General features: G+C 41.8%; 2 protein-coding genes and 2 long non-coding RNA genes across 6 annotated transcripts; 3 read left to right on the top strand and 1 right to left on the bottom strand.

Annotated features, from left to right (window-relative positions):
- The first annotated feature begins 116,042 nt into the window (after nucleotides 1-116,042).
- LOC126109767 (protein CREG1) lies at nucleotides 116,043-165,769 on the top strand. 3 transcript variants are annotated; one of them, XM_049914822.1, is made up of 6 exons: nucleotides 116,043-116,183; nucleotides 134,368-134,593; nucleotides 149,499-149,653; nucleotides 150,792-150,911; nucleotides 160,034-160,112; nucleotides 165,180-165,769. In XM_049914822.1, exons 2-6 carry the CDS (start codon nucleotides 134,371-134,373, stop codon nucleotides 165,311-165,313), a joined length of 711 nt encoding a protein of 236 aa, XP_049770779.1. In that variant the 5' UTR covers nucleotides 116,043-116,183; nucleotides 134,368-134,370; the 3' UTR covers nucleotides 165,314-165,769. The 3 variants fall into 3 exon arrangements, with proteins under 3 accessions (XP_049770779.1, XP_049770778.1, XP_049770780.1); XM_049914821.1 differs by lacking the exon at nucleotides 116,043-116,183 and adding an exon at nucleotides 120,427-120,580; XM_049914823.1 differs by lacking the exon at nucleotides 116,043-116,183 and adding an exon at nucleotides 121,576-121,595.
- A 15,791-nt stretch (nucleotides 165,770-181,560) lies between these two features.
- LOC126109766 (NEDD8-activating enzyme E1 catalytic subunit) lies at nucleotides 181,561-199,106 on the bottom strand. Its single transcript, XM_049914820.1, has 5 exons — nucleotides 198,249-199,106; nucleotides 197,292-197,435; nucleotides 187,750-187,971; nucleotides 185,294-185,494; nucleotides 181,561-182,530 (listed from the first exon to the last, which is right to left on the bottom strand). The coding sequence occupies exons 1-5, from the start codon at nucleotides 198,933-198,935 to the stop codon at nucleotides 182,444-182,446; spliced, it is 1,341 nt and encodes a 446-aa protein (XP_049770777.1). The 5' UTR covers nucleotides 198,936-199,106; the 3' UTR covers nucleotides 181,561-182,443.
- Nucleotides 199,107-199,280: 174 nt separating this feature from the next.
- On the top strand, nucleotides 199,281-245,746 carry LOC126109768 (uncharacterized). Its single transcript, XR_007523724.1, has 4 exons — nucleotides 199,281-199,588; nucleotides 240,917-241,085; nucleotides 241,190-241,442; nucleotides 245,669-245,746. It is a non-coding gene; the product is annotated as an uncharacterized LOC126109768 (long non-coding RNA).
- A 26,960-nt stretch (nucleotides 245,747-272,706) lies between these two features.
- LOC126109769 (uncharacterized) lies at nucleotides 272,707-273,457 on the top strand. Its single transcript, XR_007523725.1, has 3 exons — nucleotides 272,707-272,839; nucleotides 272,935-273,080; nucleotides 273,247-273,457. It is a non-coding gene; the product is annotated as an uncharacterized LOC126109769 (long non-coding RNA).
- The last annotated feature ends 14,901 nt before the right edge of the window (nucleotides 273,458-288,358 follow it).

Genomic DNA, 288,358 nt, shown 5'->3' with positions numbered 1-288,358 from the left:
GCGATTATATATTCATTTTCTTAATAAAAACATCTTATTGGGTCTTCTGGATTTCGTAAAACTGATTTTTTAAGATTCTCAAAAAATATTTGAAAGGTACTGTTTTCCTCTACATATTCTGAAAGTTAAAACTTGTGATGAATGTGAAGTGACCATCAAAAGTAGTTTTAGGTTTAAGCTGGTACTGTAAAACAATTTCAAACCTTAATTTATTTTGAAGGTTAGGCCTGCTTCTCGTCAGATTACGCACACAGTGTTGAATTAAAAAGTACAAGTTTCAAATCTCTAAAAATATTAGTACAGCTGAATACCAGAGATAAGCCTACAATCAGTTGTTTATTAAATCTTGTTGCTTATTTAAATGAGTCATACCAGTCCAGTTCATCGTGTTTTTATCCAAGCAGTTCATAACACATCTCCATTTCCGCCTAGGATAAGGTATATGTTCACCCTGGAGCAGTTTGAGGGTTCAAGGTTGCCTTTAGTTCTGTCCAGCTTACAGAAAGAGTGTCTGCATGACTAAGGAAATTGAAAGATGTGGGTGCCTACACTATGCTTGACTGTGCTCTTTTGGAATACTGCTGTGCATTGTGAGATCCTTACCAGATAGAATTGAGAGTACATTGAGAAAGCTCAAAGATCGGCAGCATGTTTTGTATTATCAAGAAATAGGAGAGTGTCACAATCATGATACAGTATTTGGGGTGGACATAATTAAAACAAAGGTGTTTGTTGTGACGGCATTTTATTACGAAATCTCGATCACCTTCTCTCTCCTCTGAATGCAGACCTGCATAGGAAGAAATGACTATAATAACAATAATAATAATAATAATAATAATAATATTATGAGAGAAAAAGAACTTGCACAGAAAGATATATAGGTGCTTGGTTCTTCCGTGCACTGTTAGAGATGGAATAACAGAGAATTATTGTGAAGGTGGTTCGATGAACCCTCTTTCATATAGTGTTCATTAAAAAATGACAATCATTCCACTTGGGACCTGTGGAATGGTACATTAGCTTATTTGTTTTAGTTGTAAATATTTGTCATGGGTCATTCCATGTTAAAGAGACTTTGTGACAGAAAAATTAAAATGACAATATTTCAAATATAATCTTCAAAATGCCAAGTTAAAAGTACATTTGTTCATTGCAAAGTAATTATGACTATGAAAAAATTAAATTTCTACCTTCACTAAGTGTTTAAAGTGCACTACTCTATGGCGCCACAGAGAGGTATGTTTTATGCTACTTCCAGATGAGTATTAGTTGTGTTACCTATGGCTGATTGTTCTATTGTTGCAAAGAATATTGAAGTCAACATTGTTATAGCTCATAATAATTTGTTTTGTTGAGCTAAGCTAATTGCATTTCTTTATTTTGTTAGTTTTATAATATATGTGCAGCTTGTAACACCCGTAACAAAAAAGATACAAAAGTTTAATTTGTAATCTAGTAAATTTGTTCTGTACAATACCTTTCTGTAAAAGTGAGGTTATGCACATGTTTTACAATATCATACCATTACATGGCATTTTGAAATCTTATTTAACACTCTTAGAGCTGTTACGGGTGTTACTAATTTTTGTTTCGGGTGTCACTTAACACATGTGTAACACCCGTAACTTGAATTGGAAGGTTTAATGCCACCTTCATCTTTAGTAGGCCTAGGCCCTACATTTAAATTATAACCAAAGGGTATTATTAAGAATGAAAAAAGTTTTTTAACTATGTTTATTACATATGAAAACAGTTTTAAGCATGAAAACAAAAATTTTTATTCCTCTGCATACTCTTGTTTAACCACTACACCTACATTATAAAAGTTAATTGGGGCATTAACCTGACTCAACTGACATTCTCCTAAAAAGTTAATTAAGCCCAAAATTCTTTAGATCACATATAGTTTGTTTTCCATTCCAACTTTTCCAAGAACAACAATATTGCTAACCTCAGTTTTAAATTTTCTATAGGCCCAGTAAACTGCTTATTGAGGCAAATTCAAAAGAGCCTACAATTTCATAAGCATACTTGAGTCTTTGAGCAAAGCTGTTCCGTCTATTCCAAGCAATCACAAGGAATTATTGAACGAATTAAGTTGTAATTCACAAAACAAAGACTGTGTTTTTGGGTCATGCCAGGAATGTCAAATTAAATTGAGCAAATTTATCCCAGAAGGCTTTGACTTAACTAAAAAGATTGTCTGGCAGCAGTGCGAAAATTATGCGAAACATCGTCCTTGTCTTAGTGAACATTCAGGGAGCTGTGATGATGCCTTAGCATCACTGGTTGACAAATTTCTTCTGTTTAAAAAACATTGCTACATTAAGATAAAGCAGAGTGATTTCTTCCAAGGAAAGAAAAACAGCCTTGATGTCGAAGAATGTGCTCTTCAAATGGACTTTGCAGAGAATTATGCTCTAATTACACAAGATGAGGTACAGAGTGCACACTGGGCGCATTCACAAATAACTATTTGCACTTTCTGCATTTGGTTTGCAAACCAGGAAGTCAGGTCCTATGCAGTCATCAGTAACGACCTTTCACACACATAATATTTTGTGTGGACTTTTCTTAAAACTGTTATAACGGAGATTAAAAAAGCGTTTCCTAAAGTTAAGAGTTTTTACATTTTCTGTCAACTGTGCTGGGCAGTTCAAAAATACTTTGTCCAATCTGTTATTTTGAGAGAGACTTTGGATTGACAGTTGAGTGGATTTTTTTTGCCAGTTCACATGGTAAAGGAGCCATGGATGGCATTGGAGGTGCACTGAAGAGGAGCGTGTGGACAGCTGTTAGATCTAGAAAAGTTATTATTAACAATGCAATTGACTTTTATGACTACACTCTGACGAGCTTTTCTAAAATTAAGGTACTATGGGTTGATAAGATAACAGTGGAGCATAACATTCCTATTTTGGATGAAAGGTGGAAAAATTTTCAAGCAATTCCTCAAATCCAGGGCTGCCATCACTTTCGGCCTTATAACACAACTGATTTGCTGGTTCCAAAAACAGCAGTCATTAATGACAAGGGTGTAAGTATTTATTACTGAGGAGGCCAAAGTTAAAACATTACATGCAAAAGAGGCATAAACTTCTATGAAATGTGCAGTTCTGATGATTCTGATCAGGAGACTGTTTCACTATCTGAATCACAAGACAATATTGGAAGTGCTTGTGAGTTAAGCCTAACTAATAAAATTGAAAAGTTTGATTTAAAATTTGGGTTATTTGTCTTGGTTGACATTCCAAGTGACAAAAAGAAGCCAACCCTATCCAAAACTCAATACCATTACTTGGGAATCTGCCAGAGTGAGGTTGTTGAAGAGGAGGATGTGAAAATAATGTTTCTGAAGTCAGCAGGAAAAAGTAAAACACTTTTTAAACTAGATGAAACTGATGTTTGTTTTGTGAAATTCAGTCAAGTACTATCTAAGATAACATCAGAAATCAAACAACAAGGTAACCGTTTGTACTAAGAGTTCAATTTTGAGTTGGATGTTGCTGAAAAAGATTATTAAATGAAGTTTTTAAACCAATCAATAATAAGAAAACATTTTTGTCATAAATTTATTAGGCCTACAAAATGAGGTAAATGTTAAGTAAGTTACGATATCTTGGCCTAGCTGTAGTATAAAATGGTAACAAAATTTTGTGTGTAATAAATACCTTTATCCTTCAGATATGTTTTCTTAAGTACATACTTTTATTCCAAATAAACTACAATACTTCTTTTCCTTTTATGCAATTGTAAGAGGTAAATTTATTCCTTCAAGAATCAAATCTGATGCATCTATGTAACACCCGTAACATTTAATGTAACACCCGTAACAGCAAAAAAATATATATATATATACTGAGTTATGATGTCCAAAAAAATAAACATTTATATTTCAAAATTTGAGGCAATACCTCTTAACAGTTGTTTTACAAGAATAAATGCTTCATCAAGTTTGCAGAAATTAGAGAATTCTCTAACTAATAAAAGAATGTATTGTCGTTCTTCTTACATGTTCCACATCCTGGAGGACAACCTCATTACGGATCAATTGGAATCAAAGTAAATCTAATTTAATCTAATCTGCCAGGTGCTTAGGTGCAGAGTTGCCGTGTAGATGGTTCTTGTGGATGTAAGAAGCTAACTGTGATTTATTACTTTTTTTTTTTTTTTTTTTTTTTTTTTTTTTTTTTGCAACTATGGAACTTAACCACCAGTGCCCATCATATTAACTAAGAAAATATCCTTTGGCATCATCAAAAGACATTGGATTACTGTCAACAGCTGTCACTTCAGTTTTGCTTTCATTAGTCCAAATACACTTCTGTTGCTATTTTGTCTGCTTAGTGGAATAAAGATGTGAAGTTTGTGTGTACCTACAATTGTTTAACATTTCTCAAATATCTAAGAGTTTTTCTTCTTTATTTTCATGATTGCATAGTGGAGTACGTGAAATTGACCCCTTCAACATTATCATGGTGCAAACATGCAAAGCTGTTCAGGTGTCATTATTTGATCAGCGTATGGATGTTACTGTCTTCCTTGGGCAGCTAGTTGCTTGATTGTACCACCAATACCATCACTGGCACTAGTTCCTTTACCATGAGAAGTAGCTGAAAAATAGTCTTCAACAAGGAAGTTTTAATGATAGGACAGGTTGAAGTACTGTTTTTATACTGAGGTGCCAGTTCATGAGAGAACTAATATTTTTTACTTGGTTTTCTATCAAACAACCAGGACTGGATCAGATGCACAGTAACAGTGTCATATGTGAGGCATTCTGATATAATGAAAAAGACGTGAATGTCAAGTTTGTCGCCATCCTTGTAATGAGCTACAAAAGGGTAAATTGTTGCTTCAATGGTAACGTTGTACTCCATTCAGTACAATAAAGGTGTAATTTTCAGCAAAATCACCAGAAATTCACCTTGTTTAAACTCATTTTTATTTTTTCAGTCTATTTGTTGACTGGCCACAAGAGTCATGTAAATGAATTAAATTTGTCAAAAAATATTCAAGAAAGCCATCAGAGGAGTCTGTGATGGTGTCTACAGATTTTGCTTGTGAATATAATGGACACTGGTGGTTAGCTTCTGCAGTAGGAAAAAATTAGGTAAAGGATTAAACCATTTTCATGACACAGTAATTATTTGGGTAAGATTATGTAATTCTAGTACAAATTATAATAAGATATTTAGTCGCTTCTCTTGGAGTCTACCTACATACGTTTCTGTAGCTACAAGAGCAAGCTGAAAGTTTCCCAGGTGGACATTGCCGCCCCCCACCCCTGCCTTTTTTTTATTGCTCTTCAACTAAAATATGTATTTGGGTATTCATTATGATACTATGTACAGCTTCAGATAACTGAAAATGCTCATCATTTGTGAGTATTTCTTTATGCTACATATTTGTATAACAATTCTCAGAGCATTTCTTACATCCACATGGACCATCTTATTCCCTAGTCATGCAGACATTCTTTCCATAAGCAGCAGGGATCTAAAGACAATCGTGAATCCTCAATCTGCTACAGGGTGAACACGTACATTACCCATGCAGAAATCATGATGTGCAACAAACTGATTGGCCAGAAGCGTGATCAACTGGACTGATATGGTTCATCTAACCAAGTAACAGGAAATAATAACTAACTTATTTCCATGTCATTACGAAATGTCGTATTCGTGATGTATGGAACAAGGATTTGTGTATGTAGGCCTACCTCTGGTATTCTCAATTGTATCTTTTTTATATTTTTTTTATTTTTGGAGATCTGCAACTTGTACTTCTTAATTCAGCCCTGATTAGACCTAAAAACAAAGATGATGTGACTTACCAAATGAAAGTGCTGGCAGGTCGACAGACACACAAACGAACACAAACATACACACAAAATTCAAGCTTTCGCAACAAACTGTTGCCTCATCAGGAAAGAGGGAAGGAGAGGGAAAGACGAAAGGATGTGGGTTTTAAGGGAGAGGGTAAGGAGTCATTCCAGTCCCGGGAGCGGAAAGACTTACCTTAGGGGGAAAAAAGGACGGGTATACACTCGCACACACACACACATATCCATCCACACATATACAGACACAAGCAGACATATTTAAAGACAAAGAGTTTGAGCAGAGATGTCAGTCGAGGCAGAAGTGCAGAGGCAAAGATGTTGATGAATGACAGGTGAGATATGAGTGGCGGAAATTTGAAATTAGCGGAGATTGAGGCCTGGTGGATAACGGGAAGAGAGGATATATTGAAGAGCAAGTTCCCATCTCCGGAGTTCGGATAGGTTGGTGTTAGTAGGAAGTATCCAGATAACCCGGACGGTGTAACACTGCGCCAAGATGTGCTGGTCGTGCACCAAGGCATGTTTAGCCACAGGGTGATCCTCATTACCAACAAACACTGTCTGCCTGTGTCCATTCATGCGAATGGACAGTTTGTTGCTGGTCATTCCCACATAGAATGCATCACAGTGTAGGCAGGTCAGTTGGTAGATCACGTGGGTGCTTTCACATGTGGCTCTGCCTTTGATTGTGTACACCTTCCGGGTTACAGGACTGGAGTAGGTGGTGGTGGGAGGGTGCATGGGACAGGTTTTACACCGGGGGCGGTTGCAAGGGTAGGAGCCAGAGGGTAGGGAAGGTGGTTTGGGGATTTCATAGGGATGAACTAAGAGGTTACGAAGGTTAGGTGGACGGCGGAAAGACACTCTTGGTGGAGTGGGGAGGATTTCATGAAGGATGGATCTCATTTCAGGGCAGGATTTGAGGAAGTCGTATCCCTGCTGGAGAGCCACATTGAGAATCTGATCCAGTCCCGGAAAGTATCCTGTCACAAGTGGGGCACTTTTGTGGTTCTTCTGTGAGAGGTTCTGGGTTTGAGAGGATGAGGAAGTGGCTCTGGTTATTTGCTTCTGTACCAGGTCGGGAGGGTAGTTGCGGGATGCAAAAGCTGTTGTCAGGTTGTTGGTGTAATGCTTCAGGGATTCCGGACTAGAGCAGATTCGTTTGCCACGAAGACCTAGGCTGTAGGGAAGGGACCGTTTGATGTGGAATGGGTGGCAGCTGTCGTAATGGAGGTACTGTTGCTTGTTGGTGGGTTTGATGTGGACGGACGTGTGAAGCTGGCCATTGGACAGGTGGAGGTCAACATCAAGGAAAGTGGCATGGGATTTGGAGTAGGACCAGGTGAATCTGATGGAACCAAAGGAGTTGAGGTTGGAGAGGAAATTCTGGAGTTCTTCTTCACTGTGAGTCCAGATCATGAAGATGTCATCAATAAATCTGTACCAAACTTTGGGTTGGCAGGCCTGGGTAACCAAGAAGGCTTCCTCTAAGCGACCCATGAATAGGTTGGCGTACGAGGGGGCCATCCTGGTACCCATGGCTGTTCCCTTTAATTGTTGGTATGTCTGGTTTTCAAAAGTGAGAAGTTGTGGGTCAGGATGAAGCTGGCTAAGGTAATGAGGAAAGATGTTTTAGGTAGGGTGGCAGGTGATCAGCGTGAAAGGAAGTGCTCCATCGCAGCGAGGCCCTGGACGTGTGGGATATTTGTGTATAAGGAAGTGGCATCAATGGTTACAAGGATGGTTTCTGGGGGTAACGGATTGGGTAAGGATTCCAGGCGTTCAAGAAAGTGGTTGGTGTCTTTGATGAAGGATGGGAGACTGTATGTAATGGGTTGAAGGTGTTGATCTACGTAGGCAGAGATACGTTCTGTGGGGGCTTGGTAACCAGCTACAATGGGGCGGCCGGGATGATTGGGTTTGTGAATTTTAGGAAGAAGGTAGAAGGTAGGGGTGCGGGGTGTCGGTGGGGTCAGGAGGTTGATGGAGTCAGGTGAAAGGTTTTGTAGGGGGCCTAAGGTTCTGAGGATTCCTTGAAGCTCTGCCTGGACATCAGGAATGGGATTACCTTGGCAAACTTTGTATGTGGTGTTGTCTGAAAGCTGACGCAGTCCCTCAGCCACATACTCCCGACGATCAAGTACCACGGTCGTGGAACCCTTGTCCGCCGGAAGAATGACGATGGACCGGTCAGCCTTCAGATCACGGATAGCCTGGGCTTCAGCAGTGGTGATGTTGGGTTGGGAGTAGGATCAAGGTTTTTTAAGAAGGATTGAGAGGCAAGGCTGGAAGTCAGAAATTCCTGGAAGGTTTGGAGAGGGTGATTTTGAGGAAGAGGAGGTGGGTCCCACTGTGACGGAGGACGGAACTGTTCCAGGCAGGGTTCAATTTGGATAGTGTCTTGGGGAGTTGGATCATTAGGGGTAGGATTAGGATCATTTTTCTTTGTGGCAAAGTGATACTTCCAGCAGAGAGTACGACTGTAGGACAGTAAATCTTTGACGAGGGCTGTTTGGTTGAATCTGGGAGTGGGGCTGAAGGTGAGGCCTTTGGATAGGACAGAGGTTTCGGATTGGATTTCAGCTCCCGGGACTGGAATGACTCCTTACCCTCTCCCTTAAAACCCACATCCTTTCGTCTTTCCCTCTCCTTCCCTCTTTCCTGATGAGGCAACAGTTTGTTGCGAAAGCTTGAATTTTGTGTGTATGTTCGTGTTCGTTTGTGTGTCTGTCGACCTGCCAGCACTTTCATTTGGTAAGTCACATCATCTTTGTTTTTAGGTATATTTTTCCTTCGTGGTATATATATGTTCACATTTAGCTAGACAATAATATGTAGCCGATGAGAAGTAGGCATAATATTCAAAATAAATTAATTTTTGAAGTTGTTTTACAGCACCAGCACCAGCTTAAACATAAAATTACTTTTGATACTAATCCGATGCTCATCCCAAGTGTAAACTTTCAGGCTATGAAGAGGAAAACAGTATCTTTCAAATTTTTGAGAATTTTAAAAATACAGTTTTTCAAAATTTCAATAATTGTTTTTCATTAAAAATGAATGTACAATGTTGTCTAATTTTTTATATCGTGAAAGCCCTTTAAAAATGTTTTTAAAGGAACTCAATTTCATTGTTGTAATGTGGGGGAGGGCAATGACATGGCTACAACTGTATAGGCTTTGCAGTGCAGTGGGTTGATTGCTGAAAGCTGCTGTGTGTCAGACCTGAGATGAGTATATGTGGGGATCTTGCCAAGGGACGCTCTTAATTGTAGGTCTTCCTGTATCAAGAAATAGAGGGTGACCACTCGTGATATTGTGTTGTTTATCTATTATATTTGTCATCGCTAATCAGCTGGGTTTCTTGCTCCTGAGATGTGATTAGTAATCATACTGTGTTGGATTGTTTCTCTTTTTGTAGGCAGATTTTTTCATAGTATAGTAAGAGTATGGGACGGTAAGAGAGGGGGGGGCGTGGCAAGTGATGTCGCCATTGGCGAAGGTGTTCTGATGTGGTTTTTTAGTTTGTATAAACAGAAAAAACAGGTATTGGTTGGATTAATTGAGGAATGTATTAGAAGAGGTCTATGATTGTGTCGGATTTGTTATTACGTAGTAGGTATTTAGAGACTGGAGGTGGGGGGGTGGGTTGAAAGTATCAAATGGGGGCTTGCACAAATACAGTGGAGAAGGATTTAAGGGGCAGTTAAATCTGTGACAGGGAGGGGAAGATGCACTCTACCACCTTGCAGTCTCATCTAGATGAGAGATACTTTTCTTTCCATAGTTTGTTGAAGGCTATTGGGAAGATTCATATGCGAAATGTAAGTTAAATTTGTGGGTGATGACAGTTTTTATTTTTTTGAGGGGAGGGGGGTGTTTCATATATATTTCTGTAGAACATACAAAGGTTGGGTTGGGATTATATTAGATTATTTTGTTTGTCTGGATTGTGTTTCCGTTATTTGTTTTGAAGGTATGAAAGATTTAATTCTTGACATTTGTACTTTTGTTTTAGTATTGTGTTGGATCGTATTGCTGGGTGGGTTGTAGTTTATGGAGGGTATGGTTTGGAAAAAAATGAGTGGCATTAATGGCTTTCGTTTTTTTATTGTGAGGATTGTTTTGTGTTTGTTCTTTTTGTCAGTTTGTCAGCTGACTTTGGTCGGTTTGTAATTTTTTAGGTTTCCTTTTTTATTGTAATAAGTATGGTTTGTGCGCGTGCACTTGTTTCAAATTTGATGTTAATGTGGTTTTTGTGTATCCTTAGATTGTGTTACTAGTTGAAGTTAATAATGATGGAGTATGATCAGGTGGTACCATGCAGTTTGATATAGTTGTTTTGGCCGGCTAGGTTTTCGATAATAGCAGTGTAAGTTAGTTTTGTTTCTTGGCATCATGGACTTTAGTTTGAGCTATGTAGGTTAAATGAAATTTCTGTTTCTGACTTCTTGCAGACTTGTGTGTTTATATCACAGGGTTCACTTGTTCTGCTTATGTTTATTAAGAACTGTGGATTTTGCTTGCTAGGGTTTTGCTTTGGTTTCTCTGTAGTGTTAGGAATGTAGGATATTTTGTTTAGCCCCAACACAAAAACCCTGTGCAAATAATTGTGGGCAGCCGCAGCTGAAGTTAACCATGCTTGACAAAGAAATAACTTCCAGCTGTATATTAACCTTTATTTACCAGAACATGACTGGTTTTGTGACAGTCACATCCTCAGATACAGATATGCCACAAAACATTAATCCCTGTATGATGAGGCAATTATAGGGATGCTGTCCGCTGCTACCTGATATTGTATTAACATTTATTTTGGTTGAATTGGATTCATAATCCTGTGCTTAATGTGAGTAACAGAATTTGATTTAGATAATATGGAATCCCCCGCCCCTCCTTCCCATCGTATGGAAGTAATGAAACTTCCTGGCAGATTAAAACTGTGCGCCCGACCGAGACTCGAACTCCTCCAGACTGTGGCTAAGCCATGTCTCCGCAGTATCCTTTCTTTCAGGAGTGCTAGTTCTGCATGGTTCGCAGGAGAGCTTCTGTAAAGTTTGGAAGGTAGGAGACGAGGTACTGGCAGAAGTAAAGCTGTGAGTACCGGGCGTGAGTCATGCTTTGGTAGCTCAGATGGTAGAGCACTTGCCCGCGAAAGGCAAAGGTTCCGAGTTCGAGTCTCGGTCGGGCACACAGTTTTAATCTGCCAGGAAGTTTCATATCAGCGCACACTCTGCTGCAGAGTGAAAATCTCATTCTGTATGGAAGTAATGTTTTAGTGACATGTGCACATGAGAGGATGTGATTTGGCATCATAAAACCAGTTGTTCTTGTGAATAAAAGCTCTACAAAGCTGGAAGTGATTTACTTGTCAAATAATTTGTGCTCTTGTCCTGTTAGTTTCATGTTTCTTTTTGTATCACTATATTTTGAATAATTTTTTCTTCTTCATGCAGGGTGTATACGACCCGGGAGATCCGGGAAAAACCCGGGAAATTTTTCATCCAGGAAAAACCCGGGAAATTTTTCATCCAGGAAAAACCCGGGAATTTTTTAGAATTCCGGGAATTTTTCGTTGTTTTAGTTTTCAGTTAAATTTTTGTAATTTTGACTGGTAAGAACCGATACTCTTATCACAGGATATTACTGTATCCTGCTGTTGCAGAATAATACTGCGGCATTAAAACATGAACGAGAGAGAGAGAGAGAGAGAGAGAGAGAGAGAGAGAGAGAGAGAGAGAGAATAAATAAATAAAACTTAAATTGCAAAGGAAATGCGCCATATAAAATAACACAGTGAACGTACAAGCGTCTGCCAACATCAAAATGTGTCGAAGGCCTTAGGAAGTATATGCAATGCTTAATAACAATGAATTGCCTCCGATGAGCGTGACGTCACAACTGTTTACATTAGATTCATTTAAGCAGTTATGAGCGAACTCATGCACACGTGCAGTTGATTCGCATATGAGTAATACCTACTCCTGCTTCTGGCTACAGAAAGGTGGCTGATGGCTGTGTAAGCAACAGTAACGGCAACCACCCACATGGGGTCCCCCCAGGGGGTTCACAACTCTTTTGTGGACACGTGCTTAGCGAGCACGGGACCCCGAGCTAATGTAGCCCTCCTTCCTTTCCGGGCTGCATACCTTCCCTTTCCTCATCCTTCCCCCTCCCCCATCTTCGCCCCCCCGCCTCACCTCTGGCTCTTTCCTTCCCTTTCTCCCCCTCTGGGAGTATGGTTTGTGCCTACGTCCGGAGACGGACGCTCTAAACTGTTACAAATTCCTTGCTTTCTATACTTGCACGTCTTCGTCCTTCCTCTGTCCTTCTCCTTTCCTTCCCGCTTCTCTCTGCACTTTTCTCCGCTGCGGCGTTTGAGACCCCTCTTCTTTCCTTTCCCTTTCTCTTTTTTCCTCCCTGTGCGTGTCTGAAGGCCGACCCATACACTTCCATGCGTAGCTGGTGCCGGGGTAACGCGTAATTCCCCGCCCCGGGTAGACAGGTAGGACACGTACGTACCCCCTGGTAACGGCCAGGCCCAGGGAGGGGTGATTACCCGAGCTGATACCTTCCGAAAGTGCCGATTGGTCCCTCCGTCCGTTTGTCGGGAGGTGTGACCTGAGGTGTGAACAATCACCTAAGGCGGGAGTGCCCTCAGAGAGGGCCCCCACAAGGGAGGAGCGCGCCATCGGAGACGCCGGTAATCATGGGGGATTCTTCCGCAATGGTTTCCTCACCTTCCACTATGTCTGCTCACAAGCGTAAGTATACTGAGTCTCAGCCACAGACGGTTCTTCCATCGTTGCCACAGTTCCTTGTTTCCCCCAGGGGGTCCACAACTCTTTTGTGGATACGTGCGTAGCGAGCACGGGACCCCGAGCTAATGTGGCCTTCCTTCCTTTCCGGGCTGCATACCTTCCCTTTCCGCATCCTTCCCCATCCCTATCTTCGCCCCTCCTCCCCTCACCTCTGGCTCTTTCCTTCCCTATCTCCCCATCTGGGAGTATGGTTTGTGCCTACGTCCGGACACGGACGCTCGTAAATGTACTGCATTCTTCGCCTTCCTTGCTTTTATGTCTTCTTCCTTCCTTTGTCCTTCTCTTTTCCTTACCTCTTCTCTTTCCCTTTTCTCCGCTGCGGCGTTTGAGACCTCTCTTCTTTCCTTTCCCTTTCTCTTTCCTCCTCCCTGTGCGTGTCTGAAGGCCGACCCACGCCTTTTGTGCGTAGCCGGTGACGGGGTAACGCGTAATTCCCCGCCCCGGGTAGACAGGTAGGACACGTACGTACCCCCCTGGTAACGGCCAGGCCCAGGGAGGGGTGATTATCCGAGCTGATACCTTCCGAAAGTGCCAATTGGTCCCTCCGTCCGGTTGTCGGGAGGTGTGACCTGAGGTGTGAACAATCACCTATGGCGGGAGTGCCCTCAGAGAGGGCCCCCACAAGGGAGGAGCGCGCCATCGGAGACGCCGGTAATCATGGGGGATTCTTCCGCAATGGTTTCCTCACCTTCCACTATGTCTGCTCACAAACGTAAGTATACTGAGTCTCAGCCACAGACGATTCTTCCATAGTTGCCACAGTTCCTTGTTGTTTCTCGGTCTGATAAAGGTAATGACTTCTCCACGGTCAACCCTTTCATTATTCAGAAAGGTGTCGACGCAATTGCAGGTCCTGTAAAGTCTTGTTCCAGATTACGGAATGGCACCCTGTTGTTAGAAACACACAGTGCCCTCCAGGCACAAAAATTGCTGCGTACTTCTCTGCTCCACACCTTCCCTGTCCGGGTGGAACCGCACCGTACCTTAAATTCCTCGTGTGGAGTCGTTTATACACGCTCCCTCGATGGATTGTCTGATGAAGAAATTCAGCACTACCTGTCTGACCAGGGCGTAACGGCTGTTCATAGAGTTATGAAAAGGGTTGACACGAATATCATTCCAACCCGCACTGTCTTCTTGACATTTGACAAAACTTCAACTCCCATCGAAAATCAAAGCAGGCTGTGAGATAATTTCCGTTCGCCCTTATGTCCCCAACCCTACGCGTTGCTATCGGTGTCAGCGGTTCAATCACACCAGCCAGTCCTGTTCCAATCCGGCCAAATGTGTTACGTGTGGCAAGGATGCCCATGAGGGTGCTTGTCCACCTTCATCCCCTCGCTGCATCAACTGTATGGGTGACCACGCTGCTTCCTCTCGAGATTGCCCCGTTTTTAAGGACGAAAAGCTCATCCAAGAAATAAGAGTGAAGGAAAAGGTGTCGACCTTTGCTGCTCGAAAATTATTCACCAGTCGCCAGCCCACCGTGCCTCAGACAGGAAAATACAGCACTGTCCTTGCTTCTCCTCGGCCAACAAAGGAGGCGGCCACGCAGACTTGCGACCTCACCTTTAGTACCACGGTCGTCCGATCGCCCAGCGCCGAGATCGCCCGTTCAACCTCACCACTTTCGCCTGCCCACTCTATGGTTCACCCTTCGTCGGGTTCTGCTAAATCTCGAGCCCAAAAGTCAGACGCCAAGCCTTCCAAAAAAGAGGATACTCGTGAAGAGTTTTTACGTACCGCAACTTCCCCACCATCGGTTCCTCCTTCATCTAAACATCATACTTCTAAGAAGGCTACAAAGAAACCCAGTTCCTCTCCTTCTCCGCCAAGGCGTGTCCCATCTACAGCACCACCTGGCGGAAATCGCCCTTGGCCGTCTTCTGTGTCGCCGAGGCGCACTGCTGGTGGCCGGTCAATGGGCCGATCGCTGGTGGCAGGAGCTGCTCCTGACCAACCTATGGATCAGGATCTTCTGCCTTCGGCTGAATGCCATTCCATGCTGTCGGTCACTAGCTCCAAGCAATCTTTGAGTTGACAGCAACTTTGGTCACATTCCTCCATTTTCTGTTCACCCCATGTCCATTATCCACTGGAATATCCGCGGCATGGGAGCCAATAGGGATGAATTGTCGATCCTCTTACGATCCTACTCGCCGGTCATCTTCTGTCTTCAGGAAACAAAGCTGCGTCCCCATGACCGCTTTGTTCTCCCTTATTTTCAGTCCGTCCGATATGATCTCCCCTCTGTTGAAGGCACTCCAGCCCATGGAGGACTCATGATTCTTCTCCATGATACTCTCCATTATCACCCAATCCCCTTAAACACTTCCTTCCAAGCTGTCACCGTCCGTCTTTCCCTTTCCGGATACACGTTCCTCTTTGTACTGTATACATTCCATCGTCCACACCAATGGCACGAGCTGATCTCCTTCATCTTCTTGGTCAGCTTCCACCCCCCCCCCCTATTTGCTGGTTGGGGACTCCAATGCCCACCACCCGCTTTGGGGATCTCCACATCCTTGTCCACGTGGCTCACTATTGCTAGATGTCTTCCACCAAGCGGATCTAGTTTGCCTCAACACTGGGGTCCCTACATTTTTGTCTGCCTCCACGACAAATTTATCTCATTTGGACCTTGCGGTCGGTACTGTTCCGCTGGCTCGGCGCTTCGAATGGTTCGCCCTTGATGATACACACTCGAGTGACCACTTTCCATGTGTCCTTAGACTGCAGCCTCAACTGCCATATATGCGTCCGAGACGCTGGAAGTTTGCCCAGGCCGACTGGACACTTTTTTCGTCTCTAGCGACATTCGATGACCGTCGCTTTCCCAGCGTTGACGATGAGGTCACACACGTTACCGACGTTATTCTTACAGCTGCGGAACGTTCAATACCACGCACCTCCGAATTGCCCCGGCGCTCCCCAGTTCCTTGGTGGAACGAGGCATGCCGTGACGCAATACGCGAGCGGCGACGTGCTCTCCGCGTTTTCCGCCACCATCCTACTTTGGCCAACTGTATCCGCTATAAGCAGTTTCGAGCGCGATGCCGTCGTGTCATCCGCGATAGCAAGAAGGCAAGCTGGAAATTTTTTATTAGCTCATTTAACACCTTCACTCCCTCCTCGGAAGTTTGGAGTTGGCTTCGACGGTTCTCAGGCGCACCTAGTTTCTCCCCGGTCTCAGGGCTCACTGTCGCGCATGATACATTAGTGGACCCCGTCGCAATTTCTAACTCATTGGGTCAGCACTTTGCTGAGATTTTGAGCTCTTCAAATTACCCGCCAGCGTTTCTCCCGAAGAAAGATGCAGCGGAAGTGCGACCTCTTGCTTTCTCCTCTCACAATCGCGAAAGCTACAATACTGTTTTCTCCATGCGGGAACTCCAACATGCACTCTCTTCTTCTCGCTTCTCCGCCCCAGGACCGGATGGTATCCACGTCCAAATGTTGCTGCATTTATCAACCCATAGTCTGCGTTACCTCCTTCGCCTTTATAATCGAATTTGGACCGCCAGTACTTTTCGCAGACAATTTAGGAAGCTATCGTCGTTCCTGTTCCGAAACCTGGAAAGGACAAACATCTCCCCTCCAGCTATCGCCCCATTTCTCTTACGAGTAGTGTCTGTAAGGTTTTGGAGCGTATGGTGAATTACCGTTTAGCTTGGTGGCTGGAATCCCGCAGACTTTTAACACCTGCCCAATGCGGATTCCGAAAGCATCGTTCTGCAGTTGACCATCTTGTTGCTCTCTCCACTTATATCATGAATAATTTTCTCCTGAAACGCCAAACAGTAGCAATATTTTTTGATCTGGAGAGAGCATACGATACCTGTTGGAGGACAGGTATCCTCCGCACACTGTTCTCTTGGGGCTTTCGAGGTCGGCTGCCCCTTTTTCTTCGCGAATTTATGGCAGAGTGCACATTTAGGGTGGGGGTGAACACTGCTCTCTCCCGTACTTTCTCCCAAGAAAACGGGGTACCCCAGGGCTCCGTGCTGAGTGTTGTACTGTTTGCCATTGCCATCAATCCCATTATGGATTGTCTCCTTCCTGATGTCTCGGGCTCCCTCTTTGTGGACGATTTTGCGATCTACTACAGCTCCCAACGGACCAGCCTTCTAGAACGACGTCTTCAAGGCTCTCTCGATCGCCTCCACTCTTGGAGCATCGAAACCGGCTTCCGTTTTTCTCCCAGTAAGACAGTTTGTGTTAATTTTTGGCGACGTAAGGAGTTTCTTCCGCCCTCCTTACATCTAGGTCCTGTCAACCTTCCGTTTTCAAACGTCGCTAAATTGTTGGGTCTTATGTTTGACAGAAAACTGTGCTGGTCCTCCCACGTTTCCTATCTTTCGGCTCGCTGTCTGCGATCCCTCAACACCCTCCGTGTCCTGAATGGTACCTCCTGGGGAGCGGACCGAGTGGTCCTCCTCCGCCTCTATCGCACATTAGTGCGCTCGAAATTGGACTATGGAAGCATTGTCTACTCCTCTGCTCGGCCGTCTATTCTTCGGCGTCTCGACTCTATCGACCACCGTGGATTACGTTTAGTGTCTGGAGCTTTTTACACCAGCCCTGTGGAAAGCCTTTATGCTGAGACTGCTGAACCTTCGCTGTCCAATCGGCGAGCAGTCCTTCTGAGCCGTTATGCCAGCCATCTGTCTTCCATGCCTGCTAATCCAGCCCATGACCTTTTTTTCGACGCCTCCTTTGATGTAGGGTATGCAGGCCTCCCCTCCTCCCTACTACCACCGGGAGTCCGCTTCCATCAACTGCTCCATTCTCTTTCCTTCCGCTTTCCTAAAACCTTCTGGACAACTTCGGGTACAGCACCGCCTTGGCTCCGGCCCCGGATCTGCCTGCTCCGTGACCTTTGTCGATTTCCCAAGGATGGTACCCCTTCACTTGTTTATCGTCGGGCATTTGCTGCTCTATGTGCACAAATGACGGAAGCCACATTTATTTACACCGATGGCTCGAAAGCATCGTTAGGTGTAGGGAGTGCCTATGTTGTTGGCGACACCCCAAATCACTTTCGGCTTCCCGACCAGTGTTCGGTGTATACTGCGGAGCTTTACGCTGTTCTCCAGGCTGTCCACTACATCCGCCGCCATCAGCGGATACAGTACATTATCTGCTCTGATTCTCTCAGCTCTCTCCTCAGTCTCCAAGCTCTTTACCCTGTGCACCCTCTGGTCCACCGGATTCAGGACTGTCTGCGCTTGCTCCACCTGGGGGGCGTCTCGGTGGCGTTCCTCTGGCTCCCGGGACACGTTGGTATCTGCGGAAATGAGGCAGTCGATATTGCAGCCAAGGCTGCAGTCTCTCTTCTTCGGCCAGCTATTCCATCGATTCCCGTCGCCGATCTACGGAACGTTTTATGTCGACGTGTTGTTCATTTATGGCACGCGCACTGGTCGACACTTCCCCAAAATAAATTGCGGGATGTGAAAACTCTTCCTTGTGCTTGGACCTCTTCCTCCCGAACGCGTTGTCGGGAGGAGGTAATTTTAACTAGACTCCGGATAGGGCACTGTCTTTTTAGCCATCGACATCTTTTAAGCGGCGATCCTCCCCCACTCTGCCCCCACTACTCTCAGTTGTGGACGGTAAGACACCTTTTAATTGAGTGCCCCTATTTTACTCCGTTACGCGCCCGTCTACAGCTGTCGCCTGATATATCGTCAATTTTAGCAGATGACACGTGATCGGCCGATCGCGTTCTAGAGTTCATTCGTGCCAGTGAAATGACGTCAGTCATTTGAAGTTCTTTTTGCGACAACCAACCCCCTTCTGTAGTGAATTTTTAAGCCTTCCTTCTGCTTTTATTTTCACCAATTTTATGACTTTCGTTCCCATTGCTGCTGTTTTCCGTTTTCGGTTTTTTACTGCTTCCTAAGTCACAGACCGGGCGCTAATGACCATAGCAGTTTTGCGCCCCTAAAAAAAAAACCGGAGTATCTAAACCGGGTGGCAGTTTCAGGGGGAGGGGACAAATTTTTATTCTTGAGGAAGAAAACCTTGTTTCACAAAGCACCTAGCATCCAGCGCATGTCAGTCTATCGATTATTCATACGATTTTGAAATGCACCGCTGCTGGCTTTTGGACATTTTTTTAACACATTCTAAGTTGATTTCTGAAAGAATTATAAGTTGACTTTTGAATGCGTGCATAGTGTACGTGATGTCTCTGCCAGGGGAATCCTCGTCAGTCTCGTTGATGAGAAATTGGAGCGTACGAGTGAAATGTGAAACTATTTCCAAACATAAAGCTTTTTGATTGTAGTAGGCCAAATAGGTATTTCATATTGGTACTTTGTGAATTATATTGTCGTACTTTAAAAATGATCATTATTGCCGAAACAGTCTCGCTTATTTTGCGTGTGTCACAATTGCTGCAATATTAGGTCTATTTTGTTTTTTTCCAACACACAGTGACAAAACAGACGTAATCAGATCGAGAAACCACACCAGTCTTGGGTATTATATGTATTAACAAGCTTTTTCAGTATTAGACGACGACATTTTGATTTTTCATTTAGCAAATTGTTTGACGAACTTTGATGAGGTAAAAGTTCTTTCGCAGAAAGGAAAGTTCACCATGTAAAGCTGCAGCAAGATTAGAGATAAAAATTTCTAGGACCTAAGGACTGAAGAAATGTGTTCTGTCTTGCCTGTCTCTTGTCTTTACTGGTTTTAGGTATCCTACATTTAATTTTGTCACACAGAAGAGCAAGTTATTAGCTAATAGACGATAAAAAGGCCAGATTTTCTGTTCTTGTTCTCCCGGTTACAAATAATCCCATCCAGTATTAATTGTGTTTATTTTTATTGTTTAGAGGGACAAGATGTCAAACCGGCCGACTGGGGGCAGGAGAGGCACTACAGGACATTTTAATTTCCATTGTCCTGAAATAGTTTGATGGCATGCGTTGCAAAATATACACGCTTGCGTTCCACAGAGTGCAATACAGTGATGTGCGGTATAAGAATATTGTTTGAAGAGGTGTGGCACTACACTTCGGCTCACTAAAGACCAAATAACATGCCTCACATTTCCTCGAAGATAGGTTTTATGTATCAACTCTTCAGAAAGACGTGCGCAGAGCAGTCTGTTATAGTGGGGTGGGGGTGGGGGGTAGTCTCCACGTGACCTCTGTTTACATTCAGTGATTTTTGTGTTTCCTCTTCGTTTACTGCTCTCGCGTCAAATGAAGACAAGACAGATTTCTGTGGCTGGGAGCTATCAAGTGAATTAAAATACATTCACATAATTAAGGAAGGCTTAAATATGTTACTAGTTTCAGATTTTATTTTATTTCCACCTTTCTGACAGTCAAGCATCAGTCGCCTTGCAGAACAATAAAGTTATTTTTGTCAGTTTGCTAAAGAAATTTGGCCTTTATTAAGATTTCCTCTGAGGCAGTAAATTTATTTGAAACGAAGTGTTTAATTCCACACTATTGGCTAGTTTTAACTGTTCGCTGCATTTCAAGTGCACATTTTCTTCTTCTAGCACATATGACATTATGCCATAATAAAGAACCAAACATGAGATAATACAGTACTGGTACTCCAAGAAAATTTACGTCCCGAAAACCATACCGAAAAGCTTAATATCAGGTCGAGGCCTAAGTCGTTGGGAATCTGGATATACGAATGTGCGCTTTAAAGCAAACTATGCATTTTAATATGGTTCGCGAAATTCCGACGCTCTTGGAGTATCCTCTGATGTCTTGTTTTTTTATGACATAATGTAAGATCTTTTAATGTTTTACATGTACGAGCATACTGGCTTCCTACATTACCGTAGCTGCCCAAGCGCGGTGACGCCTCTTACCTGCACTCTCTGGCAACTGCTGAAATGAATCTATTTCTAACAGGTCGCGGAAAAAGATTGCGAATTGTGGTTCGAAAAGCGTTATTTTCAAAGTAGATTTTCTTTTACACAAGGTGAACTATGTGCGCGAATGTACGATGAATTTCTTAAATCAAGGAGCGTTTGCTCTCATTTAAAAATCAACTCCTTGATGACGAGCCATGTAGAAGATTTTTGAGCCCGGAAGATCAGAGATTTATGTTGGAATTAAAAAATTTGGTTGGTGTATTTGTATGATGTATCTTAAAGTGTAACATGTTCTAAACAGATCAACATTATATGTGGAAGCTTAGCTTCTCTTGTAGCTTATTAATCTTAGAGACAAATATTATATGCGAAAGCTTTTCTTGTAGCAACACTATGTATAGTAACTTAAACCATTAACTTTTCCTGTTGGTGGAATTCGAATTCATACTTCCATAACACAAAAATTTGCAGCGTACATGTTGCTGCTTATGAAAGATCTTTCCAAAATGTGTTTTTTTCCCCCCTTAGTTTCATTTTCTAAAGTGCCGAGAAATTCTACGCTGCTGTATAAAACCATATCTTTTTAAAGGATTGATAAGTTTTACAGTAACGATGGAAATTATACTGTCACTTAACATGGAAAAAGTGTATTTTCACCCAGGAGAAAATGTATTTTTAACCGGGAGATCCGGGAATTTTTTTTTTCTTGCCCATGTATAAACTATGTCATGGAACCATTCTTCTTCTGGTCCGCTATTGTTAAAAAGAGTAAGAACGCTGCGCTCAGTCACATGTTGTTGTTGTTGTTGTTGTTGTTGTTGTTGTCGTCTTCAGTCCAGAGACTGGTTTGATGCAGCTCTCCATGCTACTCTATCCTGTGCAAGCTTCTTCATCTCCCAGTGCCTACTGCAACCTACATCTTTCTGAATCTGCACTGTGTTCATCTCTTGGTCTCCCTCTACGATTTTTACCCTCCACTCTGCCCTCCAGTACTAAACTGGTGATCCCTTGATGATGCCTCTGAACATGTCCTACCAACCAATCACTTCTTCTAGTCAAGGTGCGCCACAAATTTCTCTTCTCCCCAATTCTATTTAATACCTCTTCATTAGTTGCATGATCTACCCATCTAATCTTCAGCATTCTTCTGTAGCACCGCATTTCAAAAGCTTCTATTCTCTTCTTGTCTAAACTATTTGTTGTCCATGTTTCACTTCCATACATGGCTACACTCCATACAAATACTTTCAGAAACAACTTCCTGACACTTAAATCTATACTTGATGTTCACAAATTTCCCTTCTTCAGAATCGCTTTCCTTGCCATTGCCAGTCTACATTTTATATTCTCTTTAATTTGACCATCATTAGTTATTTTGCCCCCGAAATAGCAAAACTCATTTACTACTTTAAGTGTCTCATATCTTCCTCCTGACAGGACTCTTACACCTGCTGCCTTAACTACCCTTATTCAGCAACTTCCTCCTTCCTTCCTACTCCTTGGGGATTTTAATGCTCATCATCCCTTGTTAGGCTTTGCATTTCTATCCAGTCAGGGTCTTCTCATAGACGAGGTTCTTGCAGACCACAGCTTGTGCATTCTTAATGATGGCTCCCCTACCCATTTCAGTGCCGGTCATGGTACCTTTTCTGCCATTGAGCTTTCTCTTTCTTCTCCCTACCTCCTCCCTTCATTATACTGGTCGCCACACGACGACCTTTGCGATAGTGATCACTTCCCGTTGATTCTCTCGCTCCCTTCCCTCTCCCCGATGGACAGGTTACCTTGTTAGTCTTTCCAATGCGCCAATTGATCTCTATATACTGCCCAAGTCGTTTCTTCTTCCTCTTTGTCGGGTTGTATTGAAGACGTCCTACATGACGTGTCAGATGAGATTGTTCGAGCTGCTAGCCTTGCTATCCCACGCTCATCTGGATCATTCCGCTGCTGGCAAGTCTGGTGGTGGAGTACTACCACTGCCATTGCCATCCGTGATTGCTTTCGAGCTTTGCAACACCTTAAGAAGCACCCATCTGCTGCCAATCTTATTACCTTTAAATGCCATCACACCATAGCCCACTACTTAATCAGACGGAGCAAACGGTGTGTTGGAAATGCTTTGTTTCTTCCCTCGGTTCTACTGGCCCTATGTCACGGGTTTGGGCTACACTACGTTCTCTCCAAGGTTGCCATCGGCAGTCTACCCTCCCGGGCCTTGCCCTCTCCAATGGCCTTTGCACAGACCCATTGATTCTTGGGGAACATCTTGCAATCCATTTTGCAACAGCATCAGCATTAACCTCCTATCCGGCTGCTTTCCTTCACCAGAAACAACGGGTCGAGGCTTCTGTCTTATGTTTTACCCCTTGTCAGTCAGAATCTAACGATGAACCTTTTACTGAATGGGAACCTCTTTCCACACTTTCTTCTTCCCATGATATGGCCCCTGGCCCAGACTCCATTCATAACCAATTGCTTCAACATCTCAGTGCTCTACAATGACATCTTCTCCAGGTGTTATAAAATCACTCAGCTATCTTCACTTACTGTTATTTGTATTTTGCCTATGCTGAGCCTTTTATACTGAGATGTTTCCCACGCCACCTTGTGTTGTTTTTTTATATGTATGAGTGCTGGTCCATGTGTGTGTTCTGTTGTAGTAAGTACATACACCTTTAGTGGGTTGCAGGGCGATGGGTGAAACTGCTTTCACACCACGCTTCTGTTATTATGGCGATCTGCTGCAGATACTGTATTGATTCTGAAAGTGTTAATCAGCGTTGTGGAGAAATATTCATTGGGGCTCTGTTGCATAGCAATCAGATTTGCCTTCTGTTTTTTAAAACATTGGTGGCAAAAAATAATAATTATCCGTGAAATCACTTCTTGACCGAAGTAATCATCAAATTATTTACTTAGAACTGAATACTCTCGTTGGAATTGTTCTCAAGCTGAAATTCATTAATAGATCACACTTGAATATAAGTAGTCTGTGGAAGTAACACATACCTTTTTGAAATGAAGGAAGGTTTATTGACCGTTGTGTCAATGAAATTCTTCTTGCACATGGAATAGCGATTCTCTATCATATATACAGATGTATATAAAAATTTCCTTCAGAATCTCGCAATGGCTTTGATTTGTACTACACAATAAAGAACAGACTCCTCTCTCAGAATATCTCTCGTACTGTCACGTTAATGCATAGCAATTTTATTACATGATACATAACATTTTTTTTTTTCTATTAGTCCAGTTACCCTCAATTGTAAATTGAATTTAAGTTATACATTTGGGTGCTTATACGTAATGTGGTACAATATTGTGCTAACAAGTCTGTGTTGCTTGATAATTATTGAAATGCAGCTTATTTGCATAGCTCATTTAACTTGCAGTAGTTAGTTTGTCGAGGACAGCATGAGATGTGATCAGTATATTTTTTCATAATCACTTAAAGCTTCTGTCACATGCCTTGGGACGTCTCAAATTTGTAATCTAGCCATTCGGGCAAGCCGCACAAATGGAAACCTTAGGGTAGATCCTCGTACTTCTCATTTGCAAAACAAAAATTTCATTTAATAACAATCAATAAAAAAAATTATAGAATAAGTTCCTTTTTAATGAATTTAAACACTTTTCACACAAGAAACACAACACTGTTAATCTCCTGTGTCTTGGGGTGAACCGTTAACACATTGAGTTATGTCCATCTAAGATTCCCTTTTATTTGTAGTCTCTGGGTAGTTGATTTGAATTCTATTCCCATTTCGCTATATCCTCATGGATATTATTTTTTCTGGCATGTGGTTTATATGAAAATAAGTCAGTATAAGTTCGTGAAAAAGGTGTTTGATCGATGCTGAGCTGAAATAGAATCTAATCTAAAATCCTTTCTCATTCTCTGTCCTGAATTCGAAATATTCAGAAATTGTAAGATGTTCTTAATTCTTATCAGAAACCATAGGATGCACTACACAATAATCCAACTGGTGATGCCGTCTCAACTTACGTTCATCATCTTTCAGATGTACCTTAACACGTCTCGATGTGCTTGTAACTGCTCAGCATTCGCCTTGTTGGTAACTTCGCGAGTAACAATTGATATGACAAAATTTACATACAGAGGTATGTTACAACACTGATACAGTTACAAAGCAAGTGTCCATAACAAAAGGTTGAAATAAAGCATAAGCAGGTGTAGTAGCTGAGAATGGGTCACCCCTTCCCAACAGTATGACTTCAGCTCAGTAAGTTAAAAAGAATACAAACATACACTACTGACATTTTCAAACTTGACATAAGCAAAAAAATAAATAATTCTTGCCATAGACCAGATTCATTTCAATCATTAACCCATGGTCATTATGGATTGTAAGAACTGATTGAAGTTATTATTATTAATTAATCTAAAAATTAAATCAGTCATACTGTAGCTAAATTATCTGCATTCGGGAAAGGAAACTCTCTTCTACATTTAAAAACAAAAACATAATGTCTACATACATCTTGAACATGATGCCTGAAAAGAAAAACTTACTACTAAACTGCAAAAAGAAAGAAAATATTCTTAATATGATTCATAGTTTCAGTGTAAAACTATCTAATCAATATTGAGATGAATCGTATCTTCAGTCTTCAGAATCTTCAGTCCGTGTGAAATTCTTTCATTAAATGATGAGGATATATTCCTTTCACCTTATCTTTCTTCACATTCTTGAAAACATAAGTCCCTGGATGAGGTATTTTTGTAATCACAAATGGTCCTTGATACAATAATTGCACTTTTTGTTCCTCCTCTGTACTTCCGCTAATATTTGGGAAGTAGCAATATGCTTGCATCTCTTGAGCACATTTTAATACTCCAAAATGTCCCCAAGTGATGCACGTGCGCAAAATTAAGTCATCCTCATTCTTCTCGGGAATAAACACTCTCCAATTATCTGAATCAATGTGCCCTCTGAAAAATAAGACGACATCCTCAACTTTGTACAGTCGCTTCAGATCTTCATTTCCAGGTTTTCCAACGTGGACACCAATTATAAAATCACTCGGCTATCTTCACTTACTGTTGTTTGTATTTTGCCTATATTGGGCCTTTTATACTGAGATGTTTCCCACACCACCTTGTGTCGTGGCTTTATATGTATGAGTGATTGTCTGTGTGTGTTCTGTTGTAGTGAATACATACACCGTTGGTGGGACACAGGACGATGGGTGAAACTGCTTTCTCACTATAGGCTTCTGTTGTTACGGCGATCTGCTCCAGCTGCTGCAGATACTGTATTGAAGTTGAAAGTGTTAATCAAAGTTGTGGAGAAATATTCGTTGGGGCTCTGTTGCATAGCAATCAGATTTGCCTTCAGTTCTTAGAAACATTGGTGCCAAAAATAAAGATCCGTAAAATCACCTCTTTTCCGAAGAAAGCATAAAATTATTGAATCAGAATCGAACGTTTCCGTTGGAGTTGGTCTTGAACTGGTATTTATTAATAGATCACACTTGGGTATATGTCATTTGTGGAAATAACATGTACCTTTTTGAAGTGAAGCAAGTTTTATTGACCTTGGTGTGAGTGAAATTCTTCTCGCACATGAATTACCGATTCTCTATCGTATATACAGCTGTATATAAAAATTTCCTTCAAAATCTCACAATGGCTTCGATTTATTCTACACAATAAAGAACAGACTCCTCTCTCGTGAAATTAAATCTTAACAAGAACAAAAGCGTACTATCTAAGAATAATTATCTAAACACATTGCTCTCTCTCTCTCTCTCTCTCTCTCTCTCTCTCTCTCTCTCTCTGGTACTGTCACATTAATGCATAGCAATCTTATTACGTGATACATCATGGTGTTTAACTGTATTTGGCTCCAGGGTGACTTCACTTCTCAGTGGAGGGATAGTATCATGGTTCCTGTCCTTCAGCCTGGTAAGAAGCTCCTGTTTGTTGAAAGCTATCGGCCAATTAGTCTGATAAATGTTGTTTGCAAGTTACTTGAATGGATGATAGCCCGTCGGCTCAGTTGTGTCCTCGAATCTCAGGATCCATTGTCTCCTTACCAGTGTGGCTTCTGAGAGGGACGGTCTCCAATCGATATTTACTTTGCTTGGAATCTGCAGTTCAGCAGGCTTTTTCCTAGCGCCGCCATTTGGTTGCAATATTTTTTGCCCTTTGCAAGTCCTATGACACGGCTTGGTGCCATCATATCTTACTTACACTTCATGAGTGGGATCTTTGGGGCCCACTCCCAATTTTATCTGACAGTTCCTGTTCCATTCGTCGTTCAGGGTTCTGTATTGAGTGTACTTCTTTACCTCATTGCTATAGATGGACTTGTGGCCTCTGTTGGTCCTTTGGTCACCCCTGCTCTGTAAGTGGGTGATTTCTGCATTTGAATTAGTTCCTCTTTGATGGCCTCTGCAGAGCGGCAGCTCTAGGGTGCTATACACAGATTTCAAGTCTCTCCTTTAAAATTGCGGGTGGTCCACTTCTGTCACCGTACTACGGTCCACCCTGATCCGGAGCTCTACCTCGATGCACGATGATTACCTGTGGTCCCACAGTTTCGTTTCCTGGGTCTACTTTTCGACAAGAAGCTTACTTGGCTGCTTCATATCCGACTTCTGAAGATACAATGTTTCCGTAAACTCAATGCCCTTCGCTTCCTTGCCCACACCTCTTGGGGTGCGGATTGTTCCATTCTTCTCTGCCTTTATCGGCCTTTAGTGCTGTCTCACTTGGACTATGGTTGTCAAGTTTATGGTTCGGCTGCTCCTTCCACACTGCGCCTTCAGGATACAGTCCACCATTGTAGTATCAGTTTGGACACCGGTGCCTTCCCTACTAGCCCTGTTGATAGTCTCCTGGTTGAAGTTGGGATCCACCGCCCCCCCCCCCCCTCCCCCACACTCTTTCTGTTCGGCGATCCCTGCTTCTGGTTTCTTATGCAATCGCTGTCCACTCCTCTCCCACTCATCCTTCCCAGCCACACGACATTGCCCACCTGATTCCCGCTCTCGGGCAGGTTTACTGGTTGGGCTCCGCCTTGCGTCTCTTCGCCATGATTTTCAGCTTCCTTGTTTGTCCTGTCTCCCACGTTCCCTCCCCAACACCCCCCTTGGTTAGTTCCTCGGCCCCGGATTCGGATGGATTTCTGCCAAGGTCCAAAAGATTCCGTTCCCCCGATGGCGTTCCGTTGCTTTTTCCGCCGAATTTTATGGGAGTTTTGGGATGCTGCTGATTGTGTGGGATATGCCTTCACATCCTCTTTTGTCATGGAAGTTCATCCCCTGCCAACTGCATGTGGGGTGTTTACGGAATTGATGGCAATTTCCCAGGCCTTTACCTTTATTAAACAGTCCCAACTCAACCGTGATTTGTTATGTACGGACTCAATGAGGGGCCTTTAGGCTATTGACCGGTGTTTTTCCTGCCATCCCTTGGTCTCGGCCCTCCATGACCGTCTCACTGATCTTCACCATGCAGCTTATTCCGTTGATTTGCTTTGGGTCCCTGGCCATGTGGTCCCAAGTAATGAACTTGGTGATCATTCGGCTGGGGGAGCAGTCACTTACCTTCCCCCCTCCCCCCTTTCTCTGTTGCCCCTCTTACAGTGGATTTACGGCTTCATATCAAATCCCACTTTGCACAATCACGGGCCAACTCTTGGGAGGCTACCTCCCTATCTAGTAAACTTCATGCGCTTGGTGACACCTGTCCCATGGCAGCTTCCTTCCGCTTCTCCTGAAAGGACTCGACCACCCTGCGTCGTCTCTGCATCGGCCATACTAGGCTGACCCATTGTTTTCTTTTGCGTAATGAGACACCCCCACTTTGTGGTTGTGGAACCTTCCAGTCAGTAGCCCACATTTTGGTGGAATGCCCCCCTCTTTTGGCTCTGCACACTAAGTACAGACTCCCCCGCACTTTACGTTTAATGTTGGCAGACGATTCCCGGATGGTTGAACTGGCTCTCAGTTTCCTCTGTGAAAGTGGTTTTTATTTTCAGTTCTAAAGTTTTTAATCTCCCTTTGGAGTAGGGGCAGGGTGGTGAGGGTTGGTGTATCTCCCACTGTAAGCTGTGTTTGGAGATTCCTGACTCCCCTCCCTGGCCAAGATCCTCTTTTCTCTCCCTTTTACTCTGTTTTTATCGCTTTTTAGATTTGGTTAGTTTCTTTTTACAATACGCACTTTCACATTGTAGGGGTTGAACGCTTTTGAATAGCATGTGGTCTTGCCTGTTCTGCATCAGATATTTCCTGCCTCTATCATAGCCTTGGGGTTGCCCACTTGCTTACTTCCCCCTTTTGTTTTCACCATTGACAACAACTACACTTTTACATTTTTTAGCCTTTAACCTTTCATCATTATGACTCTTCTGAGATGTAAATCCATCCGAATGGACCATCTTTGAAACTGCTTCATTTACTGCATTTTTATATTTTCTCATTTCATCAATTAAATTCATTATCTTTTCTGTTGCCCAAGGATTTCTACTAGCCTCTGTCTTTTTACCGACTTGGTCCTGTGCTGCCTTCACTATTTCATCTTTCAAAGCTACCCATCCTTCCTCTATTTCTTCCCCCCCCCCCCCCCCCCTCCATTCTTGTCAATTGTCAATTGTTCCCTAATGCTCTCCCTGAAGCTCTCTACAACCTCTGGTTCTGTCAGTTTATCCAGGTCCCATCTCTTTAAATTCTCACCATTTTGCAGTTTCTTCAGTTTTAATCTAAAGTTCATAACCAATAGATTGTGGTCAGAGTTCACATCTGCCCCTGGAAATATCTTACTATTTAAAACCTGGTTCCTAAATCTCTGTCTTAACCATTATCTAATCTATCTGATACCTTTCAGTATCTCCAGACCTCTTCCATGTATACATCCTTCTTTCATAATTCACATACATTTTATAATGTCCTTCTCTTCTTTCTTTAGTTCAGCACCCCATTTGGTCACATCTTTTGATAAGTTTGCTAGTTCCACATTTTCATACCTGGCTTGCTTCCAATTTTGCCACCTCTTTGTCCTGTGAGATGAGAAAATAAGTTCTCCTTTAGACTACATTTCCTACCGACACTTCTGATGCTTACACTGGAATTTTCATTCACTTCTGTAGTCAGTCTTATTAGCTGGTCCTCTTGAGTAGGATTACCCTTATTGATGAATATTCGTGGATACTTCTTTTTTTACGAATGAGTCTTTTAACTTGAAATAAATCTTAATTTATCTTATAGGACCACTCATAATATGTTGTCTGAAAATTGCCCCATAGCATATTATAGCTCACCAGTTTTGTTTTGTTTCCTTCTCTGCCACACAGCCTGGAAATTTTTTCTTACTTGAATAGCATTTGATGTACCCACATAGATGTTTAGGGAATTTAGATATTGTTGATGCACTGGTACAATGGAAAATTAAAGTTGATGAAACAAAAGGTTTACGTCTAATTTTCTAGGAAAATTTTTAATCCTCTGCCTTTGTAAACATAATAGGGAACACAGCTTGATTCAAAATACACACTTTGTTTACTCAAAAGTAGCCAGACACCCTAGGTAATATGGAATCGTCCACTAGACGTCATGTGAGGTGGACCCATATGTATAAAAGAAGGTGGGCAGTATTGGTTGTCTGTAGAGAAGCAGTAACAGCTAAAATGGGTTGGTCAGCAGAGCCCAGTGACTTTGAATGTGGACTAATCACTGGATGTCATCTGAGGAACAACTCCACCAGTGACATTTCAACCCTTCTAAAGCTGCCCAAAATTGAGTGTTAGTGATGTGATGGTGAAGTGGAAATGCGAAGGAAAAACCATATGTAAACAAAGACCAGGCAGACGTCATGTACTGATGGAAAGGGACCATTGAGCATTGTGTAGGGTGATTGTAAAGAATCACATGAAATTGGTGTAAGGAATTGCTTGTGCATTCCAAAGAGGTAATAGCAGTCCAGTTAGCACACTGACTGTGCGTAGGGAGTTAAAAAGAAGGGTATACAGTGGTCGAGCAGCATCTCATAAGCCAAACATTTCTGTGCTCAGTGCTATGCTAAGAGAGAAAGAGCGATGGCACTAGACAGTGGATGACTGGAAACAAATGATTTGGAGTGGTAAATCACCTATACGCTGTGGCACTCTGATGGGTTTAGCAAAAGCTGGGAGAACATTACCTGCCATTGTGTGTAGTGCTAACAGTTAGGTACAGAGGATGTTGTGTTACGGTGTGGCAGTTTTCTTCATGGTTAGTGTGGTCCCTTTATTGTGCTTAAGAAAATGCTGAATACGGAAGGTTATGAGCACATTTTTGTACTGCATACCATAAAGGAACAGTTTTGAAGAGGTTATTTTGATAGCATGATAGTGCACCCTGTTATATAGCAGCATCTGTGAGGGGATGGTTTGTGGACAATAACATTCCTGAAGTGGACTGGCCTGCTCAGAGTACCACCCTGAACCACATTGAATACCTTTGGATGAGTTAGAATGTCAACTTTGCTCCAGACAACAGTATCCAACATCAATACTGTCTGTGCTTTGGCTGTGATTCCTTCACACACACACACACACACACACACACACACACACACACACACACACACACACACACACATCATTGGGCGTGTGTTAAGCAGAGTTCAAGCTGTCATAAAAACAAAGAGTGGACACTCTCCATATTAATGTCTGCTACATGCCTATTGTCTTTTGATCAGGTAGTGCATAACCCCATGAGAAAGATTGCTCTAACAGAATATAAAAGTTACTTGACAAATACAGATTCTTGTGGGAAGACGAGGCTGTCTCTTAAGTACCCCAAATTTACATGTTTGGATTCTTAAATTTCTCCATTCTGAAAATACTGTCCAGGCGTATTCAGTATCCCCAAAAAATGATTTCACAACTCATTAGTTTGTGGAAGTTCACTAGTTCCTTCATACTTAAATCATCTTTAGCTGGAATTGTGCATCCTGTAAACATAGCTGTACTGTGGTGTTCCGTTAATTGTATGTGTTGGGTATTCCAATTACTTTGTGATCTGTATGTAGTCCCATTTTCTATTTCTTGTATTTAATTGTTTCAGAAACTTTTTTTAGAGCCTGTGGACTTCTATGAGGAGTACTGAAATGTATTTAGTGAATCTTGTCGAAATTCAGTGATCTTATTTTCCATGAGTCATCTGATGATCTTTTCGAATATTTCATTAGCTACCTTTTCAGTAAGGGGACTGGTACTATTATTTTTATTATTCCTGTATTTGCATCATCTGCAAAGTGGACAAAATGTGCTTCTTTTGAAACTGCAAGTGGAAGATCTATGTATATCTGAAAGAAAGAGCTGAAAATCAAACTTCGCAATACACCATGTCTAATTGCTTCAAATTCTGAGTAACCACTTACGTGATTGGGATGGGACTGATACATTGGTTTCTGTCGTTCAGACAAGATAGAAATAAAGAACCTGCTGTGTCCACAGTTCTACAATATTTTAACTTTTGCACTAGGATAACACATTTCATACAATAAAAGCCTTAGCAAAATGCATATTTTCCTCACAAATGTTAAAAGATTGTAATAATTGTGTGTAATTGTTGTTTACAGGGCTGAGCTTGAGAAGCAAGGAATTAAGCCAGATACGTGATGAAACATCAGATGTAATCTTGTAAACTTCATCCATCATATATCATCTGTGAATTTTCATAACTCTGTTTCTCGAAAATGTAAAATCTGCTGTATTGGCTAATTTGACTCACAAATAAACTGTTTTTATTACTATTTACTTAATTGTATTTCTTATATTCATTGTTTCCAAAAGTGTTACCACCTTTAATTTCTTATTAAGGTAATTTATTCTGAATGATTTGCTGAAGTTGTATATGACAGCTGTTGTACATTGCGCAGTTGTTGTTAGTTTATAATTTTTCTCATCGTCAGGACTAAGGAACTGGTAAATGAGCTTATTAATTCTCCCATTGCAATTGTTTGTGCAAATGCAGAATGATTGTTGTTAAATGCAGAATGCCTAATGCCTCCGTGGTCTAATTACTATGAACATTTTGTTACAGATCTATTGTGCACTCTCTCTTTATTTCATATATTTATTTGGCTAACACAATCTAAAGATTTCAGTGGTTTGTGTTTCATTTTACAAATATATGGCCAATTTCCTTTCCTACCTGCCCACAGAGTGTGTGTTCCAGCTCTAATGACAGTCTTGGATGAGATGTTGTAAAATTATTTTAGTTGTATGTCATCCCTACCCCTCACACCTGCTTCAAGTACATAGGGCTTTCTAAATTTAATGAATTGTGTATACAGGATGTCCCACATAAAAGCTCTACGCCATCATGCCCAAGATTCAGTCAACAATGAACTAACTAAGAAAAGATAGATAATAGTAATATTTAAAAATATGTAATTACCTCTTTATAAGAGAGGTTGGAAATTTTTGCTATTGGCTCCCATACCACTTAACAAGCAATTCGCCTATAAATGATCAACTGGTATACGAGGCATGCTGGTTTTATGTGGGACCCCCTGTATATATTGCATAGCCATTGATTGGCAGCAGCACTGCTAGTGAAAATGTGTTGAGATTCTTAAATGATCATATAGTGGCTATTAGAAGTTAGTGTTGCTTGAGACAAGCATTTTAAATTAAAGGGTTCACCCAAAAACAAAATTGTTTTTGACTGGAGCTAAATATAATAAGCAAAAATTTATTAAAATAGTATTGTCACATAGAAGAAGGTGTAATTAGATGAATGACAAACACTTACTTCACATAACGAAGGTTTATTCAGTTGGCATCGGCTAAGATTGATCTGCTGTCTTGTGGCGCGGGTATCATCAAATATCCACCGCTTTTCTTGACAACAGTACACCACATGTCCCCGTCGTCTGTAGTGGAAACATACTGGTTAGTTATCCTGCGTCCTCCAGACGTCAGTCTTCCTTGGTGCCCAAACAGGTTCCTCATGTGGCATTGTAGGAACGTAACTCCGCCTGTGTCTCGACTTTTTCACCGTTTTAAAGGAAATGAAGGATGAGAGATTGGGTTCAATGTGTGTTCCACTTCCTCCCTTATGACCTCTTGAAGCATCTCGGTTTTTTGCTCACTGTGCAATCTCAGTGCCTTTTGAACTTCCTCTCCCACTATCTGACGAACACTTGTGAAATCAGTTGCTTCCTACATCACAGACATCGATACGACATTTGGAAGCAGTTCAAACTTCTTACATGTAATTCTTTTTTTGATCCATTGTCTCAATATACTGGCACCATTTTATGAAGTCATCTGCTGTCAAAACCTCCTTCAGGATTAGGGCTTGATACATGTGCTCAGCAACGTCCTTCATGAGATGTGCAACCTTATCTTCCTCCTTCATTCTAGGATCCACTATTTTAAACAGCTCCAAGACGTCTTGACTGTAGGCTGCTGTAGTTTCTCCTGGACGCTGTGCCCTGCACTTTAATTTATCTTCGTCCTTGCAGATCTGTCGTTGTTGCCGAAATACTTGCGCAGTTCCGCCTGGAATACTTCCATGCTTGTGAACATCTTCTTGTTGTTCTCATACCATTGTTTGGAAGCGCCCTCCAAGTAGAAAAATATGTTGCCCAAACACATGATGTCATCCCATACCTTCAGCCACTTGTTTGGGTCTTGGCCATCATCACCAGAGAACTGGGAGGATTTTTCATGTCGTGGCACACAGTTGCTGTCATTGTAACATCCTCTCCTTCTTCTGTCTCCATTAGATAGTGATCTGTTGAATATGGCTCTAACTCGGGTTTCTCGCCACGGGGGGGGGTAATCTGTCGTGGCATGATGGGAGCCACTGAGTTGTTGATAATGTGCCCAATTACAAGTTCCAATACCCAGCGTCTCCACCAGAGTAATGTCATGTAGAAGAAGGTGTAATTAGATGATTAACGAACACTAACTTCACTTAACAAAGGGTTATTCATCACTTGCACATACAAGAGCGTGGAACGAACTGCCTCCGGCCAGAACACATACAGTATATATACAGCTACAGAACATTCCAGTACAATGATTATTGACATTTGTGGATACTTCTAGAATGTACTTGAACCGAATACGGAAATTAAAATTGTACAGTCCAGGTGAGTTTTGAACTCATGACCCTCCATGCAACAGTTTAGTATCATAACACTACATCATGGTGCTACCCAGCTTCTTCTGTGACAGTATCACATTTTTGTTTTAGTTGTTTTAATGATGGTAAAATATTTTCTCAGTTTTCTAAATTGAATACAAACGATAGTACTTTGAAATAGGATTAAGTTTCTATTTAATTCCATTACACAAATAGCTGACATACTTTAGTATACTTCTGTTAATACTAATACAGCTTACTTGCTTATGTAATATACTGCAGTGGCCCGGTGTAATGTTACGCTCTCTCTATACAGCTCAAGTGTTTTCGTGGACTTACTTGTTGAAGAATGCTGGTTCTGTTTTCTTGCAGCGCCGATGTCTTCTGCTAGCACCAGACACTTCTCTGAATATTTCACTGCTAGGAAGGGGAAATATTCTCTCTCTCTCTCTCTCTCTCTCTCTCTCTCTCTCTCTCTCTTCTTATTTAAAAAATACACTACTCTTGGAATATCATTCAATGCACCAGAACATATTTATTTCCACTTTGTACAAAGAAACAACTAAACTTTATGACGTAAGCCCATGCATTACCAGGCACCCAGAATCAGTTTAATTACACATTTTTGAACACAATTACTACATAAGCTTTTATCGTGGCTGACTATCCACGTCCAGTCCACGTACTCTCAACAGCAGTTCAACGTCTAATAAACAGTCACTATTTGTTTTTGAACAATACAAAGCTACATTACTCTTTGCAGCCAGCCACAGAGCTTCCGGGCCGTATTTAATTATTCTTGGCAGGTCACGCTGAACACTTGCCAGCGCCGATAAATTATCCCCCTTCCAGTTTCGCCTGCACAAACAATAAATGGGTGCAGTATCCCATGCTCATCCTTACGCCCTGCTTTAAAATAATGCGTGTTCGAAACGGCTGGAACACAAGTGTCCCCAGACTTTCGTAAAATTATGGGGGCACTACAATACCTGCTGATCTGAATTGTTCTATCTCATACTGTAGCTGTGCTTTGGAAAAATCCAGGATAGAATGTAACAATGTTATGAGAAGGAAAGTTGCTGCTCGCCATATAGCGGAGATGCTGAGTTGCAGATAGGCGCAACAAAAAGACTCTCATTTAAAGCTTTCGGCCATTGGCCATCATCAACAATACACACACACATGTGTGCCCCTCCCCCCCCCCCTACACACACACACACACACACACACACACACACACACACACACACACACACACACACACTCTCTCTCTCTCTCTCTCTCTCTCTCTCTCTCTCTCTCTCTCTAATGCAACTCACGCACATGACAGTAGTCTCAGGCAACTGAAACTGTGTGTGTCTTTTTGTTGTGCTTATCTGCAACTCTGCATCTTTGCTATATGGCGAGTAGAAACTTCCCTTCTCATAATATTGTTGCTGTGTTTTATGATTCAAATGCCTTTGTAGACCCTGAAAGAGTATAAAACAAAACTAAGTTGTGCTTCATTTTTTTTGCAAGTGCCACAACTATATTCATAAACTGAGATATATGAAATAAGAGAAGGCTGGATATTTCATGGATGAGTCTAATAACAGTTGCTTCACCTTGTTTCTGCTCTAAATAATCTCAGAAGATTGCTGTCCTGAATTTCACAGTTCATATAAATTAGGTTCTAGTCACTATTGTGAACATTATTCCTACCAATACATGGTATTTATAGTATACTTTTGTGTCACATTCTCAGGGTGTGTGCAGTAAACCTGTTTGCAAATAGTGGATTCTCTCTTAACTTATACTTGATGATTTTTCCAAAGTATTTAAACTGTAACACTTATTTTTTGATTGTTTTGAAGACGACATATACTTAGGGTTTTGATGTGTGCAATCTTAGCTTTCTCAAAGAACACTTCTAATATTATTTTTAAGGAAATTGTTTGGAAAAAGTTGATCTGAACATGAACCTCTTTCTTGCCATGAGTTAAGTCTTATGCAAACCCTAGGCACTTAGTTCATATTGAGAGTTTTCCTCCAATTTTGATATAAGGTGGGTTTTCTTTCTGCTAACTCCTTGTGATTTAGTTGTGGGCTACCTTGAAAAGCAGCAGGGATAATCCATTACTTTGTGTACGACCAGTTCTTGCATATATTTCATCTGTGGTTGTTTATATGTACTGTATTTAAAGTAACAGTACAGTGACATCAGCAAAACAAAGGAGATTTAGATATACAGACATGTCAAATATTACAATTTGTCCATAATTATTCTGATCTCTAAGCTATAATTAGTCTTATAGAAGCCCCTGCCCAAATTAGAGTTTGCTGTTTGATTTATTTAAGTAGGTTGAAAACACAAGGTTTTCATTGCATATTTTGTGAACCAGTATTGTTTCATAAATAACGCCTGTCTTGATGTTCACACTGCGACATCCCTGTTGAGTGTAAAGGAATTGAATAGCATTCAAATTAACTCTCACACTTTTAAGTCTGTTTCAAGCATAGGTGAACAAATGTAAAGTTACATTATCAGTGATTGATTATTTTCAAATGTAGACCGGACTATACGAAAGAATTCCCATGCCTCATATAATCACAAAAGTCTATTTGTCATGTATTCTGCAATAGTTGTTCACAGGATATTATTAGTATAAACAGTGAAAAGTGTCACTGAAGTAAGACTTCAATAAAAATGTTTATAACCCCTACAAATGATGAAAACAGTGTAATGCTGAGTTAGTATTTATCACATTCATGATAGAGTATAACCTAGCAGTAGAATGTTCTCATAATGCAGGTCCTCTCCCTCGTAAAATGTTTCCACATTCAGCAATAGCAAACAAATACAGCTGTGCCAGAACAAAACTGTTGCACTACTGCAATATTTAGTTGTCATCATAAAGTTACATGTACGGGTAGAAGTGAAATTGCAAGTGTTCTCAGAAGAAGCCTATTTTTTCAGTGATTTTTGTTGGCTATTCATGGTAGTACCGATACAAAAGAAAGAGAACTCTGCCCAATTGTCTTATTTCAATGCAGAAATTAGGAAAAATAAGCATAGTGGTATCATCTGTAAGAGTGTCTACAGTGAACACAGAAGAAAATATTTTTAATTTAAGGGCATAATTAAGAGGGAACAAAATTCCGGGAAGAACTGCATCCCCTTGTCCTGTGGCAATGCTTCCACAATCGTTGGCCATATCAAAGGAGTTATATCTTTTATTGAGAGGGAGGAGCAGTTTTACGCATTCAGGGCTATTACCTGACATTTGGGAGCATGAAAGGGAGTGATTTATGTCAAAAACTTTCATACTGAAAAATTTATAATTGTCGTATGTTACTACCTTCAAAAAGTCCTCCCCCGGTAGCTGAGTGGTCAGCGTGACAGACTGTCAATCCTAAGGGCCCGGGTTCGATTCACGGCTGGGTTGGAGATTTTCTCCGCACAGGGACTGGGTAGTCCTAATCATCATCATTGAATCCCCATCGACGCGCAGGTCATCGAAGTGGCGTCAAATCGAAAGACCTGCACCAGGCGAACGGTCTACCCGACGGGAGGCCCTAGCCACACGTCATTTCATTTCACCTACAAAAAAAGTTCTGAAAGGTCGGCAGCTTTTAAATTATGTCAATTATTGTATAACAATTTGACTCTAAGATCTTGAAATAAAGATCGCCCACTTTTGTATTCGGCTCTTGAGCTGATGATGCTGGGACCTGGGAGCAGAAGCTTGTGATCGGCTCATAGCACATTGGCTGCAGAGACAAGTCCCACCTCCATCTCCCAGAGTAGCCAGCGTATAGATTGTGTCGCAGAAGTAACACAGAAGTTGATGGTGAGTTGCTAGAAGGACCAGGTATAGCCTCGTCGCTTGTTTCTGTAAATAATGCAACAACGCACACAAATCAATATTATATGAGGGTGAGTCAAATGAAAACCTTAAATTTGTATTGTTGTTGTTGTTGTTGTTGTTGTTGTTGTTGTTGTTGTCTTCAGTCCAGAGACTGGTTTGATGCAGTTCTCCACGCTACTCTATCCTGTGCAAGCTTCTTCATCTCCCAGTACCTACTGCAACCTACATCCTTCTGAATCTGTTTAGTGTATTCATCTCATGGTCTCCCTCTACGATTTTTACCCTCCACGCTGCCCTCCAATACTAAATTGGTGATCCCTCGATGTCTCAGAACATCTCCTACCAACCAATCCCTTCTTCTAGTCAAGTTGTGCCACAAGCTCCTCTTCTCCCCAATTCTATTCAATACCTCCTCATTAGTTACGTGATCTACCCATCTAATCTTCAGTGTTCTTCTGTAGCACCACATTTCGAAAGCTTCTATTCTCTTCTTGTCTAAGCTATTTATCATCCACGTTTCACTTCCATACATGGCTACACTCCATACAAATACTTTCAGAAACGAATCGAAATTTCGCGCCGTTATCCTATAAGTTGGTAAGCGTGCTACAAACAGCGTGCAGAATGGCCTGTAGTTGGCAGCATAGAACAGATGCACACATACCGTCGCAGTATCAGTACAAAGGTGGCCGCCCCATTTGCAACTTGCAACAGGGAAGAACAGCATTCTGTTATTCGGTTTTTGCGTAGTGAAGGTGTGAAACCTATTGAAATTCATCGACAAATGGAGGTTCAGTACGGTGATGCATGTTTGTCACAGCAGCAAGTCTACGAATGGAGTAGAAAGTTCGCAAATGGTGTGACTTCAGTGGAAAATGCTCTTCGTCCAGGTCAGACACAACGAGTTGTGACTCCTCGGAACATTGCAGCAGTTGAAGCCATAGTGAAGGAAAACCACCGAGTGACACTGAATGACATTGCAGCAAGTTTACATATTAGTCATGGGTAGTCATGGGTCAGCACACCACACCGTGCATGATGTGCTCCAGTTTCACAAAGTGTCTGCAAGATGGGTGCCACAGCAGCTGCCTCCTGAAATGAAAGAATGACATGTTGATGCTTGTGAAGAACTTCTTCGGTGCTTTGAACGAGAAGGTGATGGCTTCATTGCAAGAATAGTTACTGGGGACGAAACCTGGGTTAATTTTCACCACCCAAAAACGAAGAGAGTAAGCAAGGAATGCACCATTCCTTACCACCAAAATCAAAGAAGTTTTGAACAAAACCATCAGCAGGGAAGGTGATGCTGACTCTCTTTTGGGGCGAAAAAGGCATCATTTTGGAGCATTACACGCCTAGAGGGACCACTGTCACCAGTGCATCATACACAGATCTCCTAAAAAATCATCTGCGGCCTGCAATCAAATCAAAGTGACGTGGATTGCTGTCAGCAGGTGTCCTTTCGCAACACGACAATACAAGGCCCCACACTGCCCATACAACAGTTGCAACAATCACAGACCTGCATTTTGAGTGTCTTCCTCATCCACCATACTCACCAGACCTTGCCCCAAGTGATTTCCATATGTTTGGATCACTCAAAGATGCAATAGAAGGAAAGAAATTCCATTCTGATGAAGAGGTACGCCATGCGGTGCATGAGTGGTGTGCCGACTGCCAAAAGAATTTTTTTCTAATGGAATTTATGCACTTTGTAAGCATTGGAGGACTTGTATTGAGCGTGGGGGAGATTATGTTGAAACGTGATACAGCTTTGTACCACTTCTGCACAATAAATAATATTTAAAAAAATATTTTAGGTTTTCATGTGACTCACCCTTGTATATTCAGAATTGTTTCTTATTGTCACTGTGCACAATATTGTAACATAGCTGAGGTTATCAACGAGTGTAAACATTCTGCAGCGGCATGAAGTGAGAACCTATACAAAAATATTCAGTGAAACCAGTGAGAATGAAAAAAATGGTCAGTTCCAAAGAACAATGGTGTTTTTTTTCCCAAGATCCTGTCACCCAACTCAATTTACTTTTTTGAATAGTCTGCTTCCAGCTTTTGTTTGCGTAAATCATTTTCCCCAGGAGCAACCAGTTATTCATCAGCTTCACAGAAAATTGAATGATCTTTTCATGGATTTAGTGGTGTGATTCATAAAACAATGCACTTCATGTTTCTGGCTGTTCACTATCCTGCTTAAAAATGGACAAAACGAAAAAATGAAAAGGGCAACCAAGAATTTGTTATTGGAGCCAAACTCGAACATACCAAAGGAAGTATGTGTCGAAGATCATTTCAGATCAAAGTTTTATATGAATGTCAGAGAACAGTACATAAATAGCTGCAAATATGGAAAAGAAAAACATTCTCATTGATGATGAAGTGCGGTGATGCGCTCAGCTGGCGGGTACGTACTGATCACGGAAACCTAAAATACGAGGAATGTCACTTCCTTAGCTCCAATGACATATTTGACCGGATTTATGAGGATTCCATAGTCATAAAATCTTTGGAAAACTGTGCATATATGTCTTCCATGCTGTTCTGCGGATGATGATGCCACCAATATGTCATCAATGTATCCGAAGCAGAAGTCCAATCCACGCAAAACACTGATAAAATGCTGAAAGGTCTGTGCTGCATTTCGGAGGCCATATGACATGTATGGGAATTTAAACAGACCAAAGGGCATATTGCAGTTTAATATCCTCTGTTGCCACTGGTATTTGATTTGTAGGCCTTTACTAGGTCTAAAGTTGAGAAAATGCACCCCGCCAACAGGCAAGGAAATCTCCGATGTGGCACACAGGGTAATGGTCGGCAATTGCACGGGCATTAAGTCCTCTATAGTCACCACATTGGAAACCAGCCATCTGGTTTCTTAAGTACCAGGTGCAGAGCGCACGTCTCATTGCTTTCTGATGGTTGCGCCATGCCTGCTTGGATCATTGCATTGAACTCTGCTCTTGCGATACGCAGTGTGTTGGGCGCCAGCTGTCTGGATTGCAAGAAAACCGGAGGACCGGCTGTGGTCATGATGTGATGTACTGTTGAGTAGTAGGGTGATGACGGCACTCCGGTGAGTCACATGACTGACGGGAACTCGTTTAGCACTGTCGCAGCTAAGAAGTGTACCGACAACTCACTGCACTGTGTAGGCTGGCATGCCAACTTTAACTACGTAACTCTGTCCAAAATGGTAGTGTTCCGTACATCCAGTATGAGGTCATAATAGGACAGGAAATTCAGCCCGATTATAGCGGGGGTCACGTATGCAACTATAAATCGTCACTTGAATGACCCCGCAACCCAATGTTCAAATTTGAAGTCGCAAGTCCATATGTACGTATGACTGAACCACTTGCAACTGCTAAGTCATAATCTGCACACGGTCGCTGTTGCCACAGCAGGTGCTTAGGAAATACACATATGTCTGAGCCGTTATCCACTAAAAATTGCAACTTAGTTGTCATGCTGTTACCACTAACATCGCAGTGGTTGCCCGGGCTGCTGCTGTTGGCAGACTTGGCCGCAGGGTCGGGGGCGCTGCTGTTCGCGTTTTCTGCCCAGGAACACGGCGGCCTGCATCTGTGTACTCTGTCACCGAAACAACTGTGGTAAAAGCAATCGTTCCAATTCAGTGAGGAGCGTGCGCTGTAGCATCCGCGTGATGGCGTGTGGTCTCGCCATTTTTATATGCCGAGAGCTGCAACCTGCTGCGTCAACTCGTCAAGGTGCGAAGTGACGTCATCCAGCCTATCTTTGGCGGGTCTTGTAGTGAAAACCTGTGGAGCCACGGCCTCGGTTACTGTGTCCACAGTCTCTGCCAGCTTGCTCAAGTTCTCCTCTTACGTCACTGTGAGCAGGGTGCGATGCATTTCCGGCTAGCACAACATTCATATGGATCGTAGTAGATGGTCCAGACATCCGGTCCAGCCAAGGTGCGGAGATGTCGCAGAAATATCATTGGTGGAGTGGCTGTCCAGTAGTGCCACCATATATGTATATATTTTGTGGTGTCTTGCATTATCCTGTCAGTGACAAAATGGCTTTCGATCTGTGTGAACCAAAGTGACGGACCCTCTGTCCAGAGGGCTGGTGCTTTGAAAGCTGTGCAGTTCAGTTGACCTGCTGGGGCTGTCACGGGGGGTGTGGGCAGGTAGCAGGACTCGTCGACCTTGGGGCCGCAGACAGGTAGCGGGACAGCCCCGCCCGAGGTGCAGATAGAACTGCTGTTCACTTTGGGCAGGGAGGCTGGACATGCGCTTTCCTGGCGGCGTGCCTGTGCCCGCTCTCGTTGTTCAGCTGTAGGCGGCCCACTTTCTTCCAGCCGTGTTCAGAGCTACTTCTCATGTCGCTGTTGTAGTGTAGCTGCCTCTTCCACATGTTTGCACTGCTGATCACACAGTAGGTGCTGCTGTTATTGTGGAACTTGTTCTTGGTGGCGTAATTGTTGGTGCAAGTGTTCCAACTCTTCTTGCTGCTGTCCTAACCGTTGTTGTAACTGCTCCATGATACTTTCATCGGGGTCACCACTTTGTAGGTGTTTACCAACTGTACACTTCACTTTCGAGTACTGATACTTCTTTTCTTGATTGTCTAAAATACAAACTGAACGACAACAGCATGAACACGGTTACTAGATGTTGCACACTTTCGACAACCGCACACATTCCAATGCTCGTGCTGCGGTAGGTAGAGGCCGACGCCACTGGAGAGTGCAGTCTGGGTTGCTACATAACTCCTGTAGTTTCTGATTCATCCCTTGAACTGTACAAACATTCAAATAATGCTTGAAAGCTTATACCGTTACATCCTCTCAAAGACATTATAGACTAGTTTTGATTGATTCTGCATATTCTGTTATATTCCTGTTTTCTTGAAAGTATAGACTCCTCTTTAACAACTGTCTTGTTGTAATTGAGCTTTTCTTTTTGCTTTCTTCATATGTGAAATACCGTTTGCTGTTTGTACAAGTGCAATTGCCTCTTTCATCTATGTTTGTAGCATTATTTTCTACATTGTTGAACTGCCACTGAAAACATTACTTCCTTGTTGACTGTTCAGAAAATGTTTCCAGTGCCTGGGCAAGTTTTGACAAGATATGTAGTAAGAAATTCAGTCTACAGTTTTAAGACAGTTAAAAGAGCATTTTATCAGCCATTACTGCTAAAATTGTGTCCATTTTCCTTTATAGTGTAACTGCTGCTTATTTAAGTTTCTCACGCCAGAGATACTTTCGTATATAAAAGACATATATTTTCATCAACATTGATTCTCATAATCTGCTTGGAAGTTCTACTTTTGAAATAGTATGTTTATGATGTATGAAGTTTGCTGGAATAAATCTCATTCATTTGTTTTTGACCGTAATATTAGGTGCAGTGTTTGCTGCATTTGTTAGGAAGCAAACATTTAATTTGAAGGTCACTGATTTCAGTACACATATAATAATTAATGTGATAGTTATTATCTGAAACCTCCATGCTGTTCATGACAAATGAGAAGATTTTACGCTTTTGTCAGTAATGTATTAGATATTTTACTATGTGTATTTTAAACTATTGTATCTTGGAGATCATACATTTATAACTAAGTGCCATGCATATGATGTCTAACAGATATAGAAGTACAGTTAAATGATTGATTCTCACATTAATTGCTGAAAAATGTGTAATAAAGTGTTAAATGCTGTTCTCAATTTTACGTGTGTTATTATATTGTTGTGGAGTACCACTATTATGTTCATTTCTTGTTCTATGAATGCAATGTAATATGGCAAATTTGATAAGTGTATATAATTTTGGCGAAATTGATACAAGTTGTATAGATTTAGGGTTTCCCAGACTAATAAGTTTTTTTTTTTTCTACAAACTTCATAACAACTAAATTAATTTCATTGATATGAAAAGTATGTACTCGATCTAGGTGAGTTTAGTGCAGCACAGCAACCTGAAATGTTATCAGTAAAGTACAGCCAGAAATTCGGAACTCCAGTGCAAAGAATATGTTGTGACAATGAATTTATGACAGGTCACTAGTACTGAGATTTTCCTATCATCATCATTCATGTTGGCTATGTAGGCTAACTTAGCTTGCCTACAAGCCACACTCGAACTATCATTGTCACTTGTGTTATGTTAATTATACGTAATTATGTATTTTAACAAGCAAAAGTTGTATGATGAAAGGTTTTATGAATTTCTTCCACATATGCTGGCAGATTTGCTAGCTTTTTCACTAGCAACAAATTAGTCTGGTTGCAACATGAATGGTTGCAACATGATGACTAGATTCATGTTTAATCATTATGGATACAGCATGGTGCCACAGACTTAAACTATGTAGCAGTAACAGGTCTGTAGTTACCATGGGGTAGTACAAAATGTACAGTCACTGCATTTGCATTTTACTGCCATGGTGACAGTTCGACAGGCAGCTGTAGGATGAGAGTTTCTGTGCCTTACCCCCCCCCCCCCCCCCCCCCTCCAGGATCAAGATCCATTGTTACATGCAACGTTGATTCTGAATTTTGAAGAGACTTGTTCAGTTTTGAAGGAAAACTGCCTTCTTAATGTCATTTGGAGTGAAAACTTGCCTCATAATTGCAGCAAGCGTGTCAATGTGTTCAAAGCATATTTCATCAGCTTCAGTATCATCCATACAAACTTCATGTTGCACAACAATTGAATCCTAGTGGATGTGTCCTGTGCCTACAAATTTGTGAACAGCAGCTGGCTGAAGTCAGTGATGATGCAAATTTCATTCAAAAATCTTTGGATGTCTGATGAAGTTCGTTTTCGCTTAAATGATTATGAGAAAAGGCCGAATTTCAATTGCAGCATTCAGACAAACCCTGCCAGCTTCACTGGTGTATATTACACTGTGTGCTGCATCTCGTCGTGGGGCGATAAAGCATTATCTTTCTGAGGGAGAACGAGATGCTGTAGGTATGTCTGAATGTTATGTCAACACATTGGAGATATTTCTGGATCCAAAAGTCCATACATTTCCAGATTTTGACATCATTAAAACATTTGTTTGGCAACTTTCACCCCTCACTAACATCTCTTTCAGTCTGTGACTCATTTTTGTAGAGGAATGTCATGTATCAGACTACACAGGAAACTCTCGCTCAGCTCAAGGTGCAGACTGAAGAGGAAATCGCCAGCATCGCACGTGACACAATTTATTGTGCTCTACGCAAGCAGACAGCAAAATTTATTGTATCCTTGAGCAATTTTGTTTTATGGTCATTAAGCTGTGGTCCAAGGCAGATTTCTGTAACTAATGTTTGTCTCCTAACATTGGGACCAAGTGAGGTGATGCAGTGGTTAGCACACAGGACTCGCATTCGGGAGGACGACGGTTCAATCCCACATCCGGCCATCCTGATTTAGGTTTTCCGTGATTTCCCTAAATCACTCCAGGCAAATGCCGGGATGGTTCCTTTGAAGGGCATGGCCGACCTTGCTGTTTGGTCTCTTCCCCAAAACAAAACACACACACACACACACACACACACACACACACACACACGCGCAAAATATTCATTCACGCACCTCATGCACACATGACAGAAGAGCAGGAGAGGGGAAAGACAGGTGGATGCATTGGCAATGGGCGGCACACAATGAGTGGGGAGGATGTGATAGGAGAGAGAGGGTGGAAACTATTTGATGGAGGGTGAGGGGACAGTTGGTTACCATAAGTCGAGGTCAGGATATTGTCAGGAGCAGAGAATATGTTGCAAGGATATTTCCCATCTGCACAGTTCAGAAAAGCTAATGGTGGAGGGGAGGATCCAGATGCCCCAGGTTGTGAAGCAGCCATTGAGAGCAACCATAGTGTGTTCAGCTGGTTGTTGTGCCACAGGGTGGTCTACTTTTTCTCTCGGTGGTGGCCTTTCATCTTCATGGGCACCTGGTTGGTAGTCAGAAGATATATGCCATGGCTGCTTTCACAGGTGGCGTATCCTCTAATATTGTGGGATAAGCCTGTGACAGGACTGGAATGGAAAGTACTGGATGGATGGATTGACCAGAACATGCATCTGGACCTTCCACAGGGATATGATCCCTTTGGCAAGGGTTTGCGGTTGGGAGTGGCATAGGGATGAACTAGGATGTTGTGGAGGTTGAGTGTGTGACGGAACACAACTTTATGGAGGAGTGGGAAGGATCTTTGGTAGGATATCCCTCATTTAAGGGCACAGTGTTATGGAATCAAAGCCCTGACAAAGGATGTGGTTCAAGTTGTTCCAGACTAGGGTGGTATTGGATGAATGGGACACCCATTCATAGATTGTTCTTGAGAGTGGTGGTGGTGGGGGGGGGGGGGGGACTGGGGTTGTGGAGGTAAATGGCACAGGAGATATGTTTACAGGCTAGGTCTGTGGGATAGTGCCTGTCTGTAAGGTCTTGGGAGACCTTCAGCATTTGCAGGTACTTTTGGTGGTGGTTGATAGCAGTTTCAAACTTAAAGCACCTCAGCATGTCTAACAGTCCAGCTTATTGAGCTTTATTATGTTTTAAACTTCTGTCCAAATCTTTAGTTACCCATTAACTGCCCTGCTGAGGTCTAACAGACCCTGAAGAAAGCATTGCATATAATTACATTTAAAGGTCACATATCATGACATTTTTTGTTTTTAATTTTGACCCCGGTAGTGGGAAGTGTGTACCTCTTCATCCCCTGCTGGTTCTTATCTCTTTCATCCCCTACTGCTTTTTATCTCAAGATTTTTTTTTTTCAGTTTGGAAATATTCTTTATAGAAGTTACCATTGGTTTTCTATCTTTTGCATAAACTGTCAGAAGTAAATAAATGTTGTACAGCAACACAGTTGCTGAAAATGATGTAATGAGACACATACAGATACTGAAATTGGGAAGATTCTATCTCATACACACTTCTGCGACTCAGAAGATGAAACTGATGGTGATTCAAATTATTATGCCCCATGTGACCCTCAGCCTGAGTCTAATACATCTTCTGATGGGCTATCTGGAAACTATGAAGGTGAAAATTCAGATCTAACAAACTTTTACTTTGAAAAAACTCCTGACTGGAAATGATACAAAATAAGTAAATCATTTATCTTAACTCAGGCTAAAACTTTTATTGCTCAACTTCTGGGACTGAAAAATATTGGTAGGAACCTTGATGCTGGAAACATCTTGAAAGCCTGCTATTTGTTTATGGCAAAGAAAATGTCAATGAACCACACGCATCTTAAACATAAGTGTCACATACGTCTGACCTAATGGCTTTTCTTTGACTGTTTTAAGGACATGTGCTCATCTTTTATTTACCAATGCAAGACTGTTTTTACTAAATATGATGTGCTTTCATGATTATCTACTGATCTGTTACAAGATGATGAGTTTACATCCGGCATTTCGTGGGGAGCCAATATTTTTCTTAATTTATAGCCAACTTTGAGCTTGACAATATGGTAGGTGTCCTTCAATATATGTTACGGACATACTTGAAAGTGATGTAAAAGGCCATAACCTGGGTTGTACTTAAATAAACAATAAAACAGTCAATCGGCAGTGTGCTCATTTTAAAAAATACTGTATGACTGTTGCTCAGCAACATCAAAAACTGTTTACTGTCTATTAAAATTGAAACAACATGAAGGCGGCATGCAATAAACATTTAATTGGGATGAAGTAGTCAACATGCTCAGCATTGCAATTATTAGCATAGCAGTACAGCTGCACAGAACAGTTAGGAGTAATACTATTTACGTTCTTTGTATAAGGAAAGATTACATAGCAGGTTTCTCATTCAGAAATTGCATTTGAATGTTCATTGTTTGTGAAATCATCATGTCGGACTCTGAGAAAGGAAGAAAAAGTTCTGCCAGTGTGTGTTTAAATTCAAAAGGGCCAAGATCATAGTCTGTTCGAACTGTAATGTACCTTTCCGCAATGTTGTTGCTTGTTTTTTGTGAATATGTGTATTAATGACCTTGTAGACTGAGCTCAAACATAATGAGGTATCTTGAATAGAATGACCTCCTCAATGCCAACCAGCAAAGATTTCAGAAATGTCAGTCATCTGAAACCCAGTTTGCACTTTTTTCACACAACATAGTGAAAGCTTTGGATCAAGGCAGTCATGTAGATGCAGTATTTCATGATTTCCAAAAAGTATTTGACTCAGTACCACACTTACACTTTGTGTCAAAAGTACAGTCTTATGAGGTGTCAGATGAAATAAGTGACTAGATTGAGGACATTTTGGTAGGGAGGATGCAGCATGTTATTTTTGATGGAGAGTCATCGTCAGACGTAGAAGTAACTTCAGACGTGCCCCAGGGAAGTGTGATGGGACCCTTGCTGCTCATGTCACATAATAATGACTTAATGACCTTGCAGACAATGTTAATAGTAACATCAGGCTTTCTGCAGACGATGCAGTTATCGATAATGAAGTACTATCTGTAAGGAGCTGCACAAATATTCAGTAAGATGCTGATAAGATTTCAACATGCTGCAGAGATTGGTAGCTTGCTCTTAATGTTCAGAAATGTAAAATTTTACACTTCACAAAACGAAAAAAAAAGTTTTATCCTTTGACTACAATATCAATGAGTCACTGTTGGAACTGGCCAACTCATACAAACACCTGGGAGTAAAACTTTGTAGGGATACGAAATGACATGATCATATAGGTTCAGTCATGTGTAAAGCAGGTGGTAGACTTTGGTTTATTGGTAGAATACCAGACAAGTGCAATCAGTCTACAAAGAAGACTGCTTACAAACATTCGTGTGACCAGTTCTAGAATATTGCTCAAGTGTGTAGGACCCATACCAGATAGGACTGACGGGGATATTGAATGTATACAGAGAAGGGCAGCACGAATGGTCACAGGTTTCTTTAATCTGTGGGAGTGTGTCACAGAGATACTGAATGAATAAACTAGAAGACTCTTGACGACAGACACAAACTATCTTGAGAACGGCTATGAAATGAGTCTGCGGTAATCAATCCATGCAACAGGTAACTCGTGCAAATACTCTGAGAAGTGGTGGCAGCACTGAGAGCAGGCTGAGGGGTGTGGCAGGAAGGGAAGCAGCAGTGGGAATGGGGGAGTAGGGAAGTGGTGCATGTACTCATCTGCACCCAGCCAACAACGATGCACAACGTCTCAGTAAACGAACCATTTCATCTACTGAGACAGGACGTATGTTCTTGCAGTTTTTAAATTTCCCTGACAAATTTGAAATTCCCTAATTTCCAGAACTCTTGGCTAACCTGAACATAGTATAAATCTTACATCCTAAGTGTTATTTCCGTTGTGTAGGTTGTCTGCTGTGCATGTAGTGTTATCCTGAAATCAATACTGTTGTTGTTGTTGTTGTTGTTGTTGTTGCAGTCTTCAGTCCCGAGACTGGTTTGATGCAGCTCTCCATGCTACTCTATCCTGTGTAAGCTTCTTCATCTCCCAGTACCTACTGCAACCTACATCCTTCTGAATCTGCTTAGTGTATTCATCTCTTGGTCTCCCTCTACGATTTTTACCCTCCACACTGCCCTCCAATACTAAATTGGTGATCCCTTGATGCCTCAGAATATGTCCTACCAACCGATCCCTTCTTCTGGTCAAGTTGTGCCACAAACTTCTCTTCTCCCCAATCCTATTCAATACTTCCTCAATAGTTATGTGATCTACCCATCTAATCTTCAGCATTCTTCTGTAGCACCACATTTCGAAAGCTTCTATTCTCTTCTTGTCCAAACTATTTATCGTCCATGTTTCACTTCCATACATGGCTACACTCCATACAAATACTTTCAGAAATGACTTCCTGACGCTTAAATCTATACTCGATGTTAACAAATTTCTCTTCTTCAGAAACGCTTTCCTTGCCATTGCCAGTCTACATTTTATATCCTCTCTACTTCGACCATCATCAGTTATTTTGCTCCCCAAATAGCAAAACTCCTTTACTACTTTAAGTGTCTCATTTCCTAATCTAATTCCCTCAGCATCACCCGACTTAATTCGACTACATTCCATTATCCTCGTTTTGCTTTTGTTGATGTTCATCTTGTATCCTCCTTTCAAGACACTGTCCATTCAATTCATCTGCTCTTCCAAGTCCTTTGCTGTCTCTGACAGAATTACAATGTCATCGGCGAACCTCAAAGTTTTTATTTCTTCTCCGTGGATTTTAATACCTACTCCGAATTTTTCTTCTGTTTCCTTTACTGCTTGCTCAATATACAGGTTGAATAACATCGGGGAGAGGCTACAACCCTGTCTCACTCCCTTCCCAACCACTGCTTCCCTTTCATGTCCCTCGACTCTTATAACTGCCATCTGGTTTCTGTACAAGTTGTAAATAGCCTTTCGCTCCCTGTATTTTACCCCTGCCACCTTTAGAATTTGAAAGAGAGTAAGTATTCCAGTCAACATTGTCAAAAGCTTTCTCTAAGTCTACAAATGCTAGAAAACGTAGGTTTGCCTTTCCTTAATCTTTCTTCTAAGGTAAGTCGTAAGGTCATTATTGCCTCACGTGTTCCAGTGTTTCTACGGAATCCAAACTGATCTTCCCCGAGGTCGGCTTCACCTAGTTTTTCCATTCAAGGGGGGGAAATCGTATTAGGAGGTTCAGAAAATCCAATTTTTGTTATTGCGTAAATCGTCTTATCCAAGAATACGCTGTCAAAATTTCAAAGCGATATTCGCATTTGTTTAAATTTTATGAGCATGGAGCCGAGTGCACATTGGTTACAGGCTCGTGCACAGATAGAGATCCGACTCTGAAACATCAGAAAACATTATATTAAATTAGATTTACTTTCATTCCAATTGATATGTAGTGAGGAGGTCCTCCAGGATGTAGAACATGTCAGAAAAACAATAATACTTGACAAATATTTACAACTGAATCAAATAAGCTAACGTACCTTCCAAAGGTCCCAAGTGGAATGATCGTCATTTTTTTTCATGAGCACTATATGAAAGAATCATTTTACAAACACTAATGCACTGAATTTAAAATAAAAAAAGATTTTTTTTATTTATGGGGTAATAAACATGTAATAAAACTACTACAATACTTATTTACAATGAAGACATTACTACACACACACACACACACTTTTACAATGAACACTCTTCTGCACTGAAATGGTGCAAAAGTTATAATGTTAAATCAGTTGGTTCTATTGAGAAATTCATCAATGGAGTAGAAGGTGTTGGCTACCAATAAATCCTTTAGGCTTCTCTTAAAGAAAACTAAACAGCTTGGTGGAAAAGGCAAACTCACAGAGACATTAGTGAAAAATCTCACCACTTACTATGGACTGGCGATTCGAAGACATATAGATAGTGTGCAAGACATGAAAAAAACAATATTATGGCGACATACTATCGTTTGATTTCCACAGATGAAAATCCTCGACACGAGTATTGCCCAGATGGAAAAGACAGCTGGTGCGAGTGGCAGAAACGAAGAGTCCTTGGAATGGAACATGAACCGCACACTACTCCGTTGCACCCCAACGTACAGAAGGAAATTCTTCCAGTATATGAAGATTTATCGAGGGATGAATTACTGGAGAGATGTTTAGGAGGCCACACACAAAATGAGAATGAAAGTTTTAATTCCACTATTTGGCGATTAGCTCCTACACACTTGCACTCCGGACTAAAAGTTGTTGAATTGGCATTGTATTTAGCAGCGGGCTTATTCAATGAAGGAAATTCATCCCTTCTGATTGTCATGAACGAAGCAGGAATTGCAGTACGCGAAGCTTCAATTACGCCGATCAAATGGATAACCAGCTCATGAGCCGGCAGAATCGACGTACATAGTTCACTGGAATCGAAGGAATGTCGGAAGGCTCGGAAAGCACTGTTGGAAGCGCAAAATGAAGCCTATGGAAGAAGAAGGATTACTATTTCGTGCTGGAATTGCAGATTAATCGGTAAGCATTTTACGTTATTGTTAACTTTCTTGAATTTCTAGTCTGAGAATTTATTTTTCAAATGCGATTATCTCGAAATGACTTTTTTCACATTTGCGTGCAGTCGAAAAGTATAGAACCGATCATTATGAAAATTGATAGTATGATTCTTTATAAAATTAAGAATTATATGAACTAACTTGTGAGATGATATCATGATTTTAAGAGTATTTTTCTTTGCATAATTAGAGTAAAAAATCGTGAAAATCGAAGTAAATTGTTCCAACGCCTGCAAATTTTGTAATTTTTATTATTTTCACCTGCATAGGTTCAAATTCTTAGAAAATAAGTTAAAAAATGTCAAATCAAAACCTTTTTGATTTCTGACGAAAATCGGAATGGCTACACAGCACACAATAGAAGAACTATACGCACAACCTTCAGTGGACATTACAGCGTAACTTCTTTATTTTTGGCTGAAATTATTCAAAAAAATTCACAGAAACTGTTCGAAATGTGAATGAAATTATGTCAAAATTTGATTAAATTCTAATTAATTCTTCGTACTCAAAAATAATCAGTGTCAGACAGCCTGGTAATGTGGTCCCCCACCCCCCACCATTACACTGCTAAAATGGTGCATGGTCCCAGCTGCAGGACGCCCATCCAACGGCTACCAAGGGAAACAAAAATTTGATTTTAAATATTTCATATAATTACTGACCGAATTTAAAAACTTAAAAATGCTTTGCTCACGGCGCGCAAATTACCCAGACTACATTCATCCAGTAATTGAGAATGAAAGCGCTTAGTGACTGTACACATAATATCAAACTTTTATAAATTTTTTCTCGCTAACACCCCCGCCCCTCCCCCCTACACACACTATATAATAGTTTAATGAATGAAAAAAAGTTTATCACTTACTACGTTTTTACTGTTATGCAGTAAAATTTCAGCATTGGGAAAGGCGTTTCAGTTTATTACATCTTTGCTACTAGCTCTATTCGTAACATATTTTGGTGACGATATCAACAATAACCAGTGTGTGTACCTGCTAAATTATATCAGTCTATGTCACGAACTTGAGGGGATATTACGTCTTAAATGTGTGAGAAACTATTTTCCTTAAAACGGGGCACGAATAACTCAGAATATACTCATCCATTGTTTGAAAATGAGAGCGCTTAGCGTCTCCCAACAAACTTTAAGAATCGGTTTGAAGCGTTACTAATGAAATCCGTACATATCACAAAATGGATGTACGTAAGAGTATGTATGTATATACGTACGTATGTACGATGCACATCTGCCTCTAGGCCACTGGATCTATTTCAACCGAACTTAGTACACATATCCCTTAGTGAAACTTCCCGACAGATTACAACTGTGAGCCGGACCGAGACTCGAACTCTGGACCTTTGCCTTTCGCGGGTAAGTGCTCCTTTCTTTCAGGAGTGCTGGATCTGCAAGGCTCGCAAGTTTGGAAGGTAGGAGACGAGGTATTGGCAGAAGTAAAGCTGTGAGGACGCGGCGTGAGCCGTGCTTGGGTAGCTCAGATGGTAGAGCACTTGCCCGTGAAAGGCTAAGGTCCCAAGTTCGAGTCTCAGTCCGGCACCCAGTTTTAATCTGCCAGGAAGTTTCATATCAGCGCACACTCCGCTGCAGGGTGAAACTCTCATTCTGGAAATATCCCTTAGTGTCAGGCAGGTCTCGCTGTGGGGGTAAGAACCACTTACACATCATAGTTCAGGAGATATGGCGCCATAAACGACGAGATTCGTGAAAAGATGTCGCATCATTCATGACGTTTAAATTTATTACTTGTATGCGGCTAACTCGATTCACAATACATTTCGCTGACAGTATCCTCATATGCGGCTAAATCCACCTACAAAAGAGTATCATGTGCCTCTCACAGTTCAGGGGATGTGACTTAATAAACACTAAGATGCGCGAAAAACTGCTGCATCATGTATGAGATTTAAATTTATTACTTCTGTATCCGCATATGGCGCTGAATGTACCTGCAGAAATACACTACTGGCCATTAAAATTGCTACACCACGAAGATGACGTGCTACAGACGCGAAATTTAACCGACAGGAAGAAGATGCTGTGATATGCAAATGATTAGGTTTTCAGAGCATTCACACAAGGCTGGCGCCGGTGGCGACACCTACAACGTGCTGACATGAGGAAAGTTTCCAACCGATTTTTCATACACAAACAGCAGTTGACCGGGGTTTCCTGGTGAAACGTTGGTGTGACGTGTCGTGTAAGGAGGAGAAATGCGTACCGTTACGTTTCCGGCTTTGATAGAGGTCGAATTGCAGCCTATCGCGATTGCGGTTTATCGTATCGCGACATTGCTGCTAGCGTTGGTCGAGATCCAATGACTGTTAACAGAATATGGAATCGGTAGGTTCAGGAGGGTAATACGGAACGCCGTGCTGGATCCCAACGGCCTCGTATCACTAGCAGTCGAGATGACAGGCATCTTATCCGCATGGTTGTAACTGATCGTGCAGCCATGTCTCGATCCCTGAGTCAACAGATGGGGACGTTTGCAAGACAAGAACCATCTGCACGAACAGTTCGACGACGTTTGCAGCAACATGGACTATCAGCTCGGAGAACACGGCTGCGGTTACCCTCAACGCTGCATCACAGACAGGAGCACCTGAGATGGTGTACTCAACGACGAACCTGGGTGCACGAATGGCAAAACGTCATTTTGTCGCATGAATCCAGGTTCTGTTTACAGCATCATGATGGTCGCATCTGTGTTTGGCGACATCGCGGTGAACGCACATTGGAAGTGTGTATTCGTCATCGCCATACTGGCGTGTCACCCGGCGTGATGGTATGGGGTGCCATTGGTTACACGTCTCGGTCACCTCTTGTTGGCATTGACGGCACTTTGAACAGTGGACGTTACATTTCAGATGTGTTACGACCCGTGGCTCTACCCTCCATTCGATCCCTGCGAAACCCTACATTACAGCAGGATAATGCACGACCGCATGTTGCAGGTCCTGCACAGGCCTTTCTGGATACATAAAATGTTCGACTGCTGCCCCGGCCAGTACATTCTCCAGATCTCACCAATTGAAATCGTCTGGTCAATGGTGGCCGAGCAACTGGGTCGTCACAGTACGCCAGTCACTACTCTTGATGAACTGTGGTATCGTGTTCGAAGCTGCATGGGCAGCTGTACCTGTACACGCCATCCGAATTCTGTTTGATTCAAGGCTGTTACTATGGACAGAGGTTGTTGTTCTGGGTACTGATTTCTCAGGAGCTATGCACCCAAATTGTGTGAAAATGTAATCAAATGTCAGTTCTAGTATAATATGTTTGTCCAATGAATACCTGTTTATCATCTGCAATTCTTATTGGTGTAGCAATTTTAATGGCCAGTAGTGTACATCACATAGTTCAAGAGATATATTATAAACTGAGATGAGTGAAAAAATCCCGCAAAATGCCTGAAACTTTAAATTTTTATTCTGGACTATTAAGACATTCCTACAGTCGAGTCAAGTTAAGGAAATCGCTGACACACGCTCAATATTCACGCAAGCTAAGTTGACACTCGGGGCAGTGGTTGATGAGACGGATTGTAAATGGGAAATGCCTTTACGGTCGCTCCCATCAGCCACCGCACCAAGTGTCAACTTTGCGCGTATAGTATGACAAAGTGGCGGATATAGAAAAACCTCAAAGAGGGGCCGCTAAAGATTTCTTAAGCTATCTTTACTTTTACCGTAATAATATGCCAGACAGAAACGTATAAAATACGGTGACGCGGACGCGCCTGATACATAGGAAAGTACAACTACTCAATAACTCGATTAGGCCGAATCGACTGGCGAAAGAAACAAACGAATAGCGTGCGGGCCTTCGACCATAGATACTAGTAGACTGGCCTTGCTGTGCAGAAGCTATAGGGCTGGTGTGGCTCCAACATAAACCACGTGACTGTTGGCAAAACGTGGCGGGATTTCAAATCAGCGGTCTGCCACCCTATGTTTGTATCGTATTTTACCCACATTTCTCAATTGACTGCCAAACGCTTCCAATCAAAACTACTTTTTTATTTGTGAAAAATTATGCCAGAACTACATTTGACCTGGATTTGTTCAAAGTACCATTTATAAAATCTAACAAATACATCGAACGCCACTCTGGTGGGCAGCGGGACGAAATTACTATAAACGTCGTTATAATTCTTTTAAACAGTAAGAGTGGGCTCGTGTCAAAACTTTAAACATTGTATTCGCCACGTTTCGAGCTCTAGTCACTGATAAAAGAAATTGGCTATGGGAATTATGTCAACTATAGGTGTCAAAATTGTTTACTTTAGGAGCAGGTCCATTTTAGAGTATCAATTTTAGGTGCACTTCAAAGGTTCAGTTCCCACTATTTTTACAAAAGTTTAAACTATCAGTTTTAAAAAAATGTTATTTTAGATGAAAGATGAGACTGCAGTTTCAGAAAATAATTTTGGAGCCTAGGTTTAAAAATGACAGACACTGTAAATACAAATTATAGATATACACTGTAAATAATAACTAAGCTATAAAAACACTTCTCCGCGAAGTGCTTCAAGCAAAGGCGCGTATGTGCAGATGGCTTAAAGTTTTTCCGTTTCAGGGCCTGTATCCAAAGCTGCCTTTGGTTTTCATCCTTAGTGAACCTACGAGTAGGAACGAGAAACGATTATACTTACTTCTGTAACCGAATTATCACAGATACTTTCCAAAATGTAATATGAGTCTGACTTTACAGGCATCACTTTCAACACTTTAATTTACGTGATATTCTATTTCAAGTGTAAAAAACATATAAAAGTCACTTCAGCAGATTTCAATAAACGCATCTGCACTATCATAGAAACACTTACACGTGAAATGTAATGCCATTTCCCCGACAAAACGCTGAGTACAGCCATAAGCGCAACACGAAACAACCATGTTTTGCCAACATTCACGTGACTTCAGCCCAGAGATGTTGGAGCCACGAAAATGACGTCAGAGCCAGTCTATTATATTTATGGTCGAAGGTGCGGGCTGACTTGCGGGGGCGGTGCGGGTGGCCCTGCAAGGGGTACGACAGCTTTCAGCCTCAAAGCGCAAACTTCTGTAGGTGAAAACAATAGCCGTCTACAGAGCTATGAAAAGACGTTGTCATAGAGACGTTTACAAGTCGCGGTAAAAACGCCCGAAGCAGTTGCGCCCAGAATTCAGAAAAGTGTCCAGCGCGTACTTGTACATTTGCACGTTGTGCTCGATTCTTTGTACGACGTTTTCACGAATATGTGGAAGTGAAATTTTTTTCGATGTTACGCCACAAACCCAGTTCATTTCGTGTTTTTGTTTCTAATACAAAATAGGCAAAATGAATACCCGAGCAATGCCGGGTTTGTCAGCTAGCGCTACTTAAGAAAAGATCCCACTTACAAATCTTAGAGAAAAAAATTAACGAAGATATGGAATTCAAGTCAGAGGTCGCGACGAGACCTACCGCAGATGCATGACCTGGGGACTTCGCGGTCTTGAGTTCAATGTTATGTTTCAGTTTCATGGTATGTACTATAGGACAGGTAATCATATTTTTTGTTACGTATCAGTCCCCATCGTAAAAACGGTCATTCAGTTACTCATGGCAACATCGACTGTATGTAAATGCTTAAAGATCTACGGATAAATAAATAACAACAATAACACAGGTCTGCAAAAAATATTTTTTGAAAGTTGTTTGAAATTTGATAACTGACTTTTATGTACTTTTCAGCGCTGATTTCAAAAATGCAATCCATTTTTCTATCACGTCAGGTTTTCTCACAAAAAAGGGAGTATTTTGAGGTATAATAACAAAATTTAAGCAATTTATCACAATTTTTCCAACGTTATAAAATTTTATTTTATTTATAAATCATGTTCTAAACTACATTTACAGTACACTTCCATTTATCTGTAAGCTCATAAGTCCTTATGCTAACGCTTTCGCTTTCAGTCGAAGCTTCTTTTATTGCTTTTCCGGCTGTGGACTCGTTGAGGATCATCTCTTTTTACCACCCAGCAGTAGTCCGCTATCATGTTGACGCTCCATCTTCCTTGATATTGTCTTTCCATTTCTTTGATGTCTTGGTGGAATCTTTCGCCCTGCTCTTCACTTACATCACCAATTTTTGCAGGGAAGTAGTCGAGATGTGAGTGGAGAAAACGAACTTTACTACTCATGTTACAGCCCAACTTTTTAAAGTTGTCGAGCATGTCTGCAACGATTGTCTTGTAGTTTGGATCTCTTTTCTTTCCTAGAAAACCGATAACAACTAATTTAAAAGATGTCCATGCTGCTTTTTCTTTTGTTTCCATTTTGTCCACAAAGTTGGGATCTGTCATTAGTTTTCTAATGTCTGGTCCGCCAAAGATTCCTTCCTTTAGCTAAGCCTCAGATAAAGCTTGAAACTGTCCACAAAGATATCTAAAACACTCCCCATCTTTTGGCAATGCCTTAACAATTCGTTTCATCAGCCCCAACTGATTGTGAAGTGGTAAAATAGTACCTTTCTGGGATCCACAAGGCTTTTCCTCTCAACATTTTTAACCCCTACCTGTAAGGTTTTTCTCAAGGGCCAAGCTTTTTTGCTGTAGTGTTGCTTTCTGTCTCTACTGTCCCACTCACACAGAAAGCAAGGGAACTTTGTATAGCCACTTTGTTGACCAAGCAGCATTGAAATCACTTTTAAATCACCACATAGTGCCCATTTGTGGTCTGACTAGCAGAGTCTGCTTAAAACCAGTTCAAGGTTTCCTTAACACTCTTTTAAGTGAACCGAGTGTCCAACTGGTATAGAAGCATACTTACTGTCATTGTGTAGGGGTACTGCTTTAAGGCTTCTTTTTGAAGAACCAATAAAAAGTCTCCACTCATCAGGAGCATATTCTATTTTGAAACGTGCCATAAGTCCATGGACATCACTGCAAAACACCAGGTCACCTTCTTGAGAGAAGAAAGATACAAACTCCTTGTCCCTCGTTCGATACCAAGAAAGGATTTGCAATGTGTAAACTTTCAGATGTCAGACCTCTCCCTAGTCCTGAATCGGTAGAAGTCGGTAAACGTCGGGAGGCTTCGGTAGGCACGCAGTTTCGTCTGCTGCCAACATTACGTAGCTGACTGTGTTGTACAAGGTAGCCATTGTCGTCTGCTTCGGTATTGTTTTGCGCTGTACGGTTCTGCGTGTTTTTATTGTGCAGTTGTGCTAAACATTATCAAAATGAGTCGCCAACAACCCCTACCAGTAGGCCTACGGTTAGAAGGAAACCAGTATTACGTAGCGATGCTCGCAAAATTATCGGATGAATGGTTTGTGAGCGCATAGTAGACATATATATATATATATATATATATATATATATATATATATATATATATACTCCTGGAAATGGAAAAAAGAACACATTGACACCGGTGTGTCAGACCCACCATACTTGCTCCGGACACTGCGAGAGGGCTGTACAAGCAATGATCACACGCACGGCACAGCGGACACACCAGGAACCGCGGTGTTGGCCGTCGAATGGCGCTAGCTGCGCAGCATTTGTGCACCGCCGCCGTCAGTGTCAGCCAGTTTGCCGTGGCATACGGAGCTCCATCGCAGTCTTTAACACTGGTAGCATGCCGCGACAGCGTGGACGTGTACCGTATGTGCAGTTGACGGACTTTGAGCGAGGGCGTATAGTGGGCATGCGGGAGGCCGGGTGGACGTACCGCCGAATTGCTCAACACGTGGGGCGTGAGGTCTCCACAGTACATCGATGTTGTCGCCAGTGGTCGGCGGAAGGTGCACGTGCCCGTCGACCTGGGACCGGACCGCAGCGACGCACGGATGCACGCCAAGACCGTAGGATCCTACGCAGTGCCGTAGGGGACCGCACCGCCACTTCCCAGCAAATTAGGGACACTGTTGCTCCTGGGGTATCGGCGAGGACCATTCGCAACAGTCTCCATGAAGCTGGGCTACGGTCCCGCACACCGTTAGGCCGTCTTCCGCTCACGCCCCAACATCGTGCAGCCCGCCTCCAGTGGTGTCGCGACAGGCGTGAATGGAGGGACGAATGGAGACGTGTCGTCTTCAGCGATGAGAGTCGCTTCTGCCTTGGTGCCAATGATGGTCGTATGCGTGTTTGGCGCCGTGCAGGTGAGCGCCACAATCAGGACTGCATACGACCGAGGCACACAGGGCCAACACCCGGCATCATGGTGTGGGGAGCGATCTCCTACACTGGCCGTACACCACTGGTCATCGTCGAGGGGACACTGAATAGTGCACGGTACATCCAAACCGTCATCGAACCCATCGTTCTACCATTCCTAGACCGGCAAGGGAACTTGCTGTTCCAACAGGACAATGCACGTCCGCATGTATCCCGTGCCACCCAACGTGCTCTAGAAGGTGTAAGTCAACTACCCTGGCCAGCAAGATCTCCGGATCCGTCCCCCATTGAGTATGTTTGGGACTGGATGAAGCGGCGTCTCACGCGGTCTGCACGTCCAGCACGAACGCTGGTCCAACTGAGGCGCCAGGTGGAAATGGCATGGCAAGCCGTTCCACAGGACTACATCCAGCATCTCTACGATCGTCTCCATGGGAGAATAGCAGCCTGCATTGCTGCGAAAGGTGGATATACACTGTACTAGTGCCGACATTGTGCATGCTCTGTTGCCTGTGTCTACGTGCCTGTGGTTCTGGCAGTGTGATCATGTAATGTATCTGACCCCAGGAATGTATCAATAAAGTTTCCCCTTCCTGGGACAATGAATTCACGGTGTTCTTATTTCAATTTCCAGGAGTGTATATATATATATATATATATATATATATATATATTAATGTACATGATGATTTCAGTTTCGTTTACGAACAACATTTAAAGCGCGTTTTACTTCCAAGCCTTTCGTCTGCTTTCGTGTAAGCATGACGCGCAATTTGTAGTGCCAGTAGTGCAACTGGTAGGCGTGCCTTGTCTCCCCCTCCCCCCCCCCCCCCCATTGGCTCCGCTCACCTCGCCAGCCAATGCTTGCTTCCTCCTCTCCCCGCACTCCCCCCACAACTCTGCCGTCTTACAGTTAACACACTGTACCCGGAGCCAACATTTGTTTATCTTTCGATCTAGATCCTAAAACCTCTGCCGATTCTTTTGAAAGGCTTAGGTCTGTAACTATATCGTTCAGTTCTGATTGTGAGAATGGTTGTTCCAGGATAGTAGCAATCTCTGTCATCTTCACTATCACCTAGCTGAGCCAATGGCTCGTGATCATCTACATCATCCAAAGAATCTGGAGGAGAAGATATTGGTACTTCAGGTCCCTGAGGAACAGGCCGAATGACTGATTGAATGTTAGGGTAAGAAATATCCTTTTTGTTTTTCAAATTGAAACATCATTCTTTGCAAGAATAAAAATAGCAGTCATCACTATGATTTTTGGGCTCCCTCCAAACGATTGGAATTCCAAAACGTAAGGACTGCTTTTTACGTTGAAACCATTGCCTCAGTTCTTCAACACACACTGAACAAACTTTGTGTAGGGCCCAAGGCTTACCTTGATCGCCTAACGTTATACCAAAATAGGCGAAATATGCTTTTTCAACAAAATCGGAAATGTTTCTTTGTTGCTTTTTAACGGTATAGTTACCACATATGTAGCAGAAGCAATCTGGCGAGTTTGTACATCCTCTGGTAGCTGTTGTCCATTGTCCATAAAACAACTTCACATCACAAGAAAACAGTCACTACTTTAAAGCACCAGTAAAAACAACACCTGAAAAGCACAGAGTGAAGAGGTACTGTGAACTGAGGGACAACAGCAGAAGCTGACTGCTTGGTGATGGCGGGGGAAGGGGCAGCGCGACGGACAGGCACTGACCTGAAAATACTGCTGGTTTCTCATAATTACTCTTTATTTTACGTATATCTAGGTAGTGAAGGGAGACGAAAATTTAATAGTCATGGGTGACTGGAATTCGAGAGTAGGAAAAGGGAGAGAAGGAAACATAGTAGGTGAATATGGATTGGGGGAAAGAAATCAAAGAGGAAGCCGTCTGGTAGAATTTTGCACAGAGCAAAACTTAATCATAGCTAACACTTGGTTCAAGAATCATAAAAGAAGGTTGTATACAAGGTAGAATCCTGGAGATACTAGAAGGTATCAGATAGATTATATAATGGTAAGACAGAGATTTAGGAACCAGATTTTAAATTGTAAGACATTTCCAGGGGAAGATGTGGACTCTGACCACAATCTATTGGTTATGAATTGTAGATTAAAACTGAAGAAATTGCAAAAATGTGGGAATTTAAGGAAATGGAACCTGGATAAACTTACTAAACCAGAGGTTGTACAGAGTTTCAGGGAGAGGATAAGGGAACAATTGACAGGAATGGGGGAATGAAATACAGTAGAACAAGAATGAGTAGCTCTGAGGGATGAAGTACTGAAGGCAGCAGAGGATCAAGTAGGTAAAAAGACGAGGGCTAATATAAATCCTTGGGTAACAGAAGAGATATTGAATTTAACTGATGAAAGGAGAAAATATAAAAAAAGCAGTAAATGAAGCAGGCAAAAAGGAATACAAACGTCTCAAAAATGAGATCGACAGGAAGTGCAAAATAGCTAAGTAGGGATGGCTAGAGGACAAATGTAAGGATGTAGAGACTCTTCTCACGAGGAGTAAGATACACTCCTGGAAATTGAAATAAGAACACCGTGAATTCATTGTCCCAGGAAGGGGAAACTTTATTGACACATTCCTGGGGTCAGATACATCACATGATCACACTGACAGAACCACAGGCACATAGACACAGGCAACAGAGCATGCACAATGTCAGCACTAGTACAGTGTATATCCACCTTTCGCAGCAATGCCGGCTGCTATTCTCCCATGGAGACGATCGTAGAGATGCTGGATGTAGTCCTGTGGAACGGCTTGCCATGCCATTTCCACCTGACGCCTCAGTTGGACCAGCGTTCGTGCTGGACGTGCACACCGCGTGAGACGACGCTTCATCCAGTCCCAAACATGCTCAATGGGGGACAGATCCGGAGATCTTACTCGCCAGGGTAGTTGACTTACACCTTCTAGAGCACGTTAGGTGGCACGGGATACATGCGGACGTGCATTGTCCTGTTGGAACAGCAAGTTCCCTTGCCGGTCTAGGAATGGTAGAACGATGGGTTCGATGACGGTTTGGATGTACCGTGCACTATTCAGTGTCCCCTCGACGATCACCAGTGGTGTACGGCCAGTGTAGGAGATCGCTCCCCACACCATGATGCCGGGTGTTGGCCCTGTGTGCCTCGGTCGTATGCAGTCCTGATTGTGGCGCTCACCTGCACGGCGCCAAACACGCATACGACCATCACTGGCACCAAGGCAGAAGCGACTCTCATCGCTGAAGACGACACGTCTCCATTCGTCCCTCCATTCACGCCTGTCGCGACACCACTGGAGGCGGGCTGCACGATGTTGGGGCGTGAGCGGAAGACGGCCTAACGGTGTGCGGGACCGTAGCCCAGCTTCATGGAGACGGTTGCGAATGGTCCTCGCCGATACCCCAGGAGCAACAGTGTCCCTAATTTGCTGGGAAGTGGCGGTGCGGTCCCCTACGGCACTGCGTAGGATCCTACGGTCTTGGCGTGCATCCGTGCGTCGCTGCGGTCCGGTCCCAGGTCGACGGGCACGTGCACCTTCCGCCGACCACTGGCGACAACATCGATGTACTGTGGAGACCTCACGCCCCACGTGTTGAGCAATTCGGCCGTACGTCCACCCGGCCTCCCGCATGCCCACTATACGCCCTCGCTCAAAGTCCGTCAACTGCACATACGGTTCACGTCCACGCTGTCGCGGTATGCTACCAGTGTTAAAGACTGCGATGGAGCTCCGTATGCCACGGCAAACTGGCTGACACTGACGGCGGCGGTGCACAAATGCTGCGCAGCTAGCGCCATTCGACGGCCAACACCGCGGTTCCTGGTGTGTCCGCTGTGCCGTGCGTGTGATCATTGCTTGTACAGCCCTCTCGCAGTGTCCGGAGCAAGTATGGTGGGTCTGACACACCGGTGTCAATGTGTTCTTTTTTCCATTTCCAGGAGTGTAGATACTGCCTGCAGGAAAATTAAAGAGACCTTTGGAGAAAAGAGAGCCACTTGTATTAATATCAAGAGCTCAGATGGAGACCCAGTTCTAAGCAAAGAAGGGTAAGCAGAAAGGTGGAAGGAGTATATAGAGGGTCTGTACAAGGGCGATGTACTTGAGGAAAATATTATGGAAATGGAAGAGAATGTAGATGAAGGTGAAATGGGAGATACGATACTGCGTGAAGAGCTTGACAGAGCACTGAAAGACCCGAGTCGAAACAAGGCCCGGGGAGTAGACAACATTCCATTAGAACTACTGACGGCCTTGGGGGAGCCAGTCCCGACAAAACTCTACCATCTGGTGAGCAAGATGTATGAGACAGGCGAAAATCCCTCAGACTTCAAGAAGAATATAATAATTCCAATCCCAAAGAAAGCAGGTGTTGACAGACGTGAAAATTACCGAACAATCTAGCTTAATAAGCCACAGCTGCAAAATACTAATGCGAATTCTTTACAGACGAATGGAAAAACTAGTAGAAGCCGACCTCGGGGAAGATTGATTTGGATTCCGTAGAAACACTGGAACACGTGAGGCAATACTGACCTTACGACTTATCTTAGAAGAAAGATTAAGGAAAGGCAAACCTACGTTTCTAGCATTTGTAGACTTAGAGAAAGCTTTTGACAATGTTGACTGGAATACTCTCTTTCAAATTCTAAAGGTGGCAGGGGTAAAATACAGGGAGCGAAAGGCTATTTACAATTTGTACAGAAACCAGATGGCAGTTATAAGAGTAGAGGGACATGAAAGGGAAGGAGTGGTTGGGAAGGGAGTAAGACAGGGTTGTAGCCTCTCCCCGATGTTATTCAATCTGTATATTGAGCAAGCAGTAAAGGAAACAAAAGAAAAATTTGGAGTAGGTATTAAAATCCACGGAGAAGAAATAAAAACTTTGAGGTTCGCCGATGACATTGTAATTCTGTCAGAGACAGCAAAGTACTTGGAAGAGCGGTTGAATGGAATGGACAGTGTCTTGAAAGGAGGATATAAGATGAACATCAACGAAAGCAAATCGAGGATAATGGAATGTAGTCGAATTAAGTCGGGTGATGCTGAGGGAATTAGATTAGGAAATGAGACACTTAAAGTAGTAAAGGAGTTTTGCTATTTGGGGAGCAAAATAACTGATGATGGTCGAAGTAGAGAGGATATAAAATGTAGACTGGCAATGTCAAGAAAAGCGTTTCTGAAGAAGAAAAATTTGTTTACATCGAGTATAGATTTAAGTGTCAGGAAGTCGCTTCTGAAAGTATTTGTATGGAGTGTAGCCATGTATGGAAGTGGAACATGGACGATAAATAGTTTGGACAAGAAGAGAATAGCTTTCGAAATGTGGTGCTACAGAAGAATGCTGAAGATTAGATGGGTAGATCACATAACTATTGAGGAGGTATTGAATAGAATTGGGGAGAAGAGAAGTTTGTGGCACAACTTGACAAGGAGGAGGATCCGGTTGGTAGGACATGTTCTGAGGCATCAAGGGATCACAAATTTAGAATTGGAGGGCAGTGTGGAGGGTAAAAATCGTAGTGGGAGACCAAGAGATGAAAACACTAAGCAGATTCAGAAGGACGTAGGTTGCAGTAAGTACTGGAAGATGAAGAAGCTTGCACAGGATAGAGTAGCATGGAGAGCTGCATCAAACCAGTCTCGGGACTGAAGACCACAATAACAGCAGTATAAAAACTGCTAAATAACAGTTTATGGAGATCCTAAAAACCACTAGAGTGCTGAAATATCTAAAAAAGCTAAAACTAGACAAGAAGTTTGTGAAATAACTATACGTGATGGAATTTTTTCACTATTTTTCCCGCAATCAGCGTTGAAAACACTATAAAAATCACTTATTAAATTTGAAACAACTTTTATGTCGCAGACCTCTGTAATAAATTGGTCGGTTCAAAAATGTTTGACGATGCGTAGCTACAGACCAAAAATAGGAGAAAATCAAAAAATAAGTGCATTATTGACCTGTGTGCACAATTCGAGTCCGCGCCATAGATTTTTCGTGAGAACGAAGGGATAAATACATAAGAATTGTTTTGTGTTACTATGCAATTTAATTATCGATCTATTTAATACTGTGATTAAACAGACTAGAAAATGGTTAAAGAATAGATAAATCACAGGTTCATCGCATGTGGCGAGGGTCTGCGGTCTCACGAAGTCGAGCAATCGTATCAGTGGATCGGCATATGTAGTCGTCGACAGTGATGTCAGCATGATCAGCAGTGGCATCTTTCATAAGATAGACAACCGCCCGAAGCAACTCACAGGCGTACATGGCATGAATGACCTTCGATGGGTTCTATATAACACTGTGCGGTCATTCGGTAATATGCACGACGGGCCAGCTACGTAATTGCTTTGCGTCGTTTTCTATTTCTTGTCGACGGTGCCTTAACGTATGCCGCTCGCTCTGCACTGGACTTTTTAGGCGTTTTGGATTTCTTTTGACGCAAGCTTTCTTCTGACTTCTTCCATAATTACGAACATATTCACGAGTCAAATGAGACGACACCGTTTATTATTTTGTAATTTTGTTTAATATCGATTTTCACGTCTATTCCGGCGAATATTTTTATAGTTCATTTTGGGTCATATAATCCATTCATCATAAGAATAAACCTGATGTGAACAAACACAAACGCGATGATTGGTCAGAAGCCATAGCACACGTACCCTGGTGTTGTTACGCTCTTGGAAGTAGGTCCTACTTGCGTATTAGATATTTTATGACTAAGTTACGTTAAATGACACTTTAAGATATTCAAATGTATTAACAGTCATCAAAGTTTTTCTTAGTCACGCTTTAGCTACGTAGTTTTTATTTCACAAATCGTGTACAGGCACAGCCTCTGCACTGTTGTGTTGTTATTGTCGCGCTGTTAATACGCATTACGAAAATGGCTGAGGCCATAGTGAAACAAGCGCGTGGAACACCGTTAAAAAGTGCCGAGAAATAGTCTGTTCTTAATGTTTCTCATAAATTTACGGAGATAATTGGCGTCGAAGTTTTCCCAGCATTGTATAAAATGCAGTTAATGAGCAACCAACTTTCTCTTCCGAATGCGAAAATATTTTGTTGAGCCCAACCTACATAGGTAGGAATGATCATCAAAATAAAATAAGAGAAATCAGAGCTCGAACAGAAAGGTTTAGGTGTTCGTTTTTCCCGCGCGCTGTTCGGGAGTGGAATGGTAGAGAGATAGTATGATTGTGGTTCGATGAATCCTCTGCCAAGCACTTAAATGTGAATTGCAGAGTAGTCACGTAGATGTAGTGCAGTCGGTAGCATAACGGCATGTGAAACTAATACGGTTATTTCTGCGTTGGTTCATATCTCCCGAGTATCATTTTTTTCTCGTTCAATTTGAAATACCTACATCTCGTAATTATAAAACTCATCGTCATTTTTTATTAATAATGCACGTATTCTTGTTTCTAATTACATATCGGACGCGAAATTCCTGTTTCCATTTCAAATACAAGTTCTTAGTTATCGATGTTTTATGAACTACTGTTCATAAAAGTTGTGTAAATTAAGAAAACATAACGCTTTAAATTTTTAAGGCAATAATGAACAACCAAACCCGCTTTATTTGGACTATTTCCATCGTTTTATACCACAGAGGTAGATAAGTACCGTAGAAACATGAAAAAAAAAATCATTTTCACAGCATCGAGCATATCATACAAATGCTGCACTTTACATTTGCATTACAACATGAACCCAACAGAACTGATGTGGAGCCGAATTGCGCGATTTGGTCCGGGAAGTAACAAGACTATTAAGCGCCAGGCGTACTGGAATTAATCCACGCAGCTTTTTCGCACGTCACTGTCGAAAGCTGGAGGGATATAGAATGGCTCGTCATAAAAGAAGAAGAAAAAATACTGCGTCTGATTGGCTTCGTGGATACTGTTGTTGATAGGCTCGTTACCAACGTAGCAGGTGACACTTCCAAAACTGAAATGCATTTCTCGGATTCGGATAAGGAAGGAGCTAAGAGATTACCAGACGACTGACTGTAATACCTTCAGTGGCTTCAATATTTAACTATACGGTGAAATCCTTCAATACTCTCTTACGTTCCACACTCCTTATGCAGAAAAAATTATCCTGTACTTAAGTCAGTAATTTTCATCATTCTAGTTTTTAAATACGAGGTACATTCGAGTTCTAAGGCCTCCGATTTTTTTTCTCCGGCCTGGAAAGAGATAGAAACATGCGCATTGTTTTAAAATGAGGCCGCGTTCATTGTCAATACGTCCCAGAGATGGCAGCACCATATGGCAGATGGAATTTTACCGCCAGCGGCGAGAATGAGAACTGTTTTAAATACTTAAAATGGCGACGTTTTCCTTACTTGAACAGCGTGCAATCATTCGTTTTCTGAATTTGTGTGGTGTGAAACCAATTGAAATTCATCGACAGTTGAAGGAGACATGTGGTGATGGAGTTATGGATGTGTCGAAGGTGCGTTCATGGGTGTGACAGTTTAATGAAGGCAGAACATCGTGTGACAACAAACCGAAACAACCTCGGGCTCACCTAAGCCGGTCTGACAACACGATCGAGAAAGTGGAGAGAATTGTTTTGGGAGATCGCCGAGTGACTGTTGAACAGATCGCCTCCAGAGTTGGCATTTCTGTGGGTTCTGTGCACACAATCCTGCATGACGACCTGAAAATGCGAAAAGTGTCATCCAGGTGGGTGCCACGAATGCTGACGGACGACCACACGGCTGCCCGTGTGGCATGTTGCCAAGCAATGTTGACACGCAACGACAGCATGAACGGGACTTTCTTTTCGTCGGTTGTGACAATGGATGAGACATGGATGCCATTTTTCAATCCAGAAACAAAACGCCAGTCAGCTCAATGGAAGCACACAGATTCACCGCCACCAAAAAAATTTCGGGTAACCGCCAGTGCTGAAAAAATTATGGTGTCCATGTTCTGGGACAGCGAGGGCGTAATCCTTACCCATTGCGTTCCAAAGGGCACTACTGTAACAGGTGCATCCTACGAAAATGTTTTGAAGAACAAATTCCTTCCTGCACTGCAACAAAAACGTCCGGAAAGGGCTGCGCGTGTGCTGTTTCACCGAGACAACGCACCCGCACATCGAGCTAACGTTACGCAACCGTTTCTTCGTGATTCCTCATGCTCCCCACTCACCTGACCTGACTCCTAGCGACTTTTGGCTTTTTCCAACAATGAAAGACACTCTCCGTGGCCGCACATTCACCAGCCGTGCTGCTATTGCCTCAGCGATTTTCCAGTGGTCAAAACAGACTCCTAAAGAAGCCTTCGCCGCTGCCATGGAATCATGGCGTCAGCGTTGTGAAAAATGTGTACGTCTGCAGGGCGATTACGTCGAGAAGTAACGCCAGTTTCATCGATTTCGGGTGAGTGGTTAATTAGAAAAAAAATCGGAGGCCTTAGAACTTGAATGCACCTCGTACAATAGTACGTTAGCTAAAAACGACAACCTGTTGCGGTTTTCGTCTAGTCGTCTAAGGAGCGTATTGTGGGAGATTTGCAGTGTGTTATTTCATTCTCCTTAAAATTAAATGACATTGGAAGCTGTATTGCTCCTCTGCTCGTCTGTTTGTACGTGTGAACTGCAGCTGGCCACGTCACTGCAGGCTAACTGTACCAGCTGAAAGGCCATTGCTGTCCAAGTTAAATGCGCCGGTAAAGCTGTTGTCCCGTATTATCGCCAAGTCTATGTGCCCGTAACTCAGGGCACAAAACGTACCCTTATTATCGTACTTGACTGTACTCGAGACAGGTTGGCTGCACTCCCACGTGAAACGTAAATCCAGTGAGGTGAAAGAATACATAGTGCAAGGTTTACATCAGGTTTATTCTTATGATGAGCGGATTATAGTGTTCCGCTAGTTCATTACAACGGCCCAGCATCAATATCCTAGCTAAACGCTTTTTCTCTCTCTCTGCCAGTTTATGACTCTACACAAAGCTAATTCGTAACAGTCGCGTGCATACGCCTACACTAGTACGGTGACGTCACAGTCAAAACAGAACTGCGCGCCAAACATGTAAAGGCATGATGTATGCGTTGTGGGATCGATCATTGTTTACGCATCATTAGTCTCGTAGTTATTACCGATTGAAGTCTGAGGACGTTTCGTCACATAAGACAGTTAGAGCGACGAGCGAATAGATGGTGTTACGTCAGTCACCCCTGGCAGGGAACATTCCAACAGGCTGCTGTGATGCACATACAAGGAAACTACTGAATTCACGGAAAAGTTTGAGCAAGTTTGCTGTTATTCCCCTCTGCAGTTATCGCATCGGCTGTGCGGAAAAATTTCCGGGTCAGCGGTGTTGTGACCTCAGGGAGACAGGTTACGCTATCTGGTTGGCCTCGTACCAGACGCTGCAGCGGCAGCTGCAGTTAGCGGCTTCTCTGAGCTCCCAGCAATATGACCGGCCGCAGGGATAGAATTTCCGAGCCACATTTTCGTACCTGAGGCATGACTTCTTAAGTATGCAGTCGTTTTCTTCCAGAAGTAAACTGTACATATGTGCTGCAGTGCATGCAAGTACACCAACGTGACTAAAGTCACGGAATAGCCTTATGCAGATGGCGGTGGTATCGCTTACACACGGTGTAAAAGGGCAGTTCATTGACGGAGCTGTCATTTGAAAAGTGATTCATGTGAAAAAGTGTAGTCGTGATTGCCGGCCGGGGTGGCCGAGCGGTTCTAGGCGCTACAGTCTAGAATCGCGCTACCGCTACGGTCGCAGGTTCGAATCCTGCCTCGGGCATGGATGTGTGTGATGTTCTTAGGTTAGTTCTGTTTAAGTAGTTCTAGGGAACTGATGACCTCAGAAGTTTAGTGCTCAGAGCCATTTGAACTATTTGTAGTCGTGATTACGGCCGCACTACGTGAATTAACAGACGTTGTACGCGGAATGGTAGCAGGAGCTTGACGCATGGGACATTTCATTTCGGAAATCGTTGGGAATACAATATTCGGCGATCCACGGTGTCTAAAGTGTATCGAGAATACCGCATTTCAGGCTTTCCTTCTCACAGTTGCCGACTGCATTCAGTTAACGACCGAGAGCAGTGGCGTTTGCGTAGAGTTATCAGTGCTAACAGACAAGCAACACGGCAGAAATCAACTGGGACGTACGACGAACGTATCCAGTGTGACAGTTCAGGGGCACTACGCAAAAGTTTGAGCAAGTTTGCTGTTATTTCCCTCTGCAGTAGCCGGTCGGGGTGGCCGAGCGGCTCTAGGTGCTACAGTCTGGAACCGCGCGACCGCTACGGTCGCAGGTTCGAATCCTGCCCCGGGCATGGATGTTTGTGATGTCCTTAGGTTAGTTAGGTTTAAGTAGTTCTAAGTTCTAGGGGACTGATGACCTCAGAAGTCAAGTCCCATAGCGCTCAGAGCCATTTGAACCATTTTGAACCCCCTTGAGTTATCTCATTGGCGGCGAAATTTGGTGTTAACGGGCTATGGCTGCAGACGACCGACGCGAGTGCCTTAGCTACCGATATAGCTGCAGCGCGTCTCCAGGGCTCGTGACCAAATCGGTTGGACTCTTAGACGACTGGAAAACCGTGGTCTGCTCAGAAGAGTCCCGATTTCTGTTGGTAAGAGACAATGGTACGATTCGAGTGTGGCGTAGGCGCCATGAAGCAATGGACCCAAGTTGTCAACAAGGCGCCGTGCTAGCTGGTGGTGGCTCCATAGTGTTGTGGGCTGTGTTTATGTGGATGTTTGGCCACTTAGACTAGGGTGGAGGCATAGATGTCAGTTCCTGAACAACGGTGGATTTTTTACGGATGACAATGCGCAATGTCGACGGGCCACGATTGGTTTGAAGAACATTCTGGGCAGTTCGAGAGAATGGTTTGGCCATCCAGATGTAAGTAGGCTGTTTAGGTTTTTATGTTGGTAACGCCACGTAGCGCTCTGTATGAAAATCACTGACTGTGCTGTGTGCAGACTGTGGCTGGTTGGACTCATTGTTGGAATATTCGCTCGTGTAGTGTTGGGCAGTCGGATGTGAAAAGCACGTAGCGTTGGGCAGTTCGAGGTGAGCCGCCAGCAGTGGAGGATGTGGAGAGAGAGATGCCAGAGTTTTGAGAGGTGGACGATCTGGACGTGTGTCCGCAAGACTCTTCAATGGTGATGGTGCACCCGCACAGTCGCAACAGATGGATGATGGCCATCTCTACAAGTACTAAGTGGGTCTGCACCTTTGATGGCCCACCAATACCATAATCTCTACTAGGTCTACAGTGGGTCTGCACCTGTGGTCGCCCACTAATACCATTATCTCTACAAGAAATACTGTGGGTCTGCTCTGTGATGACCTACTTACCAATATTCTTCCAAACTTCGACATTCTGCTGTGGGTTTCCTCCGTTGTGGCCCATTACCTGTCTGCATGTCAAGAGTTAGTACTGTCTTTCCGTTGGAAGGACAACACTACTTCTTCAAGACTGCACGGAAATCCACTACTTCTGTGTGCATTTCCTTTTACGGATCAGACTTTGTGCAATCTAATTACTACTGTGATGAATGATCAGGACTGTCTTTATGGACAGTGGACAATTTTTGCTTTTGACCAACAGTGTATCAATAAGTGTGTGCATTTGATATATTCATTAGCGTTAACATAAAAAAATTAAGCAAATCTGTCTTGGCCACTGCCCAAAACAGTTTGTAAATTTTTTTGTGGGGAGCATGGGGGCTATGTAAGTAGGCTGTTTAGGTTTTATGTTGGTAACGCCACATAGTGCTCTGTATGAAAATAACTGACTGTGCTGTGTGCAGTCTGTAGCTGGTTGGACTCATTGTTGGAATATTCACTCATGTAGTGTTGGGCAGTTGGATGTGAACAGCATGTAGCGTGGGCAGTTGGAGGTGAGCCGCCAGCAGCAGTGGATGTGGAGAGAGAGATGCCAGATTTTTAAGAGGTTACCATAAGCAGACGACGTGGACGTGTGTCCGCCAGGAAAAGGAAATTTGTAAAAATGGTTGTCGTTAATTGATAGATATATATGATGACTTCTGAACATTATTAAGGTAAATACACTGTTCTCTATCAAAATCTTTAATTTGCTAACTATGCCTATCAGTAGTTAGAATCCTTTATTTAGCTGGCAGTAGTGGCGTTCGCTGTGTTGCAGTAGTTCGAGTAACGAAGATTTTTGTGAGGTAAGTGATTCTTGAAAGGTATAGGTTATTGTTAGTCAGGGCCATTCTTCTGTAGGGATTATTGAAAGTCAAATTGCGTTGCGCTAAAAAATATTGTGCGTCAGTTTAGTGACGATCAGAATAAGTAAAGAGAAAACTGTTTAAAACTGTCTGAGTACGTTGAGTTTTACTCAGCTGTTTCTGCATCAAATAACGTAGAAGTTTATCAGCACAGTCATTCATAATTTTTCTATGGGGATGTTTCACAGATCACCCAACTAGTATCCCATCGAACATTTATGAGACATAATCGAGAGGTCAGTTGGTGCATAAAATTCTGCACTGGAAACAATTTCACAATTATGGAACAGGTCCATCGATTTGCTGCCCTTCACCATGCAAAAGGAGCTCTGACACGATATTAGGAGGTATCCCATGACCTTTCTCACTTCAGCTATGTGCACAGGTTTACATGTACGGTATATCAATAATGTACGAGGGTGATTTGATAACCCTGGTAAAACAGCAAGAAAAAATGTTTGTTTCGTAAACAACTCGTATTACTTTTAGAAATAGTGTCTGCTGCAGTCACCGCAGACGCCTACTGCAGCGGCAACACCGCAGACGGAGAAGCGATGCGGGTTGCCGACTCCGCCGCGAAGTCTGGGCGACGCAAGAGTATTTACAATAGAGATGGGCAAAACTGTTCTTTTCAGAGATCGGATCAGAACTGTTCACTCCCTGAAATGAATTAGCTCTTTGTCATGACTCACCACTCATGTACAATAGAAAATAAATGGAAGGCACATTGCCCTTTAAACTTGGTTTATTCCAGTACTATACCTGTATTTTGATCTTATTTGATCCTATTTTGAACTAACACAGATAATGAGTAAGAATTTTGTATTGTTTATTGAAATTTCCACGATATGACAAAGTTTTTGATTATTGATTTATTTTGCACTATCGTGGTTTTTTGGGTGATCGGAAAATGTTGTAACTTGAGATTTACATTAACAATATATTTGGCTATAATGTATTAAAATTTCATTAACCTCATACAAATACATCGCAAGCCATATATTTTTAAAGTGAACATTTCCTTTCGAAGACGCCTAAAATCGCAAAATCCGTACCAGAATAAGGAAAAAAAAAATATAAATTTGACTGTAAAACGAAAGTGCTGCATATAGCCTTACGCAGAATAAAACAAGGAAAATATTGGTGTATCACATTTTGCGATACGTTTATTGGTTCGCTCGTAATTAAAGCGTAAATTCGAGTGTCCATAATAAAAATCCTATAGTAAGAGGAGTCATCAGGAACCTAATCTAATCAGTTTAAACAAATAAAAATAAAATAAAAACAATTGATGTATACATAGCATAATAATGTAATATACATAGCGGTATTACTACAAAGAACAATATCCAGTGGGGAAGAACTCCGATGCAGAGGCGCTGAGTCGAGCAGGTCGAGCCGCGAGCTGTATTACTGCGTGAGCTGAGACCGCAGAGACCAGAGTGACACCTGAGTCGCTTTGCTCGACGCTCTGGCTAGAGTCGAGACGGTGGGGTGAGCGTCGAGCGGGCGAGTTCCGAGGGTGGGGGGGAGCGGTGAACTCACCCGCTCTGAGACAAATCGTCCGTTCCCTTGCGAGCAGGTTTTTGCAAGTAGTTCCTATGTTATCCGCTAGGTGGCTCTCTGTCCTGTTGCTCGCATCAACTGCCCAGAGGGCAGGACGTGCGACTGAAACGATCGCCGACAGAGTGCGATGCGAAGTTAAGCTGCGCCAGACACTGCACAGTGCACACCGCAGACGATGCACAGAGACAGCACGGCATATGTGAAACACAAAATTCAATGGGGCACTGCACAATGCAGGCAGCCAAGGTAGAAGCAGGGCAGAGGCCGGCGCTGGCTGTGTTGTGTGGCGTGCGCTGTGCTCTGACCAGCAGAGGCGCTGCTGATATGCTCCGTCTCTCTCTCTCTCTTTCTCTCTCTCTCTCTCTCTCTCTCTCTCTCTCTCTCTCTCTCTCTCTCTCTCTCTGCCGTGGGAAATGTTTGGAGCTACCGTTCTTTTTTCCTGAATCACTGATTGTTCACTCCTTTGAAAGATTGAACTCTATGAATTAGTTCAAGAGCGGATCCCCCATCTCTAATTTACAAGCAATTACCACAGTTGACAACAAACATGCAGGTGCTGGCAATGTCCATCAGAGGGCATCAAGCAGCAGCAGAGTAAGAGAGCGCGACGATCGATGAACTATTTCCTGGCGATCACGTGTGTGCAAGTAGTCCCGAAAATATCCTTCCGCATGGAGCTAGATATGCTGGCGCCCGGCCGTTCAGCAGACAGTTCTCATCTCGCTGAGTGCGGAGAAGAGCAGCCATCCTCTCTTCCGCAATGTCCGCGGCTGGTAGTCTCGCAGTCGCATTCTCGCTTCCCGAGCACGGGATCCCGGGTTCGATTCCCGATTCACCTGCCTCGAGATGGCTGTGTGTTTGTGTTGTTTTCATCATCGTTCATGAAAGTGGCGAGATTTGACTGAGCAAAGGTTGGGAATTTCTACGGGCGCTGATAACCGCGCAGTTAAGCGCCCCACAAACCAAACATCATCATCGTCATCTCTTCCGGAACGATTGGGATACGTCGCTTTCGTCGGGTTACGGCATCTACCAGCTGCTAACAGCCGACTTCGACGTAAAACAGTTATACGGGCATAGAGTCGAAGGGAACTCTGTGAGAATTTGTTGTTGTTTGCTTGATCTGGAGAAGGGATTTTTTATTGTTTTGTTGGTTTTGAAAAGTCTGTTATTGTTGGTGGTTTGTTGTAGTTTCCTTAATAAATAAGTTGGCAAAACGAGTTGGTTCTTGCCCTGTAGATTTAGTAGTCTCCTTTGAAGGATATATATTTGGTCCAGCAGTCATCCCGCTTTATCATCCCGACGGAAGAATAGGTATTGTCAAACTCTACAAAATACTTCCTCGTCTGATGAAAATTTCTTCTCAGCAAGCCAAAGTTTCACGTTAGGGAACAGTAAGAAGTCATTTGGAACTAAGTATGGCAAATATGGTGAATGAAGAGCCATTTCAAAGCCCAGTTCATGCACTTTTGCCATTGTTTTCGCTGATGTGTGGCATGATCCATTATCCTGGTGAAAGACACTTTTTGAGTGCGAACCTTGGTCTTTTTTCAGCCAATGCAAGTTTCAAACGGTTCAACAATGAAGCATAATAGCATTCAGTTATGATTTTGCCGTTTTCAAGTAATCTATGAGGACTCTTCCTTGCAAATCCCAAAAAAAACAGCAGTTACCATCACCTTACCAGCTGGCAAAATGGTCTTTGTCTTCTTTGGTGCACTTTCACCAGCCTTGTCCATCGTTTTGACTGTAGTTTTTACTCTGGTGTGTAATAGAGGATCCAAGATTCACGAACAGTCACAAATGCAGGAATTCTTGCGATTTCAATTAAATGTCGTCAGAAATTGTGTTGAAATGTTGTACCAGATGGAATTTTGGTTCACTGTTTGCAATTGCGGCACCCACCTCTCACCCAGAGTTCCTTCATAAACACTTCTCCGTGCAGAATATTATTCTGTCCTCCGTTGATATTCCTACAGTCTCAGCAATTTCACGGTTTTTATTCGATTGTCTTGCATTACCATATCACCTTTGGGGTGACCTCGACTGGGCCAGAGCGCGCTTCGTCTTCGGTGCTTGTCCAATTACGTTCCAGTTCATTAATCTGAAAGAAAATGGTCTTCAAAGATGGACCAGAGTCCGCGTAAATTTCAGCCAACTCTGTTTTAATTTGTGCGGCTGTCCAACGCTTCAAATTAAAATCCATCGCAGTCGCCACACTGACCAATTCAGATGGCTGCCAACAGTGAATTGTACGGTGTACATTATTGAAATTCTGTACATGAACCTTGGAATAATCGAGCTTACCAATCACGAAGGCTCAACAGAAATGTTTCATTCTTTCATGGGAATTTACTAGACTTATCAAACCACTCTTGTAACTGAGCCGTGCTGGCCCCGGTTTATGCGTTGGTTTAAACTTTGACTGTTACTCTGCGTTTGGTTTCCTGCAGTTATTGTGGTTATGCCATAGTTCTTCCTCTTTCTACGTGTGGTAGCAGCGGTGTGTATCTATATTCCTTCGACCATAGATACTAGTAGACTGGCGTTGCTGTGCAGAAGCTATAGGGCTGGTTGGTAAAACGTGGCGGGATTTCAAATGAGCGGTCTGCCATCCTGTGTTTGTATCGTATTTTACCCACATTTCTCAATTGACTGCCAAACGCTTCCAACAAAAATTACTTTTTTATTTGCGAAAAATTATGTCAGAATTACATTTGACCTGGATTTGTTCACAGTACCATTTATAAAATCTAAAAAATATATCGAACGCCCCTCTGGTGGGCAGCGGGACTAAATTACTATAAACTATCAGTTAAAGTAAAATGTCGTTACAATTCTTTTAAACAGTAAGAGTGGGCTCATGTCAAAACTTTAAATATTGGATTCGCCGCGTTTTAAGCTCTAGTCACTTATAAAAGAAAATGGGATATGGGAATTATGTCAACTATAGGTCCCAAAATTGTCGACTTTAGGAGCAGGTCCATTTTAGAGTATCAATTTTAGGTGCACTTCAAAGGTTCAGTTCCTACTATTTTTACAAAAGTTTAAACTATCAGTTTAAAAAAAATATTTTAGATGAAAGGTGAGACTCTGAAGTTTCAGCAAATAATTTTGGAACCCACATTTATTTAATAGTATTAGAAGGTAGAAAAAAAATGCTCTTAATGTGTCGACTATAGGTGCTCTTACCTTATTATAATCTCACTTGTATATACAAAAAGGCGCGTATGTGCAGATGGCTTAAAAGTTTTCCGTTTCAGGGCCTGTATCCAAAGCTGTCTTCGGTTTTCATCCTTAGGGAACCTATGAGTAGGAACGAGAAACACTTATACTTACTTCTGTAGCCGAATTATCACAGATACTTTCCAAAATGTAACAGGAGTCTGACTTTACAGGCATCACTTTCTACACTTTAATTTACGTGATACTCTATTTCAAGTGTAAAAAACATATAAAAGTCACTTCAGCAGATTTCAATAAACGCATCTGCATTATCATAGAAACACACGTGAAATGTAATGCCATTTCCCCCGACAAAACGCCGAGTACAGCCATAAGCGCAACACGAACAACCATGTTTTGCCAACATGCACGTGACTTTAGCCCAGAGATGTTGGAGCCACGAAAATGACGTCAGGGCCAGTCTATTATATTTATGGTCGAAGCTATATTCACACTTTGTACTATCTTTGGTCGGGTGCTGATAGTTTCCGGCTAGCCGGTGTGCAGCAGTTGGTGAGTTGGTGTGGATCAGCCAGGAAATCTCCGCTCAGAGCAGTGGGCCGGGCCCACTGGCGGTCTCTACGCAGTGTCGGAGTGTGTGGGAGCTGTTCTGATTGCTACGAGGTTCGTGGCTCACCGACCCAGGACACCAAAGTTGAGTGGTGATTTAATTACCAAAGCCAGTCCGTTCACATTGTGCCGTTGGTTTTCATGGTTGGCTGTTGGGGGTATTCCCGTGAGCAACAGCGAGTGTTCGAGTTGACGAAAGTTTGTCCACCATCCGGTGGAGTTTAACTGTATTTTGGTTATTTGAAGTCCAAGTCCACCAGCGGAATTTTCTGCCTTACGACCGTTAGCGTTCCGGTTACCTGTCCTGGCCGCTGACGTAAAATTCAGGCAGTGTCCTTTCCTCGCCGTGTTGTCGCTGTCCAATACGTGTGTGTAGTTTTGACAGCTTATGCATACTTGGTTGTGGGCGGCTATGCCTTTTGGCTTTGAAGTTCCTCGAACCTCGCGGCCACTCCGCGCAGCTGGTGATTCCGTAACCAAGGGAACCGACGTGTTCGGCGTTCCATAAATCTCGGTGATGTGTTGGCAGAAGAGCCAACACCGTATAGCTAGAGGAGGCCGAAATGCACGCGTTTTTAAGCTCACGCAGACTGGCGTGAGGTCTGGGAACAGTTAAAGGAGTTGAGTCTAATAAATAAAGTACGAACCTCTTGGAATACTTAACTTTAATCCATAATTGGAGAACATCGGTCTTGATGATACATAAGTGCAATCTCAATATAAACTGGTAATGGCGCCTTGCTAGGTCGTAGCAAATGACGTAGCTGAAGGCTATGCTAACTATCGTCTCGGCAAATGAGAGCGTAATTTGTCAGTGAACCATCGCTAGCAAAGTCGGCTGTACAACTGGGGAGAGTGCTAGGAAGTGTCTCTAGACCTGCCGTGTGGCGGCGCTCGGTCTGCAATCACTGACAGTGGCGACACGCGGGTCCGACGTATACTAACGGACCGCGGCCGATTTAAAGACTACCACCTAGCAAGTGTGGTGTCTGGCGGTGACACCACACTCGGTATCTAATTTTTATACCGCACAGAGAGAAAGTGGAAGAAAGTCATCCGCTAAATTAACAACGCGGACGAAAGTGTGTGTTTAGTGATCGTCACAGACGGTCATTCGAGAGGATTGCGTCGAAAAGTAAGAGGACGAGAGCTGCAATAGTCACTACAGAACTGAATGTGGCTCTCGCAAACCCTGTCAGCACCAAAACGACATGAAGGGAGCTCCAGAAGCTGGGAACTGCACGGCGAGTTGAGATTCCAAAGCCACGCATCCGTGATGCAAATGCCCGTAACAGGAAAACGTGGTGGTGAACCCATAAAACCCGGACTGTGGAGCAATGGAAGAATCTCATTTTGGATTTTTTTACGCTGTTTTTTTACACTCCAGAGTGAAACACGGGGTAGGATGGGGGTGTCGGTGATAATTTTGACAATCATATCATTGTATTCCATGGATCACATCGTTACGCTGCAAAGTCGCATGACTGCCAACGATTATGGCACCATTTTGGGCGACTGGGTCCGTTGTGTTGCAGTGCCTGTATTGTTAAGAAGACCGATGCAGTGTTCCTTCGTATATGCATGTGCTGCTGGAATGACGACGTATGAAAGTCTGGGTCTGTCCGTGATTCGTGCACGGGAAGCCGACGCGGCTACGGCGACCGTCCGCATAAAGTGGGATATCCGGGTTTGAGCCCCGATACAGCACAAATTTTCACTGTCGGCATTCCCTTACACAGCTGATGGTTGTTCATATATGTTTCTTGTGTATATAATATATTTTGATACTGAAATCCGTGGCGTTCCCTAACCAGACATTCGCAATTATCTCGCAAGCAACACTTCTCCAGACTCTTGTATGCTGTATCGTTGCTGTTCCTGTGTGGTACAGTTTCACGAGAGTCAGTTTTTGCCATAATTGTGATACACCCTGTATACAAATTTTTCAGCTCTCAGATAGGAACACCAAACAACCGCTTGTGTTTTGGACCCGGCCGGGAATCGAACCAGGGGTTTCGAAGCGTTGAAGTCACTCTTCAAACTCGGACATTAACTCCCACTCTGAACGATAATGCTGGCTTTATTTCGCTGTAACTCAAAATGTTACCAATGAATTCTAATCACTACTCCCACATCACCAACACGAATGAATTACACTACTGGCTATTAAAATTGCTACACCACGAAGATGACGTGCTACAGACGCGAAATTTAACCGACAGGAAGAACATTATGTGATATGCAAATGATTAGCTTTTCAGAACATTCACACAAGGTTGGCGCCGGTGGCGACACCTACAAAGTACTGACATGAGGAAAGTTTCCAACCGACCTCTCATACACAAACAGCAGTTGACCGGCGTTGCCTGGTGAAACGTTGTTGTGATGCCTCGTGTAAGGAGGAGAAAAGCGTACCAACACGTTTCCGACTTTGATAAAGGTCGGATTGTAGCCTATCGTGATTGCGGTTTATCGTATCGCGACATTGCTGCTCGCGTTGCTCGAGATCCAATGACTGTTAACAGAATATGGAATCGGGGGGGGAGGGGGGGTTCAGGAGGGTAATACGGAACGCCGTGCTGGATCCCAAAGGCCTAGTATCACTAGCTCTCGGGATGACAGGCATCTTATCCGCATGGCTGTAACGGATCGTGTAGCCACGTTCGATCCCTGAGTCAACAGATGGGGACGTTTGCAAGACAACAACCAACTGCACGAACAGTTCGACGACGTTTGCAGCAGCAGGGACTATCAGCTCGGAGACCGTGACTGCGGTTACCCTTGACGCTGCATCACAGACAGGAGCGCCTCCGATGGTGTACTTAACGACGAACCTGGGTGCACGAAAGGCAAAACATCATTTCTTCGGATAAATCCAGGTTCTGTTTACAGCATCATGATGGTCGCATCCGTGTTTGGCGACATCGCGGTCAACGCACATTGGAAGCGTGTATTCGACATCGCCATACTGGCGTAGCACCCGGCGTGATGGTATGGGGTGCCATTGGTTACACGTCTCAGTCACCTCTTGTTCGCATTGACGGCACTTTGAACAGTGGACGTTACATTTCAGATGTGTTACGACCCGTGGCTCTACCCTTCATTCGATCCGTGCGAAACCCTACATTTCAGCAGGATAATGCACGACCGCATGTTGCAGGTCCTGTACGGGCCTTTCTGGATACAGAAAATGTTCGACTGTTGCCCTGGCCAGCACATTCTCCAGATCTCTCACCAATTGAAATCGTCTGGTCAATGGTGGCCGAGCAACTGGCTAGTCACAATACGCCAGTCACTACTCTTGATGAACTGTGGTATCGTGTTGAAGCTGCATGGGCAGCTGTACCTGTACACGCCATCCAAGCTCTGTTTGACTCAATGCCCAGGCATATCAAGGCCGTTATTACGGCCAGAGGTGGTTGTAATCACATGTCAGTTCCAGTATAATATATTTGTCCAATGAATACCCGTTTGTCATCTGCGTTTCTTCTTGGTGTAACGGCCAGTAGTGTAGTTGACAACGAACGACAAATTCAACACATAACCTCCAATCTTGATTTGTATGTAAATTTTGGCCCTGAACTTCCGGTATTCCCCTATCGAACGACAACGAACGACTTTGGATGCCCAATAAATATGACGCTACGACATTATTTTTTAAGAAATTCTAGGTAACTGTGAATGCCGACCATGAGAAATTAATCAACTTTGTTAGTAGGTGGAAGGTTGAATGTTTATGAAGCACTGCGGTGGCGTGGTGAAAACTAAAACGTTCCTAAAAAGGCAATTTTGCACTTTCAACAAAAAACATACGTATATGAAGATGGTACTCTTCTCGAAAGAACAGATACCATTGATGACCGTGCAGCTTCTGTAGAATAAGTGATAATTAATTGAAACTCTCAGCTGCCGACAGGTGTTGTTGACATACCTCGATGGGGACAGCTGAAAATGTGTGCCATGGCTACCCGGCCATTGACCTTCGTCCATGCGAATGAGCACAGCTCCCCAAACTCTTACGGTGATCGTCACCTTAGTGGGAGCGAGTAATGAGTGAATGGGCAAAGTATCTATTAGGAACATTACGTATGTAGATTGTGGACAGTTAGGAATGTGGGTCTCACTGGAAGCGTGCAAAGGATAAGTCCCTGCAGTCGCGCTATTCATCTGTATCCTCGGTGGCTCACATGTAAAACGAACTTGAAACCAACGGCAACACGCCATCACGTCGGCGATCCTGAATGTGCTTCTTCCCGCGTCCTTTGAACCGCCGGTGGCGGTAGGCACAATATCGCCCTCTTTTTGTCACGTCGCGCGATTCTCTGTTGATTTTAGTTATGTTCAGTTACAGATACCTTCTACAGGAATCCCCACTACCCGTGAGATAGATCGATACTTGCGGCGTCATCATGGCAGGAATGTTGTCGAACTTAAGTACCGAACACGAAACTGGCGACAGATTTGGCGAGCTGTCCATACACCTCTCCTCACCACAGCAGCGCGATCGTCATGGTATACACCAATCAACCGCAGGACAGTCAACCGCCAACGATTGTACGACATTCGGATGGTAGATTCCCCGCTCTGCCTTATACGTGGCATGCAGGACACCGACGAACATTCTCTGCAGTCCGGTGAGGCAAAGGATGTTTGGCGGCTGACGCAACGCATCATGGCCCTCCTCAGACGTACCGACGAATCAACGATCACGACGGACGCTTTATTTTTCCCTGACGCTGTATTTTTCCCCTCACAAAAAACATCGGCAATCCGATGGATTGAAGGACACGCATCGCACTACGTGCTGTCGCGGACCTTGATATCGGGCATAGACTATTGGCATTATCTACTAGAACAACACGAAATCATCCGACGCACTTTGCGAACTTTCTGGACGGCATGTTTCATAACCCCTCCGAAGCGGTGGGGAGTCCCAGGTTTACGTTGTTTCGAGGGATAGGATATTACTACCAGTGAAGTGACGAGGATGTCACTTCGGCCCTATATTTCTTTCCTTTCTTTTTCATATATGATTTTTCTTTTGCGACATTAAAATTCAATGAATAAATAAAATAATATTGTTAATAATAATAAAAAAATTACATACATGTACAATGTTTCCTTCCCGCTGCCTCTCTCTTATCCTGTCAGGGGAAGGGGACACCATGGCCAGGCCTCCAAGAACAACCCCTGCCCAATCTGCCCCCTGACCTACTACACCTTTTTTTCTAAAAAATAAAAAAAGAAGTTGGATAGAGGAAAACAAACAAAAAATAAAAAAGGAAAAAAAATAAATAAAGAAAAAAGATGGATAGTGTCAGAGGGTTAGCTGCCCTATAATAAAAAAAAAACTGAGTTAATCGATCAACAACGAAGTTAAACGGATGTCTTACGACGTCCGCCCCGAGCAGATGCAACGAACAAAAGCGAACAAACTGAGATTGAAAAAAAAAGGATGGATAGAGCGTCTGCCGTGTAAGCAGGAGATCCCGGGTTCGAGTCCCGGTTAGGGCACACATTTTCAGCTTTCCCATCGAGGTATGTCAACAACACCTGTCGGCAACCGAGGGTTTCAATTAATTATCATTTAAAAAACTTACAGTCGTTAACATAGCAATAAAAAATGGTAAAAAATATGATATACGCTAAATTTAATTTTTTCATGCTAAATCACGTGCAAACGTGTTAAATTTAGCCATAAAAAGGCTAATTCGGCAGCACTGTTTACTTTAGCGAGAATGATTCACTCAGTGAGGCAGGCAGTCTTGTTACTGTCGAGGAGTAGTGCCGTAGGATTCCGATGTTTCTCTAAGGCGTCAGACTGTACTGCCAACCGCGCCGAGCTAAAGATACGGGAAAATTTCTGTTGTGTGTCGAACTACCGCGTCTGCTGTTTTAACGAGTGCCGAATTGTCGCGGGCTTACTATGCATACTGTTGAGTAGCGACCCTGCAGTTCACGACTGCTAAGCGCCCCGTGCTACCTTAAACTGGCTCTTCATGGAGTATTTACAGGTGGTACACAGACTTGCATTCACCCTCGCATTGCCTAGCAGTGCCTGCTGCTCGCTGCGAGTTCCCGCAAATAGCAGGCGTCAGCCACGGTGCCCATTGTTTTTTCCTTCCCACGTGCCGGTCGTTGGCTGCTGGGTCTGCTCTTACGTAAGTCTTGTCCCCGCGCGAATCTAGAAACCTTGACCGCCGTAGCTGAGTACAACCACCTGAGGGTTTTGTTTCTGGCACCGCAGTATGGATTTCGCCATTTACTGGAACGCCCTGCGGTGACGATTATTATATGTCTCATCGATTAAGAGACCCGCTTCGAGAAGAAGACGTCCAAGGAGTGGAAAAAGTTTTTTTTTTTTTCTAGAATAAGATTTTCACTCTTCAGCCGGCCGCGGTGGTCTAGCGGTTCTGGCGCTGCAGTCCAGAACCGCGGGATTGCTACGGTCGCAGGTTCGAATCCTGCCTCGGGCATGGGTGTGTGTGATGTCCTTAGGCTAGTTAGGTTTAAGTAGTTCTAAGTTCTAGGGGACTTATGACCTAAGATGTTGAGTCCCATAGTGCTCAGAGCCATTTGAACCATTCACTCTTCAGCGGAGTGTGCGCTGATATGAAACTAACTGGCAAATTAAAACTGTGTGTCCGACCGAGAGTCGAACCCGGGACCTTTGCCTTTCGCGGGCAAGTGCTCTACCATCTGAGCAACCGAAGCACGACTCACGCCCAGTACTCACAGCTTTACTTCTGCCAGTACCTCGTCTCCTACCATCCAAACTTTACAGAAGCTCTCCTGCGAACCTTGCAGAACTAGCACTGCTGAAAGAAAGGATATTGCGGAGACATGGCTTAGCCACAGCCTGGGGGATGTTTCCAGAATGAGATTTTCACTCTGCAGCGGAGTGTGCGCTGATATGAAACTTCCTGGCAGATTAAAACTGTGTGCCCGACCGAGAATCGAACTCGGGACCTTTGCCTTTCGCGGGCAAGTGCTCTACCGTCTGAGCTACCGAAGCACGACTCACGCCCGGCACTCACAGCTTTACTTCTGCCAGTACCTCGTCTCCTACCATCCAAACTTTACAGAAGCTCTCCTGCGAACCTTGCAGAACTAGCACTGCTGAAAGAAAGGATATTGCGGAGACATGGCTTAGCCACAGCCTGGGGGATGTTTCCAGAATGAGATTTTCACTCTGCAGCGGAGTGTGCGCTGATATGAAACTTCCTGGCAGATTAAAACTGTGTGCCCGACCGAGAATCGAACTCGGGACCTTTGCCTTTCGCGGGCAAGTGCTCTACCGTCTGAGCTACCGAAGCACGACTCACGCCCGGCACTCACAGCTTTACTTCTGCCAGTACCTCGTCTCCTACCTTCCAAACTTTACAGAAGCTCTCCTGCGAACCTTGCAGAACTAGCACTCCTGAAAGAAAGGACATTGCGGAGACATGGCATAGCCACAGCCTGGGGGATGTTTCCAGAATGAGATTTTCACTCTGCAGCGGAGTGTGCGCTGATATGAAACTTCCTGGCAGATTAAAACTGTGTGCCCGACCGAGAATCGAACTCGGGACCTTTGCCTTTCGCGGGCAAGTGCTCTACCGTCTGAGCTACCGAAGCACGACTCACGCCCGGTACTCACAGCTTTACTTCTGCCAGTACCTCGTCTCCTACCTTCCAAACTTTACAGAAGCTCTCCTGCGAACCTTGCAGAACTAGCACTCCTGAAAGAAAGTAAAGAAGTGTAGCTGTGAGTACCGGGCGTGAGTCGTGCTTCGGTAGCTCAGATGGTAGAGCACTTGCCCGCGAAAGGCAAAGGTCCCGAGTTCGAGTCTCGGTCGGGCACACAGTTTTTATCTGCCAGGAAGTTTTACTCCCGCTAATGATTAGTGCATTCGGAATCCTCCGAGTTGGATAACGTACGCGATATTTGTTAACTGCAGCCGTAGAATTACCATCACATTTTCCATAAATAAACACCATATCGGCGTATTCCTCTGTAGTAAAGGCATCCCTATTTCATACATAAACTACAAACAGTTACTATGTGGTTTCACTTAAATACACTGTTGTCATTATGATCTTTCACGGAGCAGTGATGATTAGGTCCCATACTCCGAGGAGCGTAATGGACGATGCTGGAGACCCGCACCGTCGACTAGGGAAGGTTCTAGCGGAGATGGTGTGCCAGTGCCTTGAAGACGACACAACAACAACCAGTCATCTCGAGGCAGGGAAAATCCCTGACCCCGCCGGTAATCGAACCAGGGAACCCGTGCGCGGGCAGCGAGAACGCTACCGCAAGACCACGAGGTGCGGACCACGAAACAGTACAGAAAACTTTCTGGTTTCAAGGTCAGGAAACGAGTGAACCAACTCACTAACAGTTCCCAGCAATGACATAAACGTTTCTTCATTCTTAATGGAAAGTAAATAAATTTACTTGTATAATAATCTTTGCTTCCTTGGATGTTATGGAAAACTACTGGAGATACACGGACATGTTTTATTAGATTCACCAGACCAATAACAACAAAATAAATGGAAATCGTGCTTTACTTTAACCTCGTAACTTCATAACTAAATATTTGCTGACCTATGTTTATATGGACTTTTTCTTTAGTTTTACTTGTAGAATAACATATTAAAACATTAGCATATCTTCGTGATTCACCCTGTATACGGATAAAATCGAGACACGGGTTCGCTTATTTTGACTCCTCTTCCAGTGACCGAAGTTTCCGGGAAATTGGATTGTAGCGCTTGGCGTGTTGGGTTGGGTTGAGTAATTTGGGGGAGGAGACCAAACAGCAAGGTCATCGGTCTCGGGAAGGAAATCGGCCGTGCCCTTTCAAAGAACCATCCCGGTATTTGCTTGGAGCGATTTAGGGAAATCACGGAAAAACCTAAATCAGGATGGCCGGAGGCGGGATTGAACCGTCGTCCTCACGAGTGCGAGCCCAGTGTGCTAACCACTGCGCCACCTTGCTCGGTTCTTGGCGTGTTCTCCTCGTGAATGTAGAGCACTAATACGTTATATACGGGACATGGACTGTTAACCGCCGAATGAATACACAAAGCATAGCGATTTACAACACAGCATAGCATCTCAGGCAGTGACGAATAAAATGCCGCAGCATCTCTATGTATATTCTATACCTTTGGTTGAAACTATTACTTCGCTGCGTACTTGGCGGCTGGTGAACAAAAGAGAATCCGCATCGAATACAATCGAGGAACACTGGGAATGTTCCCATGCAAATAAAAGACGAACGCGATGCATAGCGTACGAGCTGTATTACATAGCATCTGTTCTGCAAAAACTGTCTCAGCAGTAGCTTTATTGATTCCTTAGTTGTATAATATAAAAATGACAGTTTAACCGCAGCGCGGGATTAGCCGAGCGGTCTTAGGCGCTGCAGTCATGGACTGTGCGGCTGGTCCCGGCGGAGGTTCGAATCCTCCCTCGGGCATGGGTGTCTGTGTTTGCGACTGATGACCTTAGCAGTTAAGTCCCATAAGATTTCACACACATTTGAACATTTGACAGTTTAACCCTTCGGTGAGCGTGCTTGCGGCAGATAGCCGCAAGATTTAGTTTTCTGTTTGTGTCACAGATAGCGTTACAATTACGTCCACGTCCAGATACGGATCTGTTGTTCTCAACGGATGTCACCACTTGCCACATTTGCGCTATTCATGCTTTCAGCAGTTTGGTCGCTATTGTTGTTTGAAACGTGAGTGCTGCGTTTGCGGTGTGTTTGCCACTACGCGCCTTGTGATGTAAGTATTTTCTATACTTGTATTTTTCTTTCGCCTCAAGGCGATCTTTCTTTTATATTAGTATATAATGAATATGCGAATCGAATCAAAGTTCCCATATGCAATTTTCATTACTTTTTACAGTCTTGGATATTGATTTGCTATAATATATTACTTTTACAAAAACATGTGTTTCATTAGATCTCATAAAAGCGTGGAAATGGAGAAAAAGAAGGCATTTGCCAGGCACCGTCTACTTGTACGTCCTGAAGACTACGAGAAAGTACTGTGAGAATTGTCAGATTCACGTGAATCTGAGTCGGAAGAGGACATTCTTCAAGAAGAAAACCACAGCAGTGACCCCGAACAATCAACAGAGATGACCACCTGGTTGAAGAGTGGAGACAACAGAGGATTTCCGATTTTACGTAGGAAAAGACGAAACTATTTGGAGAAATGAACCGCTTCCTTCTTCTTCTAAAACCAAGGCCAAGAACATCCAAAACTTTTTGCCAGATCCAATAGCAAGTGCTGAAATTATGGAAAAAGAAATTAATGCATTTTACCTATCTATTATTGATGAATGATTATTTTTCCTTAGGTTAAAAATGTAAAACTAATTGCAGTGCAAACACCGCAACGCGCCTACTCATGGAAGATTGAAAGGCGCGCCCACCGAAGGGTTAAACAAATAAACGAAATGCAAGTTTTTTAAAAGCCGTCATCATCGCCTTTGACGATCACAATTTTTATTTCTAAAATCCACTAATGCTGTTTCGACCTTTAGCCATTTTGAAATGGAACACAAAGAAAATTTCGTGCTTCAGCACACGTCAAAATTTTAAAAACGAAAGGAAGATTGAAAATGGCAAAAGGTCGAAGTACTAGAGGACTTTATGGGTAATTAATTTCAACAATCATCTACATCTACATCTACATGGATACTCTGCAAATCACATTTAAGTGCGTGGCAGAGGGTTCATCGAACCACCTTCGCAATTCTCTATTATTCCAGTCTCGTATAGAGCGCCGGAAGAATGAACACCTATATCTTTCCGTACGAGCTCTGATTTCCCTTATTTTATCTTTGTGATCGTTCCTCCCTATGTAAGTCGGTGTCAACAAAATATTTTTGCATTCGGAGAAGATTCCGTCGCAACGAAAAACGCCTTTCTTTTAATGATGTCCATCCCAGATCCTGTATTATTTCTTTGACACTCTCTCCCATATTTCGCGATAATACAAAACGTGCTGCCTTTCTTTAAAGTTTTTCGATGCACTCAGTCAGTCCTATCTGGTAAGGATCCCACACCGCGCAACAGTATTCTAAAAGAGGACGGACAAAAAAAAAATGGCTCTGAGCACTATGGGACTTAACTTCTAAGGTCATCAGTCCCCTAGAACTTAGAACTACTTAAACCTAACTAACCTAAGGACATCACACACATCCATGCCCGAGGCAGGATTCGAACCTGCGACCGTAGCAGTCGCGCGGTTCCTGACTGCGCGCCTAGAACCGCTAGACCACCGCGGCCGGCCGACGGACAAGTGTAGTGTAGGCCGTCTCCTTAGTAGGTCTGTTACATTTTCTAAGTGTCGTCCCAATGAAACGCAGTCTTTGGTTAGCCTTCCCTTCCAATTTAAATTGTTCGTAATTGTAATTCCTAGGTATTTAGTTGAATTTACGGCTTTTAGATTAGACTGATTTATCGTGTAGCCGAAGTTTAACGCGTTCTTTTTAGCATTCACGTGGATGACCTCACACTTTTCGTTATTGAAGGTCAACTGCCACTTTTCGCACCATTTCGATATTTCTTCCAAATCGTATTGCAGTTTGTTTTGATGTTGTGATGGCTTTATTAGCCGATAAACGACAAAGGCGAAGATGTGTTTTAAAAAGTTTTACATGACTGTGAACTCCATAAAAAATAAATCTGGATTGGAAGCATTTACAGTCGAAAACTAAACGTTTCCTGTAAGTCAGTACATGTGACTTGCCTGGTCCTGATTCAGCTGCGGCTTTTCCCTCCACTTCACAGTCGCATCACCAACAATCGGCTTCGACAGCCTTAGATGGGTTGAAATATTCCTGATGCTCTGTTTCTCAGGTGACACCCGCCGACTAGTCCACTACCGGAGTCACTGACTACTCCTGGCCGAACCATCCCGCCATTACTGTTTCTTTACACACTACGAGGTGCATTCAAGTTCTAAGGCCTCCGATTTTTTTTTCTCCGGACTGGAAAGAGATAGAAACATGCGCATTGTTTTAAAATGAGGCCGCATTCATTGTCAATACGTCCCAGCGATGGCAGCACCGTACGGCAGATGGAATTTTACCGCCAGCGGCGAGAATGAGAACTGTTTTAAATACTTAAAATTGCGACGTTTTCCTTACTTGAACAGCGTGCAATCATTCGTTTTCTGAATTTGCGTGGTGTGAAACCAATTGAAATTCATCGACAGTTGAAGGAGACATGTGGTGATGGAGTTATGGATGTGTCGAAAGTGCGTTCGTGGGTGCGACAGTTTAATGAAGGCAGAACATCGTGTGACAACAAACTGAAACAACCTCGGGCTTACACAAGCCGGTCTGACGACATGATCGAGAAAGTGGAGAGAATTGTTTTGGGGGATCGCCGAATGACTGTTGAACAGATCGCCTCCAGAGTTGGCATTTCTGTGGGTTCTGTGCACACAGTCCTACATGACGACCTGAAAATGCGAAAAGTGTCATCCAGGTGGGTGCCACGAATGCTGACAGACGACCACACGGCTGCCCGTGTGGCATGTTGCCGAGCAATGTTGACGCACAACGACAGCATGAATGGGACTTTTCGTCGGTTGTGACAATGGATGAGACGTGGATGCCATTTTTCAATCCAGAAACAAAGCGCCAGTCAGCTCAATGGAAGCACACAGATTCACCGCCACCAAAAAAATTTCGGGTAACCGCCAGTGCTGAAAAAATGATGGTGTCCATGTTCTACGACAGCGAGGGCGTAATCCTTACCCATTGCGTTCCAAAGGGCACTACGGTAACAGGTGCATCCTACGAAAATGTTTTGAAGAACAAATTCCTTTCTGCACTGCAACAAAAACGTCCGGGAAGGGCTGCACGTGTGCTGTTTCACCAAGACAACGCACCCGCACATCGAGCTAAGGTTACGTAACAGTTTGTTCGTGATAACAACTTTGAAGTGATTCCTCATGCTCCCTACTCACCTGACCTGGCTCCTAGTGACTTTTGGTTTTTTCCAACAATGAAAGACACTCTCCGTGGCCGCACATTCACCAGCCGTGGTGCTACTGCCTCAGCGATTTTCCAGTGGTCAAAACAGACTCCTAAAGAAGCCTTCGCCGCTGCCATGGAATCATGGCGTCAGCGTTGTGAAAAATGTGTACGTCTGCAGGGTGATTACATCGAGAAGTAACGCCAGTTTCATCGAATTCGGGTGAGTAGTTAATTAGAAAAAAAATCGGAGACCTTATAACTTGAATGCACCTCGTACAAAATACTCTCTGTCCCGTTTATTACTAGTGGGTCTGCGTCTCGTGGCATCTAGCGGTCAATTCCGCTCAGAGAGCGGTGTCGGGTAGTTTTGATCAGATTGTCTACTTCTCAAATTTTCGGACGTGCAATTTGCAATGACGTGCTTCTCTGAACTGAAATTTCGTGGCAGTTTTGCTAAAGCGAGGTACTAAGCACTGATGTGAAGAAATTATTACGAGGGTAATCCCAAAAGTAAGGGCTCCTATTTTTATAAGTACACAACTGGCCATTAAAATTGCTACAACACGAAGATAACGTGCTACAGTCGCGAAATTTAACCGACAGGAAGAAGATGCTGTGATATGCCAATAATTAGCTTTTCAGAGCATTCACACAAGATGGCGCCGGTGGCGACACCTACGACGTGCTGACATGAGGAAAGTTTCCAACCGATTTCTCACACACAAACAGCGGTTGACCGGTGTTGCCTGGTGAAACGTTTTTGTGATGCCTCGTGTAAGGAGGAGAAAAGCGTACCATCACGTTTCCGACTTTGATAAAGGTCGGATTGTAACCTATCGCGATTGCGGTTTATCATATCGCGACATAGCTGCTCGCGTTGGTCGAGATCCAATGACTTTTAGCAGAATATGGAATCGGTGGATTCAGGAAGGTAATACGGAACGCTGTGCTGGATCTCAACGGCCTCGTATCACTAGCAGTCGAGATGACAGGCATCTTATCCGCATGGTTGTAATGGATCGTGCAGCCATGTCTCGGTCCCTGAGTCTACAGATGGGGACGTTTACAAGACAACAACCAACTGCACGAACAGTTCGACGACGTTTGCAGCAGCACGGACTATCAGCTCGGAGACCATGTCTGCGGTTACCCTTAACGCTGCATCAGAGACAGGAGCGCATGCGATGGTGTACTCGACGACGAATCTGGGTGCACGAATGGCAAAACGTCATTTTTTCGGATGTATCTAGGTTCTGTTTACAGCATCATGATGGTCGCATCCGAGTTTGGCGACATCACGGTGAATGCACATTGGAAGCGTGTATTCGTCATCGCCATACTGGCGTATTACCGGGCGTGATGGTATGGGGTGTCATTGGCTACACTTCTCGGTCACCTCTTGTTCGCATTGACGGCACTGTGAACAGTGGACGTTACGTTTCAGATGTGTTACGATCCGTGGCTCTATCCTTAATTTGATCCCTGCGAAATCCTACTTTTCAGCAGGATAATGCACAACTGCATGTTGCAGGTCCTGTACGGGCCTTTCTGGATACAGAAAATGTTCGACTGCTGCGCTGGCCAGCACATTCTCCAGATCTCTCACCAAGTGAAAACGTCTGGTCAATGGTGGCCGAGCAACTGGCTCATCACAATACGCCAGTCACTACACTTGATGAACTGTGGTATCGTGTTGAAGCTGCATGGGCAGCTGTACCTGTACACGCCATCCAAGCTCTGTTTGACTCAATGCCCAGACGTTCCAAGGCCGTTATTACGGCCAGAGATGGTTGTTCTGGGTACTGATTTCTCAGGATCTATGCACCCAAATTGCGTGAAAATGTAATCACATGTCAGTTCTAGTATAATATATTTGTCCAATGAATACCTGTTTATCATCTGCATTTCTTCATGGTGTAGCAATTTTAATGGCCAGTAGTGGTCCAAATGGCTCTGAGCACTATGGGACTCAACTGCTGTGGTCATAAGTCCCCTAGAACTTAGAACTACTTAAACCTACCTAACCTAAGGACAGCACACAACACCCAGCCATCACGAGGCAGAGAAAATCCCTGACCCCGCCGGGAATCGAACCCGGGAACCCGGGCGTGGGAAGCGAGAACGCTACCGCACGACCATGAGATGCGGGCGATGGCCAGTAGTGTACATAGACCTGTTTATTTCTACAATGGTTTACATCAGTTTACAGATTGAACATTTAGCTACTTTTCAACATAATCACCATTTCTGTTGATGCGTTTTTGTAGACGCTGAGGCAGTTTTTGTATGCCCATGTCATACCAGCTCGCCGCCATGCTGTTCAGAAAGTAATGAACCTCTTCTTTCACCTCGTCGTCGGAGCTGAATCGCTTTCCGGCCAAATGTTCATTTAACCTAGGGAACAGACTGGGCGCCAAGTCAGGACTACAGGGTGGGTGGGTGATTATGTTCCACTGAAACTGTTGCAGGAGATCAACGGTTTGCCGAGCGATGTGTGGGCGAGCGCTATCATGGAGAATGTGTATGGTATGCCCTTGCTCAACATTCCTCTTCTCCGGTTCTGAATTGTCCGTTTGAGTTTTTTCACAATCTCACAGTACCTGTCAGCGTTAATTGTGGTCCCTGTGGGCATAAAGTCGACCAACAGTACCCCTTTCCGATCCGAAAAGACGGTTGTCATGACTTTACCGGCAGACTGTGTTTGTTTGAATTTCCGCGGCTTTGGCGAAGAAGGATGCCGCCACTGGCGTGATTGTTGCTTGGTCTCAGGTGTAAAGTGGTATGCCCAGGTTTCGTCACCCGTGACAATTGAGTCCAGAAAATTGTCCTGTTCCACTGCAAGACGGTGAAGAAAAGCGCGGGAAGCATCAGCTCATTGCCGCATGTGGTCCTCAGTCAGCATGCGTGGCACCCATCTTGCGCACACCTTCCGGTAGTTCAATGTTTCCGTTACAATTCTGTGAGCGGTGCTTCGGGAAACCTCAGGAACCGACGTGCAGAGGTCATCCAGGGTGATCCGCCAATCTTCATGCGTGCTTTGCTCAACCTTCAACACTGTATCCTCAGAAACTGATGGCCTCCCGCCCCTTTGTTCGTAGTGAATTTCGGTCAGACCAGCTGCAAAGTCTCTACACCACTTACGAACATTTTTGACATCCATGCACGACTCGCCATACACTTCCGTCAATTGGCGATGGATTTCAATCGGCGCAGTGTCCTTTGCGTTCAAAAACTGAATAACTGCCCAAAATTCGTACTTGGCGGTAACATCCAACGGAAACTTCGTTCTCAACGGCTTCCAAGCCAAGACTGAGCGCCTCAGTGTGGCGTGCGGATGTTTACACACAGCGCGTGAAGCACTCTTCATAACAGTGTGACCAACTGCCACACAAACAGACTTCTGTACTTACAAGGGAACCTCCCCATCGCACTCCCCTCAGATTTAGTTATAAGTTGGCACAGTGGATATCCCTTGAAAAACTGAACACAGATCAATCGAGAAAACAGGAAGAAGTTGTGTGGAACTATGAAAAAAATAAGCAAAATATACAAACTGAGTAGTGCATGTGCAAGATAGGCAACATCTAGGACTTTCTGAGCTCCGGAGTGCTGTGGTCCCGTGGTTAGCGTGAACAGCTACGGAACGGGAAATCCTTGGTTCAAGTCTTCCCTCGAGTGAAAGTTTACTTTTTTTTATTTTCGCAAAGTTATGATCTGTCCGTTCGTTCATTGACGTCTCTGTTCACTGTAATAAGTTTAGTGTCTGTGTTTTGCGACCGCACCGCAAAACCGTGCGATTAGTAGACGAAAGGACGTGCCTCTCCAATGGGAACCGAAAACATTTGATTGCAAGGTCATAGGTCAACCGATTCCTCCACAGGTAAACACGTCTGATATATTCTATACGACACTGGTGACGGCATGTGCGTCACATGACAGGAATATGTTGTCGACCCACCTAACTTGTACACTTGGCGAATGGGTAAAAAGATTTTTCTATCTTGCCTGATTTAGGTTTTCTTGTGGATGTGATAAATACTCCCAAAAAGCGATGAAAACATGTTTGTCAGATAATAATAGTCTGAAAATAAAAAAATTAAGATCTTCACTCGAGGGAGGACTTGTTCCAAGGACCTCTCACTTCGCAGTTGCTCACGCTAACCTCGGGACCACGGCGCTCCTCAGCTTGTATTACCCGTGTTGTTGGCTATTTTGCCATGGACTACTCAGTTTGTATATTTTGCTTTTTTTTCATAGTTCTACACAACTTCTTCCTATTTTCTCGATTGATCCGTGTACTGTTTTTCAAAGCCTATCCACTGTGCCGACTTATAACTAAATCTGAGGGGGGTGCGATGGGGAGTTTCCCTTGTTAGAAAAAAATAGGAGACTTTACTTTTGGGATTACCCTCGTGTTATTATTATTACGAGGGTAAGTGAGTTATTATCCGTAATTTAGTTATACTTTTGTTTCTTTTTTTTAGTACTGTCGTTTTACGTTCATGACGCATGCTTTGTTTATTTATTGTTATATCTTGGCAATTTTCAAGCTGTTAGGTTAGTTTCGCTATCGTTGCCGAGCTGTTAATCATGGCCGCTCTGCTGTCTATTTGCACCAAAGAAGAGCAACGTTCAGTGATCAGTTTTTTGTGATCGGAAGGCGTATCAGGAGACGAAATTCATCGAAGACTTTCTGTACAGTACGGGAACAGTGTTTTGCCACAGCGGAGTGCCTACAAATGGATTGAAAAATTCCGAAATGGTTGCACAAGTGTTGCGCACGACTAACGAGCCGGACGATCGTTTACCGCCACAAATGAAGAAACCATTGAGCGTTCACATGAAATGGTTCTCTTACACGGACGATTAACTATTGACGAAGTGGCACATCGTCTGCAAATTAGTCACGGTTCTGCCTACGAAATGATCCACAATAGACTTGGGTTTCATAAAGTTTGTGCAAGATGGGTCCCAAAACAACTCACACAGTTGCATAAACAAACGCGCTTGGACATCTGCAAAAAAACATTTGGATCGCTATGGCAACGAAGGGGACAACTTCTTAGACAGGATCGTTACTGGTGACGAAACACGGATCCATCATTACGAACCGGAGAGTAAACGGCAGAGTATGGAATGGAAACATCCTAATTCGCCGTATAAGAAAAAGTTCAAGACCAACCCGTCTGCAGGAAAACTGATGCTTACGGTTTTTTGGGACGCACGGGGTCCAGTACTGGAACATTATGGGGAAAGGGGCACGTTACAGTGAGATGCTTACTGCCAGGCTAAAGCCTGCAATTCGAAGCAAACGTCGAGGATTGCTGTCAAAAGGTGTTGTGTTGTTGCACGACAATGCCCGTCCGCATACTGCTGCCCACACTGCTGAAACGCTCCAGAAACTCGAATTTGAAGTTCTGGATCACCCTCCATATAGTACCAATCTTGCCCCTTCTATCACTTGTTTGGTCCACTCAAACAGGGTTTAAGGTGCCGTCAATTTGGCTCGGACGAAGCAGTAAAAGAAGCGGTGCATTGTTGGCTCGCTGCTCAACTGAGAATCTTCTTTCATGAGGACATCAGGAAGCTTGCGCAACGACGGACCAAGTGCGTTGAAACGCAAGGAGACTATGTCGAAAAATGATGTTCTTGTAAATTTTATAACTACTTTGCGGATAACAATTGACTTACTCTCGTAAATTAAGATATTTTACGTTCTTAATTTTTGTTGTTACTAAACACTTAGTAATCAGTGGTACGTTAATAGTGATGGTGACGGCAAGCTATGTTTGGCGTGGATTGTGGAAGGGGGAGAGAGATAATAACGAACCTTGACAACTACTATCGGACAAAAATGTAGAGTAAATGGTGTAGTATCCGTGCATAAAATTTCTCAATTCCATTTAGTACAGCAAAACGTAAAAAGCGCACAAAATGCACTTTCCTGTACGTGTACGCCACAATTTTCGAAACGTTCTAGGCGAAAAATGTGGTAACTTGAAATGTAACTGCCACACCTGATCAGTATTGAGATACACAATACTCTGAATTATTGTAGCATCCGATGCATGCATATTTTTCTAGTTATAGGTCGTCTTTTATGGATTTTGGGAATGTCGCATAGTTTCGAGTAGGTAGTGGACAATTTTGGTTGCTAATTAGATTCTTTAGTTCCATATTGTAGTAAGATTTCGGAATTGGCTAAGTTAATGTCAAATAATGCGTTAGCATGGGGTACTTCACTGTTCTCGTAATAGAAAATAACGCATTTTACCAAAAAATGTGTCTTTTGTAAAAACTAAAATGGATTATGAATTAGCTACAAGCTAAACTTCCACATTTATGTGGACCAGTGTTGAAACCTGACGTGAGTTTAAGTTACGACATTTCAAAAATCTAAACCAATGTAAAATTTTAAGCAGCGTCACCGAATTTTTGTAAAAGAAAACACAAGTTTGCAAGGAAAAATGAAGTATGAAGTGTTGTAAAAATTAATAAACAATGTTGAATTATTGTAATGAGGAATAATTAACTGTAAAGGAATAAACAACAATGTCATTTTCAAGTTGACTGATATACCTCTATAAAATAGTGTGAATTCAATTGGGGCTATGTGGTTCTTTTTGTTACTTAGCCAGTTTATAGATTATATAATGGTAAGACAGAGATTTAGGAACCAGGTTTTAAATTGTAAGACATTTCCAGGGGCAGGTGTGGACTCTGACCACAATCTATTGGTTATGACCTGTAGATTAAAACTGAAGAAACTGCAAAAAGGTGGGAATTTAAGGAGATGGGACCTGGATGAACTGAAAGAGCCAGAGGTTGTACAGAGTAATGGGAGAGCATAAGGGAACAATTGACAGGAATGGGGGAAAGAAATACAGTAGAAGAAGAATGGGTAGCTTTGAGGTATGAAGTAGTGAAGGCAGCAGAGGATCGAGTAGGTAAAAAGACAAGGGCTAGTAGAAATCATTGGGTAACAGAAGAAATATTGAATTTAATTGATGAAAGGAGAAAATATAAAAATGCAGCGAATGAAGCAGGCGAAAAGGAATACAAACGTCTCAAAAATGAGATCGACAGGAAGTGCAAAATGGCTAAGCAGGGATGGCTGGAGGACAAATGTAAGGATGTAGAGGCTTATCTCACGAGGGGTAAGATAGATACTGCCTACAGGAAAATTAAAGAGACCTTTGGAGATAAGAGAACCACATGTATGAACATCAAGAGCTCAGATGGAAACCCAGTTCTAAGCAAAGAAGGGAAAGCAGAAAGGTGGAAGGAGTATATAGAGGGACTATACAAGGGCGATGTACTTGAGGACAATATTATGGAAATGGATGTAGATGAAGATGAAATGGGAGATACGATACTGCGTGAAGAGTTTGACAGAGCACTGAAAGACCTGACGAATTCTTTACAGACGAATGGAAAAACTAGTAGAAGCCGACCTCGGGGAAGATCAGTTTGGATTCCGTAGAAGTACTGGAACACGTGAGGCAATACTGACCTTACGACTTATCTTAGAAGAAAGATTAAGGAAAGGCAAACCTACGTTTCTAGCATTTGTAGACTTAGAGAAAGCTTTTGACAATGTTGACTGGAATACTCTCTTTCAAATTCTAAAGGTGGCAGGTGTAAAATACAGGGAGCGAAAGGCTATTTACAATTTGTACAGAAACCAGATGGCAGTTATAAGAGTCGAGGGACATGAAAGGGAAGCAGTGGTTGGGATGGGAGTAAGACAGGGTTGTAGCCTCTCCCCGATGATATTCAATCTGTATATTGAGCAAGCAGTAAAGGAAACAAAAGAAAAATTTGGAGTAGGTATTAAAATCCATGGAGAAGAAATAAAAACTTTGAGGTTCGCCGATGACATTGTAATTCTGTCAGAGACAGCAAAGGACTTGGAAGAGCAGTTGAACGGAATGGATGGTGTCTTGAAGGGAGGATATAAGATGAACATCAACAAAAGCAAAACGAGGATAATGGAATGTAGTCGAATTAAGTCGGGTGATGCTGAGGGAATTAGATTAGGAAATGAGACACTTAAAGTAGTAAAGGAGTTTTGCTATTTGGGGAGCAAAATAACTGATGATGGTCAAAGTAGAGAGGATATAAAATGTAGACTGGCAATGGCAAGGAAAGCGTTTCTGAAGAAGAGAAATTTGTTAACATCGAGTATAGATTTAAGTGTCAGGAAGTCATTTCTGAAAGTATTTGTATGGAGTGTAGCCATGTATGGAAGTGAAACATGGACGGTAAATAGTTTGGACAAGAAGAGAATAGAAGCTTTCGAAATGTGGTGGTACAGAAGAATGCTGAAGATTAGATGGGTAGATCACATAACTAATGAGGAAGTATTGAATAGGATTGGGGAGAAGAGAAGTTTGTGGCACAACTTGACCAGAAGAAGGGATCGGTTGGTAGGACATGTTCTGAGGCATCAAGGGATCACCAATTTAGTATTGGAGGGCAGCGTGGAGGGTAAAAATCGTAGGGGGAGACCAAGAGATGAATACACTAAGCAGATTCAGAAGGATGTAGGTTGCAGTAGGTACTGGGAGATGAAGAAGCTTGCACAGGATAGAGTAGCATGGAGAGCTGCATCAAACCAGTCTCAGGACTGAAGACCACAACAACAACAGGCAGGAAATAAGGAGATAAGTGTTTAATGTCCTGTCGACAATGAAGTCGTTAGAGACGGAGCACAAGCTCGGTTTTGGGAAGGATGGGTCAGTAAATCGGCCGTGTCCTTTGAAAGGATCCATCACGGCATTTTCCTGAAGCGATTTAGGGAAATCACGGAAAACTTAAATCTAGATGGCCGGACGCGGCTTTGAACCGTCGTCCTCCCGAATACGAATCCAGTGTGCTAACAACTGCCCCACCTTACTCGATGTTTTACTCAGGATTGCAATAGTAAAGATTGACTGTATATATTCTCCTGGCGAATACACAGAAAAAAATATTTGCGAAAGACCCAAGACCAATGTCATCTCGCCACCAAAGCTAAGTATGTAAGTTTCATATGCACATCAAAAAAAGTTTTGCATCACCTCGGTTCCGAGAGTTCCGGAACCTGCACAGAAAACTGGAATACAGATCAACATAAACGTCCTTTCCGCCCTGTTCATTGCTCATGAAAACCACACATTGCGTGTTGTACCACCATACAGCGAGACCTTCAGAGGTGGTGGTCCAGATTGCTGTCCGCACCAGTGCCTCTAATACCGAGTAGCACGTCCTCTTCCACTGATGCATGCCTGTATTCGTCTTGGCATTCTAACTCCTGGAAACGGAAAAAAGAACACATTGACACCGGTGTGTCAGACCCACCATACTTGCTCCGGACACTGCGAGAGGGCTGTACAAGCAATGATCACACGCACGGCACAGCGGACACACCAGGAACCGCGGTGTTGGCCGTCGAATGGCGCTAGCTGCGCAGCATTTGTGCACTGCCGCCGTCAGTGTCAGCCAGTTTGCCGTGGCATTCGGAGCTCCATCGCAGTCTTTAACACTGGTAGCATGCCGCGACAGCGTGGACGTGAACCGTATGTGCCGTTGACGGACTTTGAGCGAGGGCGTATAGTGGGCATGCGGGAGGCCGGGTGGACGTACCGCCGAATTGCTCAACACGTGGGGCGTGAGGTCTCCACAGTACATCGATGTTGTCGCCAGTGGTCGGCGGAAGGTGCACGTGCCCGTCGACCTGGGACCGGACCGCAGCGACGCACGGATGCACGCCAAGACCGTAGGATCCTACGCAGTGCCGTAGGGAACCGCACCGCCACTTCCCAGCAAATTAGGGACACTGTTGCTCCTGGGGTATCGGCGAGGACCATTCGCAACCGTCTCCATGAAGCTGGGCTACGGTCCCGCACACCGTTAGGCCGTCTTCCGCTCACGCCCCAACATCGTGCAGCCCGCCTCCAGTGGTGTCGCGACAGGCGTGAATGGAGGGACGAATGGAGACGTGTCGTCTTCAGCGATGAGAGTCGCTTCTGCCTTGGTGCCAATGATGGTCGTATGCGTGTTTGGTGCCGTGCAGGTGAGCGCCACAATCAGGACTGCATACGACCGAGGCACGCAGGGCCAACACCCGGCATCATGGTGTGGGGAGCGATCTCCTACACTGGCCGTACACCACTGGTGATCGTCGAGGGGACACTGAATAGTGCACAGTACATCCAAACCGTCATCGAACCCATCGTTCTACCATTCGTAGACCGGCAAGGGAACTTGCTGTTCCAACAGGACAATGCACGTCCGCATGTATCCCGTGCCACCCAACGTGCTCTAGAAGGTGTAAGTCAACTACCCTGGCCAGCAAGATCTCCGGATCTGTCCCCCATTGAGCATGTTTGGGACTGGATGAAGCGTCGTCTCACGCGGTCTGCACGTCCAGCACGAACGCTGGTCCAACTGAGGCGCCAGGTGGAAATGGCATGGCAAGCCGTTCCACAGCACTACATCCAGCATCTCTACGATCGTCTCCATGGGAGAATAGCAGCCTGCATTGCTGCGAAAGGTGGATATACACTGTACTAGTGCCGACATTGTGCATGCTCTGTTGCCTGTGTCTATGTGCCTGTGGTTCTGTCAGTGTGATCATGTGATGTATCTGACCCCAGGAATGTGTCAATAAAGTTTCCCCTTCCTGGGACAATGAATTCACGGTGTTCTTATTTGAATTTCCAGGAGTGTATCTACAAGTTCATCAAGTCACTGTTGATCCAGATTGTTCCACTCCTCATCGGCGTTTCGGCGCAGATCCCTCAAGTTGGTGGGCCACGTCATCCACAAACAGCCCTTTTCAATCTATCCCATGCGTGTTCGATAGGATTCACGTCTGGAGAACATGGCCACTCTAGTCGAGCGATGTCGCCATCCTGAAGGAAGTCATTCCAAAGATATGCACAACATGGGCGCGAATTGTCGCCAATGAAGACGAATGCCTCGCCAATATGCTGCCGATACGTTTGGCATTCACGTATCGTACAACCGTTAGGCGCATTCCATGACCACCAGCGGCGTAAGTCGGCCCCACATAATGCCACTCCAAAATAGCAGTGAACCCCCACCTTGCTGCACTCGCTGGACAGTGTCTAAGGCGTTCAGCCTGACCGGGTTGCCTCCAAACCTGTCTCTGGCGATTGTCTGGTTGAAGACACATATAACATTCATCGGTGAAGAAAACGTGACGCCAAACCTCAGCGGTCCATTTGGTATGCTGTTGGGCCCATCTGTACCAAGCTGGATGGTGTCATGGTTGCAAAGATGGACCTCGCCATGGACGTCGGGAGTGAAGTTGCGCATCATGAGGCCTATTGCGCACAGTTTGAGCCGTAACACGATGTCCTGTGGCTGCAAGAAAAGCATTGTTCAACATGGTGGCGTTACTGTCAGGGTTCCTCCGAGCCATAATCCGTAGATAGCGGTCATCCACTGCAGTAGCCCTTGGGCGGCTTGAGCGAGGCATGTCGTCGACAGTTCCTGTCTCTCTGTACCTCCTCCATGTCCGAACAACATGGCTTTGGTTCACTCTGAGACGCGTGGACACTTCCCTTGTTGAGAGGTATTGCCCGTCTAGGCGTGGCTGAACTACAGACAACATGAGCCGTGTACCTCCTTCCTGGTGGAATAACTGGAACTGATCGGCTGTCTGACTCCATCTAATAGGCGCTGCTCATGCATGGTTGTTTACATCTTTGGATGAGTTTAGTGACATCTGTGAACAGTCAAAGATACTGTGTCTGTGATACAATATCCACAGTCAATGTCTATCTTCAAGAGTTCTGGGAAACAGTGTGATGCGAAACTTTTTTTTATGTGTGTACTTAAGATTTGCTGCCCTCAACATAGAGATGTGGTGTTAAACATCTAATATTTGTATCATTATATTCGCTCGATTGCCCCCCCCCCCCTGAATAATTTACGAAAATTTATTCATTTTGAGTTAGAGGGGATGGACAAAAATTTGAAAATGCCAGAAACACAACACATTACCACTCCTAATACGGTGTAGGAAGCCCGTTGGCATTCGAACAACTTCCAGTCGTCTCGGAATAGATAAATAAATGTCCTGTATGGTTTTTAAGAAATCTTACACGGTTGTTTGTGCAAAACAGTGGCAAGCTCAGGTAACTATGATGGAGATGATTAACGATATCGCACCCTTGACCAAAGTAGACCACAAAGGCTTAATAGTATTGAGATCTGGTGAATGTGGTAGCCAGGGGAAAAGCGACTGTTCATGGTCGTGCTCACAAAACCAGTTCTGGACGATGCGAGCTGTGTAAACAGATGCTCTGTCGTCTGGGAGCACAGCTTCACCATTGGGGATGGACCTTATCAGCCAAAATGGTCACGTTAGTCTTGGCAATAAATACGACCTTGCAAAGTAACGAAGGCGTCCGTGAAATATCATGATGTAGCTGCGCAATTGATCACTGAACCCTCGCCGTGTTTCATTCTTAGGATGTAAACTCGTCCGCACATTGGAAACAGTGTGATACAAGATTCATCCTACCGTATGACTTTCTTCCACTGCACCATAGTCCAGTCTTTATGTCTTCAGCATCAGGTTTTCCTCTTTTGGGCATTTTTATCACTGACATGTAGCTCTGAAATTCAAGATCGACCTGCAGTTCCCAGCGTATGGAGCTCCCATAGTTTGTTTTTGGTGCTGATAGGGTTCGCGAGTGCGACATTCAGTTCTGCAGTGACTATTGCAGCTGTCTTCGTCTTATTTCTCGTCACAGTCCTCTTCAGTGGCCGTCTGTCACCATCATTCAACACAAACTTTCTCCCGCGTTATGACTTCGCGGATGATCCCCGTTTTCAAGAAGGGACGACGAACAGATGTGCAGAATTATAGACCTATATCTCTAACGTCGATCAGTTGTAGAATTTTGGAACACGTATTATGTTCGAGTATAATGACTTTTCTGGAGACCAGAAATCTATTCTGTAGGAATCAGCATGGGTTTCGAAAAAGGCGATATGTGAAACCCAGATCGCGCTATTCGTCCACGAGACTCAGAGGGCCACAGACACGGGTTCCTAGGTAGATGCCGTGTTTCTTGACTTCCGCAAGGCGTTCGATACAGTTCCCCACACTCGCTTAATGAACAAAGTAGGAGCATATGGACTATCAGACCAATTGTGTGATTGGATTGTAGAGTTCCTAGATAACAGAACGCAGCATGTCATTCTCAATGGAGAGAAGTCTTCCGAAGTAAGAGTGATTTCAGGTGTGCCGCAGGGGAGTGTCTTAGGACCGTTGCTATTCACAATATACATAAATGACCTTGTGAATAACATCGGAAGTTCACTGAGGCTTTTTGCGGATGATGCTGTAGTTTATCGAGAGGTTGTAACAATGGAAAATTGTACTGAAATGCAGGAGGATCTGCAACGAATTGACGCATGGTGCAGGGAATGGCAATTCAATCTCAATGTAGACAAGTGTAATGTGTTGCGAATACATAGAAAGAAAGATTCCTTATCATTTAGCTACATTGTAGCAGGTCAGCAACTGGAAGCAGTTACTTCCATAAGTTATCTGGGCATTAGGAGTGATTTAAAATGGAATGATCATATAAAGTTGATCGTCGGTAAAGCAGATGCCAGACTGACATTCATTGGAAGAATCCTAAGGAAATGCAATCCGAAAACAAAGAAAGTAGGTTACAGTACACTTGTTCGCCCACTGATTGAATATTGCTCACCTGTGTGGGATCCGTACCAGATAGGGTTGATAGAAGAGATAGAGAAGATCAAACGGAGAGCAGCGCGCTTCGTTACAGGATCATTTAGTAATCGCGAAAGCGTTACGGAGATGATAGATAAACTCCAGTGGAAGACTCTGCAGGAGAGACGCTCAGTAGCTCGGTACGGGCTTTTGTTGAAGTTTCGAGAACATACCTTCACCGAGGGACCAAGCAGTATATTGCTCCCTCCTACGTATATCTCGCGAAGAGACCATGAGGATAAAATCAGAGAGATTAGAGCCCACTCAGAGGCATACCGACAATATTTCTTTCCATGAACAATAGGAGACTGGAATAGAAAGGAGAACCGATAGAAGTACTCAAAGTACCCTCCGTCATGCACCGTCAGGTGGCTTGCGGAGTATGTATGTAGATGTAAATGTAGATGATATTTTTGCACATTCCCTGTATGCGGTAAAAATATGCGATCGATGCCTCTTGAATCACCAATCACTGCGGCTGCCTTGATTATGGAACGATCTACCATACGAGCACCAACCAGTCGCCCATGTTCGAATTCATTAAGCTCCGATGTAACGCACTCACAACACTCAGAACACTGACCACCACTTTCCGCCCCCGGTAGCTGAGTGGTGAAGGCACGGTAGCTCAGCGTGTTCTGTCAGTGAGCTGGTTGGCTTCTGTAATAAAAAACTGAGTGGAAGGATCAACAAACGAAATTTAACGAATGTCATGTGACGTCCGCAACGACCAAACACAATGATCAACAACGAACAAAATGAAGAAAAAGCGCGATAGAATGTCAGTCCTAAGGGCCCGGGTTCGATTCCCGGCTGGGTCGGAATTTTCTCCGCTCAGTGACTGAGTGTTGTGCTGTCCTAATCATCATCATTTCATCTCCATCGACGCGCAAGTCGCCGAAGTGGCGTGAAATTGAAGACTTGCATCCGGCGAACGGTCTACCCGACGGGAGGCCCTAGTCACGCGACATTTACATTTTACCACGACTGACACGTGCAAAATATTAAGGACATTGCACAGGTGCCGTTCGTGGTGAAATAAAACAGCAACCTGCATGCTTTGCTAGTAGAATCATTTATATTCAAACATGCATTTCTCGCAGTGCTTTCATATTTTTTCCCGATGTATCCATTTTGATGGGATAGCGATGTTAAAACCGACTTGAAGCTTTCTGCTCTGCATATAGAATATGTGGACATGTTGTAACATAATGTGATTGCCTTATCATTTTAAATCCTTCACTAATCGAGCAGTCGCTCGGCAGTTAGCAAATAATGTTGCGAGAATGTAAAAGGTGAATGTCCTGTGACGTAACGTGTTTATTGTCGAAGCGCCGTGAGAGATGCAGTGAGTTACTGACTTAAAAACCCGCGGCGCGAAAAACGTACAGAAGAAGAACACTTTTATACATCCTTTTGATGTACGAGATATTCTCGATGAACAGTTACTCAGTTACTCATTTTTCTCTTGTCTCTTGTAACTTGTGTCGGACGCGCATGTCTTGCCGCCTTGTTATTATTGTTAAAAATAATATTATTTTAGTGTAAAGTAAAAGTGCAATACTAAAAGTGCAATACTGCATAGCAGTAGATTTATTGTGCGACGTGTATGTGAAAACGTCAAAGAAATTATTTTCATTACGAGAAGAGAAGTGCCAGTCAAAACTGCATCCATGTTAAATCCTTCATTGCAGTGCAAGTTCATCTATTAATTGCCATAAATTCAGAGTTAAATGGAACTGGTGTATGGACTATTTATTTAGTATAGAATCTATGTCTCACTCCTTCATGAAGTTATTTAATTTTATTTATGTTTCAGCCAAATAAAGAGTTCACAGTCACGAATTCTTTCGTCGAAATCGGATGGAAGTTGCATGCGGTGAAATATTTTCTCCACGCCTTATTCTACTGGTAAATGCATGATAAACTACGGTCCCTTAGGAAATTCATGTTGAGCTATCCAAAAATAATTATATTTTGAATAGGCATTTACTCTCCTCTGCAATGCAACTTCCGACTGATCAGACGATCCAACAAGAAACAGCCGCACACGGTCGGCGTTCGCAAATATATTTCCACCGCTGATTATAGCTGTATGTTGCAGCACAAAAGTAAACATATTGTTATAATTAGCGACTACGAACTGGGACATTTATAACTGTATGTTTATGTATACACATTACGTAAACATATCGTTGTAATGTCCTGTTGAGGAATCGTCGTATCGGCAGTCATTGAGCTATTTTTGTGCTCGTACAAGCTGCAAGTCAAGGATCACGCAAGACAACAATGGCAGGAAATGTGGAACGTTTCTCAACAGACAAAAGGCGGTTATTACGCAGTGCTACAACCTCGGATTCCTTCACAGCCGTGGTTCATGAGGACACATCTGGACCGATCCACGATTTCTACCATCACAAGACTCCGCTTCAACCATGCCTCTTTCCCACAACATCTACATCGGATCAACGTTTACAGTTCACCAGCATGTGAGTGTGACCCTGAGTCGGAAGCTGATGTCAACCACATCTTATTTATGTGCCCCAAATTTGACCGTGAACGGTTGGTCTTTCTGAAGACATTGCTGAGTATGGGCTACCATCTTCCTCAATCAGCTTCTTCTCTTTTGTGTACTAAAAACGTTCGTCTATATAAAGTGATAGTTAACTTCATCAAGAGTACTGGTTACAATCTGTAGGTTTTAATGGTGTACGTAAATTATAAATATGTCTTGCTGATGAAGATATTTCAGAACTGGTGTGAATTGTAAGCCAAGACACTTTTAATTATTTTCCAATTCAATTCAATTCAATTTTTAAAACATTGTGTACAAAACTGTAACAGTTAAGCTTTCTATTCTTGTAAATATACATTCCTGTATTTGTTTATTCAATTATGTGTACATTGTCACTATGTGTTGCTATGGCTAAATTGAGTACACTCTCAAAGGCCAGATAAACAAAAAAAAGCTGCAATATCGTCAACAATACTGCTACACTGATACCACCGCTATGCAGTTACGACGAAAATGAAGAACTGTGGGAGGTTGCAGCACGCGTAGCAGGAACGCTATTAGGCAAGGCAAGTGAATCAGTTACTCACTAACGGCTAATGGGATGCATAGCTATTATAGTCTATCAGACACAAGCTGAAGACACAGTGGCGCCAACATCCTCAAACTTCGACGCTCACAACACTAAAACCACGTTTTTTCATACGGGTTCCGTCTCGGACTGTGATCAGTTTTATTTGTTTATATCCCACAAATCCAATACTGTGAGGCATTCGCATGGATGTAGGACGTGTCAAAATTATTACAAATAATACAAAAGGAATACATAAAAGTACCTCTTGCAAGAGGATATCTGGTATAAGACTAAATATACATTAATAGGTATAGAAAAAATAACATTAAAATTATGGTAGATCTTAATAGCTAAATGAAAGACACAGTAATGTTAACAGTGATTGTGAGTATAGTAATGCACAATAGCATTAAAATTATCAATTACAGTTAACTCTACTGTAATATTCTTCTACCGAATAGAAGGAATTATCTAATAAATACTGTTTGAGCTGTTGAAATTTGGGAAGCTTGTGGATAAGTAATTTCAGTGATGGTGGGAGAGCATTGAACACCTTGCAGCTCATGTAATGGACTCCTTTTTGTACAATAGTAAGGTTTTTTGATTCATAATGGAGGTCCATCTTCCTCCTGGTATTGTGGGTATGGTATGAATCATTGGTTTTGTACGATTGTCCATTTTTACCAATGAAACGTAACAGGGAGTAGATATATTGGCATGCAGTTGTCAGTATCCCTAATTTTCTGAAAAGATTCCTACAAGATAGTTGCAGCCAGTTTACCAGACCGTACAACGTGTTAAGCGTTGTCGGTGTTTTTATTTATATATCTTGCATACCGAGTGTCCAGGTTATCTTGACCGCACCAAACAACCATTCTTCTACAGCAAAACAAAAAAAAAAGTACTCTGAGATGACAAAAGTCATGAGACAGCCGTATGCACATATGAGACGGCGTTAGTATCGCGTACACAAAATATAAAAGGACAAAGCGTTGGCGAAGTTGAAATTTGTTCTCAGACGATTCGTGTGAAAAGACTTCCGACGTGATTATGGCCACACTACGGGAATTAAAAGATTTTGAGCCCTGATTGGTGATTGGAGCTGACGCTTGGGACATTCCATTTCGGAGATCGTAAGGGAATTCAATATTCTGCGATCCACGGTGCCAAAAGTGTGCCGAAAATACCAACTTTCAGGCAGTCCTTCTCACCGGGGACAACGATCCCTTCACTGATGACAGCAATATTACAGTCACCGAGAAAACAAGAGAACTCCTCATAGAGAAAGCAAATGAAACTCTCGAAGAAGTTACGATTGGTCAACAAGCAACAAAGTGACATTGAACATTAAGAAAAGTAATGCCATGAATTTCAGTTTGAAGAGGGAAAATTACAACGTTAAATTAAATATAAATGGCACCTCTATAGACTATCACAAATGCAAAATTTCTAGGAATGAATGTTGATTCTCAGTTGAAGTGGTGTGAACACACAAAGGTTTCTGCAAACAGAATGTCATCAGCATGTTAAGCCCTTAGAATCCTATCATCACATGCAGTGTCTTTTAGTTACATACTATTCATATGCACACTCAGTTCTTAGCTATGGCGTTCTGTTCTGGGGAACAAATGCACAAAATATGAACACAATTTTCAAACTTCAGAAAAGAGCCATAAGAATAACAACCAAAAATACTAACCGAGCTCATTGTAAAGGTCTGTTTAAAACACTGGGGATTTTAACTGCACCATGTGAACACATTTACCAGTCAGTTGTACACATCAAAAATGACATTGGTAATTCTTGCACAAATAGCTCTATCCATGACCATGGAACAAGAGCTAGACTCAACTTACGTTTGCCAAGAGCAAATAAACATAAAATTCAGAACAGAATTTTCTACCAAGGAATAGAGCTATGCAATAAATTACCAAAAGAGATTAAAGAAATTGCAAAAATACACTTCAATATATTTTATACATTGAAGGATTACTTAGATAAAAGAGAGTAGAGGTATGTTAAAAAAAGTTATACAAATAAATAATATTTATGATTATAAAGCATCCCACGTTCCACATAGCACCTTCACACTATGTATTTTTCCTTCTTTATTCCTTTTCTACAAATACTTACCCCCAAGCTATGCATAGCACAACATTAACACCTCTTGCTCTTGTCGGAGCTCAACATCTCACTCATTATAGAGGGATGGTGACTCAGTTTTTCAGGATAGCAAATAGGAAGTTGTGGTACAGAAAATGGCCCAGAGATCACCAGTGTGTGTGTGTGTGTGTGTGTGTGTGTGTGTGTGTGTGTGTGTAGTGAGTGAAGTCTCACGAAACAATATGTGTATAGTGTCTGCAGTGACTGATAGTGAGATATGAGTGAACATTGTGGCATTACATTATTTAATAGGTTATTTGTAAAAAAAAAAGTATTGTATACCAGGAGTAAATCTAATGATTGTCTCTAACTAGAAGTCTGTAAATGTATGTGTATAGGAATTAGCTTATTTTAAATTGGTCTAAACTTGTAAATACTTTGACACGTCCTATATCCTTGTAAAAATAGATCTACGGATGAATAAAGCTACTACTACTGCTGCTACTACTACTACCAATGATCGAGAGCAGCGGCGTTTGCATAGAGTTGTCAGCGCTAACAGACAAGCAACACTGCATGAAATAACCGCCGAAAAATGTGGGACGTACGACGAATGTATCCTTTAGGACAATGCTGCGGAATTTGTTGATAATGGGCTATGGCAACAGACGACCGACGCGAATGCCTTTGCTATCTGCACGGCAAAGCCTGCAGCGTCTCTCTTGGGCTCGCAAACATATCGGTTGGACCCTAGACGACTGAAAAATCGTGGTTGGTCAGATGAGTCTCGATTTCAGTTGGTAAGAGATGGTAGAGATCGAGTGTGGTCCAGAACTCACGAAGTCACGGACCCAAGTTGTCAACAAAGGACTGTTCAAGCTGGTTGTGATTTCATTATGATGTGGGCTGCGTTTATATGGAATGGACTGAGTCCTCTGATCCGACTGAACCGATCATTTACTAGAGACCATTTGCAAGCCATTCATGAACTTCATGGAAAAAAAAAAAGATGTCATGTCACTTGGGCACAATTGTTCGCAATTGATTTGAAGGACATTTTGGACGAATAGTTTGGCCATCCAGATCGCCCGACACGAATCCCGTCGAACGTTTATGGTACATAACTGAGAGGACAGTTCCTGCACAAAATCCTACATTGGCAACACTTTCGCAATTATGGACAGCTACAGAGATAGCATGGCTCAATATTTCTGCGGGGGACTTCCAACGACTCATTGACACCATGCCATGTCGAATTGCTATGCCGGACAAAAGGAAGTCAGACACGATATTAGGCCGTATCTCATGACTTTTGTCACCTCAGTGTATCAGTGAAATGACCCACCAGAGTAGCTGAGAGTGCTAACGAGCTGCTTCCTGGATTCGGGTAGGTGCACCGGCCCCGTATCGAATCCGCCTGGCCGAATTACGACGAGGGCCAGTATGCCGGCAAGCCTGGATGTGGTTTTTAGGCGGTTTTCCACATCCCGATAGGTGAATACTGGTCTGGTCCCCACGTTCCGCCTCAGTTACACAGCTCGCAGACATCTGAAGACATTCGCACTCTTCCATGGCTTCCACTTGATGCAGACACTTAGGGTACACTACTTCCGTCCCGGGGGGTACGGGGTGGCGACAGGAAAGGCATCCGTCCAACCCTTACATTAACATGCCACATCCGATTAACCATGGCCAACCCTGCATAACCGTGGAACAGGGCTCAAGATAGAGAGAGAGTATCAGTGAAATGTTGTTAAGCTACCATGGGGAATTAACCAATATTACTGCCTTTGTTGTAACTTTGTTAGTTTCGACGATATGAACAGCAATATTTTTTTTATTTCTTTATCCACTTCCTCTTCACAAGAACTCTTCAATAACACATCATAGTGTGATTTTGTTGTGGTCTTCAGTCCGAAGACTGGTGCGATGCAGCTCTCCACGATGCTCCATCCTGTGCAAGTGTCTCATCTACATACGTCTAAATGCTGACAACCAACGTGAAGTGCATGGCAGAGGGTATGTCTTAGTGTACTAATTGTTATGGTTTTTCCCCGTTCCATTCACGTTTCGAACGCTGGAACAATGGTTGTTTAAATATCCCCGTGCTTGCTGTAAGGAATCTGATCTTGTCGTCAGAGGGAACTATACGTAGGGGGTTGCAGAATATTCCTAAAATCATCATTTACAGCCCATTTTTTGAAACTTTGTAAGTAAACTTTCTTGGTATAGCTTATATCTATCTTCACGAACCTGACAGTTCGTATTCTTCAGCATCTCTGTAACACTCTCGCATGGAGCAAACAAATATGTGTCCTTTCGTGTTGCCCTTCTCTGTATACCTTCAATATCTCCTGTCTGGTACAGGTCCAACACACTTCAGCAATATTCTACAATATGAGTGATTTGTACGCAATCTCCTTTGTAGACTGATAGCACTTCCCCAGTATTCTACCAGTAAACCGAAGCTTACCACGTGCTTTATCCACGACTGCCGCTATGTGATCATTCCATTTCATATCTCTTCAAAAATGGTTCAAATGGCTCTAAGCACTATAGGATTTAACATATGAGGTCATCAGTCCCCTGGACTTAGAACTGCTTAAACCTAACTAACCTAAGGACATCACACACATCCATGCCTGAGGCAGGATTCGAACCTGCGACCGTAGCAGCAGCGCGGTGCCGAACCGAAGCATCTAGAACCGCTCGGCCACTGCGGCCGGCTATTTCATATCTCTACAGTGATACACCCAGATATTTATATGAGTTGGCCGATTCCAACAGTGACACACTGATATTGTAGGCATAAGGTATTACGTTTTTTTCTTTTTCAACTGAATGCGGTTTACTCAGTGAATAGCGTGGCATTTTTCTTGTATGTCCATTTGTTTACTTTCAACTCCAGCAAGTGGACGATCTACGTTCCCCCGGGTATCTCTACTGTGTGCTGTTACAGGAGAGTCGAAGTCAGTTTTGTGTTTCCTTTTCAGTAATGTTATATTTACACGAATGCCTCCCTGTGATAAGCTTCTGAGCAGATCTTGAGAAGAATAAGTGGATTACTGAATTAGAAATGTTGGGTGCTATTTAAAAAATTCGTAACGCTGTTCGAATGCGTTGCCGCGCGTATTTAGCCGAGCGGTTTAAGGCGCTGCAGTCATGGTGGACTGTGCAGCTGGTCCCGGCGGAGGTTCGAGTCCTCCCTCGGGCAGGGCGTGTGTGTTTGTCCCTAGGATAATTTAGATTAAGAAGTGTGTAAGCTTAGGGACTGATGACCTTAGCAGTTAAGTCCAATAAAATTTCACACACATCTGAACATTTTCTTCGAATGCGTTGTTTGGTGGAGACGCCAGGTAGATTATTCTCTCGACGTACGATGATGTCAAACAGAGAAACTGGGATACACTACCTCTGCACAAGGTGTTCCCAAGCCCCATACGCGAGAATTTTTTATTATTTAAATTTTAGGAAGAGACCGCCTTTTTGTTAGTTGCCTTTCAGCTGATATGGCAACAATCGACCGTTTCATGCCAGAATTGTGCGAATCGTGGACAGCAAAGTCGACCGCCCGCCAAACCACGCCCTGCCACCATCTGACTTGTGAAACTGCTCACGTCTCTTTTTTCCGTTCCGAATCGCCGCCTAGAGCTGACGCTAAGGCTTAGATCAGAGGCAGTCAAAAAAACGTTTTTGCTAAAGAGCCAATAAAGTTATTTACAGTTTCCAGTGTCATCTGTGCTGTACGTTGTGTTGTAGTACAACAGTCTTAATATAATGTCATATTCCTTGCTTCAAACAAATGTTACATTTGAAAACAGCCGTCTCTGTAATGCGCATTTACGAATCCATGTTACTTCCGTGTCAAAATAAACCATACCAACTGGAGTTGTAAAACTACTATAGGCTATCGTATACTACCACAAGTAAGACTTGACAAGGGTAGTTTTCCTAGTAACGATGGCCAAATATGGTCATACCTAAGTTACCTGTACGTTAGGTGTGTTGCATACCGATCGTCGGTTACCTCATAGCGATCGCTTTCTTACATATGTGATCAATGTCTCACTAGATTCCCCTAAAAGCTGGAAGCAATGAACCATATAGAAACTGAGTGAGGATGGACAGGTAAAGTACGGAACATTTTTGTTCTACATAGTTAGCCTTTTGTTTTATTCCAAAATTGTTAATTTGTGACGTAAAATAGACGGATGTTGTAGTAAAAACAAAGAAAACTAGACATATTTATCATACAGCGCTAGGTAACGCAATTTACAAAAAAAGGTAAAATAAAAAAAAAACGAAAACAAAAATTATCAAACATCGCTTCAGTACTTCGATTCTGTTATTCAAATACAACGTCGCTGATAACCGCGCAGTTGAGCGCCCCACAAACCAAACATCATCAAAAACAACGTTCGCATTTGTCAGTAATAACAGGAAACTCTTGTCTTATCATCACGACGAACGTTCTACTGAATACGAAGTAACAACAGTAGTCATATATATTTTTATGTTTGTGCATGAAAACCAAAAGTAATTGCTTTGATCACAGAAATGCGCAGAAATTACATCAACTAATTTTTATTATTTATAAAATGCAGTGTATGTTCTGTAAGGATATAATATACACAATCGATTAACACTGAATGATATGCTGTTCCAATTATGTGCGGAAGAAACAGCCAAAAGAAAGAAAAAAGGTCGTCCGTCGTCTGCTCCCATTTTCTCTCTTACATAATCATTCATGTTTATTTCCCTCTACCGGTAATATTGCCATTTATTAAGCCATTTATGTAGTGTACCAAAACTACCGAATTGTAGTTTCGGTAGAGCGCAACCGCTGATCCGTACTGACATCTGTGAGTTGTCAGTTACGGGAGACAATCAGTGAAACATTTCCTCTCTCAAGTTCGTTAACTGCGCATTAGCTGCACTACTTACCCCTCTGCCCGTGAGGTAAGCGACCAGCTTTACTTAGCTCACGGCCAAGTTCACCAACGTCAGTTAAAATTAAGTACATCTTAAAATATTACTGTCTCTCTCAGTATTTTTGTTTCTTACTGAGCAAAAAACTACACTCGTATGAAGTTCTTACCGTTAACTGTCATTTTTGGATTCGGCTGTTAGTTGCTAAAAGCATACCATTATAAAATGTAATGTAGATTCTCAGAGCAGACGATACTTGATTTCGCCCGTGTGCGACGACCACTGGCGTAGTATATTTACCTTTGCATTTTCCTTCTCCTTCGTAATGGGTCTGCGGATACTGGAGCTACACTCTTGTCCCCCTGAAAATCCTCAGTATGCAATTCTCCCTCCCCCCCCCCCCCCCCTCCCAATCCGATAGATCCCCTCTCCTAAATCAACCAAGCAATGAGCAAACAAACCTATGTGGTTTCCTTTTTCTGAATCTGAGTACAGTATTTTAATTACAAGACCACACCACTTCCCAATCCTGATTACACATCCAGGTGAGTGTATACTGCCCAAAGTGGTGTTTTGGTAACTTCTCCCATAATCCCATTTTCCTCACAGGTTTAAAAATCCATATCATGTCACGCCATAACAACAATCCACGGCATGCATGTAGATTCCTTAGCCTGTAAGCTGTGTAAAAACGTATTTGTCATAAACATGATTATCAAAATAGTGCTTATCGTTCATTATTCACATCAAATTTGAACTATGTGGTACAAGTATGGAGTGCAACAATTCTGACCGACACCACAGAAAAAGGTATGACTATTTTTGGTGCTAAACCTAGAGAATCATGTGAAACTTTTTTCCAAAGTTAGATGTACTTGTATTAAAAGTAACACCATGTATATGGTGCCTGTTCTTTTGTATATGAGCAAAAGAACAGACACCACATATATAATTATGTTCAGGATGACCAATTGATCACTTCAGTTCGGATGCACACCATGCTGAAGTCTTACAGGAATCTGAAAATTCCATGAGTAATGAAGATAATGGGCACGAGGCACTACATCAGTAGTGTGTGGATAAGTTGAGAATTTGGGTCTGATGGGAGGCGTGCTAGGGTAGTCCGTTCAGTTGCAATGACGACTGTGTCCGGATGGCGCTGGCGCAGTGGCCAGCGCATTTGCCTGGTAAGCAGGAGACATGGGTTCTAATCCCAGACCAGCACTAATACTCAGCTCCCCCCATTGATTTACATCAGTGCCTACTGGCAGCTAATGCCATTAATTCCTTGGTGTCTTACAAGTATTGCTTGTGTAAGCAATAAATTCAAACTTAAAGCGTGTCCAACAACAGCCTACTACGAGACAAAAATTTAGATGCCATTTATATAGCTTTATATGAAAAAAAATGCACTTCATACTGGGCATTGAGCACTTACAGTGGAATAAGTTTGAACATTAAATATACAATTAAGAATGATTTTGACAGTGAAGTTTTTACAATTTAATTCCATACCTTTTAGAAATATCCTCAAGTATTAATGTCAATCATGTATATTTCGAATACTTTAGCTATCTTGTAAAATGGGTGTTTGAGTAATGAATCATACACTTCAACTTCGAAAATACTATAGGGCAATGTCTGAGCACGTACTGTAAGTTTACTAAAAAGTTTTAAGCATGTTGTTTTGTGTGAGTTTGCAGCCTTTCTGAGTCTGTGTCTTAGTGTATCAAGTGTGGGTCTGAAGTCTTTTTAAGTCTGTGTCTGCAGTTAACGATCTGCCTAACCATGTGTCTGTACCTCTGGTACTGTGAAGGTGTATCATCTCTTTGATGATGGATTCATGTTTGTCATTTTTAACATAGAGCAACACTGTGTATATGCATAGATTAACAATAGTTTATATCTGGAGCTTGATAAAAATGGGATGGAAGTGTTCCTTAGTTGTAACTTTGCTTATTATTCTGATTACTTTTTTGAATTTTTATAATTTCACTGACACTGCTGGAGTGCCCCCATAGCAGTATGCCATAGGATATGTGCAATTGAAATAGGCCAAAATATGCAGCCTCCAGATACTCACCAGTGATTACGTCCATCAGTTTCCACATGAGATAGCCTACTCTTGTTATTCTCTTGCAGACATGGCTTATATGTTCCTCCCACTTTATTTTCGAGTCACTGTGAAAGCATAACAGCTTTATTGATTTACTTTCCCCAGCTGTAGCCAGATCCAGAATTAGTTATTGTGTTTTATCGGGATTGTATATGAGTTCACTGGGGAAAAAAAAAACTAATTCATTGCTGGTTCTAATTTTTCCTGTGTTGCCACATGGAGTTCTGTCATGCCATGGTGCATGCAGAGCAGTGTTGTGTCATCTGCGTAACACACCATGGAATCTACTCCTACATGGTTAGGCAGATCGTTAACTGCAGTGATGAACAGAAAGGGACCTAGAACAGAGTGCTGTGCACTCCTGTCCAAACTTGTTTCAAAGAAGATCACCTGTTCTTCACTAATACAAACTGCTTTCTGTTGCTTAGATATGACTAGATTACATCTAAAGATGGGTTGTGTATGCCGTAATATGCCAGTTTTGTAATTAGGGTGCTAAACGGTATACAGTTTAAAGCTTTGCTGAGTTCACGAAATACAACTGATACTAGATCCTTATGTTCAAATGCAGTTAACACCTGGCCAACACCTACAGTGATGGCAGTAGTGGTACTTTTGCCTGTTGGAATCCAGACGGTCTGTTCCAAAATAGCTATTTAGCTGGTTGAACATCAGATTCTCAGAAACTTTAGAGAAAATTGAGCCAATAGAAATTAGTGGGTAGCTTTGGGGCAGATGCTTATCTCCCTTTTTAAAGATTGGTATGACTTCAGCAATTTTGAGCGCATCATGGACAACTGCAGGTTCTAAACACACACTGAAGATGATAGAAAGAGGTGGAAAGTTTGGAGAACCAATAATAGTCCATACTTCTGGAGTTTGAGAATCCTGACAAGCTTTTATAATATCCTTGGTGCTGACTGCATTCCAGTGGAAGGTGGCTCAGCACCAAAAAGATCTAAAGCATAAGTGCCATTTTGTTTAATTTTGTCTTTCAGCTTGCTCACAGAAGTTATAAAGTACCATAATCATTTACTTCCTCGTGGTCCAGTGCTGCATCTTGTGTGTGGTTTTGGGACTTTTCTTCTCTGATTATATCCCAAGCTGCTTTACATTTGTTGGGAGCACATTAATGTAATGTTCACATGCTAGTTTTTTGCCTGGGGTCATTTTGTCTTTGTAGTTCTCTTTACATTGTAAATAAGCTCTATATGAGATGTCATCCAGATCAGACTCTTGTTTACAAGAATTTTTATGTGTTCTGTACAGTCTCAGCATATCTTTCCTAATATGAGCCAGCTCATCTGTATACTATTTGAGCTGCTGCTTTTTCTGTTTATACTTACGTCTAATTTTAATTAATGACGAACGAGAGTACCATATTTGAGTGAGTGTTCTCAATAAAATAATCAAACACTGTTTCCCCAGCGACCTTACCAGGTTGTGTGTTGTGTAGAAAGTCCTAGCTAACATCAGCTTTCTGGCCTCTTATCCATGTAGCATTAGGCTTGATTCTGGCTGATGCGTCTGACCACAGATAAAAGCAGAATGTTAAAATTTAGGGCTCGTGGTCGGCTAGTGCATCACTAACAAGTCTGACATCACACATATCTCTAGTAAAATTAACTATGCTACTGTCCAAGCAGGCATAAATCCATGTGGGAGCTTTGAAAGGGCTCATTAACCGATCGAGAATTTTGCTGTCTCATATAACCTTGGGATCCAGACTCACGGTTTACATTTGTTCCTGTCGAGTCACTCTGGTGCAGACCATTTGTCTCAAGGTAACTCAGCAGTTTCTTAATTGTATGATTTCTAAGTAATGTCGGTATATACAATGTGGTAGTGTATATATTGAATCTTGATTGATTCACCCTTCCTATCAAGTTATGAAGCAGCTTCTAAACCTACAGAACATAAACCTTACTCAAATAAATAATGTAGCTTAAGGAACAGAAAAAAAAGTCTTTCGTCAATGAAGAATAAGACACAAATGTTATAACAAAAGGAAACCTGGTGCAGTGGAAATACTTATGACAACCACCAATGGCGTTCTTCAAGCACTCGTGTAGGCATTACAGTTTCTAATTCAGATCGAGCGCGCAAAAATACAGTGGCAATGGCTGCCAAGGCTAGCCTCCTGAATCAGCTGTTGAGTTTTTTTTATTTGCGCCCAGAATGCTGAGATCCCCCACTACTGACGCACTTGGCTAGTGCGCGTCTTTGTTCGAGCTGTTTACGCAGTGTGATAGCATTCCTAGCGCGAGTTTCGGAGAGGAAAGTTGACGGTACTGGAACAGCTCAGTAGAAAGTGAGTACATTTCCTCAGGGTCAACGATTGTTGCATAGTTCAAGCAGTGAAATGAAACCCTGATTTGTTGACAAAACCGCGCAAGTGGACATAGCCGATGTCTAACGAATATGTGACTATACATAAATTACAGATTTTCGCATTCGTCGTCTTTTAAAAAAATTCCATGTATTTGAATCGAGTACCGAGAGAACTAAGAAATCTGTCAGTTCAGTATTACCTTTACGCAAAAAGTTAACAGAATGATGATCTTGCTGAAATATTTATATTTACGTTTACTTGTGGATAAGGCTCACATGGCATATCATGACAGGCTTTAGAAATGATTTAACAGATAGGCTTTTGAAAAGTTTTGATTATGATATAATGTTATCGCGCTTCTGAATGCAATTTGGCCGATATTTTTCCCTTCGTTGTATCGCCACTATTGCATCTCATCACGAATATCGAAAACTACCATTCTTTTTAAGTAGCCCACGAACTTAAGAATCAGTATAGGTATAACAGTTAAACATTTGGTAAGGGCTACTCTCGGACTGATTCCATTCACAGAAAGTAGTTTCATCTCACGTCTTTACTTGAAATCGTTAATCGTTCTTTAATACTTTTGAACTGAGGTAAGCCAGTTAGCATGTGTGCAGGCTCCATCTGGTTGCAGTATGTAGCCTCATTAATTTCATCTCCCAATTACACTAAGCTAGTATCCCAAGCTATGTTTTATAGTCCTGTAAATAATCTGTTCTGCATCTTATCCTCAGTTCCTTAGCTTGACATGGGAATTGGGATCTACTGCTGCATTTTCCAGAAATCAAGTTTATACAGCCATATTACCTTATAACTGTAAATTGGTGCACCTCCAGAAATCTGCAGTAGAATTCCATCAGCGACTTGCCAATTGTGTCATCCAAGGCCACTGCATTTTTCTGTTCTGTTCGTACTGACATTGTTATCTAACAGTGGCATGATTATTGGTGCAGAAGCTTTAAACTAGATGGGAAGTTCTTGCAGCATCTGAGTGAGTAGAATGTTCAGTCAGCACCAGTGACATACTGAGATCTGTCTATTTTAAATCCTTAATGTCATATGGGATATCAATTTGGAGAAAACTAATTTAGGGAAAAGGAATATTTAGGGCTGCAAAAGTTAGTTGTCAGGTGATTAAATGGTGCTAATTCACACATATTATGCAAGTCTGTACTTATCAACAGAAAAACGCAAAAAAATAGTTAAATATGTATTTTGAAAAAAGTAAGTTTAACAGGCTCCACTGATTCTATCAGTCCCATCTTCAAATTTCAGTTTCCCTCTTCTTGGTTTCATGCCAGGTATTTGTATTCGTTATTATTGTTATTAATTATTTTACTCTAAATTTACCAATATTGTATGAGATTAATTCTTCTATGAGGTGTAGGCCTATACTTACCTCTTGAAGAATACCACAGTTGTCTATAAATCGGGTTCCTTGAGCAAATTCTACTCCACTTCAGTAGTGAAGCTAGCATTCTCATCTTGCCTGCTTATTCCTCAGTTTGAACCATCAACTCATTCTCTGTGATTAAAACTTTCATATCATATACCGAGCGAGGTGGCGCAGTGGTTAGCACACTGGACTCGCATTCGGGAGGACGATGGTTCAATCCCGTCTCCGGCCATCCTGATTTTGGTTTTCCGTGATTTCCCTAAATCACTTCAGGCAAATGTCGGGATGGTTCCTTTGAAAGGGCACGGCCGATTTCCTTCCCCATCCTTCCCTCACCCGAGCTTGCGTTCCGTCTCTAATGACCTCGTTGTCGACGGGACGTTAAACACTCATCTCCTCCTCCTCCTCAAAACTTTCATACGGCAGAGCTAGCGAGTGACTGAGACAGTAAAACACTTTAGAACTTTTTTTCGAAGCTTGTATTAGTTTTTCTGTCAAAAAATGTCTGTACTGTTACAGAGTGTGTATGTGATACTTCCCACTTCTTTAATTTCCTTGTGGATGAGTTCACAACTTTGGTAAACGTTTTGATGGTCAAAACCATTTATCACGTTGAGCTGATTAAAATTTTTATAATGGGGGTTTCCTTTTATTTCAGTATTCACTTACAGACTAATAGCTTATTTCAGCATTTTATCACTTTGCGCTGTTTAATATTTTTGGAATAAAGGGTCCCTTTTATTTCAACATGCACTTGTGGACTGATAACTTGTTTCAGGCATGTGATCGTTACCAAATGCTTCAAAGATCAGAGCTTTGTCTACACTTCACAGCCATGAGACCAACTTAGGTATAAACAAAACTGTGTATCACATACATTGCATCACTCAAAATAAGTTAAACCAACAACATAAAGATTCTGAGTGCATACTGTACTAATGATGTAGAAATTAACTAATACATTCCACATAAAATACAGTATTTGGACAAAGACTCTCCACGCTAGAAGCTGTAATGAACATAGATTAAATCAGCACAAGTCCACATTTCATTCCTATGTGACTTATTTATTATCAAGAGGGATATATATTTGTTAATTGCTTCACCATTAACACTGTGTACTTGTAATTGTTCATGTGTTATCTCAACTTACATAGAGAATGGTGCAAAGCATGTGTTAGAGAGTTTGTTTACACAACCGTGCTGTTGCAGTGGCTGTGAAATTAAAAGGAAGCTTTGAGCTTGATGCACTTGTTAATTGTCACATGCCATAATCAGCTGATAGTACACAGTTGAATGAAGAAATAAAGAAACATCGATTTTCAAATACTTTAAAGGATCTTAGGTAAGAAAATGATTTAAACATAAAGCATTTTGCACTTCAAGGAATTATGATGTGGTACTTGAAGATTTTGTTGGTTTCATTTACATATCTTATGGCCTTTGTTTGGTACCAGTGTTAGTATTTTGCTTTTATGAATTCTCTATGAATACTGTTTTTGCAAGTCACTCCTAATTTTGTGCTAGTCAAGTTTTAATGTTTGCTGCCTTATGTATTAGCTTTTTGTGGGACATTGCAGAGAAGAATTGGTTTTTAAATATGCAATCTATACAGCATGATATTCACAAGGTATAGTTAGTCCATTTCCGTGAAGTATCAGGGTAGTAATTCAAAAGTTCGATCTCGGATATCTAAGAAAATATTTTTTTTACATTCTAGAATTTTAACTCCCCCAACCCCTGAAGCTTATATTTCACATACAAAAATAATAGCTTCTGAAAAAAAAACTTGTTTGGGTTTATACCTGTGTCAGTGGAAGGCACAAAATGAAGAGCTGAGGTTATTGTCCCGTTTCTGCTTTGAGATAATCTTCATCTCTTTGTGCCTGCCACGCCTGACATCATTCTGTTTTGCATATGTCAACCATTTTCTTGCACTACATATTCACCCCTTTTCTGCTGCTCTGTCCAGAGCTAGGTTAGCCATTGGTGGCTAGCAGGTGGTCAATTACCTGGTTGCTCCCGTCTTCTGGTATGGGTGTTTGGTAGACTTGTTTCTCTACCCGTTCTCTCTATGTCTTCATTTTGATTCTTATCTCTATACATAAGTTTTAACACCAGCTATTTGATATTAGTTTGATAACACCAGTCAATAGCACTCATGAGAACAGAGAACAGAGAAATGATTTTTCCTGAATCCGTGCTATTAGTCAGTAAATTGTTTTCTTTGAGATAATTCAGTATCTTTGAACACATAATGTTTCAGTACTCTACTGCAAATCTGCATCAGTGATATGGATCTGTAGTTCAGTGTTTCCTTTCTTGGGTATTGGTGTGACTTTGCAACTTTCTAGTCTTCAGGTACAGATCTTTCGATGAGCGAGCAGTTGTACATCGTTGTTAGATATGGAGCTATTGTATCAGCGTAATCTGAAAGGGACCTGACTGGTATGCAATCTGTACCAGAAGCCTTGCCTTTATTAAGTGATTCAGACTGCTTCATTGCACCAAGGGTATTTGCGTCTAAGATGCTCATGTTGGCAGCTGTTCTAGATTTGAATTCTGGAATATTTAATTTGTCTTCTTTGGTGAACGAGTTTCGGAAAACCGTACTTAGTAACTCTGCTTTAGTGGCATGTCATAATTACTGTTATCATGCGGAAAAGGTATTGATTGCATCTTGCCACTGGTGTGCTTTACATATGACCAGAATCTCTTTGGGTTTTCTGCCAACTTTTGAGATAGAGGTTCGTTTTGGAAACTATTAAAAGCATCACGCATTGAAGTTCCTGCTAAACTTAGAGTTTCTGTAAAATTTTGCCTGTCTTGTGGATTTTGTGTTCCTTTAAATTTGGCATTCTTTTTTCATTGCTTGTGCAAGTGTGTACTGAAACACTTAGTGTACCAGGAAAATCAGTACCTTTGCTTATTTATTTATGTGGTGTATATATCTCTCAGTTGCTATTGGTACAATTTCTTTGCATTCATACCACATCTGGTCTACGCTTACATAGTCAGATCGGAAAGAGTGGAGACATCTCTTAGATAGGCATCTAGCGAATTTTTATCTGTTTTTTTTATTTATTTATTTTTATATATATATTTTAGATGGATGTACTTTGTATTTATTTTTGGTGGGTTTGGATATTACGGTATTCAGTCTTGCTACAGCTGCCTTGTAGTCACTAATCCCTGCATCCGTCATATCCTTTCTATTTGTTTAGGACTACTTGTTGCTACTAGGTCAAGTATGTTTTTGCAATCATTTGCACTTTGAGCAAGCTTCTGAACTAACTGTTCAAAGTAATTTTCTGTGAAAGCATTCAGTACAATATTGGCTGGCATTTTATGCCTACTTCCAGATTTAGATTTTGAATAAAAATTGTCAGCAATGGCAGCCGAAGACTTCTGGCATAAGAAGTCACCTCTTATTCAGCCAGCAGCCTTGTCAAAGAGTATGGAGGAATCAACAGAAGTTAAACACACTCTCTTACCTTTGGGGTAGGAAACTGTCCCTAAAGGCAAGAGAATCAGCAATGATCAATGGCATGAGGATGAAGAAGGCAATTAAGACCACTGCATTAAAGGCACATAATGTTCATCCACAGGACATGTAGTTTTTAATTGAAAAAAGTCATGATGGTCTCTCCATTGGCAAAAAGTTCCAGATCAGGAGGGGACTGACAAGGCAGAGGTGACCATGAGAGAAAGATTGAGTAGCCAACAAAATGATAACATTCTATGAGTTGCAGCTTGGAATGCCAGAAGTTTGAACGTGGTATGGAAGGTAGAAAATCTGAAAAAGGAAATGCAAAGGCTCAATCTAGATTTAGTGGGGGGCAATGAGGTGTGCAGGGTAATATGAACAGTGGCAGGAATGATGTTAATGGGAGTAGGATTCGTTATGAATAGGAAGATAGGGCAGAAAGTGTGTTACTGTGAACAGTTCAGTGATACTTGTTCTCATCAAGAGTCGATGGCAAACCAGCACCACCTATAGCTCACATATACATGCCGACATTGCAAACAGAAGATGAAGATATAGAGAATATAGCGAGATATGAGGATATTGAACAGGTAATTCAATATGTAAATAGAGATGAAAATCTAATAGTCATGGGAGACTGGAATGCATTTGTAGGGGAAGGAGTAGAAGAAAGGTTTACTGGAGGATATGATCTTGCTACCAGGAATGAGAGACGAGAAAGATTGAGTTCTGCAATAAATTTCAACGAGTAATACCAAATACTTTGTTCAAGAATCACAAAAGAAGGAGGTATATTTGGTAAAGGTCAGGAGATAAGGGAGGATTTAAGTTAGATTACATCACGGTCAGGAAGAGATTCCAAAATCAGATATTGGATTATAAGGCATACCCAGGAGCAGATATAGACTTGGATCACAATTTAGTCATAAAGAAGAGTAGGATGAAGTTTCAGAGATTAGTCAGGATGAATCAGTGTGCAAAGAAGTTGGATATGTAAGTACTAAGGAATGAAGAAGTACGCTTTAAGTTCTCTGAGGCTATAGATACTTTGATAAGGAATACCTCTGTAGACAGATCAGTTAAAGAGGAATGAGCATCTCTAGAAAGGGCAGTCACAGATATTGGGAAGAAAATTGTTGGAACAAAGAAGGTAACGGTGGAGAAACCATGGGGAACGAAAGTACTTCAGTTGATCGTTGAAGGAAGTAAGTACAATATGTAGGGCTGAAATAAATAGAATGTGCAGGGAAGCTAAGCTGAAATGGCAGCATGAAAAAGTGAGGAAATAGAAAACAAAATGATTGTTGGAAAGATTGACCCAGCATGTAGGAAACTCAAAACAACCTTCTCTGAAACTAAAAGGAAAGGTAGGAACATAAAGAGTGCAATGGGAATACCACTATTAAGTGCAGAGGAGCAAGCGGATAGGTGGAAAGAATACACTGAAGGCCTCTGTGAGGGGGAGGACTCATCTGATGACATGAAAGGAGAAGAAACAGGAGTCGATTTAGAAGAGAGATGGGATACAGAATTATAATCAGAGTTTAAAAGAACTCTGGGAGACTTAAAATCAAACAAGGCAGAAGGGATAGATAACATTCCATTAGAATTTCTAAAAATATTTGGAGACGTAGCAACAAAAAGATTATTCACATTGGTGTGTAGGATGTAAGGGAGTCTGGCAATATAGCAACTGACTTTGTGAAAAACATCATCCACACGCTTCACAAGATTGCAGGAGCTGACAAATGCAATAAGAATCGCACTATCAGATTAACAGCTCATTCATTCAAGTTGCTGACAAGAATAATTTGCAGAAGAATGGAAAAGAGAAATGAGGATATGTTAGATGGTGATCAGTTCGGCTTAAGGAAAGTTGAAAGAACCAGAGAGGCAATTCTGACGTTGTGGTTCATAATGGAAGTAAGATTAAAGAAAAATAGAGGTGTATTCACATGACTTGTTGACCTGGAAAAAGTGTTTGAGAATGTCAAGTGCAGCAAGATGTTAGAAATTCTGAGGAAAAAAGAGGTAAACTGTAGGGAAAGACTGTTGATATACAATATGTACCAAGAACCAAGAGGGAATAATAAAAGTGAAAATTAAGTATGAAGTGCTTGAATTAAAAAGAGTGTAAGACATGGATGTAGTCTTTTGCACCTACTGTGCTGTCTATATATACATTGAAGAGGCAATACTGGAAATAAAATGTAGATTCAAGAGCAGAATTAAAATTCAAGGTGAAAGGATATAAATGATAAGATTTGTTGATGACATTGATATCATCAGCAAAAGTGAAGAAGAATTAACTGATTTGCTGAATGGAATGAACAGTCTGATGAGTACAAAGTATGAATTGAGAGTAAATCGAAGAAAGATGAAAGTAATGAGAATTAGCAGAAATGAGAACAGTGAGAAACCAAACATCATTATTGTTGATCACGAAGTAGACTAGTCAAATAAGCCATGATGGACGGAGCAAGGAGGACATAAAAAAGGCAGACTAGCACTGGCATTCCTGTCTGAGAGAAGTACTAGTATTAAATGTAGGCCTTAATTTGAGCAAGAAATTTCTGAGAATGTACATTTGGAGCACAGCGTTGTGAGGTGGTGAAACATGGACTGTGGGAAAAATGGAACACAAGATACTCGAAGTATTTGAGATGTGGTGCTACAGAAGAATGTTGAAAATTAGGTGCATTAATAAGTTAAGAAATGAAGAGGTCCTGTGCAGAATCAGTGAGGAAAGGAATATATGGAAAACACTTGACAAGCAGAAGGAACAGGATGGTAGGATGTCTGTTAAGCCACCAGGGAATAACTTCCATGGTGCTAGAGCAAGCTGTAGAGGGTAAAACCTGCAGAGGAAGACAGAGATTGGAATGCATCCAGAAAATAATGGAGGACGTAGGTTGCAAGTGCTATTCTGAAATGAAGAGACTGGCACAGGAGAGGTATTCGTGGCGGGCCGCATCAGTTCCGTCAGAGGACCGATGATTCAAAAAATCCTCTGTTAGTCTTATATGGTACGGGTACAACACACTTGAGCAGTATTCTAGAACCGGTCACACAAATGATTTGTAAGCAAGCTCCTTTGTAGACTGACTGCACTTCCCCCATGTTCCACTAAGAAACCGAAGTGTACCAACTGCTTTACCCATTACTAAGCCTATGTGAAGCAGTGAAGCTCACACAATACTAGGTACCGAAATCTGGTTAAAATCTAAAATTGATAGCAGTGAGATTTCTGGGGAAAATTTCTGTGCATATGAAAAGGATAGGCAAATGGAGAATGATGGTGGAGTATTTTATGCAGCAGACAAGACACTCAAATCTACCTAGATAGAAATGGAAGCTGCATGTGAGATTGTTTGGGCAAGATTCAGTATCAGGAATGGGCATAAAATGATGATTGGATCCTCCTGTCAACCACCAGACTCGTCTCCTAATGTAACCAAAAACTTTAGATAAAATCTCAGTTTGATTGTACGTAAGTTCCCCAGTCAGAATGTAATCATCGGTGGAAACTTTAATCATCCAACAAGCAATTGGGAAAATTACAGTTTTTTTACTGGTGGGTGAATAAGACAGCCTCTGAAACATTACTAAATGCCTTCTTTGAAAACCACCTCAGACAGTTTGGAACCCCACTCACGATGGAAATATATTGGATCTAATTGCAACAAATAGACCTGATACCCCTGAAGAAGTCCGTATCAAAACTGGTACCAGTGATCATGACACAGTCATGGCAACAATGATTACCAAAGTATAAAGGACAACTAAAACAAGCAGAAAGATGTATGTATTCTGTAAACCAGATAAAAAATCAGTAATGTCATATGTGATGAGGAATTTGAAACTTTCAGCACAGTATAGAAGTCTGTAGAGGAAGTTTAAAAAAAACAGTAATTGACCATGCACTGGATAATATGTACCCAGTAGAGCAGTTCATAGTGGGAGGGAACATGTATGGTAAACAGTAACAGTGAAGAAACTTCTACAAAAACAGAGACTTCTGCATCATAGGTGTAAAACAAAGCATGGGGCTATAAATAAAGAGATGTTGAATGAAATGCATTTAACTGTCAAGAAAGCAATGCATAATGCCTTCAACTACTACCGTAGCAGAATATTATTAAATGATACTTCAAAAAACCCAAAGAAACTCCGGCTTTCTCTATAGCTTACCTCCATTTTCCTCAGAATTTCTAACACCTTGCACCATTTGACACTGTCAAACACTTTTTCCAGGTCGACAAGTCATGTGAATGTGTCTCGATTTTTCTTTAGTCTTGCTTCAATTATGAACCGCAATGTCACAATTACCTACCTGGTGCCTTTACATTTCCTAAATCCAAACTGATTGTCATCTAACACATCCTCAGTTCTGTTTTCCATTCTTGTGCATAGCATAGCATATCTGTCAGGAACTTGGATGGATGAGCTGTTAAGCTGACGGTGCTATAACTCTTGCATTTGTGAGCTCTTCCAATCTTGTGAATTTTGTGGATGATGTTTTTCCGAAAGTCAGGTGGCATATTGCCAGACTCTTTTACATGTTACACACCCTGAATAGCATTTTTGTTTCCACTTTTCCCAATGTTTTTAGAAATTTGGTGGAGTGTTATCTATCCCTTTTATCTTATTTGATCTTAAGTCTTCCAAAGCTCTTTTAAATTCTGATTCTAATGGTGGATCCCCTCTCTCTTATAAATTGATTCCTGTTTCTTCTTCTTTCACATCATCAGACAAGTCATCCCCCTCACAGAGGCTAACTATCTGCTACCTCCTCTGCATTTCACAGTGGAATTCCCGTTGCACTTTAGATGTTACCATCCACGCTTTTAATGTCACTGAAGGTTGTTTTGACTTTCCTATATGCTGAGTCAGTCCTTTCAACAACAATTTCTTTTTCGATTTCTTCACGTCTTTGCCTTAGCTTACCTGCACTTCTTTTATATTTCATTCCTCAGCAGCATGTATTTCTGTATTCCTGAATTTCCATGAACATTTTTGTTCTTTCTTCTTTCATCGATTGACTGAAGTGTTTCTTCTGTTACCAGTGGTTTCTTTACAGTTACATTTTTTGTATTCATGTTTTTTGCCAATTTCTGTGATTACCCATTTTAAAGATGTCCATTTCTCTTCAACTAAACTGCCCACTGAGATATTCCTTATTACAGTACGTATAGCCATAGAGAACTTAAAATGTATCTCTTCATTCCTTAGTACTTATTTGTATAGTGATTCTCCCTGAATAGTTTCTTAAATTTCAGCCTGCTCTTCATCAGTATTAAATTGTGATCTAACTCTATATCTCCTCCTGGGTAAGCCTTACAATCCAATATCTGATTTTGGAATCCTTGCCTGACTATGATGTAATCTGAAATCTTCCCGTATCTCCGGCCTTTTCCAAGTATAACTCCTCCTGTTGTGATTGTTGAACAAATTATTCGCTATTAATTGTTGGAACTTACTACAGAACTCAATTAGACTAGTCTTTCTCCTCTCTCATTTCTAGTATCAAGCTCATATTCTCCTGTAACCCTTTCTTTTATTCCGTCCCCTACACCCCATTCCAGTCACCATGACTATTAGATTTTCATCTCACATTATGTAATGAGGTACCCATTCAGTATCTTCACATACTGTCGCTGTCTCTTCATCTTCGGTTTGCAAAGTCAGCATGTATACCCAAACTATCGTTGTCGGTTTGCTGTAAATTCTGATGAGGACAACCCTATCACTGAAATCTTCACAGTAACACACTCTGTGTTCTACCTTCCTATTCAGAACAAACCTTTCTCCTGTTACACCATTTTCTGCTGCTGTTGATATTACTCTGTAATCATCTCTTCTTTCCATTTCACTTCACTGACCCCACTGTATTTAGATTAGCCTTTGCATTTTCCTCTTCAGATTTTTAAGCTTCCCTACCACATTCAAACTCTTGACATTCCTTGACCCAACGTTTGTTATTCAGTCTTCTTCCCATGGTCACCTCCCCTTTGGCAATCCCCTCTTCGAGATCAGATTTGGGGGCTATTGCGGAATCTTTTGCAATGGAGTGAGCATCATGACACTTTTCCAATTACAGGCCAGGTGTCCTGTGGATACACATTATGTGTCTTTAATGCAGTGGTCTTCATTGATTTCTGCATGCTCATGCCATTGACCATTGCTGATTCTTTTGTCTGTAGGGGCAGTGTCCCAACCCAAGGGCAAGAGAGTGCTTTGAATCTCTGTCCGCTCCTCCATCCTTTTTGACAAGGCTGTTGGCAGAATATGGATGACCTTATGCTGGCAGTCTTTGGCCACCAATGCTGATCATTTTTCAAAATTTAAGTGGCGGCAGCTTTGAACCCGGGACTGAAGACGTTTTGATTACTGATCAAAGATGTTACCCCTAGACTACAGGTGCATATAATTAATTGTTAATATTATGAGGAGAACAAAAGAAGAAGAAAAATTTGTGGTAGGAGTGGGAATTGACCCAGAGACAGCAAATTGCCAGTCAGTGCACATGATCATTCTAAACTTGCACTATATGTGACATACACTTTAAAAGAAAAGTAGTGACTTGGTGGTGTGGGAAACAAAGCACTCATAGGTGCCAGAATGGATGACATCACATCAGAGCTTTCACAATAAAAAACAGACAGCAGCATCCCTTGTATGAGTTGATAGTGGTGCGGTTGACCAGCATTTCAGCTGTCGACACTGGTTTTTAGTTACTGCAGCGAGAGCTCAACAAAACGTGGTCTTCGTCTGTTTTATTTGCATACTAGCAAGCATTCAAAGAGAATGGCATAATTTTAGTGTGATTTCTGGCTCACATCAAAAGAGAGGTGGCACAAGTTTAGTGCAATGTTTACAGTGTGTTGTAGCATATTAGCTCATGATAACAGGCTGCCACTATGTAAGCTGATGAGAGGTCAATAATGTCACTCCAGTGATCTTTCTCCTTTCAAACCCTCCCTCTAGATGTTGCTTTAGATGAATTATTTGTGCTATACAGTTTCTTTGTAGCCAAGTAAATAATAAGCTACTAATAGCAGCTAAACAACAGCCGTGTAGTAAAATTGAGGAGCCAGCTCATTTCTGTCCAGAATAGCAGATTCTTACTAATTTATTTGATTAAATTTAGATGGCATTAGTATGAACAGCATTAAGCAGCGTAGTGATAGCTTATTGTTAATACAGTAGACATATGAAGTTTTTATGGTGTCTTTGCGATATTGTAATGTCCACCTTGATTCGTTAGATGCCCCTGAAGGTTTCCATTCTGATGGGATCTGTGAAACAGCAATGAATGAATGAGTGAACAAATGAGCAAACAAAAGGGGAGAGGAAGCGGAACCTTCTTACAGTGTGTTGCTGCAGATAGCAATGAAGTGTACTAACGTAGCTGTCTGCATAGAAAAGCAGTTGTTGCTATCCAGCATTGCTCACAGTGTCAAGGAGATGCAGAAGGTGGATCAAGTATAAATGTGATTTTATTTAAAAAATATTTAGTGAAAAGTAAAAGGCAAATATAATTTATTTTTCTGGTATTTTACTCCTTTAGAAATATGTTTTTCATAACAAGAAGGAAGGTTCTTTATCTCAACATCATAGAATGGAGATGGTTGTGTCAGGAGCCAATTGCACATGAATCCCTCCATGCCCTATTCATCTTCAAATTGTTGGCGTCCCAGAGATTCTTTAAGTGGCCAAAAGAAACAAAAATTGCGGGGTGATAGGACTGGGCTGCAGGAAGGATGATCGAGTTGAGTCCAGTGCATTTCCTGTACTTTGGAGAGCGTTAGAGCTGCAGTATGGAGCTTGGCATTGTCATGGAGGATTATGGCCTCTCAGTTGGTCGGTTTTGCCTTTTGTGGTGAAATACAGCGCTAACCAGGTTCGACAGCATCGATTGTGCATAGCTCGTGCAAAAAATCAATGAGCAAAATGCCTCGCTGGAGTAAGAAAATGGTTATCAGTTGACAGCCAAGTCAGTTTTCACTGCGGCTATCTCCCCTTTCCTCTTTCACTTCATACTGGCTTGTTTTGACTTGGGAGTGAAGTGGTGGTCCAACATTCATCCCAGATGATGGCCCAACTCAAAAATGCATCACCTTCCTTCGTTAACCTTGCTGTAAGCCTCTGACAGACCTCCAGATGTCTCAATTTCTGATCTCTGATCATAATGCAAGGGACACATTTGGCACAAATTTTACAGGACTTTGTCATTTGTGATCATCACTTGATAGCTCCCTTTACTTTTTCTGACCTGTTCTGCAGTTGCGGACACACTCGCCCATGGACCTTCTTCAGATACGTCTTGAACCGTGTAAACATGTCCATCCATTATACTGGTCTGAGGATGGTGATGGTGTTCCTGATTTTCTACTCATTTCATTCTTCATTGAATTCTTTATGGCTGGAAAACACATGAACCCTTGACAGTGCTTTGTCTCTGAACTGTGCAGTCGATCTCTGAAAGATTTCCATTGCCTGAACACCTTCACGAGCAAGAAATTTCATAATTATGCATTGCGCAGTGAAGGGGTGCATCATGAGCTCTATTGATGAACAGGTTGGACGTGTGGAGGGGCTAGCTCTCCCCACTCCTAATGCACCCCTTCAAAGCATACCAGAAACGTGGGCCCAGTCCTATCAACTGTAGACACCGAGAAAGAAAATACTTATTTATATTTAAGATACTCTCATACATTTCATTACCTGCTGATGGTTAGTGGAGTGGCATGCATAGAACAGTTCAAAGTTTGTCTGCCTTTTGAGATGATGCACACTGTACTCTCCATTGTAGTATAAGTATCTGAATTTTTAGCTAAGATATCTGTGCCTCGTTTCATAAGACGGTTGCTTTTCCAGACAATGGCAGCCCACACGGCATGCTGCCTGCTGATGGCCACCCTGGTGGCGGTGGCTTCTGCTGACAAGTACTACGGCTACCCCGGCAAGCCGTGGGACGGGCACGCGTACGCTGCGGAGAAGTACCAGCAGTATGCTACACTCTACCAGCAGCAGGTGATGGGCACTGGCCCGCCACCTCACACGGAGGTGGTGCGCATGGCGCGCTACATCGTCCACAATGTAGGTATGTCTGATTTCTACTATCTGCTGATTCCAGTCCATTCCCATTTGTACAGGGCACATTGCTATATGAAGATTCAAACTTTAATAGGGCCAATTGCTTACACACATAAAAAAAAGTGTTGCATCACCTCAGTTACCAGGACTGCTGAAGATAGACGTTGACAGTGGATATTTTATCACAGACACAGTACCTTTGACTGTTAAGAGATTTCACTAAGCCTGTCCAAAGATGTAAACAACCATTAATGACCAGCACCTGTTAGACGGAGGGGGTCCGACAGCCAATCAGTTCCAGTCATTCCACCAGGAAGGAGGTACACGGCTCTTGTTGTCTGTAGATCAACCGTGCCTAGATGGTCAATACCGCGATTCGATTGTGTCCGCATTGTTACTTTGTGCCAGGAAGGACTCTCAGCAAGAGAAGTATCCAGGCATCTCAGAGTGAACCAAAGAGATGTTGTGCGGACATGGAGGAGAGACAGAGAGACAGGAACTATTGATGACATGCCTCGCTCATGATGCCCAAGGGCTACTACTGCACTGGATGACCTCTACCTTTGGATTATTGTATTATGACTCAAACTGTGTGCAATAGGCTGCATGATGCGCAACTTCAATCCCGACGTCCTTGGTGTGGTCCATCTTTGCAACCACGACACCATGCAGCGCGGTACAGGTGGGCCCAACAACATACCGAATGGACTGCTCAGGATTGGCGTCACGTTCTCTTCACGAATGAGTGTTGCATATGCTTTCAACCAGACAATTGTTGGAGATGTGTGGAGGCAACCCAGTTGTCCAGTGAGTACAGCAAGGTGGAGGTTCCCGGCTGTTTTGGGGTGGCATTATGTGGGGCCGACGTATGCCGCTGGTGGTCATGGAAAGGGCCATAATGGCTGTACGGTACATGAATGCCATCCTCCGACCAATAGTGCAACCATATTGGCGAGGCATTAGTCTTCATGGACGACACTTCGTGCCCCTATCTTGCACATCTTGTGAATTACTCCCTTCAGGATAACGACATTGTTTGACTAGAGTGGCCAGCATGTTCTCCAGACATGAACCCTATCGAACATGCCTGGGATAGATCGAAAAGCACTGTTTATGGACGATGTGGCCCACCAACCACTCTGAGGGATCTACGCTGAATCGCCATTGAGGAGTGGGACGATCTGGACCAACAGTGCCTCGATGAGCTTGTGAATAGTATGCCACAACGGATACAGGCATGCATCAATGCAAGAGGACGTGCTACTGTATATTAGAGGTATCGGTGTGTACAGCAATCTGGACCACCACCTCTGAAGGTCTCGCTGTATGATGGTACAACATGCAATGTGTGGTTTTCATGACCAGTGAAAAAGGGCTGAAATGATGTTTATGTTTATCTTTATTCCATTTTCTGTACAGATTCCAGAACTCCCGGAATCGAGGTGATGCAAAACTTGTTTTGATGTGTGTATTTTTAAATGATACAGAATAAAACATGTTTCAATGTTTCATTGCCCTTCAGAGTAGTCACCAGCTTTGGGTATAACACATCTGAAGCAAAGCATATAACAATCTGAAGCAAATGCCACAAAGTGCTTTCTTCCTTAATAGTATCAGGTCAGTCAACAAGGGCTTTAGTTTTGGGGGCGTGGTAGATGCAGCACTTCCGAGCCGCATCAGTGGAACAAATTGGCCACATTGTGTGTCGTATGTGCACAAGCATTGCCCTGCAAAATTATGGGTGGGTTCTGCAGAAAATGTCACCACTGTTTTCTCAAAGCTGGTCAGGGATTGTGTTCCAAATGTGAAATGTGTGTTAAGAGTCCTTTGGCATGGGGTACGTGCGTGCTCAAATCTGAGGTTTTAACTGGCTGCCACCCCGGTTACTTATAACGCCCAGAGTAATTTTAGATTTAGTACAGTAGAGGAGAGATTGCACTCCAGCTTCTGTTTTTAATACACTTTTTTTCCAACATTTTAAATGAGCACCGTGAGTATGTAGCTATATTCACGGCCGGCTCTAAACTGGGGGACTCGGTTGGTTGCTCTGTTGTTTTCCCGGATCATGTCATCAAGATTCGGTTGCCTCCGGTATTCACTATATTCGTTGCTGAACTATCTGCAATCTTGAAGGCGCTGGAGCAGATGAGATGTGCCATGTCTGCTAGATTCTTCTGTTGTTCTGACTCCCTGAGTGCGCTTCAACCTCTGCACTGCTTCTATCCAGCTGCTAAAGTAGTCCAGGATATTCAGGACACACTCCTCTGACTACAAAGGCTGGGGAAGGAGGAGCTATTTTGCTGGGTGCCAGGGCATTGTGGGTATTGCAGGCTACAAAAGAGCAGATATAGCATCAAAGAAAGTGTATTGTGTTCCTCAGTTGCTTCAGTGTGCTGTCCTCCTGCATGCTATCATCTCACTGTTGAGGCGCAGAGTCCTACATCAGTGGGAAGATGGCTGGCTGGAAGTGACAGACAACAAGCTCCATCCAATGAAGCCCATGATGCGGGCATGATGTACCTCCCAGCCACGAAGATGGGTCGAGGTGTACCTTACTCGTCTTCACATACGCCACAGCCCCATGACGCATGGCTTCTTGCTCCAGTGAGAGGACCTTCCAATGTGTGGTGCTTATGGTGTACAAATCACTGTGTGGCACATTTACTAGACTGTGTTTTATTTTCTGACCAGCAGGCAGCGACAGATTTGCCGACAGATGTGCCCCCTATTTTTAGTAACATTCAAACGAATATGATGAGAAGTTTCAAGGTTTTGTGATCTGTCCAACTTGTTTCCAAAAATTTTAGGGAGGAAGTTTTTAATGTGTTAATAGTGTGACCGGCTAACACATGTTTGTAAGTGATCAGTCAGTCACATTTCTGTATGCCTTTCTTTTAGCTCCTCTATCTTTCTATCTTTTTACTTTTGTTTTAATCCCACGTATAGCACCTTTCACCCTTTCTTCCTTGTCTTAAGACATGTGTGATAGAGTGATTGCGCAGGTCCAAGCGAGTGATGTGAGAGTGCTTTAGTGTTATTTTATAGGTTTTTCTCCTCACTGTGTGATAACCATTCCTGTAAAAAAAAAAAAAAAAAAAAAAAAAAAATGCTCAAATGTGTGTGAAGCCTTATGGGACTGAACTGCTAAGGTTATCAGTCCCTAAGCTTACGCACTACTTAACCTAAATTATCCTAAGGACAAACACACACACACCCACGCCCGAGGGAGGACTCAAACCTCCGCCGGGACCAGCCGCACAGTCCATGACTGCAGCGCCTTAGACCGCTCAGCTTATCCCGCATGGCTAACCATTTTTGTACTTTTACCCACTATTGTTTCTTTAATGTGTGTAAGGGTGCTGATAACCTTGCTGTTGAGCGCCTGTAAGCTCAAAAAAATAAAAATAAAAACTCCCATAGTATTAGTATCAGTAATTTGTTTCCCCAAGAATCATTTTACAATGACACAGGATCTGTCAGCTTAAGAGACGGAAAATGTGAGTCATATATACTGTAGTGGGTTGGTTTTTCTACATATTTGAAGTCTTATCAGCTTATCAGCTTCAAACAAGTTTTTTACTTATTCCTGACTAATGACAGTTTTGTGTGAATCTGATCTTTCCCTCTTGCTGGAGGGCTGGGAAACCATTGTTCTGTTGTGTTCTCAGTTACTTTTGTTTTACGGACATTAAACTGTGGTCCAAGACATATTTCAGTGCCTAACATTTAATATCTTAATCTACGTCTACATCTATACTCTGCTTAAGAGTATGCACTGTTGAGGTGCATGGCAGAGAGTACATCCCATTGTATCAGTTATTAGCATTTATTTCTGTTCCAGTCATGTATGAAGTGCGGGAAGAATGATAGTTTGACTGCCTCTGTGCATTCAGTAATTTATTCTAACCTTATCCTCATGGACCCTATGAGAGCGATACATAGGGGTTTGCGTAGTATCCATAGAGTAATCACTTAAAACCGGTTTTTGAAACTCTGTTAATAGACTTTCTCAGGATAGTTTACATTTGTCTTCAAGAGTCTGCCAGTTCAGTTTCTTCAGTATCTCTATGACTCTCTCCCATGGATTAAACAAACCTGTGATCATTCACGCTGCCCTTCTTTGTATACATTCTATATTCCCTGTTAGTCCTATATGGTACATGCCCCACACGCTTGAGCAATATTCTAGAACTGGTTGCTTGAGTGATTTGTAAGCAGTTGTAGACTCATTGCACTTCCCCATTTTTCTACCAATTAACCAAAGCCTATTACCTGCTTTGCCCATGATAGAACCTATGTGATCATTCCACTTCATATCCCTACAAAATGTTACACCCAGGTATCTGTATGAGTTGTCAATTCCAGCAGTGACTCATTGATATTGTAGTCGTAGGATACAATGTTTTCATTTTGTGAAGTGCAAAATTTTACATTTCTGAACATTTATAGCAAGTTGCCAGTCTCTGCACCATGTTGAAATCTTATCAAGATCTGACAGAATATTTATGCAGCTTCTCTCTGATAATAATTCATTATACACTCCTGGAAATTGAAATAAGAACACCGTGAATTCATTGTCCCAGGAAGGGGAAACTTTATTGACACATTCCTGCGGTCAGATACATCACATGATCACACTGACAGAACCACAGGCACATAGACACAGGCAACAGAGCATGCACAATGTCGGCACTAGTACAGTGTATATCCACCTTTCGCAGCAATGCAGGCTGCTATTCTCCCATGGAGACAATCGTAGAGATGCTGGATGCAGTCCTGTGGAATGGCTTGCCATGCCATTTCCACCTGGCACCTCAGTTGGACCAGCGTTCGTGCTGGACGTGCAGACCGCGTGAGACGACGCTTCATCCAGTCCCAAACATGCTCAATGGGGGACAGATCCTGAGATCTTGCTGGCCAGGGTAGTTGACTTACACCTTCTAGAGCACGTTGGGTGGCACGGGATAAATGCGGACGTGCATTGTCCTGTTGGAACAGCAAGTTCCCTTGCCGGTCTAGGAATGGTAGAACGATGGGTTCGATGACGGTTTGGATGTACCGTGCACTATTCAGTGTCCCCTCGACGATCACCAGTGGTGTACGGCCAGTGTAGATCGCTCCCCACACCATGATGCCGGGTGTTGGCCCTGTGTGCCTCGGTCGTATGCAGTCCTGATTGTGGCGCTCACCTGCACGGCGCCAAACACGCATACGACCATCATTGGCACCAAGGCAGAAGCGACTCTCATCGCTGAAGACGACACGTCTCCATTCGTCCCTCCATTCACGCCTGTCGCGACACCACTGGAGGCGGGCTGCACGATGTTGGGGCGTGAGCGGAAGACGGCCTAACGGTGTGCGGGACCGTAGCCCAGCTTCATGGAGATGGTTGCGAATGGTCCTCGCCGATACCCCAGGAGCAACAGTGTCCCTAATTTGCTGGGAAGTGGCGGTGCGGTCCCCTACGGCACTGCGTAGGATCCTACGGTCTTGGCGTGCATCCGTGCATCGCTGCGGTCCGGTCCCAGGTCGACGGGCACGTGCACCTTCCGCCGACCACTGGCGACAACATCGATGTACTGTGGAGACCTCACGCCCCACGTGTTGAGCAATTCGGCGGTACGTCCACCCGGCCTCCCGCATGCCCACTATACGCCCTCGCTCAAAGTCCGTCAGCTGCACATACGGTTCACGTCCACGCTGTCGCGGCATGCTACCAGTGTTAAAGACTGCGATGGAGCTCCGTATGCCACGGCAAACTGGCTGACACTGACGGCGGCGGTGTACAAATGCTGCGCAGTAGCGCCATTCGACGGCCAACACCGCGGTTCCTGGTGTGTCCGCTGTGCCGTGCGTGTGATCACTGCTTGTACAGCCCTCTCGCAGTGTCCGGAGCAAGTATGGTGGGTCTGACACATCGGTGTCAATGTGTTCTTTTTTCCATTTCCAGGAGTGTAGATATCTGCACCATCTGCAAAAAGCCTGATTTTATTATTAACATTGTTTTCAAAGTCATTAATATACAACATGAACAGCAATTGTTCCAACACACTTCCCTGGGCCATACCTGAAGTTACTTCTATCTTATCCTGACTTATGATGACTCTCCATCCAAGATAACATGCTGTGTCCTACCTAAAAAAAAGTCCTCAATCCAGTCACAGATTTCACTTGATACCCCATATGATTGTACTTTTGACAATAAGCATAGGTGCAGTACTGAGTCAAATGCTTTTCAGAAATCAAGATATGCTCCACCCTCCCAGTTGCCATGATCCAAAGCTTTCAGTATGTCTTGTCAGAAAAGTGCAATTTGAGTTTCACATGATCGATGTTTTCGAAATCCATGGTGGCTGGCACTGAGGATGTCATTCTGATCAAGAAACATCATTTTGTTTGATCTCAAAATATCTTCTAAGGTTCTACAACAATTCTATGTCAAGGATATTGGATGGCAGTTTTGTGGATCACTTCTATTGCCCTTCTTGTAGATAGATGTGATCTGTGCCTTTTTCCAAAACTGGGCTCAGCTTTTTGTTTGAGAAATCTGTGATAGATTATAGTTAGAAGAGGGGCTAACTCAGCTGCGAATTCAGTATAGAATCTGACAGGAATTCCATTAGATCCTGGGGCTTTGTTCAGTTGTAACAGTTTCAGCTGTTTCTCAACATCACTGACATTCATACTTATTTCATTCATCTTTTCAGTGGTACGAGGCTTACATTGGGGCAAATTTCCTGTGTTTTCATTTGCAAAGGAACATTGAAAATGAAATTAAGCATTTTTAGCTTTTGCTTTGGTACTCTCAATTTCAGTTCCTATCTCATTCGGTAGGGGCTGGACACTAACTTTGGTGCCGCTAACAGGCTTTTCATACGACCAGAATTTCTTTGGGTTCTGCAAAAGATCACTTCACAGTATTCAGCTGCAGCTTTCTGTACCTAGTATTATGTGAGCTTCACTGCTTTTTGTGAGTGCTTTAAACTCTGGCACTTATTTGTGAATGTTTTGGCAGTTTACCATTTGGATTTTAACACTCTTATCTGCGGGAGTCATTTATTTCGATCTTACACTAATACTTCAAGGTTTCCTACAGCTATCATTATCTGGATTGCACAGAGAGTTGCCTAAGCTAAATAAATAAATTAAAAAAAAAAACATGTGTTCACTGCACACATCTGAGTAACAGCCTGTGATGTGTAGTCCAGTGGACACATCATCGGAGGCTAAAGGACTAAGATAGCAATTCTGAATCGAAACAAGTTCAGCACACTGAAATGTTTGTACATATTAGTGCACAGGTTGGGTTCGGCTGTGTCAGCTCAGAATCACGCCAGTATGTCTTTTAGAGCATGTAGTGAGGAGGAGTTGATGCTGTTTACTTTATTTAGCATTAAGGCCGACAAATTGCGAGGATGTGTGTAAACTGTTTGGCTCACTGAGCTTGTTTAAGTTTTAAATTGCTATCTGAGTCTTCCTAGACCATGATGATGTCTCCAGCATCAGCATACAAAAAGTTAGGCACAGAAATGAGCTGCGCCACAGCCTAATATTCATACAGCAAAATTCACCAAGAACTGTAATAGTGGCTGTGAAAGCTTGCATTGTATGATCGAACTGAACTTTCTTCGTTTGGTTATGACGGCAAAGCTGCTCCCCAACCAGGTGTTTCGTATTTGAAAGACTCGTGGAGGTCAGGAACAAGTCAGCAAGATGCCAACTGCGACATAGCACTCCTTTTTTAACTACAGGTATGCCCACACATACTGCAAGCAGGACCTGGTGTCCACCTCTCGGTCACGTGGAGTGAAATGGTGGTAGTATGTTGGTCACGGCAAGAAGCCTGAGGACCTGACCTGTGCGACAACAGCGCTTGGCTAGTGGCGTCTGATATGTGATAAAACTCTGTTGGATGCAGCTGACTCTGACTCGGCTTCAGAAGCTGTCACAACTTCACTGCTTGTCTCCTGTATCGACTTGCAGAGTGTGAGATAGTACTGTGGCAATACAAGTGATTCCATACTCCGGACATCAGCATACGAGCAGCCGTTGATGAATGAGCAATAGCTGCCGAGCAGATGAGTAGGAGGATGTTCCAGTTGCCAAATGGCTGAAGTGAATGATCCCTATGATGGACCCCTGGGCCACACGACTCTGTCCAGTGCTGGATACCCCCAGTGGTTGGATGGGCACATATAAATAATGTCTCGTGGCCACTTGTTTTACTGCAGCTGGTGGTGGCATTATGAAGTGAGGTTGACACACTGCTGACTTGGTGCCCTGCGTCTTAAGAGTGCTGCGAGGCTGTTGTATTTGTCAACCGTAATATTATTGCTCCTGGACATGAGGGCACTTCAGTCAGATCATGTGTTTACCTATGTGCTTAAAGCTGATACGAATGTGCTCTGCTATTTTAACAACCAGACAACTTGCTCATGAAGGTGTTAGGAGTTCCATAGTGTATACGGTAGCTGAGAAACTTGATGGAGTTTTTGTTTACTGTAATGTCGTGAAGTGTTTCCTATAATGGCTGTGGAAGACCAAGTCCAATGTCATCGTAGTTTGGTAGTAAAATGGATAACAGTTCATGCTTCAGTGTTGTTGTCATCTGTGAGGGAACTGCAGCAATAAACACTGAAAGTATGTCATAGTTCTATGCTGCAACAATAAAGGTTCATGAATTTGCACGTGTGTTTGATAAGGAACATGGTTAACTAGTATTTTGAAGAAAAATGGCCAGTCTTAGCTTGGGAAATCTGTCTCCTGTATGCAAGGCTGTGAGTCTGCCATGAAATTTCAAGATAAGCCAATGCTAGTTCTGTTACCTCCTCACAGACTCGAAGGTGTCAGTGTCCTCTGGAGATAAAAGGAAATAGTACACAGTCTCGCAAAAAGTCAATAAGTTAGGACAGCTCCTGATGATCTACAGCTACCAGAGGTAGTGAGCATGAGGAAGTGATGTAGAGATTGCAGCACATGAAAGTGAGAGATAAGATCTAATATCACATGGTCTCTGCAAAGTGCTGGTATGTATCCATCCTTGCTTAGAAAAAATTACTAGCTCTTAATTTATGAATAATTAAATTTTTTGATGCAGCAGTACTATTTCTTCTCTTTTTGTATAGATCCCATTCCATTTACTCAAAAAATGGAACTCTATATCTGTTCCATCTCGAATCTAGGGACACACATATCATAACAAACTGAAGGCATTGCTTTGTTGCTGTAGCTATCTGTCTGTCTCGTGCTGTCCACAGCATTTGGTTGTAATTTTTGCAGTTCATTCAGTTGAATGCATTGAACTATTAGACATGCAAATTACATGAAATTTCCAATAACTCCCCCACCCCACCCCTCCCCTTTTAAAATTCTTATTTTGGCAAGTGCATGTATAGTTCATCTCCCATACTGAGTGATTTATGTGCATGTTTCCTTGGCAGAGCCTTGGGCATTATTATGTGGTGTTAACTTAAATGCAGTCAGTTGATGGAACAATCTAAGATAATGCACTCTGTGCCAAGTTAACGTCTTCCTAATGAACAGCTTTGTTTCTGTGCCAAAGCCATAAAATGAAATCTTGCACCTGAAAATAACCTTACATTTTGTTTAGCAGCCAAGTTAATTAAAGCTGTGAGCTTTGTGTGTTTCTAGCACAATGACTCCAAAAATTGCTGCCAACCAGATTCTTGGGCAATTGTATGACAGTATTGGCAAGTGCTCTCTCTCTCTCTCTCTCAAGAGAATTTATTAACAGATTGTGAAACATTAAAGCAATGCAGGTTATACATTTTCATTTTGTGTAGAGGATTTCCACATCATATAATTTTTTTAACAGAGCTCTTGTATTTCTGTGGCTATTTATGTTTTACGTCCCTGGTTTCTCACATTCAGTCACTCACAGAATATAAAGTTTAAGATAGGCCAGGCATGCCAAGTGTAATGTAATTTAATGAACTGGCCTCTGTCTATTATGACCATTATCCAGTAGCTGGAAGGTCTTGTGGAGAAGTTTTATTAAGTAGTTTATCTATAGATCTATCATGTTGATTTGAAAAGGACACAATTAGCATACATTAATATTGTCTTATTCAAACACACACACACACACACACACACACACACACACACACACACACCACCTTATTTGGCAGGTTTAAGCACCTTGAAGATTTGACGATACTTCCATCATAATTTCTTGAAATTTAATGCAAAACTCATTAGGAACTCACTGTTATTATCTCAGCAACTGTACACGATTCTTTTTGCATAAAACCAGAATTAATTGTGTAACCTTTGTACACATTGTTATAGTTATTTACCTGCCTCAGCCAGATATTTGGCCATTTTTTCATTGAGTGTTGGTTATATGTAATTGTCTTTTAAAAAACGAAATCACATAAGTTGTTATTAAAAGTGAAAAATATGAGAGTAGGGTATTCATTTCACGAAAGTGAGCAGTGAATACAGTATGTGGTGTCCTCCCCATCATTTTGTAGGAAGCTCTGCAGAGGCTCATGCATTTTAGCCCTCTCCTCACAATATGTATATTCACTAATGAAGTTCTTCAGAAACTATCCTTCACAATCTTGAGCTACAACACTATAAAGCAAAAAAAAAAAACCTTTATTACTCATTACCAAATCTAGAGTGGCTCAGAAAGAGGTTCAATATGCAGCTTCAAAAATATTTGATCATTTGCCCATTAATCAAAATGTCTGACAATTTTTAAATTTGGCCTAAAATAATATCTTCAGGACAACTCCTTCTATTCCATAGATGAATTTTTAGTTAAAAATTGCTATTATATGTAGCTAAAAAAAAAAAATTATCTCCAGTTACATGGCTAGTGTTGAAGACTAATAGTGTCATTGTCATTTTTGTTTCCCCCTTAATCTGCACCAGTCTGGGTTGGAACATTGATGGTTCCTATGCATCATTCTTCATCTTTAATTTTTTTTGCCACAGCCCAGAATTCTTCTTAAACTGATCTTCATAGAGTCAGTCCATATTGATCTAGATCTCCCTCTTGTCCTCATAGTTGGCCTCCATCATTCACTTTGGTATTCTTCCATCTTTCATTCTCTTCACATGTCCAGACCATTTCAACATACTTCCCTCAGTTCTGTCATTCAACTTCTGTGTGTGTGTGTGTGTGTGTGTGTGTGTGTGTGTGTGTGTGTGTGTGTGTGTTTTCTGTGATGTACTACTGAGGAATTTAATTTCACTGGTTTTGATTCTACTTTTCTATCTTCTTGTCATTGTTCAAGTCTGTAATGCGTATGACAACATGGTTGTTAAGTAAACCTCTTATAGCAGGCCGGAATGGCCGTACGGTTCTAGGCGCTACAGTCTGGAACCAAGCGACCGCTACGGTCGCAGGTTCGAATCCTGCCTTGAGCATGGATGTATGTGATGTCCTTAGGTTAGTTAGGTTTAATTAGTTCTAAGTTCTAGGGGACTGATGACCTCAGAAGTTAAGTCGCATAGCGTTCAGAGCCGAGCCAAACCTCTTATAGGATCTCCCTTTGCTAGACCAAGCCCCTCACACACTAGTAAACTGAATTGCTTTGTTGTAACGTTCTGCTTCCATCCTTACATTCTAATTAAATTCAGTCCTGCGTACAACTTAGTTGCCTGTAGCATGTGGCTCATAGCCAGACTACAAACGTGTTAACTGCATGTTCCCTTATATGAGGAGCACACAATAAGTAAGTTTCCATTATTTTAGAATTTAAAAAAAAATTATGCACAATTTATCATGTTGAAATAATTTTATTGCCATTATACAATGCTTCTGTTACATTTCTTCATAGTCATCATGTTTATCCAAGCATTTTTAATGTGACTCAAGTCTTGTGCTCTTAACCAGCTGTTCACTGTTGATGTGACATCGTCAGTGTTGAAGTGCTTACCTCGAAGATGACCTTGGAGTTCCCATCTGACATATGTGGATGGTTATTTTACCTTGACGCCAAACGTAGGCAGTGGTCACATTAATGGGGCTATACTGTGAATAATAAACATTACACACCATTTATCCAGTTGAAATAATTGACAATGTACAGTGCTTCTGTCACTTTTCTACATCGTCACCTTGTTTTCCCAATATTTTTGGTGATGTGACCAGATTTTACAAACCAGTACCACTTGGGGAAAGGTCTGGTGAATATGGTGGATGTGGAAACACTTCCCAGTTGAATCTTGAGAGCTACACCCGGGTCATTGGAGTTCTATAAGACCGAACATTGTCATGAAGGAAGTGAAACAAAAGTTCAGGATGTTTTCTTTTGACAGCAGCTAGCAGTTTCCTCAGGACATTTCAGTACTTCTTTGCATTCATTTTGGTGCTGTGAGGCAGGTTGTGAATGAGTAACACCCCCTGACAGTCCCAAAAGATGGCTGTCATAACTTTTGCTGTTGAATGAGTGACCTTTGCCTTTTTTGGGTCACTTTTGCCAGGTTTCTTCAACACGGTGCTCTTGCTGTTTTCTCTCAGGGGTTGAATGATTGCCCAGGTTTCATGCCCAGTGACAACCCAGTTGAAGAGCAGATCTCCCTTTGTCTCGTTGTCTGATGCATTTCCAGAAACATTCTGTGATGGGGCCCAATTGCGGCTCAAGGAGGTAGCCGCATTAAGATATTGTCAGTCATAACACTGTGATTGTCCCCAGAACACTGCAAACTGCAAAAAGGGCATCATCACATGTCACTATAGTGGTTCCCTATAGATAAAGGTTGACTCCCAACAGATATTGACAGCAGATAGTTGTTTTGCTGCAAAACACAAATGAAAGAGTGCAGTTCACAAGCAGACACTGTAGTGGTAACTCCATGATAACTAACAGAATACTGGCAAGATACTGTAGAATGCTTTGTAAGACAGTGTGAATGTTGTCAGTGCAGACCATTCAGACTCTCCAGCCTTCAGAAGATAGGTGTGTACCATCTCCAATATGTCATGCCTGGTAAAGAACTAAAATGTGCAAACCATCCTTGGGAATGCACACAGCTTTTTTCTTTAGTGTGTTTAAACAAGTAAATTATGGAAGTAGTTGTTCAAAATGAGAAATGTGAGTGGGATGACTTTGATACTCTGGTGCAGGAAACTGGTAGGCATTAGGCAGGGAATTGAAAATGCCCATATGTTAAAAACAGTGAAAGAGCACTTTATCAGTGACTGCTTCTACAATATATCAGAATATTTGGACTCTGATTCATAAATTCTGTTTTATCTTTGTTTTAGGTCGTGACAGCTGACAGTGATGCTCTTAAAATTACATAAATGCTTAGCTCAAAGCATTAGATAGAAAGACATAAATGCTTAGCTTGAAGCATTAGATAGAAACAGCAGCTGAGTGATTTAAGAGGAGGAACACTGGCCTTTTTACAAGTAGCTGTTTTTTCATATAAATAAAAATAATAAATGTTCTTCCCTGAGGACAGAACTAAAAGTTCTGAAAGCTAGGGTGGTTTTTGTACTTTTCTGTGTATATGTGTCTGTTGGCACTGCGAAATATTTCACCTCCTGAAGTGGTTAGTCCGGGCCAGAGATAGATAAAAGTGAGTAATATAAGTAGCAACATTCATTTTATTATGTGAACTGTTCAAGGGTATTTAGATGTGATTTTCAGCGAATGATAGTAAGCAGAGGGGTGCCTAATTTTATTGAATGTTTAATCTTCCTAACTGCATACAGCTCGTGGTCTAGTAGCTAGTGCTGCTGCCTCTAGACCACAGGGACCCGTGTTTGGTTCCTGAGTTGGGAATTTAATTAGCTTAGGACCGTGTGTGTGTGTGTGTGTGTGTGTGTGTGTGTGTGTGTGTTTGTTTTCATCACTCCTCTTACCTTCATCACATGCAGAAGTTGCCATAGTGTTGTCTAATAGGAAGACTTGTACTTCTTGGCCAAACCATTCTAGATGGCATCTCCTGGCTCATAAAGCCATACTGTCATGTTGTTCTTTCTCTTGACTCTTCAGCTAAGATATTGAAACAAATTAAGTTTTTAAACTGGAATGATATATTTCATGGCATTCAAAAGCTCATGAAGAAAACAGTTATAGTAATATGATGATTGTTGGTGTCGGCGTTGAAACTTTCCTCAAGTCGAGTTGCCCAGAATTGGTTACTGTGGTGTGAATAATGCCAAGTATGGTTCTCATGCTTTTCAACTGTTTACTTTTTTCCATAAAAGCTGTTTATTTAAAAATGGTTAGGTTCAAACCTTTGAAATAGTTTCCTAAGTCCCTTCTTATTTGCTACAAATTAATATATAGGTCAATTTGCAGCAATTGTAACTGACCCTCTGTCTATGTCACATAAAGTAGTGCAAGGAAGAAACATGTTTTATTTTAGCAGTGTAACCTATCTTTTTGCTACATGTAATACCTTGGCTACATGTAACAACAGCCAATTGTGGCCACCTTGTCTTTCTGTTTTAGCACATTTCTAAGATACTTTTGCGATATGTTTAATTGCCAAATTAACAAGTGTAATGTCACTGTTCTCATCTTTCCAAGAGCTTTGCAATGATGTTAAAAAAAGTTCATTGTGCCATCTGAAAGACTGTACTTGCTTCAAAGTACAGTTGATACAGGAGTTAAGAGAATTAAAAATGTAACAATATCATCAGCTGCTCTGGGTACCATCATTTTCAAAAACCTCATTTCAATACCTTAGACCGTTCATGAAATAAAATGTGTATTACTTCTTCCTTTACTCACCCTGTATACATAATCGAGAAGTTAATTCCTGTACTTGTCAGCTTGAGTTGAGCAATACTAACCAGTGCTGTTTCTGGCTATTAACAGCTCTGCACCCATGAAGTCTGGAATTTACAGAATATGATGTGCAAGTGACTGAAAGATCAGCTGACCACTAAGATCTTTGTTCACTTTTTTTCCCTTTTCTAGATTGGGCAGCCATGTCAACCATCTCCTCCATGCCTGGTTCGTGGAGTTACCCATTCAACAACATCGTGTCTGTGAGCGACGGTCCGGTGGACAGCAGTTCGGGGATACCTTACATGTATCTCACCCCACAGGATATGAGCGTCCAGGACCTGATGGTAAGTACACGGGTTGTCTAATCTCGTGTCCTGAAACAGTTCAGAAGGGAGCTGTTCAATTCACATTTGTGTGCAAGTCTAACACCGTAATTGTAGATGAGGATTTTGGTGAAAACGGTGCAGGTTTAGCATCCTTATTAGAATATCATGGGATGCATTAAGGTAAAAATGGTTAAGAACATACATTTAAAATGTAAAACTCTTACTAAAGTCTTATTCACTCCCTCTTAGTATTTTTTTACAGCCACACACAACAATAACAAATGGAAAAACATAGTACTAGCTGACAAACCCAGTACTGCCTGGGTATTATTTTGCTAATTTCCTATTAGAATCAAGAACAAACAATGAACTGTGTAACTGTGTTTGTATTGTAATATCCTTGAAAATTTCTGTACACTGGGCACAGCTCGTTCAAGAGTCTCTAACATGATGTTGTAAACATTTCTCCGACGAAGCATTTTGAGGTCTCGCATATTGTAAATAGCTTCATTATTGTTTAAAATTAGCAGTCCTCATACCATAATAAATTAGCAAGGGCTGATTATACCTTTTTGTAGATGTAGATTTGTAGCAAACTGAAACTCAAATCTGACAGCTAACTACATCCAGCAAACAAAAAGTAGGGTAATCCTATGGTCCAGCTGAAAATAAGTGTGTAAGCCCTCAAACAAAACGTGTCTTGGGAGAAAATAGAAAGTGACTGACACAGACAACTGTTTTAATTTATCTTACACTCTTATAATCTGCATAACTGCCAGCCACTCGCACCTGATTCCTTGTAGTGACACCTTCATCTCCCTCTCAACTTGTTATGGCTACACTTCCTTCGACAACCAAATTAACTATTCCATGTGGCTTCAGAATAAATAATTTCAATCCATCCCTCTTACTCAAATTGTACCATACGTTTTTCCCCCTAATTCCATTCACTACCTTTTCATTTATTATCTGATCTGATGTTGAAGTATCTTTAGTTCATATAGCATGTTCAATGTGAGATGTCAATTTTAATAAATGAAAAATGTGGCTTCCTCAATTGTTTCTTTCCCCACTTTATCAGTTTTGTGCAAATAACATTACAGATTTTTCCAAATGTGTAGCACTTGTAAGTAACTTTCTGTTGTGTGTTATTTAGAGAGACTACCGAAGCAGTTTGGTGATGAGCTTGGCTCAGTCTGACTACTGCAAGAAGCAAAAGTATGATGCGGAGGATCCCAGGTGTGCTAAAGTCATTCTCACTGGCAAGATTAAGAGGGTAAGTATGTATGGTTTTGAGCATAAACATGATGAAATTAAGGCACAAGAAATAACAAGATACCAGGCAGAAACAATTGAATTTACACTTAGATAATTTATTAAACACTGTACTGTAATACCCTGGACGTACACGACAGGTGGGGCCGAGTGATAGCTGTGCAAGTCGAATTCGCAAAACTCAGGGTTAATTTAGCATATAAACAAACAAATTACACTGAAGTGCCAAAGAAACTGTTATAGGCATACATATTCAAATACAGAGGTATGGAAACAGGCAGAGTACGGTGCTATGGTCAGCAGCGCCAATATAAGACAGCAAGCATCTGGCGCAGTTGTTAGATTGGTTACTGCTGCTACAATGGCAGGTTATCAAGATTTAAGTGAGTTTGAATGTTGTGTTATAGTTGGCGCACTAGTGATGGGACACAGCATCTCCGAGGCAGCGATGAAGGGGGGATTTTCCCTTATGACCATTTCACGAGTGTACTGTGAATGTCAGGAATCCGGTAAAGCATCAAATCTTCAAAATTGCTGTGGCTGGAAAAAGATCCTGCAAAAACAGAACCAATGATGACTGAAGAGAATTGTTCAACGTGACATAAGTGCAACCCTTCTGCAAATTGCTGCAGATTTCAGTACTGGGCTATCAACAAGTGTCAGCATGTGAATCATTCAACAAAACGTCATTAATATGGGCTCACGGAGCCGAAGGCCCACTCGTGTACCCTTGATCACAGCATGACACAAAGCTTTGCACTTTGCCTGGGCCCATCAACACCGACATTGGACTGTTGATGACTGGAAAATTGTCTCGTTTCAAATTGTATCGAGTGGATGAACATGTACAGTTATGGAGACAAGATCATGAATCCGTGGACCTTTCGTGTCAGCAGTGGACTGTGTGGAGCGTGTGCAGTTGGAGTGATATGGGATCCCTGATATGTCTAGATATGACTCTGACAGGTGACATGTATGTAAGCATTCTGCCTGGTCCCTGCATCCATTCATGTCCATTGTGCATTCTGATGGACTTGGGCAATTCCAGCAGGACAATGGGACATCCCACACATCCAGAATTGCTACAAGTGGCTCCAGGAACACTCTTCTGAGTTTAAACACTTCTGATGGCCACCAAACTCCCCAGAAATGAACAATATATCTGGGATGAATTGCAACGTGCTGTTCAGAAGACATTTCCATCACCTCATACTATTATGGATTTATGGGCAGCCCTACAGGATTAATGGTGTCACTTCCCTCCAGCACTACTTCAGACACTAGTCAAATCCCTGCCACATCATGTTGCAGCACTTCTGCATGCTCGCGGGGCCCCTCATGATATTAGGTAGGTGTACCAGTTTCTTTGGCTCTTCAGTGTATGTTCACTTAGGATCACTTAGGATCAGAGTCTATAGAAAACAAAGTAATTTTAAATGAAAATGTTTAATAAAATGCTCAACAATACAACAAATTACACTATATGGTCAAAAGTATCTGAGCACCCACAAAAAACATACGGTTTTCATATTAGGTGCATTATGCTGGCACCTACTGTCAAGTACTCCATGTCAGCGACCTCAGTAGTCATTAGACATCGTGAGAGAGCAGAATGGTGCACTCCACGGATCTCACAGACTTCGAATGTGGTCAGGTGATTGGGTGTCACTTGTGTCATACATCTGTATGTGAGAGCTCCATACTCCTAAACATCCCTAGGTCCACTGTTTCCGGTGTGATTGTGAAGTGGAAATATGAAGAGACATGTACAACACAAAAGTGTAAATGTAGACCTTGTCTGTTGACTGACAGAGACTGCCGACAGTTGTAGAGGGTCGTAATGTGTAATAGGCAGACATCTATCCAGACCATCACACAGGAATTCCAAACTGCATCAGGATCCACTGCAAGTACTATGGCAGTTAGGCAGGAGGTGAGAAAACTTGGATTTCATGGTCGAGTGGCTGCTCATAAACCACACATCACACCGGTAAATGCCAAACAATGCCTCGCTCAGAGTAAGGAGCATAAATATTGGACAACTGAACAGTGGAAAAATGTTGTGTGGAGTGACGAATCACAGTACACAATGTGGTGATCTGTGTGGTATGGCAAATGCCCAGTGGACATCATCTGCCAGCATGTATAGTGCCAACATTAAAATTTGGAGGCGGCGGTGTTATGGTGTGATTGTGTTTTTCATGGAGAGGGCTTGCACCCTTTGTTGTTTTGCATGGCACTGTCACAGCACAGGTCGACATTAATATTTTAAGCACCTTCATGCTCCCCACTGTTGAAGAGCAATTCTGGGATGGCGATTGCATCTTTCAGCATGATGGAGCACCTGTTCATAATGGACTGGCCTGCACACAGTCCTGACCTGAAGCCCATAGAACACCTATGGGATGTTATGGAATGCCCACTTCCTGCCAGGTCTCAACAACAGACATCAATACCTCTCCTCAGTGCAGTGCTCAGTGAAGTATAGGCTGCCATTCCCCAAGAAACCTTGCAGTATCTGATTGAACATATGCTTGCAAGAGTGGAAGCTGTCATAAAGACTAAGGGTTGGCCAACACCATATTGAATTCCAGCATTATCGATGGAGGGCACCATGAACTTGAGTCATTTTCGGCCAGATGTCCGGATACTTTTGATCACGCAGTGTATCTTACAGTACACTATTACACATTGCAACAATGTAGTTATTGTGATCCAGAAGGCAATGTTATCTGAAGAGTCAATTTCATTTCTTCTCATGCAGAATCTCCTTGTAGCATGTTAATAAATTTTTTGTTCCCTATTTCCTAGCAGAAATGCACGTTTAGTCGATGTTTATTTTTTTCTAAAATTTATAACCCTCTTTAAACTGAACTAAGATCTCTGCCAAGTTTGCAAATGCCATTTGATCTCCTGATTCTAGTGGGTGTAAAGAATCAGGTTATTCAATGTTTTGCTGTTGCTCACGCATTTCTGAAGGTCATAAATTGTCAGCTTCTGATTGTGTCAATCCAGCAGTTCTTGAACATGATCAGAAACCACCTCAAAATCGACCAGTTCTTCAGTCGCATTATCAGTTTGATTGGGACCTGGGTGCTGATTCCCCTGAAACCCAGGGGAAATCGACTTAGTTTTTTTCTGGTGCTACTTAAAGCTTTTTGTGAAATTTCATTCCAAGACTGTCCAATAATTCTCACAGCACATGAAACATCGAATTGCTTGCAAAAGCTTTAAACAAAGGCCTTATTGTTGCAGGAGGATGATGCAGTCCATTGTTGATTAATAGCATCACATGAAATGAGATTTTAATAAGGGCAGTAACCTTCAACTTCATGTATGAAGTGATGACTAAACCAGTCCTCAAGAAGGGAAGCTGTCACCCAAGCTCGAGCATTCGACTTTCAAATCACAGGCAACTTTGTTTACTTATGGATTTTCTGAACCATAAACTAAGAAAGATTTTAATTTACAGTCACCAGCTGTATTCCTGTCACAACCACTGTTGTGCATTCATGCCAGCCATCACTGTCAATTGATCTTCAGCAGCTTTGAAGTCTGGAAAGTTGTTTGCCTCATGCATGATAAAAGTTCTTTTAGGAATCTTATTCCAGAACAGACCAGTTTAATCTACGTTGAATGTGGTTTCACTGGGACAGACATTGCCTATCATTCCATCGAGTTTCTGTGGATAGAGCGACAGTCCTTACCATTGTTTGCCACCTTTCCACTTTCTGCGATGCTGTGAGCTAATTATAACAACTGTTACTAGCTTTAACATTACGTCTTTGGCCACCTCCTCAGCTTCTTCTTTCAGTCTCTTAAAATCAGCTTAGTGTGAGAGCACAATGAGTTCTGATCAACAGGACTATTTTTCACTGTTTCTTGATTATAACACCATAATTTTAACATTGTTTCCATTTGATTGATAATATCATTATGTTTCTGAATGATAGTTGAATTCAAAGAATGAGCATTTTTCACAGCTTTTTACTTTATCTTTTATAAGTGTGCTAATTGCTGATTCCAGTAGATCAAACTTCTTTGCCAATTAACACATTTTAATTTCTGCATTTAAGTCTTTGATAATCTAAGTTTACATTCCAAAGATAATAATTTTCTTTACTTCTTTGATGCAAATGAATCAGTTCTGCTTCTTCTGGGGGACATAGTTAGAGTGTATCAGTCAGGCCAGCAGTTTTTGTCAATCAAGCCAGCTCCTGGATAAATCGAGTCTGCACAAAGCACGTCCGAACCTGTCGTAAGCCGAACACAATGTGGACGGTATGTGGGGAATAGAGTTGCACAGCGCTCAAACAGACAATTTGTGTAACTTTGGATTTGCAGAAAAGTAGCATAAGTTGGGGTATTACTCTAGTTGTTATGACCTGGGTTGTCGTCATTTGCTAAAAAGAGAGCAGGAGGTCACATAAAATAGATTTTGGTTACATGGATAAATCATCAGGGACACTGGGTTAAGACACAGTCAGCAGGAGACGATGTGTGGAAGTTTACAATGTGAAGCCAACAATGGACAATACTTGTAAGCTGAGATGTTAGCAATGGCACTGATTACAATCTATAAATCATAAATTTCAATACAGATAGGCAATAAAGGGAAGAATAAATAAATGAGTGGAATGGCAAGAAGAAGATAAACTGATGGATAGGGAAAGATGGTGGTGTAGGTAAGTGTATCAACAGTGGGGGACAAGACAAAAAAAAAGTTCAAGAGGGAAGGTGGCATTGGGGGGCAGGAGGGGGTTGGAAGAGGGGGAGGGGGGAATTGCAGAAGATAAGAAAGATTGTTGAACGCGTGTTAAACAGAAATGCTCACTGCTTTTAGGCCGCGGTCACATTAGCACTGACGTTTGTGGATTCCACTGATGAACAACATTGGCTGATCATTTCAGACCAGTAGGCCAGTATGTGGGCAGTCTCAGTGCAACCAACCTCATTACCTGAACACACAACTTTGGTCAACAACAGGTGAAATTAAAATCAGTTTGTTTTTCTTGGTCATACCATACAATGCTCCCACACACAAAACATGAATTGGGAGAAATTTTTAAGTTTAGTACAAGAAATACCCAAAATTGTGGCATCCTGGGGATGAGAGAAGTAATAACAGGGATATGGCTTGAAATCTATGGTGTGAAATTGTTACTTTATAGGAAACGACACATTTTGAACTACTTAAAAATTTAATAATAATTAATCGAATGTTTCCTTGCATTACATTTTTATGTCTATACTTAAAACATAGCATGTCATGCAGAAAAAGTTTCTACTGGAAAAATTAGCCCTAGATTATAACATTAAAATATCATATGTCAAAGTGACAAAAGTGTTGTATGTAAATTTTGAAGAATTGTGTTACTGTGGTGGATATTTTTTGAGCTGTGGTAGGTTGATGTTAGATGTCTAAGAATTACCATTACTATTTACTGTTGTTTGTATGCTTGTGAATGGTCATTCTGTTATATGAGGTTGTTTGTAAATATGGTGTCTGCATTTCCACTTTTCAGTGCATTAGGTGTTCGGAGTATCTTATTCTGAAATTTGTGTTTGTCTTTCATATATACGCTGAATGATAATCATTGAAGGTTAGTCAACATGTCTGTTTTGCTGAAGTTGTGCAGAGTGTTTTTCAATGCCACAAGGAATCATCTTAAAAATGTAATAGAACATTTTGTCTTCATTTCATTTATTCATTAAAATTGTCTTATTATTCCAGTAACTAAGGAAAGAGTGTACAGCACTCACCACATTCTTTTTGAGATGGATTTGGATTAGAATATATTCCTAACCCACATGGTTCTGACCAGTACTAACAGAGGAGAGAGGATACACTGTGACAGACCTGTCGGTCGATATTACCGGGCGACCTCTGGTGGCAGCATCTGACATCATACTTATTCTGTAGGGCCTAGCGGAAATAGTTCACCTATTCCTAGCACTGACCTGTTATTTGTCAGGTGCGTGTCCAAGATGTGATCAAAAAGTAATGGGAATTTTTGTTTCTCTTAAAGAATCGTTATTTATTTGTCGACATTAACTTTGTGTCCTCAAACATAATACACTTATACCAGTGCTGTTTCCAATCTGGGGAGCACTTCTGGAGCACACTTCTCATTATGGTGTTCAGCTCCTTGAGCAGTTCTGTTCTTATATCATCAGTGGCAGCAAAGCAATGTCCTTGGTTCTTTTCACGCTGGGGAGTGGAGAGAAGTGTCAAGAAGCTGTGTCCGGCAGATACTGTGGCTGAGGCAACTTAATGGTTTTGGTGGCTCCACAGTGGTGTGGCCTGTGTTTACATGAGTGAGCACTGATGCACGAGCGGGAGCATTATCGTGATGCAATTTCCATGAGTGGTTTTGCCACAATTCTGGTTGTTTCCTTCGGATTCCTTCATGCAAATGGCGCATAGCTTCCGAGTGGTACTTCTTATTGACTGTACAACCATAAGGCAGGAACTCGTGATGCACTATCCCACTGTAATTGAAGAATACAGTGAGAAGAACCTTCCCATATGATCGATCTTGTTGAATTTTTTTCGGTCTTGGCTCTTCATGAAGTTTCCACTGCAAAGAGTGGGCGTCGGTTTTGATGTCATACACATACACTGATGTTTTGCCACCTGTTATAACCTTCTTCAGAAGTTCTGGATTGTTGTTGACTTCTTGATTTAGCAACTCCAGAGCAATGTCTGCATTGAAGTTCAACTATTTTGGAACAAATGATAATTAATCGAAACCCTCAGCTGCCGACAGGTGTTGTTGATATACCTCGGATGGGGACAGCTGAAAATGTGTGCCCCGACCGTGACTCGAACCAGGGATCTCCTACTTACACGGCAGACGCTCTATCCATCTGAGCCACCGAGGACACAGATGAATAGCGTGACTGCAGGGACTTATCCCTTGCACGCCTCCCGTGAGACCCACATTCCCAACTGTTCACAATCTGCATATGTAATGTACCTAATAGATACTTGCCCATCTACTCATTACTCGCGCACTCTAAGGTAACGATTCCCATAAGAGTTGGGGCAACCTGTGCACTGTTCTCGAATGAGAATGGTATATGTTCTTTTGAGAACAGTTACTATCTTTATATATCGTTAAAGGCTACCTAGCCACTGACCTTCATCTGAGCGAATGTGCACAGGTTGCCCCAACTCTTATGGGAATCGTTACCTTAGAGTGCGCGAGTAATGAGTAGATGGGCAAATATCTATTAGGTACATTACATATGTAAATTGTGGACGGTTGGGAATATGGGTCTCATGGGAAGCGTGTAAGGGATAAGACCCTGCAGTCACGCTATTCATCTGTGTCGTCGGTGGCTCAGATGGATAGAGCATCTGCCGTGTAAGCAGGAGATCCCGGGTTCGAGTCCGTCTGGGCACACATTTTCAGCTGTCCCCATCGAGGTATATCAACAACACCTGTCGGCAGCTGAGGATTTCAATTAATTATCATTTATTCTAGATAAGCTGCAAGGTCATCAATGGTATCTGTTCTTTTGAGAACAATTACTATCTTCATATATTTCCTGCTACACATTTCATGCGCAAAACATCTGAAAAAATGCTTGGCATGAGCCGAAGAATTTGCCAACGCCATCAGCAACCCCTCTTAAGGTGATTTGGTGATCTTACAGAACTGTTTTCTTTATTTCCTCCACATTGTCATGGATAATTTATATACTAGGGCCTCAGGGGTGGTTATAATGTTCAGTGTCTTCTTGACCCTGTTTGAAAAGTTTGTACCATTTGTAAACTCATGTCTTGGTCATAGTAGATTTACCAAAAGCAACAGTCAACATTTTGATTGGGGTGTTGCACTTAATTCCATTTTCAAGCAAAATTTAATGCAAATTCTTTGCTCCATCTTTTTTGAAAGTAAAATTTTGCCAAGCGCTTGAAGACACCTATAACCTTTTCACTTGTCAACAATAAAGTAAATATTTAAAACAGCTGAAAATGCCAACATACCTTAGAAACATGTGTACCAACAAGATAAAGGAACTGTGTGCCGGACCGTGACTCGAACTTGGGACCTTTGCCTTTTGCCCGCGAAAGGCAAAGGTCCCGAGTTCGAGTCTCGGTCCGGCACACAGTTTTAATCTGCCAGGAAGTTTCGTATCAGCGCACACTCCGCTGTAGAGTGAAAATTTCATTCTAGAAGATAAAGGAAATTTGAAAAATCAGGTGTGTACAGCATATGAAATTAAAAATTGTCATTACTTTTTTATCACACCTTGTATCTGTGTAGTGTGGATAACTGAATTCTCTCTTCCTTTGGGAAGAGAAAAGTATAGATTGGACAAGGTTAAAAACAACAGGCAAGGTACTTGGATAAGAGTGTTCCTTGTCCATCCAACATATAGCTTCCTCTAAGCCTGGGGTTTGAATGCCATGCTCTCCAATTTTAACCTCTCTCCCCCCCCCCAATCTCTCTCTCTCTCTCCTCCCCCCCTCCCTCCCCCCCAATCCCACCCCCTCTGCTCCTCCCTAACCCTCTCCTCAAGGAAAGAACTATTAGTTCGGAAAGTCAGTCAATATAGGTTATTTGCTTTTATTTGTGTCTATCAGCAGTACCGTCATTCCTTTTCAAGTACTGGCCTGCAATTCTGTCTCACAATTTCATAGTTTTCTCAGGAGAATTTTCATTATTCGATTCAACTGCCTGTTGTTCCTGATGTGTTATGGGATGAAAGGAAGGGACAAGGTGAAACTCAGTTCTGGCACTTGGCCTTATTGAAGAAAGAACCTAAATGTTCTGCCTTCTCAAAGGACTTCTGTAGATTTCAGAACGAATCTGTCACTGTACAGTGAAGTGTTTGAAACCTCTCAGCAGATTAAAACTATGTAATGTACTGGAGCCTTGCCTTCCACACGCAATAACTTTTGAATGCAAGATTGGGATTTGAGCTCCAGTCTGGCACACAATTTTAATCTGTGTGCTGTAGATTTACTTATAGCCACCTAATCGGTAGATTAGTTTGTCTTCATTTTATTTTAGTGTTGTTTGTCTTCATTTGATTTTAGTGTCATCCCTAACTTATCTTTATACATGTTCACATACAAACCAGTTTATTAAAAAATATGTTCTTCCACAGGTGAAGGACCCAGCTGAGTTGGCCTTTGCTCAGAACGCTCTTTTCAGCAGACACCCTGTAATGAAGACTTGGCCTCCAGGTAACACTCAAACTGATATCTATGTAAATAAAAATATAAATGTATATTTGTTCATAATCAGTATCACCAAAAGTTCTTGACCAGTTGCTTTGACATTTGACAGAATGTTGTATTCTAATACAGGTGTGTTTTTCCTTTCCCTTTTTTTACATTTTACAGTAATAAACATTTAGACACATAGACTACACACTGAGCAGCCAGAACATTATGACCACCGACCTACTGTTGATATAAACCTGTCTTGGCAATAGCAGTGTCACCTGGTGTAGAATGACTGCTAGTCAGACACATGCATTGTGTATGTAGTATCTGTGAGCATGTTGTCTGTGTGTAAAATGATGAAGGTGCTCAATCTATCAGAGTTTAGAGGTTGACCGAGGGCAGATTGTGGTGGCCCGTAGGCTCGGCATGAGCATTTCAGAAACTGTACGACTTGTTGAGTATTTGAGAAGTCCTGTGGGTAAGTGTCTTCAACACATGGTTAAACCACATCCAGACGTCGTGGGGCTGGGCAGACTCGTCTTCATTACAGGTGTTGACTGCCGTAGGGTGGGCAGACTGGTAAAAAAGGACCTGTGGTGAACTTCGGCAGAACTAATATCAGGCTTTAATGCTGGGCAGAGTACAAGTGTGTCTGAACACCCAGTTTGACGAACACTCCTAACAATGGGCCTCCACAGCCGATGATACGTGCACGTTCCAATGTTAAGACTATGACATTGTTAACCACAACTGAAATGGGCAAGTGACCATCAGCACAGGACGTAGGCACGGTGGCAGAGTGTTGCATGGTCTGATGAATCCTGATACCTTCACCATCATCCCGATGGGAGGGCACGAATCTGTCATCTTCCAGGGGAACAGCTCCTTGACACTTCTACTGCAGGACAGAGACAAGTTGGCAGTGCTCCAACTATGCTCTGGGTAACATTCTCACGGGCATCTGTGGGTCCAGTGGATCTGGTGCAAGGCACCATGACGGCCGAGGAGTATCGTGCACTGGTTGCACACCCCTTCGTGACGACGATGTTTCCTGACGGCAGAGGGATTTTTCAACAGGATAATGTGCCTTATCACAAGATCAGGAGTGTGATAGAGTGGTTTGAGGAACACAGTGGCGAGTTCCAGTAGATGTGTTGGCTCCCCAGGTCGCCTGATCTGAACCCCGTTCAAACACATCTGGGACATAACTGAACATGGCATCAGCACTCATCAACCAAACAGGAATGTTGGATTTATGCCTTACTGGTTTATGATTAGAATACTACTATGGAATCTGAATTGGCAATAGTGGTAAACAAGGCTCAAGGTCAGAGAGAGGGGGAAGAAGAGAGGCAGAGAAGGGTAGGAAGAAATGGACATAGAAAATGAAGGAGGAGATGGACAGAGGGGGGAGGCATCAGAAGGAGAGAGAGAGTGAGGGAGGAAGGAGGAGATGGACAGAGGAGGAACGAGGAGTAGATGGACAGAAAGATGGGAGAGAAGTAGATTAGGACATATATCCAGTTCCCATACATCTTAGAAACATGTGCTTTGTCTTTCTTTCTTTTCCATTTTAGCAGACTGAGCCACAGTCATGCATGGCTGGATGCATTAATAACCTTGCCTATTCAAAGTTCAGTACAGTTACTCTAAATAATGTGAAAACATAACACGATTACATTAGTCGGTACTTCGTAAGTTCCTTTCTGCCGCACTGAGATTTGGAAAAATAGATGTTGCGTGGACAGGAAATACTGTAACATGTAGATATGAGCTTTAATGATTGCAATAACATTGGGACACAACATAGGATGAATTTGGCTCACCTCAACTTTATTTGCTCTCCAAGAATACTGTTAACAATACGGTATCTTAGCACTTAATCAGAACAGTTTGCTATTGTTTTTTCTTGAGGAGTGCGCAACATCCAGTAAAGTTACTTTTAGGTTTTGATGCTTTGTCTCGAAGGCAGCAAACAAAGAAAACCTGGGCGGCAGTGATTTGCTTGCTCAGTGAGAGCACCCTTAACTGGAAAAAGATTGCAACATGGCAGTATAATTATTTGCGAGTTTAAAGAGAAAGATGACTGTCCCAGTCAGCAACAGTGGACGTTACAGACAAGGAATATTGTCTGGCAGCAAAGTTAATTTTTTTGCTATAAGGTTACCATCCTTGAACTAATCAGTGTTTAGACTCACTGCAACTCTATCCATCATGTGTTCTTAAGTTCTGAGAATATAGTTAATGTCCACTGTTTTGACTATTGCTTCTATCCTGGAGGTTAACAGTAACTACAGCTCATCATAACAACAAAGTAGTTATAATAGAAGGAAACATTCCACATAGGAAAAATATACCTAAAAACAAAGATGTGTGACTTACCAAATGAAAGTGCTGGCAGGTTGACAGACACACAAACGAACACATACATACACATAAAATTCAAGCTTTCGCAACAAACTGTTGCCTCATCAGGAAAGAGGGAAGGGAGGGAAAGACGAAAGGATGTGGGTTTTAGGGAGAGGGTAAGGAGTCATTCCAGTCCCGGGAGCGGAAAGACTTACCTTAGGGGGAAAAAAGGACGGGTATACACTTGCGCGCACACACACATACACATATCCATCCACACATATACAGACACAAGCAGACATATTTAAAGACAAAGAGTTTGGGCAGAGATGTCAGTCGAGGCAGAAGTGCAGAGGCAAAGATGTTGTTGAATGACAGGTGAGGTATGAGTGGCGGCAACTTGAAATTAGCGGATATTGAGACCTGGTGGATAACGGGAAGAGAGGATATATTGAAGAGCAAGTTCCCATCTCTGGAGTTCGGATAGGTTGGTGTTAGTGGGAAGTATCCAGATAACCCGGACGGTGTAACACTGTGCCAAGATGTGCTGGCCGTGCACCAAGGCATGTTTAGCCACAGGGTGATCCTCATTACCAACAAACACTGTCTGCCTGTGTCCATTCATGCGAATGGACAGTTTGTTGCTGGTCATTCCAACATAGAATGCATCCCAGTGTAGGCAGGTCAGTTGGTAGATCACGTGGGTGCTTTCACACGTGGCTCTGCCTTTGATTGTGTACACCTTCCGGGTTACAGGACTGGAATAGGTGCTGGTGGGAGGGTGTATGGGACAGGTTTTACACCGGGGGCGGTTACAAGGGTAGGAGCCAGAGGGTAGGGAAGGTGGTTTGGGGATTTCATAGGGATGAACTAAGAGGTTACGAAGGTTAGGTGGACGGCGGAAAGACACTCTTGGTGGAGTGGGGAGGATTTCATGAAGGATGGATCTCATTTCAGGGCAGGATTTGAGGAAGTCGTATCCGTGATGGAGAGCCACATTCAGAATCTGATCCAGTCCCGGAAAGTATCCTGTCACAAGTGGGGCACTTTTGTGGTTCTTCTGTGGGAGGTTCTGGGTTTGAGAGGATGAGGAAGTGGCTCTGCTAGCACGCACAACTCATTTTTATGATGTGAGGGAGATCAACACATTTTGAAAAGAAAAAAACTTCTATCAGAAAGTGTAATAATAGTAGGAAAATTATGGTAGAATGTAAATATAGGGTGTATCAAAAAGAATCATCCAATTTAAAAAATCATAATTATTATTTTATTTGAGGCATGTGTGTGGACAATGTACTTTTAGAAAGAGCAAACTCTTGAGTTTTACATGAATCCCGCTAGGTAGCAGCAGTGTGTGCCAACTTCTGTTCTAGTAAAAATGGTCTCGTGACAACAGGAAGTATTTTGTGTTCCATGTTTTGTGCAGTGCAGTGCAGGTCAATAATAACTGTTCAGCATGACTTTCATACTAGGTATGGTGTGGATCCTCCTACCGCACACAGCATTAGACGGTGGCATGAACAATTCCGAGAAACAGGTTGTTTGTGTAAAGACAAATCACTGGGCCGTTCCCGAGAGTCTGATACAGACAGAACACTGTTGGAGGAAGCACATATCTCAATATGCCTGAGAACTTTACTTTCCCACAGTTGGAGACTGATTTGAACAACTTCATTTACCAACACGATGGGGCACTGTCCCACTGGCATCTGCAAGTGTGGGCATTTTTAAATCAAAGGATTACTGAATGACCATATGATACAGCCTTACATTACTGGCCTCCAAGGTTATCGGACCTGACTCTGTGATTTTTTCTTGGGGGTTTTTATAAAGACTCTGTTTATGTGCCTCCGTTACCAACAAAAATGAATGAACTGAGACATTGCATAACAGCAGCTGTAACTCAAGACATGCTCGCTGCAGCGTGGGGACAATTTGAATACCGCATTGACATATGCCATGCATCTAAAGGGGGGTGTATTGAACACCTATGATAAGGCATTAAAAAAACTTCTGATTTCCCATTCATCAAAAAACAAAATTTATTGTATATCTTTATTAGTTTCAGAAATATAGATGTTCAAAATTGTATGATTCTTTTGACCCCCCCCCCCCCCCCCAATACTTTTGGAGTAAAGGAGACCACTCACCAAAAAGATGTATTCCAAAAGCTGAAAAGTTTTCTTTCTTTTTTTTTGTGTGTGTACCTGTTGTGTCAGTATTTGTGATTCAGTGTAGCATCGGATCTGCTGTGCTTCTGATGCCATGTGAATCACCATTGAGGCTACGGCCACCTTAAACCCCAGTATCCGATTTAATGTGGAAAATGAATATGAAGAGCCCTCATACAATTTCCTTAACCTCTCTTTCGTTGTGAAACCCTCTTCAAAAAGGAATTTGATAGCTACAGAATCTGTTCTGATTTTTAACAGTTGGGTAAACAAACTTCTGGGTAAAAAGCCTGGCAATTTTTATACTCTTCTTTATCAAATGTGTACCAACTTAGGGGAGGAAAGAAAAACACAGTTTCATAACAAAGCAGCCATCTGAGTTAACCGGGTGTAGATGCACTGGGAAGAACCTTTCCAGTTAAATATTTGTACTTTTGGCTGGTAAGAACTGATATGCTAACAAATAATTTCTCTTTAGCCCACTACTGCAGCAATAAAACATAAATGAGAGAATAAAACCAAAATAAAACTTTAGTTGAAAAGGAAGTGCACTGTTTTGTTGCAGATCATCACTTCTACGTTGCAAAGATGAAGATTGAGCAAATTGTGGTTCTCGATTACTTTGGTGGACCAAAATTTGTTGATGTGAAGACATACCTGCATACTCCTCCAGCAGCTGGACCCCTGCCCGGAATGTAGAATAGTATACTCCCTTGGACAAAATGAATCTTGTGCAGATTTATATGTGCTATACCATAACTGTTAGTCCTGTGAGGAACTGATGATTGAAATCAAGTGCCATACAATTTTTGCAGTTCTTTAACACACATAAACTGGATTTAAGTGTTAAAAATTATGATAAATGTATGAGCTGATTCTCTTCAACTTCCTGCAGTTTTATTACAGTTTTTGAGAAAATGTTATATTTTACTGTGGAAGAGTGTAAATGTTTTTGTTTTGATAGTGAATGATTGGAGGCAACAGTAAATATGTGATTTTACTATAAACAATGTGTTCTCCAAACATATTGTGCTGGGCTGTGCAAATACTATGTTGTAATTATTGTGCTTTGATAAACATTTCCATATAAATTACAAATGTAATGTTGGAATTGTAATTAAGTATATATTTTGTGATTAAAGTCTATTCTTGTTACCAAGTTGTTTTGTTGATTTCAATCAGTCTTGTGCTAAACAAATTAAAATAACAGGAATGAGATCTGCTGATGTATCAGAGTCTTAACAGAATTTTAACGTACCTTCCAACACTCTACACATACTATCTTCAATTCAAAAGAAGTCTTTTTCTTCGGAAAGTAGTTATCGGTACATGTGATTTGGAATTAAATGTATTTTTATAAATCGTTCCATCAGATAGGAAGAGCTTTGCTTGTGAAAGGTAAAGATCTGTCATGTGCTTTCACAGGTAATGCAACATCTGGTTCCCATAGCCCTCCTGGCCTCTGCATTCTTTAGTCACTGTCCTTCACCCGCCTATCCTCTTCCCCGTTTCCACTCAAGCACTACACAGCCCTCAATTCCACCAATGCACTCACATTGTTTTTACTTCTCTCCTTTTCCACTTTGTCCCCCCCCCCCCCCCCAATCTTTTGACTGCGCTGACTATACTCTCGCCAGCTCATCCATATATGCTCCCTCAAGCAGCACTCATTGTCCCCCCACCTTACCCTGATATCTGTCTCCCTTCCTGCCGCAGCCTCCACCTTACCCCCAACAACCAGACTGCTTCTCCTATCATGTGCTGTTGCTCACAGTCTGGCCTCAGCAGCCAAAGACTGTGTGTGTTGTCTAATTTGGATGAAGGCCTTTTGGCCAAAAGCTTACTTGCTTAGCAGTATTTTCATCGTGCATATCTGTGACTCAACATCTCCACTATATGGTGAGTAGAAATCTATCCTTTTCATAATATTGTCATTATTTTATTGAAACAGAAAAGTTATTACATTGCAACATGTGTCTAATACTGTCATGTCGTGACAAAGTTTAGAGGAAGTATACAACATCTAAAGGGGGTTCAGGTTAGTACACTGTTTTTGAGTTATGAAGTGTAACTGCAGAAAGACCAACTTCCAGTGACGGAAGTGACTGATCTGTGCCAAACACTGTTGTAGGGCACCTAATGGATGTGCAGATTTTGCGACGTGATAAGGGTACTTGTAGGAGAGTCGAGGAACTCGAGGGTCTGAATAACACTTCTTTATTGCATTCAGACTAAACTGCTACACTGAAGGTTATTTCTACACGTGAGATTAATCAAACAGCTCAACTGTTGTTACAACAGAAGTCAGTGTCAAAGTGCTGGGTTGAGAGCTACCAGAAGCAGCAATCACTAGCAGTGATTTGTGACTAGCACACTCGTTCGACCTATACTTGAGTATTGCTCATCAGTGTGGGATCCGTACCAGATCGGGTTGGCGGAGGAGATAGAGAAGATCCAAAGAAGAGCGGCGCGTTTCGTCACAGGGTTATTTGGTAACCGTGATAGCGTTACGGAGATGTTTAACAAACTCAAGTGGCAGACTCTGCAAGAGAGGCGCTCTGCATCGCGGTGTAGCTTGCTCGCCAGGTTTCGAGAGGGTGCGTTTCTGGATGAGGTATCGAATATATTGCTTCCCCCTACTTATACCTCCCGAGGAGATCACGAATGTAAAATTAGAGAGATTAGAGCGCGCACAGAGGCTTTCAGACAGTCGTTCTTCCCGCGAACCATACGCGACTGGAACAGGAAAGGGAGATAATGACAGTGGCACGTAAAGTGCCCTCCGCCACACACCGTTGGGTGGCTTGCGGAGTATAAATGTAGATGTAGATGTAGATGTCTTAAAATGCAAACATATACAAGCCTCACTCCAAGCGAGAAAATGGGCTCAACTCGGATCCTATTTGAGGCTAGTGTTGAACAACACGGAGTTGGAGTTCTGATTGAAGACCCCTTCGACTACAGAAATCTAAGGTTTTTAAAGAGCGCTGATGGCACTAAGCTTCTCTTCGCCTTCCTTACATCTAGGCCCTGTCAACCTTCCATTTGCGGACATCACTAAATTCTTGGGTCTTATGTTTGACAGAAAACTGTGCTGGTCCTCCCACGTTTCCTATCTTTCGCCTCGCTGTCTGCGATCCCTCAACACCCTCCGTGTCCTGAATGGTACCTCCTGGGGAGCGGACCGAGTGGTCCTTCTCCACCTCTATCGCGCCTTAGTGTGCTCGAAATTGGACTATGGAAGCATAGTATACTCCTCTGCTCGGCCATCTATTCTTCGGCGTCTCGACTCTGTCCACCACCGTGGATTACGTTTAGTGTCTGGAGCTTTTTACGCCAGCCCTGTGGAAAGCCTTTATGCTGAGACTGCTTAACCTCCGCTGTCCAATAGGTGAGCTGTCCATCTAAGTCATTATGCTAGCCATCTGTCTTCTATGCCTGCTAATCCGGCCCATGACATTTTTTTCGATGCCTCCTTGGATTTAGGGTATGCAGGCCACCCATCCTCCCTACTACCACCGGGACTCCACTTCCGTCAACTGCTACATTCTCATTCCTTCCACTTTCTTAAGACTTTCTTGACAACTTGGGGTACAGCACCACCTTGGCTCCAGCCACGGACCTGCCTGCTCTGTGACCTTTGTCAGTTTCCCAAGGATGGTACCCCTTCTCTTGTTTATCATCGGGAATTTGCTGCTCAATGCGCACAAATGAAGGATGCCACATTTATTTACACTGATTGCTCAAAAACTTTGTTTGGTGTTGGGAGTGCCTATATTGTTGGTGACACCCCAAATCGATTTCGGCTTCCCGACCAGTGTTCAGTTTTTACTGCGGAGCTTTACGCTGTTCTCCAGGCTGTCCAATACTTTCATCGCCATCAGCGGACACAGTGTGTTATCTGCTCAGATTCGCTCAGTTCTCTCCTCAGTCTTCAAGCTCTCTATTCTGTCCACCCTCTGGTCCACCGGATTCAAGACTGCCTCCACTTGCTCCACTTGGGGGAGGTCTCTGTGGCGTTCCTCTGGATCCCGGGACATGTTGGTATCTGTGGAAATGAGGTGGCCGATATAGCGGCCAAGGCTGCAGTCTCTCTTCTTCAGCCAGCTATTCACATGATCCCATTCTCCGATCTACGGAGTGTTTTATGTCGTCGTATTGCTCTTTTATGGTATGCACATTGGTCGACACTTCCCAATAATAAATTGCAGGACGTGAAAGCTCTTCCTGTGCTTGGACCTCTTCCTCCTGAACTAGTAGTCGGGAGGAGGTAATTTTAACGAGACTCCAGAAAGGGCACTGTCTTTTTAGCCATTGACATCTTTTAAGTGGCGATCCTTCCCCACTCTGCCACCACTGCTCTCAACTGTGGACGGTGAGACACCTTTTACTTGAGTGCCCCTATTTTACTCTGTTAAGCGCCCGTCTACAGCTGTCGCCTGATATATCTTCCATTTTAGCAGATGACACGCTCTCAGCCGAACGCATTCTCGAGTTTATTAGTGTGAGTGAGATGACATCAGTCATTTGACACTCATTTTGGGGACAAACAACCCCTCTTCTGTAGTGGTTTTTTAAACTTTCCTTCTGTTTTTAGTTTCCCCACTTTTTGAATTTCGCTCCCATTGCTGCCGGTTTCCAGTTTCATTTTTTTACCTTTTTCTAAGTCAGACTGGGCGCTAATGACCGTAGCAGTTTTGCACCCTAAAACCATAACAAAACAAAAACTACGCTTCTCCCAGTCTGCAGTGGGCCTGCCAACTCTGCTGTTACTTTAGTAATCAATTAATTTGACATAAGGTTTGCACCTCTATAGTGCCTCCAGCAAACCACATTTGGGTCCTTCCCATTCCCTAGATGCTACTCTGTAGATGGGTGTTCCTGGCCTTTACACTAACAAACTCCTTGCTTGACAGCAGCAGCATGCAGCTAAAAGCTAAAACATCACTGGCCTTCCTTGTAAGTCTAACAACAACAGTGACATGTCTCTTTGCTATGCCTGGAAGGTGGAGACTTCTCTCTTGCGAGTTGGGGCCACTATAATAGAAATTTTATCTATTTCCCATCTCAGTCTTTTATCAATCCACTGACATTGCAGTTCTCAGGAGCAAGGACCATGGTTGCTGCATACGAGGGTGAAATATGGATTGTTCCTGCTGCATTGGCCATGCTAACAGGTGGCAGCAACAGGTAGGGTATAAGCCAACCCTCAAATTAATGATATCGGATCAGGCCATAAAAATAACAACCCTGCACTGATGTGGGACAGAGCCACAAGAAAAAGAAGATTTGTAATGTCGTTAAGTAGAGGTAAGTTTCTTATGATGGTAACTACAAAAACATGTTCAGTTTATTTTTTACTTAACTAGTGAGCATGTGTGATGCCTCCACAGACCGAGCACTGCTGGGTACCCAGCTACTAACTCCAGATGACCCAAAGGCCATCATCCTCAGAGATGTGCGCACATCTTGGCATGTTCCATTTTTTTGTAAAACTTATGATGGCGATTTTTCTATTAAAGTCAACAGACACTGTAAGGTTGTCTGACGTTCTAAAGCTATTGTGGAGTTTCTGTGGAGGAATGATCAGATCTACTTCAGAGTGAATAAAACCCAGTGTCAGTTGCAAACTCGTAATTTTTATTTCTGTGAAGTTAGAGAAAAACTCAGCTGAAAATTATCATAGATTGATTAACAGTATGAAAGTTAATTCCACTTACTGCTTAAAAGCTGCCAACCAGCATGGAGTGTGGAAACATTGATCATGTGAAATCCAAATTGAATTTTTCTCACATCACATACTGAAAGCTTCGGATCAAGGCAGTCAGGTAGATGCAGTATTCCTCGATTTCTGAAAAGCATTCAGTTCAGTACCACACCTACGCTTATTGTTAAAAATATGATCATATGAAGTACCAAGTACAATTTGTGAGTGTACTGAAGAGTTTTTGATAGGGAGGACACAGCATGTTAGCTTGGATAGTGTATCAGATGTAGAAGTAACATTGGATGTGCCCCAGGGAAGTGTGTTGGGTCCCTTGCTGTTTATGTTGTATATTAATGACCTTGCAGACAATATTAATAGCAACCTCATGCATTTTGCAGATGATAATGTTATCTATAATGAAGTAGTGTCTGAAAGAAGCTGTATAAATATTCACTCAGATTTTGATAAGATTTCAAAATGGTGCAAAGATTGGCAACTTGCTTTAAATGTCAAAAATATAAAATAGTGCAACTCACAAAATGAAAAAAAATGTAGGCCAAGTTGTGAGTGAAACAGGTGGTAGACTTCGGTTCATTGGTAGAATACTGGGGAAGTGCAATCAGTACCCACCAAGGAGATTGCTTAAAAATCACTTGTGTAACAGGTTCTAGAATATTGCTCATGTATGTGGGACATGTACCAAACAGGATTAACGTAATATATTGAATGTAGAAGGCAGCACAAATGCTCCCAGGTCTGTTTGAACCTAGGAAAGTGTCACAGAGATACTGAAGAAACTAAACTGGCAGACTCTTGAAGATAGATGTATGAGGTCAGTCACACCAGTGGTGTGTTGGAACGAAATGCAGCTGGCATCCCTGCACATGCTTGTGTTTAATGTACAACTTCCAGAAGTTTCATTGTTGTATTTCTGTTACCAATTATTCAGTGCTTTATTGAGTAGAATGTTGTGTTGCACAGTTTGAGAATTTGGAGACAGGAGAGTTAGAGAAACAATGCGTCTGCATTAAAATTTGCATGAAACTCAAGAAAATCTTTACAGAGACACACCAAGTGATGCAAGAAGCCTGTGGTGAGAAGCAAAACAAGCTCGTCAAGTCAGGTCAAATGTCAAAGCCGTGTTGACGGTTTTCTTTGACTTTGAAGGAATTCATCATGAATTCGTGCCAGGGGGTAAACTTTTATTCAGTGGTACTATCAGGAGGTGTTGCAATGCGTGCAAGAAAATGTGAGAAGGAAATAGCCTGAAATGTGGCAAGGCAGTTCATGCCTCTTGCATCACAAGAACACACCCGCACATTCATCCCTGTTGGTGTGTAACTAGTGCACGAAAAACAAAATCAGTGAGCTGCCTCGTCCTCCATACTCTCCAGACTTGGCCACTGCAGACTTTTTTTTTATTTCCAAAGTTGAAAACCCCACTGAAAGGATGAACATTTGCAATGATAGACAAGATAAAAGAAAACTTGCAGATGGCGCTTCGTACGACTCGGCAATAGACATACCAATATTGCTTCAGGAAGTGGGAACGACACTTGGAGCGGTGTATAGATTGTTTAGGAGAGTATTTCAAAGGAGACCATGCACAATAGAAAAATGTTGTGGGCAAAGTTCTGGAATTTTTTGAACAGACCTTGTAAACTGTCCTAACAAAGTCTACTAACAAAGTTTCAAGAACTGGCTTTAAATGATGACACTATGAATACACTACAAGCCCGTATGTATCGCTCACATAGGGATCATGATGATAATATTGGAATAATTACGGCATGCACACGGGCATTCAAACAGTCATTCTTCCTGCATTCCAATATGCAAATGCAAGAAGAAGAAACCATAATAACTGGTACAATGGGATGTACCCTCTGCCATACACTTTGTGGTGGTTTGCAGAGTGTAGTTGTAGAGGAAGACTTTGGAATATTTTGGCAGGAAGGGGAGAATATTTTCAAGTGAGGAACGTATTATGTTACTGTGAATTTATGAAAACTTTTAAGATATATACATTCTGTACTGATCTTAACTAGGTATTTGATTTAATTGACAGTACAGAAAGTTGAAGCTTTTGATCTTTTTTTGCCATCCTTGCTTTTATTTCTACCATCTATATGTCCTCTGACATAGATAAATGATACTGCAACACACTTTAGAAATTAAATGAAACAAGTTCACTGTTACCAGTCACTGTTTGTTTATCTCCACGATGCATTTCAAAGGTTTAAACCACCATCAGGTGGAATTACATTTGTTAGTATGACATTTGTGTGTGTGTGTTGTGTTATGATTTTTTGGAGGAACTTGTGCCCTGTCTAGTGGAGAAACCAAACACTATTTCAGAGCATGGGTTTGGGTTTCTTTTGACAAAAAATTAAACATGTATGTAACAGTAAACATAAAATAAGTAAAATAAAGTACCTCCAGTGGTCACAGGTTCCTTTCACTGTCGTAACACATCGCATGTACACTGTCATATCTTGTAAACAAATATGGTGTCGGAAACCTAAAATGTTCACGTTTAAATTTTGAAATTTATTTCCAAACCAGAGAAGTGAGATTGGACAGGAACACAGAGATTACATGGAATGAAATTATTGAGCTTATGCGATGACAAAGTGTTTTATTTGCATTATAGTCAGATAAATAATTAAAAATAAAATTTTAACACTGCAATCTACAGGCTGAAGAACGATTGCTGGTATGTGTATGAGCAAGCTCTGTTGTCAGTGAAATTTCGTCTTGATAGTCTCTTCTATGTAAGCAGTATGCAGGATGCAGGAGGCACAAGATGTTTAGGTTTTGAAATGGACATTGGTCCTTGGAATTTTCTAAGTAGTTTTTGAAGAAGCTTTCCAGATGTGTGCTACTTGAGATTTGTCAATACATCAGGTGCACTTTCTTGTGACACAAACGTTCTTGCTGTTGTTGTTGTGGTCTTCGGTCCAAAGACTGGTTTGATGCAGCTCTCCATGCTACTCTGTACTTTGAAAGCTTCATTATCTCCAAATAAATTCTACAATCTACATCCTCCTGAATCTGCTTGCTGCTTTGTTTCCTCTACATGTTACTCCCCACACTTCTCTCCAATATTAAATTGCTGATCCCTTAATGTCTCAAATGTGTCCCATCAATCAGTTCTTTATTTAGTCAAGTTGTGCTACAAATTTCATCTACATCTACATCCATACTCCGCAAGCCACCTGACGGTGTGTGGCGGAGGGTACCTTGAGTACCTCTATCGGTTCTCCCTTCTATTCCAGTCTCGAATTGTTCGTGGAAAGAAGGATTGTCGGTATGCTTCTGTGTGGGCTCTAATCTCTCTGATTTTATCCTCATGGTCTCTTCGCGAGATATACGTAGGAGGGAGCAATATACTGCTTGACTCTTCGGTGAAGGTATGTTCTCGAAACTTTGACAAAAGCCCATACCGAGCTACTGAGCGTCTCTCCTGCAGAGTCTTCCACTGGAGTTTATCTATCATCTCCGTAACGCTTTCGCGATTACTGAATGATCCTGTAACGAAGCGCGCTGCTCTCCGTTGGACCTTCTCTATATCTTCTATCAACCCTATCTGGTACGGATCCCACACTGCTGAGCAGTATTCAAGCAATTTCTTGTCTACCCAGTTCCATTTAGTACCTATCCATTAGTCACATGATCTACACATCTAATCTTCAGCATTCTTCTGTAGCACCATATTTCGAAAGCTTCTATTCTCTCCTTATCTAAGCTGTTTATCGTTCATGGTCACTTCCATACACAGCTACAATCCAAACAAATAACTTCATAAAACACTTAGTCTATATTCGTTGTTAATAAATTACTCTTCTTCAGAAACACTTTCCTTGACATTAACAGTCTACATTTTATATCCTCTCCCCTTCAGTCATGATCAGTTATTTTGCTGCCCAAATAGCAAAACCTATGTACTACTTAAGTGTCTTGTTTCCTAATCTAATTCCCTCAGCATTACCTGATTTAATTCATTTGTATTCTATTACCATTGTTTTGCTTTTGTGAATGAACATCTCATGTTGTCCTTTCAAGACACTGTCCATTCCGTTCAACTACTCTTGTCTTTTCTGTCCCTGACAGAATTACACTTTCATTGGCAAACCCCAAGGCTTTTATTTCTCCTCCTTGAGCTTTAATTCCTACTCCAAAATTTCTTTGATACAGATTGAAAAACATCAGGGATACACTACAACTCTGACTCCCTCCCTTCTCAACCACTACTTCATTTTCATGCCCCTCGTCTCTTTATAACTGCTGTCTGGTTTCTGCACAAGTTGCAAATAGCCTATTGCTCCCTGTACTTTACCCCTGCTACCTTCAGAATTTCAAAGGGAGTTTTCCAGTCAACTTTGTCCAAAGCTTTCTGTAAGTCTACAAATGCCATAAATGTAGGTTTGCCTTTCCTTAACCTATCTTCTGAGAGAAGTTGTAGTGTCAGTATTGCCTTGCATGTTCCTCAGCCAATAAAACACAATCTGTCATTTGTTTAACTAGAACTGAGCCCATGTGATTGTTTTACTTGATTTACTGGTTGGTTAGTTGATTGTTGGAGTTAAATGGACCAAGCCGCAAGGTCATCAGTCCTTTCATCCTATATGTATTGAACTAGGAACAACCCTGAGAAGAAAGATCTATCTATATCCGAATCCCGCTCCAGCTACTGCCGGGTCTGAGTGCTGACGAGTCCTCTCCATTTGGCTCGGTCCTCCCACCACTTTTCTTCCTCCACTTGCTGCCAGGTCACACCTCTCCTTTCAACAGATATTCTCACTCCCATTTTCCACCGTGTTCTTGGGCGCCCTCTAGGTCGTTTCCCATCCATCTTTAGTTCTTCCATAATTTTGGGGAGTCTCTGCCCATGCATCCTCTTAACATGCCCATACCATCTTAATCTCTTTCTTTCAATTTCTTCTCTCATACTTTCTTGTTTGAGGTCCTTTCTAATCTCTACATTCCTTACTCTGTCCATTCTTGTTTTTCCCTTTACTGCTCTGAGAAATTTCATTTCCCCTGCTTGCAGTCTGCTCCAGTCCCTTTCTTTCATTGTCCATGTTTCTCCACCATAGGTGACAATAGGGAAGTAATAATTCTTATACATCAGGAGTTTTGCTCTTTCTGGAACTTCATTATTCCAAATCAGATGTTTTATTGTTTGGTAGAAATTGCCTCCCTTCTGTAACCTCCTATTAATTTCGTTAGTTATTCTTCCATCCCTAGATATTTCACTCCCTAAATAAGTGAAACTTTCTACCACTTTGAGGGGTTCTCCATTCAAGGTAATATTTCCATTGATTCCTTTCTCTCTTCCAAATACCATTACTTCACTCTTATCTTTATTTATTCTTAATCCATACCTTTTCATTATTTCCTTCCACGCATCAAGCTGTAACTGTACATCTACCTCTTTATCACCCCATATTACCATATCATCTGCAAAAATCATCTTTTTGTCTTTTTCTTTTACTATATCTTTAACTGCCCTATTCATTCCCTCCATCACAACATTGAAAAGCGCAGGAGATAGAATACTTCCTTGCTTAAGTCCTTGTCTTATTTCGAAGTATTCAGAGTTCCCCAATGGTGTTCTAATTCTACAATTGTGGCCTCTGTACATTGTCCTTATAACATTAATGTATCCATCTTCTATATCTATCTTCTTCAGTTCTTCCCAGAGTCTTTCCCTGTCAACTGAGTCATATGCCTTTTCTATGTCTATAAAAACCATTATCACCCTTTTGTTATACTCCCAACTTTTTTCCATCAGTTGACGGATAGAAAATATCAGGTCGATTGTGCTCCTTCCTTTCCTAAACCCATGCTGTTCTTCACTCAGCTCCTTTTCTATCTTTTCACTTATTCGATTTAGTAAAATTCTTTCAAAAATCTTGGCTGTATGACTCATGAGGGTTATTCCTCTGTAGTTTTTACAAAGTCTTTTATTGCCTTTCTTGAAGATGGGAACAATGTCTCCTGTTCTCCAGTCGCCAGGTATTTTACTATTTCTCCACACGCTTGATAGTACTCTATACAGCCACTGCATTCCCACTGGACCTGCTGCTCTTATCATGTCCACTGATACTTCATCAGGTCCTGGGGCTTTCCCCCCATTCATCTTCTTCACAGCTTTTTCCGTTTCTTCCTGTGTAATTTGTCCTAATTCTGCTTCCCAACTTCTCTCAATTTCTCCATTATTTGTTGTTTCCTCATGTACCTGGTCCTCAGCGTTTAACAGCTTCTTAAAATGTTCTTTCCAGAGATCTTTTATATTCCCTGGATCTTCAATAATGGTACCGTCCTCTGTTTCCATCTTTACTGGTACTTCAGAAGCCTTCCTTTTATTTTTCATCATTTTATAGAACATTTTCTTATTGCTCTTCACATCTTCTTCAAGTTTTTTTGTAAACTCTTCCCATGCCTTTTTCTTTGCTGTTTCCACTATTTCTTTGCACTTCTTCTTTTCCTCTATATATCTTTTATGGTCTTCGTCATTTTTAGTTTTCCACCATTTTCTCCATGCTCCATTTTTTCTTCTAACTGCTTGGATTGTGGTATCATCCCACCAACTTGTCTGTCTTATTTTTTCCTTTCCAGATGTTCTGCCACATACTTTTTGTGCTGCTTCGACTAAAGTGTCTTTGAATAAACTCCATTCTTTTTCTACATCGCAGAAAACTTCTTTTGGAAATTTTTGTGTTATTAATTCTCTGTACTTCTCAGCACATTCACTCTCCTTCAATTTCCAATCCCGTATCCTCGTCACTTTCTTCTGTTTTCTATTTTTCACACACTGATTCATTTTCCATTGTCCCACCAGTAATCTATGGTCTCCATCAGCACTCACACTTGGAATTACCTTCACATTTGTTACTTTCTCTCCCCATTCCCTATCTACTAGAATATAATCAATTACACTCTTCGTTCTTCCATCCCAACTGTATCTGGTGATAACATGACTTTCTCTCTTCATAAACCAGCTGTTTGCTATTTTCATTCCATTTCTCTGGCACAAATCCAGGAGTCTTTCCCCTTCTTCATTTCTACCTCCATATCCAAAACATCCCAATACTTGCTCAAATCCCTTTCTGTCTTTGCCTACCTGTGCATTAAAATCTCCCATCACTATATTAGCACTCTCTATATGGTTTTCTAACACATTTTCAAAGTCCATCTTCTCTTCTTCAGTACATCCCACTTGAGGTGCATAAATCTGGATTACTTTTAGTGTTTCTTTTTGGAATCTCAGGTTTAAGATTATGATCCTGTCGGATATATATCTCACATTTTCAATACAGCTTTGTACATTCTTATTCACCATCACTGCCACACCATTTCTTCCAGACCTGTTATTCCCACTCCAGTACAGTTTTCCTCCTCCTCTCAAATTCTTCTCACCTTTTCCCTTCCACTTTGTTTCGCTTAATCCCAATATATCTAACTTCCTCTCTGTCAGTACATCTGTCATTTCTTCCATTTTTCCATTGAGGGTTAATATATTAAGGGTGCCAATATTTAGGTTATTTTTTAGTCCAGTTGGTTTCTTCTTCTTGTACTGATGAGTAACATCAGGTCTCCCGTCATTTGCACCAGTACTTGAAGAAGCAGTGGGGTCAAATCCTGAGTGGTTCGTTCCGAGGCTCGTCTGTGTTTTGAAAGCAATATATGAACACTTTCCTACTGGCTTGCTAGGCCTAACGCAAGGAAGGATTTTCTGTTGGGGTTGTCTCCCTTAGCCTTTGGAGTTTCTCCTCCACCACAAGGCAGTGGTTCCCTTCTCATTTAATCCCCAGAAAGGAGGGTTGCCTCATCTGCCAGCTACGCCGTTCCGAAGTCTTCCTTCTCCGCCGTCGCTGCCATTAAGGTCTTCACCCGTAACCCTGGGCATGGGTTCCGTGTTATACCCCACGGGATTGGGTCCCTGCCTGAACTCAGCCATCCTAGCACTCCGGCCTACTGAAGTGTAGGATGCCCACCCCCGCGACGTGGACGCGCCAGACAGGAATTACCCCAGTGGAGGAATAGGGAAGGGCACCCTACCTCCCTGGAGCCAGGTTAATGATTGTGTATGGTGCCACAATCAAAGGGCTGAGAAGAAAGATACAAAAGACAAATCCTGGGAAGCCTGACTGTAAGCAAGACAGAGATAAAATCAAGGAGAATAGGAGGGGAGTGAGAGGGGATAAGGCGGGTGAAATATTCTGCCCAAAATGCAGTTAGGAGCCCCAGAGCATGGGATGCAGTGGGAGACGCATCCTCTGCATCCCACTGGCACCACCTCACTGCCTGTCACACCAAGGAAATGAGCACCACAGTCAAGGTGATAAAAGTTTAGGAAAGATAAAACATTAAAAATGGCAAACATGAAACCAAGGAGAATAAGAGGTGGGAAGGCCAGACCAGACAGCCAAGCAAGAACCACCGTGGGACCAGTGCCCCTCCAATCCTTCAGGCACTCAATGAGGTCAATGTGCTCCTTCTCAGAGACACAAGTAGAAAGCACCTTCATGAGTGAAACATAAAACCAGGTCAGCCACTTTGGCTTTGTCTGCTAGCACCAGAGCGTGTGTCAGGAAGCTTTAAGATATCGCCACAAAGTGGCCAAATTTGGGCTGTCTAGCAGGATCCAGGCACCACATCGGCAGTAAGGTGGGTCCTCACACTGGAGAATGTAGCTGTGGATCAGCCAAGTGCGGCAAATGTGTAGCCAACAAAGGACAGTGGATTCCCTGCAAGAAACTCAAAGGGAAGACTGCCATGTGATCATAATCTCCTTGATTGCCCTCCGGTTGGCGAGTCCAAGGCAGATCATTCAGAGTTTCAGCCATCCTACAATTGATGGCATAGAGTTGACCGAAGATCATTTCCAAAATTATCTTGGTGGCCAACTTTGCCAACAGTTGGCATGTTCAGTCCCTATGATCCGAACATCTCCAGGGGCAACAATGAACATGGATAAGCCCTTGTTTGATGGTCACAAATTCAGCAGTGAAGACACTGCATCCATTTGGAAAGGAGTGTAGTTCACTGCATCTTTAACATATGTATCCAAAACCAGTTCATCTGTAACTGTTGAGCTGTCAGTGTACACCACTTCCAAACCTGGAAATGCTTTGAGGACAGCCAGGTCAACTGAATCATCCAGTCCAGAGGATAAATCGAGACAGATGCGTATGCCATGGATGCGTACAATTGCTCTCTGACAAGATGCAACAGTAGAGGAAGTTATAGTTCGGAGTAGAGACACTATAGTCAAACTGCAATTGTGACTCCAGACCTTTGTCTCTACTGTGGTAGGTGGTCCTACCCACTAAGAAAATGGGCACGGTAGTTTGGATGGTCAGAAGAGCAGCGAACATATATAGCATACTTCTGTAGCTGTTGGTGCCTGTTCCATAGTGGAGGGATCCCAGCCTCCATGAGTAGGCTGTCCACATGGCCAGTTCAAAAGCTCGTGTTGCAAGTTGGACCCAACAGTGGTGTATCGGGTCCAATTACTGTATGCTGAGGGCGATGCTGAACCATATGCCAGACTCCCATAATCGAGACGGGACAGGATCAGGGCTTTGTAAAGCTGTAGGAGGGTAGTGAGATCTGCACCCCAGTTGGTGTTACTGAGACAGCAAAGTGTATCAAGTTGTAGACAGCACCTTTGCTTAAGTTGGCGAGGATGGGAAGCCATGTAAACTGGGCATGAAAGACCAGTCCAAAAAGTGATAATTCTCCACCACACTGAGTAATTGATAGTCGAGGGAAACTTCTGATTGGAGATGAACAGTATTTAGCGGCAGAAGTGCACAATGTTGGTCTTGCTGATGGAAAACTGAAAGCCATGGGTGAAGGACCATACAGCACCTTTCGAATGGCACCCTGCAGTCAGTGTTCAACGACACCCATATTAGAGAAGCAAAAATTGTGGACATACAAGGAGAGTGATACTGAAGATCCCACACTTGCTGCTACACCGTTGATGGCCACTAGAAAGAGGACACTTAATACACAGGCCTGTGGGGGCCCAATTTCTTGGATATATGGGGTGTACTGTGGGAAGCACCAACTCTGACACAGAAAGTACTGTGAGATAAGAAGTTCTGGACAAAAAATGGAAGTGGGACCCGGAGACCACACTTATTTAAGGTAGCAAGGATGTCATACGTCTTTTGTATGTCGAAGAAGACGAGAATAAGGTCTCAATGTTGGTCAAAAGCTGTCCAGATGGCAGACTCCATGCAAACCAAATTATCAACAGTACAATGGCATTTGTGATAACCATCCTCTGAGGAGCCAGAAGGCCCTGAGACTCAAGCCGACACAGCTGCTGGCTCACCAAAAATTTGAGCTCCTTACAACAATCACTGGTGGGATTAACGGGGTGATAGCCACCAATCTCCAGGGGATGCTCACCCAGTTTCAGTACTGGTACTATGAGCTCTCCCACCATTGAGATGGGAACTCACACTCGCTCCGGATACTATTGAAGATGGTAAGGAGATGATGCTGACAATCTACTGGCAGCTATTTGAGCATTTGGCTATGGATGCCTTCTGGTCCTGTGGCAGTATCAGGGCAAAGGGTTGGGGCACTGAAGAATTACCAATCACTGATTGGTGTGTTATAGGGCTCCAGGTGGTGTGTAGTGACTTAATCCAACTGCTCAGTTTGCTGTTTGAGGGCATGAAAGGCAGGTTGGTACCTCTCAGACACAGACTTGACCATAACACAGAGCAAAATGTTTGGCTACAGTGTATGGGTCTGTGAAGACAGCATACTTCAAGGAAATACCAAGTATACCTGCAGAGGACTGGTATCCATAGATACAGTTGATCTTATCAACGAACAACAAAATCTGTTTATACACATGCAGCTGAACTTGGAGACTTTTTGAACATTTATTGTGAATGTATTGTGAAACTGTATGAACATTGTACAACTCCCTTAGCAGTGAGCTTTGTTTTTTTCTGGTTTAATAAGAATTCAAGTGCGCTATGGTATTAATCAAAGTAGATTATCTGATACATTCATTCATACAGTTTCAGTCAACGTTATTACCATCATTTTTCCAAAATTAAATTCCCTACAACTTCTGTTGAAAACTTGTGCAATTGTCTGGAATTTAAGAAACAAAGTGGGCCAAGTAGGTAATAAATTAAAAATTTTACGAAATTACATTTTTGCTTCTCTGGATGTTCTGGAAAATTACTGCAGATACACATGTGGGACATGTTTTATTAGATTCACCAGATCAACAAGAACAAAAAATGGAAATCGTGCTTTACTTTAACCTCATACAGTTTTATAATGGCTTCATACTAGCGAAGTTGCTAAATTTTAGGCAAAATCTTACTAGCCGTAACTTCATAACTAAATATTTGCTGACCTATGTTTATATGAACTTTTTCTTTAGTTTTACTTGTAGAACAACATATTGAAAATGGGTACTAAATTTAGGGCATTTTGAGAACACAAGACCTTAGAAAAGCAACTGAAGTGTCAATAAGATCATGCTTTCTGAGCAAAACTTAAAAACTGAAAGAAAATCAGTCTGTTATGAAATGATTTGCCTAAAAGAAAGAAATAAAAACAGATTAGAGCAGCGTTTAATGTGCCTTTGAATTATGCACAAAATAATGCACAGCAAGTCTGCTGTGTCATATGCATATGTAATCTACTTCATTTCTTACTTTAGACAAATCATTTCATAAAACATTTGACTGATTTTTTAAAACATGCTCCCATCATTTCAACATATTTACAAAATCATTAATGACCTTAATTTCAATGTTCTCCAGTGTTTTATTATTCATTGGTTATAAAATTTTAGGTGTAACATATATTACAAAATTTCTATTTAGTAAAGAATACAAGACACATTATCAGAAACTCCTTCCAGAAGGGAACAAACAAAAAAAATTGCACTCTGCTACATACAGCCGACCTGCAGCAACCACAGCTGTTCCCGACTGAATTATACACACAGGCACTGCTGTCATCGTCTTCTTCACGAGAATAATTTAGTTTATACAAAGGCTTCTGCACTATATAACAAAGGTGGTTCACTGATACTTCATAAATAAAACAGGTAGGCAGTGAAATGCCTACTTCATCTCCACATCTCCATCTGCTCCGTTATATCTCAACCTCAGCACCACAGTAACAGGTGTAGTGGAGTCAGCTACTGCTACCTGCAACAAGGAAATTTTATTTTTAACTATAAAACAGAAACAACATGACTTAGATCTCTTCAACAAACCAGAAATTTGCTTTAGGTCAGCATGTCACTAACACAGAACTGAGGACATAGATACTTTCAATTTTTGTTCTCTGTAACTTTAGATTTAGAAACAGTTTTTGACAATATTGACTGAAATATTATCTTTGACATTCTGTAGTTATCGCGGATAAAATACAGAGATCGATAGGTTATCTATGACTTTTACATAAACCAGCCTGTAGTTTCGCAACTCCTATATCCCGTGTTATTCAATCTGCTTAATGAGCAAACACTAAAGGAAACGAAGGAGAAATTTAGAAAGAGAATTCAATTTCAGGAGGAACACATTAAAGCTGAGGTTTGCCCGTGCTATTATAATCCTGTTGGAGACACCAAAGGACATTGAAGAGTAGTTTAATCGAATGGATAGTGTCTAAATGAGTTTTGCTATTTACGTAGAATATTAACTGAGAATTGTAGAGGTTATAAAATACAGGCTGACAAAAGCAGCAAAGCTTTTCTGAAAAAGAGAAACACAGTTAACATTGACAATAAATGTAAGTCTTAAGATGTCTTTTTCTGTCTAGTGTATTGCCTTTCAAGGCAGTATGGAAATGAAGAGTACAGAATCATCTGAAATATGGTTCCACAGAAGAAATCTGGAGATCCTGTTGGTACATTGAATAACTGATGAGAGAGATTTTGAATCTAATCATGGAAAAAAGAAATTAAGGCACAGCTTGACTAAAAGATGGTATAGGTTGATACAGTACACCTTAAGACATTAGGGAATAGCAAATTTAGTAACGTGTGTGTGTGTGTGGGGGGGGGGGGGGGGGTGGGGTGGAGTGGAAACTGTAGAGAGACCAAGACTTAGCTACAGCAACCAGGTTCAAATGGAAGTGTATTACTATAGTTAACACATAAGACAAGGCTTGCACACGATACACTAGTAAGTAGATCTGCATAATGCACCGCCCCTATTATAATGTTGAAGTAACTACATATCATTACTGTAAAAATGTAGTCTCATGAATAAAATGTTCTTGGGCTTCCAGCAGTGTCAAGTGTTATGATACCTCAGAATTACAACCAAATACTCCTTGGCCATTTGTCATGTGACATTATTGCAGGTGAGATGCACATATACTCTAGCTGGCAGCTGTGATGTCACCGGTGTTTACGGCATTGCCCCATTTGGCGATACATTGATTCTGTTTTCTATGTGCCCCTTCAACCCCACGATCACTGGACCCACGCTGTGATAACGTGCTGAGATGCAGGCCACTGTTGCTGTTCAGGCTGTTGGTAACCTTTATTATGATGGCTTCTTTAATTACACAATCCCAGAAGCTGCTAGTGTGAGCTGTGGCATAAGTTACATAATATCTGATCTGGTGACTTGTTTTTTAGAACATTTTCAGCTCCAGCAGATTTTTCAGGGCTTCAAGTCGCGGGAAATGTGGGAGGTACACCTGGCATCTACAAGACATTGAAAGTGTGGCCAATCTTAAGTCAGATAAACAATGCATACTGGAGAACACAGAAATTAGCAGAAGACATACCAGGGCACACTTCACAAAACTGTCACCAGACCAAATTTTACAATACCTCTGCCATGGCTCTCACTTGTGGCTTCTGGGACTGTGTAACTAAACAAATCATCGAAATAAAGATCACAAAAACAGGATTAACAGAGTCGGTGGCCTGTAGCCATTACTGCATTGGATCCAGTGAGTTTGCAAGGATGTACCTGCAGCCCACCGGAGCACAGCAGTCAGGCATCCTTTTCTTTCACGTTTTATTGAACAAATCTACATTTCAGCTAGTGCTTAGTCATTATCAATGCACTATTTCATAGTATCAATGCATGTCTTAGTATGTCAGTCCCTTGTTGTTTGGATTTCTGTCACAGTTCGTTCAAGACTTGAGTCTTGACACACTAGGACATGCATTGATACTATGAAATAATGTATTGATAATGGCTAGGCACTAGCCGAACTCTAGATTTGCTTAATAAAACCTGGAAGGAAAGGACAACTGATTGCTATGCTCTATGTTTTAACCACTTTATGTGGCTGGAAGATTGTAAACACTTTATTCACAAATTATTACAGGCTGGCAAAATACTTCCAGTAAACAGCACATTCAATAACTGAACACATTTAATAAGTAAAATCTGGTTTTCTCTAAAACATATGATGAGAAGGTGAACAGTTCTTCACGCTAGCACACAGATGATGTCAAATTAGTTTTCTTTATGTCAGTGCAATAAATGAAGTGCCACTTGAGTCCTAGGAATAATTTTGTTTGTACGCCTTTTTTGACGTATCACTCACCCCAAATACCTTTACCAGAACAAAATATTGGAACTAATTGCACAGGTTGTCAGTGGGCTGGGGAGTAGAGGAATCACTTGATTCCATGAGTGACAGGTATAGTTTGTGCTGCAGCTATTGTTCATGCACACTGCTGAATGCCTACACAGCTCTAATTTCTGCCTACTTCCAAGCTGGAGGTGAATTTCTGAATAAATTTCAGATTTAAATTTTTTGTCACACACTACAAAACCCGCTCGCTCGCTCACTCACTCTCCACAATTAATAGAAAGGACAACAACAATCTAGTAATATTAAAGAATACGATATACAAAACTTAAAATAGTTTATTGAGACAGGTTTGCCTTACTACACCAAAAGCAGGAGCTGCATTTATGAGACACAGTGTAACTCACCTCATGACCGTTCTCCAAACCAAGTTCCCCAAGTGTCTTTGTAAGGTTCACTCGTGTCTTCTCCTCAATGCTGGCGACAGTTGGCATGTACAGTGTTCGGTTCTTCCCGTCAACCATAGCTGTCAGGCCAGGATTTTTCATCTGTAAGGCTGGGTCGTCGCGGAGTATTGTAATGAGGCCTTCCAGTTTTACGTCTGGACCCTGAAATACAACATATTAAGTAAAATGATACTGTGTTTCACAATGGTTGGCATCAAATGTACTACACTGCAGAGAATCTAATGCAGCTGTCAGGCACTGTCACCGACAGGTTATGTGGCAATACTGGACTTGACTCATACAGCTGCTGAAGGCACAGTTAAGGTTCAACTCAATCAACTGGATGCCAAAATATGTGGCAAGGTAACATTGCCAACAAGCAGACCTAATCACTTGATTCATTTCAAATAATTGAAGTTGCAACTGTTTCTCTAACAAGCAGTCCATACGAGCAAAGCACCGCAACTTTACCTGCCGTTTCTCGTACTTTAGATAACTGGGCTATGCACGGATCTGTTCAAAAAGATTAGCTCAATAACTTTGTAGGGTTGAGCCACACGTCTGCTTTCGTGCACAGCAGCTAACTTTCTCCAAACAATACCAAATAGCCATAACCCTTCAGTAAAGACACCTATGTAGTGGCGGGAAATGTGAATTAATGAAATACACAGAAATAATAAATAATATATAATAATTAATAAAAAGGTTGTGTTCTAATGTCTGTAATTTCTGTAGAAGACAATTGTGATGAATAAGATTTATTGAAGAAAATAAGTCTCAGATACACAGAAAGTGGTCCTGTGATATCTCATTAAAATAAAGATAGTAAATAACCTTATCAAAGGGAGTAAAGTTGTGTTGAGGGCGTTAGGGTGTTACAAGAATGGTAGCAGAATCCCCAAGCTAAGTGGTCATCAAGGCTAACAAAAACTACATCTAGATCAACATACATAATCCACAAGCCACTATACAGTGTGTCATGGTGCGTACTCTGTACCGGTACTAATCTTTTTCTTTCCCGTTCTACTCACAGATCGAGAGAGGAAAAAATGACTATCTATATGCCTCCTTATAAGCCCTAATTTCTTTTATCTTCTCTTTGTGGTCCTTATGCAAAATGTATGCTGGTGGCAGTAGGAGCGTTCTACAGTCAGCTCCAAATAAATTAAGCCCATTCGTGATCACAATACACATCTCATCATCTCAAATAATTAAAAGTTCAGCATCACGATTCACAAAACATACAAAATACAAAGAGTAATAACTCACATTCTGTTCTCAACTCCATAAGGCAATCAGAAAAAGTTAAAGTTTTGCACTGGAGCACATTTTGACCTCATGAAAATAAAGTCCCTCCAAAAGTTAAAGTATTGTAGCGGACGTTCACTACAAAGAATCTATCGCGAACTCGACTGAAAATCACTATTAGTGGCAGGTCTGCCTTCTTCAGTAAAAGCTTTTCCATGATAAGATTAGGCATAACTAAGACTGTTATGAATATCAAATAACTGTACCCAGTCACTTCTACAGATTTTTTTGACTCTTGTGTTTCAGATGGTTATTTGCAAGTATAAGAGCAATCCAAAATAAAAGATCCATTTTTTTTAAGTATGCAGAGAAACTGTTAATGCAATTGTTGGCAATGGTGTTGCAATTTGTGCTTCCCCTCTCAGACGAACATGCACACACCACTCTGCCATGCTCTGTTTCGGCTTGTCATTTGTCGAGAATGGAGTCCCTGTCTAACACTCCTGCCAAATGCAATGTTTGTGCAGTCATTCAATTTCTGAACAAAAAGGCATTAATCCCATTGAAATTCATTGCCAATTCATGTATGACAGACAACCGGCTGTCCATCAGAATATGTGGTCGCCATCACACTAAGGCCAAGAACAAAGTTGGCCACATGCAGCTCATCACATCATGCTGCTTCACAAACTGGGCTATCAGGATCCTCCCATGTGTCTCCAGCTTTTCTGAACTACACATATGTGAGTTATCCTCCGAATACATCCTTCACACCTGTAACCCTTATGACTTCAATCTTCACTAACCTAGTGTCCCCACACCCTCCATGACAGCTCTTACCCCACCCTAGTTCACCTACCAAAATACAATCTCTGCATTGTGTATTCACCCAGCACAATATAGATGCACAGGCATGTGTGTATTTTTGTGCTGTAGCTCACAGATTTATTCTGAAAGCTAGAATAGTTTTCTTTCTTTTTTGTGTGTGCATCTGCTGACAAATCAACAATTCTGCTATTCAGCGAGTGGTCCTTTACTTTTAAATTACTTACATCGAAGTCAAATCTGAATTTTTGTTACCTCAAAGGCAAAGAAACTGGAAGTAAAGTAGAAAAGAAGTGCAATTACTACGCCAAGAAAAATACAGCTCCCCTCCTCCCCCCACTCACCTCAATATCAATAACTCTGGGCACTTGACTACAAGCGAGGCAATCTTCTTTCTTCTCCGCCTCATACGTATACGTGTAAATGCCATCGGCATCGTTAAACACCATGTAGTTGTCCATGGGAACACAACAGCTCGTAGCCAGCTTGAAGGCTTCTGTGGCACATGCCGCAGCCACCACAGCATTCGTAGATGCCACTGCAGGTATTATGTTCTTCACAACACCCTGCAACAAAGTAAAACTTTACCTTAGTGCAACAACAAATTCATGTTACACTTTTGACGACTGTACTATAAAAGTTACTACAACGAAAATAACAAATTATTGACTATATAATGTAAATGTACGGACAAAAAAATTTACTCACCAAGCAGCGGCAGTGTAACACACACACAAAAGGATTTAACTTTTACACGCTTTCAGAGCCAGTAGCTCTTTCTGTCAGAAGAGTTGAAGGAGAAGGAAGAGGGGTGAAGGAAAAGAACTGGAGAGGCTTAGGGAAAGGGATACAGTTCAGAAAAGTCACCCAGAACCCTGATCAGGGAAGACTTACCAGACGGGATGAGAAGGGAAGACTGATTGTTGGGGACTGCACCGGATGAAATTTGAAAAACTGGGAGCTTAGATGTGGAAGACAGGGTAATATGCAAGACAGAGATTACTGCTGAAACTTCACGTACGAGTTAATAAGAGTGAGGAACCAAGTGCATTGTATGTAACAAGGGTGGGAGGGGATGGTGAAAAACAGACAGGTAAAAAAATGAAAGACGTAGAAAACTAAAATGGAGTGAAAAAAGGAATAGTCACTGAAGAAATGCTGGGATGGAAGGAATTAATGTAAATTAAGGCCCAGTGGGTGGCGAGAACCAAGGACATGTTGCAGTGCTTGCTCCCACCAGTGGAGTTCTGAGAGACTGGTGTCTGGAGGAAGAATCCAAATGGCATATGATCCAAATAAATCATCGGAAAAAAAATAGGGAAGGTCATGGAAGGATTCTTCCCCCAGACACCAGTTTCTCAGAAAACATACATTATTTCGGTAGTGAATGTTGGTCTCAATTCAGTTTGTAGATGTATGTATAGCTAGCTCATTATATATGGAACCGTCTGTGTAATAGTCTAAAATACACATCATTTTGGATGTCTGAATAAAATGCACAATGTCAGGAATTGGGGTGTACATTACCTGGTAGCTGCACCAGAGGCCCATCCAAAGGGTGTGGGAACCAACAATAAAGGGAGGGCTGTCAGTAAAGCCAGTACTACACAATACACCTAAAAAAACAAGGTGTGATTTGAGCAGACAGTTTATCTGCCAGGGAGAAATAGAAACCATTCTATCCTGCCATGGACCTGTGCATATGTGGTAGAAGAGGGGCATGCACAGAACACACCATTTCAAGGGGACTTTCTGGTTATTTTTTCACTTGCGGTACGCAGGAGACACATACATGAACTCTTGAGAATTTTTTTTGGCTGCTGCTCAAGATATTCGACACATTTATAAGTAACTTTTTATAAATACAGTAATAATAATAATAATAACAATAATAATAATAATGTGTTGCTGACAGGTCTTGTGCAAGTCTTTCAATTGGACGCCACTTCAGCGACTTGCGTGTCCCCAGTTACCAAACCAGGGAAAGGCGATGTAAGGTTAATTTGGAATGTAACCCTAGTGTCATTTCTGATAATTATGCACACCATACAGTAATAAAATAAATGAAATTCTCTTCTTTGTATTGGCGTTGAGAAAAGCTGTATATTTAATGATAGCTTCTTATTGTAGCTGTACCATTATAAGGTATGTCCACAAATGTTTAGCTCCGAGTTTATATCTTCTATATACATGTATGTATAATTTTGCTTTTGATGTGTGTATGTACCACATTAATTGGTTAAAGTGTGAAATAGCTTCCCTCATTACTGTGCCACTTGCACAAATCGCACCATATACGATCGACAGCAGTTTTTCAAAACAAGGTATGTCCATTCTGACGTTCCTAAATTCCTGTGGATCTTTAGGCCTCAAATCTTTCATTAACAGGGAGTGTAAGTCCCTGTCCTCATGCCTTTTTCCCAGTCAGGGTTGAACACAATTGCTACTCCTGACATTACATTGTCATTCTGCCATTCTAACGATGAAGGGGGACACAGTCATGGCAAATACTACATAGATAATAACAGCCTCCATGTCTAAAATGCTGTGAAATGTAAACAAAGATAATCATTTGTTAGAACTAGGCTAACAAAATTATCACTTTAGTCCATAACTGTGTGACTGTAACATAATTTCATTCTAGCTGCACAAAATAACAATAACTGCTTAATAAATATGACTCTAGACCTCTTAGAAGTCTCAATATCAGTAAATACCAGATGCGACTATGTAGACTTTCCCAGCATATTAGTATATCAAATTCTTATCACGTTTCCAGCAGGATCAAACTGTCATCTGAGCACAATATTTCAGCAGTCCACCTGACTGCCATCATAAGGTGAGAAAAGCTACACTGCCCTCGCCGATAACTGATTCCACTCACAAATGACTGCACCTTTATATGCATCAGAAGTAGAACAGCACATGCGTTAGATACAGTGCACACGCGTTCAATCGTTCCTGCTGCCCCTAGCGCAAGAAAAGTTGTAGTGCCTCCGGTGGTGAATACTGTTAAAAATGATATATTGTTACAAATGATTATTCATAGCCGGCCGATTCAGATGCCGTTGTTTCTCAATATCTGATACAACAGGATTCCACGTTTTACTTAGTGGGTATCCATTATCAAGATTAATGATATTATCTGCCAGTCTGATTTTGACAGATTCTTTTAAAACACAATCCCAGTACCGTGAAGCATTTGCAACTCCTTGCATTTCATTTTGTATAGCATCCTGTGTCCCTCTGTAAGGCAATGCTCAGCCACCGCAGATTTATCTGGTTGTAATAATCGTGTATGCGATGATGTTCAATACCCCTGTCGTTGACAGTATGAATAGCTTGACCAATGTAAATTTTTCCGTACTCACACGGTATTTTGTAAATGCCAGACTACCTCAAACCTAAATCATCTTTGACAGAGCCAAGAAGTGCTCGAATCTTAGCTGACAGACGAAAAACACATCTGATCTCATATTTCTTCAAAAGTCTATCTATCTTGGCAGACACATTCCCAGCATAAGGAAGAAAAGCCACAGACTTAAAGGTGTCTTCAGAAGGTTCAGGTATGCATCCAAACTCAAAAGCATGTCGAATTTGTTGGTCCATATAGCCATTATTATTGAACACGTCCTTAAGATGTTGCAGCTCCTGCGGTAAATTCTCAGCATCCGAGACAGCATATGCTTGTTTAACCAAGGTCCGAAAGACTACTGCACGTTGAAAAGGTGGATGGCAACTGGTAGCATGTAAATACCTGTCGGAATGAGTCGGTTTCATGTTAACACTGTGTCCAAGAGTTCACTCTTCTTTTCTATACTCTAGTATATCCAAAAAATGTAACAGCCCCTCCTTTTCAATTTTCATCATGAATTTGATGTTCAGATGAAGACAATTAAAATGGTCCAATAACTGGTGCAGAGTCTATTCCATTTGACCAAACAAGAAACATATCTCAAAAAATACAAAGGCTTCAAAAAAGATGTTTTCAGGGCCATATCCTCAAAGTCCTCCATAAAAAGATTAGCGATTATGGGGGATAAAGGACTCCCCATAGCCACACTGTCGGTTTGTTCAAAATATTTGTCATCAAATAAAAAATAGGTGGACGTCGGAACATGATGGCAGAGCTTTGTCATTTCCATATCAGTTTTTCATTAATTAAAATCAATGACCCGAGTGAAAAGTGACACCACATAAAAACTAACAAGTAAATCAGAAGGACGAAGACGTAGCAACTTTAAACACTGAATAAAATCCATGGAGTTGGATATATGGTGTTCACATTTACCCACATGAGGGCTGAGAGCCGATGCTAAATATTTTGCCAAGCTGTAAGTTGGTGCACCCAAATTAGAAACAAAACCCAGATTATACGGTTTGCCAAAAATCCATAAGGATGGGGTCCCATTGTGCCCTATTGTTTCAGACTAGCAGATAATATCATTAATTGTGGTAATGGATACCTGCCAAGTAAAACGTGGAACCCTGTTTTATCAGATATTAAGAAACAACAGAATCTGCATTTTTGTAATGATATATCGTTTTTAATATTATTCACCACTGGAGGTGCTGCAGCTTTTTTTTTGCGCCAGGGGGCAGCAGGCAGCAGGAGTGGTTCATGGTGTGGCTTCCTGTAGTCATGTCCTAGTTCATGAACCACGGGCAACGTATGAGTGGCCAAGTAAGTGGTCCCGACAGTCGGGATACCAGTTACTTTGGAATAAGGCTGGGCATCTCGGACATATTCTGAGTCGTGGTCACCTTTGTGCTCATACGGCAAAGACTACCAAATCCACCGGTTAGTCCCTCAGCCGTTAGGGGTAAAACCCAATGGGACTCTGGGCAAGTAAGGCTAGCAACCTGCTTCCCTGGTACTTTAAATATGATGCTGGCAACAATCAGAGCAAAATGCCTCGGACCTTTGGAGGTGACGGAGTCCCACCTCTAACTGACAAACCAGGGACTCCTAAGATACGACTTGGCAAACAAATGGTAATGAGATGGGGAGCTATTAATATCAATGGGAGCTACTCTGGGAAGAAGGTAGAGCTGGCAGAGGCTGCAAGTAAGATGGGGCTGTACGTTTTAGCTGTTAGTGACATTCGGATAAGGGGTGAGAAAGAAGAGGAAGTGGGAGAATACAAGGTCTACCTGTCAGGAGTCAAAGCAGGAATAGCACAATGGGGTGTAGGGCTTTACATCAGGAAAGAAATGGAACCCAGTGTAGTTGCAATAAGGTATGTAAACGAACGACTGATGTGGATAGATTTTAAAGTGTCTAGCAAGAAAATTAGGATTGTGTCAGTATATTCGCATTGTGAAGGGACAGATCAAGATAAGATGGATAGTTTTTATGAGGCACTCAGTGATGTAGTTGTTAGAGTAAAGGACAAGGACAGTATTCTGCTCATGGGTGATTTTAACGCCAGGATCGGAAATCGAACAGAAGGGTATGAAAAGGTTATGGGTAAATTTGGAGAGGATATGGAGGCCAACAGGAACGGGAAACAACTCTAGGATTTCTGTGCCAGTATGGGCTTAGTAATCACAAACTCCTTTTTTAAACATAAGAACATTCACCGGTATACTTGGGAAGGCAGGGGAACCAGATCTGTCATTGACTATATAATAACAGATCAGGAATTCAGGAAGGCTGTGAGGGGCACATGTGTATTCAGGGGATTCTTTGATGACACTGATCATTATTTAATCTGCAGTGAAATTGGGATTGTGAGGCTGAAAGTGCAGGAGGTCAGGTCCATATGTAGGAGGATAAGAGTGGAGAAACTTCAGGATAAGGAAATCAGGCACAAGTACATAACAGCGATCTCAGAAAGGTACCAGTTAGTTGAATGTAGTCAATTACAGTCATTGGAAAAGGAATGGACAAGGTACAGGGACAAGGTACAGGGACACAGTACTAGAAGTGGCTAAAGAATGTCTTGGAACAGTAGTGTGTAAAAGTAGGATGAAGCAAACAGCTTGGTGGAATGATACAGTCAAGGCAGCCTGTAAAAGGAAAAAGAAGGCGTATCAAAAATTGGCTACATACCAGAACCCAGGTAGACAGAGAAAGTTATGTTGAACAAAGAAACAAAGCCAAACATATAATTGCAGCATCCAAGAAGAAATCGTGGGAAGACTTTGGAAGCAGGTTGGAGACTTTGGGTCAAGCTGCTGGAAAACCATTCTGGAGTGTAATTAGCAGTCTTCGAAAGGGAGGTAAGAAGGAAATGACAAGTATTTTGGACAGGTCAGGAAAACTGCTGGTGAATCCTGTGGATGCCTTGGGCAGATGGAGGGAATATTTTGAAGAGTTGCTCAATGTAGGTGAAAATGCGATCAGTAATGTTTCAGATTTCGAGGTAGAATGGGATAGGAATGATGATGGAAATAGGATCACATTTGAGGAAGTGGAAAAAACGGTCAATAGATTGCAGTGCAATAAAGCGGCTGGGGTGGACGAAATTAAGTCGGAACTCATCAAATACAGTGGAATGGCAGGTCTTAAATGGCTACACAGGATAATTGAAATGGCCTGGGAGTCGGGACAGGTTCCATCAGACTGGACAAAAGCAGTAATCACACCAATCTTTAAACATGGAAACAAAAAAGATTGTAACAACTACAGAGGTATCTCTTTAATCAGCGTTGTGGGTAAAATCTTCTCAGGTATTGTTGAAAGGAAAGTGCGAGTATTAGTTGAGGAGCAACTGGATGAAAATCAGTGTGGGTTTAGGCCTCTTAGATGTTGTCAGGACCAGATCTTTAGCTTACGGCAAATAATGGAGAAGTGTTATGAGTGGAACAGGGAATTGTATCTATGCTTTATAGATCTAGAAAAGGCATATGACCGGGTTCCTAGGAGGACGTTATTGTCTGTTGTACAATATTATGGAATAGGAGGCAAACTTTTGCAAGCAATTAAAGGTCTTTACATGGATAGTCAGGCAGCAGTTAGAGTTGACGGTAAATTGAGTTCATGGTTCAGAGTAGTTTCAGGGGTAAGACAAGGCTGCAACCTGTCTCCACTGTTGTTCATATTATTTATGGATCATATGTTGAAAACAATAGACTGGCTGGGTGAGATTAAGATATGTGAACACAAAATAAGCAGTCTTGCATTTGCGGATGACTTAGTTGTGATGGCAGATTCGATTGAAAGTTTGCAAAGTAATATTTCAGAGCTAGATCAGAAATGTAAGGACTATGGTATGAAGATTAGCATCTCCAAAACGAAAGTAATGTCAGTGGGAAAGAAATATAAACGGATTGAGTGCCAAATAGGAGGAACAAAGTTAGAACAGGTGGACAGTTTCAAGTACTTAGGAAGCATATTCTCACAGGACGGCAACATAGTGAAAGAACTGGAAGCGAGGTGTAGCAAAGCTAATGCAGTGAGCGCTCAGCTACGATCTACTCTCTTCTGCAAGAAGGAAGTCAGTACCAAGACTAAGTTATCTGTGCACCGTTCAATCTTTCGACCAACTTTGTTGTATGGGAGCGAAAGCTGGGTGGATTCAGGTTACCTTATCAACAAGGTTGAGGTTACGGATATGAAAGTAGCTAGGATGATTGCAGGTACTAGTAGATGGGAACAATGACAGGAGGGTGACCACAATGAGGAAATCAAAGAAAAACTGGGAATGAACTCTATAGATGTAGCAATCAGGGCGAACAGGCTTAGATGGTGGGGTCATGTTACACGCATGGGAGAAGCAAGGTTACCCAAGAGACTCATGGATTCAGCAGTAGAGGGTAGGAGGAGTCGGGGCAGACCGAGGAGAAGGTACCTGGATTCGGTTAAGAATGATTTTGAAGTAATAGGTTTAACATCAGAAGAGGCACCAATGTTAGCACTGAATAGGGGATCATGGAGGAACTGTATAAGGGGGGCTATGCTCCAGACTGAACGCTGAAAGGCATAATCAGTCTTAAATGATGATGATGAGGGGGCAGCAGGAATGATTGAGCGCGTGTGCACTGTATCTAGCGCATGTGCTGTTGTTCTTCTGATGCACATAAAGATGCAGTCCTTTGTGAGTGGAATCAGTTATCAGCGAGAGCAGCGTAGCTTTTCTCACCTAATGATGGCGGCCAGGTGGACCGCTGAAATATTGTGCTCAGATGACAGTTTGATCCGGCTGGAAACCTGACAAGAATTTGATATCTGTAAATACCAGCTGTACAAACATATCAATTTTCACTCAATTGCATAAATGAGCCTGTAATTCAGAATGTGGATCCTTGGGATTCTAGCACAGACTTACGTGTTAGTTGTATCATGTAGTAGGGCTAATGGAAAAGTTGGTAGTTTCAGGTTTGTATGTTTGGGGCACTGGTGGAACCTTGTAAATGAAGGTGTGTCGTGTGCTACTGGCTTAACTGTAGGTCTTGCATACACATTCTTTGGGAGGGGGGTTTAATTCCCATAGAAGGTCTTCAAGTTGTACCATTGCTGACTGTTGTATTTGAAGTGGCTAATTCTATTGGAGATGGTACGGAATCAACTTTGTAAACACTGAAACCAACACCCTCAGTCAGTTACAGGGGAAATATAATGTTCAACATTAAGCATAAAATGGGGCTCAATATAACTTTATGGTGAAAGAGAAGGGTAAGAGCTGTTACTTATGTTTCTCCTGATGGAATGTTGATAGCACTAGCTGTTACATGTGAAGCAAATGCAAGAGGTGGTGCTGACAGCTGTTTTAAGTACACAGTGAGAATACAACAACCATGGAACATATTCTGTAGAGATGAACTTGTGTTCGACAAAAATAGTTATCAGTAACCTTTAACAATTAGTGCATCAAGGCTGTGTGGTTGGCAACAAACTATTATTTTACACTGCAATCAAAACAGAACTTGGCAGGGTGCAAATTATCCAAGGGTGCAGCAGACAGCAATTTGCAGTGTGATAGTTTGGAACTGTCAAAGAATAAAGAAGGAATAGCAATGAAAGTGCCAAGCTTTGATCTGTGATGCTGTCAACAAGGTAATTGTGCAAGATACCTCTGAACACTGACTCTTCGGATACCATCTTGATTGGTTTTGACAACATACAACCTAAACTTAGACTTCTAGATGATCAACAGGTCAATTTGTCATCATAAACTGCTTTCCACTGATCTATCACATTCCCCATCCCTTGCCAGGAATCTTAAATTCTTGGGAGACAATTTCTTAACATGGTCTGTCGGTTCCAAAATTGCTCTACTTAATCACCTATTAGAATTCCAATAAGCAATTTTGTTATGATTTGTTTTATGAAGTTGTGGAAATTGTGCTATTTGTACAAGTTTCTTGAGAATTACATGCTGAGTCGGGCAGAGCACCTTGGACCCGAGCAAGCATGATACAACTGACTTGCAGCAGAGATGACCCAGAGGAAATCCTCTCTAGCCCCCATTCACTTTACATCTAAACCAATCTTGTGATCCAGACAGGTAAGACAAGGACCCTAATCCATGCTACGTTTCAGTGCCACACTTCACTGCAGTCGGCCGAGCATGCCAAAGTCTATGATTAGGGTGAACTTTCAGCGCTCACTACCCCCGCCTCCCCCAACCTACCCATGACCAGTGGGTGCACCACCAAACTCATACTGAGCAAGGCTGCAAGAGTTTTCAAGACGAAACCCAAAGGAACAGTATACTAGCTTAAACAACGGGATGCTGTGCGACGAGTGCTTGCAAGAGCTTTATTATAATTGTTGAGCACGACATGATCAGATTCTCTGTTATGTCTGAGATTATACTGCTTTTGAAGTTGCCTAGGCAATCATAAGGCAGAGGAGAATAAAAATCCTCAGTTTAAAAGCCTACATTGGAAAGAGAAATGAACACCATACAGTGTCAAAATGGAATACAATGAATATTACCTGGACAAGGCGATATGTAACACCCATTATGCCAAACTGTGTAGCACGCTCTGATGCTTTCTCACAAATCCATCCAATATGCGCTGGGTCATCCCCATCAATTGGAACATCACACCACGGGGACTCTCGCGGCCACTGGATCACCTGAAAATGAAACTCTGAGCAGAAAATATAATAGCAGAATAGTTTGTTATGAAATAATTAACAGATATTCAAAATGCTTGTTACACAATCTCAATTATCTCTAGCAGCAAATCTCTTTGAAGACTCCTGTGGGTAAAACAGGAAAGCAAGGTGAATGCTTACATAGCTGCATAGTCAAAATTGTTACACACATAAGATAAAAATGATAACCGAAGATTAATACTAACTATCATCCAAGCGAAATTGTATGTGAGACTGCATACCAAACATGTTACATACAATAGAAAATACAAACTATGTATGAAGAAAACTAACTGTAGTTTATAACTTTAGTTTTCTATAGTGAGAATAAAAATGCATTTTCTTCCATCTGTAGCATAGTAAATACACAACACTTTTAATCACCCAATATGTGGTCAATATAAAATTCTGCACTATAGCAGGTTATTGTCATCAGCTTCTACTACTGGCAATTTTCAATGCTCTCTTGTAAATTTTATTTATGTCCCCCTTTCCTTATAACAAAATGATGCAGTCCATAGTTGCATAATGCAAGTACTGAAAGGGATAAATAGATTACCATATTTGGAAACGACATAGGAGTCGCATGCTCCCTGAAGAACACTTAATTAAGACTAAACAGGAGTCCCACATTTTACTGTATTATGGCCTACACAAAAGACAAGAAAATTTTGTAAGCAAGCAAAAACTGTACAACATACTACTTTGCAATGGAGTTACACAATAGAACCACGATATTAAAATAAAAATTCCCTTTATTTGCGTTAAATGTCACGTACAATACTCACTTACCTTCACATATTCAATACAATGCTCTGGCAGACGCGGTGTGTTAGCAATTGTACAAAGTGGGTATGTCACTTGTGGGGGAAAGAGATCCAGAGTGCATTCGATGCAAGCGGTGACACCGGGTAATATCACTCTAGCATTGCCCTTAAAACCTTCTGTGCCACCGTCAACCATTGGCACAATTGATGTTCGATCTAACTCCCCGTCCTCATACTGAAGCAATGATATCAACATACCATTTATCCACCGACGGGCGACTATTGAATCGAGGCCACATACAACTAAATGAAACGATCTATAAAACGATTCGTCAAAATCTTGAATCTTACAGAAATGTGGCGTCACACGGCAACCGGGGATCCGGTTGTTTATGAAGTCTGCAGCAACTTCTGCCTTCGATTTTCCTATATCTTTTCTTCGGAACAGAAACTGTCTGTTAAGGTTAGAAAGTTCAATTGTGTCCATATCTATTACGTGTATGTCTTTAAATCCCATAAGAGCCAAGTCTTTCAGTAATTCACAACCTAATCCGCCGGCACCTATAACCAATATCTTGCATGTACTCATTAAAAAATTTAATGTTTCCGATGACGGTTCGAAATCGGGGTGGCAAAAAGGCCCCGACCTCTCCAACACTTTTCTCAAATGACTCCATCTACGCTGCATCCCGTCTGCGTCACCACCACTCATTATTAAATATATGAAGTTGACGGCCCAAACAATTACACCTCCATAACCACACAGCGGGCAGAGATGTGATACACTGTCAATGACGTATATCTTATCTTTGATTGTATTATTTTCATGTCCGTGTCAGAATCGCACGCTAAATGGCTATGAAGTTGTTTTGCAGCAAGATAACGTGAAGGTTTCTGGGAATATTAATTTCCTATTTTAATAATTAATTTGAAATAAATAAAACTTCCGGAGTTCGATGTGACGTAGCAGCAGGAAAAGTGGCGAATTGAATGGTGAAAAGTGTACTGACAACCAAACAACAGCAAAAAATCTACTCTATGCTGATTACCATAGACCATATGCTGATAACCACTGATTTAATGGCTTCAGCTAGTTCAGTAGCATGAGGTATGAGTTATTTGTGAAGCAAGAATTTGTGCGAAACAATGCTGGTGAATAAAGTCTCATCTGTGCACACCCGCTAGCAAAAGGAAGTCATTTTCATTAAACTGCATCTATAAGATGTTTCTCAAGCGAAAGAAGCATGCAAAATAGCATATTCCAGCCCTGCTGTTCGTTAGACTCGTTTTTGAGACAGGAATTATTCTGACGCTATTGAACAACTGCACGCTACCTAACCGAGGCATCACTTTTAAAATTTGAAGGTACACGTTTTTGCTTTTATACCGCCCTCTATTTATGTAAGATTACTCTACTTGTAGTGTAGTATTTAGAAGCCAACTCATTTGATAGTTTTATGGATGATTCTTGTTTTCTTGATGGACAGTGAAATTTTCAATTAAATTTCGAGTTTACTACGTCCTTGCTAAGAGTGTGTGTGATCACACTGTGAAACGTATGTCAGAACGTTCAAGATTTTCGTATAAAGTACAACGAAAAATTTGCAGCAAATATTTATGTGTCAACGTATCTCTTGTGGGATTTCATACGTCCATCACCCTTCGGCCATACAATAATTTAACGGTTCTCTGGTTCGTGCTGATTTGCGCGAAAGGTTTTTTATAAGGCGATATGAAAGGGTGTTTCACACACACACACCGGAGTTTGAAACGCCACTTTAAATACGCCATCTTGAAGATGGTGACAAGTGAAGTTATTCATAGGGATAAGCTCAGTAGTATGCTCCAGGTGAAAGTCCTTCTCTCAAATATCTACAGGAGTTAACACGACTGCGCATCTTTTAACCGAAGGGCTCATAGTGACGCTGACAAAGAAAAATGGGAACTACATATGTGAGGTACGGAGATGGGTATCTCATAGACACAGTTAGGAGACGTCCAGTACGCTAGTAAGAGCAAGATAAAAGGAGATATACTGAGAAATAATTAATTTGAAATATGCCGAGGACGAAAGTCATTTTCGAATGTAAAATCAATTTCAATTACTTTTGAGGCACCTGTCCGGCTTTATACAAAACCGAGGAGACGTACGTGAGATGTCGAGCCAGTTCACGGTATTTTATTAAAAATATTCATTGTGATGTATGGCAACTGGAGGCACTACAAGCACTGCAACATACTTGCATTCCGAAGAGTAAAAGTTCAAAATTTTTATGTTATGTGCCTGGATGCTAACTACTACATACCAAAGGTACAGCAGAAAGATTTTTTTTTTTCAACAGCTCGGCTTTGTTTTTATTTTTAGATTAGAGTTAGCCAAGATTCTGATAGGTGACAAGTTCCGTAAATATAATATTGCCTTTGCAGGTATGATATTAATCTTGTAACCAAATATTGTAGTATTGTGTACAGCAGTCATTATTTAGTGATGTGTAAATATAAACACAGCAGTACTTATGTAGGATTTTAATTAGCTTCAAAAGTAGCTTTAATTCCCCAAGAGCGCAAATGAATTTTGTTCAGATGACTGTTATCTGTAAAGACAACGTGGTTCCATGTACAATTTTGTTTATGCTGAGTCTTCATGTCTTGGATATAAAATCAAAGATAGCTACACAGCAGCTGAACCATACAGTTTCGATAAATTGCCAGCAATCATTGAAACCTGGTTTCAGATAAAGCTTAGTTGAACAGACGTTTTGGCAATAACTCCTTCAACTCCATAAGTGAATATCTTATCAGGGACTGTTAGGCTATCTTAAGTAAAAATGTTTATTAGATTTCAGTTTTGATAGCACTTGGTCACAATAGTCAAGATAAGGTATTTTGTGTATGATAAATTTATTAAAGGCGCATAACTGTATTTCATTCGGATAATGTATTAATTCTGTATATATTAGCAGTGCCAGTTTAATGTGTTCACATATCTTGACAATCTCCAAACAAATGATCGAGGAAATGAGTAATATATTCAAATGTTCTGTTTTTTTTTTTTTTTTTTTTTTGTTATACTTCCCGACATGTTCCTTTCTCACGAAAATTATCGTATTTTTGGGTCAATGGAACGAAAACTGAATCTAATCCAGTCTTAAATCTAAATCAATCTGCATTAAACAGATTAAAAATGTACGACCGGTGCTGCCCTTCCTCCTATTTTGAATAAATTTTCTACACTCACGTTCAGAAAAAACAGAACACCTTGAATGACTAGAGATATGACGTTCATATTCACAGTAAATGAACATTAGTATGTTCAGCAGTAGTGGTGGGCAGGAAATCGCGTATCTGTTAGAAATCACAGTGACTGAGAAGTCACAGATATCACAGTAGCAACTTTACAGAATCTAACTGCGATTTCAGTCACAGCTAGCAGTCGCAAGTAGTATTTCATATTCAAAGACGTGAGCCATCTATTGCTCGAATTTAGCACTGCTTTCTGCGATTTCAGTGACAAGTCGCAACTAAGAGTCGCAAGTAGCAACTAAAAAGCGCGGTTAACAGTGGCATCTGTTGGCCAAAGTTCGTACTACGTCCATCTCTTCGATACGGTATCGGGTCTAACTGCGATTTCCGTGACAAATCGCAACTAAGAGTCGCAAGTAGCAACTAGAAAGCGCGGTTAACAGTGCCATCTTTTGGCCAAAGTTCGTACTACGTCCATCTCTGCTATGCGGTATCAAGTCTAACTGCGATTTCCGTGACAAGTCGCAACTAAGAGTCGCAAGTAGCAACTAAAAAGCGCAGTTAGCACTGCCATCTGTTGAGCAAAGTTCATACTACGCTATTCGCTACCGAGTCAAACTGCGATTTCTGTGACAAATCGCAACTAAGAGTCGCAAGTAGCAACTAAAAAGCGCAGTTAACATACTTTTCCTAGTGTCATCTGTTGACCGACGTACGTACTTCGTTATGAGAGCCTTGTGCCTCACGAGATCGATGTGCTGTGTGTGCATATGAAGTGCTTATTTCAATAGTGGTACAAGTCCATTTTTATTCATTTTGAGATACAGAGTCGTAAAGTTAAATGAGCGCTGACAAATCTGCATTTGAGATACCAGAAATATTCAAGCATATGGCTTCTTGCTAGAGATGAACCTTTATTTATGTTTGTTTGGATCACTAATTTCATACGCATTATAGACAGAAAAGTGGAGGTGATGGACTTGTACCACTATTGAAATAAGCCCTTCATATTATATGACGACATGCACATTCAGCATCAGTTATGGTTGGTCAAATACTGCTGTGACTCTGAATGTATTATATTAATAAGAAACAACATTGCCTTAATCTCCTGAAAATATCTAGTAACGTAACAAATGTGTTTGATTCTGCTTCCAATATGACAGTTTTGGTTAATACTCCACATGCCTACAGGACTTTGTAGTGTTAACACAGCAGAACTCAGACATCTGTATAAGTGTAGAGAAATGAAAACAGTCATATGAATGCCTCACTTTTGTTCCGACACAGTTCAAGACTCGGGAGAAAAGTTTTACACCTGGTGTTCTACATGGCAACTTCACACACAAGAACTTTTTGCCGACACTACTACCACCTACATAAGTAAGCTTTTCCTGTGTTACTTTCAAGTAATGCACTTAAGCTATTCCTGATTTAACTGGAAGATCTGTACTTCCCACTTTCATATCAACAGCCTCAAAATGCATATTGTAGACTTCGGGATAAGTTACAGGTCAGTGTCACACCAAGATTGTGGTGAAAGGGGGGGGGGGCGGCATGTCACTCTCCAACAAGTGTTTACCAATAAGTAAGTGGCGGAAAATTATGGGTATAGGGCGGCTTAAACATGTGGAAAATGAGATTTTTATTATTCACTCACTGTATTTGACATTTATTATTCCTTTAAAATCGCACAACAACTTCAATAAAACACAGTTTAATCATTCACACACTTATTTCACAATTATTTCACTTTTAAACTGCAAATCCTCTAAGAACTATCTTGAATCTTCACTAGTCTCTCTCAAAAACAGCCTTGATGTGGATAGATACGTACAGCAACCAGTAATCAGAGTCAGAACTGTGTCTGCAAAAACACAAGGATTATTAAACAATTTTTGCTGTCATTATTTACTAGCAATATAATTGACAGAGTAGATTGCTAATATTTGCTATAATGAATATCACATTTGCAAGAACGATCACACTGAAGTAATTAAGTCCATCGAAACGCTTAGAAACTAACCTCTCGTCTGACGAAAACGGTCTAAAGACACAGTGGCAATTTCTTCAGATCTGTTGACAATGATATTTTGAGTTATCACTTTACTAAGTGACTGAAATGTAGTTCAGGTACCTGTGAACATAACAATATGTTACAATTCATTTTCTAAATACGAACTATTACGGTACTGTACGTCTACTTACATATTAATTACACTATTAATATTTTCACAGTTGTTTCTTTAATACAAAATTAAAGCCAACGGAAGAAAAAACGTAAAACATACTTGCCAAAGACAGGTTTGTTGAGATGCAATTTTCTGGGTTGACAGATGTAACTTTCTCATACGGTGGTAAGTCGCAGAAATCGCAGGAATCACAGAAATCGCAGAAGTAGCAGAAGTCACAGAAATCGCAGAAGTAGCAGAAGTCACAGAAATCGCAGAAGTAGCAGAAGTAGCAGAAATCGCGGAAGTAGCAGAAATCGCAGAAATAGCAGTGGCGGAGGGATACACGGCCTATGTTCCTTAACTGCGACTCTTAACTGCGACAAATCACAGTTAAGAATCACAGATACTCAAAAGTAGCATTCACAGAAATCACTGATATCGGAAAATCGCAGTTTAGCCCATCACTATTCAGCAGAAATGATTAGCATTTGAACCATGTCGACCCACGACTCTCGAAAGTCGATTGTGAGGAGAAATGAGCTGGCAGTGTCTAGAATACTAAGTAGCGAGTTGGAAAATGGGATCGAAGCTTTCTTCGAAAACCATTTTTGAGTGTGCAGGTGTAGTTTTGAACATTTATTGAGACTAACAGACACGTCTCTTCAGAAAAAATATTCGCTAATGCGGGATTCTATTGCTGCTTGTCTAAAGTTACAAGTTGCCTTAGGGATCTTGCTTCAGGCAATTCATTTGCCTCACTGCAATATACTTATTATAGATTGTGTGAAAAAAATTGTAACCCCATGCATGGAAAAGAGAAAAAACTGTATTTGGGTCGACAGAAGCGTCCGATCCCACGCGTCAGCTTTGACCCGTGACGTAAGGGTGTTGTCGTGTGTGACGTCATGACTGCGCGGAGTTTGGTCCGAGTGTGGCTGTCTCCAGTTCTGTTTTATCTTATTTTATTTACTTTTCTGATCTGTTCGTTCTATCTCGTGGGATTTTTTTTAAATTTAAAAACGCTTATTACTTATTTTAATTATCTGTTTCCTCCAATTTCTGTTTTAGTTTATTATATTTATCTTTCTGATCTTTTCGTTCTATCCTGTGAGATTTTTTTTAAAAAAGACAAAAAACACTAATCAGCTACTGAAGCATCTTTACCTTCTATGGGTTGCAGAGGTTACGACCCCTGGGGAGGTGGGTGGGTATTCATGCATGGTTGTCTTCACTTACACGTTGTAGCTACGCAAGGTGTCTAAATTTGTTTATATTTAGTTTGCCCCCCCCCCCACCCAAAACACCCCATTTCCCGCGCTTGTCCCGTTAGTGTCATTAGGCTTCTTGTAGAAAGTGTGTGTGTTTGTTTTTGTTTCCGCCATATTTGTGACGTCATGGGTCAAAGCAGATGGGCGGACACTTCCTGTGTTTAAGGTGTCTTACTTAAAATAAGGATTCTAAATTTGCAACAACCTGCCTCATATGGTATTGCATTACACTGTGCAAATTTGGATGACTGCTGCTCAACATTACAATGCTTTTTTGGTGCACCAGATCTGTTGATGCATATAAATTCACACATACGGGATACTGTTGTAACAAGCAGCACTTAAATTTGCATAAATAGTACATACCTCTATAATTCTTTTAACAAGGAAGAGGCCACGTGCCTATTATATATTACCTAAAAATATCTGCTACTTTTACATATTGAAATTATCAAAGAAAATGGTTAAATGATTTTTTGTAACGTTTGCTTATGTGGCCCATACTATACACTTTCATCACTTTGTGGTACAGTTTCCCTCGTTTCGTTTACAGTATCTCTTATTACTTCTGCCTACATATTTCTGTCTTTATAAGTACCACTATGTATGATCCACGGACACAGTCACACTGATGTTGTTTGTAGAGTTCCAGAACTTGCACAGTATACTACAACAGCCACTTTTTCTGTCACTGCCATTGTATTTCAGATCTCAGCAACAAAATAAAATTTGCTTGATGTCAACTCTCGAACAGTCAAAAACAGACTGTATGCCATTTGGCAAGAAGGACCATTTCGCGACGACAATTAAAAAGTAGTGGGGGAATCAAAAGTACACAACTATATAGAACAGGCTTCAATTTTCATTTCTACGTGCGCCAGTTGCGACAACGTGCGATTGTAGATCTTTACACGTGTATCTTTATGGGTGCAAGTCGAAGTGTGCCGACAATACGTGCCCATGTTAGACAGATGAAAATCATTGTTGCTACTTTATTATATTTGCAAAAGTCTTCCTTCTAAAATTATTCAGCTTATTGCTGTTTCACAAAAAAGGAGTTAATAACGATTAACTGTGCCAACAGTTATCATTGACCTATAATGACAACAAGGTGAAGCTGCTTTCAACATCAATGTCAATGTATTCTGGATTGATTAGGGAACACTCAAGAGCGACTCTCTTAAAGTGTTAAAGTCATTGAATGTTAATTTTAGAAAAAATTATCTTTAGTATTCGTCGCTTATGACTCTCAAAATTTTCTTTCCTGTCACCAACAGTAATGGCATAGCACTGTTATTTGCCGACCGTGACGTCGCAGGGTTGTCTGCTAAAAATACATTCGTGTACTATTTTTAATTTTTTTCATATGAACAATAAGAGCTGTTAATAAAGGCCGACTCACTTTTCGCACAACGGAACACATCACGTCGCGTTAAAAATTTCCACAATTCATTTCAAATGGCGGTGTTCACACAGGCTGTCAGTGGCACGGAATGAGACGAAACGTTACTTATTGTCAAGTTTCTCAGGGAAAAAATTTTAATGATGACGTTGGTGGAGGGGGGGGGGGGGAACTGTTTCGTCATCTTCTAACAACCTAAGTTAATCTAAACTGACGGAAAAAATCACAACACCGAGAAGGAGTTGTGCAGCATAATCTAAAGCCGGTAGGAGCGTTTCTACATCTGTAAGATGCATAACTTAATCATAGCTAACACTTGGTTCAAGAATCATGAAAGGAGGCTGTATACATGGAAGAAGCCTGGAGATACTGACAGGTTTCAGATAGATTATATAATGGTAAGACAGAGATTTAGGAACCAGGTTTTAAATTGTAAGACATTTCCTGGGGCAGATGTAGATTCTGACCACAATCTATTGGTTATGAACTGCAGATTGAAACTGAAGAAACTGCAAAAAGGTGGGAATTTAAGGAGATGGGACCTGGATAAACGGAAAGAACCAGAGGTTGTAGAGAGTTTCAGGGAGAGCATTAGGGAACAATTGACTGGAATGGGGGAAAGAAATACAGTAGAAGAAGAATGGGTAGCTCTGAGGGATGAAGTGGTGAAGGCAGCAGACGATCAAGTAGGTAAAAAGACGCGGGCTAATAGAAATCCTTGGGTAACAGAAGAAATATTGAATTTAATTGATGAAAGGAGAAAATATAAAAATGCAGTAAATGAAGCAGGCAAAAAGGAATACAAACGTCTCAAAAATGAAATCGACAGGAAGTGCAAATTGGCTAAGCAGGGATGGCTAGAGGACAAATGTAAGGATGTAGAGGCTTGTCTCACTAGGGGTAAGATAGATACTGCCTACAGGAAAATTAAAGAGACCTTTGGAGAGAAGAGAACCACTTGTATGAATATCAAGAGCTCAGATGGCAACCCAGTTCTAAGCAAAGAAGGGAAAGCAGAAAGGTGGAAGGAGTATATAGAGGGTTTATACAAGGGCGATGTACTTGAGGACAATATTATGGAAATGGAAGAGGATGTAGATGAAGATGAAATGGGAGATATGATACTGCGTGAAGAGTTTGACAGAGCACTGAAAGACCTGAGTCGAAACAAGGGCCCGGGAGTAGACAACATTCCATTAGAACTACTGATGGCCTCGGGAGAGCCAGTCATGACAAAACTCTACCATCTGGTGAGCACGATGTATGAGACAGGCGAAATACCTTCAGACTTTAAGAAGAATATAATAATTCCAATCCCAAAGAAAGCAGGTGTTGACAGATGTGAAAGTTACCGAACTATCAGTTTAATAAGTCACAGCTGCAAAATACTAACGCGAATTCTTTACAGACGAATGGAAAAACTGGTAGAAGCCGACCTCGGGGAAGATCAGTTTGGATTCCGTAGAAATGTTGGAACACGTGAGGCAATACTGACCTTACGACTTATCTTGGAAGAAAGATTAAGAAAAGGCAAACCTACATTTCTAGCATTTGTAGACTTAGAGAAAGCTTTTGACAATGTTGACTGGAATACTCTCTTTCAAATTCTGAAGGTGGCAGGGGTAAAATACAGGGAGCGAAAGGCTATTTACAATTTGTACAGAAACCAGATGGCAGTTATAAGAGTCGAGGGGCATGAAAGGGAAGCAGTGGTTGGGAAAGGGGTGAGACAGGGTTGTAGCCTCTCCCCGATGTTATTCAATCTGTATATTGAGCAAGCAGTAAAGGAAACAAAAGAAAAATTCGGAGTAGGTATTAAAATTCATGGAGAAGAAGTAAAAACTTTGAGGTTCGCCGATGACATTGTAATTCTGTCAGAGACAGCAAAGGACTTGGAAGAGCAGTTGAACGGAATGGACAGTGTCTTGAAAGGAGGATATAAGATGAACATCAACAAAAGCAAAACGAGAATAATGGAATGTAGTCAAATTAAGTCGGGTGATGCTGAGGGAATTAGATTAGGAAATGAGACACTTAAAGTAGTAAAGGAGTTTTGCTATTTAGGGAGTAAAATAACCGATGATGGTCGAAGTAGAGAGGATATAAAATGTAGACTGGCAATGGCAAGGAAAGCGTTTCTCAAGAAGAGAAATTTGTTAACATCGAATATAGATTTAGGTGTCAGGAAGTCGTTTCTGAAAGTATTTGTATGGAGTGTAGCCATGTATGGAAGTGAGACATGGACGATAACTAGTTTGGACAAGAAGAGAATAGAAGCTTTCGAAATGTGGTGCTACAGAAGAATGCTGAAGATAAGGTGGGTAGATCACGTAACTAATGAGGAGGTATTGAATAGGATTGGGGAGAAGAGAAGTTTGTGGCACAACTTGACTAGAAGAAGGGATCGGTTGGTAGGACATGTTCTGAGGCATCGAGGGATCACAAATTTAGCATTGGAGGGCAGCGTGGAGGGTAAAAATCGTAGAGGGAGACCAAGAGATGAATACACTAAGCAGATTCAGAAGGATGTAGGTTGCAGTAGGTACTGGGAGATGAAGAAGCTTGCACAGGATAGAGTAGCATGGAGAGCTGCATCAAACCAGTCTCAGGACTGAAGACCACAACAACAACAAGATGATGTCTATTCAAATTTCGCGCCAGTCCGAAAAGAGTGGCGCTAGTAGCGCCACGCCACTGCAAGATTGCTAATCAGATTTGCTTTAAGTACACGCTGTAACGGCCGTAAGCGTTAGTTACCGTTGAGACTGGACAAGATGAGTTGATGTTAGTCAGGAATGCCTTTAAGGCGACAAAGACGCCGTTATTAACACCTCACGTAGTTTGAACGAGTTAGTGTAATACGGATAAGAGAAGCTGGTTTCTTCTGTGATACTGCTGAATGCCTGACACTGTACATGATTGCTGGCGTGGGAATGTATGGTCTCAAGAAGGCCAGGCTCCGGATGGGTCACGTGAGGCTACTAACAGGGGAACCTCCCCATCACACCCCCCTCAGATTTAGTTATAAGTTGGCACAGTGGATAGGCCTTGAAAAACTGAACACAGATCAATCGAGAAAACAGGAAGAAGTTGTGTAGAACCACGAAAAAAATAAGCAAAATATACAAACTGAGTAGTCCATGCGTAAGATAGGCAACATCAAGGAGGATGTGAGCTCAGGAGCGCCGTGGTCCCGTTGTTAGCGTGAGCAGCTGCGGAACGAGAGGTCCTTGGTTCAAGTCGTCCCTCGAGTGAAAAGTTTAATTTTTTATTTTCAGACAATTATCAAAGTTCAGGCAGTTACACATAATCAACTTCGCTCTCCAAAATTCCAGGACATGTTCAGATTTGATTGGACGTATGCAGGATTTGACGGTCTACACACGGAAAAAAATTGAAAACGTTGAAAACATATGTTTTGACAGAGCACAGGGAAAACTGTGCGACTGTGAAACTGTTGCATTCATTTGTTGCAGTTTATGTGACAAACTCTTATGTTTTCATCACTTTTTTGGGAGTGATTATCACATCCACAAGAAAACCTAAATCGGGCAAGATAGAAGAATCTTTTCAGCCATTCGCCAAGTGTACAAGTTAGGTGGGTCGACAACATATTCCTGTCATGTGACGCACGTTCCGTCACCAGTGTCGTATAGAATATATCAGACGTGTTTTCCTGTGGAGGAATCGTTTGACCTATGACCTTGCGGTCAAATGTTTTCGGTTCCCATTGGAGAGGCACGTCCTTTCGTCTACTAATCGCACGGTTTTGCGGTGCGGTCGCAAAACTCAGATACTAAACTTATTACAGTGAACAGAGACGTCAATGAACGCTCGGACAGATCATAACTTTGCGAAAATAAAGAAAGTAAACTTCTCACTTGAGGGAAGACTTGAACCAATGACCTCTCGTTCCGCAGCTGCTCACGCTTACCACGGAAGCACGTCGCTCCTCAGCTCACAGTATCCTTGATGTTCCCTATCTTACGCATGGACTACTCAGTTTGTATATTTTGCTTATTTTTTTCATAGTTCCACACAACTTCTTCCTGTTTTCTCGATTGATCTGTTTTCAGTTTTTCAAGGTCTATCCACTGTGCCAACTTATAACTAAATCTGAGGGGGGTGCGATGGGGAGGTTCCTTTGTGAGAGGGAAGACCACCGTTTTCGGTGTATGGCTCTGGCGCATCGTACTGCATCTGCAGCAGCAATTTGAGCAGATGTTGGCACGACAGTCGACACAGGAAACGGCTACAAACTTAAAGGACAGCTTCGAACCAGACCCTTGTAGCATGCATTCCACTGACTTCAAATCGTTGCCATTAGCGACTTCAGTGGTGTCGAGCAAGAACTCATTGGAAGGCAGGGTGGAGGTCTGTTGTGTTTTCTGATAAGAGCTGGTTCTGCCTCTGTGCCAGGCTGTGTGGTGATGCCAGTTGAGGGTCTGCAACCAACCTCTGTGCATACTAAACAAAATGGTTCAAATGGCTCTGAGCACTATGGGTAGAGGTCTCCGCGGATGCGGATATCCGCGGTATTTGTTACTTGGCGGATGAAATCGCGACTGGCGCGGATATCCGTGGGTCATCTGCGGATAATGAGCAAGGCATCTGCCCAGTACGTACGTTGCAATGTTAGTTCAAAACTTCAAGTCTGTTGACATTCTTGAAATCTTGCAGGGCCCGGGTAGAGCGGATATCTGTTGTCCTTAGCCCCTGGCTACGACCGACGTAGCTGTACCCAAGAGACCTGCGCCTAATCCGTTTCCGCGACCGTGTCTTTTGTGTGGCCTGTGAAGTGCTCTCTGGGTGGCTAACCTGCCCACTGTCTACCAGACAGGTGCCTGTTGCAATTTTCCGCTGACTTCAGTTAGCGCTTTGTAGTGACCGAGTGACAACGTGCATCGTAGCAAATATCAGTGAGAGTTATTTCTTCAAATGGACACCATATCGATGGATACAATTTCGTGTAAGATGAAAAAGGTGATTGTACATTAGTGAAGGAAAATAAATTGAAATCGCCAATTTGGAAAAAAATTCGCATATGTATATGATGGCAACGAAACTATATAAGATATAGTGGCTTGTTTTGCATGTAAAAAAGTATATTCCTACACTGGACACAAAAGTGGAACTTCAAAAATGCTGAAACATTCGTGTGAGGCTCGACAAAGTAGCATAATTACTTATTTAAATACCAAGAGAGAGACGTGAAAGTTCCTGAAGTTCCGCCAAGTTTGAAGACAGCCGCGACAGAAAAACTTAACAATCTTGTCAGCAAAGACATTTTACCATTCGAAGTTGCGCGTGGATCTGGGTTTCTCGTGACGGCACAGTTTCTTATTGATGTGGGGGCCAAGTACGGTGCAGTGAGTGCTAAGGAACTGCTACTTCATCCAACCATTCCTAATTTCTATAACCACTGATTTTGTTGTCACTCTTCGGAAGACGAGTTATTTCTTCCAGACAACGTCAATTATTGCTGGCAGCTTAACTTTTTCACAGCTGCGCCAGCGTTTTGCAGTGAAGGCCTAATACTGTAAATATTTTCACCTGGAAATGACGAGGACTGAACGCGTAAACTATAATATAATCATCAGCTGACATGAATGGCTTCAAAATTTGACACATCCAAGCAGTGAGTACAAAAAACTGTCGGTAAATGATGCAATGTGCTAGTAACAGTTTAAAGCCATCGTCATTTTCAGCTCCCTTGGCACAAGAGCAGCGAAATGTAACTGTTTCTATACACGTATTTTCGTCATTTAATACTATTACATTGAATTTTAGTTTTTTAAATAGCGTTTCCAATCTCACGACATCCGAACCGCTACTGTGTGTGCTCCGGAGCGCCAATGCTTTCCTGTTTGGAATGGTCTGCTTTAGAGAAGGTATAGAGCATTTCCTGTGATTTAAGAAGTCAAAAGTAGTTAAGTTGTCGCAGAAATGGCACCCTAACAATAACTATGTCATTACATACCATAATTCTAAGTACTACTATTACTATTAATTACTCATTCAAAACTTAAATATATGCGGATGCAGATAAGGAAATTGCGGATGCGGTGCGGATGCGGACTGCACTTTTGTTATCCGCGCAGACCTCTAACTATGGGACTTAACTTCTGAGGTCATCAGTCCCCTAGAACTTAGAACTACTTAAACCTAACTAACCTAAGGACATCCCACACATCCATGCCCGAGGCAGGATTCGAACCTGCGACCGTAGCCATCGCGCAGTTCCAGACTGTAGCGCCTAGAACCGCTCGGCCACCCCGGCCGGCCATACTAAACACGCTGGAGCTACATCTAAAGTTATGGTATGGGGTGCGATCGTCAGCAGGAGCACTCTCTTGGTTGTCTCTCGCCCCCTGACTGAAAATTTGTATGTTAGTCTGGTCACTCGACCTGCTGTACTGCCATTCACGGACAGCTTTCAAGGATGTGATTTCCAACAGGATAACGCTGGGCCACATGTCGCTATTGTAACCCAGCATTCTCTACAGAGCGTCGACATGTTGCCCTCGTTTATTGGTCACTAGATCTGTCTCCATTCGATCACATAATTGTACATCATCGGATGACAACTCCAGCATCATCCACAACCAGCATTAATCATCTGTATCGACCGACCAAATGCAGCAAGCATGGAACTCCATCCCACAAACTGATATGCGGCACCTGTACAACACAATGCATGCACGTTTACATGCTTCCATTCAAAATTCTGGTGGTTATATCAGTTATTAATGTAGCAGCAATTCACATTTGCTGTGGCTTATCTCGCGCGTACGTTAATCGGTGGTCTTACAATATTAATCACTTGCTACCTAGAAAAATGTGTTCCCAGAATTTCATTACTCTGCATTAATTATTTTTTTGTGTAGCGATTTTTTCCGTCAATATATTTTCTCCCCAGTTGCTATAGTTATAGTAGTGAATTTTGTGTTTTCGTAATTATTCCTGTAATATTATGCTTTGTTCTCGTGACAAATTACAAATGTTCCGTTATGGCTTGAATAGTCTTTCCATTGAGTCTAGAATGTCCATTGAGTCCAGAGTCTGCCAGGAAATTTCCATTTAGTGTTCTTCCATCGACGAGGACATATCTGAAAGCTAAATATGATTTAGGGTTTACAATAACAGAACAGAGCTGATGCTTATCCTTGTTAGAAATAAAAACATAAATTGATGAAGCAATTTTATTAAATAACCTTGTATTATATAAAAAGTAAGCTCTATTGAAGGAAAAAATACAGTTGTTTATGATGTTCTTTCTTACACAGGAAAAAAATAAAGGATAATATAAGCAGGCTCCATGTTTCCATTTACAAATATTGATTTGATGTTTTTGTATGAGGTCTGTTCAAAAAATTCCGTAATTTTGTTCACAAAATTTTTCTGCTATTACCTTTTACTTATTGTGCGTGGTCTCCTTCGAAATACTCTCCTCCACAACTGATACACCGCTCCCAACGCCGTTTCCATTTGTGGAAGCAGTCTTGATACGGCTCCTGCTGGATCGCGTGAAGTGCCGTCTGCAGATTTTCTTTATCGCGTCAATCGTTGCAAATCTTTATCCTTTAGATGGAATTTTCAACTTTGGAAATAAAAAGATGTTCGCAGGGCTCATGTTTGGAAAGTGTGAAGGATGGGGCGCACACTTATTTCTTTTTTTGTGCAATAGTAACACACCAACAGGAATGAATGTGGGGGTGTATTATCGTAATGCAAGAACCATGAATTGTCTCGCCACATTTCAGGCCGTTTCATTCTCACATTCTCTTGCAGGCGTCGCAACACGTCCCAATAGTACCATCAATTAACAGTTAGTCCATGTTGGACAAATTCGTGATGAACTAACGCTTCAAAGTCAAAGAAAACTATCACCATGGCTTTGACATTTGACCTGACCTGGCGAGCGTGTTTTGGTCTTGCTGAACCTTTCCCAACTCATTATGAAGATTGAACCTTGGTCCCAAATCACATCTGTAGACCCACGTCTCGTCACCACTTATGATTATCAATGTACCTTAGAAGGATTAAGAAGCGAAGGAGTGATGTATGTGACCATGGACAATTACGATCGTTAAATAATATCGTAGAGTGTGGACTTAGTGGATACGTGAAACAGGGAGAACGGTGCATGTAGAAAAATAAAAGAAAGTATTGCTGATCGAAGCACCGGGATTTACTATCAGAATCGCAGCAGTTCAGGAAACTGTCTTAATAGGGGTCGTCGGCCTTCATTTCATCCACTAGACGGAGTTAAAATCCCCTACTTCAACAGCAATTATAACAAACTCTCAGAAGCAGTGTAACTGTATTCCGAAAGAGGTAACGTTCAAGATTTTCGTTAATGTAAAATCGCGAGCTACCTCTGAAATACAAATGGCACAATTTTGGATGGTAGGAAATAATGGCGACCATTTACAGCCGGAATTATGCTTTCTGTTTGCATTTTCGTACGTTTCTGTCAATACTTCATTTCGATCATCCATATCGTCGGTACCGACGTTTCCTTGAACAGGTCACGATCGCTACCTTTCTGTACGCTTAACACTAATGAAATTTATGTTCATTTCCTCTTCGGTTTAATCTACATTTAGTATACTGCAGAGAAAAGGAAAAAAGGTATACTCGTGACACCAATATATTTTGTGCTGCGTATTCGATTACGATATTTTTAAAAATAATACCGGTATGATTATCCTAACTTAACTGCGATGATGTTTTTTGGCAAACGGGACAAAGATCAACTCTGTGTTGCCTCAGCGTGAATAACAATGGGACGACTCTCTTACTCATTGGTTCCGTTGCTAGGTTTCTGCACTTACGTCGCGTCCTTTCAACTGTTTCGCAACGTGGTGTTGGAAGCGACATTGCTAGCGAGGTCTGGCTTTTACAGAAGCGGAGAGTACTATGGATGGAGTCTCGCGAGAGGTTGCACTCAATAGACGCCTTCGGCTGGAAGGCGGGGCTGATGAGCGGATCATTGACACGATCAGACTCCAGCAGCTGCAGCTAGAAGCTGCGAACAGCCAGTGCAGGCGTGTAGACGCACTGCTGGAGAAACTGGACGCAGCTACAGAGACGCTGATGCGCTATTGTGGAGTGGACTGCTCCGGAATGCGTCCCCAGCTGGAACATAAGCTGGATCAGGATAAGCAGCTGGAGAAAGAGCAGTGTCAGCTCCTGCAGAGGCGAGGCCAGGGTGATTACTCTGAGGTGGTGGGCGAGATATACGAGCAGATGGAGGAGGAGCTGTATCAGAAACTCCTAATCAAGCTGGAAAAGGACGAGAAAGAGGAGAAACAGCTCGAGGACGAGCTGCAGCAGCCTCTGCAGACAGAACAGCAGCAGCAGGCGGCAGAGGAACCTGGCCAGCAGCAGCAGGAGCAGGAGGAGGAGCAGCAGCGACAGCTGCAGGCTGAGTCTGATCTCCAGTAGCTCGAGAAAACGGTGGAGAGAGATCATGAGCTGTGGTGGTATACCGACCCGCCTGCGACCGAGTCGCGGTGGCGCATCGCCGCGGTCTGCCTGTGTGGCGTTTCTCTGCTAGTTTGCGGGCTCCTTCCGTGTCTGTGGTCCGCTGTTGGGGATTTGCAGCTGATTCACCACAGCCCACCGCCGATCTGAGATAGTGTGCCGACAGTGTGTCTTTGTGTACGAGTCTGGCGTTATCGTGCTTTTGGCAGACATTGGCTGGAGTGCTCCTCCTGTTACAGGAGTCTGAGATACTCGCCACCCAAATCTACAGTGCTCTGCCGTCTTTCAGAATACAGTGTCAATCTCAGTTGTTGTTTATCAAGTAAGATAATCATTTGGACAGAACATGGCTGCAGTACTCCTCCTGTTATAGGAGTCTGAGAAACTCGCCACCCAAATCGACAGTGCTCTGCCGTATTACAGAATACGGTGCTAATCTCAGTACTTGTTGAGCAAATAAGATAGTCATTTGGACATAATATGGCTGCAGTACTCCTCCTGTTATAGGAGTCTGAGAAACTCGCCACCCAAATCGACAGTGCTCTGCCGTCTTACAGAATACAGTGCTAATCTCAGTACTTGTTGAGCAAATAAGATAGTCATTTGGACAGAATATGGCTGCAGTACTCCTCCTGTTATAGGAGTCTGAGAAACTCGCCACCCAAATCTACAGTGCTCTGCCGTCTTACAGAACACAGTGCTAATCTCAGTATTTGTTTAGCAAGTAAGAAAGTTATTTGGACAGAATTTGGCTGCAGTACTCCTCCAGCTTCCGGAGTCTGAGTTGTCTGCCCGCAAAATTTACAAGTGTCTGAGGCTCTATGCTCGCATAATCCATAGACCATAGTGTATTTCACTGATTGTGGTATACCACGTTACTTGTGTAACAAGTATTTGGGAAGAATATATCTGCTGAGTGCAACCAAATCTACAGTGCATGACATGCTTACAATATACAATGGTTATGTCATTACTTGTTTAACAAGTTATATCTTAATTTGGACAGAAAGTGACTGCTGTACTCCTCCAGCTTCAGGATTGTGAGTTGTTTGGTCGCTCAACTTGCAGTGCATGGTGTTCTCGTGATAACAGTGTTTACTTCATTATTTGCATATCGAGTAATATCTTCATTTGGACAGAAAGTGACTGTAGTGTTACTCCTGCTTCAGAAGTCTGGTGTGTCTCCTCACATGAATGGAAGTACAGGAAAGTGCCACATAATACAGTGTAGATCTCATTTCTTGTGCAACAAGTAATATCCTGTTTTGGACAGAATACTCGTGGAATACTCTTCATTACTAATGTGCCTAAGGATGCCTCCAGTGAATGGTACGCAAAAAATATTCAGTTCTTATCTCATTACTGGTGTAACATGTAATTATCTTAATTTGGACAGAGTGTTGCTACAGTATAGCTTCTGTTTCAGGTGTCTGAGGCTGTATTCTCGCAAAACCCATAGTGTATTATACTGATTGTGGCATACCTCTTTAATTGCATAACAAGTAATTTCTCGATTTCGGAAGAACATCGCTGCAGTTCTACTGCTGTTTCTGGGGCGCAAGGATGGCTGCAGAGCTACAGTGCATGGTACGCTTACAATATACAATGCTTATCTCATTATATCTCTTATATCTTAATATGGACAGACTTTTGTTACAGAATCATTCTTGTTTCAGGAAGTTCATGCTGTCTGCTCGAGTAATTACAATGCATTACATTGCCTGTGCTTTTTCTTATTGCTACGTAACAAATAATTTATAAATTTGGGAAGAATATCGCTGCGTTTCTCCACTGTTTTTGGATCCCGAGGATATATTCTGAGAGTAAGTACAGTGCTTTTTTTATTATTTAAATTTGGAATGACAGCGTTGGAGGCTTTCCAATAACTCGATTATGATGAACGAAATTAAGTTTATTTGATTAATTGTGACAGAGATGTTATTTTGATTTTGACGAAACAAAAACGTTATACTTCTCGTTCTTTTACAGGAATCTAAGCAAGACTGCAAGCCAAATCTACAGTGAAGTGTTGGCTGAGAGTATACACTGTTTATGTCAGTACTTCCGGAACTATTGTAGTCGTAGTCTGGACATTAAACTACCGCGGTGGTACTCTTGCTTCATGAGTCAGCGTTAAAAATACACTCAGTACTTTGATCGTGCTTTGGACGGACAATTACCGCTGAACCATCATGCCTTCCGTAAGGTTGAGGGAGTTTATTCTTGATCTGTTGTCAACAGACCAGTGCACATAAACTGACAAATTGAAACACATGTGATACTATCTTTTGTTGTTTCATGTTGTGTGCAATTAAAACTACTTGAACATTAACGTGTGTTTTACTTAAATAGAACGTTGTGATGTATTGTACAATGCATTTGGTTAAATAACAAATGCAATATTTTTTTCAGGCTTATGCACCATAATATTTTCAAAATGATGCAGTACTTGTTAATGTGTAATTATTAGCATACATTTTACAATCCAGTTTCCTGATGCCTGACTATAAAGCTTGTTTTTCACCAGAATTTTGTTTAGCTGCCAAAAGTTGGCATGCTTCATCTCGATGCTGTGCCAGTCTAAATGCACGAATTATGAGGGTTAAAAAAAGTAGGAAGAATACACTATTAGTTTCCAGTACGATAACATGAAAACACGAGTGTCAGTAAGGTCTTAACATACAAAAAGCCAGACCAAATGTGGTTCTATAATACTTGCACACCAATCTGTCAATTATTACAAGAGCCCGCATCTCGTGGTCGTGCGGTAGCGTTCTCGCTTCCCACGCCCGGGTTCCCGGGTTCGATTCCCGGCGGGGTCAGGGATTTTCTCTGCCTCGTGATGGCTGGGTGTTGTGTGCTGTCCTTAGGTTAGTTAGGTTTAAGTAGTTCTAAGTTCTAGGGGACTTATGACCACAGCAGTTGAGTCCCATAGTGCTCAGAGCCATTTTTTATTACAAGAAAATTTTTAGCGATGAATGAAAATAGGGAACTATAACGCTCAAACACGCATGGTAGCAAAAGGGCTAATATCATAACATTTATATGAGTATAATAGGGGAGTAAATAACACAGAAAATAAATAAGAGAGATTTTACAACTTTCTATGAGAAGTGAATGATGTGATAGTGACATAGCAGGAAACAGTTGAGATACAAACTCATAAGAAGGGTACAAAAAAAAAAGTATTTCCGCAAAACTAACAAACAATGCCGTAAAACATACTTCTCCAACTCACATCATGTATTTTCGATGGGGTAACAAAATTTACGTGAACCAAGTTAAAGAGTTGAGATCTTCTCTATTTCACAGCACTGTTTGTTGCTCGAGGGATCAATGATAAATATAGTTGACAGAGGGGCTAGCTTAGCCACAATTTGATGAAGAATCTGAAAGGAATTCCATTGGGCCCCGGAGCTTAGTTCAATTTTAACGATTTGAGCAGTTTCTCAACACCACTGATACTAATATGCATTTCATCCATCTTTACTGTGGTACGAGAATAAAATCTGGGCAGTACTGCTGGGTTTTCCTCTACAAAAGAACACTTGAGAGCAGAGCTAAGCATTTCTGCTTTTGCTTTGCTATTCTCAGTTTCTGTTCCTGTCTTGTCCATAAGTGACTCGATACTGTCTTTGATGCCACCAACAGCCTTTATATATGACCAGAATTTCTGTTGAATGCCAAGCGAATTTCATTCAGCATCTCCCTCTCTATCTGTAGCTGTATACTTTGTTTTAGACCTAGTATGTATTGGTCTCTGTTTCTTTAGAAGTTTCTTTACAGTGAGCATACACCCAGGAGGATCAATGCCATCATGAGCTGTTCCACTGCGTACATATCTGTCCAATGCATGATCGACTATTGTTTAAAACTTGAACCATAGTTCTTCGACATGCTCCTTCCCTCAGACAAAAGCTTCAAGTTCCTCATCGAGATATGACACAACACTACTGCTTCTCTGTCTAGGTTGCGGAAAATATAGATCTTTCTACTTGTCTTAACTGCCCTTTTTATTTTGGTATTCATTTTTGCTGTAAGTGTCCCATGGTCATTGATGCTGGTTTCGATATAGTCTTTCTCAAAGAGATCAGGCTTTTTGGTGTCATTAGATCTAATGTATTTGCAACATGAGTGAAATATCAGTTGTAGATACCTGTCACGCGAGGCACCCAGTAAAACCTTCACAGTATATCATGCCACGCCAATCATTAACAATTCTGTAATCATCCCAACTGGTTGTTGGTGGTTAAAGTCTCCTCCGATGGTTACAGCATGATTAGGGAACTTAATGTACAAGCGAACTCAGATTTTCTCTTAAAGTTTTCAGCTAAAGCAAAATAATAAAGTAAAGACTAGAAAGCGTGTAACATCACTTTCTGCCATTGTAGTGCAACACATTGTACTGTCGGGTTGGTGAATAGGTCCATAGCGTATTTCCGTAAGTTTAATTAATACAACAGATACACATAACAGAGAGTTTCGTCATCAATAATACATTCCTTTTCACTGTTTACAACACTTTGCCAACGCTGGGGTAACTTTTTGTTTCCGCGACTGTACAAAGCACGTGGTTTTTTGGCGAAGAACGCGTTGACTCATGTTCACAATGGATTTCATCCTGAACAGAAGTTCTGTGAATGCTGTTAAATAGAAAGGAAAGGGCGAAAATCTGAGGGCGCTAGTTCCACCCCAACGCCTGTATAGTGTTTTTTATCAGTTTAGCAGCCGGCCGAAGTGGCCGTGCGGTTAAAGGCGCTGCAGTCTGGAACCGCAAGACCGCTACGGTCGCAGGTTCGAATCCTGCCTCGGGCATGGATGTTTGTGATGTCCTTAGGTTAGTTAGGTTTAACTAGTTCTAAGTTCTAGGGGACTAAATGACCTCAGCAGTTGAGTCCCATAGTGCTCAGAGCCATTTGAACCATTTTTATCAGTTTAGCAGAATGGGTGTGGGCTTTATTGTGGAATAGCATCACTTCACGCGATTTTCTTGTTCGTTGTTGTAGGATTACGGATGCAAGACGTCTCGATTGTTGAGAATAAAAGTGCCGCAGTGATGGTTACACCTCGGCGTGGCGGTTTGTATTTCGCCACTCCGTCGCTCTTTTACCACATGCATAACATTATATTTTGTGTATTTGTGAGGTGTTTGTAGGAGGAGTTTCTGCTTTGGGATTAACCGTTGCTTTCTTTTCCTTATATTAGCGCAACGACAACACCATTTCCTGTCACCAGTGAAGATGCAATATACGAATGATCGATGTTGTTCAAGAGCCAATTGTGACGAGCAAGGAGAGATCCACATATGCCTCCCCCCCCCCCCCTCCCCCACTCACAGATTTTTGTGATTTTGGCTTAGAGCGTACAGAACTCTCCCCATTGCTTGCAAGTTTCATACGATGGTGGAGTGATCACAGTTTATCACTTCTGTCAGTTGTCCAGTATAGTTAAGTGGATTATTGTGAATTACTTCGTTTAAATGATGTCCCAACACCGAAGGGCTCTCTGAACGTGGAGAGTAACCAATGTCAAAACAAGCAGTCTTAAAACGAGAAAACTATTTTCTTGCCATGTGCTGTCCAGTGGGATTATCTCCCTAGACGGCGCAAACAAAGTTTCTAGCTGCCTCCGCTACTGTCATCGCTCTATCAAACTCAGTCACAAGAGTATGTCGGAAATGATCCGATTTCTTCACTAGGCACTCTGTTTTCTACTGTCCAAACACTCACTAATTATCTTGACATGACAAATTGACAGTATGTAAACTCAAATAGCAAAAGTGAAGTACAAATAAAATATAAGTCGCTAAACAAACCCATAACACCCGGAGTACCAACATGCAAACCGAAAACGCTACGAACTTCACCTTCAAAACATATCAACACCATCTGCCGAAGTCAGAGTGAACTAGAGGGTTGTTTTTCTTTCTTTTCCACAATACCGAGTATGTTAACGTCGAAACTAAGTTGTTTATAAATAAGTTGTTTATAAATGTGCAAAGTTCTATATACATGAGTACAGGACTGGATGAAGGTGAAACTAATGTGCTTGCAGGAATAATTACGAAACTTATTGAAAATACTTTACAAATTATTTTTCCTAATATTCCTTCATCGCCGGCCGTTGCGGCCGAGCTGTTCTAGGCGCGTCAGTCCGGAACCGTGCTGCTGCTACGGTCGCAGGTTCGAATCCTGCCTCGGGCATGGCTGTATGTGATGTCCTTAGGTTGGTTTGGTGTAAGTAGTTCATCAACCCCAAAAGTAAGACATTTTACAGAATTAAAAACCACAGAAATCACGCATCATTGAATACAAATACGTATTTATTCAACAGATTTCATTTATGTATATCAACAACGGTGAATTTTATTTTTAGAAACACTGGAATTAGTTTCAGAATTTTGTTTATTATTGTAAAGGGTGGATAGCCAATCAAGCAGATGAATTAAAGGAGTAGCTCATTATATTTCCAGTTGGTACATTCACAGTAATTTTGGAAACTATTGCTGCCTTTTACTTCTTCGAAAATGAGAAACTGCCAACTCGTTACTTATATATGTATTACGAAAACTACTTGATGATGAGCTCCCCCAATGGTAAATAAGTGTGCTGGCTGTGTTTAGTGTGTTCTCAGTTGCGCGAAAAATGAAAATTCACTTCGAGAAAAATATTCTTCCTTTTCAGCTGAAAATAACAGAAACATGGAAGAGAAAAACAGAAACATTCCTATATCGGTAACAGAATACATTTCATCAGCATATGTGCTTCAAATATTTATATATAGAGATTTAATTACCAAAATGTTGTATTCGTATTTTTTAATGACAATTTTGATTTTATTCCAAAATAATCTCCAATAAAGTGTTTCTGTGTAAATTATGCATGCTGGTTCTAGAAGCATCCCCAGGAATTTAGGAACATACTAAGAAATACAAATTAAGATACATATAGTTTTATTTGTGCTGCATGATATGGCAATCATGAAAGCAGTTCTGTAGTTATGTTTATCATTGCTGTGGAGAGACGCACTGCATGAGATTTTAATTGCATTTTTCAAAATTGATCACATATCACACACCCCACTCTGTTGAGCATGTACAGGCCGATGAACACGGAGATTTAGGTTCCTTATGCCGCTGGACACAGAAATAACACTGCTTCTTGTCTTCTTGTGTAGTTTTGCCACTGGACACCCTCTTTCTTAATAGGGCATCTTCCTTGTGTTAGTAGCCCCACTGCCAAGTATCGTATAAATAACATAGGCATTGACATATAATACTATTTCAAGCATGGCAAAGAACGATTTGTGGCACCACTTGTTCGACGTTTTGTTCCTGGTACATTGAGAGGGGAGAAAATCTGCCTTTGTTGCCCTCAGTGCGGCCTAGTGAAATATTTACCAGTCTGCTATAAAGTGGTGGCATGGCATTTTTAATTACAAGGGTAGTAATCGTAAACTGTTTAAATATATTTAAATTTTATAATTCAGTGTTTGAAATTGTAAGGAATAAAATTAAATGATAGAAGGGTGGGAATTAAACCCACACGACGAATTGCTAGTCGGGGCACATGATCACTGGGCCACAGCTACGTTACATCAACTTTTCCTCAAACATCCCTCAAAGTCTACATTTGGACAGTTCTTTACATGCACTTTCAGAGAGAGATACTGACGTGGTGCTGTGGGAAGTACAAGACTCATAGTACCAGAAGAAATGACGTCACGTCAGGACATGCGCATTCGAAAACAGACAGCTGCGTCCCTTCTCTAAACTGAGTATAGTGCGGTTGATCATTTCTGAACTCGACACTGGTAGTTTTAGTGTGATCTGCGGCTCATATTTAAAGAGAAATGAAGTAATTTACGACTCGCATTTGAAGAGAAATGGTATAATTTTAGTGATATATTTACAGTGTGCTGTTGCGCATTAGCAGATATAACTGGCCACCACTAAATGCACACATAGATAAATTGTATTATATGATAACCACAGGGTTCTACAATATCTATTGATGTCCCATCCCCATTTTTACCACGCTAGTTAGTAGAATCAGTGCCATGATAATTTGGTAATAGATGGACGTGCTTGTTGTCCTGTCTTGTGATGAATGCAATAGTTTGAGTAGTTGAGCGGAAATCAGAATCACCTCTCTTGAGTACTTTATCATCCTGAAGCAATGGAAGATGCTTGTTATTAGGACGAACAGTTTCATAGGCGAATATGTTATTTGCCTTCAGGTGCTCGAAAAACTCTACAGTTGTAAAATAACTGTCCATCATTACTGTATAGCCACATCTGTAGAGTGAACTGTTTAGTCTGCACACAACACTTGTTGCCCAGTCCAAATCTTCATTTGAATGCAATATTCTCATTGTCCACTCTCTTGCTGTGGTAACCCTCAAAATCATGTACGTAACCTCTCATTTCAGCTGTACACCATACTTTGTAGCCTCTCTTAACGGACTTCATGGTAATGTACTTTTTCCACAATAAACAAGCTTTGAGTAGAACCATACTTCCATAAAGACACTGAACCGCATTAGACAACATGAAAAGATGAATGTTCCTATTGAAAGTAAAATTATACCCACAGTTGCTGTAGGAAGGCAGTGTATGTTTTTCATACACTATGTGAGCAGACTGCCATATACTGAATCATAGAGCAAAAAACATGATGAACCGTCTTAGTAATAACAGTTAGTGACATAAGCTTTGGTAAACAACACTAAATAAAGTGTCTCAAAGGAGTAATTCTTGTGACAGCCCAAAACAATGTGCACTGTCTAATGCCTAGTGGAAAAAAACAGTGATAGACTACCAAGGACTGCCGAATATATTACTCTCACTTTCAAAACCACCTGCCATGACCACAGTGATTTACTTGCGATATGAATTCTGCTTTACCTTCTGAAAGCTGCTTCTTGGTATCTGCCAAAATCTGAACTTTTGAAAAGGTCTCGCCGCGCAGAGTGGTTAGAGGCGCCATGTCATGGGTTGCGGTGCCCCTCCCACCAGAGGTTCGAGTCCTCCCTCGACAATGGGTGTGTGTGCGTGTGTATGTGTGTTGTTTTTAGTACAAGTTAGTTTATGCTAGTTTAAGTAGTGTGTAAGTCTAGGAAACGATGACCTCAGCAGTTTGGTCCCTTAGGAAGTCACACACATTTGAAAATTTTTTTAAAAAATCTCTTAAATATGTATCCGTATGTCCGTGAAATTCCGGTTACAAATCTCTAGGACTTGTAGAAGGGAGTGAGTACACAATATTCGGAATGGGAACCCAAGTGTGGAAACGTACCGTTTTGTTCTACGACGGTTTCGATTCAGATGTTGAATTCATCCACTTCTGCTTGAGGAATTTAATAAGGTTTGGCGCAGTTCGATTATCTGGTAACAACTTGAAAGAAACGTAACGAAACATCTATTTATCATTTAAGCACATTTGTTTGTTCAAAATGGTTCAAATGGCTCTGAGCACTATGGGACTTAACTACTGTGGCCATCAGTCCCCTAGAACTTAGAACTACTTAAACCTAACTAACCTAAGGACATCACACACATCCATGCCCGAGGCAGGATTCGAACCTGCGACCGTAGCAGTCGCGCGGTTCCGGACTGCGCGCCTAGCACATTTGTTTGTATTAACACTTAAACATTACTTGTTTACAGTATTCCAAAACGAAAAGGAACCCAGACTACTGTACATACAGAACAGTACTGATGCAATACACCAGCGCCTCTACATGGCGACCACCAACGTTGTTACAGACACTGTACATACGAAGCATGTTCTGGTACACACTCTCCATCCCATCTCGTGTCTCTTATTTCTAGTACTGCGGCCAGATCTTGTGCCGGCAGATCTACTTCGGCCTGTATGGGAGCCGCGGAAAATAAAAATTTGCATATGACCCAGCGGGGAGTAGTCCATAGGAGTTAAATCCGACGATCGCAGCGACTACCCTGTTGGACCACCACGGCCTATCCGTCTTTCACCATCTCGTCTGTTGATATGTCACCAAACGGCACTTGAGAAGTGGCGTAGTGCACCATAATACCGAAATCACATTTCCTGGCGGACGTTCATTGGGACAGTTTCCAGGAACGGGTCCAGGGCGTTTTATAGGAAGATCAAGTATGTAGGACCAGTTAGATTGAGTGGTAGGAGGTATGTCGCCATCACATAGCCATCCAGAACACCTGTCCACACGTTATCACCAATCATAGTCAACTTACATTCATCTGCGAACGGTACTCAACGTGAAAAGAGGGGTGTGTCGATGCAGTGGTGCGGGAACCACTTGCTGTTGGCAGCGGGTGCTGGAAAATCAGCTGGAGCAATAGCGTGTACCCCTCGTAAGTGGTACGGATGTAATTGTTGCTCACGCAGAGCCTGCATGTACACATGTGGCCAATTAGTTTGGTAGCAGACATTAGCTGAAATCCTGCATTTCACTCAACAGAAGGTTTACGCATTCGCTTCTTAATTTGTTTATTTTTATTACTTCGTCCACGCTACTACCCAACAGTTTTTTTGATACATTGTAATTATTCTCGCTATGAAAATAATTTTATGTATGTCAATTGCTTTAGCTAAAACTTGGATACATAACTTGCATGAATGTACACTGTCGGTAGCGTCCGGTACTTCAAATGAGGGCTATTGTTGAAATATATAGGTACTGGTATCTGAAATGTTTTGAATTTGCATGTGCATTCTGAAAGGTGATTGGCGTATTAGTCGAGAGTGTAGGTCCTGTGCTTGTAAGTTCCGGAAATAAAAGAAGAAAGAAGAAAAAACTGTTCATATTGCAATTATTTGAACAAGCGCTTTAGGACGTAGTTTTTTGAGTCTTGTCTAGTAGGATGTTCGGAAAGCATTCACACAGTTGGTCCTGTATTTCATAATTTCGTATTTTGTTCACTAGGTGACAGTCTGGAACCGTATCGAATATGTATCATGTGTAGGCCGCTATGGGCGAACAGAGCGAGCACTTGCGTCTAGTCGCCGACGTGCAAATATGACTGGAGGCTTAAGAAGAGAGCAGAGAACTGGCGGGACGTTTGAATCTGTGATATTTACATGGAGTGCAACAGGTAGGTCAACAGTGTAATATTATTGGAGAAATATAAAAAATATACAGGAATAACGAAAAACATTTGCGAAAGGAATGTCTTTTACTTAACAATGTTTCCACAGGCAACATAAACTCGCACATGCATCCCCCCAACACGGAACTGACAAGTTATATGGTCTGTAGAATCATTCTGGCAAAGCCGACTTGGGATACGTCACTGACTCATTCGTATCAGCTGGCATGAGTCATAAAGTTAAAAGCTGTTTAACTTTCTGGCCTCACGCACCATTCCCCACCACCAGTGTCACAAACAGCCCCTATATGGATCATGCATCTTCGGCAGAACGTGTCTTGAATCTTTTGCATTTGTGTGTGATAAGTTGGTATCATAATCAAAAAATTGAACTTTAGCATCAACTGTGAAGGGAGTCCCGGGAGCAATGGTGAATATTCAGGCAAGTGACAGGAACGATCATTCGAAGCAAAAGACTACTTGTAAACATGGTGCCTAAAGTGAATACCTTAAGAGCTATAATCACTTCGTCATCTTCGATACTACGAAACACGTGTCTTGTACTGAACAAGTGCGCACAGCTCACGAGGTATGCATTTTTGTTCTATGTTTGCTAGACAATTTTTTCTTGTTTTGGTCATCCCCCTTCTCCAAAAATATGGAAAACTAAGCGCTTGCAGTAGAGATTTGTTTCACAGTATCTAAGATGAAGTGCTCGTAGCTCTTAAAGACATGCATTTTAGAGTCCATGTTTACTGCACCTTTGCTTCGAATTATCGTTCTTTCATATGGCTGGATATTGACCACTCCCCCTGGGATACCATGTATAAATAAATACTTCATAAAGTGGTCAAAATGTCCTTAAAAGATGTCATAGTTATCTCATTCTTGACAACAACATTTATTTTTATACACTGAGTACCTTTATTTACAGTAACACAGTACATTGAGAGATATCGACTTACTGAGTGTTCACGTTATTCTAGAAATTCCAACATTTTAAAGGTTTTCTGATGCCAATCAATGATTAGAAATGTTTGCTTTACTCACTGATCGTAAATATTACTACCAAGTGGATATGGGAAATTTGTATGTGTCTTCATAGTTCAAACGCTACTCTTGACCTCAAAAAAATCTGATTATTATACAACCGTATTCGTATTGGCGCAGTCACTCTCTGGAGATTAGTCCAGCACAATGGCACAACGTTTAATTACAAGAAAATTGTACAAGAATATTTATTTATATTTATAGCATTAGTGACCCCTCAAAACCGTGATTAAGAACAAAAGCAAATCAGAACAGAAGAAATAAGGACATTATTTTCTGGTGTACCTTCACGATATTACAAACAGCAGCTAATATTTCAAGTAAAAACTTGGAAATTGTGTCTTTAAGGAATGCAACAAGCATACAACAGTGGTAACAAGAGTGTCTCCATTTGCCGGTTGTCTCTGTGGTATTTGCAACTTAATGCGAGCCGGCATGCCAAAATAGCAGACGTATATCTCACTGTTGTGTAAAGGAAGAAACACAGCTGGAAAGGAACTCAAAATTAGTTTTATACGTCCGGAAGCAATATTCAAACGTTACTTCTTTCCTTACCTAAAAACTTTTCATTAACTAATTTGTCACCCATTTCTATGATGAATCGGTTTTCGCGTCCGTATTTCGTACCTCCGTGTTCTCTTCGTCGACGTTTCTACATGCACGTTCACACTCTATAGACCACCTTAGTGCATAGCAGCAGGTATTCAGTACTGCATGACGTGCCCAGTTTCTTTCCATTTCAGTCGCACATGAAACGCAAGAAGAGTGCATAGATGGTTCTGTATCTGCTGTGAAGAGTCTAATCTTGCATTCTAACCTGTGGACAACTCTTTCTGCTCTTATTAAAAACTGGTATTCCGAAAAAAGGCTAACATTTAATCACAACTGTTGTTCGCAAACACCATTACGAATGTTAAAGATCGTGAAAGATTCTGCTACATACCTGAAGCACCCTCCGCCATAAGCTGTAAGGTGACTTGTGCAACACAGCTGCAGCAGACAACAGCGGTGGTGGGAGACTTGTTTACCAGCTATTCACCAATACCGGAGCAAAAATTCGGATAGGAGATATGGAACCATCTCGTGGCATGGTCTACTGAGTAAACTGAAATGAACTATATCCAGTGTACCTTAGAAGGATTTAGACGCGAAACAGTGATGTATGTGATCATGGAGAATAATGATCGTTAAGAAATATCGTAGAGAGTGCACTTGATGGATATGTGAAAGAACGAGAACGCTAGGTGTTTTAAAAACAGAAAAAAAGTATCGCTGATATTCGTTAAAATCTATTGGAGCCCCGAGATTAACTATCAGAATTGCTACAGTTCAGAAACCAGCCTTAATAGGGGACGTCGGCCTTCCTTTTATCCGCGAAACTGGGCTAAAATTGTTTCTACCTGAACAATAATAATGATAATACCCTGAAACGTTGTAACTGTATTCCGAAAGTTGTAACATTCAAGATTTTCGGTAACTTTAAATCGCGTGCTCACTCGTGAAATACAAATGGTACAATTTTGGATGGTAGGAAATAATAGCGATCACTTACAGATGGTCTTACGTTTCTGTTTCCTTTTTCGTCCGGTTTCGTCAATATTTCACTACGGTAATTCATGTAGTTGATAGCGACGTTTTCCTGAACAGGTCACAGCTGCTATCTTCCTTTATGCTAAACACTCAAGATATTTTCATTCATTTCTCCTTCCGTTTAATCGTCATTTAGTGTATTACAAACAAAAGGTAACGTCAGTAATTCCATAAAATACGCTCCTGACAACAATAAATTTGATGCTATGTATTCCATTACTAGATTTCTGAAAATAATAACGGAAAGGTTATCTTAAGTTAACTTCGATTACATTTTTGGCAAATAAGAACAACTTTGTGTTGCGTCAGCGTGCCACAACAATGGGTCGACTCTCTTACTCACTGGTTCCGTTGCTAGGTTTCTGCACTTACGTCGCGTCCTTTCAACTGTTTCGCTACGTGGTGTTGGAAGCGACATTGCTAGCGAGGTCTGACGTTTAGCGAAGCGGAGAGTACCATGGCAGGAGTCTCGCGAGAGGTTGCACTCAGTAGTCGACTTCGGCTGGAAGGCGGGGCTGATGAGCGGATCATTGACACGATCAGACTCCAACAGCTGCAGCTGGAAGCTGCGAACAGCAAGTGCAGGCGTGTAGACGCACTGCTGGAGAAACTGGACGCAGCTACAGAGACGCTGATGCGCTGTTGTGGAGCGGACTGCTTCGGAATGCGACCCCAGCTGGAACGTAAGCCGGATCCGGATAAGCAGCTGGAGAAAGAGCAGAGTCAGCTCCTGCAGAGGCGAGGCCAGGATGATTACTCTGAGGTGGTGGGCGAGATATACGAGCAGATGGAGGAGGAGTTGTATCAGAAACTCGTAATCAAGCTGGAAAAGGACGAGAAAGAGGAGAAACAGCTCGAGGACGAGCCGCAGCAGCCTCTGCAGACAGAACAGCAGCAGCAGGCGGCAGAGGAACCTGGCCAGCAGCAGCAGGAGCAGGAGGAGGAGCAGCAGCGACAGCTGCAGGCCGAGTCTGATCTCCAGCAGCTCGAGGAAATGGTGGAGAGAGATCATAAGCTGTGGTGGTATACCGACCCGCCTGTGACCGAGTCGCGGTGGCGCATCGCCGCGGTCTGCCTGTGTGGCGTTTCTCTGCTAGTTTGCGGGCTCCTTCCGTGTCTGTGGTCCGCTGTTGGGGATTTGCAGCTGATTCACCACAGTCCACCGCCGATCTGAGATAATGTGCCGACAGTGTGTCTTTGTGTGCGAGTCTGGCGTTATCGTGCTTTTGACAGACATTGGCTGCAGTACTCATCCTGTTATAGGAGTCTGAGAAACTCGCCACCCAAATCGACAGTGCTCTGCCGTCTTTCAGAATACAGTGTCAATCTCAGTTGTTGTTTATCAAGTAAGACAATCATTTGGACAGAATTTGGCTGGAGTACTCCTCCTGTTATAGGAGTCTGAGAAACTCGCCACCCAAATCTACAGTGCTCTGCCGTCTTAGAGAATACAGTGCTAATCTCAGTAGTTGCGTAGCAAGTAAAATAATCATTTGGACAGAATCTGGCTGCAGTACTCCTCCAGCTTCTGGAGTCTGAGTTGTCTGCCCGCAAAATTTACAAGTGCCTGAAGCTCTATGCTCGCATAATCCATAGTGTATTTCACTGATTGTGGTATACCACATCAGCTGTGTTACCACATAAGCTGTGTAACAAGTAATTTCTGCTGCTGAGTGCAACCAAACCTACAGTGCATGACATGCTTACAATATACAATGGTTATCTCATTACTTGTTTAACAAGTTATATCTTCATTTGGACAGAAAATGACCGCTGTACTCCTCCAGCTTCAGGATTGTGAGTTGTTTGGTCGCTCAACTTGCAGTGCATGGTGTTCTCGTGTTAACAGTGTTTACTTCATTATTTGTATATCGAGTAATATCTTCATTTGGACAGAAAATGACTACAGTGTTACTCCTGCTTCAGAAGTCTGATGTGTCTGCTCACATGAATGGAATTGCAGGGAAGTGCCACTTAATGCAGTGTTGATCTCATATCTTGTGCAACAAGTAATATCCTGTTTTGGACAAAATACTCGTGGAATACTCTTCATAACTAATGTGCCTAAGGATGCCTACAGTGAATGGTACGCATAAAATATTCAGTTCTTATCTCATTACTGGTGTAACATGTAATTATCTTAATTTGGACAGAGTATTGCTACAGTACAGCTTCTGTTTCAGGTGTCTGAGGCTGAATTCTCGCAAAACCCACAGTGTATTATACTGATTGTGGCATACCTCTTTAACTGCATAACAAGTAATTTCTCGATTTCGGAAGAACATCGCTGCAATTCTACTGCTGTTTCTGGGACGCAAGGATGGCTGCAGAGCTACAGTGCATGGTACGCTTACAATATACAATGCTTATCTCATTACATCTCTTATATCTTAATTTGGACAGACTTTTGTTACAGTATCATTCTTGTTTCAGGAAGCTCATGCTGTCTGCTCGAGTAATTACAATGCATTACATTGCCTGTGCTTTTTCGTATTGCTACGTAACAAATAATTTATAAATTTGGGAAGAATATGGCTGCATTTCTCCACTGTTTTTGGATCCCGAGGATATATTTTGCGCGTAAGTACAGTGCTTTTTTATTATTTAAATTTGGAATGACAGCGTTGGAGGCTTTCCAATAACTCGATTATGATGAACGAAATGAAGTTTATCATTAATTGTGACACAGATGTTATTTTGATTTTGACAAAACAAAAACGTTATACTACTCCGTCTTTTGCAGGAATCGAAGCAAGACTGCAAGCCTAATCTACAGTGAAGTGTTGGCTGAAAGTATACACTGTTTATGTCAGTACATGTGGAACTGGTGTAGTCGTAGCCTGGACATTAAACTACCGTAGTGGTACTCTTGCTTCATGAGTCAGCGTTAAAAGTAAACTCAATACTTTGATCGTGCTTCGGACGGACAATTACTGCTAGACCATCATGCCTTCCATAAGTTTGAGGAAGTTTATTCTTGTTCTGTTGTCAACAGTCCAGTGCATACAAACCGACAAATTGATACACATGTGATATTATCTTTTGTTGTGTTTAATGTTGTGTGCAATTAAAACTACTTGAACATTGACGTGTGTTTTACTTTTATAGAACGTTGTGATGTATTGTGCAATGCATTTGGTTAAATAACAAACGTAATTTTTTTCAGGTTTATGCACCACAATATTTTCAAAATGATGCAGCACTTGTTAATGTGTAATTAGTAGCATACATTTTAAAATCCAGTTTCCTGATGCCTGACTTTAAAGCTTGTTTTTCACCAGGATTTTGTTTAGCTGCCAAAGGCTGGCATGCTTCATCTCGATGCTGTGCCAGTCGAAATGCATGAATTATGAGGGTTAAAAGAAGTAGGAAGAATACACTATTAGTTTCCAGTACGATAACATGAAAACACGAGTGTCAGTAAGGTCTTAACATACAAAAACCCAGACCAAATGTGGTTCTATAATGCTTGTACAGCAATCTGTCAATCATTACCAGAAAATTTTTAGCGATGAATGAAAATAGGGAACTATGACACTCGAACACACATGGTAGCAAAAGGGCTAATATCATAAAATTTATATGAGTATAATAGGGGAGTAAATAACGCAGAAAATAAATAAGAGAGATTTTACATCTTTCTATGAGAAGTGAATGATGTGATAGTGACATAGCAGGAAACAGTTGAGATACAAACTCATAAGAAGGGTACAAAAAAAAAGTATTTCTGCAAAACTAACAAACAATGCCGTAAAACATACTTCTCCAACTCACATCATGTATTTTCGATGGCGTTACAAAATTTACGTGAACCAAGTTAAAGAGTTGAGATCTTCTCTATTTCACAGCACTGTTTGTTGCTCGAGGGATCAATGATAAATATAGTTGACAGAGGGGCTAGCTTAGCCACAATTTGATGAAGAATCTGATAGGAATTCCATTGGGCCCCGGAGGTTAGTTCCATTTTAACGATTTGAGCAGTTTCTCAACACCACTGATACTAATATGCATTTCATTCATCTTTACTGTGGTACGAGAATAAAATTTGGGCAGTACTGCTGGGTTTTCCTCTACAAAAGAACACTTGAGAGCAGAGCTAAGCATTTCTGCTTTTGCTTTGCTATTCTCAGTTTCTGTTCCTGTCTTGTCCATAAGTAACTCGATACTGTCTTTGATGCCACCAACAGCCTTTATATATGACCAGAATTTCTGTCGATAGTATTCTGCTACTGTAGTAATTGCTCTGTTGAATGCCAAGCGAATTTCATTCAGCATCTCCCTCTCTATCTGTAGCTATATGCTTTGTTTTAGACCTAGTATGTATTGGTCTCTGTTTCTTTAGAAGTTTCTTTACAGTGAGCGTACACCCAGGATGATCAATGCCATCATGAGCTGTTCTACTGCGTACATATCTGTCCAATGCATGATCGACTATTGTTTAAAACTTGAACCATAGTTCTTCGACATGCTCCTTCCCTCAGGCAAAAGCTTCAAGTTCCTCATCGAGATATGACACAACACTACTGCTTCTCTGTCTAGTTTGCGGAAAATATAAATCTTTCTACTTGTCTTAACTGCCCTTTTTATTTTGGTATTCATTTTTGCTGTAAGTGTCCCATGGTCATTGATGCTGGTTTCGATATAGTCTTTCTCAAAGAGATCAGGCTTTTTGGTGTCATTAGATCTAATGTATTTGCAACATGAGTGGGGTTCCGAAATATCAGTTGTAGATACCTGTCACGCGAGGCACCCAGTAAAAGCTTCACAGTATATCATGACACGCCAATCATTAACAAGACTGTAATCATCTCAACTGATTGTTGGTGGTTAAGGCTCCTCCGATGGTTACAGCATGATTAGGGAACTTAATGTACAAGCGAACTCAGATTTTCTCTTAAAGTTTTCAGCTAAAGCAAAATAATAAAGTAAAGACTAGAAAGCGTGTAACATCACTTTCTGCCATTGTAGTGCAACACATTGTACTGTCGGGTTGGTGAATAGGTCCATAGCGTATTTCCGTAAGTTTAATTAATACAACAGATACACATAACAGAGAGTTTCATCATCAATAATACATTCCTTTTCACTGTTTACAACACTTTGCCAACGCTGGGGTAACTTTTTGTTTCCGCGACTGTAGAAAGCACCTGGTTTTTTGGCGAAGAACGCGTTGACTCATGTTCACAATGGATTTCATCCTGAACGGAAGTTCTGTGAATGCTGTTAAATAGAAAGGAAAGGGCGAAAATCTGAGGGCGCTAGTTCCACCCCAACGCCTGTATAGTGTTTTTTATCAGTTTAGCAGAATGCGCGTGGGCTTTATTGTGGAATAGCATCACTTCACGCGATCTTCCTGTTCGTTGTTGTAGGATTACGGCTGCAAGACGTCTCGATTGTTGAGAATAAAAGTGCCGCAGTGATGGCTACACCTCGGCGTGGCGGTTTGCATTTCGCCACTCCGTCGCTCTTTTACCACATGCATAGCATTATCTTTTGTGTATTTGTGAGGTCTTTGTAGGGGGAGTTTCTGCTTTGGGATTAACTGTTTCTTTCTTTTCCTTATATTAGCGCAACGACAAGACAATTTCCTGTCACCAGTGAAGATGCAATATACGAATGATCGATGTTGTTCAAGAGCCAATTGTAACGTGAAAGGAGAGATCCACATATGCCCCCCCCCCTCCCACTGATTTTTGTGATTTTGGCTTAGAGCGTACAGAACTCTCCCCATTGCTTGCAAATTTCATACGATAGTGGAGTGATCACAGTTTATCACTTCTCTCAGTTGTCCAGTATAGTTACTTGGATCATTGTGAATTACTTCGTTTAAATGATGTCCCAACACCGAAGGGCTCTCTGAACGTGGAGAGTAACCAATGTCAAAACAAGTAGTCTTAAAACGAGAAAACTATTTTCTTGCCATGTGCTGTCCAGTGGGATTATCTCCCTATACGGCGCAAACAAAGTTTCTAGCTGCCTCCGCTACTGTCATCGCTCTATCAAACTCAGTCACAAGAGTATGTCGGAAATGATCCGATTTCTTCACTAGGCACTCTATTTTCTACTGTCCAAACACTCACTAATTATCTTGACATGACAAATTGACAGTATGTAAACTCAAATAGCAAAAGTGAAGTACAAATAAAATATAAGTCGCTAACAAACCCATAGCACCCGGAGTACCAACATGCAAACCGAAAACGCTACGAACTTGACCTTCAAGACATATCAACACCATCTGTCGAAGTCAGAGTGAACTAGAGGGTTGTTTTTCTTTTTTTTTCCCAAATACCGAGTATGTTAACATCGAAACTAAGTTGTTTATAAATGTGCAAAGTTCTATATACATGAGTACAGGACTGGATGAAGGTGAAAGTAATGTGCTTGTAGGAATAATTACGAAACTTACTGAAAATATTTTACAAATTATTTTTCCTAATATTCCTTCATCGCCGGCCGTTGCGACCGAGCTGTTCTAGGCGCGTCAGTCCGGAACCGCGCTGCTGCTGCGGTCGCAGGTTCGAATCCTGCCTCGGGCATCGCTGTGTGTGATGTCCTTAGGTTGGTTAGGTTTAAGTAGTTCATCAACCCCAAAAGTAAGACATTTTCCAGAATTAAAAAACACGGAAATCACGCATCATTGAATACAAATACGTATTTATTCAACAGTTTCATTTATGTATATCAACAACGGTGAATTTTACTTTTAGAAACACTGGAATTAGTTTCAGAAGTTTGTTTATTATTGTAAAGGGTGGATAGCTAATCAAGCAGATGAATTAAAGGAGTAGCTCATTATATTTCCAGTTGGTACATTCACAGTAATTTTGGAAACTATTGCTGCCTTTTACTTCTTCGAAAATGAGAAACTGCCAACTCGTTACTTATATATGTATTACGAAAACTACTTGATGATGAGCTCCCCCAATGGTAAATAAGTGTGCTGGCTGTGTTTAGTGTGTTCTCAGTTGCGCGAAAAATGAAAATTCACTTCCAGAAAAATATTCTTCCTTTTCAGCTGAAAATAACAGAAACAAGGAAGAGAAAAACAGGAACATTCCTATATCGGTAACAGAATACATTTCATCAGCATATGTGCTTCAAATATTTATATATAGGGATTTAATTACCAAAATGTTGTATTTGTATTTTTTAATCATAATTTTGATTTTATTCCAAAATAATCCCAATAAAGTGTTTCTGTGTAAATTACGCATGCTGGTTCTAGAAGCATCCCCAGGAATTTAGGAATATACTAAGAAATACAAATTAAGATACATATAGTTTTATTTGTGCAGCATGATATGGCAATCATGACAACAGTTCTGTAGTTATGTTTTTCATTGCTGTGGAGAGACGCACTGCAGGAGATTTTGATTGCATTTTTCAAAATTGATCACATATCACACACCCCACTCTGTTGAGCATGTACAGGCCGATGAACACGGAGATTTAGCTTCCTTATGCCGCTGGACACAAAAATAACACTGCTTCTTGTCTTCTTGTGGCGTTTTGCCACTGGACACCCTCTTTCTTTATAGGGCATCTTCCTTGTGTTAGTAGCCCCACTGCCAAGTATCGTATAAATAACATAGGCATTGACATATAATACTATTTCAAGCATGGCAAAGAACGATTTGTGCCACCATTTGTTCGACTTTTTGTTCCTGGTACATTGAGAGGGGAGAAAATCTGCCTTTGTTGCCCTCAGTGCGGCCTAGTGAAATATTTACCAGTCTGCTATAAAGTGGTGGCATAGCATTTTTAATTACAAGGGTAGTAATCGTAAACTGTTTAAATATATTTAAATTTTATAATTCAGTGTTTGAAATTGTGAGGAATAAAATTAAATGATAGAAGGGTGGGAATTAAACCCACACGATAAATTGCTAGTCGGAGCACATGATCACTGGGCCACAGCTACGTTACACCAACTTTTCCTCAAACATCCCTCAAAGTCTACATTTGGACAGTACTTTACATGCACTTTCAGAGAGAGATACTGACGTGGTGCTGTGGGAAGTACAAGACTCATAGTACCAGAAGAAATGACGTCACGTCAGGACATGCGCATTCGCAAACAGACAGCTGCGTCCCTTCTCTAAACTGATTATAGTGCGGTTGATCATTTCTGAACTCGACACTGGTTTCTAGTTATCGTGGACAGAATGATACAAATCATGTTTTAGTCCACTGTACTTGCACACCAGCATGCATCTGAAAAGAAATAGTGTAGTTTTAGTGTGATCTGCGGCTCATATTTAAAGAGAAATGAAGTAATTTTACTGCGATTTCCGACTCGCATTTGAAGAGAAATGGTATAATTTTAGTGATATATTTACAGTGTGCTGTTGCGCATTAGCACATATAACTGGCCACCACTAAATGCACACATAGATAAATTGTATTATATGATAACCACAGGGTTCTACAATATCTATCTATGTCCCATCCCCATTTTTACCACGCTAGTTAGTAGAATCAGTGCCATGATAATTTGGTAATAGATGGACGTGCTTGTTGTCCTGTCATGTGATGAATGCAATAGTTTGAGTAGTTGAGCGAAAATCATCATCACCTCTCTTGAGTACTTTATCATCCTGAAGCAATGGAAGATGCTTGTTATTAGGACGAACAGTTTCATAGGCAAATATGTTATTTGCCTTCAGGTGCTCGAAAAACTCTACAGTTGTAAAATAACTGTCCATCATTACTGTATAGCCACATCTGTAGAGTGAACTGTTTAGTCTGCACACAACACTTGTTGCCCAGTCCAAATCTTCATTTGAATGCAATATTCTCATTGTCCACACTCTTGCTGTGGTAACCCTCAAAATCATGTACGTAACCTCTCATTTCAGCTGTACACCATACTTTGTAGCCTCTCTTAACGGACTTCATGGTATTGTACTATTTCCACAATAAACAAGCTTTGAGTAGAACCATACTTCCATAAAGACACTGAACCGCATTAGACAACAGGAAAAGATGAATGTTCCTATTGAAAGTAAAATTATACCCACAGTTGCTGTAGGAAGGCAGTGTATGTTTTTCATACACTATGTGAGCAGACTGCCATATACTGAATCATAGAACAAAAAACATGATGATCCGTCTTAGTAATAACAGTTAGTGACATAAGCTTTGGTAAACAACACTAAATAAAGTGTCTCAAAGGAGTAATTCTTGTGACAGCCCAAAACAATGTGCACTGTCTAATGCCTAGTGGAAAAAACAGTGATAGACTACCAAGGACTGCCGAATATATTACTCTCACTTTCAAAACCACCTGCCATGACCACAGTGATTTACTTGCGATATGAATTCTGCTTTACCTTCTGAAAAGCTGCTTCTTGGTATCTGCCAAAATCTGAACTTTTGAAAAGGTCTCGCCGCGCAGAGTGGTTAGAGGCGCCATGTCATGGGTTGCGGTGCCCCTCCCGCCAGAGGTTCGAGTCCTCCCTCGACAATGGGTGTGTGTGCGTGCGTGTGTGTGTGTGTGTGTGTGTGTGTGTGTGTGTGTGTGTGTTGTTTTTAGTACAAGTTAGTTTATGCTAGTTTAAGCAGTGTGTAAGTCTAGGAAACGATGACCTCAGCAGTTTGGTCCCGTAGGAAGTCACACACATTTGAACATTTTTTTAAAAAATCTCTTATATATATATCAGTATGTCCGTGAAATTCCAGTTACAAATCTCTAGGACTTGTAGAATGGAGTGAGTACACAATATTCGGAATGGGAACCCAAGTGTGGAAACGTACCGTTTTGTTCTACGACGGTTTCGATTCAGATGTTGAACTCATCCACTTCTGCTTGAGGAATTTAATAAGGTTTGGCGCAGTTCGATTATCTGGTAACAACTTGAAAGAAACGTAACGAAACATCTATTTATCATTTAAGCACATTTGTTTGTTCAAAATGGTTCAAATGGCTCTGAGCACTATGGGACTTAACTACTGTGGCCATCAGTCCCCTAGAACTTAGAACTACTTAAACCTAACTAACCTAAGGACATCACACACATCCATGCCCGAGGCAGGATTCGAACCTGCGACCGTAGCAGTCGCGCGGTTCCGGACTGCGCGCCTAGCACATTTGTTTGTATTAACACTTAAACATTACTTGTTTACAGTATTCCAAAACGAAAAGGAACCCAGAGTACTGTACATACAGAACAGTACTGATGCAATACACCAGCGCCTCTACATGGCGACCACCAACGTTGTTACAGACACTGTACATACGAAGCATGTTCTGGTACACACTCTCCATCCCATCTCGTGTCTCTTATTTCTAGTACTGCGGCCAGATCTTGTGCCGGCAGATCTTCTTCTGCCTGTATGGGAGCCGCGTAAATAAAAAATTGCATATGACCCAGCGGGGAGTAGTACATAGGAGTTAAAACCGACGATCGCGGCGACTACCCTGTTGGACCACCACGGCCTATCCGTCTTTCACCATCTCGTCTGTTGATATGTCACCAAACGGCACTTGAGAAGTGACGTAGTGCACCATAATACCGAAATCACATTTCCTGACGGACGTTCATTGGGACAGTTTCCAGGAACGGGTCCAGGGCGTTCTATAGGAAGATCAAGTATGTAGGACCAGTTAGATTGAGTGGTAGGAGGTATGTCGCCATCACATAGCCATCCAGAACACCTGTCCACACGTTATCACCAATCATAGTCAACTTATATTCATCTGCGAACGGTACTCAACGTGAAAAGAGGGGTGTGTCGATGCAGTGGTGCGGGAACCACTAGCTGTTGGCAGCGGGTGCTGGAAAATCAGCTGGAGTCATAGCGTGTACCCCTCGTAAGTGGTACGGATGTAATTGTTGCTCACGCAGAGCCTGCATGTACACATGTGGCCAATTAGTTTGGTAGCAGACATTAGCTGAAATCCTGCATTTCACTCAACAGAAGGTTTACGCATTCGCTTCTTAATTTGTTTATTTTTATTACTTCGGCCACGCTACTACCCAACAGTTTTTTTGATACATTGTAATTATTCTCGCTATGAAAATAATTTTATGTATGTCAATTGCTTTAGCTAAAACTTGGATACATAACTTGCATGAATGTACACTGTCGGTAGCGTCCGGTACTTCAAATGAGGGCTATTGTTGAAATATATAGGCACTGGTATCTGAAATGTTTTGAATTTGCATGTGCATTCTGAAAGGTGATTGGCGTATTAGTCGAGAGTGTAGGTCTTGTGCTTTCAAGTTCCGGAAATAAAAGAAGAAAGAAGAAAAAACTGTTCATATTGCAATTATTTGAACAAGCGCTTTAGCACGTAGTTTTTTGAGTCTTGTCTAGTAGGATGTTCGGAAAGCATTCACACAGTTGGTCCTGTATTTCATAATTTCGTATTTTGTTCACTAGGTGACAGTCTGGAACCGTATGGAATATGTATCATGTGTAGGCCGCTATGGGCGAACAGAGCGAGCACTTGCGTCTTGTCCCCGACGTGCAAATATGACTGGAGGCTTAAGAAGAGAGCAGAGAACTGGCGGGACGTTTGAATCTGTGATATTTACATGGAGTGCAACAGGTAGGTCTACAGTGTAATATTATTGGAGAAATATAAAAAAATATACAGGAATAACGAAAAACATTTGCGAAAGGAATGTCTTTTACTTAACAATGTTTCCACAGGCAACATAAACTCGCACATGCATCCCCCCAACACGGAACTGACAAGTTATATGGTCTGTAGAGTCATCCTGGCACAGCCGACTTCGGATACGTCACTGACTCATTCGTATCAGCTGGCATGAGTCATAAAGTTAAATGCTGTTTAACTTTCTGGCCTCACGCACCATTCCCCACCACCAGTGCCACAAACAGCCCCTATATGGATCATGCATCTTCGGCAGAACGTGTCTTGAATCTTTTGCATTTGTATGTGGTAAGTTGGTATCATAATCAAAAAATTTAACTTTAGCATCAACTGTGAAGGGAGTCCCATGAGCAATGGTGAATATTCAGGCACTTGACAGGAACGATCATTCAAAGCAAAAGACTACTTGTAGACTTGGTCTAAAGTGAAAACCTTAAGAGCTATGAGCACTTCGTCATCTTCAATATTATGAAGCACGTCTCCTGTACTGAACAAGTGCGCACAGCTCACGAGATATGCATTTTAGTTCTATGTGTGCTAGACAATTTTTTCTTGTTTTGGTCGTACCCCCTCCTCCCAAAATACGGAAAACAAAGCGCTTGCAGTAGAAGAGATTTGTTTCACAGTATCGAAGATGAAGTGCTCGTAGCTCTTAAAAAAGACATGCATCTTAGAGTTGATGTTTATTGTACCTATTGCTTCGAATTATCGTTCCTTTCATATACCTGGATATTGACTACTCCCCATGGGACACAATGTATGAATAAACACTTTGTAAGCTGGTCAAAATGTCGTTAAAAGATATGATAGTAATCTCATTCTGGACAACATAATTAATTTTTATACACTGAATACCTTTAAAAATACGCGATATTATTTACAGTAACACAGTATATTGAGAGATATCGACTTACTGAATGTTCACATTGTTCTAGAAATTCCAACATTTTAAAGGTATTTTGATGCCAATACAATGATTATTAGAAATGTTTGCTTTAGTCACTGATCGTAAATGTTACTAGTAAGTGGACATAGGAAATTTGTATGTGTCTTCATAGTTGAAACGGTACTCTTGACCCAAAAAAAATTGATATTATACAATAGTGTTCCTATTGACGCAGTCACTGTCTGAAGATTAGTCCAGCACAATGGCACAACGTTTGGTTACAAGAAAGTTGTACAAGAATATTTATTTATATTTATAGCATTAGTGACCCTCAAAACCGTTACTAAGAACAAAAACAAAGCAGAACAGCAGAAATATGGACATTATTTTCTGGTGTACCTTCAGTGTGTTGCAAACAGCAGCCAACATTTCATGTAAAAACTTAGAAATTGTGTATTTAGGGAATGCAGCAAGCATACAACAGTGTGACAAGAGTGTCTCCATTAGCCAGTTGTCTTTGTGTTATTTGGAACTTATGCGAGCCGACATGCCAAAATAGCAGACGTGTGTCTCACTGTTGTATAAAGGAAGAAACACAGCTGGAAAGGAACTCAAAATTAGTTTTATACGTTCGGAAGCAACATTCAAACGTTACTTCTTTCCTTACCTATAAACTTTTCATTAACTAATTTGTCACCCATTTCTATGATGAATCTGTTTTCGCGTCCGTATTTCGTAGCTCCGTGTTCTCTTCGTCGACGTTTCTACATGCACGTTCACACACTATAGACCACCGTAGTGCATAGCAGCAGGTATTCAGTACTGCATGACGTGCCGAGTTTCTTTCCATTTCAGTCGCACATGAAACGCAAGAAGAGTGCATAAATGGCTCTGTATCTGCTGTGAAGAGTCTGATCTTGCATTCTAACCTGTGGACAACTCTTTCTGCTCTTATTAAAAACTGGTATTCCGAAAAACGGCTAACATTTAATCACAACTGTTGTTCGCAAACACCATTACGAATGTTAAAGATGGTGAAAGATTCTGCTACATACCTGAAGCACCCTCCGCCATAAGCTGTAAGGTGACTTGTGCAACACAGCTGCAGCAGACAACAGCGGTGGTGGGAGACTTGTTTACCAGCTATTCACCAATACTGAAGCAAAAATTCGGATAGGAGATATCGAACCATCTCGTGGCATGGTCTACTGAGTAAACTGAAATGAACTATATCCAGTGTACCTTAGAAGGATTTAGACGCGAAACAGTGATGCATGTGATCATGGAGAATAATGATCGTTAAGAAATATCGTAGAGAGTGCACTTGATGGATATGTGAAAGAACGAGAACGCTAGGTGTTTTAAAAACAGAAAAAAAGTATAGCTGATATACGTTAAAATCTATTGGAGCCCCGAGATTAACTATCAGAATTGCTGCAGTTCAGAAACCAGCCTTAATAGGGGACGTCGGCCTTCCTTTTATCCGCGAAACTGGGCTAAAATTGTTTCTACCTAAACAATAATAATGATAATACCCTGAAACGTTGTAACTGTATTCCGAAAGTTGTAACATTCAAGATTTTCGGTAACTTTAAATCGCGTGCTCACTCGTGAAATACAAATGGTACAATTTTGGATGGTAGGAAATAATAGCGATCACTTACAGATGGTCTTACGTTTCTGTTTCCTTTTTCGTCCGGTTTCGTCAATATTTCACTACGGTAATTCATGTAGTTGATAGCGACGTTTTCCTGAACAGGTCACAGCTGCTATCTTCCTTTATGCTAAACACTCAAGATATTTTCATTCATTTCTCCTTCCGTTTAATCGTCATTTAGTGTATTACAAACAAAAGGTAACGTCAGTAATTCCATAAAATACGCTCCTGACAACAATAAATTTTATGCTATGTATTCCATTACTAGATTTCTGAAAGTAATAACGGAAAGGTTATCTTAAGTTAACTTCGATTACATTTTTGGCAAATAAGAACAACTTTGTGTTGCGTCAGCGTGCCACAACAATGGGTCGACTCTCTTACTCACTGGTTCCGTTGCTAGGTTTCTGCACTTACGTCGCGTCCTTTCAACTGTTTCGCTACGTGGTGTTGGAAGCGACATTGCTAGCGAGGTCTGACGTTTAGCGAAGCGGAGAGTACCATGGCAGGAGTCTCGCGAGAGGTTGCACTCAGTAGTCGCCTTCGGCTGGAAGGCGGGGCTGATGAGCGGATCATTGACACGATCAGACTCCAACAGCTGCAGCTGGAAGCTGCGAACAGCAAGTGCAGGCGTGTAGTCGCACTGCTGGAGAAACTGGACGCAGCTACAGAGACGCTGATGCGCTGTTGTGGAGCGGACTGCTCCGGAATGCGTCCCCAGCTGGAACGTAAGCCGGATCCGGATAAGCAGCTGGAGAAAGAGCAGAGTCAGCTCCTGCAGAGGCGAGGCCAGGATGATTACTCTGAGGTGGTGGGCGAGATATACGAGCAGATGGAGGAGGAGCTGTATCAGAAACTCCTAATCAAGCTGGAAAAGGACGAGAAAGAGGAGAAACAGCTCGAGGACGAGCTGCAGCAGCCTCTGCAGACAGAACAGCAGCAGCAGGCGGCAGAGGAACCTGGCCAGCAGCAGCAGGAGCAGGAGGAGGAGCAGCGGCGACAGCTGCAGGCCGAGTCTGATCTCCAGCAGCTCGAGCAAACGGTGGAGAGATATCATGAGCTGTGGTGGTATACCGACCCGCCTGTGACCGAGTCGCGGTGGCGCATCGCCGCTCTCTGCCTGTGTGGCGTTTCTCTGCTAGTTTGCGGGCTCCTTCCGTGTCTGTGGTCCGCTGTTGGGGATATGCAGCTGATTCACCACAGCCCACCGCCGATCTGAGATAGTGTGCCGTTAGTGTATCTTTGTGTACGAGTCTGGCGTTATCGTACTTTTGACAGACATTGGCTGGAGTACTCCTCCTGTTATAGGAGTCTGAGAAACTCGCCACCCAAATCTACAGTGCTCTGCCGTCTTACAGACTACAGTGTCAATCTCAGTTGTTGTTTAGCAAGTAAGACAATCATTTGGACAGAATATGGCTGCAGTACTCCTCCTGTTATAGGAGTCTGAGAAACTCGCCACCCAAATCTACAGTGCTCTGCCGTCTTAGAGAATACAGTGCTAATCTCAGTAGTTGCGTAGCAAGTAAAATAATCATTTGGACAGAATCTGGCTGCAGTACTCCTCCAGCTTCTGGAGTCTGAGTTGTCTGCCCGCAAAATTTACAAGTGCCTGAAGCTCTATGCTCGCATAATCCATAGTGTATTTCACTGATTGTGGTATACCACATAAGCTGTGTTACCACATAAACTGTGTAACAAGTAATTTCTGCTGCTGAGTGCAACCAAACCTACAGTGCATGACATGCTTACTATATACAATGGTTATCTCATTACTTGATTAACAAGTTATATCTTCATTTGGACAGAAAATGACCGCTGTACTCCTCCAGCTTCAGGATTGTGAGTTGTTTGGTCGCTCAACTTGCAGTGCTTGGTGTTCTCGTGTTAACAGTGTTTACTTCATTATTGGCATATCGAGTAATATCTTCATTTGGACAGAAAATGACTACAGTGTTACTCCTGCTTCAGAAGTCTGGTGTGTCTGCTCACATGAATGGAAGTGCAGGGAAGTGCCACATAATACAGTGATGATCTCATATCTTGTGCAACAAGTAATATCCCGTTTTGGACAAAATACTCGTGGAATACTCTTCATAACTAATGTGCCTAATGATGCCTACAGTGAATGGTACGCATAAAATATTCAGTTCTTATCTCATTACTGGTGTAACATGTAATTATCTTAATTTGGACAGAGTATTGCTACAGTATAGCTTCTGTTTCAGGTGTCTGAGGCTGAATTCTCGCAAAACCCACAGTGTATTATACTGATTGTGGCATACCTCTTTAATTGCATAACAAGTAATTTCTCGATTTCGGAAGAACATCGCTGCAATTCTACTGCTGTTTCTGGGGCGCAAGGATGGCTGCAGAGCTACAGTGCATGGTACGCTTACAATACACAATGCTTATCTCATTACATCTCTTATATCTTAATTTGGACAGACTTTTGTTACAGTATCATTCTTGTTTCAGGAAGCTCATGCTGTCTGCTCGAGTAATTACAATGCATTACATTGCCTGTGCTTTTTCTTATTGCTACGTAACAAATAATTTATAAATTTGGGAAGAATATGACTGCATTTCTCCACTGTTTTTGGATCCCGAGGATATATTCTGAGAGTAAGTACAGTGCTTTTTTTATTATTTAAATTTGGAATGACAGCGTTTGTGGCTTTCCAATAACTCGATTATGATGAACGAAATTAAGTTTATCATTAATTGTGACACAGATGTTATTTTGATTTTGACAAAACAAAAACGTTATACTACTCCGTCTTTTGCAGGAATCGAAGCAAGACTGCATGCCTAATCTACAGTGAAGTGTTGGCTGAGAGTATACACTGTTTATGTCAGTACATGTGGAACTGGTGTAGTCGTAGCCTGGACATTAAACTACCGTAGTGGTACTCTTGCTTCATGAGTCAGCGTTAAAAGTAAACTCAATACTTTGATCGTGCTTCGGACGGACAATTACTGCTAGACCATCATGCCTTCCATAAGTTTAAGGAAGTTTATTCTTGTTCTGTTGTCAACAGTCCAGTGCATACAAACCGACAAATTGACACACATGTGATATTATCTTTTGTTGTGTTTAATGTTGTGTGCAATTAAAACTACTTGAACATTAACGTGTGTTTTACTTTTATAGAACGTTGTGATGTATTGCACAATGCATTTGGTTAAATAACAAACGTAATATTTTTTCAGGTTTATGCTCCACAATATTTTCAAAATGATGCAGCACTTGTTAATGTGTAATTAGTAACATACATTTTACAATCCAGTTTCTTGATGCCTGACTTCAAAGCTTGTTTTTCACCAGAATTTTGTTTAGCTGCCAAAGGCTGGCATGCTTCATCTCGATGGTGTGCAAGGCCAAAATGTATTCTACTATAAGGATGTTGTTTGGGATCCGTCTCATGGTTTTTCGTAGATGTATTAAAATTATAATACTGAAATTCTGCATTACATTGAAAAATACATTTCTGCATATGCCCTGGTTTGTTCTGGTACTGATTTGGAGAGTCAGTGTGGAATGTAGCGCTTCCATATTTGGATAGACATAAAGAACGGTATTTTCTTTTTGAGAAAATATGAAAATGATGTAATATAGAAGTTAATTTGTGAAACGGGAGTTTGCCAGTCGAAATGCACGAATTATGAGGGTTAAAAAAAGTAGGAAGAATACACTATTAGTTTCAAGCATGATAACATGAAAACACGAGTGTCAGTAAGGTCTTAACATACAAAAAGCCAGACCAAATGTGGTTCTATAATACTTGCACAGCAATCTGTCAATCATTACAAGAAAATTTTTAGCGATGAATGAAAATAGGGAACTATAACGCTCAAACACGCATGGTAGCGAAAGTGCTAATATCAAAAACTTTATATGAGTGTAATAGGGGAGTAGATAACGCAGAAAATAAATAAGGGAGAATTTACATCTTTCTATTAGAAGTGAATGATATGATAGTGACATAGCAGGAAACAGTTGAGATACAAACACATAGGAAGCGTACAAAAAAAAAAAAGCATTTGTGTAAAACTAACAAACAATGCCGTAAAACATACTTCTCCAACCCACATCAACTATTTTCGATGGCGTAACAAAATTTACCTCCCCCCATGAACCATGGAGCTTGCCGTTGGTGGGGAGGCTTGCGTGCCTCAACGATGCTGATAGCCGTACCGTAGGTGCAACCACAACGGAGGGGTATCTGTTGAGAGGCCAGACAAACGTCTGGTTCCTGAAGAGGGGCAGCAGCCTTTTCAGTAGTTGCAGGGGCAACAGTCTGGATGATTGACTGATCTGGCCCTGTAACATTAACCAAAACGGCCTTGCTGTTGTGGTACTGCGAACGGCTGAAAGCAAGGGGAAACTACAGCCGTAATTTTTTCCGAGGGCGTGCAGCTTTACTGTATGGTTAAATGATGATGGCGTCCTCTTGGGTAAAATATTCCGGAGGTAAAATAGTCCCCCATTCGGATCTCCGGGCGGGGACTACTCAAGAGGACGTCGTTATCAGGAGAAAGAAAAGTGGCATTCTACGGATCGGAGCGTGGAATGTCAAATCCCTTAATCGGGCAGGTAGGTTAGAAAATTTAAATGGGAAATGGATAGGTTGAAGTTAGATATAGTGGGAATTAGTGAAGTTCGGTGGCAGGAGGAACAAGACTTCTGGTCAGGTGAATACAGGGTTATAAATACAAAATCTAATAGGGGTAATGCAGGAGTAGGTTTAATAATGAATAAAAAAAATAGGAGTGCGGGTAAGCTACTACCAACAGCATAGTGAACGTATTATAGTGGCCAAGACAGACACGAAGCCCATGCCTACTACAGTAGTAAGTTTATATGCCAACTAGCTCTGCAGTTGACGAAGAAATTGAAGAAATGTATGATGAGATAAAAGAAATTATTCATGTAGTAAAGGGAGACGAAAATTTAATAGTCATGGGTGACTGGAATTCGACAGTAGGAAAAGGGAGAGAAGGAAACGTAGTAGGTGAATATGGATTGGGGCTAAGAAATGAAAGAGGAAGCCGCCTGGTAGAATTTTGCACAGAGCACAACTTAATCATAGCTAACACTTGGTTTAAGAATCATGATAGAAAGTTGTATACATGGAAGAACCCTGGAGATACTAAAAGGTATCAGATAGATTATATAATGGTAAGACAGAGATTTAGGAACCAGGTTTTAAATTGTAAGACATTTCCAGGGGCAGATGTGGACTCTGATCACAATCTATTGGTTATGAACTGTAGATTAAAACTGAAGAAATTGCAAAAAGGTGGGAGATGGGACCTGTATAAACTGACTCAACCAGAGGTTGTACAGAGTTTCAGGGACAGCATAAGGGAACAACTGACAGGAATAGGGGAAAGAAATACAGTAGAAGAAGAATGGGTAGCTCTGAGGGATGAAGTAGTGAAGGCAGCAGAGGATCAAGTAGGTAAAAAGACAAGGGCTAGTAGAAATCCTTGGGTAACAGAAGAAATATTGAATTTAATTAATGAAAGGAGAAAATATAAAAATGCAGTACATCTACATCTACATCTACATCTACATCCATACTCCGCAAGCCACCTGACGGTGTGTGGCGGAGTGTACCTTCAGTACCTCTATCGGTTCTCCCTTCTATTCCAGTCTCGTATTGTTCGTGGAAAGAAGGATTGTCGGTATGCCTCTGTGTGGGCTCTAATCTCTCTGATTTTATACTCATGGTCTCTTCGCGAGATATACGTAGGAGGGAGCAATATACTGCTTGACTCTTCGGTGAAGGTATGTTCTCGAAACTTCAACAAAAGCCCGTACCGAGCTACTGAGCGTCTCTCCTGCAGAGTCTTCCACTGGAGTTTATCTATCATCTCCGTAACGCTTTCGCGATTACTAAATGATCCTGTAACGAAGCGCGCTGCTCTCCGTTGGATCTTCTCTATGTCTTGTATCAACCCTATCTGGTACGGATCCCACACTGCTGAGCAGTATTCAAGCAGTGGGCGAACAAGCGTACTGTAACCTACTTCCTTTGTTTTCGGATTGCATTTCCTTAGGATTCTTCCAATGAATCTCAGTCTGGCATCTGCTTTACCGACAATCAACATTATATGATCATTCCATTTTAGATCACTCCTAATGCGTACTCCCAGATAATTTATGGCATTAACTGCTTCCAGTTGCTGACCTGCTATTTTGTAGCTAAATGATAAAGGATCTATCTTTCTGTGTATTCGCAGCACATTACACTTGTCTACATTGAGATTCAATTGCCATTCCCTGCACCATGCGTCAATTCGCTGCAGATCCTCCTGCATTTCAGTACAATTTTCCATTGTTACAACCTCTCGATACACCACAGCATCATCTGCAAAAAGCCTCAGTGAACTTCCGATGTCATCCACCAGGTCATTTATGTATATTGTGAATAGCAACGGTCCTATGACACTCCCCTGCGGCACACCTGAAATCACTCTTACTTCGGAAGACTTCTCTCCATTGAGAATAACATGCTGCGTCCTGTTATCTAGGAACTCTTCAATCCAATCACACAATTGGTCTGATAGTCCATATGCTCTTACTTTGTTCATTAAACGACTGTGGGGAACTGTATCGAACGCCTTGCGGAAGTCAAGAAACACGGCATCTACCTGTGAACCCGTGTCTATGGCCCTCTGAGTCTCGTGGAGAATAGCGCGAGCTGGGTTTCACATGACCGTCTTTTTCGAAACCCATGCTGATTCCTACAGAGTAGATTTCTCGTCTCCAGAAAAGTCATTATACTCGAACACAATGTAAATGAAGCGGGCAAAAAGGAAGACAAACGTCTCATAAATGAGATTGACATGAAGTGCAAAATGGCTAAGCAGGCATGGCTAGAGGACAAATGTAAGGATGTAGAGGCTTATCTCACTAGGGGTAAGATAGATACTGCCTACAGGAAAATTAAAGAGACCTTTGGAGAAAAGAGAGCCACTTGTATGAATATCAAGAGCTCAGATGGAAACCCACTTCTAAGCAAAGAGGGGAAAGCAGAAAGGTGGAAGGAGTATATAGAGGGTCTATACAAGGGCGATGTACTTGAGAACAATATTATGGAAATGGAAGAGGATATAGATGAAGATGAAATGGGAGATATGGTACTGCATGGAGAGTTTGACAGAGCACAAAAAGACCTGAGTCGAAACAAGGCCCCCGGAGTAGACAACATTCCACTGGAGCTACTGACGGCCTTGGGAGAGCCAGTTCTGACAAAACTCTACTATCTGGGGAGCAAGATGTATGAGACAGGCGAAATACCCCCAGACTTCAAGAAGAACATAATAATTCCAATCCCAAAGAAAGCAGGTGTTGACAGATGTGCAAATTACCGAACTATCAGTTTAATAAGTCACAGCTGCAAAATACTAACGCGAATTCTTTACAGACGAATGGAAAAACTGGTAGAAGCCGACCTCGGCGAAGATCAGTTTGGATTCCGCAGAAATATTGGAACACGTGAGGCAATACTGACCCTACGACTTATCTTAGAAAATAGATTAAGGAAAGGCAAACCTACATTTCTAGGATTTGTAGACTTAGAGAAAGCTTTTGACAATGTTGACTGGAATACTCTCTTTCAAATTCTAAAGGTGGCAGTGGTAAAATACAGGGAGCGAAAGGCTATTTACAATTTGTACAGAAAACAGATGGCAATTATAAGAGTCAAGGGGCATGAAAGGGAAGCAGTGGTTCGGAAGGGAGTGAGACAGGGTTGTAGCTTATCCCCGATGTTATTCAATCTTTATATTGACCAAGCAGTGAAGGAAACAAAAGAAAAATTCGGAGTAGGTATTAAAATCCATGGAGAAGAAATAAAAACGTTGAGGTTCACCGCTGACATTGTAATTCTGTCAGAGACAGCAAAGGACTTGGAAGAGCAGTTGAATGGAATGGACAGTGTCTTGAAAGGAGAATATAAGATGAACATCAACAAAAGCAAAACGAGCATAATAGAATGTAGTCGAATTAAGTCGGGTGATGCTGAGGGAATTAGATTAGGAAATGAGACACTTAAAGTAGTAAAGGAGTTTTACTATTTGGGGAACAAAATAACTGATGATGGTCGAAGTAGAGAGGATATAAAATGTAGACTGGCAATGGCAAGGAAAGCGTTTCTGAAGAAGAGAAACTTGTTACCATCGATTACAGATTTAAGTGTCAGAAGTCGTTTCTGAAAGTATTTGTATGAAGTGAAACATGGACAATAAATAGTTTAGACAAGGAGAGAATAGAAGCTTTCGAAATGTGGTACTACAGAAGAATGCTGAAGATTAGATGGGTAGATCACATAACTAATGAGGAGGTATTGAATAGGATTGGGGAGAAGAGAAGTTTGTGGCACAACTTGACTAGAAGAAGGGATCGGTTGGTAGGACATGTCCTGAGGCATCAAGGGATCACAAATTTAGCATTGGAGGGCAGCGTGGAAGGTAAAAATCGTAGAGGGAGACCAAGAGATGAATACACTAAGCAGATTCAGAAGGACTTAGGTTGCAGTAGGTACTGGGAGATGAAGGAGCTTGCACAGGATAGATTAGCATGGAGAGCTGCATCAAACCAGTCTCAGGACTGAAGACCACAACAACAACAAAATTTACTTGAATCAAGTTACAGAGGGTTGAGATCTTCTCTATTCCACATCACTGTTTTTTGCTCGAGGGATCAGTGATAAATTGTAGTTGACAGAGGGGCTAGCTTAGCCACAGTTTGATAAAGAATCTGATAGTAATTCCTTTGGGCCCCAGAGCTTAGTTCAATTTTAACGATTTGAGCAGTTTCTCAACACCACTGATACTAATATCTATTTCATCCATCTTTACTGTGGTACGAGAATTAAATCTGGGCAGTACTGCTGGGTTTTCTTCAGTAAAGGAACAGTTGAGAGCCGCGTTAAGTATTTCTTTGCTATTCTCAGTTTCTGTTCCTTTCTTGTACATACGTGACTCGATACTGTCTTTGATGCCACCAAGAGCCTTTACATATGACCAGAATTTCTGTCAACAGTATTCTGCTACTATAGTAACTGCTCTGTTGAATGCCAAGCGAATTTCATTCAGCATCTTCCTATCTATCTGTAGCTGTATACTTTGTTTTATACCTATTATGTAATAGTCTCTGTTCCTTTAGAAGTTTCTTTACAGTGAGCGTACACCAAGGAGGATCAATGCCATCATGAGCTGTTCTACTGCGCACATATCTGTCCAATGCATGATCGACTATTGCTTAAAACTTGAACCATAGTTCTTCGACATGCTCCTTCCCTCAGGCAAAAGCTTCAAGTTCCTCATCGAGATATGGCACCACTACTGCTTCTCTGTTTAGTTTGCGGAAAATATAAATCTTTCTGCTTGTCTTAACTGTCCTTTTTATTTTGGTATTCATTTTTGCTGTAAGTGTCCCATGGTCATTGAAGCTGGTTTCGATATAGATAACAAGACTATAATCATCCCAGATGATTGTTAGTGGTTAAAGTCTCCTCCGATGGTTACAGCATGATTAGGGAACTTAATGTACAAGCGAACTCAGATTTTCTCTTAAAGTTTTCAGCTGAAGCTAAATAATAAAGTAAAGACTAAAAAGCGCGTAACATTACGAAATAAAGTATTATAACATGAGTGAGAATGGCAAAATTAGTTTACTTTCGATATTAACGAAGCTAACACCGTTCCTTATATGAACGTCAGGGTCGAAACTTTCTTCCCAAGAAACCTTGATGTCCCATTCTGTGCCGTGGTCAGTGTGTGTGGATGTCACAATTTGAAATGCATTAAGGAATGTTTCGGCACTTCTTTCCGTCAGGTGTGAATTGACCTTTGTCGTTCAGGCAAACTCTTCCTAACTTCCGCTTCGGATTGTAAACGTCATGAAAGAAGTACAGAACGTTTTCTGAGTCAGCCGACAACCTTACGTGACCAGAGAAAAGGCGTTAATTCTCGTTTTAAGCAAAGGATTGTCCTGCTAAATACGACTGTTATTCCATAGCCAACTTTACACAAGCAGTCGTCAATACGGCAATGTCGCGCAGCTGCCAGAGAAATGGCAGCATCTCCAGAGGGCAGATCCTGCTGCCGGTCCTTAATGTGTAAAGCAGCGTTTCCACATGCAACAACAGTTACACCATAGCAATTGGCGCCACAGGTGATTCGGCTATGGCGCAGTTTCCACACACACTTGTCAAAACTCATTATTCGGACATACATTAGTGTTGCCATTGAGGTTATGGTGTTAGAACTGAGTCAAGAATCCAATAAGGAGAAGAAATAGAAAAAATGTTGGTGTTCGAAGTGGGTTTTGCGCAGTAGTAACACAGGGACATGTAAGACACTTACAAATGAACTAACACTAGTAATCGAAAATCCATTCTTGAACCACTTCCAGACAACAAAAGTAAATATCAAGTACTAGTTTAGCAGCAGATCTAACTGTATTAAAGAAAGTTCGATACTCAGATAGAGATGCGTTACTTGTTCGAGTGAAACCAGAAGCTACACTCTGATATTTGACATCAAGTGATTACCTGTCACCTCTCTAATATAAGGCGCGTTCAAAAAGAAACGAGCCGGAGGCATAATTACAGAAACCAGTACCGGTATTTTAGAAGTATTGACCCTGGCTGTTGCGATACTTGTCCAACTGTAACACGAGGCGGTCATGGCTGTCTCATAAAATTCACAGGATTCGATGTTAACCAGTTCTGCATGTACAACTGGACGCCATCGTCCGAGGTGAATCGGACTTTTCTTCTTTGACCAAGATGGCCCCCCTCTGATTCACTAGCACGGGACAACAGTGATTGCCCGGCGTCACTCGCAAACCTTGACCACCCTTCGCCAAGCAATCTGGGCCACCCTCCATGAGGTCTGGACCTCTCTCCCTGTGATAACGCCATTTTTGGCCTCCTTAAAAAGGCTCTGAGGGGCAAACGATTCACCTCGAACGACGACGTCTAGCTGTCCATGAGGAACCGTTTAACATCACAGCCCCAGGAATTTTATGAGACAGCCATTCTCCGCCTTGTCAGAGTGGGACAGGTGTCTCAACCGCCAGGTTCAATACTTCTAACATACAGGTACTGGTTTCTGTAATTATGTCTGCTGCCCGTTTCTTTTTGAACGCCCCTTATATTTGTACCACATCTTCAAACCTACAGTTTCACTGTTCTTGTCTGATGTGTTGGAAGCTATTTCCTACTACAATGCTCTGAAGGCTACCTTGAAAGCTAATATTTTCACTTTTGTATCCCAGATCAGTTAAATTCGATGAAATATTAAAGTTATTCTATACGAAATTTTGGGGTCATGTTTCGTGAAAGTGCACTAAAAGACACTGTCACATAGTTGGTTTCCTTTATTAAAAGCTAAAATCAATCGGAAATTATACTGCGACCAGAAACTTTTTTATTTGCTTCCTCAAATGCACCAAACAACGGTTTAAGATAATATAATTTGCCATTACTAGAGCCGGAACATACTGCCGACAATAGATTCATTTTCGCCATTTGTAGAGTTAAGTGATCTGTTGTGAAACTTCTACTTACACTAATTACTCACTCACCAATGTTATCCATGTATTATATAATACAAATATCATATACTTTCACCACATAACCATTATGTGCTCATAGATTTTTATATATATACCGAACATGCACTTTCTGTCATTGTAGGGAAACACATTGTACTGTCGGGTTGGTGAATAGGGCCATAGCGTATTTCCGTAAGTTTAATTAATACAGCAGATACACATAACAGAGACTTTGGTCATCAATAATATATTCCTTTTCACTATTTACAACACTTTGCCAACGTTGGGGTAACTTTTTGATTCCGCGACCGTTTTTTGGCGAAGAACGCGTTGAGTCACGTTCACAATGGATTTCATCCTGAACGGAAATTCTGTGAATGCTGCTAAACAGAGAGAGGAAAGGGCGAAAATCTGAGGGCGCAAGTTCCATTCCAACGCCTGTATAGTGTATTTTGCCAGTCTAGCAGAATGCGCGTTGGCGTTATAGTGGAATAGCATCACTTCACACGATCTTCCTGGTCGTTGTTGTCGGACTGCGTTTGCATGACGTCTCGACTGTTGAGAATAAATGTGCCTCAGTGATGATTACACCGCGGCGAGGCTGTTTGTATTTCGCCACTCCGTCGCTCTTTTACCACATGCATAACATTATTTTTGTGTATTTCTGTGGTCTTACTGTGGAGTTGCTGCTTTGTTTCGGCTCAGCCGTTCCTTTCTTTTCCTTATGTTAGCGTAGCGACAACACCATTTCCCGTCACCAGTAAAGATGCAATATACGAATGATCGATGTTCTTCAAGAGCCAATTAATAACGAGCAAGCACAGATGCACATATGGCCACCCACTGATTTTTTAGTTTTTGGCTTAGTGCTTACAGAACTTTCCCCATTGCTTGAAAATGTCGCACGATGGTGGAAAGAGCACAGTTTATCACCTCTGCCAGTTGTCAAGTATAGTTACGTGGATCATTGTGGATTAATTCGTTGAAATGATCTCGATCAAACACCGAAGGTCTTTCTGAACGTGGAGAGCAACCAATGTCAAGACAAACAGTCTTAAATGGCTCTAAGCACTATGGGACTTAACTTCTGAGGTCATCAGTCCCCTAGAACTTAGAACTACTTAAACCTAACCAACATAAGGGCATCACACACATCCATGCCCGAGGCAGGATTTGAACCTGCGACCGTAGCGGTCGCGCGGTTCCAGACTGTAGCGCGTAGAACCGCTCGGCCACTGAGGCCGGCAAACAGTCTTAAAACGAGAAAACTATTTCCTTGCCATGTGCTGTCCAATGGGATTATCTCCCTATACGGCGCAAGGTTTCTGGCTGCTTCCGCTACTGTCATCGCTCTATCAAACTCAACCACAAGAGTATGTCGGAAATGACCAGATTTCTTCACTTGGTACTCCGTTTTCTACTGTCCAAACTCCCACTCATTACCTTCACATGACAAATTGACAGTATGTAAACTTAAATAGCAACAATGAAGTACAAATAAAATATAACAGTCGATAAACAAACCTATAGCAGCCGGAGTACGAACATGCAAACCGAAAACGCTACGAACTTGACCTTCGAAACATACCAACAACATTTGCCGCAGTCAGAGTAAACTAGAGGGTTCTTTTACCTTTTTTTTTCCATTGTCGAGTATGTTAACCTCGAAACTAAGTTGTTTATAAATGTTCAAAGTTCTGTATACATGAGTACAAGACTGGATGAAGGTGAAATTAAAGTGCTTGCAGGAATAATTACGAAACTTATTGAAAATACTGTACTAATTATTTTCCTAATATTCGTTCATCAACCCTTTAAGTGAAAAATCTTCCAAAAAAAGTTACGTATCACTGAATACAAATACGTATTTATTCAACAGAATTCATTTATGTGTTTCAACAACTTAAGTTTTATTTTTGAAAAACTGGAATTAGTTTCAGAAGTTTGTCTATTATTATAAAGGGTGGATAGCTAATCTAGCAGATGAATTAAAGCAGTAGTCATTATATTTCCAGTTGGTACACTCGCTGTAATTTTGGAAACTATTGCTGCCTTTTCATTTTTCGGAAGTGAGAACCTGCCACCTCGTTACTTATATATGTATTACGAAAACTACTTGATGAGAAGCTCCCCCAATGATAAATAAGGGTGCTGGCTGTGTTTAGTGTGTTCTCTGTTGTGCGAAAAATTAAAAGTCACTGCTAGAAAAATAGATTTCTTCCGTTTCAGCTGAAAATAACAGAAACAAGGGAGAAGGCAGAAATAAACAGGACCATTCCTGTACTGGTAACAAAAATGTTCAAATGTGTGTAAAATTTTATGGGACTTAACTGCTAAGGTCATCAGTCCCTAAGCTTACACACTACTTAACCTAAATTATCCTAAGGACAAACACACACACCCATGCCCTAGGGAGGACTCGAACCTCCGCCGGGATAAGCCGCACAGTCCATGACTATAGCGCCGGAGACCGCTCGGCTAATCTCGCGCGGCGGTACCGGTAACAGAATACATTTCATCAGCATATGTGCTTCAAATAATTGTATGCTGATTTAATTACCAATTTTTTTTAGTATTTTTGAATCATAATTTTAATTTTATTGCAAAATAATCCCCAATAAAGTGTTTTGGTGTAAATTATGCATGCTGGATCTAGAAGCATCCCCAGGAATTTCGGAACATACTAAGAATACAAATTAAGACACATACAGTTTTATTTGTACTGATGATAATTATGAAAACAGTTCTGTAGCTCTGTTTTTCACTACAGTGGAGAAACGCATTGCATGAGGTTTTGATAGTACTTTTCAAAATTGTTCACATATCACACACCCCACTGTGTTGAGCATGTAAAGGCCGATGAACACGGAGATTTAGCTTCCTTATGCCGCTGGACACAGAAATATCACTGCTTCTTCTCTTCTTGTGTTTTGCTGCCACTGGACATCCTCTTTTATTTATGGGACATCTTCCTTGTGTTAGTAGCCCCACTGCCAAGTATCGTATAAATAACATAGGCATTGACATATACTATTTCAAGCATGCGAAAGAACGATTTGTGCCACCACTTGTTCGACTTTTTGTTCCTGGTACATTGAGAGGGGAGAATATCTGCCTTGTCTGTTGCCCTCAGTGCGGCCTACTGAAAAATTTTACCAGTCTGCTACAAAGTGGTGGCATAGCATTTTTACTTACAAGGGTAGTAATCGTAAACTGTTTAAATATATTTAAATTTTATAATTCATTGTTTGAAATTGTGAGGAATAAAATAAAATGATAGAAGCGTGGGATTTAAACCCACACGGTGAATTGCCGGTCAGAGAACATGATCACTGGGCCACAGCTACGTTACATCAACTTTTCGTCAAACATCCCTCAAAGTCTACATCTGGACAGTACTTTACATGCACTTTCAGAGTCGGCCGGAGTGGCCGTGCGGTTCTAGGCGCTACAGTCTGGAGCCGAGCGACCGCTGCGGTCGCAGGTTCGAATCCTGCCTCGGGCATGAAGTGTGTGATGTCCTTAGGTTAGTTAGGTTTAATTAGTTATAAGGTCTAGGCGACTGATGACCTCAGAAGTTAAGTCGCATAGTGCTCAGAGCCATTTGAACCATTTTTTTGCACTTTCAGAGAGAAATACTGACCTGGTGGTGTGAGAAGACTCATAGTGCCAGAAGAAATGACGTCACGTCAGGACATGCGCATTCGAAAACAGACAGCTGCGTCCCTTCTCTAAACTGAGTATAGTGCGGTTGATCATTTCTGAACTCGACACTGGTAGTTTTAGTGTGATCTGCGGCTCATATTTAAAGAGAAATGAAGTAATTTTAGTGTGATTTCCGACTCGCATTTGAAGAGAAATGGTATAATTTTGGTGATATGTTTACAGTGTGCTGTTGTGCATTAGCACATATAACTGGCCACCACTAAATGCACACATAGATAAATTGTATTATATGATAACCACAGGGTTCTACAATATCTATCTATGTCCCATCCCCATTTTTACCACGCTAGTTAGTAGAATCAGTTCCATGATAATTTGGTAATAGATGGACGTGCTTGTTGTCCTGTCGCGTGATGAATGCAATAGTTTGAGTAGTTGAGCGGAAATCAGAATCACCTCTCTTGAGTACTTTCTTGAGTACTTTATCATCCTGAAGCAATGGAAGATGCTTGTTATTAGGACGAACAGTTTCATAGGCAAATATGTTATTTGCCTTCAGGTGCTCGAAAAACTCTACAGTTGTAAAATAACTGTCCATCATTACTGTATAGCCACATATGTAGAGTGGACTGTTTAGTCTGTACACAATACTGCTGCCCAGTGCAAATCTTCATTTGAATGCAATATTCTCATTGTCCACTCTCTTGCTGTGGTAACCTTGAATCTCATATAATAATCATACATTTTAGCTCTACAGCACAGTTTGTAGCCTCAGTTAATGGGCTTCATGCTATTGTTCTGTTTCAACAATGAGCGAGCTTTGAGTAGAACCATACTTCGACAAATACACTGAATTGCATTAGACAACATGAAAAGATGTAAGTTCCCATTGAAAGCCTCAGTTAAGGTCAAGTTTCCCACAGTTTATCAGAGTTGGCATTTGGTAGAGCGGTGTTATTATAACCTTGGTATGAAATTATGTTCTAAAACATCAGAAAAATGCAGGTTTAAATGGCAAGGAGTATCACATCGTAAAAGTCTTGTGGGTAATGGCATGACTACACAATAAAGTAAAATTATACCCACAGTTGCTGTTGGATGACAGTGTATGATCTTCATACACTATGTGATCAGACTGCCACTTACTGATTCATAGAACAATAAACGTCATGAACTGTCTTTGTAATTACAGCTGGCACTGTGCAATGCCTAGCGGAATAAACTGTGACTGACTATCAAGGACTGCCGAATATATTTACTCTCACTTTCAAAACCACCTGCCATGACCACAGTGATTTACCAGCAATATGAATACTGCGTTACCTTCTGAAAAGCTGCTTCTTGGTATCTGCCAAAACCTGAGCATTTCAAAAGGTCTCGCCGCGCAGACTGGCCGCTAGGTTACAGACGCCGTGTCACGGATTGCGCAGCCCTTCCCGCCGGAGGTTCGATTCCTCTCTCGGTCATGAGTGTGTGTTTTGTTCTTAGCACAGGTTAGTTTAAGCTAGTTTAAGTAGAGTGTAAGTCTAGGACACGATGACCTCAGCAGTTTGGTCCCTTAGGAATTCATATACATTTGACATTTTTTTTAAAAAAAAGTCTCATAAATATGTATCTGTGTGTACGTGAAATTCCGGTTACAAACCTCTAGGACTTGTAAAGGGGACTGAGTACATAATATTCTGAATAGGAGCTCATGTCTGGAAAGGGCCGGCCGGTGTGGCCGAGCGGTTCTAGGCGCTACAGTCTGGATGTTTGTGATGTCCTTAGGTTAGTTAGGTTTAAGTAGTTCTAAGTTCTAGGGGACTGATGACCTGAGAAGTTAAGTCCCATCGTTTCTTTCTACGACGGTTTCAATTCAGATGGTGACCTCATCCACTTCTCCTTGACGAATTTAATAAGGTTTGACACAGTACGATTATCTGGTAATAACTCGAAAGGAAACATAACGAAACATCTGTTTATCACTTAAGAACATTTGTTTGTATTAACACTTGTTTACAGTAATCCAAAACAAAAAGGAACACAGCACACTCTACATGCAGGGCAGTACTGATGCATTACACCAGCACCTCTATATGGCGACCACCAACGTTGTTACAGACATTGTACCTACGAAGCGTATTGTGATACATACTCTCCAACACACCTCGTATCTCTTCTTTGTAGTACTGCGGCAAGAACTTGTGCCAGCAGATCTTCCTCTGCCGCTACGGGAGTCTCGTAAATTAAACTTTGCATATGACCCTGCAAGGAGCAGTCCATAGGAGTTAAATTCGACGATTGCGGTGACCACGGTGTCGGACCACCTCGGCCAATCCATCTTTCACTATCTCGTCTGTTGAAAAGTCAGCAAAGTACGTGAGAAGTGAGGTGCTTCCCATAATGCCGAAATCACATTTCAAAATGGTTCAAATGGCTCTGAGCACTATGGGACTTAACATCCATGGTCATCAGTCCCCTAGAACTTAGAACTACTTAAACCTAACTAACCTAAGGACATCACACAACACCCAGTTTTCACGAGGCAGAGAAAATCCCTGACCCCGCCGGTAATTGAACCCGGGAACCCGGGCGCGGGAAGCGAGAACGCTACCGCACGACCACGAGCTGCGGACGAAATCACGTTTCCTGACGGACATTCATTGGGTCAGTTTCCAAGAACGGGTCCAGCGCGTTTTGTAGGAAGATCAAGTATGTAGGGCCAGTTAGAAGGATTGGTAGGAGGTATGTCCCAATGACATAGCTGTCCATAATACCTGGCCGCACGTTAACTCCAATCATAGTCAACTTACATTCATCTGCGAACAGTACTCGACGTGAAAAGAGGGGTGTGTCGATGCAGCGGTTCGGGAACCACGTGCTGTAGGCAACGCGTGGTGGAAAACCAGCTGGACCCATAGCGTGTACCCTTCGTAAGTGGTACGGATATAATTGTTGCTCACGCTTGAGTGTCGCAGACGATACTGTCACGAACAGCCATTGCAAGCGCAATTGTTCGACTACTAGTTGTCGAATACTTCTCAGCGCAATGCAGAGTCTTCTTCAAATCAGGCGTCTGGGGTTGCCGTGGAGCACCCCAGTCCTGACACCTCACGGTGGAGGTACCTGTTTCTCGGAGCAAATGCGTGACTTGAACTAAAAGATTGTGCGATGGCGTGCCACGCTGCAGAAAAACGGTCGTGATACAGCCGACTAGCAGCTCTTCCGCTACCTCGAGCTTCGCTATACACAAGGAGCACATCTGTGTATCTCGAAAACGTATACCGAACCGTGTTTAATATATCGGAGGCACTCAGGCACTGAGCAGGTCTCGCAGCAAACCAGATATTAAATAACATCAGGTGACCAACTAACGTAGCACACGGCATCTCGTCTATCCTATTGCATACCAGGAGACTTTTCTCTTTCCCTCAACCGACGTCGATGCTTTATACATCTGAAGTGACACCCTCATAGAATGGAAACAATACGTTTCAGGACATGGGTTCCCATTTAAAATACACTCCTGGAAATTGAAATAAGAACACCGTGAATTCATTGTCCCAGGAAGGGGAAACTTTATTGACACATTCCTGGGGTCAGATACATCACATGATCACACTGACAGAACCACAGGCACATAGACACAGGCAAAAGAGCATGCACAATGTCGGCACTAGTACAGTGTATATCAACCTTTCGGAGCAATGCAGGCTGCTATTCTCCCATGGAGACGATCGTAGAGATGCTGGATGTAGTCCTGTGGAACGGCTTGCCATGCCATTTCCACCTGGCGCCTCAGTTGGACCAGCGTTCGTGCTGGACGTGCAGACCGCGTGAGACGACGCTTCATCCAGTCCCAAACATGCTCAATGGGGGACAGATCCGGACATCTTGCTGGCCAGGGTAGTTGACTTACACCTTCTAGAGCACGTTGGGTGGCACGGGATACATGCGGACGTGCATTGTCCTGTTGGAACAGCAAGTTCCCTTGCCGGTCTAGGAATGGTAGAACGATGGGTTCGATGACTGTTTGGATGTACCGTGCACTATTCAGTGTCCCCTCGACGATCACCAGTGCTGTACGGCCAGTGTAGGAGATCGCTCCCCACACCATGATGCCGGGTGTTGGCCCTGTGTGCCTCGGTCGTATGCAGTCCTGATTGTGGCGCTCACCTGCACGGCGCCAAACACGCATACGACCATCATTGGCACCAAGGCAGAAGCGACTCTCATCGCTGAAGACGACACGTCTCCATTCGTCCCTCCATTCACGCCTGTCGCGACACCACTGGAGGCGGGCTGCACGATGTTGGGGCGTGAGCGGAAGACGGCCTAACGGTGTGCGGGACCGTAGCCCAGCTTCATGGAGACGGTTGCGAATGGTCCTCGCCGATACCCCAGGAGCAACAGTGTCCCTAATTTGCTGGGAAGTGGCGGTGCGGTCCCCTACGGCACTGCGTAGGATCCTACGGTCTTGGCGTGCATCCGTGCGTCGCTGCGGTCCGGTCCCAGGTCGACGGGCACGTGCACCTTCCGCCGACCACTGGCGACAACATCGATGTACTGTGGAGACCTCACGCCCCACGTGTTGAGCAATTCGGCGGTACGTCCACCCGGCCTCCCGCATGCCCACTATACGCCCTCGCTCAAAGTCCGTCAACTGCACATACGGTTCACGTCCACGCTGTCGCGGCATGCTACCAGTGTTAAAGACTGCGATGGAGCTCCGTATGCCACGGCAAACTGGCTGACACTGACGGCGGCGGTGCACAAATGCTGCGCAACTAGCGCCATTCGACGGCCAACACCGCGGTTCCTTGTGTGTCCGCTGTGCCGTGCGTGTGATCATTGCTTGTACAGCCCTCTCGCAGTGTCCGGAGCAAGTATGGTGGGTCTGACACACCGGTGTCAATGTGTTCTTTTTTCCATTTCCAGGAGTGTATTATGTACTTACTCTCCTCTACAAGTCCTAGAAGTCTATAGCGGGAATTTGATAACACCGTGTATATACGAGTAGTGTCTGTTGTGTCGGACATGTCCAAGTAAACAGACCCCACTTGTAATGACGCCGCTGGTGTACACATTTTATGTGTATTGGAGGAATGGGAGGGAAATGGAAAGGGTGGCTGGTGTGAGTGAATTCCTAAGGGACCAAACTGCTGAGGTCATCGGTCCCTAGACCTACACACTACTTAAACTACCTTAAAATAACTTATGCTAAGAACATCATATCAACCCTTGCCCGAGGGAGGACTCGAACCTCTGACGGGAGGGGCCGCGCAATCCGCGACATGGTGCCTCTAACCGCGCGGCCACTCCGCGCGTGGTGGCTGGAACTAGGGACATTCAGCTGCACAAGAAATTGAGAAAATGTAATGGTGAAAGTTGAAAATTTGTGACGGACTGGGACTCCAACCTGGATATTCCGCTTCTCGTGAACAGTTCCCTTAACCACTTCAGTCATCCGGACTGGAGATGGGCAAACTCGTTCATCCTTGGGAACTAGTTCACTGGTGATCGCTCTTTTTTGGGAACCGTTCATTGTTATTCGTTCACTGTGCATGGTATGTGGTTCTTATGAAAAATTTAAAGTTAGTGGCATAGGCGACTGAAGGATGGAAGGCGCCGAGAGGGGGCACCTGCCACCTCCATGCAGTACAAAGTTTTTAGCCTTACAGAATTCTCACACACTTGTAGAAGTAATTTCCGTGATGCTGCAAAACCTTTCGTTTTCCAACTGTAGCGTTATGTGGCTGATCGCAGTGAAATAACGTTGGTGGTGTACGAAAAAGCGACCCCGGGGACAGACTGCTCGCCCTTTACGCACGATTTGTTGACCGCTACGAGCAGAAGAGATAAACATATAATAATCAGCCAGTAAAGAAATAACGAGTAAGCTAATGCAAACAACAACCTCGAAACAATAGATGACGATTGTGGGCGACACTGAGCTAATACTCGGGGCCGATTTTTCGTGCGCCACCCTGTACCACAGAAATAATGTTGTAGGAGTTATCATATTCTCTTTACAAAATGTGACACCAGACACTCGATTATGGAGCGCTGGCTTCATTCGGTTGTAAGTCGGTCTGCCTTCCATAACAATGAACATGTCCTTTCACCTTGGATCAAAAAAAGACGGAAAATGCCACTCGTTAGTGCCGTGCCGACTTCCTTTGGATGTGTAATAACAAAAAAAAGCCTTTTTACAACTATGTTTTCTGCTATTTATCGAAATAGTGAAGTAAGCTTATATGTCCTTTTGTTACCTGGAGAGATGTACGTATTACATACACCATGTCATTTACGTAATTATAAAATACATTTTAATTACCGGTCGCGGACGCTGAATAGAATACGAAAATAACCATGAGTCCAGAATTCAAGAAAGGTTTCAAACCGATGTAGAATGGGCGTATTCAGAGAACGAAACGAACAACGACACGGCACTGAACTACGAGCAGTCGGCAGTGGAACGCGAAGAAGGACGAGTCCGACCGAACGAGACCGAGACCGAGAGAAACGAGAACGGGACCGAGGCTGGAATGAGACCGGCCAACGTGCCGTTGCTAGAACGAGACTGACCGTTTCCCGTTCCAGCGAACTACAAGTAGAGAGCCGCGACCGAAGTGAACTATGAAAGACCGTTACTTAGAATTCGTTCCTCGCTCCTTCCGCTCATCTTGGCGAACCGTTCCTTTGGACCCGTTCGTTGGTGAACGTCCCATCTCTAATCCGGACAGGCTCCATAACAGACCGAAATATTCAACTTCTCGCATGCTGCAATGCGGCGTCCATCGTTCATTAACACCTACTCGCAGCAATTTATTGATTTGCCATAGGAAGTTCGGTCGATATTAGTGCATCTGCACTGAAGGAAATGCGATTGAGCCGTTACGCTGTCAAGTGTCTGTTCTGTCAGAAATGTGCACGATGCCAAGTGCGACTAGAAGTCACTAGTTTCCCACTCACCCTTTGCCTTTTCTTCCCAATCCTCAATTTTAAATACAGTTAAAAGGTCTCATGCTGGAAAGCATACATACTATCATCCTTTGCAAGGCAGGTAGACCATCAGATAACACTGAACGAGTGTATATTTCAATCTTGATCGAGAAAAGAGGCATACCGGACCACATCAGATCTCAACAACTTGACTACTGCAGACATCGCAGCCAGGCAACGGAAGTAAAGCACTGCATCATTATGAGATTTCGATGCATGTGCACATGTGGCCCAATAGTTTGATAGCAGACATTCGCAGCATTCTTGCATTTCACTCAACAGAAGGGTTTCGCTTTCGCTTCTTAATTTGTTTATTTTTATTTTTCTCTTCACCGTCGGTCACGCTACAACCCAACAGCGTTTTTGATACATTGTAATTATTCTCGCTATGAAAATAATTTTATATATGTCAATTGCTTTAGCTAAAACTTTCATATATAACTTGCATGAATCTACGCTATCGGTAGCGTCCGGTACTTCAAATGAGGGCTATTGTTGAAATATATAGGTACTGGTATCTGAAATGTTTCGAATTTGCATGTGCATTCTGAAAGGTGATTGGCGTATTAGTCGAGAGTGTACGTCCTGTGCTTTTAAGTTCCGTAAATAAAAGAAGAAAGAAGAAAAAACTGTTCATATTGCAATTATTTGAACAAGCGCTTTAGGACGTAGTTTTTTGAGTCTTGTCTAGTAGGATGTTCGGAAAGCATTCACAGAGCTGGTCCTGTATTTCATAATTTCGTATTTTCTTCACTAGGTGACAGTCTGGAACCGTATGGAATATGTATCATGTGTATGCCGCTGTGGACGAACAGAACAAGCACTTGTGTCTAGTGCCCGACGAAAGCTTAAGAAGAGAGCAGAGAACTGGCGGGACGTATGAATCTGTGGTATTTACATGGAGTGCAACAGGTAGGTCAGCAGTATAATATTAGTGGAAAAATATAAATATATCGCGGAATAACGAAAAACATTTGAAAAAGAATGTCTTTTACTTAACCATGTTTCCACAGGCAACGTATACTTGCACATGAATCCCCCCAGCACTGAACCAGTCATCTGGTCTGTAGAATCCTCCTGGCAGAGCCGACTTCGGATACGTCACTGGCTCATTCGTATCAGCTGGCATGAGTCATAAAAGCTAAAAGCTGTTTAACTTTCTGGCCTCACGCACCATTCCCCACAACCAGTGTCACTAACAGCCCCTATGTGGATCATACATCCTCGGCAGAAACCCTCTTGAATCTTTTGTATTTGTATGTGATACGTTGTTATATTCAAAAATTGAGCTTTATCTACAGCTGTGAGCAGTGGTGAATATTCAGGGACGTGACAGGAATGATCATTCGAAGCAAAAAAGATTCGTAAACATGGTGTCTAAAGTGACAAGCATATGGACTATCAGACCAATTGTGTGATTGGATTGAGGAGTTCCTAGATAACAGGACGCAGCATGTTATTCTCAATGGAGAGAAGTCTTCCGAAGTAAGAGTGATTTCAGGTGTGCCGCAGGGGAGTGTCATAGGACCGTTGCTATTCACAATATACATAAATGACCTGGTGGATGACATCGGAAGTTCACTGAGGCTTTTTGCAGATGATGCTGTGGTGTACCGAGAGGTTGTAACAATGGAAAATTGTACTGAAATGCAGGAGGATCTGCAGCGAATTGACGCATGGTGCAGGGAATGGCAATTGAATCTCAATGTAGACAAGTGTAATGTGCTGCGAATATACAGAAAGATAGATCCTTTATCATTTAGCTACAAAATAGCAGGTCAGCAACTGGAAGCAGTTAATACCATAAATTATCTGGGAGTACGCATTAGGAGTGATTTAAAATGGAATGATCATATAATGTTGATCGTCGGTAAAGCAGATGCCAGACTGAGATTCATTGGAAGAATCCTAAGGAAATGCAATCCGAAAACAAAGGAAGTAGGTTACAGTACGCTTGTTCGCCCACTGCTTGAATACTGCTCAGCAGTGTGGGATCCGTACCAGATAGGGTTGATAGAAGAGATAGAGAAGATCCAACGGAGAGCAGCGCGCTTCGTTACAGGATCATTTAGTAATCGCGAAAGCGTTACGGAGATGATAGATAAACTCCAGTGGAAGACTCTGCAGGAGAGACGCTCAGTAGCTCGGTACGGGCTTTTGTCAAAGTTTCGAGAACATACCTTCACCGAAGAGTCAAGCAGTATATTGCTCCCTCCTACGTATATCTCGCAAAGAGACCATGAGGATAAAATCAGAGAGATTAGAGCCCACACAGAGGCATACCGACAATCCTTCTTTCCACGAACAATACGAGACTGGAATAGAAGGGAGAACCGATAGAGGTACTGAAGGTACCCTCCGCCACACACCGTCAGGTGGCTTGCGGAGTATGGACGTAGATGTAGATGTAGTAGATGTAGAAGAGCTATAATCACTTCGTCATCTTCGATATTATGAAGCACATCTCTTGTACTGAACAAGTGCGCACAGCTCACGAGATATGCATTTTAGTTCTATGTGTGCTAGACAATTTTTTCTTGTTTTGGTCGTACCCCCTCCTCCCAAAATACGGAAAACAAAGCGCTTGCAGTAGAAGAGATTTGTTTCACAGTATCGAAGATGAAGTGCTCGTAGCTCTTAAAAAAGACATGCATTTTAGAGTTGATGTTTATTGTACCTATTGCTTCGAATTATCGTTCCTTTCATATACCTGGATATTGACTACTCCCCATGGGACACAATGTATGAATAAACACTTTGTAAGCTGGTCAAAATGTCGTTAAAAGATATGATAGTAATCTCATTCTGGACAACATAATTAATTTTTATACACTGAATACCTTTAAAAATACGCGATATTATTTACAGTAACACAGTATATTGAGAGATATCGACTTACTGAATGTTCACATTGTTCTAGAAATTCCAACATTTTAAAGGTATTTTGATGCCAATACAATGATTATTAGAAATGTTTGCTTTAGTCACTGATCGTAAATGTTACTAGTAAGTGGACATAGGAAATTTGTATGTGTCTTCATAGTTGAAACGGTACTCTTGACCAAAAAAAAAAAAAATTGATATTATACAATAGTGTTCCTATTGACGCAGTCACTGTCTGAAGATTAGTCCAGCACAATGGCACAACGTTTGGTTACAAGAAAGTTGTACAAGAATATTTATTTATATTTATAGCATTAGTGACCCTCAAAACCGTTACTAAGAACAAAAACAAAGCAGAACAGCAGAAATATGGACATTATTTTCTGGTGTACCTTCAGTGTGTTGCAAACAGCAGCCAACATTTCATGTAAAAACTTAGAAATTGTGTATTTAGGGAATGCAGCAAGCATACAACAGTGTGACAAGAGTGTCTCCATTAGCCAGTTGTCTTTGTGTTATTTGGAACTTAATGCGAGCCGACATGCCAAAATAGCAGACGTGTGTCTCACTGTTGTATAAAGGAAGAAACACAGCTGGAAAGGAACTCAAAATTAGTTTTATACGTTCGGAAGCAATATTCAAACGTTACTTCTTTCCTTACCTATAAACTTTTCATTAACTAATTTGTCACCCATTTCTGTGATGAATCGGTTTTCGCGTCCGTATTTCGTAGCTCCGTGTTCTCTTCGTCGACGTTTCTACATGCACGTTCACACACTATAGACCACCGTAGTGCATAGCAGCAGGTATTCAGTACTGCATGACGTGCCGAGTTTCTTTCCATTTCATTCGCACATGGAATGCAAGAAGAGTGCATAAATGGCTCTGTATCTGCTGTGAAGAGTCTGATCTTGCATTCTAACCTGTGGACAACTCTTTCTGCTCTTATTAAAAACTGGTATTCCGAAAAAAGGCTAACATTTAATCACAACTGTTGTTCGCAAACACCATTACGAATGTTAAAAATGGTGAAAGATTCTGCTACATACCTGAAGCACCCTCCGCCATAAGCTGTAAGGTGACTTGTGCAACACAGCTGCAGCAGACAACAGCGGTGGTGGGAGACTTGTTTACCAGCTATTCACCAATACTGAAGCAAAAATTCGGATAGGAGATATCGAACCATCTCGTGGCATGGTCTACTGAGTAAACTGAAATGAACTATATCCAGTGTACCTTAGAAGGATTTAGACGCGAAACAGTGATGTATGTGATCATGGAGAATAATGATCGTTAAGAAATATCGTAGAGAGTGCACTTGATGGATATGTGAAAGAACGAGAACGCTAGGTGTTTTAAAAACAGAAAAAAAGTATAGCTGATATTCGTTAAAATCTATTGGACCCCGAGATTAACTAGCAGAATTGCTGCAGTTCAGAAACCAGCCTTAATAGGGGACGTCGGCCTTCCTTTTATCCGCGAAACTGGGCTAAAATTGTTTCTACCTGAACAATAATAATGATAATACCCTGAAACGTTGTAACTGTATTCCGAAAGTTGTAACATTCAAGATTTTCGGTAACTTTAAATCGCGTGCTCACTCGTGAAATACAAATGGTACAATTTTGGATGGTAGGAAATAATAGCGATCACTTACAGATGGTCTTACGTTTCTGTTTCCTTTTTCGTCCGGTTTCGTCAATATTTCACTACGGTAATTCATGTAGTTGATAGCGACGTTTTCCTGAACAGGTCACAGCTGTTATCTTCCTTTATGCTAAACACTCAAGATATTTTCATTCATTTCTCCTTCCGTTTAATCGTCATTTAGTGTATTACAAACAAAAGATAACGTCAGTAATTCCATAAAATACGCTCCTGACAACAATAAATTTTATGCTATGTATTCCATTACTAGATTTCTGAAAATAATAACGGAAAGGTTATCTTAAGTTAACTTCGAATACATTTTTGGCAAATAAGAACAACTTTGTGTTGCGTCAGCGTGCCACAACAATGGGTCGACTCTCTTACTTACTGGTTCCGTTGCTAGGTTTCTGCACTTACGTCGCGTCCTTTCAACTGTTTCGCTACGTGGGGTTGGAAGCGACATTGCTAGCGAGGTCTGACGTTTAGCGAAGCGGAGAGTACCATGGCAGGAGTCTCGCGAGAGGTTGCACTCAGTAGTCGCCTTCGGCTGGAAGGCGGGGCTGATGAGCGGATCATTGACACGATCAGACTCCAACAGCTGCAGCTGGAAGCTGCGAACAGCAAGTGCAGGCGTGTAGACGCACTGCTGGAGAAACTGGACGCAGCTACAGAGACGCTGATGCGCTGTTGTGGAGCGGACTGCTCCGGAATGCGTCCCCAGCTGGAACGTAAGCCGGATCCGGATAAGCAGCTGGAGAAAGAGCAGTGTCAGCTCCTGCAGAGGCGAGGCCAGGATGATTCTTCTGAGGTGGTGGCCGAGATATACGAGCAGATGGAGGAGGAGTTGTATCAGAAACTCCTAATCAAGCTGGAAAAGGACGAGAAAGAGGAGAAACAGCTCGAGGACGAGCTGCAGCAGCCTCTGCAGACAGAACAACAGCAGCAGGCGGCAGAGGAACCTGGCCAGCAGCAGCAGGAGCAGGAGGAGGAGCAGCGGCGACAGCTGCAGGCCGAGTCTGATCTCCAGCAGCTCGAGAAAACGGTGGAGAGATATCATGAGCTGTGGTGGTATACCGACCCGCCTGTGACCGAGTCGCGGTGGCGCATCGCCGCGGTCTGCCTGTGTGGCGTTTCTCTGCTAGTTTGCGGGCTCCTTCCGTGTCTGTGGTCCGCTGTTGGGGATTTGCAGCTGATTCACCACAGCCCACCGCCGATCTGAGAAAGTGTGCCGTTAGTGTGTCTTTGTGTACGAGTCTGGCGTTATCGTACTTTTGACAGACATTGGCTGGAGTACTCCTCCTGTTATAGGAGTCTGAGAAACTCGCCACCCAAATCTACAGTGCTCTGCCGTCTTACAGACTACAGTGTCAATCTCAGTTGTTGTTTAGCAAGTAAGACAATCATTTGGACAGAATATGGCTGCAGTACTCCTCCTGTTATAGGAGTCTGAGAAACTCGCCACCCAAATCGATAGTGCTCTGCCGTCTTACAGAATACAGTGCTTACCTCAGTATTTGTTTAGCAAGTAAGAAAGTTATTTGGACAGAATTTGGCTGCAGTACTCCTCCAGCTTCCGGAGTCTTGAGTTGTCTGCCCACAAAATTTACAAGTGTCTGAGACTCTATGCTCGTATAATCCATAGTGTATTTCACTGATTGTGATATACCACTTTACTTGTGTAACAAGTAATTTACTGATTTGGGAAAAATATCGCTGCTGTTCTACTCCAGTTTCTCGAGCCAAAGGATGAGTGCAACCAAAGCTACAGTGCATGCTTACAATATAGAATGGTTCAATGGTTATCTCATTGCTTGTTTAACAAGTTATATCATCCTTTTGACAGAAAATGACTGCTGTACTCCTCCAGCTTCAGGATTGTGAGTTGTTTGGACGCTCAACTTGCAGTGCATGGTGTTCTCGTGATATACCGTGTGTACGTCATTATTTTAATAGCAAGTAATATCTTCATATGGACATAAAATGACCGCATAACTATTCCTGCTTCAGGAGTGTGTTTGCTCTCATGAATGGAAGTGCCACATAATACAGTGTTAATCTAATTACTTGTGCAACAAGTAATATCTTGTTTTGGACTGAATACTGGCGCAGTGCTCTACATAACTAAAGTGCCTAAGGATGCCTACAGTGAATGGTACGCTTACAATGTACAGTTCTTATCTCATTACTGGTGTAACATGTAATTCTCTTAATTTGGACAGAATATTGTTACAGTACCCCTTCTGTTTCAGGTGTCTGTGGTTGATTGCTCGCATAATCCCACTCGTATAGCAAGCAGTTTCATGATTTGTGAAGAACGTGGCTGCAGTTCTGTTCCCGTTATTGGAGCCCAAGTGATGCTGCAGCGAAATCTACTGTGACTGGTACCATTCCATACACATAGCTCGTCTCCTTACTTGTGTAACAAGTAATATTTTAGTTTGGACAGCATTTTGTTACAGAACCACTATTGTTTCAGAAACTTGATGCTGACTGCTTGCGTATTCTTCACCGCATTACACTGACTGTGCTCTGTCTAATTACTACACAACAAGTACTATTTATACTTGAGAATATCGCTGCATTTCTCCAATTGTTTCTGGATCACAAGGATGTATTCTGCAAGTAAGTAAAGTGTTTATTTCATTATATAAATTTTGAATGACAAAGTTGTAGATTTTCCAAAAAGTCGATTTTGATAAACGAGACGTAGTTTATTTCTTTACCTGTGACACTGATGCTATCTTGATTTTACCAAAAGAATAACTTTGCATTTCTCCTCCTTTTGCAGGAATCTGTGCAAGTCTGCAAGCCAAATCTACAGTGGAGTGCTGATTGAGAATATACAGTGTTTACGTCAGCTGTGGAGCTGATTTATTGTAGTTTGGACACTACTTCAGTGGTGCTCTTGCTTCGTGTGTCTGTGCTACATATCAACAACTCGTTGTTTATTGGCAATATACAGAACTTTGATCGTGCTTTGGACGGACAATCACATCTTCCATGAGTCCGAGAAAGTTAATTCTTGCTACAAATCAATTGTTATCAACAGTCAAAGTCTTACAAACTGACAAATTGAAACAAATCATATTCATTGTTTTGTAGTATTTAACTTTCTGTGCTATTAAAACTACTTGAACATTATTGAGATCAATATGTGTCTTACTTATATAGAAATTTAGGAAGGGTCAGACATTGCGTGTGGTTAAATAACTAATGTAACATTTTTGTAGGGATCTGCACTATATTATTTTCAAAATTATCCGGCACTCTTTAACTGTCTAATTAGTAACATACATCTTACATTCCAGCTTCCTGATACCTGAGGTTAAAGATTGTTTTCCGCCAGAATTTTGCTTAGCAGCCAAAGCTTGCTGTGGTTGATAGGTAATCTGTGCAGGGCCAAAATGTATTCTAGTATAAGGATGTCGGTTGGAATTCGTCACCACGGTTTTTCGTAGATGTATTAAACTAGTAACACTGAAACTCTGCATTACATTGAAAAATATAGTTTTGCATATGCCCTGGTTTGTTCTGGTACTAATTTGGCGAGTCAGTATGGCATGTAACGCTTCCATGGTTTCTCTTTGAGAAAGTATGAAAATGGTGTAATGTAGAAAATCGTTTGTGGAACAGGGGCTCTGCCTGTTGAAATGCACTACTTACGAGCATTTAAAAAATGGACACAATGCACTATTAGTTTCAAGTTTGATATCATGAAAACATAAGCGTCAGTAAAGTTTTAAACAACATACAAACAGCCAGACCAAACGTGGCACTGTAATACCTGCACAGAAATCTGTCACTCATTACAACCAAATGTTTGGTAGTAGATGAGATAGGGAACTATAACACTCAAACCGGCATGGTAGGAAAAGAGCTAATATCATAAACTTTATATGAATATAAGAGGGGTGTAAGTAACACAGAAAATAAATAAAGGAAGATGTTACACCTTTCTATAGGGGAGTGAATGATACGCTAGTGACATAACAGAAAACTGTTAAGATACTAACGTCGAAGAGAACAGAAATGGCAGCCTACAAAATAAAAAGTTTTCAGATGTCTGTATCGCAGCATACATTACTCAATAAAAGTGTGCTATGATTGTCTTGGTTTTGACCTGTGACGTTGCATCATGTGACATACGTACGTTCATATGAGGCATAAAAACTGCATAGTGCCGTCAGTATGTCCACACCACGTTGTCCGACAACATAACGGCCACATGAACTGCAACCTCATGTACTACAACGTTACCGGTCACTAACCCAGCAATGTCTGCGGCAACACGTATCTGGGACACAAGTTTTCATAAAGGGGCCACACTTTTGCCATAAAGTGGACGAACACGAACAAGCTACTATTTTTACACCACACAAGGAATCAAATCAGGAAGAACAAGAGAAATCGGACTTTGTCAATGCGTTCTCTTGTGAATAACCGAAATGCGTAAGAAAATTTAAGTAATGAACTCACGATGGACACATACCTGTTCGATAATTATAACAGCATGTCAAAACACGATTTCGAATATGTCATGCAAGCTATTTGTCTTAGAATTGCTAAAACCGGTACTAATATGAGATAGTGTATACCAGTTACAACCGCATTCGCGATCACCCTTCAGTTTTTAGGTACTGACGATGTAGCTGTTAAATATCACTTTTGGTCAACGGGCCTTATGGTACCAGAATTGTGATGTGCTTTAATAGAACTGAAAGATTTCACTAACGGGAAGTGTGAAATAAAAATACAATTTTATATTTTTGTTCACCATGATGAATAACTGTTTATGTTAATTTCCGCTTCAGGGGGTTGAAAGTACACGTGCGTTTCCACTACTCCTAGGAACATTTTTGCTGCTCATTTGGCACTGGTTCGAAGACTGGATTTTTTTTAATGGTTGATCAAGCGTGCTTCCGAGCTCACTGGTCACAGCTTACCTACTGTTTTCTTTTTTTTTTCAGGTTGCGATGTTTGCTTAGTTTACATTAATTTCGACGTCGCATAGCTCTGGTATACACGAATCGCATTTATGAAATTCATAGTTTTTTCGTTTGTCCACTACAACATTTCTGTATGGAGAAAACGACAACACACGTAGCTACATGTTACGCACGCAAACAATCGAACAAAACTGAAACGATATTGTTTTTGCTCGTGACTGCAGCGCTTTTGGTGAGAGAAGTAGGAAACAGTGGTTAGAGCAAGAGTGAAGCATTTACAGACAAGGACAGACTGGTGGAAACACCAGCACCCCACTCGATACACAGCCATTCTCTCCCCTCCGTACGGCGTTTCGTCGTCGTTTCGTTAGGCCGCAGTTGGTGTCGGTTGGTATCCGACATGTTTGTTATTTGTTCTTCGTTACTTCTTGTTATATGTTATAGTCTGAAAATCGTTGAGGACAGCCATGCAAGTTGAGATCACGTGACTTCAACTGACTTGACGTGACAGCGAAAATCGCGAATACACCCTGATGTGACGATGCCGTGACGTGACAGTGCCGTGGCGGGGGCTGTGAATGATCTTAATTGTAGCCACATTGTAGCAATGTTGACCACAGTTGCAAAAACGAAACGGAGAAGTTACTGACAGTTTGGATGTTCATAGAGGAGCGATACCAACTGTGGAAGTATCAGCTGCAAGTTCCATTGCTGCACAATTTGCAAATCGACCACCAGCGATACACGTCAATTCACAACTACAACCTCAAGATAGTCAGCAAAATGCACCTTTTTGCATTGATAGAGGATTATTCCAAGGTAAACATGAGGACACTTAACTAAATATTACCAATAGCAGCTAAAGCAGGCCTCAGGGTCCTTTCCCTTGATACACTAAGACCATAAAGTCGTTTAGCTGCGACTGTTATTGCAATGATACTAAAACAGGACAGAAAATTAAACGATTTTGGCAATGTTGCTCCTCTGCTTTAATTACAATATATTGTGTAGCGTGCCGGTTATTTGGAGATGGAGGAAAACGCATGACGAAATGGACAAAATAATGAGTAACGGTATACATAAATAGATGAGTTTCTTCACCTTTAACCTGAACTATGGTGTGTGGATGTCTAATAATATTTTCGTATTTGTTCAGTGAAAGCTTATTAGAATGAAAGGCCACTAAAATTTACATGCGAGACTCTCCAAAACGTTAGCTACGCCATTGTCCACGAAAACAAGTCGTTGGTGCAGTTCCATGGTTGTGGGCCAGCATTCAGCATCATACAGTAGAACTGAACGAATTACATGTCGCTACTCTATCGACGTTAGCGTATTTAGAATCTTCCGGCCCCAGAGTACACCAGTTACAGAATGCCATTAGAGCCACATACTGCTCAGGAGATTAGAAATTTTCTTTTTAGTTTGTACTGTTTATCTCGGTATCCACTACAGTTGCAGAGCTCTTTTTACAGTACTCGATTCTATTTCTTTCCAAGAAATGTTTCTCTTATTAACAATGTGTGACTGTTCATAGTAACTGTAATTAATGCTTGTTTTCTCGTTTTAGGAGAGGAAGCGCTAGCTGGCGTGTTCCATGGCTGGCGTGTCGGCCACGACCCATGTCCAAACTAGAGCCGATGGAATCTGTCCGCTGCGCATAGCACTGGCCGCCGACGCTATAGCCTTCTCGTCAACGTTAAACAAGAAAAGATACAAAATGTTTGCTGGCACAGTTCATTAGTCAGTTTGCTCCCGACCCCCATTGCCGGCCGCAGTGGCCGATCGGTATTAGGCGCTTCAGTCCGAAACCGCGCAGTCGCAGTTTCGAATCTTGCCTCGGGCATAGATGTGTGTGATGTCCTTAGGCTGGTTAGGTTTAAGTAGTTCTAATTTCTAGGGGACTGATGACCTCTGATGTTAAGTCCCATAGTGCTCAGAGCCATTTGAACCATTATAAGGGGCCCATTAGTACCCCCCTTCCCCCCTCCTCAATCCCTCTGTTCATGACTTACAAAGGCTGTACAGTCCAAAACCGGTATGTCAATCACGTAAAACCACTGTGAGCATTGAGGCACACGTTTAGTAAAACATCTGTCCTGCTGTGCGAAGAAGTCTGTAATTGCCTGCAGTATGTCCTCATGCGACAGAGATCGTTGACCTCCTTCACGCTAAGAATGCTTATTACTATGTCATATATACTGGACTCTGTGCGATGGTCAAACGACGGTACGTTTCAACGATTCTCCTGAGTGAATGATTTCTTAAACATGGGATTTGAAACTTCGGCCTTCCTTTTGCTGTCTACTACTGCCAAACCTGACTGGCTCTACGAATGACTGGATGGAAGCCTTCGACCCACTTAGAGACGGTGGTAGCTGTTGTATACTTCACACATAGATCTTTTCACAGACAGACGAATCTCTGCTAATCTTTTCCTGTCGTTATTTGCGCATCCTCTTTTGAACAGAGAGTGTAACAGCCTATGCTTCCTCAGCACTTTCCAGATATCGTTATTAAACCACGGCGGGTCTTTTGCGTCCATAATCCACTTACTAGGCACATACTAGTCCAGAGCACGATTTAAAATCTATTTCCACTTTGTCTATAAATTCCTCTGTTGCCACCCTCCTGGAACTAAATGTTTGATGTTCATTGTCTAAGTGAGATGCTAACAACTGCTTAACCACTCTTCCTAGCAGAAACACACTCCTAGCCCTCTTGACTGATTTATTAACTTTTGTAACCATAGTCGCTGTGATGATATCATCTCCACTAATCCCCGTCTCTGTAGTGACGCCATAGATAAGGTCCAGCCTATTTGTAGCTGCAAGGTCCAGGATACTTCCATTGCGTGTGGGCTGCCAAACTATCTACTCAAGACAGTTTTCGGAAAACGGGTTCAAAAGTATTTCAGAAGACTACAGACCTGAGCTGTACCCTGAATATGATGTACAATCATCTCCAAACTGTCCAGGTTTGTCAATAGATGCAAGTGGCACATGATTAGTATTTCAATCATTTATTCACTCATTATGTTCCTTGGGTACTATTATGAGTTACAACGTTTAGAGATGTGGAATAAGACAAGGTATGCAATACCAAAAGACAAGCAAATCATAAAAACTTATGCTGTATGGTGTATTAATAATAACCTGCCATTATACTGCTTAATCCTATTTGTGGTTTAGACAGATACATTTAAACTGCAAATTAGAGAGATATTTGCTACTGTGACAAAAGCTACTGCTTGCTCAGTTACATTGACAATGTACTTGAGAAGATTCCTCCAGTACAGTGTGAGAGCTTCGTCAAAAGCTGTATAAAATGAGGAAATTAAAACCAAGGAAGAGTTCTTCTTGAAATAACATATGCATACCTTAGACGAGAGAAGATACATTTTCAGTATGTGGGAATGTGCCCGCCCAGGCAATCATATTGCTGAAACAACTAAGATCTCAGAGGTGACTGTGAAACTATTGAGCAAAAGAAGCATTTTTGTGTATCAAAATGCACAGAAGTATAAAATATCTAATAGCAAACTGTTGTACTCAATGAAGCAAGCCTAGCACATAGCAGCATAAATAGTAGGAAGCGAACCGCCTACCACTGGTTATTCATTGCAGTACAAGATAGCTGGCTTGCAATGTACGTGCTCGTAGGGCATTCTACTACAATACGGATAGGATGGGCAACATAATATGAAACATGCAATAAACATTTATTAAAAGCATTGATACAAAATGAAATACTCAATTTTGAGTGCTACAAGGTGTGTGGCACTGGAGTCCTAATGCTAACTATCCTAACATTTTGAAAGGAACTGTGTAATCTCTACAGCTCTTGTTGGACTGCTGTCTGTGACAGCAATAAAGTTTAGTATTTGAATCTGAAGTTCACTAAAAAAAAAAAAAGGACTCCGTCTTCAGGCCGCAAGCGGCCCATCGGGACCATCCAACCGCCGTATCATCCTCAGGTGAGGATGCGGATAGGAGGGGCGTGTGGTCAGCACACCGCACTCCCGGTCGTTATGATGGTTTTCTTTGACCGGAGTCGCTACTATTCGGTCGAGTAGCTCCTCAATTGGCATCACGAGGCTGAGTGCACCCCGAAAAATGGCAACAGCGCATGGCGGCTGGATGGTCACCCATCCAAGTGCCGGCCACGCCCGACAGCGCTTAACTTCGGTGATCTCACGGGAACCGGTGTATCCACGGTGGCAAGGCCGTTGCTGAAGTTCACTAGATGCTCAGCATTTAGTTGTCTCCAACCACGTATAAATAGTGGTTCGGTATTATGGCAGCAGTTTTTGATAGCTTCGATAGAGATAATTGTAGATTGGAATTGTTGGCAGCTGATGAACGGCAACTGGGACTGTGGAACTGCAACAGGAACTGGCTGTGGTGCATGACTCATCTTCATTTATCTGTGATCTGTGATCAGCAATAGACTTCCAACTGCACTCTACTTTTGGTAAGAGGAAAGTAGTACACACTCTCTGTCAGCTAACGTAACTTGGGGTTTGTAGGATCTCTAATGTCAGCATAAATTAGTTCAGTATATGGGTGTCATTTATGCAGTGTTTGCTTGGAAATTATAGGCATCTGGCCAGCAGATTGTCTGGATTGAGATGCCCTCTTATGATATTGCTGTGTACCAATTTACTGCAGGAACAGCAAGACTCTCAATCATTTGAAACGCCAACATCATGAATCCATTTGTGTCAGCTACGGAAGTGGTCACAAAACTTTATCTACTGTGAGCGCAAATATCGTCTGCTGATACCTAGATTCTGCTGGTTTTGGTCACTGCAAGCCTGAAACAAAATGGTCCACTAATTGTAACACTTAGAAGCAGCTCCAGTATTTCTCTGCTTCCAAAACCATCTTCAACTTCAAACTGGTAATGAGTCTAAATAAAGAAGATTTCATGTGTGCTCTCAACTTCATGGGTTTTCAATCCCTAACATAATTAAAAATTTGCAACAGATCCTGTATTTCCCGACTGACAGTGTCAAGATTCTTGATTCATGGTATGTATGGATAAAACAGGTTTTATTTGGATAACGTACAGTATTTTGCATGCATTTCTCCAGATCTCATTGTTGCAACAACACAGTATGGAAGGAAAGCTTGTTGTTTGAGGTTGCATGACTGCAGCTGGTTTTGGAGAATCTGTTGAAGTTTCATCTATGACAGACATGAAGAAATTCTTTCAGACCTTAGAAGCATATATGCTGCCAACCATCCAGGCATCCACCAGAAGGAATGCAATCTACTCCATATATGCACAGTAGCTGTTACATGCATTGACAAAACAATGAACAGACACACAGGTGTATCTGGATTGGAATGGCCTGTAATAGTCCCTAGACATAAATCCATTTGTCTCTCTTTGGTCATAAATGGTGTGAGACTGGGACTTGCTCCAAGAGTGTACTTCAGACACTTTGCAACTATTTATTTCCCATGAGGGAAGCATTAAGTTACATCGTCCTATTCTTTGCTCTGTCCTTGAGGATTCGGTAAACAGCTGAACAATGAAGGATAATGGACATCAATGTAAAAAGGAAGAAAGTACATTTGGTTTTAAGTGTTATCATTTGTATTTTTGTTTTTGTTCGAAAAATGGTACAGTGATTCTTGTAGCCTTTGAGCTACAACAGCTCAGACAATGGGAATTAATGCTCCTTGTATAAATAGAGAAAACAGATGTACCTTATTTTCAGTTTCTAGTTAAGATTCCTCCTAATTTTTATCGTTATTTTATAATGACTCCTCATTAAATTCATTTGCTAAACTTTTTTTCCTTGTAGTTTTTATGATTTTGTTTCATTATATCTTTCAACAATAAAAGATTGTTTACTGGCTACTGGTTGCTAACTTTAAGTTGTCACTATACATTTCATTTTGATATAACAAACAAAACAATTGGAAATTTTCTGGCTGTAGCACACATATTACAAGCTTACAAATTACGTAAAATAGATATTTGTTTTCCAGAGAATAATATAGCAGCAGATCACTTTTAAGAATTATTTATTGTAGGAATCTCATCTGTGATTGGAGCTTCTGAGTATATTGTCCTCCCACCTCCAGTCTCTACTAACAATTTAGAAAGTAGTTGAACAACATGTTTGACTCTGTATTTGACAATAATGTTATCCACTATGCACCATGGAATGCTAACAGACGTGTATATTATGTAACTTTCAGTGTAATAAGTCATGATTCAAAATATTAACATGAAAAGTCATGGTTCAAAATATTAACATGAATTCATTACAGAAGACTGGAGAAACTGTTGGAAGTCAACCTCAGGGAAGATCAGTTTGGGTTCTGGAGAAATATAAGAACACGCAAGGCAATACTGATTCTACAACTTATCTTGAAGATAGGTTAAGCAAAGGTAAACGTACGTTTATAGTAAACGTGGATTTAGAGAAAGCTTTTGACAATGTTGACTCAAAAACATTCTTTGAAATTCTGACAGTAGGGATAAAATACATGGAGCAAAAGGCTATTTACAGCTTGTACAGGAACTAGATAGCAGTTATAAGAGCTGAAGGGCATGAAAGGGAGGCTGTGGTTGAGGGGGGAGTGAGACAGGGTTTTAACTTATTCCAGATGTTATTCTGTCTGTACACTGAACAAGTAATAAAGGAAACAGTGGAGACATTTGGAGAAGAAACAAAAGTTCATGAGAAGAAATAAAAGCTCTGAGGTTTGCCAGTGAGTGACATTGTAATTCTGGCACAGACAGCAAAGGACCTGGGAAAGTAGATGAATGAAATGAACTGTGTCTTTAAATGAGGTTGCCAACAGCCTTGCCGCAGTGGTAACACCAGTTCCGGTCAGATCACCGAAGTTAAGTGCCGTCGGGCTGGGGTAGTACTTGGATGGGTGACCATTCAGTCTGCCGAGCGCAGTTGGCAAGTGGGACACACTCAGCCCTTGTGAGGCAAACTGAGGAGCTACTTGACTGAGAAGTGGTGGCTCCAGTCTCAGAAGCTGACATACGGCCAGGAGAGCAGTATGCTGACCACAGGCTCCTCCATATCTGCATCCTGTGACGCCTACAGGCTGAGTATGACACAGCTGCCGGGGGCTGGTACCATTGGGCCTTCATGGCCTGTTTTGGACGAGTTTAGTTTTAGTTTTAAATGAGGTTGAAAGATAAGTATCAATAAAATTGAAATAAGGATAATGGAATGTAGTTGAATTAAATCAGAGGAGGCTGAAGTAGAGAGGATATAAAATGTAGACTGCAATGGGAACTGAAGCATTCCTGAAGAAGAGAAATTTGTTAACACTGAATATTTCTCTAGAATGTAGCCATGTATGTAAGTGACACATGCACGATAAACTGTTTAGGCAAGAAAAGAGTAGAAGCTTTTGAAATGTGGTGCTACAGAAGAATGCTGAAGATCTGATGGGTAGATTATGTAATTAATGAGGAGGTACTGAACAGAAATATGGAGAAAAGAAATTCGTGGCACACGTTGACTAAAAGATGGAAAGATGGGATCAGTTGATAGGACACATTCTGAGACATCAAGGGGTTACCAGTTTGGTGTTGGAGGGAAGTGTTTGGGGCAGAAAATTGTAGGGGGAGACAAGAGATGAATACATTAAGTAGATTCCAAAGTATGTGGGTTATAGTTGTTATTCAGAGATGAAGAAGCCAGAGTATCATGAACAGCAGCATCAAACCAGTCTTTCGACTGAAAACCACAACAGTATAACAGTAATGGAAATTTCTGGCTGCAACGATACATAAAATAAGAGACAAGCAACCACTCAGCTATAGCGGACTGATGCGTGGTGCACACACACATGCGCAAGAAAGTACAAAAGTGTACTACCACAGTGACATTGATTAGTAATTATCTTAATCTTGATAAAGAAGATCAGTGTAAGCTGTGGAAAAATGTATTAAGCACAGGACTCTTATCAATAAAGTTGCAGTAGATACATTTGGAAATTACCATCATCTAAATAAAAAACACTAATGTATAGTACTATGTACTATGATGCACAGTTTGATAAGAGCTATTCAGTAAATGCATATTGTCAATATTGTTCTTTGTTTACTACAGAAAGAATAATGGTTGGCTTACAGGACTGTGTAGAATTTATAATAAAATGTTTTTAACATTAGCATGGCCACTTAAATGCGTTCTACAAAGAAATGCCCCATGCAAATGACAGAAACAGAGACACCCTTATGTTGACTCTCCATTAATTCAGTCATTATGTTACACTGAGCTCATCAAGAAATAGAACCTTCAGCAACGTGAAGCAAGCCATGGTATACATTCACAAATGTGAAGCAAAACATAGAAACAGAGCCTGTACACTGCATTGATTGATTGATTTTTATTTGGTTCTATTTGATTACATTTTGTATAGAGTGCGTACTTGTAATATAGGATATGTGAACTTAAACCTATTTTCTTACAGTATTTATCCTATTTATTACAATTTAATACATCAAAGTGGCTATACTTAATAATAATTTTGCATACATTTTTCACCCAATTTTTAGGTCCTGGAAATTATTTTCATGCTACTTTATACTCATATTTACACTTTTCTCTCAGTATTCATGTTCTCATGTTATTTACATATCATAATATGTTCAGTTAGTTACAGTACCTGTATAACAGTAATAGTAGCATTTTTCATTCATTGATACATATATTCTTCTACACTACAAAATTCATTTTCCATTAAATAATCCTTTAAAAGTTTTTGGAATGTCTTTTTGCTCACGTTGTCCTACAAACTCTTTGGAACACACTTTAAGAGTTTGACACCCAAGTATCAAGGACCTTTTTCAGTAACTCTCAGTTAGTGTTGTATACGACTCAGCTGGCCTTTATTTCTTGCTTCGTATGTATAAATGTCTGTGTTTCTTTTTAGTACTGCATTTCCTTTTATTAATGATGTTATTGTTTTGTAAATGTATAGAGATGGAAATGTCAGTATTTTTAGACTATGGAAAACAGTTCTGAATGAGTCTCTTTGTTTCTTGTTCAAGATGGTCCTAACAGGTTTTTTTTTCAATGTAAATATTCTTTTTGTATTTTTGCTGCTGGGATTTCCCCAAACAGTAATTCCATATTGTTGGTCTGGCTCAGAGTATGGTACACTGTACATAGAAGCTCCTTGTTGGTGTAATGTGCATAACAAATATTGCAGTGCTTAATTTACAGCAAACGTTATCTATATGTCGAGTTCACTGGAGGTTATTGTCAGCTGTAATCCCCAAAAATTTAATAGTGGTAACTTCTTCCAGTCTTGTTTCATCTATGAATATATCTACATGGTCTCCCTTTTCTCTATTTGTGAACACCATGAACTTTGTCTTTTTTAGATTTAAAATTAGGTCATTTTGTATAAGCCACTGTGCTGTATTATTTATTGACATAAATGCATTTCTTCCCAGAGTTAGTTAATATTCCTTATTTCAGATCTATATCCAGTTTCTGTTTCCACATACTGCTTTCTGTTGCTGATATATGATTTTATCCACTTGGCTGCATGTCCACGAATACCATAGCTTTCAAGTTTTTCAACAAGTGTATTATGGGTGATTGTGTCATATGCTTTAGGCAAATCCATAAACTTAGCAGACACAGAGTTTCTTTTGTCTCATGGTTCTATAATGGATTAGCAATAAGCTATCAGTTTATTGCCTATTAATGTATGTGTGTGCCCCAGCAACATGTAAGCTGGTAAATTAGAGGGAAAGCTGCTGGTTTGGGAAAAAACTTGTTGCCTCCTCAGTTACATTAAAAAGCTGCTGTTTTTCTTCTGTCAGTTGCTCAATATTTACTTCACTATACTGGTGTTGGTCAAAGAAAATAGAACCAACATCTGCAATGACATATGCCTGTTTACATTACACTACACTTGCCATACAGTTTTACAAAGAACACTTCAACCTGTGAGAAGCTGAAGTATGTGGCAGAAACCCATGACTGAGCAGCCAATGTGACTGCATTGGCATTGACAGAAGTGTATGTGAGAATGGCAAGATTCTAAAATTACCATTTTTGATATTCAACTTGAGCAGTTTCTGTTGGTTATTAACAAAATAAAAAGATGCTTTGTTCAACTTACGTCACATATAGCACTGACTGCTTACATAACACATCTCACCATATTAGTGGATTTATTGTGTTATTTTCATGCTTTCTGTTTTTTAAAGTTGACAGCCATAACAACAATTCAATAACACATGTTCCAGTTCTGAGAAACTGTTGAAAACATTTGCAAATAGGTTAGATTAGATTAGATTTACTTTCATTCCAATTGATCCGTAGTGAGGAGGTCCTCCAGGATGCAGGACATGTCAGAAAAACAACAATACATGTCAAATATTTACAACCCAAACAAATAAGCTAATGTACCATTCCACAGGTCCCAAGTGGAATGATCGTCGTTTTTCAATGTATACTATATGAAAGAATCATTTTACAAATGCTAATGCACTGAATATAAAATAGTTTTTTTAAATTTATTTATAAGGTAATAAATGTGTAATACAACTACTTTAATACTTATTTACAATGAACACATTACTGCACTGAAATTGTGCAGAAGTTATATTGTATACACACACAAATCAGTTGGTTTTACTGAGAAATTCATCAATGGAGTAGAAGGAGTTGGCCACCAATAAATCCTTTAGGCTTCTCCTAAATTGAATTTCATTGGTTGTTAATATATCCTGGTAAAATTGATTATTAGCAGCCTCAGGTTAAACCAAGATAATCCTTTTCCCCCCATGAACTCCTCTCCCTTCTCCACTTTGGCACATTACTGAGCAGTCATACCAACTAGGCTACTGAACTTGTAGTCCATGACTGCATGTTGTGCTGTGTTGCATCCCATGGAATTTTGGGAATATCCCATTTCTTGAAGTGGAGATCTTTTTGACCTTTATTTCTGAAATCTTTTTCCCTCTCTTCTAGCACAGAAAAAGGTGTTTTCTCTTTTTGATAGATGAGTTACAGATGAACACAGCTACAGTATAACAATAACATGTTCTTCAAAGACTACTACAATCACTCTGCAATTGTAAAACTGGATGTACTCTGTGGGGACTACGCCAAGTGTCAACTTGGTTTGTGTGGACAGGAATATCAGCAAACTGTGGTGGTCTTCTTTGACCGTGCACACAAATAGTAAGCCACTTATGTACAGTTAAAGTGGAGGGGGGAGAAATAAAATGAAAGGGAAGGACTAGTAATATCAGCTGCATTGTGACTTAATGCGGAGTGAATGGGGATGACTGAAAATGTGTGCCATACTTCCGGTATCTCCTGCTTACTAGGCAGTTACATTAACCACTGCACCACGCGGATACAGTGTTCATTGTAAATGCTCAGACAATCCCAGCACATCTCCTGACTGACCCACATTCCCACCTAGCACCAACTACCCATAGTCCCAAACCATACCCTCCACGCTCGTCAATTTTCATTGCCCATCAAGGTGAATCAATTAAATGAATCCACAGCTATGATACGTAGGTGAGAGTGTTGGGTGGCCAGGGAATGTGCCGAGATAGTCAGCACATTTGCTAAAACAGTGTGTCTGCACTACGCAGTGGTTAATGCAACTGCCTAGTAAGCAGGATGTCCTGGGTTCAAGTCTCTGTCCAGCAGGTATTTCCACTTGTTGCTGCTAATTCCACATGAAGTCCCGATGTATCTGATACCGTATGTTCTGTCAGAACTTTCCTTACACATTTACATCTGTAATATCACATGACTAAATGAGTGTCTCACATTAAAGTCTTGTGAAGCAAGTGTGGCAGTGCATTCCAGTGAATGTCAGTATACAAATTAGGAATTTGACTGATGTGTCCCACACACATCCTAATCCCAGAAACTGCAGTGGATCATTCAGTGACAAGAGGCATTGACTGGTGGCCTGCTGAGCCAAAGCAGTGCTTGGTAGGCACAGTTCAGCATGCAACGCATTTTGTGCCCGAGGTATTCTGTGAAGGTGTTTCAAAGCCAGCTGGTACTTCTGTTCTTTCTCTAATCGATTTTTATCTTTTTGTGCATGTGAATGCATCTGTTGTATGTGGTATGCGTTTATCAGTTCTAATCAAAAAATTGTTGTAGTAGCTTAATGGTTCTTTTAAACAGTTGTGATAATTACTTCTTTCTCTTTGTGACCCTAAGGAAATTTGCTGTGTCCATAAGCCTTTCTCAAAGTGTTCCTGCATTGGCATCTGGTTAATAGATGCTTCTCATCCATCAGAAATATTATTAATATTCTTTTATTATTTCAATTTTGAATAGAAAAGGTAATTTGTTTTCTATTCCACGCAGGTTGCTAAATGCCCCTCTAGAAGGCAAGATCACGAGGGTTCAGAATGCGTTAACAATCTGGAGGGCTGTTCCAAGAAACCCTGTGGGTCGTGCTATAGCTTTTGATTATGTAAGGGAACACTAGACTAACCTTACAAAAAGGTAGGCTGAAAAATTTCATATAATATCAATTGTTTACAAAATTTTCTCTATTTATTGGTCAGATATTTGCACAATGAAAATAAGGTATGAGCATTGTATGTGGGGAAAAAACAACTGTAATTAAAAACAGATTCCTTTGGTTTTCCTTTTATCTTTTAAAATATCATAGATATTTTCTGATGCATATGTGCATTTTTTCTTTGACAGACAGCTGTTTGGTTCCTAATGGAAAGAATTAAGAAGATTTCAATAACATAAGGTGAATGCTTAGCATTTACGAGTCTTAACCTTCTCACAGTACTCTAGAACAGAAACACCCATTAGTGCCGCGGTGGAAACTCTCTATATTCAGTTTTTTTTCTTTGATCATTCTGATACACTTTTACAACATTTGCATTGTGCTTGAGTTACAATGTGTAAAGAAATTCCAGCTACTTATTTTAATGTTCGTCTCCGTACAA

This window comes from Schistocerca cancellata, chromosome 12 (genome assembly GCF_023864275.1).
Source record: "Schistocerca cancellata isolate TAMUIC-IGC-003103 chromosome 12, iqSchCanc2.1, whole genome shotgun sequence".
NCBI lineage: Eukaryota > Metazoa > Arthropoda > Insecta > Orthoptera > Acrididae > Schistocerca > Schistocerca cancellata.
The sequence above is the reverse complement of the archived record's forward strand: the minus strand, read 5'-3'. Positions and strand labels throughout refer to the sequence as shown.

Excerpts from the sequence above, each read along its gene's own strand:
- LOC126109767 (XM_049914822.1), top strand. The coding sequence starts at position 134,371 with ATGGCAGCCCACACGGCATGCTGCCTGCTGATGGCCACCCTGGTGGCG. Across the intron at positions 149,654-150,791 it reads TGAGCGTCCAGGACCTGATG|AGAGACTACCGAAGCAGTTT; the intron begins GTAAGTACACGG and ends TGTGTTATTTAG. Across the intron at positions 160,113-165,179 it reads AATGAAGACTTGGCCTCCAG|ATCATCACTTCTACGTTGCA; the intron begins GTAACACTCAAA and ends GTTTTGTTGCAG.
- LOC126109766 (XM_049914820.1), bottom strand. The coding sequence starts at position 198,935 with ATGAGTGGTGGTGACGCAGACGGGATGCAGCGTAGATGGAGTCATTTG. Across the intron at positions 187,972-197,291 it reads TTACATATCGCCTTGTCCAG|GGTGTTGTGAAGAACATAAT; the intron begins GTAATATTCATT and ends ACTTTGTTGCAG. Across the intron at positions 185,495-187,749 it reads CCAGAGTTATTGATATTGAG|GGTCCAGACGTAAAACTGGA; the intron begins GTGAGTGGGGGG and ends GTTGTATTTCAG.